General features: G+C 36.3%; 2 protein-coding genes and 1 pseudogene across 10 annotated transcripts; 2 read left to right on the top strand and 1 right to left on the bottom strand.

Annotated features, from left to right (window-relative positions):
- The first annotated feature begins 20,903 nt into the window (after positions 1-20,903).
- LOC140609360 (uncharacterized) lies at positions 20,904-36,039 on the top strand (annotated as a pseudogene).
- On the bottom strand, positions 32,798-213,465 carry SNX13 (sorting nexin 13). 9 transcript variants are annotated; one of them, XM_072783853.1, is made up of 28 exons: positions 213,232-213,465; positions 170,781-170,893; positions 166,806-166,908; positions 166,245-166,334; positions 165,084-165,205; positions 150,549-150,670; positions 150,360-150,461; positions 148,850-148,938; positions 145,264-145,347; positions 141,868-142,006; positions 141,382-141,470; positions 137,350-137,449; positions 135,970-136,163; positions 129,368-129,472; positions 128,601-128,733; positions 126,777-126,814; positions 122,561-122,630; positions 118,170-118,342; positions 114,692-114,799; positions 112,176-112,286; positions 108,120-108,281; positions 106,526-106,597; positions 104,070-104,215; positions 103,762-103,830; positions 101,974-102,086; positions 99,309-99,350; positions 95,624-95,710; positions 32,798-33,085 (listed from the first exon to the last, which is right to left on the bottom strand). In XM_072783853.1, the coding sequence occupies exons 1-27, from the start codon at positions 213,241-213,243 to the stop codon at positions 95,664-95,666; spliced, it is 2,748 nt and encodes a 915-aa protein (XP_072639954.1). In that variant the 5' UTR covers positions 213,244-213,465; the 3' UTR covers positions 32,798-33,085; positions 95,624-95,663. The 9 variants fall into 9 exon arrangements, with proteins under 9 accessions (XP_072639954.1, XP_072639955.1, XP_072639957.1 ...); XM_072783854.1 differs by lacking the exon at positions 32,798-33,085 and having other exon boundaries at positions 92,466-95,710; positions 118,170-118,309; XM_072783856.1 differs by lacking the exons at positions 32,798-33,085; positions 95,624-95,710 and adding an exon at positions 184,208-184,405 and having other exon boundaries at positions 95,817-99,350; positions 213,232-213,459.
- Positions 213,239-227,649, top strand: LOC140608914 (uncharacterized). Its single transcript, XM_072783890.1, has 5 exons — positions 213,239-215,006; positions 218,907-219,066; positions 222,392-222,735; positions 223,577-223,805; positions 226,081-227,649. The coding sequence occupies exon 1, from the start codon at positions 213,286-213,288 to the stop codon at positions 214,009-214,011; it is 726 nt and encodes a 241-aa protein (XP_072639991.1). The 5' UTR covers positions 213,239-213,285; the 3' UTR covers positions 214,012-215,006; positions 218,907-219,066; positions 222,392-222,735; positions 223,577-223,805; positions 226,081-227,649.
- Positions 227,650-236,951: the final 9,302 nt, after the last annotated feature.

The raw sequence follows: 236,951 nt of genomic DNA, 5'->3' as shown, positions 1-236,951 counted from the left end.
TCTAGAAATTAGTACTCAGAAAGGATTCAGAGAGATCTAAGACTGGGAAGTGTCCCTAAGGGGCCCTGAGAAAGGCAAGACATAGGTACTCTTAGCTTATCTTTCAAGGGAAACTTTATTTGCAGCTGCAAATAAACCCATGAGTCTCTCCCAGAAGGAGGACCAGCAATTGGCAGAAGGAGTCCAAATGCCGTGTACTGGAGAGCCATAGAGGGGCCACAGTGCAGTTAATGGGAACATAGCCACGGAAAAGCTAGGAATTCAGGAACCTAAGATGAAGGCTCATACTACACCACGGTCTCCTTTCTACATGGGAATTTTTCTAGGGACAGAGAATATCTGATATCAAGTTCTGAAAGGATCTCATGATCCCCCCAAAAGAACTTTGCCTATGAAATATACCAATATTTTATCTTTTTTTTTTACTTCCATAACCAGTCTTAGTAGTTTTCTTTTTAAGACAATTTTTGAAAAGAAGCAGAACACCCCTGCCAACCTCTAACTGCAATAGACAAAGTTCCAGCTGCTGTGCCATGAAATCCATTGTCACTTGTGTACCAAGGTCATGCTTCCCACTGGATGCTTTGAGTGGGACAGGGTACCTAGGCAGCCCCACTCCTGGGAGGCAGGGGACTTCTGTGACAGCAACTTTGGAGGTAAGACTTCCCTCATGGCCTTCCAAAACCTTCCTTAGAACACTCAGTCTCTAGGCTCTTCCACTCGACCTTCCCTCCTTCTCCCCTTTTCCTGCATTACAATTGCATCCCAGTCTCATGACCTCACCCAGCTCCCTCCCCATTTCTCTCCCAAGGGTGGCTCCCTAATATAAATCCTAGCCTGTTTAATCCCATCTTGGCATCTGCTTCTCAAATAGGATTAACAAAAAAAGCAAATTTCAAATGTTTCGTGGAAGTTACTGAGTTATGGGCAAAACCCCGGGAGGCTGCACTGTGTGCTCTTCACTCTTCCAACTGGCACACTGCCCATACTACTCACTCTACTTCCAAGACAGAAGGCCGCCAAGGTTTTGACCCAAGTCTTGGACAAATTACAGGTTGCTGAACGTTTCAGATTATATGCTTAATTTAAAACCTTTAAAGATCACATGTAAATGAATGTTAAATCCACCAATGCCATGAATCCATTCTACTAAGAACCTATAAAATATTTGGGATGCCTCAAAACCACAAATGAGTTTAAAAAGTCTATGTAGCCCTCCTCCACCTGGAAGGGTGCTCCTTGTGTTTCTACCTGGTGAATTTCCACCTGTTCTTTCAAAGGCAATTCAAAGTTGACCTCATCTAGGAAACCTCCCTTCATTTCCTCCGGCCAAGTTACCTCTCTCAACTCTGCATTTCTTTAAGGATTTGTACCTGACTTTAATGAAATATCTATCATTAGGATTTTTTTCAAGTGCCAGTAATTAATGGCTGTCTAAAAGCTGCTGAAACAATTGGGAGATTGTTACCACGATTACCTTGGAGAACAACAGTCCTGGAGACAGTGGTGCGGCTGGTTTTGCGGTTCCACAGTGTCACCATGGATCTACCCCCTTCCTGATCATGCCCAATATTGGCCTTCCAGCCTAACCACCTTCACCTCAAAAACCACACTCAGAGGCAAGAAGAGAGGGAGAGGCGCTCTACCCACTGTCTCTGGGTTTCGATGAGCGAGGGAACCCTTTCCAGATAAGTTTCCCAAGGTTCTGGAGTCTTTCTCATTGGCCAGAACACAGCCACATGGCCATTCCAACTAATCATGGCAGAGAGAAATGGGATTACACTATTGATTTAAACCAATAATGATTCATACTTTGAACAGAGCCCACCCTCTTTGAGGGTATCACTGCCTCCTACCCTAATCTTCTCTTTTTTAAATCGAAGCCCCGTTAGCCAGCAAGATGGAAAGAGCGGCTGAGCGAAGAGCCAGCAGGGTCTGGCACACACCCAACCCAGAGGTTCTGGTTCATTTCCTCTCATTCCCTTTACCACACTCTAAAGTTCATGGAGGGGAGAAATCCTGTCTTGTTCTTTGCATCATCGGTAACTGGCCCATAGCAGCATTCAGTAGTGCAAGGGGCATCTGGGTGGCTCAGTCCTTAAGCGTCTGCCTTTGGCTCAGGTCATGATCCTGTTCAACCCAGAGTCGTCTTCTCCTTCTCCCTCTGCCCCTCCTCATTTGTGTTCTCACTCTCTCTCAAATAAATAAAATATTTTTTAAAAATGAATTTGTGAAAAATTCATTTGGCAAAAAATAAATGCAGCCCATTAAAAAAAAAAAACTATAGGAATACCCCCCCCCAAAAAAAAGCCTCCAAAATAAAAGACTAGATAAACCTTCCAAAACCTCTCCTAAAGATTAATAGGAATGCCACTACAGTTGTAGAGAGTGATAGACTGAGGCTAAAGAGGATAAAGAACCAAGCTGAGGAGACAACGTGAACATTCTGACTCAGTAGTCCATAGTCCAAGTCCCAGACCCCTCAGCTCTCTGACTTCCCCTCCAAGTGTAGGTTTAGTGTCTAAACACTAAACACGAACAACTATTTAAATAGTGGCTACAGAATACATGACACACTGAGAGGTGCTCACTCTAGACAAAAAGAACACTAATAAAATTTTACAGGAGGCCACCATCACAACCAAAGAAGGGGGTATTGATTTTACATATGATCCATCACTCACCAGAAAGCTCTTGCTGACATTGAACCTTTCTGTTTCACATCCCCACAACAATTCTGATGACACCCACCTGGTAGTTATCTTTGCAATTCCATGTTTAGGTCTCAAAAACGGTAGGTCCAATGAATTTGGGGCATGTAGGGTGAGAAAGGGAATACATAAGGACAGCCAAGTTTCTAGCTTGAGCAACCAAGTGGATGGGAAACAAGCAAACTGGAGAAAATCCTCTGCCTAGAATGCTCTCCCTGCAAAGAACCCATGACCCTCTCACTTTGCACAAGTCTGGGCTCCAAGGCTCCTCTTCAGAGAAGACTTCCCTGAGGTCCCTAAAACGTGAACACCATCATTTCCCTATCCCCTCATCCTGCTTTATTTTTCTTCAAAAGGGAGTTGACCTCCACCACAAAAATGCAAATTCCATGAAAGGAGAAACAGTATTTATCCTGTTCACTCCTGAATTTATAGAGACTGGTGTGTCTGGCACATTCTCTCACAAACTGAATGACAGATATGTTGCATTTTAGGTTTCTGCAGGACTTACTGGGTAGCTCAGTAAGAAAAGAACATAGAAATCTGCTGCTCAGAAGGAAAACCTGGACTTCATACAGCAGTGTTGGAGTCCCCAGCACAGCAGTGACCACAGCTGGGATGGGTAGGTAGTGAGTAGGGCCCCCCCCAAGGGGAGACATGAGAGTAAAAAGAAAGCAAAGGATGGATTTCTGGGACTGTTGACATTTGAGGCAGAAGAGTAGGAGACAGAAAAGCATCTAGAGCAATTAAAAGAGAACCAGGAGGCAGTGAAGCCATAAAAGCCAGAGAGGAAACCGTTTCAAGGAGATCCAGTGAACAGGGTCAAAAAATGAGAAGATTTGGGACGCCTGGGTGGTTCAGCAGTTGAACATCTGCCTTTGGCTCAGGTCATGAAACTGGGGTCTTGGGATTGAGTTCCACATCAGGCTCCCCCATAGGGAGCCTACTTCTCCCTCTGCCTATGTCTCTGCCTCTATCTCTGTGTCATTCACGAATAAATAAATAAAGTCTTAAAAAAATACAGAAGAGCCAAGAGGGTTAGGATAGAAAATGTTCTGTTCCTATAATCTCTCTCTCTCTCTCTAAAGAATCTAATGAAAAAAAGATAAAATTGGAGAAGCAAGGCATTTTTCATTTGATCTTTAACTATAATTCCACAGGACCAACAATTTTTTACAATGAAATTTGTTTTACTTCTTCTCATTAAAGTTCCAGCATATTTCTTAACCATATTTCACAAATAGATATCCATCCATAAATACATATAACGGACACACTCCCACAAGTGGTCAAAACAGCCTAAAAAATTAATCCTAATTAATCTATATTCAAAATCAAGAGCCATTTTAGTTCTAGGTCAGTGTTCCCAGGAGGCCCTGCAAAAAATTCTGAAGGAAAAATCTGGATAACATTCTTGACTCCACAGGCCTCACAAGAACAGCATTCAGAGCATCTGATTCATAACTCCCAGAAGATAACACCAATCCAGCGCTTGTCCCTGTCAGAGCCAAAACCCTTTCCTCAGGATGCCGTGGCCTATCATCACATGACCTCAGCTGACCTAGAGCAGACAGACAAATGGGTGTGGTATTAAAATGTAATACAAAGTTCACGGAGTCCAGGGCGGGGGCGGGTGGGGGCACACAGGACACTGGGGAAGGAGGGGGACACTGGGGAAGAACCTGACTTGCTTTAAAGCACACTCACCCATTTGGGGTGCAGAGAGGGAGGGAGGCCTTCGAGCATGAGGGCGAGCCAGAGCAGCTGAAGGCTGACTCCCCTCTCCCTCAGAGGGCTACCCCAAGACTTTGTTTCAGACTGAGCCGGTGACCAGGAAAAAGGAAGGAGAGAGGGCACAGAACTGCCATCCTTTTGGCCTCTTACTTGCCTTAGGGTTTGCAGGGGTTCTCAGGCTTGCTGCACGTTAGCATCCCCTGGGGAGCTATTAAAACTTTTCCAGGAATAGGACCCAAAAATATAAGTCTGTGTTTAAGCTCCTCAGGGATTTCAGTGTGCAACTGAGTCTAGGACTGAACTCTAATACCATCGTCTGGCCTAGAAGCATGGCTAGGAGGACACCTGCCAGACGCCATTCTCCTGGAGCCCCCAGAGAAGGCCAGTGGTCACCGCAGAGTGCCAGAAAACTTCCCAACCTTGTCCTAAGTGGTGCAAGCCAAAGCTCCTCCACCTTGCTCACAACCTCCACCTCCCCTGCAGCCGAGAAGGGAATCAGCCACTTCAGCTGCGATGCTGCTTCAGGCACATGAGATTTCCCTTGTAAGTCTTCATGCACCCCAACAAAACACACAGTTGCTGATCCATTCTAAAGAGAGATTTTGCCTTAATGGGAATCTGGCCATTGCTCTACAAAGCCTTAAACGTGTGGTCCCCAGTCCCCCTCATAGCAGGATGGGCATCTTTGGGAAGCTTAATAGAAATTGAGAGTCACAGACCCCACCCAAGACCTGCACCAAAATCTAAACCTTGCTAGATGCCATAGGACGTATTGAAATCTGTACTGCATTAAAACAAATAACAGGGGAAGAAGAAGAAATATTCATAAACTGACAAGCCTCTGAGAGAGACTTGAGGCAAGAAGCAAAGAATTTTAAAAAGCACATCAGAAAGGGGAAAAGTAATATAGTGTGGGTTCATTTGAGATTGAATTTTGTTAGTTTGTTTTGGTTCTGTTTTATTTTTGCCTTATGATTACTACTAAGGAGTGGCTAAATTTGGTCAGGATTTCTTTCTCTTTTTTAAGTTTTTATTTATTTATTCATGAGAGACACACACACACACACAGAGAGAGAGAGAGAGAGAGGCAGAGACACAGGCAGAGGGAGAAGCAGGCTCCATGCAGGGAGCCCGATGTGGGACTCGATCCTGGGTCTCCAGGATCACGCCCTGGGCTGAAGGCAGCACTAAACCACTGAGCAACCCGGGCTGCCCAAGGTCAGGATTTCTTAAAAAGTAAGGGAGCAAAACTGAAGGAGTAACCAAAATCTTAAGAGTGAAAAATTAGGGATTTCTGTGAATCCGGAATCACAGGCTGTTTATTTGCCCAATAATTAGTTCGGTTGGGTCTAAAGGTCTCCATTTTCTCAGGCTCAAAATGATACATTTAAACTGAATCATAATCACCATGAAGATCTTGAAATAAAAGATCACAATAGTAATTTCAAGTCAAGCGCAAAATATTTCATATTTTGTCACTAGGTGGCAATGTTGACCCAAAAATGCTAGAACCGATGTTACCCTCTTGACTATTTCCTGGCTGATTTTTTTGTTGGTCTTGCAACAGTTAGAACATCCGAAAAAGTTAGAATTGCAGGACTATGCAGTGAAGACCAAGAACTGAAACATGTGGACTTAGTAAACCATCAGTACAGACAATGGGAAGAGAAAGAAAAGGGGCTTCGTGAGGTCACAGAGACTCAAAGAGCAAGCCAGGACCAGGAGTTCACTGGATGGACCTATGAGGGAACTCAGTATGTTTGGGACAACCAAAGGATTCTTGATCCTGGTAATGCCCCATGGAGACTGCTAGCCCTGTAGTCCGAATGCAAATATATCACCCTTACCTGGTACCTTGAGAAGGCCCAAGGGAACACATATCATGAGCTCCTACTGCAGGCAACCAAATCACACATCAAAATTTTTCTGACTTGTCCTATGCCTGATTCCTAGCTATTATCTTCAATGTCTGGCTTTTCCTTTGGACTCCTGATTTTACCATGCTCTAGGACTTAGAACGTTGGTTCTCCTCTAGGAATTCATGCTACTGACCTCACAGCCTCAGCTTGATGTTATCTCCTGGACCTTAGAGAAACTTGACCCTAGCTCGGATGACACTTGCACCCTCTCCATATCCCACTCCTGCCAAATCTTGCCTCACCTTATAACTGCAGACAAGATGTTCAGAGCAAAGAATCATTAAATGTTGGAGCTGGAAGTAATTTAGAGGTGTCATTACATCAATCTTTTTTTATTTTTCAAGAGAAAGTAAGAGGAGAAGGATAGCAATAATCTTAATATTTCATAAATTTCAGGCAGAGGTGGCTTTATCTTTTCATAACAAAAGTTCTGATGTGGGCAGCTCTATGCGTAGTTGATTTCATGACTCAGCAACACTACCAGAGGGGGAGTTGCCTTCACTTTCTCTATTCTATGCCCCCCCTGTGTTAGTTAATATATCTTTGTGGTACCTAGAAAGCTGCTTTGACCCAAACACTGCATCATCACACACCGAAGCCCAAAAGCATAGGTTTTCCCTGAGCATCTCCTCCTAAAGATGAAGACAACCTTCACAGAAACCCACCAGCAGATCTGCATTCACAATCTATTAGCCAGAATCGAGTCACCTGCCCAATCCTCTGAGTCACTGTTGAGGAAATACAACCACCACAGTTGGCTTTGACAAAAAAGGCTCTGACTCACATGGAGGGGCCACGGGCACTGGAGGAAAAAATGGCTGGAAAAAAAATGCCAGCATATAAGAAATGGAAAATGTATCTTGGGCAAGGCAACCAGCATTGATTCCCGTATCAGAGGAGTGTAACCAGGCACTAGAATATTCGTGTGTTTGAGAAACAGGAGAGATCAAGAAACAAGGACATCCAGGCAACACAGAGTCAAAGAATACTCCTTTAACATAGGGCCTAAAGCCCTACCATGATTTTCACCTGTCAGCTAATAGGAAGCTAATAGCCTCTGCTACTTTTTAAATCATCTTAGCATCAGCATACTTTGCTCAGGTATATGTATCACTGTTCCCTTGTCAAGCTACTATAAGCAGTAGTTCCTCACGATGAACCAAATAAGGGTGGGAGGTCAAAGGTAGGCTCTGAACTTATCATCTGTTGATTCATGCACAAAAATTGAGTAAGAATATTGCATGATCACTTATAAATTTACACTCTATCATTCTGTGACTATAAAACCTCCCTTTTTTTCCCAGCTGAGCTGAGAAGTGTCAAGACTGAATAGAAGCCCTGTGAGAACTTTCTCTAAGCCAGTGGTTCTCACACTTGGATGTGTATCAAAGTATATGAAGGGCTGGCTGAAACACAGATTGCTGAGCTTCAACTCCTAGAGTCTCTGATGTAGTAGGATGGGGATAGGGCCCAAGAACTGGCTCTAGTAACAAGCTCCAAGAGATGCTGATGCTGCTGATCCAGGGACCACAGGTCTAGGCAAGTCTGAGAGACTCAGAATATTCATGGACCCTAGAATTGCTACAGTCTTTGCTGTAACTATTTTTGCAGTAGAAACTTTCTAAGTCCCAAAGACTGCCATAAGAACTAGCTTGCTCACACAAAGTTGATTTAATGTCAATGTATGTCAAAGATACTCCATCTATATCTGGTGGATCCTAAACCTTAGGTACTCTTCTAACTCTCTCTCTATATTCTCTCTCTCTCTCTCTCTCTCTCTCACACACACACACACACTCAGGTATTCACTTGTTAATTACAGAAAATATTTACTGAATGTTACTACATACCATACACTGTGCTAGGCTTTTCTAGAGGAAATTAACATACATATAGGCCCTTCCCAAAAGGCTTTTTATGACATCAGAGAAGACAACCATGTTCACACTTGTAGTTACACAGGTAGCCGCAGGGCAAACTTGCAATGAAAGCCATAAAAGGGGTACAAAGTGAGGTGGAATTTGGATGATGAAACAATGTTTTTAGTTCAGGGGGATAAGAAAAGATTTCAAGAAAATGTAATAGTCAGGCTGGACCTTTAAAGGATGGGTTGAATTGGGACCCAGGGGAAGAGAAAAAGGCCATTGCGAAGTGTAAACATGAGTCAGAGAACAACAACAACAACAACAACAACAACAAATCATCAAGTGTGTAAAGAAAATAAGTAGCTCATTATTACGGAAGATTCCTGCAGATAAATTAGGTAGGAGTGTTAGAAAGACTTCCAATACCAGGATAAGGTAGTGACTGAAAGTTTTAAAGCAGGGAATTGAGAAACTAAGGAATACTACCTGAGTAGTGGTACCAGAAGGACCCATTGAGTGGAGGGAAGGACCTGGAGCCAGCTGGGAGCTAGCTACTTTTAATAAGTAATCCAGAGGGGCGCCTGGGTGGCCCAGGCAGGCGCTTAAGCATCTGCCTTCCCCTCAGGTCATGATCCTGGAGTCCTGAGATCCAGCTCCACATTGGGCTCTCTGCTCAGAGGGGAGCCTATTTCTCCCTCTCCGTTGGCTTCTCCATCCCACTTGTGCTCTCTCACTCACATGTGTGCTCTCTCTTCCTCAAATAAATAAAATCTCTAGAAAGAAGCAAAGAAAAAGAAAGAAAGGATCTAGATATAAGATTAAATCAAAAGTTCAACTGAGGGGCCACCTGGGCAGTGCGGAGGGTTAAGCCTCTGACTCTTGGTTTCAGCTCAGGTCATGATCTCAGGGTCATGAGATCAAGCCAGATGTTGGGTTCCTCAGTCAGTGCAGAGTTGGCTTAAGTTTCTCTCTCCCTTTGCCCCTCCCCACCATGCTCTTTTTCTCTAATATAACTAAATAAATTTTTTTAAAAATAAAAAGTTCAACTCAGAATTTTCCTTGGGATAGGTAAAAAAATCATTCAATGCACCATATCTATTTTGGATGAAAAATTTAATGTGAAAAATCTACAAGTGATTCATACAAGCAAACAAAACCCAGACTGCAATATCTCTCACCAAAAAAAGTCAGGGCCATGATAACATTAAAAAAACACCGTATCAGTAGTTAAAACCTACTTACATTTTGAAGGAAATTACATATTTAATGCATTTTTTTAAGCATCAAGTCAAATGAACTAGTTGTGACTTTCTTATGGTGACATCACCATCAACCAGAAATTTCATTCTGCAAATAGCAGCTATATATGTGTTTCCAATTACAATGCCCCAGAATTTTTATAGTATTTCCCAAGGTATCTCTGATAGAACGTAAAATAAGTTTAGGTGACAACGATTAAGTAAATTTTTGTTTCAGTAGCTAAATATTCATTTTAACCTTTAATGAAAAATATAACTAGCCCACCAGGCCCATTAATTCACAGATTTTTAAATATATGTATAATTTCAAAAGATGAGTCAACCTAAAGAAAATACTAAGTATATATTAATGTGATAATCCTATCAGATGCCAGCTGTTCAAGACTTCTGTTCATCAGCTCTTTGACACCTCTGTGAATATCAGATGTGCCCTAAAGTAAGAGTTGGAAGTGGTCATTTCATCTCATGCTGAAACACAGACTACTGAAAACAGGGATTCCAATTAAGGACTGCTGAGGGGAAATGGCCTTAAGGTTCTTTTAGAATATTCTTTTTGAGCTTGATTTGATGGAAAGAGGGAAGAAAAAAAAAAAAAAAAAAAACCTGCAGAGACACACAGGCCTGCAAACTTGTCCTGAGTCCCTTGAGGTTGCTTTTATTTCTGGCAACTTCCCTAACCAGGTTACTTTCAGGGTAGCAAACTGACCAATCAATATAAAAAATAATGAAAATTGTCATTTTTTGTTAGAAACAAATGCTGTTGCATAACACCAAGAATCCGTGGTGCCACCCCAAAATTCCTTCAAATGGAAACCTCATTTGTCTTCTTATGATAACACTCTATGTATTAGTCAGCTAATAAAATCCTGTAGACTGGGTGGCTTATACAACAGAATTTTTTTTCTCACAGTTCTGGAGGCTAGAAGTCTGAGATCAGGATGCCTGCACTGTGGGTTCTAGAGAGAGCTGTCTTCCTATCTTGCAGATAACCACCTTCTCATGGTATCTTCAAATGACCTTTCCTTGGTAAGTGCATATTGAGCAAGAGATCACTCTCATAAGGTCTCATAAGGTCACCAATCCTACTAGATTAGGATCCACCTTTATGACCTCATTGACCTCAGTTATCTCTTTAAAGGCTGTATCTCCAATATAATCACATGGAAGGGGTGGGTAGGGCTTCAATGTATCAATTCCCAGGGGGGCCACATTCAGTCCATAGCACCTGACATTATAGCCTTGCTTTACTTTCTCAAGGACTCTGCCTGCCTTTCAATACACATATGATTATTCACCACCTACTCAAATGAATCTGAGTACGTTTTCCAGCTTACTTTTTATCCACTTGGATAAAGCAAATTTAGGTGGGAGAACTACTGTGCTTGGAGACACGGGTCTCTAAATGCTCTCCAAAGAGCTGTAAATTAGCAGGAATTCTATGTGCCTTGCAGGTGTGAACTAACTGGCAGTGTTCCCCAATCCTTCTGTGTCAGGGGCGGCCACTGTATTCATAGAACACATTGAGATTTTCCATTTCTATCTTGGTTACAAAGAAATCATTCAAACTCAGTGAAATTTGGTTGAAAATGGCAGTCACTGCAGCCAATTCTCAGATGTCCTCACTATCCTGCCCCCATAAATTTAATAAATTGAAATTATTTTCCTGTTGAAGCAAAAAAAAAAAAAAAAAAAAAGCCACATCTTCCAACCTTCCTATTGCATTCATACTGTGCTCAGGTTTGGTTCTGTCCTGGGGACTTCACCTCTCTTTAATAATACCTCAATACCTACTTAATTTATTCTCCAGCCTTTTTGAAAATAGGCATATTCTCTGCCTACTTATAGGTAGTTCAGCACTGGCTAAAGGTTTAGATGCTACCTTGTGCTGTTTGTGTGGTTTGCTGGATTTTAAAGTCAGCTAGCTCTGCCCTATGACCTCAGGAAGAATATTAGAAAAATAGTGGACTGCTTTTAGCTCTAAGTCACACAATACCCAACAAACAAGGGCATAAGCAAAAGATAATAAATTATCTCATATACCTAAGATTCTTTTGCCTCTTCCTTGAGGTACCCAAAATCAAATCTGCCCTTAGATTCTTTTTTAATCACTCAAAAAAATATTGCTTAAAGGCTACTATATTCCAGGCACTATGCTAGTACTTTCTGGAACAAAGATACACATAGGCCCTGCCTAGAAGGCCTTAGATGACAGGGAAGAGCAAACTGAGAGATGTAGAACTTTGGAGAATGATTGTAACAAGAACCATAAAGGAGGTACAGATAACATATTGGGGAAATATAGGAGACGGAATCATCACTCTATTCAGGAGGACCAGAAAAGGATTCAAGGAAAGAAGTAATAGTTGAGTTGATCCCAAGATCTGAAGAGGATTTGGACATGGTGGCAGGCAGGAGTGGGAGGGATAAAGGCCACTCCAGACAGAATAAGTGACATGAGCCAATGAACAACACTAGATGTTGGTTGGGACTTTGGGAGAAAAATCTCTTCAGCATCTCTTCAGATGTTGGTTGGGACTTTGGGAGAAAAATCTCTTCAGCGAGTTGCCTGAAGACAAGCAGGCATCTTAAAACAGGAAGAAAAAAGAAAAAGGTGACAAAAATCTCCCTCAGGAGTTCCCATCACTCCTTGTCTCATAGCCAAATACTGTCTCCCCGGGGACACCCCTGCCATAAGGGAGGCTGAGAAAGTGACTAAAGCTCTTCCAGTCTCTTCCATGGAGACAGAGCAGAGAAAGCTGTGGTGTGTGAGGGATTAGCAACCACATCTGTCACAGTAAATTACCTAATCTTTCTGGGCCTCTGCTTCCTTCTCTGACAATGGGAATAATGGCACCTTCATGGGCCTATTAGGTTGGTTCAGTGAAACACCAAGCACCCGGATGGGCCACCATCTGATGTATATCTGGGAACTCGGTATGTTCCTCCTCCCTCCTAGTTTCTGCTCCTCAGATGCCTCTAGTTTCTGGGTTCTGTAAGTATGTAGCAAACGTGACATGTACAATTATGACAGGTTAACTGACAGGAAAATCATTTTGTTCTCATTACATAGGAAGTCTTTTTCTTATTTTAAGAGGATGTTCAAGGCTTTCCATTCCTTTCCTTCCCTCAGAGATTTTGTGCTACAGGGTTCAGTGCAGCATTGCCTGGTATGCCCAAACCAATATCCCACCCACCACCCTACCTCACCCCTACTAGTCTTGGATATTTCTTTATGGAAAACCCAACTCATTTAGGAGAATTATGCCAGATAGTCTAGGAAGTAGAGGGGATAGAAGGGTGGGCTTGGAGTTGAAGATGGAGGCATTTCAGGACAAAGCTAAAGATTTTGATGGTTTCATCTCAAGATTAGGAAAAGGGTAGGCTTTCCTGATTTCTGCAGTATAGCCTAGTAAGTCTCCTTGTCCTGCCAAAGCCCATGCCCAGGTTTGGCCAAAAGGCAGCCAAGTTACTTGCCATCAATGAACCAAATGGGACAAGATAATTAAAATATCACTAGTGAGTATTTTTTTAATTTTTATTTATTTATGATAGTTACAGAGAGAGAGAGAGAGGCAGAGACACAGGCAGAGGGAGAAGCAGGCTCCATGCACCGGGAGCCCGATGTGGGATTCGATCCTGGGTCTCCAGAATCGCGCCCTGGGCCAAAGGCAGGCGCCAAACCGCTGCGCCACCCAGGGATCCCACTAGTGAGTATTTTAAACTCAAGAAACCATAGGGCCTTCTTTAAATGCTCTAGACAATCAAGTTAATTAGAATCTTCATAGGACTCTGGGGTAAAGTAAAGTGATTCCAAATGACAGGGATTGAAGTCCCCATCTACTTTATAGGATAGGCACATAGATTAAATTTGATTTAAACAAATAAAAGAAGCATGACATTTCTTACACCTTGTATTATGGAGCGAAATTAACACCTTCCATCTTATCCATAAGAGAATGGTACAAATGATCCTTCAGGCCCTAATAAATACATAAAGGTGAACTAATACTTGGGTCAGCCAAATACTGTCATCCATCCTTAAAAAGGGAAACTTCCACAAAACTGAGTCTGGACAGAAAAGAGTTATTGTTGACATTGGTTCATTCAAGGCGTGGTCAAGGGCATTGACACTTAAGCTATAATACAGTTAGCCCACATTCCTTACTCATTGTATAGTAGCATTTACATGAATTATGAAGCTCCTGTCCATCATCAAAATTCAAGAAGATAAGTCTTTTTTTAAAACTAAAGTATAACTGACATACATTATATTAATTTCAGGTGTATAACATTCCCCTTTTATATTTGTATATTTTGAAAAATGATCACTACAATTAGTCTAATTAACATCTGTCCTTATAGGTAGCAACAGAATTATTATTTCCTGTCATAAGCACTTTTAAAATCTATTCTCCTAGTAAGTTTCAAATATGCAGTACAGTATTACTAACTATGGTCACCATGCTCTACATTACATCCCCATGACTTATTCATTTTATAACTGGAAGTTAGTATCTTTTGACTTCCTTTACTCATTTCTCACCTCCCTTCCACCTCTGGCAACCACTAGTCTGTTCTCAGTATCTGTGAGCCTGTAATTTTGTTTTTGTTTTTATCTTATTATATTTTATATATAAGTAAGATCATATGGCATTTGTCTTTCTCTGATTTATTTCACTTAGCAAAATGACCTCAAGTTCCATTCATCTTGTTGCAATTCGCAAGATTATATTATTTTTCATGGCTGTGTAACATCCCATTATATATAAACATATAGGTAGATATAAATGTAGATATTTAGGTATCACATCTTTTTTATCCGTTCCTCTTTTGTTGGACACTTAGGTTGTTTCCATATCATCGTGGCTATTGTAAATAATGCTGAATAAACATAAGGGTGTGTATATCTTATTGAATCACTGTTCTCATTTTCTTTGGATTAACACACAAAGGCAGAATTGTTAAGTCATATAATAGTTGTATTTTTATCTTTTTTAGAAATCTCCATACTGTTTTCCACAGTGGCTCTACCAATTTACATTCCCAGGAAGAATGCACAAAGTTTCTTTTTTTTCCCCACATCCTTGACAACACTTGCTATGTCTTGTCTTTTTGATAATAGCCATTCTGACTGGTATGAGGTGATATCTTGTGCTTTTTATCTGTATTGCTCTGATGATTTAGTGATGTTGAACATCTTTTAATGTACCTGTTGGCCATGTGTATGTCTTTCTTGAAAGATGTCTGTTTAGATCCTCTACCCTTTTTTTTTCAATCTTTCTGGAATTCATCTCTGCAGTGTCCCTTCTTTCTTTCTTTTTTTTTTTTTTACATTTTTTAAATTTAAATTCAATTTGCTAACATATGTATAGCACCCAGTGCTCATCCCATTAGTGCCCTCCTCACTGCCCATCTCCCAATTACCCCATCCCCCTGCCCACCTCCCCTTCTGCAACCCTTTGTTTGTTTCCCTGAGTTAGGAGTCTCTCATGGTTTGTCTCCCTGTCTATTTTTTCCCATTCAGTTCCCCTCCTTTCCCTTATAATCCCCTTCACTATTACTTATACTCCATGTGTGAGTGAAACCATATGATGATTTTCCTTCTCCGATTGACTTATTTCACTTAGCATAATATCCTCCAGCTCTATCCACATTGGAACAAATGATGGGTATTCATCTCTTCTGATAGCTGAATAATATTCCAATATATATATATGCCACATCTTCTTTATCCATTCATCTGTCGAAGGACATCTTGGCTCCTTCCACAGTTTGGCTATTGTGGACATTGCTGCTATAAACATTGGGGTGCAGGTGTGTCGGGTGCAGATGTTTACTCCAAAGATACATTTGTGTGTTTGGGGTAAACCCCCAGCAGTGCAATTGCCAGGTCTTAGTTCTATTTTTAACTCTTTGAGGAACCTCCACACAGTTTTCCAGAGTGGCTGTACCAGTTTGCATTCCCACCAACAGTGCAAGAGGGTTCCCCCTTCTCCACATCCTCTCCAACATTTGTTGTTTCCTGTCCTGTTAATTTTCCCCATTCTCACTGGTGTGAGGTGGTATCTCATTGTGGTTTTGATTTGTATTTCCCTGAAGGCAAGTGATGCGGAGCATTTTCTCATGTGCTTGTTGGCCATGTCTATGTCTTCTTTGGTAAAATTTCTGTTCATGTCTTCTACCCATTTCATGATTGGATTTTTTGTTTCTTGGATGTTGAGTTTGGTAAGTTCTTTATAGTCTTGGATACTAGCCTTTTATCTGATATGTCATTTGCAAATATCTTCTCCCATTCTGCAGGTTGTCTTTTAGCTTCGTTGACTTTCTTTTGCTGTGCAGAAGTTTTTTATCTTAAGTCCCAATAGTTCAGTTTTGCTTGTTTCCCTTGCCTTCATAGATGGATCTTGCAAGAAGTTACTGTGGTCAAGTTCAAAAAAGTTGTTGCCTGTGTTCTCCTCTAGGATTTTGATGGATTCTTGTCTCACATTTAGACCTTTCAACCATTTTGAGTTTATCTTTGTGTATGGTGTAAGAGAATGGTCGACTTTCATTTGTCTGCACGTGGCTGTCCAACTTTCCTAACACCATTTATTGAAGAGACTGTCCTTTTTCCAGTGGATATTCTCTTCTGCTTTGTCAAGTACTAGTTGGCCATAGAGTTGATGGCCCATTTCTGGGTTCTCTATTCTGTTCCATTGATCTATATGTCCAATACCGTTTTGATGATCACAGCTTTGTAATACAGCCTAAAAACCAGCATTGTGATGCCCCTGGCATTGGTTTTTTTTTTTTTCCTCAATATTCCTCTGGCTCTTAGGGGACATTTCTGATTCCATACAAATCTTAAGATTGTTTGTTCCAACTCTGTGAGGAAAGCCCATGGTATTTTGATAGGGATTGTATTGAATGTGTAAATCGCCCTGGGTAACATAGACATTTTCACAATAGATATTCTTCCAATCCATGAGTGTGGAATGTTTTTCCATCTCTTTTCATCTTCCTCAATTTATTTCAGAAGTGTTCTGCAGTTTTTAGGTTATAAATACTTTACCTGTTTGGTTAGGCTTATTCCTAGGTAACTTATGGGTTTGGGTGCAATTGTAAATGGGATTGACTCCTTAATTTCTCTTTCTTCAGTCTCATTGTTAGTGTATAGAAATTCCACTGATTTCTATGTATTGATTTTGCATCCTGGCACATTGCTGAATTGCTGTATGAGTTCTAGCAATCTTGGGGTGGAATCTTTTGGGTTTTCTATAGACAGTATCATATGATCTGTGAAGAAGGAGAATTTGACTTCTTTGCCCATTTGAATGCCTTTTATTTCTTTTTGTTGTCTGATTGCTGAGGCTAGGACTTCTAGTACTATGTTGAATAACAGTGGTGAGAGAGGACATCCCTGTTGTGTTCCTGATCTTAGGGGAAAGGATCTCAGTTTTTCCCCATTGAGAATGATATTTTCTATGGGCTTTTCATAAATGGCTTTTAAGATATTGAGGAACGTTCCCTCTATCCCTACACTTTGATGACTTTTAATCAGGAATGGATGCTGTATTTCATCAAATGCTTTCTCTGCATCTATTGAGAGGATCATATGGTTCTTGTTTTTTCTCTTACTGATGTGATCTATCACATTGATTGTTTTATGAGTGTTGAACCACTCTTGCATCCCAGAGATAAATCCCACTTGGTCATGGTGAATAGTCTTCTTAATGTACTGTTGGATCTTATTGGCTAGTATCTTGGTAAGCATTTTTGCATCCATGTTCATCAGGGATAGTGATCTATAATTCTCCTTTTGGGTGGGGTCTTTGTCTGGTTTTGGAATCAAGGTGATACTGGCCTCATCAAATGTATTTGGAAGTATTCCCTCCCTTTCTATCCTTTGAAACAGCTTTAGTAGAATAGGTATTATTCCTTCTTTAAATGTTTGGTAGAATTCCCCTGGGAAGCCATCTGGCTCTGGACTTTTGTGTCTTAGGAGGTTTTTGATAACTGCTTCAATTTCCTCACTGGTTATTGGCCTGTTCAGGTTTTCTGTTTCTTCCTGTTCCAGTTTTGGCAGTTTGTGGTTTTCCAGAAATGTGTCCATTTCTTCTAGATTGCCTAATTTATTGGCATATAGCTGCTTATAATACATTTTAAAAATTGTTTGCATTTCCGTGATATTGGTTGTGATCTCTCCTCTTTCATGTGTAATTTTATTAAATTGAGTCTTTTTTCTTTTTAATAAGGCTGGCTAATAGTTTATATATCTTATTAATTCTTTCAAAGAACGAACTCCTGGTTTTGTTGATCTGTTCTACAGTTCTTCTGGTCCCCATTTCATTGAGTTCTGCTCTAATCTTTATTATCTCTCTTCTGCTGCTTGGTTTAGGCTTCTTTGCTGTTCTTTCTCCAGTTCTTTTAGGTGCAAGTTTAGCTTGTGTATTTGAGTTTTTTCCAATTTTTTGAGGGAGGCTTGTATTGTGATGTATTTCCCTCTTAGGACTGCTTTTCCTGTATCCCAAAGATTTTGAATGGTTGTATTTTCATTTTCATTAGTTTCCATGAATCTTTTTTAATTCTTCTCTAATTTCCTGGTTGACCCTTTCATCTTTTAGTGGGATGCTCTTTAACCTCCATGTGTTTGAGTTTCTTCCAAATTTCTTCTTGTGATTGAGTTCCAGTTTCAAAGCATTGTGGTCTGAAAATATGCAGGAAACAATCCCAATCTTTTGGTATCACTTAAGACCTGATTTGTGACCCAGTATGTGGCCTATTCTGGAGAAAGTTCCATGTGCACTTGAGAAGAATGTGTATTGTTGCATTCGGATGGAATGTTCTGTATATATCTGTGAAATCTAACTTGGTCCAGTGTATCATTCAAGGCCCTTGCTTCTTTGGTGATTTTCTGCTTAGAATATCTGTCATTTGCTGAGTGCCGTGTTGAAATCTCCTACTAATGGTGCATTATTATCTAAGTATCTCTTTACTTTGGTTATTGACTGATATACTTGGCAGCTCCCACATTAGGGGCATAAATATACATGATTGTTAGGTCTTCTTGTTGGATAGACTCTTTAAGTATGATATAGTGTCCCTCTTCATCTCTTACTACAATCTTTGGGATAAACTTTAATTGATCTGATATGAGGATTGCTACCCCAGCTTTCTCTTGAGGACCATTTGAATGTTAAATGGTTCTCCATCCCTTCATTTTCAGGCTGGATATGTCTTTAGGTCTAAAATGATTCTGTTGTAGACAGCATATAGATGGGTCTTGCTTTTTTATCCAGTCTAATACCCTGTGTCTTTTAATGGGATCATTTAGCCCATTCACACTTAGAGTAACTATTAAAAGATATGAATTTAGTGTCATTGTATTACCTCTACAGTCCATTTTTGTGGATTGTTTCTTCAGGCTCCTGCTTTCTTTTACAGGGCCCCCCTTAATATTTCTTGCAGAGTCAGTTTGGTGGTCACATATTTTTTCAGTTTCTGCCTATCCCGGAAGCTCTTTATCTCTCCTATTCTGAATAACAGCCTTGCTGGATAAAGTATTCTTGGCTGCATGTTTTTCTCATTTAATACCCTATATATATCCTGCCAGCCTTTTCTGGCCTGCCAGGTCTCTGTGGAGAGGTCTGCTGTTAATCTGATATTTCTCTCCATATAAATTAAGAATCTCTTGTCTCGAGCTGCTTTAAGACTTTTCCCTTTATCTTTGAAATGTGCAAGTTTCACTATTAAATATCAAGGGTTGAATGGCTTTTATTGATTTGGGGGTGTCCTCTCTATCTCTTGGATCTTAAAGCCTCTTTCCTTCTCCAGGTTAAGGAAGTTTTCAGCTATGATTCATCCAAATATACTTTGTGATCCTCTCTCTCTCAGCCCCTTCTGGATTCCCAGTTAGATGTATATTCTTCCTTCTCAAACAATTTATTACCCTAAGCCTTTCCTCCTGGGCTCTTGTTTTTCTCTTTTATCCTCAGCTTCCTTCCTTTCCATCAACTTGCCTTCTATGTCATTCACTCTCTCTTCCACCTCATTAACCTTAGCAGTTAGAGCATCCAGTTTGAATTGCATCTCAGTTAAACTATTTTTAATTTCAGCCTGATTAGATCTCAATTCTGCAGTAAGGAAGTCTCTAGAGTTCTTTACACTTTTTTCCCAGAGCCACCAGGAACTTTATAATTTTACCTCTGAATTGAATTTCTGACATCGTATTTAAATCCATATTCTGTAACTCTGGCAGAGAGCATTGCTTCTCGTTCTTTCTTTTCTGGTGAATTCTTCCTTCTAGTCATTTGCCTAGTGCAGAGTGGCTGCATGAGTGAGCTGAGTCAAAAATATCAACCACGGCCTAAGTATACGCTAGATGATTCTGAAGAGGTCAGAGACCATAAATTAAAAGAAGAAGAACAGAATAAAATAAAAGGACCACTAAAGTGAAAAATAAATTTTAAAACAAAGTAGTGAAAATTAAAAAAAAAAAATAAGAAAAAAGTGGGGGGAGTATGGTGGTGGTGAAGAAGTGGTAGTGGAGAGAGAATGTAGTCTCCCTGAGGGGACCTAGAGGGTAATCCTCTTGGGTCTGATTGTATTGTGTTCTGTATGTTAGAAGATGCTCAGTCCCAAATTTATATAAACCTGCAATACTTATATAAAGACCCAACAATGACCACAAAAACATGAACAAGATAAAAGAAGGGGGCATAATGGGAAGGAAGAGAGAATACAATCTCACAGAAAGAACCAACACAGTGTGCCACTTGGTTCTGGGTGTATTTTGGTTGTGTGTTAGAAGGTCTAACTGACTTCCACCATTGTAAAACAAAATGAGACAGAAAAAAACAAAAAACAAAGCCCATATCATGTATATCTACTAAATTAAATTGAATACATTGAAGGGAATCCAGAAGTGAAAATATATCTAAGACATGTAATTGTAGAAATACGAAAACCAAAAGGGAAAAAACATGTAATTGTGGAAATATGAAAGCCAAAAGGGAAAAAACTTAAAAATGAAGAGTTGGTAAAATATTGTAGTTAAGGTGGGAAAAAAAGAAAAAAATATTTGAAACTTTTTAGGCTGATATAAAAGCGAGTCCTGATGAAAAATTAAAAAAAAAAAAAAAAGGACTCTCTAGTTCTATATACTATTCTCCCTCAGTCCTAGGGCTTTCCAGTGCTGCTTATTCAGTAAACTTACTTTTCCCTTGTTCTTCCAGCAGTTCTTCTAGGCGAGGGGTCTGCTGTGCTGATTCTCAGGAGTCTCTGTGCCTTGGTGGAGGTGCTCCACCCCTTGCCGGGTGCCAGGCTCAGTGTGAGCTGTTTATCCTTCGAGGCTTTGTTCCCTAGAGGCCCTGCCTGGTGAAACAAAGAGGAAAAAAAAAAGGCAGCAGCCAGATTTCCCACCCCACAGTGGCCTAGATGCTCCTGGGGGCAGGCACAGATGCACTGATCTGCACGGCTTACTGGGCGCCCGGCGGCAGGAGAGTTCTTGTTGTCCTGCGCCCTCCTTGCCTCCGCCTGTCCCAGGGGGAACGCAAGCTCGCTGGTTTTGTGCCCTCGGATCCGGAGCCCTGCACCACTGGACCCGCGCTCCCAGGTACCACCGCTGCCAAAGGGAACGGAGGACAACTGCCTCCAGCCCTTCCGGGCTCTAGGGCGAGGGAGCTCCGGAGCCGGCCGCGATGCCCCGAGGGCTCGGCCCTCCAGCCCTTTACCGAGATTGGACCTTGGTTTGCGGTGAGCTTTGCGGTGAGCTTTGCAGGTGAGCTTCCCCCGGGGGTGTCCCTCCTCTTTCAGTGGCTCCGGGAATCTGGAATCTTCACTGCCCTTCCTGCAATTCTGCCCCAGTTCCCTGCTAAGCACTTTTCCATCAGGGAAAACTCCAGGGCGGATTTTAAAGTTCTCGCTTCTCCAGGGCTTGGCTTTCCTGGCCGGAGGCTTTTGCTGTTCTGCTTTAGCAGGGCTCCTCGAGTGCCCCTCCCCCGCTTACTTTTTTTTTTTTTTTTTTTTTTTTTTTTGCCTTTCTACCTTGTTAGAAGTGAAAACTTTTCTCTCTGTATGGCTCCGGCTGTTCCCTCTTTACATGTCAGGTCGAATCTGTAGGTGTTCAGGATGTCTTGAAAGTTATCTAGGTCAGTTTGTAGGACCAGGTGAGTTGAGGACCCCTACTCTTCCACTATCTTGCCAATCTCTCCCTCCACCCATTTTTTATTTGGATTATTTGGGGGATGTTTTGCTATTGAGTTATATGAATTCCATATAAATTTTGGATATTAGCCCTGTATCAGATAAGATTTCCAAATATTTTCTCCCGTTCAGTAGGTTGCCTTTTCATTTTGTGAGTGGTTTCCTTTGCTTGTGCAGGAGCTTCTTGGTTTCATATAGTCCCACTTGCATATTTTTTGTTCTATTTGCCTTTGGTATCAAATTTTAAAAATTATTGCCAAGGTAGATGTCAAGGAGCTTACTGCCTATGCTTTCTTCTAGGAGTTTTGTGATTTCAGGCCTCACATTTGAGCCTTTAATCCATTTCAAATTTATTTTTGTATATAGTGTGAGATAGTGGTCCAGTTTCATTCTTTTGCATATGGCTGTCCAGTTTTCCGACCATTTACTGAAGAGACTGTTCTTAACTCCTTTGTCAAAGATTAATTGACCATATATGTGGGTTAATTTCTGGTCTCTCTATTCTGTCGATTGATCTATGCGTCTGTTTTTATGCTAACACATATTATTTGGGTTAGTGTAGTTTTGTAATGTAGCTAAAAATCAGGGAACAAGATACCTCCAGTTTTATTCTTCTTTCTCAAGAGCACTCTGGCTATTCAGGTCTTCGGTGATTTTATATGAATTTTAGGATCATTTGTCATATTTCTGTGACACACGCCATTGGAATTTTGATAGAGATTGTAATCTATAGATTGCTTTGGATGATACAGACATTTTAATATTACCTCTTTCAATCCATGAGTACAGAATATCTTTCCATTTGTGTCTTCTTCAGTTTCTTTTATCTGTCTTACAATTTTCAGCATACATATTTTTAACCTCCTTTATTCAATTTATTCCTAGGTATTTTATTATTTTCTATGCAATTGTACATAGGACTGTTTTCTTAATTTCTCTTTCTGATAGTTTGTTATAAGTATATAGAAATGCAACAAATTTATGTATATTGATTTTGTATTCTGCAACTTTACTGAATTTTTTGGTTCTAAAAGTTTTTTGGTGGAGTCTTTATGGTTTTCTATATGTAATGGAAATATTGTGTCATCTGCCTGCAAATAAGAACAACTTTACTTCTTTCCTGGTTGGGATGGGTTTTATTTCTTTTTCTTACCTAATTAGCCTGTCTAGCACTTCCATATATGTTGAATAAAAATAGTGAGTGGACATCTTTATCTTGCTCCTGATTTTAGAGAAAAAGCTTTCAGTTGTTCATTATTGTGTATGATGTTAGCTTTGGGTTCATCATAAATGACCATTATTATGTTGAAGTGTGCTCTTTCTACACCTTCTTTGTTAAGAGTTTTTATCATAAATGAATATTGAATTTTGTCAAATGCATGTTCTGCATCTATTGAAATGATTAACATTTTTATTCTTCATTTTATTAATGTGGTGTATCATGTTGATTCGTTTGCAGATGTTAAGCCATCCTTGCATCCCTGGAAGAAATCCCATTTGATCATGTGTGGTCCTTTTATTGCATTGCTGAATTTGGTTTGCTAATATTTTATTGAAGATTTTTTGCATCTGTGTCTATCAAGGTTCTTGGCCTGTAACTTTTCTTTTGATGTCTTCTTCTGGTTGTCACATCAGGGTAATGCTCATAGAAGGATTGCTCTTTATTCTTGAGTGTTTGGTGGAATTCATCAGTGAAGCCATCTGGTCCTGGACTTTTTGATTTTTGATTACTGATTCAATCCCCTTACTAGTAACTGGTCTGTTTAGATGATCTATTTCCTCACGACTCAGTCTTGGAAGGGTGTGTGTTTCTAGGAATTTATTCATTTCTTCTAAGTTGTCCAATTTGTTGGATTATAATTGTTCTTCTTTCATTTCTGATTTTATTTATATGAATTCTCCCCCTTTTTTTCTTGGTAAGTCTAGCTAAAGGCTTGTCAATTTCATTTATCTGTTCAAAGAACCAGTTCTTAGCTTTACTGATCTTTTCTATTGCTTCTGTAGTCTCTATTTTGTTTAATTCTTCTCTGATCTTTGTTATTTCTTTCCTCCTATTAAACTCAAGATTTGCCTCTTCTTTTTTTCTGTTCTCTGAGATGTAAAATTGGGTTATTTATATGAGATTTTTCTTGTTTCTTGGGATAAGCACTTATTGTTATGAACTTCTCTCTTAGAACTGCTTTTACTGTATCCGATATGTTTTGGTATATTGCATTTTCATTTTTATTTGTCTCAAGATATTATTTTATTTCTCTTTTGATTTCTTCATTGACCCATCAGTTGTTCAATAACATGTTATTTAATCTCTTATATTTGTGAATTTTCCAGTTTTTTTCTTTTAATTGATTTCTAGTTTCAAACCATTGCGGTCAGAAAAGATACTTGATATGATTTCAATCTTTAAGAAGATAAGTGTTGATTCAGTTGCTTGCTAGGACTATCATTATCTGTTTTTTTCATAGAGAAATGCTGATTACAGATTCAACTTCTGGCTAATTTGGAACAATGGCTACACCTAAAAAGAATTCCTTCCTTTGGAGAAATAAGTGTAAATAATAGAATAAATCCTATTTGTTTATGATGTATAGGTATGTTTTAAGGTAATCTCTGTTGGTATATAACTCCAAGACCTCAACCTGGAATGCTTATATTTTGGAAAGCTCTCATTTAGCTCCATTAAAAGACATTCCCCCCTCAGGCTTTCACTCCGGGTCCCCTGAGACTACTTTAACTTTCTAGAGTTGCTGAAAGCATTTGTAGAGTAGAAAAATAACATAGAGAATATGGTTTAGAAAGTCATTTCAGGCAGCCCAGGTGGCTCAGTGGTTTAGCGCCGCCTTTGTCCCAGGGCGTGATCCTAGAGACCCGGCATGGAGTCCCACATCGGGCTCCCTGCATGGAGCCTGCTTCTCCCTCTGCCTCTGCCTCTGCCTCTGCGTGTGCGTGTGTGTGTGTGTGTGTGTGTGTGTGTGTGTGTCTCAGGAATAAATAAATAAAATCTTTAAAAAAAAGTTATTTCTAGAATTACTTTTGGCTCTAAGCACCATGGGTATCATGGATGTTCATGGTAGACTCTATCTGGTTTTTCTCATCCTATGCACTCAGACAAGTGTGGAATGGGTGACCTAACATGTCAGACATTACACTGTGATGATATTACTTCTCATTAAAGAAGCTATCCTTTCTGAGTAGTCCTCAAAAAAGGGAAGTATTTTTAGGTAGAAAAACAAAATCTTTCTTGTGATCTAAAAGCATCTCTCTCCTCTGGATTGATGAGGAAAGGTTATGATGCTGCCTCCCCCACAAATTCTAGCCCATTACATTTTCATTCCAAACTTCTAGTCACATGTCTAAATATTCTCATTCCATACCAGTCCAGTATCTTAAGAGAAGAAAGATTAGCAGTTATCTTCCATCCAAAACAACAACAAGAAAACATATATACATAGGGCTTGATTATACAAACTGCTCCCACACATATAACCACATTGATCTTCATAATAACCCTATAATTGTTTGCTGTGATAGGTCGGCCACAAAATTTGTATATGTCTATGTTCTTGTACACCAAGGCTCCCTAGCTATTTGGCATGTGACAATCCTCCCTTTGTGAGAAAAAAGCACCCACTTGATGTCATCAGGATGTCTAATAACCAAAGGTGTGGGACATTCCATTCACAAGTAGTAATTTATATAAAATAAAAGAAGGGAGGGGTGGAAAGTATGCAATTTGTGCAGTCTTTGTTTTGCCATGTGTCATGAGAGTGTTCCCAAACCCACATCTCAGAGACTCGAATGAAAAGGGAAAGAATTTATAACAGGATACCATCACTGTGGTTGACTTGAGTACAAAGGAAGGAGGCAGTCACCTCGCCCTGGGAAGAAGCAGCAAATAGACCGTGTTCCTGGAACTGCACCGTGGATGACTCTCTCCATGCCTACCTCCCAAGATTAGAGGGTGGAGGGAAGATTTTCATTCTTCCATATGTGACAGCTAGGACTTCCCTTCCACATACTTCAATCTTTTCTGGGTTTCTACAGTCCCACACACTTTGGTTAATTTCATTTGTTTGTGTTCAAAGGGAGACACCTTCAAGTATTCCAATCTTTGAAAGGCAGTGAAGTGTTGTTGGATGGACTGAGCAAAGTCTTGAAGCATAAACAGAAACTTTCCTGTTGGAAGATACAAGTGAGATTTGCAAGTAGATGTCATTGAGGGGCCTCATGTACTCCCTCACAAGGACAAACCCTTCACTGGAGACAGTCTGCATTCCACCATGCTCCTTCGTGCACAGCTAAGCAATCTCTCAAAGCTGGTCCCTTTCTCTAAGGTGGAACCCGAGGCTCCTGCCATGGCCAGGAGGCCATCAAGGCCCCTCACTTAACTATTTTCAAGTTTATTGTGGTGGTTTATGCTGTTTGATGTTGTTATTGCTGTTGTCATTGTTATTATTCAAATATAATTCATATGTCATTAAAGTTCACCATTTTAAAGTATACAATTTAGTTGGGATTTTTGGTATATTCACAAGGTTGTGCAACCATCTTCACTGTCCAGGCCTAGGATTTTTCATTACCCTGAAAGAAATATCTACTCCCATTAGCAGTTACTTCCCCTGCAGCCTGGCCAAAAATAAAAAATAAATAAAAATAAAAATAAAAATTTACTTCCTAACTTTATGGATTTACCAATTCTGAACATTTCATATAAATAAAATCATGCAGTATGTGGCCTTTTATGTCCGACTTCTTTCATTTATGAGCATAGTGTTTCCAAGTTTATCCATATTGTAATATCAGTATCAGTACTTTCTTTATTCCCTTTTATGGTTACGTAACATTCCACTGTATGGATATACCACATTTTGTTTATCCATTCAACTATTGTTGAACATTTAGGTTGGTTCTACATTTTGGCTAAGATAAATAAAGCTGCTATGAATACTCACATGTAAGTTTTTATGTAAAGAAATATTTTCTGATTTGGCTTTTATTTGTCTAGAAAATCTCTTTTAAATACCCTCAAAAAGTTATTTCAGATAGAAAGCTTTATTTTCTTTTTAAGATTTCATTTATTTTAGAGAGAGACTGTGCAAGTGGGGAGAGGAACAGAGGGAGAGGGAGAGAATCTCAAGCAGACTTCATGCAGAGCCCCATGCTGGGCTCCATCTCACAGGCTCATGACCCTGAGATCATGACCTGAGCCAAAACCAAGAGTCAGAGGGCTGCTTAATTCACTGAACTGCTTTGGTGCCCCTTAAAGTAGAAGGCTTTAGCTTTTACCTTACATTGTCTCTAGGATTATTTTGGTTCTACTACCTGTCAAGGCTAGGTATTGATTTTTTTTTTTTCTTATTCTTAAACATCTTGGGAACTAACCTTCCCAAGGCCATGAGGTACTTGGTACCATGTAGGCATGACAAGAGAAGTGTATTGATGTATTTTGAAAGAGTGTTAGATGGTACTCAATAATGGTTACTCAAAGTGACACTTATTTCCATTAAGTTAACTTTCAATTCTCTTTTTGGAGGAAATTAACTAACCAGAAACCAACTCCTAAGCTTTAAATACACTTCTTAAGGAAAAGTCAAAGGAAAATTATTTTTGATCTGCTCTACAATAGTCATTACACAGCCCAGTACTGAGTCAAAAGTAAGTTCAAAATAAATAATTGTAAAATAAAAACACTAATGAATAAGTGAATAAATGTACACTTGATAGCTAGGACACAAATCATAGGGGGAAATTAAAAACTATTTAGGCAACATTTCTTTAGAAAAATGCCAATCAGGGATGCCTGGGTGGCTCATTGGTTGAGTGTCTGCCTTTGGCTCATGGCATGATCCCGAGGTCCTGGGATCGAGTTCCACATTGGGCTCCATGCATGGAGCCTGCTTCTCCCTCTGCCTATGTCTCTTCTATGCCTCTCTCTCTGTGTCTCTCATGAATAAATAAATAAAATCTTTTTTTCAAAAATGCCAAGGACTGGAGATTTAAAAATTGTAAAATTTTATACCCTAGAGTAGTATTTCTTGAGAGACAAAGTACTTAAGATGAAAGAATGTTCTTGTTTTCCAGATCAGTTTTGCAAGTTATATTTAATTGTTCATAGGAATAATAACAAGCTAGACAAATTTGTTAATACAACCCATAGGTCCTTTGCCTCCTGGACCAACCCCGGCTTTCTGATGGAAGTGCCAGCACTCATACTGGGCCCAATTCATTGTCAATGAAACATAAAGTGGAAGACAAAGAAGAAAGAGAAAAGGAAAAGACAAGGGAGAAGGCAGCTAGTTCTGATGTTAGGAAATGTTCAAGTGTCACATAAGCATTCAGTCTCCACTTGTTCTATTCTTGACTTCACCTCTAAGTTATTTGGTGGCATCAGACAAATCACTTCGATTTCTATTGCCTCAGTTTCTCTCATATATAAATTTGGGCTAACATTGCTTGCCCTTAACAAGTTCAAATAGCATTTGAGGTAGAAAGTTGGAAAGGCTCAACCTGTGCCTGTAAAGTGTATTTACAGCCCCCTGGAGCAAAGCAGGTTGGAGCTAAAAGTATCATTATTTTTGTAGTTAGAAAGTCAGAATCTATCCTCCATCATGTTTTAAGCCTTTGAAAGAGCTCTTTGTTTTTCTGCCTAAGCTTTGGCCCACAGGGGAAAATATTCTGTCTTTCAAAAGGTTTCTTTCATAAACAGGTCATTCTTTTTAAGTGGGTTTCACTGACTATGTTTATTAACATGTAGTAACACTTAAGGGAGGTTTCATTCGGTACTGAGAATAAAGCAGTGTGGGCAGCCGGCCACCCCTTAGCCTAAAAAGAAATATTGTCTAGAACAAGGCCCGAGGCACTGAGAGAGGCCAACGCCACTGCAGGTTGCTGCTTGAGTCTTGCGTCAGTCACTCAAACCAAGCAGTGCAAACAATGATGATGGTGTCCCAGAGAGCCCTCATCCCAGACAAGGCCAGTGGGTGAAGCCTTTCTTACTCACTGAAATGATTTCACCAGAGAGAAATCTGTGTCAATAAAGGGGAAGATGAAGATATTCAAGTTGATAAACAGCACAAAATTTAATTTTATAAGCTGTCTTTCCATGTTTTCTTTCTGTCCATGTGGTTGAATTTTCCCTGTTATGTAAGCTAAACATTTTCATTTTTGATGTATGTCATGACTGAGTCTGTTAACTCTTCCTGTGATTTTCCTCCCATCTCACATCCCACTACTTGTCCTAATTTGGTCTTTTTTCCCCCTTGCAAGGAACAGAAATCCTTTTGATGAAGGCCATCTTTAGAGACTTCTGGACCTTAGTAAATCTTACTGTAGGATCATCCATTACATTCCTTACAAAGGTAAAATCGGGTTAGAATATTCCTCCAGAGGGGCACCCGGGAGGCTTAGTGGTTGAGCATCTCCCTTCGGCTGTGGTGATCCCGGGGTCCTGCTTCTCCCTCTGCCTGTGTCTCTGCCTCTCTCTCTGTATCTTTCATGAGTAAATAAAGTCTTTAAAAAAAGATGCCTCCAGAGCAATCTTGAATGAACACAGTAAGTCAGGAAGGGCAACCTGCTGCCCAAGGGGTGTATGGGAAAAGGAAAGCCAATCACATCAGCCTCCAGAGTGGCCAAAGGAACTGAGTGGAGGTCACCAGCTGGGAGGCCTTTCTCCTCCTCTCCACCGGGACTTTGTCCCTGAATGCTCACCAGTGATCAGCAAAGCCTAGTACTTGAAGCAAACGTTCTGCTTTAATGGTAAGATATGTACTGCCTGTCCTCTAAAGCTCCAACCCCTTCAGGTTTCATTCCAGAAAAATGAAATTTTGCCCTGTCATATGCACTCAGAAACTAACAGAAGATTTGTTATAAATCCAGGAAATTAAACTCTGACCAACAGTCGGTGCATCGAGGCCTGTCAGGGCTTGATGAAGATCTTCAGAAGTCCTGAGCATTAGAGATAATGCTTCCCATGCCACCACCACCTACCATATGCAATATCACTTCTGGTAAAAATCTAAACCTTGCAGTAGAAGGAATTTCAGCAAAGCTCAGACTCTTACCATGAAAATAATGCAATGCATTTCCTGAAATATCATTATTTTTTTCTTTTTGTTTGTGTCCTATTAACTGGTGATCTAAGCATGTGCTCAGTGTGTCTTTTGGGGGATTTTATCCCTGCCTCCACGCACCTGTATACCCACCAAATATTTCCCACTTGATTGGTTTGCTTATTTGTATCACAAGTTTTTCCACTGAAACAATCATGCTTAATGTGATCTTACTTCTTTTGAGGGAACTGTGAAGAAGCAGGAGTATGTTTTTCTAACATTTTAAATATAAAATCAATGTATTCATTTAAGACACACTTCTTGAGCTCTAATGATGTTCCAAGGAGAACATAGGAAGTCAACCTTATTACAAGGATAATTAATGCTTGAGGCAAAGTCACATGTGGACAAAACCATGAAAGACAAGCCATGAGCTGAGTGACCAAGCCATGTGACTATTTAAGATGGAGAGAAAAGCACCTAAAAGGGACAGTATTAGTCTGTTCAAGCTGCTGTAACAAAATACCGAAGTCTGCATGGCTTCAAGAATGGAATTTTTTTCTCACAGTTCTGATGACTGGCAAGTCCAAGATGAAGGTACAGGCCAACTCAGTTCCTGGTGACAGCCCTCTTTCTGACTCATAGATGGTGGTCAGCCTACTGTATCTTCACATGATGGGGATAGGGAGACCTTTCTCATGTCTGTAATTCTAAAGGTACTAATCCCATTAGAAGGATTCAACCATTATGACCTCATCTAAACTTAAAATCCAGGACCCTGGGTGGTGCAGCGGTTTGGCGCCTACCTTTGGCCCAGGGTGCGATCCTTGGGACCCGGGATCGAGTCCCACGTCGGGCTCCCGGTGCGTGGAGCCTGCTTCTCCCTCTGCCTGTGTCTCTGCCTCTCTCTCTCTCTGTGTGACTATCATAAATAAATAAAAATAAAAAAAAATAAAAAAATAAAAATAAACTTAAAATCCCTCTCCAAGACCTCACCTCCCACTGCCATCACACTGGGGATTAGGATTTCAACATATAAAAATTCAGGGGTGATGCAAACATAAGTCCTTAACAGGGATGGAGACAAAGACAACATGGAACCTTGAGGGACTGAAAGGAGACCACCAAGACTCAACGGCAAGGTAGAAAATGGCACTCTGGCAGCAACGGAACTGGCAGCGTATTAGGAATTTTCCTAAATGGCAATTTTTATTTTTTCTGAGAGAAATAGGCCACAAAAGAAGGATTTTAGGCAAGGCACAACATGGTCACTTTTGAGTTTTATAAATATTATCCTGACCAGGTGCCTGAGAGGGTGGACTAGAAGAGAGAAGTAAGCAAGGAGAACAGTTAGGATGTCACTGAAGTATCTCAGTAGACAGTTGGCCACTACTCTTTAAGACATTTTTGTACCAATTTTTAAAAATCCATGAGTCATCATTGGTAGGCAGAGGAATTAGAAGAAAGACACTACCTTGCAGACACATGGCTTGAAAAAGAGCCCTTTGTGACAAGAAAGATTGGCCTTCCTCCGACATGAGGCAGACCTGTGCCAGGGGCAGGGCTGAGTTGTGGTTTCAGCCCCACTGGCCCTCTTGCGCAGGCACCCTGCATAGCACATGAAGCACACAGGTAAGTGTATGCACAGTGACAGTGGTGAGAGAGAGTGATGGGTTGGAGTACCTGAAGGACTGTGGGAGACTGAGATGCTTAGGACAACATCTGAGTCCCAAGCTTGGATTTCTGAGTAAAAGCTACTGAATCTAGACTTGAATACAGTGACCCTAAGGTGATTGAGCCATCCAAATAGAATATAATACGATCAGCATGCGTCCATCAGATAGGATCTCCTTGTACTAGCCTGTAAACTCTATGAAAACAAAGACTGTGCTTTATTTGGGGCTGCCAAGTGTGGCTGTACAATATTCAACTCATGTAGGCATAAGCATCAGCCCTAGAAATGATTCTCAATACATACCACTGAGTGAATAAGCAAAATGAAGCTCAGGAGAGGGCTCAGCATGAAAGCCTTCACCCCTCATGACAGATGATTGAAGCAAACTCTGATTTCTGATCTCGTCATACATGAATTTCAACCAGGGCTTGTGAAGAGTGACTTTTTTACCAGACTTGACACTGGGAAGTGGACTGGGAAAATGGGTTAAAGGAAACAAATACAGTCAGGTGAGGGGAAAGATGGTGTAACCAGGTTACTTGGTAATTTTAAGAACACGTTTTGTCAGCTACTTAAAAAGAGAGGGGATTGCAGGAGACCAGGAAAAAGAGTAGAGAAATGAGAAAGCAAAAGAGAGAAAAGCAATCCTCTCTGCTCCATAGTTTTAATTCCCCTTTTCTACTTGGAGTAAGGAACAAACCACTGTGAATGCCTGACTGGTTTCTGATTCCACTCTTCCCACCTTCCTATATCTTCTTTCTCCCAAACATCACCATTTTCAAGGGAAGGAAGGCTAAGGTTCAGGGAACAGATATTTAAAATGAGAGTCTAATTGGATGGGTGAGGAAATCTCCATGTTCAACGTCCTTCACAGTGCCAATCTACCAAGTCGACAGAACTGTCACATAAGCAGTTGCTGCCTTTAAAGAATGACATCCTGTCACATCCTGCAGTAATAACAGGGCTGGACCAAGGCACAAGAGACAAGGATGTGGCATCCCATGCTTTGGTAATATCCGTGTTTCTCTAGGCCTCCAGTTTCTCACCACAAAAAGGAGGGGCAGCATATCTGCAAGAAGCAGACCGTCTACATCGACTTTCCTGCTTTCCGCCATCTGGTCAATTTCCTGTTGTCATGAAGCACCCATTACTGAGGGAGAACCATACTTGGCGCTGTTGAACTACGCTCATTTGGTGAAACATGGTGAGGTTTTAATCATCTAAGACACCTTCAATTACTTAGGGGGTGGGGCAAGGAGGATCATGATTTTTAGAACCCTGGAAATGTTCTTTGAGGATAAAAATTGAGTGTCAGGGGCTCTGTGAGCCCGTGATGGGAAGCTGCTGCAGAAATTGGCGGTGCACAAAGTTTAGATTCCAATGAGGCTACAGTTTTACTATAAACAGGCACAGATGCACGGAGGGGACTTTGGGAAGCTGGTCGGTTTTCTAGTCTCCTCACAAGAGGGCAGTGCTGCTTCACAGTTGTGGCCTTTGCTCCGTAGGCCAGGGGCAGCCTGGCTGCAGGTCCCCAACGTTTGTCTCACTCATCTCAGGCATCACCAAAGAAGTTTGTTTTGTTCAGGACCTTGTTAGAAGGAAAATCTTAGCAAAAGTTGTTCTCTTTTGTCTTCTCAGAAATTTACAGGGTGATTCTGGAATCATAAATAGCCACAGATTCTCTTACTTCTACCCTGGAAATGAAGGGAATTAAGAGCATCAGTTGGTTAGTGATAGGATAAATGCAATTAATGAAATCCCTTTTGATGACCTACTGCACATTACAGGCACTTCTGGAGATTGTAAAAGTTTATGAGAGACACGTGAGTGCTTAGTACACTTGGTATCCTTGAGACATGAACCTACCCTCAGGGGATAGCTCAGGTATATTTAACAGAAACATATTTTAAAGAACTATTTTAAGTCTTATAAATATGACTATGTGGGCAAAGAGAAATTGCTAATCAAGTTTCAGAATTATAGTGACTGAAGTCTAAAGAATAACATGTTTTCCAAAATGCTCCTTTTGGAAATGAATGCTTTTGTGTGCCTGTCTTAATATGCACCAGCCAAGAATTTTTCACTGGTGACTTACTACAGATGCATGTGTGTGTATGCATATACACACATACATGCTCTGCGTCCTCTAATGAGATTAAACTCAATTTCAGAACTGAGTTCAAATTTTGAACAGTTCCAAAAATTTGCCTATGTGGCCTTAACATTCTCTCTAAATTCTTCAGGTCAGAACCATCATCTTTTCTGCTAAACCAAATTTGAGAGTACATTTTCAAGAGCTATTTTAATCAAACTGAAAGTTCATTCTTGGACAAAAGGGAATGTGTTCCCTAGAAATTCACAATTCAAAATTTAAGAAAACAACTCCAGAGGCACCTGGCTGACTCAGTCAGAGGAGGAGCATGCAACTCTTGATCTCAGGGTCAGGAGTTTGAGCCCCATATAGGGTGTAGAGATTACTTAAATAAATATTTTTTTTTTAGAAAAAGAAAGAAAAAAGAAAACAACCCCATTTATAACAGAATTGAAAACAATAAAATACTTAGGAATAAATTTAACAAAAGAATTTTTAAAAAGAGAATTGCTAGGCTTATACACTGAAAACTGCAAAATATTACTGGAAATTGAAAAAGATCCTACTAAATAAAAAATGTCCCAAGGTCATGGATCAGAAGATATTAAGATCTTCTGAATTTGTTAAGATGGCAAAACTCCAAAGATTCATCTTCAGATTCAACATAATAAAGTCTCAGCTGGCTTTTTTGCAGAAATTGATAGGCTCATCCACGTGTGGGATCCAGAATAGCCAAAGCAACCTTGGAAAAAAACAACAAAGTTGGAGGTGTCACACTTCCTTATTTTAAATACTACAAAGCTACAGGAATCAAGACTGCAGTATTGGCATAAATATAGACATAGAGATTAATAGAAATGAGAACCCAGAAGTAAATTCATATACTTATGATCAATCGATTTTTGACAATGGTCTCAAGATAATTCAATGAGGGAAGAAGACTGCTTTCAACAAATGGTGCTAGACAGCTGTTAATCACATACAAAAGAATGAATTTGGACCCTATTTCACACCATGTACAAAATTAATTCAAAATGGATTAAAATGTAAGAGGTACAACTAAGGCCATACCTGTTAGAAGGAAACAGAAGTCTTTGTGACCTTGAATTGGGCAACAGTTTCTACGATATAACATCAAAGCACAAAGCATGAAAGGAAAAATAATGCATAAACTGACAAAATTTTTTAAATTTTGTGATTCAAAGGGCACTATCAAGAAAGTGAGATGATAACCCACAGAATGGGAGAAAAAAACCACAAATGACATATCACATAAGGATATAATGTCCATAATATGTAAAGCACTCTTAGAGCTCAGCAATTAAAAGATAAACAATCCAAGTTTTGAATGGTCAAAGGTTTGAACAGAAATTCCTCTAAAAAAAATACAAATGACCAATAATCACATGAAAAATACCCAACACAATTATTAGTCATTAGGGAAATGAAAATCAAAACCACAAAGAGATACACTTCAGATCCAATAGGATGGCTGTAATAATATTCTAAAAGACAATAACAGGAATGGGGTGCTACATGACCCCATCCCAGGGCATGATGGAAAGAAGGGTCTCCTGTCCTGCTTGATCCTTTGCCCATACCCCATCAGCAGGTGCCAGCCTGAGCCCAGTCTTCTCATCCCTAGTAGATAAAAGAGGACCCACCCACAGACCCGAGCCCATGAAGGGGGACCCTATCCTCTGTCTCTGGGAGGAACCAGGTACTATGGTAGCCTTTGGAGATTCAATATGCAAGATAAAGTCCCCATCCTTATGAAGTATATATTCTAATGGTGGAGATAGGCCTCAGGAATGCAAGCTGCAAATGAAGTATATCACATTTTTTTATGACATGATCATTTGGAAATGCCCTCACCAAAAGAAATCAAGAAAAGAAAGAAGGCTGCTGTTCTTGGTCTCCGGACCAACAAATAGTGCATCGTTGTAGAAGAAGGGAAATAAATCTTGGTTAGAGATGTTGGTGTAACCATAACTGATACTTTCAAGCAGTTTGTGCAAATACTTCCTGAAAAGATGTCACTGTGTTTTGTATGATGCAAGCTTTGAAGCCAAGGAATCCAGAAAAGAGCAGTTGATGGCTTGTGTGTGTGTGTGTGTGTGTGTGTGCGTGTTTAAACAATTTCCAGACCTGAGGTGATGGTTATGCCTCTGTCCTTGGACCTTCAAGTTAAGAGGAATAAGAATCTGAGAGACTTAGAGATTGTTCTCTTCCTGGTTTCCAAGGATAGAAACTGCCTTCTGTGAGAGGATTGGACTAGGGCACCAGAACTAGCGTCTCTGAAAACTAAAGTGATCTATGCAAGCTCCCAGGATACAATCAAAAAGAAATTTCAAAGCATAAAACACAAAAGTCAAGCAAATGGACCAGAAGACCTCAATGGGGCTTGTATTGCTGAAAAGCTAGGTGGATCTTTAATTGTAGCTTTTGAAGGATGCCCTGTAGACCATCATGCAGTGCCACAAAGTGAAAGGTTCCATGTTTAGTGTTGTTATATAAGTAAAACAATATGTTTAGGTCAGGGTCTCACTGAAGGGTCTCACTATCTAGTCATCTGTTAGAGTAAATGAAATATTCTACGAATATGTACAAATGGTCCTAAATAAGTCTAAAATCCGAAGATGTATTGATGTTAAATTAAATCCTTATTGGCCAAATGCCTGTTTCAATGAGTTGGCTTGTAAGGTTTTTGTTAAACTCGTGGTTTTTAATAATGCAGTTCACTAAGCAGCACAAAGCCTTATGAAGAGAATTACTGCATCTTTGTAACCTCAGCAGTTACTTTGTTTCTTTTGCTTAGAGAATTGGTCATAATCTGGTTATAATTTCGGCCCCAAATTCTCTATTCTCTGTTGAGCTAAAGTGAACCGTGGAAACTAAATCTCTTCACTACATGTCACAGCACTAATATACTAACTACAGTGAGATTAAGTAAGACAGTCTTTTAAATCTAGCAAATGTGTGATAGAGACTGCTCAGAACTATGCACACTTCTCATTAAGGGGGGCACGTGGGGATCCCTGGGTGGCGCAGCGGTTTAGCGCCTGCCTCTGGCCCAGGGCGCGATCCTGGAAACCCGGGATCGAATCCCACGTCAGGCTCCCGGTGCATGGAGCCTGCTTCTCCCTCTGCCTATGTCTCTGCCTCTCTCTCTCTCTCTCTGTGTGACTATCATGAATAATAAAAAAAAAAAAATTAAAAAAAAAGGGGGGCACGTGTTGTGATGAGCACTGGATGTGCTATGTAACTGATGAATTGCTAAATTCTACTCCTGAAACCAATATTACACTATATGTCAACTATCTATAATTCAGATAAAAACTTGAAAGATGAAAAAAAAGGAATTGTGCACACTTCTAACCAGTTGAACTTAGAAGTAGCTGTATTGGCTTTATTATTAAAGGTAGCTTAAAAAAAAAGACAGTAACAAATGTCAGCGAAGTTGTGGAGAACTCTCAGACATTGCTGATGGGAATGTGAAATGGTACAGTCATTTTAGAAAAGAGTTTGGAGGCTCCTCAAAAAGTTGAACCCAGCAATTCCATTCCTTTGGTATATACCCAAGATAATGAAAAACATGCCTTTACACAAAAACCTATGCACGTATGTTCAGAACATCATTATTTATAATAGCCAAAAGGTGAAAACAATCTAAACGTCCATCAACTGACAAATAACTAAATGAGGCATGGAGTATCCGTACAATGGAATAGTATTCATGCATAAAAAGGAATGAAGTACTGAATGAAAATTTTAACTAAATGAAGACCGCACTCACAAAAGACCACATATTTTGTTCCATTTATAGGAAATTTCCAGAAAAGGCAAATCTGCTGGCGCAGAAAGTAAACTGGTGGTTTTCAAGGGCTAGGGTAGGGAGGAATGGGAGTGACTACTAATGGGAATGGGATTTTCTTCTGGGATGATGAAATGTTATGGAATTAAATTATAACGATGATTGCAGAGCTTTGTAAACACACTAAAAATCATTGAGTTTTATGCTCTAAAGAGTGAATTTTATGGTATGTAAATTATATTTCAATTAAGAGAGAGACAGAGAAAAAGAGAATGGGCTTTGACAGAATGTTCCCAACCATGAAGGAGATGGAAGTAGAAATGAGGTCATTAAAATGCTAGAATAAAGAGTAGCATCATAAATTTGCTCTCAATCCAGGTCCCAATAACACTGTTTACTGAAGACCAAGGACTGCCTTTTTCTAAATACACTGATTAGGAAACAAAAGCTTATTGACCTAACTCCCCCCACAAAAAAAAAATAAATAAACAACTAAATAGAAATAAAAAAACCCCAAGTGGTTACATAGTTTCTGTTTTTTTTGCAGCAAATATTTATCTTACTATTTAATATAAACTAATACCCACTAACAGGAAAATTGACTAATAGTAATGTATAAATGCAATGGAGTGTTACAGAGCAGAAAAAATGAGTGGATCTGTGCTACATTAGCAAAAACTTGACGAAAAAGCAAATAACAAGACTATATACAGTATGAGATCATTTATATAAAATTTTTAAATGCAAAGCAATACTGTACACACACACACACCACATACCACTTACATATAAAATATGTATATATATCCTTAATTACATATATATATCTCTAAGTATATAATATATACTGTATAATATATGCACAATATATTAAGAAATTAAGTATTAAGGATATATACATATATTACATAGTATAATATATACTAAAAGGATTAAGTATTGAGTATGAGATATATGTATATAGATGTGTATATATGCATATATATATATATAGAATTAAAAAGTTCACACAGTGATAAACATCTGACTAAAGAATAAGAAGAATAGGAACCCTATAGGAGAGAGGAGGAACAAGCAACAGACTATTTCAACTACCTTTATAATATTGGTTTCCTTCATCTGGGTAGTAAGTTAGTAACTTTTTATTCTGTTCTTTGTGCTTTGGATCTGTTAGAAACTTTCTACTACAAACTTTAAAAAATAAAAACAATTTTAAGAAGTAATCCTCATAAGGGCTTTATTGTTTGCCTTAAAATCACAATACACAGGGATGAAGCATTGGGAGCTGCTCTAAAATACTTTGCAACGGTCCAGGGGCAAGTATCAAAGCTTTAGAATATTTTCAAAAATGAGAGCAAGAAACCGAGAGGTGGCCTCTAGGATTCTGTTTCCGTGTCAGTGGCTGAACATCTTGCTTGTGTTTGAAAACTAATCAAGAGCCCGGCCGTGAACAGATTCCCCGCAGGACTCTCTCTGGCACCCCGTCGTCCCCCAGCCCACTTTCCCAGACTCGCACCTATTTGCCACCTGTTACAGGACTGAGCCAGAAAGCGGTCAAACCTTTGATCAAGCGATGCAAAGACTGCTGTTAATTTAAGTGTTTGCCAGTATGTGAAAGACCCTGAAGTACACTGTGCCCATTGAAACCAGTGTACTCAGTTGAAAAGTAAAAAAAAAATCAGTGATCTACTATTGTAGCTCCTATGACAACTTATCTAGCTGCTTGTACTGATTTTTTCCTCCAAATTGAGCATATTTAACATAATTTGGGGACTTTTTAAAAGCGCTAATGCGTGTCTGCACGTCTGTGTCTGTGTTTGTGTGTCTGTGTCTGTCTCTGTGTGTGTCTTATGAATATTTAAGGGGGTTAGTTAATGTATAATTTTTAAATTCAACCCATTAAAGTCATTGCTATGCAGGTAACACCCAGAAGCGAGAAGCCCTGAAAAAGCTGAGCGGTCAAAATCCCCGTGCAGCTGCAAGCAGACAGCCTGGCATCTGGGCACTCTGGTCAGGGGCATGTCTGCTAACGGCCTGCTAGGAACAGCGCAGCGGAATGGACTTCTGGGGCATGTCCAGCCCCAGATATCTTTTTTCCTGTCGAAAGCCAGAGAGATTCATCACATTTCTATCTGCCCAGCATTTGGAAGGAGCAGTGCTGCTAAGGATTTTAGCTGATTGCATTGGCACTGGCAGAGAGCCCCTGATTGACAGCCCTGCAGGGCCGCACGGCTCCATGCACACATGCAGTCCAGCCAATGACATCTTCCTAATGAAAACCAAAAGGTATTTCTGCATTTCAACCACTCCAGCCATGGCAAACCAGACCTCAAGTCCCCCCTGATTAAAAAAAGTTGCTGACCTGGTTAAAGGGAAGTGCAGAAGCAAATTTGAAGACAATGCAGGGTCAAGTAAGAGTAGGAAAGGAACGAGACTCAAGCCAGACGGAATCCCTCTCTTAGTCTCTATCCTAACTGAATTTTAATGGTTTTTTTTTTTATTAAAGCAGAACATGCCTTTGGAAAAGTACATAAGCTATACAAGTACAGCTTGATGAATTTTCTCAAATCAGGTACACCTGATGACCACATACTGATCCAGCATCCCAGAAGCCTCTTCCATGCCTCATTGTCCCTAGTTCTCCACCAAAGCAACCACAGGTCTGGTTTCCTGTGGTTGCTGGTTTCCACTTGCCTTTGAATGCTCAGCAGAATCACACACAATGTACTCTTGTGTGTCTGCTCTACATTGTTAGTGCGATTCACCCCGTTCTGTGTGGCAAGCTGGTTGGTAGTGGGATGAACAAACTACAACGAATGCTGTCCTAGTCTGAGCATTTGCTCATCTCGGAAGAACCCACGGTGCTTGAGCTGACCTAGATTTTTCTAAAATCAGAGGGCTCCTTCTGGTCATTCCAGTCATTTGCAGTGCTAGCAGCACTGTGCTAGCAGGCTGGGGCCTCCGAGGTTCGAACACTGAAGAAACATTTACTTCTCATTTTTAATTTCAAGGGATTTCGATGCACTGGGTCAAGTCGTTCCAAATGTCTTCTTTTCTCTCTTTAATGCTGATAGAATATACAGTAATATCCTTTCTCCAGCCAAGATACTGGTGAATTTTGCCAAGTTTTCTCTTTTATTCATGATCAGTCTAAGTTTATCCATTTTGCTAGTTTAAAAAAAAAAAAAAACTTTTGGCTTTGTTGAATCTCTTAATTATGCATTGCTTTTCAATTTCATTAATTACTGCTTCTCAATGCTATTTTCTTCTCCTTGCTTTAGTTTGATGTCTTTTCCTAACTCTTGATCATTGATGCCTCCTTTTTGAATACATTGTTTCCTAAATTAAGTTTTTCTTTTCATCTTTGAAACCATCCTTCAGTACCCTATACTCTGGGATGCTGGGACTTTTATTACTATGCACACTACATTTCTCCTCCATTCATCGTGGAGACTCTGTAAATATGGGGTGCTGAGAAGATGTAGCATGGTGGAGGAAGAAGGGCGTGGCTGTCTCTGCGCCCTCCCACCCTGAAGCACCGTCTGTCAACAGCCAGTCCTCTCAGCAGCACTCGTGGGTTCAGGTCCAGCCTGCTCATCTCTCCTCCGCTCATCCTGACTCCATAGGGGACCTTCCCAAACTTCCTGGTCTAACAATCTCAATTTCTTCCCCTGTCCCCTCAGCCCTAAGATGGAAGCTGCTTCCTGCAATTATCAGCTCTGTGTTTCCTAAGGGCTTCCTCTTGCTTAACTCTGACTTCTATTCATTTCATTCTGCTAAAATAGCTGATTTGGTTTGTCTTCTGACTGCACTCTGCATGTAGTTGTCCCAAAGCACACATAACAGAGAAGTGAAGCATATTCGAAAGTGGTGCAAAATCTCATTTTCCCCTCTCTCCCAAATTGCTTTTCCTCCTCCATCCTATATCTTGGTGGAGAAGCAACTAAGCCAGAAGCCAGAAATCTGGGAGTGCTCTGACATTTGGTCTCCCTCTCTCTCTCTCTCTCTCCTTTAGATTCTATAGCCAGTCTGCCATTAAATTCCATTCCTTCAGGGGCTCCTGGGGGTTTCAGTCAGTTAAGCAGCCAACTCTTGATTTTGGTTCAGATCATGATCTCAGAGTCATAGGATCAAGTCCCAAGTGAGGCTCCGCGCTCAGCACAGAGTCTGCTTGAGATTCTCTCTCTCCCTCTACCCCTCCCCCTACACACTCATGCTCTCTCTCCCTCTCTCTAAAATAAAGAAATATTTTTTAAAAAATTCCAATGCAGCTGACCCTTATGTATTTCCCTGAAATCTCTTCCCTCCTTTCCATTTTCCAAGCCACCATTTTAATTCAGGCTGGAGTCATTTCTCATCAGGCCTATTTAACTAGTCTCCCAGCCTGCGGCCTCCTTACATACCAATCCCTATCCTGTTACCAAAGTCATCCTCCAGAGAAGCAAAGCTGCTGTCTTTAAAGACATTTCAGGGGTGACTGGGTGGCTCAGTCAGTTAAGAGGTTGGCTCTCGGTTTTGGCTTGAGTCATGATCTTAGAGTCGTGAGATCAAGCCCTGTGTTGGGCTCTGAGCTGAGTAGGGAGTCTGTTTGAGATTCTCGCTTGCCCTCTCCCTCTGCCCGTTCCTCACCTTTCACCCACACCCATGCTCCCCTATCTTTAAAAAATAATAATAATAAATTTAAAAAGAAGACACTTCAAAGGCTCCCCATTCTATAGGGTAAAGCCCAATGCCTCAGTACCACATTCATCTTTTAGCCCTTTGTGGGCTGATCTTTGCCCATTCCCTTAGCTTCATCTGTCACTAATCCCCATCTTCCACAAGCAAATCCTGCGCACTCCACACACTATCTCCCAGGATGTCTGTCTCATTGGTCTGTGAACAACTCAAGATGAAAAGATATGGCTTATCTATCATTACTCACACAACTTGGCAGTGAGGGCATTCAATAAGCTCCCATGAAATGAGAAAATGACATTCCATGTTTCTGTATAGTTTTCATATTCGTAATTTTGGATATTTAACCATACTAGTTGTTATGGTAATTCTATGTGCCAACTTGACTAGGCCACAGTACCCAGATATTTGGTCAAATATAATTCTCAATATTTATATGAGATGAGATTAACGTTTAAATAAGTAGACTTTGAGAGAAGCATATTGCTCTCCATATGTGGAGTGGGCCTCATCCAATCAATGGAAGGCCTTAGCAGGAAAAACAAAAACAAAAACAAAAAACAGGGCAGCCCTGGTGGCGCAGCAGTTTAGCCCTGCCTGCAGCCCAGGGCGTGATCCTGGAGACCCTGGATGGAGTCCCACGTCGGGCTCCCTGCATGGAGCCTACTTCTCCCTCTGCCTGTGTCTCTGCCTCTCTCTCTCTCTGTCTCTATGAATAAATAAATAAAATCTTTAAAAATAAAATAAAATATACATTTAAAAAACAAAAACAAAAACACAACCTTCCCAGAAAAGGAGGAAATTCTACTAGCAGACTATCTCTGAACTCAAATTGCAACTTTTCCCTGGGTCTCTAGCCGGCTGGCCTACTCCACGGATTTTGGACTTGAAATCCAATCACATGAACAAAGTGAGCCAATCTCTTAAAATTAATCTCTTTACACACACACACACACACACACACACACACACACACATCTTGGTTCTATTTCTCTGGAGAATTCTAATACATTGGTTTTGTATTCGAGGTTTGTTTGCCATCACAAATACAACTCGATACTGATAATTTTTATCTCAGATAATTATATAAGATTAATATGTAGGAGTATATTTCCATTCAAAGGGATAAAAGTTACAATGGCTCTTAATAAATATTTTCTAATCTCCATCCAAAAAAGATCAGACCAATATATAATGCTTCAGTGCTGTATAAATATTATGTTGGTCCCTACAGCAAAATCCACACGTTTCACATTTTAATTTATGATTTTTTAACTATTCTCTGGGTAGAATATGGCTCTGTACATTTACTTATTGGATATATTTCCTATTAAAACATTTTTTAAGGATTTTATTTATTTATTTATTTGAGAGAGAGAGAACATGAGCAGAGTGAGTAGCAGAGGGAGAGGGAGAAGCAGACTCCTCACCTAGCAGAGAGCCCAACATGGGGCTCGATTCCAGGACACCGAGATCATGACCTGAACTGAAGGCAGATGCCCAATCGACTGAACCACCCAGGCCGCCCCCCCGCCGGCCCCCAGGTATGTTTCCTATTAAATAAACAACTTGTTTATATATCATTTGCCCATTTGTCCCTGGAGTTTCAGAAGTGTAATATGATTTCTTCACTTCAACATGAGTTATGACAGGATAATCATTGTAATCAATAGATCCAAGTGTGCCCTGGTTCAAGGATATGAGGAATCATGCTTTCTTATGCAGGTCAGCTCCTGCACAATTACCAGGATCCCAGGCTGTAGAGGCTCTGCTATCTTTAGTCTGTAAGCTCCAAAGTTGCCCTGGGACACATTTCCCTCACAGTCAAGCAAAAAGAGAGAAGAGAAAGAAAGGAGTGTTCTTAGAAGTTTTTAGGCCAGGCCTAGAAATGGAACTCTTATCTCCACTGTCAAACCATTTGGTAAACTCATCATATGGCAAATTCAATGCAGAGGTTCTGGAAATGCAGTCCAGCTGCATACTCAGGACAACAAGGGTAACACAGATTGTGAGTAGCCAGCACCAGTCTCTGCAACAGTATGCAACCTGCTGTGCCCAATGTTGACAACGTGGACTCTGAAGGCAGACACACATGTGACTATCCTATCAAACAAGGTATTTAAACTTTCTGATCCTGAGGTTTTTAATTTTTCCAATCTGGCCATAAAAATAAGGACTTTGTAGGGCAGTTGTAAGAATTAAATTAGACAAGTATGTGCAAGATCCTGGCATACAGTAGGTTTATAATACATATCAGATTCCTTCTATAATTTTCTGTCATATTTTGGGTAGAAGTGCATTTATGTTTTGATCTTTTTGTCATTTGCATTCATGTTCTTCTGTTTGGGGATGTAAAAAATGTGGTTTTTATGAAATTTTAAGGCTTCTTTTAATTTGTGATTTCCCATAGTGTTTGCAGGAGTGTCAAGCTATACTTCTGCCCATTGTTGAAGAGAATGCCTGCTCTGTATCTTCTAGGTTGCCTACGGTCTGAGTTTGTATTTTCTTCTTTTATTTTTCTGTACTGCAAGTTCTGGAACAGTCTCTAAACCCTTCCCAATGTCAAATTCCAAAAATCAAACTGTGATATAGAACAAATATGTCTCCTACTAGCCCATTTCCTGTCGGTCTTTATGTCCAATTTTTTTCTTCCCCTAAGAGTTGCCTGTCCTCCACATCCCCATCCAGAATGCTCTCTAGATCTCCTCCCTGCCAACATTTGCCCTCAGCAAAACAGCTCAATTATGTCAAAATGACTGCAAGAGATTTAAGCAGTGATATAGACTTTGGTGGAAAACAATCACCTGGGGGCTGATTGAAATGTAAATCCCCAAAATTTTTGATCCAGATGGTCTTGGTACAAATCTGCGTTTTAACTGAATACCCTAGGTGATTTTAAAACAGATACTCCCACACTTAGAAAAAGTGGCTGAACTCCTTGCAGAGACATTTACACATAAGATCTTAAACTGTGCAGGAGAAAAAAGTCATAATAACATTATTTCAGGCACCTAACAATGGATAAGAAAGCTCTTCTGCAGAGAGTGTAGGTTTCCTCCTGCCCTAAAAATTGCATATATTCTTTATAGTTACTGTTACTATAATCACTTTTTTTTTCCTGCAGGTAAGAATAAATACTCAGTCTGTGGCCTTATCAGAATCAAACCAAGTGTTTTCCAATCTATTACTGCATGGGCTGTGTGATTTAGAGTTTAAGAAGACTAACATGATTAAACCTCTCAATTGCATTGTGAGGTGTTATTCTTATAGCAAAGGGGGGGGGAATCAAGTAGAAATAGCAAGTTCTATTTCTAACTGTGCCTCTCTCCGAATGCTCCAACCACTTCAGTCTTACTGTTGAGTCCTCTAATAATTTTTCTCATTCTTAAGATGTTGCTTTCATTATCTTCTAAAAGAAAATACAGACATTAAAATAACAAACAATAATTTTATTTCTCACAAGAATTACATTTCCCAAACTTCCTTACTGCGTTAAGTATGTAAAACAGAAAACATTTTATGACACACAGTGAGTGTGACAATGGAATTGCAAGGCCTCACAGGGTCAAGTTACAGGGGTGGCTTAGTGTAGGACCTGACACACTTCACCCAGAGTGATTGCCATTTCAAGCATCACCCTACAGAGGCATGATCTTCAAAGAACCAAGAGGAAAGAACAATCATGTAAATAATATTCCAACATGGAAGCGAGTGCATAGGGCACTATCTGTGCCTCTGATAGAGGAAAGCAGGCCAAAAGACTATGGGAATAAATATTATGTTAAGGACCTTCTAAGACATCTAGAACAGAATTATTAGTGGCTCTGTTTGATCATCAAATGAAAGGCTGTCATAAATCAAGAAGATGAAGGACAGTTTTCATCCAGAGGACTGAAAAGTCTTCCAACATCTGGTCTGGAAAAGATTCAGTGGCATGAGTGTAATTCGGATATCCTACTGGAAAGTAGGATTGAAAGATTGCAGTTGGTGCTTGTCTTTTCTCAAGGTACAGGGATTAATGACCAGATAGGAGAGCTAATGACTCAACCAGAGAGGATTATTACTCAGCCTGACTGGCAGAAATCCCTTTGAGGCTATCCTTTGTCCCACATTGTTCTAGTTATTAAATTAAATTTTAAAATAGTACCTGCTTTTCCTTAAAGGGAAAATTCACCTGTATTTTCCTCCACCCCACCCTACTTGTCCTTTTTTTTTTCCTTAAATTGTGGCAAAATACACATAACATAAAATTTCCCACCTTAACCATTATTAAATGTGTAGTTCACAGGCATTAAGTAGGTCACGTTATTGTGCCTCCCTGCCTTTATTTATTTTTAAATTATTAAGCAAATACTGCACTAATCTGAGACAAAGTAGAAGGTCTCAGTAATTGTGAAAAATGGTGCCTCTGGCTTTATCTCTACATGTAATCTTAGGACGAATAGAATCCTTGAGGTGCCTCCCCATAGACATTTCCCCCAACACACATGCACACACACACACTACATAATGAATTCTGGAGTCCCAGAGGAGTCTCAGATGGTGTGGATGCCACTCATTCTATGTTCTATCCCTGCCAGAATTGCTGGTAGCGGAGTTTCCAATCCACCAAAGCAAAGCCACAGATTCCTTCCTTCTATTACACATTTCCCAAAACACAGTCATTCCAAGTCACTAGCAGCTCAGTGAGACTTTTTTGTGAACCCCTCCCTTTCTCCTCTGCTCAAAGCCCCTTCCCATCAAATCAGTTTTGTGAGCTGGGTCGGAGAAGACTCCAAATGACAATTGTCATGTTATCCTCCGCTCCAAAGCCAGAGCCTTGTTATAAGACCAGGCCTGTGTCTTCTGATTGTCTCATTAGTTAGGACAAGTATCATTTTTCTACCACAAATATGCACTGCAGAAGCCTCTGCCACAATATCAAGCATCTCCAGACATGTTCAAAGCCAAGGCGAATGAGGTAAGGTTCCAACTTGGAACTCCATTCTACTTCCCTACCATAGGCTAGTGGTCTCTGATCTGTAAGCATGTGCTTCTAGAGTTGCTTTATCCAGAATTAGAAGTACATTGTCCGCATGGCTTGATATTCATAATGACTTATTTGCTAGCCATGGAGAAAAGAAAGTGAACCCTTATATACTTTCCAGCTCCTAAATAAACAACAACTTGAAGGAGTCACCATATTACACCATATCAAACTGAGGCTTGTACTCACTTCTCAAGCACTATTGCCTGGAAATCTCCAACAGCCACCAAAGTCAAAATAGTATGATGGAGAAGGTATAGGAAATGCACATGGTGTCAAACTGTGTCATATTGCTCTCTCACTACAGCCTATTCTGTTACTACAAATAATAAAAATGCCTCACATTTATTTATACAGTCTGTAGATAGGCAAGGTTTAATTTAGATGTTCATAGCAACCCTTGTCAAGTCAGTAGGGTAAATACCATCACCTCCATTTTACAGATGAAAAGCTGTTAAGCAACAGGGCCTGAGAGAAAATGGATGATAAGTGGCACAGCGATGGTGACTGAAGCCTATAAAATTATGATAATGCCTCAATGGGAAATATGAAAAAAGGCAAATTGATCCCCAGATTATTTCACTCCTCACTAGGTTCCAATTCACACCCACCTTGGCCAGCTCACTTCCAACATTTATAGTTTGCACCAGCTCTCCCTTACAGACAAGAGACCTGAGGTATATTTATGAGTGTCACAGAGAAAGAAGTCAGTGGAAGAATTGCAACAAAGGTATGAGTTTGGGTTCCTCCTCAAGAAGATGTTGAGATCTGACCAGTAAGACCTCATTGCCTAAGAGCAGCAATTTTCAGAGTTAAAGCAACTACAGTAACAGGCCATGTTGTAATTAGCACAGACACAAGCAAATGACATAGTGGGTGAAATTTGCCTTTGAAATTTTTTTAAGCTTGAGCAATAAAGCTACCAAGTCACCAAATCCTAACAGTTTTCTTTGATAATTTACTAGAAAACTGCAACTTGTAGTGATAACAGAGGCTCTTGTCATCTGGTACAACATTAGAAGCCAAACTGGATGAATTGTACAAGCTATAGATCAGAATAATCTGCTTAATGCATCAGCATAGACTCTCCATATAGCTGTCCTGAGAATAAGCTAGACAATCTGACCCCACCATTTAACTCTGCCATTTTAAACCAGGGATCTTTTAATTTTACTTTTAAACCTTGCCACTTACTCTTTGCATGACTACCATCACCAAAATGATATAAAGAATGTGAAATTCATTTGCTAATCCTGAACAATACAGTAATCTTGAAGGATACTGTTTAAAATCTTCCCACAGATTATAAGAGAAGTAGATACAAAACATAGGTTAATTATCAAATTATTAGTAAATATTTATAAAAGAAATAATTGCACTATTTTTAAAATGCTGGATTTACTATTGAGATAGAAAAAAGCAATGTGAAAACAGAAAAATCCACTTTTGATAAAAAAAAAACCTGACAGATTAATAATATCTTTGTGACAATGAAATATTTTTTTAAAAACCTGATCTGAGAAAAACATAAAAACATAATTAACATTGGCTGCACGTAATAAATTCATTGACTTAAAAGTGAGAGAAAAATGAATTTAGGACAGGAGACTTGAACTTTAACAGAGATAATGGTCATAATGAAGAAAGTTCTAAGAGCCAATTAGGAGTCATTTCCAGGTTATACTGTTAAGTCAAAAAAAGTAAAATCCAAAAGAGTATATGTAGAATCCTACCTATTGTGTAAGAAAATAAATAAGAAAATATCGGGGATCCCTGGGTGGCGCAGCAGTTCGGCGCTTGCCTTTGGCCCAGGGCGCAATCCTGGAGACTCGGGATCGAATCCCATGTCGGGCTCCCGGTGCATGGAGCCTGCTTCTCCCTCTGCCTATGTCTCTGCCTCTCTCTCTCTCTCTCTCTCTCTCTCTGTGACTGTCATAGATAAATAAAAATTTTAAAAAAATTTAAAAAAAAAAAGAAAATATCTAGTCTTTGCTTATATGAAACACAAGATAAATTAGCTGACAAAAATAGTTACCAATAGCAATCCCATTCCCCTCTACCCCAGAGAAAATAGAAGAGCAAAATTATTCTGAGTATAAACTATTTTTTAATTTTGGGGATCCCTGGGTGGCGCAGCGGTTTGGCGCCTGCCTTTGGCCCAGGGCGCGATCCTGGAGACCCAGGATCGAATCCCACATCGGGCTCCCTGCATGGAGCCTGCTTCTCCCTCTGCCTGTGTCTCTGCCTCTCTCTCTCTCTCTCTCTCTGACTATCATAAAAAAAAAAAAAAAAAAAAAAATTTAAACAAAAAATAAATAAATAAACTATTTTTTATTTTTGACTTTTACACTGTATAAATGTTTTACATATCCAATAAATACAACTAAATCAGAAATGATAGAAAAAGTAAACTCTAAAATTAAATATAAGGAGAAACTAACTATACTAACTATATATGTAATTAATAACAATCATACAGAGAAAATAAGTAGTTCATGTATTAGAACACAGTAGTTTTGTTGCCATTGGTGTTGTAATTCTACAATACTGCAGTTTGGAATAAAGTAAATATAGTGCTGTTATTATGAACCAGTAGTTTCACTGTGGAAAAGAGGAGATATAAAACGGAATGGGAGGAAAACTCATGTGTTGTTGAATTGAGTTGGAAATATCAATACAGATAAATTAAGCTTTTTTTTTTATTATCCTAGCTCTATTCATTGAAAAAGCCTAGATCGTGATTTCCAAATACATTCTCCAGTTTAAAAGGGAAACCAGGACTGTTTGGAGACATAACACTGATTCCAGGGCTGAGAATGAGCCTGAAACAACTCACAGTACCAGAAAACAAGGAAGTATTCAAGCATGAATAGGATACTGGCTGGCGAAGTGGCATACGCTGGCTAAATTCATAACAAATATTGGCATCAAAAAGAGTAATGAAGGTCATGGATTTTATCACATTGAACAGAACTGTTCTCAATGTGGTAAGTTCTGCAGGATGACAATCCTGGACTCTTGAAAGGAGTCAGTGTCAGGAAGAACAGAAGGAGGCAGTGGGATTGTTATAGATTGAGAGAGACTCAAAAGGACACAGAGAAGATTTGGAGAGGCAAGTATTTAAAGGACAGGCTTACAAGCACAGAGGAAAAAAAATCACAAATGCGTATAAGGAAAAAAAATCACAAATTTTTTTGTGCATATAAAGGAAAAAACATAAAATTTCTCAAGTTACCAAATTTATACTAGCTAGTCTGCTAATGGTAGAAATACAGCAATTTTCTCTTATATTAAACGTACTAACAAAAGTGAAATATATTTCAATATTCACATTGTAAAAGTTAAGGAAACATTTACTTGTGCTAGGCATTTTAGGTTTATGGCAAGTGTTCAAATTTACTTTTTTTTAGGGTCAGAAACATACAAGACTTTTGTGTATCTCAGAGGGCTAAGTGCTTTTCCTCCTGACTATGATGGCATATGTCAGGTGTAAGAGTGGAAGAGCATCCATTTTGCTTTCTTTCACATGAGAAACAATAGCCATAGGTGAAACATGAAGCTGATTCAAACTCAGATCAAAAAAATGAGAAAAAAAAAACTACAAAAAAACCAATTGGGGATGATTTGAAAAAATTCAGTATGAACTTTATGTTAATTGACACTACTGAATTCATGTTGATCAAATCATTTCCCCCCTCTTAACTATGAGCCCAATTCAACCAAGGAGTTGGTTTTTGTAGAATAATATTCTCTGGGTATACAAGTATTTAGGGATGACGTACCATGATTCTGCATCCTATTCTCAATGATTTGGGGAAAGGGAAATGTGTGAAAGAGCTAGAACTGTGGTAAAATTTAATGAATTCATGAAAGGAGCATAAAAGCATTTGTTTTACTCTTCCTCCAACTTTTCTGTGGGTAAAAATGTTTTCATAAATTAAAAAAATTAAGGAAATAATGCTCCCCCCCAAAAAAAAATCCTATAATGGCAATGAGTAAAAAGAAAAAAATCAACATAGGTTAAAACAAAATGGTGAATAAATCAAATTTTTGTTATAAACTTTCCACAGGAGATAATTGATTCTGGTGAGTATAATTCAATAAAAGAAAAATAGTAAGAAAAACCAGAAAGGGTTTTCAGCTTGCTAAATAAAAAAAAAAAAAAATTAATCAAGTAATTTAATTGAAAGAAGTTTGTGAAAAGTCTTCAGTGTTGGTCTAATTCCATTAAAATGAAGTCATCAATCATTTGTTAAGATATCTTCATTGTCAAACTGGGGGTGGGGAGGCCTCCAAAGATGAATATGTTTAGTTTGGTCAAAATGGCGGATGGGGAAGAAATATTATAAAGTTGTCCTGGGGATGTAGCAAATGCTGTCTTTTAAAAATCTGTGTCTTGGGGAATTTGAAATGCTAGGTCAAGTGGCTATGGCTTGGCAATGAGTAAGAAATCAATTTAGGAGAAAGCAGAGGGGAGCCTAGAAGATGGGGCTCACCTGAAGGTACTGGGGAAAAGACCTCACTCATAGACTTTCACTTCATCCCCAGGAAGAGGAAGTCAGCACAGGTTAGCTGCCCACCAGTCTACCATACAAACAGTTTCAGGATTCCTGCTTATAGAGCAGGTTCTGATACTTTCAAGTACTAGTCTCATTCAACCCTATGATCAGGGAGGGTGAGGGTAACCATTATCCTCACTTTACAGATGAGGAAATTAAGGCCCTTAGAAATTTAGAAACCTGTACTAAGCTAACAAAATGAAACAAGTCTCCCTCCTGTTATCCCTTTAATTGGTAAAATGTTAAGTAATGTTGGAAGCCTCAAGATAAAAAGGTCTTCAACATTATTCTAGACTCTGCATTCTGTATGCTGTTACTATTTCAATTCAGGAGATGGGTCTTTCTATAAAAAATTGACTTGTGCTTTTATTTTCCAGTTGCCACCAAGAAGTAAAGAAACTGAGATTTTGTTTTGCTGCTAAACCATTGCTAATAAATAATGCATAAATCAAGTAATCAATCATTGCTTATCGTTGTTCTAAAAAGACACACTCAGAACAACAGGTATACTGCTGGTCATTTGATAAATGATTAAATGATCTGATAAATGAAAATTATGGGTGAGTCCGTATGAACTCCACAACAGCTTTCTTATAACTTAAGCTTAAATGAATAGTGGTGAGAGCTATTCTGAGCTGGATCATGAAGTACAGTTGTTTGTACTTAGGTCACCACACCGGAACCAGGAGAAATTTAACAATGGCACTGAGTAATATTTGCTTACTGGTATCATTCCTATCAATTACAAAATCATTAAAAACCATGGTATACTTTTCCCTGGGAAGTCAAAATGTAGAGAGATCACATCAGCTTCTACAGTTTGAACTAGGAGCTTAGTGCAGGGGATGTACGCGTGTGCGTGTGTGTGTGTGTTTAATGGGACAGGGAGGGCTTGGAGGAATAGGAGGATGAGGGATGGGGGCACCATATGAAATGAAGTCCATCACTTCAAAGGGGCAACTGGTGGTGAGCAGGTGGGCAGCTCTCTAGGGAAGGTACAGGGACAGTTACTGCGCTGGAATGCACATGTGGCAGGGCAGCAAATGAGAGGGGCTGGAAGATCAAAAGAAAATCTGAAAATCACAGGTCGCTCCCAATCTGTACCTCTCAACTAGGATTACAATGTCAGGCATTTGAAAGAGAGTGCCCCGTCTCTACAAGGTCAAGAGCCACAGACTCGGTGAGTCTGTAATGGATCTGATTCAGCTAGTTTCACTACTGCCAAGTACAGAACACATTCCAGCACAAGAAACTCAGGTAGTTCCCAAAGCCCTTAAAATTTTGGAGGCAACCTGCTTTTCACAAGCTTCCATGGACTCTTTTGAAGTAACTCCAGGAGCTCCACAGCCTTTCCAGAAGGGCTCATTTAGCAATGTTCATAAAAAGTGAGGAAGGCTCTCCAAATTGGCCCCATTTTATTCCTTCAGTGTTGTCATCCTGGTAGAAAGAGGTTGTCCTCAGATTGTCCTGCCATTATGCCCTAAGACAAAGTCACACAATCATGCAGTGATACCATTTTTAATTATTTTCCATATAAATAACATCCAGTTTTAGTACATCATTCTTTAAACCCTGGTCTTTTTCCTTGGTTAAAAAAAAAGAGAGACCATGTTTCTAGGTTTATTTAGATTGAATTACCTATATGCAATTTTAGCAGAATCAAGTCTGTGAACAGCCTATCCTATGCAACTCTGTGGTTGCAGAGGGCCTGGTGGGGAGTGTTTCTTTACACATTATGAAAAGCAAAATAATCTGGTTATTGATTCTGTTAATTCACTTTGTTAATACAAGCAATTCTTTATGGCCCTCTGTGTTCTGATTTCTTCCTTTTGAAAACCCCTAACCAGTCTCATGGAGATACATACCATTTACGAAAAATGTTGACTAGTTTAAGTTATCTTAAAGGCTGGCTTAAGGACTAAAAAAGTCAAATGTTTTGTTCACGTATGTCTTATAGATCCCACTTCTAAAATTACATTTTTTATTGACTTCTACTGTTTTTCTTTAACTAAATACATTGAAAACATCTGCAAAATGTAGTCACAGTTTTGAGGTTCCTCGGAAGAAAGACCCTCTGGCTAAAAAGAATCCATTTTTTTTCTAGCTGTAATCACACTTGTATGCGTAATATAAGCCACCATCACTCAGGCCTTTTCCTCCTCAGCTGGTGCTAAAAAATCTGGACAGCTTAGATAAAAATAGACTTTGCTCTGTGGATAATATGTGGGTTTTATTACATTTCATATCTCATCTTGCATGGTTCAGTGTGTCCGTCAGCACAATTGCACAAAATAACAAATCCAGTTCGATAAAAGTTTAAGTCATGTTCGCTCTGGTTGGGTACCTAGAAATGTTAGCTTATTTGATTTAATTACAAAAGAGCAAATCAATAAAACACTATCACCAGAAAATTTCAAGCTACACATGCCCAATAAATTTGTTCATTTGGTTGTCAGAAAATATGCCAAATACTGTGGCAGAAAATTCAAATTACCTGATTATATTTGATTAAAACTGAAGGAAAACCAATACAAAGAAAACATCAATCATTTGTAGTGAAACTCCAACAGGGAAACAGCTCACATGATAATGAAGTTTGCTATTGGATAATGTTTAAGATTCATTATCTGAAAAACCAGATCTTTAGAGACAACAGGGACCAGAAAAAAAAAAAATCAATTCAATTACAAAGGTCTCTACTTCTGAAATGCAAGTATTATTAACTTTGTATGATTTTTAGCAAAGAAAATCATAATAATGAGAAGTCATTACCCAATAGATGGATTAGGTAGCTCAACATGGGGAGGGGCTTGACAGGGACAACAGGTCCAGCTGCATGGGGCAGGTATAGGTGGCATTGCTCCCAGCAAAGACAATCTAAGCAGACCATCCGGTGGCAGAATTTTGTCTGTGCTTTACCTGACATGGTTTCTGCCTAAGTTGTTTTTCCAGCTTTCCCATAGATGCTGTCAGCCTAGATATACTTTTAATAGATTCAATTTCTGCTTAAGTTAGCCACGTTTTTATCGTTGTTTGCAACCAAGAATCCTAAAAGTACAAAATATGATACCGGAAGAGTAGGTATGGCAAGTAAGGGAATGTAAAATGTGGATTCGTGTGAGTGGAAAATATAGGGAAGAAATAAATGAGAGCCCAACTCATTTTCCTAGCTGGGAAATTGGCAACTTTTCTAGTGAAGTTGTGAAACAGCTGACAAAACAGTCGAATTTTATATCTTGTGGTGCCAAGGCTGTTGTATAAAGAGAAATAGGGAAAATGTATGATATTGGAACATATTACATAGGACTATTTCTCAAAAAGAAAAAAAAGGAAAGGAAAGGAAAGAAAGAAAGAAATCTGGGCAGATGGCAGCCTATTTGAAAGCGGAGAGCTTGAACATGATTCAACTGCTGAATTCACCAAATTCTGGACTTCCTCTTATCTGAGTTAATACACTTCCTTAGTGTTATACCAGCCTGAGTTGTCAGCTACTTTCCATCAAATCCATCTCAACGGTGCCCCAAGACAATTGGGGCCTCATCTGCTCCGGAGAAGAACGAACACCTGCTATGGGACCAGAGAGCCTCTCCTACAGGGTCTCTCTATATACAGAGTGTTAACTAAATTTTATCTTAACTTGGGGCACCTGAGTGGCTCAGTTGGTTAAGCATCTGCCTTTGGCTCAGGTCATGATCCCTGGGTCCTGAGATTGATCCCATGTTGGGCTCCCTGCTCATCAGGGAGTCTGCTTCTCCCTTTCCTCTGCTTCTCCCCATAGCTCATGCTTGCTCTCTCTCTCTCTCTCTCTCTCTCTCTCTTGCAAATAAGTATATAAGATCTCTTAATTAATTTATTAACTTTATCTTGATTCATGCTGACAGGCCAGGTATTCAAGGGCTGTATTGCCCTGGCACATATCACCCACTGTATCAGGACTCCGATTCTCCTGATGCCACCTTTCTCAAGGACCCTTACCCACTTGTTTTGCATTGCTTCCATGACACAAGCCCACAGTGACTTGCCTCATGCCTATGGCACATGACACTTCATTTAAAGTAAAATCGCTTATGTTTAAAAGGGATTTTCCAAGGGTACGTGGGTGGCTCAGTCAGTTAAGCATGCGACACTTGATTTTGGCTTAGATCATGATCTCAGGGTCATTAGATTGAGTCCCAATTCAGGCTCCTGCTCAATGCAGAATCTACGTGAGATTCTCTCTCTTTCCCTCTGCCTCTGCTCCTCTACCCACTTCCACTCTAAACAAATAAACAAATAAATAAAATCTAAGAAAAAGAGAGATTTTCTGGGGCACCTGGCTGGCTCAGTACGAAGAGTATACGACTCTTGATCTCAGCGTTGTGAGTTCCAGCCCAATGTTGGGTGCAGAGATTACTTAAATGATATTTTAAATTAAAAATAATATTTTTTAAAAGAGAGAGAGATTTTCTATACCCGAAGCACATAAGTTGGTGTGAGAAAGACTCTCCTGGCCCACGTTTGTGTCTGTGAGGCCCCAGCGGTGCCTCCACAGTCCTGTGGGCCTTCCTCAGTGCCAGGGCACAGGCAGGGTGCATCTGACTAAAGTCCGGATAGCACGCACTTTTTGCCTTACCCTACACATTTCAGAGCCCAAATATCACCATCAGCGACATGTCAGCAGATCTGAATTTAGAGGAAGAATCAACATTGCATTTCCAAAGGCCAGGGATTAACAAAGACATTGTTTTCTCCAACAAATATTTGGACTGAATGGCTTCTTTCTAGCCAATATGTTGATGCTCCAAGTTTCTGCTAGAAATCAATTATCTCTAAATAACAATTTCTGTCTTTTTACAGAAAATTGGATCCAGGAAGAGTTTAATTATTCCTATAAGAAAACAAAACTCTGGTAATCAGTCCAATAATTCAAGGAGTAGTATGACAAAATGCTTTTAAAAAACGATGGGCTCAAAAAAAATGATGGGCTCAAAAAAATAAAAATAAAAAATGATGGGCTCAGGCACCTGGGTGGCTCTGGTTGAGCGTCTGCCTTCTGCTCAAGTCGTGATCCTGGGGTCCTGGGATCAAGTCCTACATCAGGCTCCCTGTGAGGAGCCTACTTCTTACTCTGCCTATGTCTCTGCCTCTCTCTGTCTCTCATGAATAAATAAAATCTGAAAGAAAGAAGAAAGAAGAAAGAAAGAAAGAAAGAAAGAAAGAAAGAAAGAAAGAAAGAAAGAAAAGAAAGAAGAAAGACTCAATAGTTCAATTTTGAAAACTGAGAGGAAGAGACTTTCATAAATAGACTTTCATTTTACACATACAAATATTGACAAAAATCAAGATCTTAGGATACAAAGGGGCAGAAAAACGGCATAGATAATGTTGGCTGTGCTCTCAACAATTCACTCTGTATTTCCTGGGTCTGAGCAAAGTGGTGATCCTTAGACCCCAGCCCTAAACCCCATCCTCAGAGCCTGCTTGCTTAGAAACTAGGCATCGGGCTCATAGCACAGAGCTGGCAGGTTTCTGGAGAATATACCTTTCCCTTAACGTGCATAACAATGCCTATTTCAGATCAGGCTGTTGAGAGGATTAAATAACATTCAAAAATGTAAAACAATAATCAAAGAACCTGGCACAAAGTGATTCTTCAATAAATTATAATTATTTTATCATTATTGTTATGGAAAATCACAATGTTTTATTTCAGATAATGTCCTTACTGCTATTCCCTCCTCACCCTCATCGTATAGTTTTAGTGTCATTTGCCTTGTGTTCTCTATATGGAACTAAGACAGATTGTTCTATTCTTGTTCTTCAAAGAGAGCAAAAAATCTCTATGTTTTGACTCAAGTCTTATTCATGGACCAAAGCAGAGGATATACTAGTACTTAATAATTTAAGCTAATCTAGTGTTTCTCCAGAGGGACATGGAAAATTTTGAAAACCTGTGGACGCATTTTTGGTTGTCCCAATGACTGAAGAACTGTTATTTAGTGTGAGACCAGGGAGACTAGAAGTCCAACACTACACAAAATTGTCCCACATTCCTCCAAATGTTCAAATATTTCTCCAGGCATCAAAGTGGATGAGAAAAACATACATTATATCTGCTCACAAACATCTGAGCCTAGACCCTATGGCTGTTTCAGATATAAACACAAAATACATATGAACATACTGCTTTGAAAACTCAGAGACTCAGAACAGAGGTTATTTACCAACTGGAATGGTAATATTTCAATATTTTAACAACTAATAGGTCTTATTGAGACAATCATCCATCAGCCCTGCAAATGTGCCTGTGTACTTTTTTTAATTGAGAAAACAATGAGTCATCAAGATTAACTGAACATCTTACAAGAAATATAATAATAGAGTTGGCAAACTAAAGATGCCATCTTAAGCAAGAGTTGAGAGAAAAGTTTGAAGCTATAAATATTGCCATTTTTAAAAAATCTTCTAATCAGAAAGATCATCATATAGCACAAATGATCACAGATGGAATAAGCCACCCAGTGCTGGATAAAGGTGATCTTACCAGATGTACGACAAAGGGAAAAAAAATCTAAACAAAATAATGTATTGCCTTCCATTTAAGAATGATACTGGTGTAGGGGCGCCTGGGTGGTTCAGTCAGTTAAGCGTAAGACTCTTGATTTGGCTCAGGTCATGATCTCAAGGTCATGAAATGGAGCCCCACGTCAGGCTCAGCACTGGGTGTGCAACCTGCTTAAGATTCTCTCTCTCATCACCTCCTTTGACCCCTCTCCCCCCCACACACACTCAGGTGATGTGCATGCTCTCTCACTCTCTTTCCCCTCTCTTAAGAAAAAAAAAATGACACTGGTTTAAGAATAAGCAATAAGACAGTGAAAGATGGCAAAATTCAGTGGTGTAACAACACTCAAATGAACATGTATTGTGTATGACAATGAGGCCTTATACTTAGGTAACAGTATTAAGGAGAAAAACTAATTGAGAAAAAGTAATTGACTTTTTAAAAATTACTGACAATGGATATAAAAGAGTTGTCAATGTTTGAAGTCTTTACAGCTATTTAATAGAGAAAGTATTACCTTTCCCAACATAGTCACTTATGTAAAAGGTAAAGCTGCAACTATAACTGCTTAGCAACACAATATTAAAAGATAAACTGAGGCATATTAAAAATTTTAAGAGTTTGAGAAAAAAAATCCATTTGAATCAGGCAGCATCCAGTCTAGCTGAAGAAAGGACTCTGAGAAGCTGTACAAAATAAAAAATGTTTATAGGCAGAAGGAAACAGGAATAAGGAAATTATATGGGGAAAAAAAAAAAAAACATGGTTGATTATTGCAAAGTTACTTTCTTTTAGAGGAGAATACCTTTCTATTGGGCAGGTTACCTAACTAGTGCTGACCAGGTGATTCTTGATTGGGTGGTTTAAAATTCTAGTTCTGGGAATGCTAAAACTGTAGTTAAGTCTCAGGTGACTTTGGGCTTAACATAACTCCATTTTGGGTCTGTGTCTTGTTTTTTAGCAAAAATAGATTTATAGCAGCTTTAAAAGAAGTAGCAAAAATTTTTTAGCAATTCATTACGTTACTTCTTGACAATTAATTGCTAAGTACTGTAGTAGAATTGCTAGATCAAAAGATGCTGTTTGTTCTACTTATAAAATTAAGAGTTATCCCTTATATGACAGATTATTTTGTAAAATGTTCAATGACACGAAGAAGAGTTTGTATAAAGGAAGTAAGTTGATGCTCCAAAGGAAATTTTTGGGAGTTTTCTTTATTTTGGCTTAATATTTGATACCATTGTTGAATACTATTTTTAATTTTTATTTTATTGAATGAAAAATTAAGCAATAAAAATGAAAATATAAAATTACACAAACCCGTCCAAAATATACTTAAAAGCTTAAGTAATGTACTCCTTAAACTGGAAGGAAATGAGATCATTTAACAGAAAACTTAACTGAGAGTTAATAGAAAATTTAAGTAACTTTAAAGTAAGCCTGCCCACGGAATTTCCAGAGCTTCTGTTTTTGCAGCAACTAGAAAATGATTGGTTTAAAGCATTGATTTGAAAATAGACTCCCAATTGGAAGCTGTTAAAAAGATTTGATCATGGAATTTAAAGATCTTATGATCTTTCCGATGCCATTTTCTGTGACCTATCCATTTAAAAAAAGAAATGGAACATGTTTGCCAATATTTTCAAGAAAAATTAACTGAGCTAAAAATTGACTTTGAGAGTAAGGCATGTTTTAACCAGAGTAGCTACAAAAGAATTCGATCCATTAAGACTTTTTTTTTTTTTTAAGATTTTATTTATTTATTCATGAGAGACACAAAGAGAGAGACAGAGAGAGAGAGAGGGAGAGACACAGGCAGAGGGAGAAGCAGGCTCCATGCAGGGAGCCCGACGTGGGACTCGATCCCAGGCCCCCAGGATCACGCCCCGGGCTGAAGGCGGCGCTAAATAAACCGCTGGGCCACCTGGGCTGCCCCATTTAAGACTTTTATACTTATTTCTCTGGAAAGACCTAAATTACTTATTTATAGCATTTCCAAGTACATATTTAGTTGAAATAGGATTCTCTGATAAAGGGAAGCTGTTGCAAAGTACCAAAGCAATGATGCATTGTAACAGAAAAGAAAGGATACTCCATTTTTTAATAGATTTACAGCAAAATATTAGGTTAACAGACATACATAAAATGCTCGGATATCACTGAGCTTTACTGCTGTTTTAAAAATGTTTTATGGGCAGCCAGGGTGGCTCAGCAGTTTAGCGTCTGCCTTCAGCCCAAGGCCTGATTCTGGAGTCCCAGGATCGAGTCCCACTGCAGGAGCCTGCTTTTCCCTCTGCCTGTGTCTCTGCTTCTCTCTCTGTGTCTCTCATGAATAAATAAATAAAAATAAATGTTTTATGCTATTGTCATACTCTTTACAATTTTTAAAGCAATAATGATAAGCAACCTAAGTTGTCTTTGTCCTTGTGTCGTCTGCAGTTTTTCCGTCCTACTCTGATACTGGAGCCAGAAGTCCAGGTCCCACTACTTCTCTAGTGCTCCTTGTACCTCCATCTCCTTTCCAGTGCACCCTCTCACCCCGGTGACTTGTCTGAGGTCATCATTTTCAGGGCCTTTTATCCCCCGCTTATTAAATACTACAATATGGTTCTCTCATATGTAAATACATTTAAAAAATATAACCAATACTCCATTATCACATGTAAAGTAGACTATGATATTTGATCAAATTTGATGATTTTGTTATTCAAATATTCTATAGCACCTTGGGTTTATTTTTTACCCTTCTTCTATTGTTACTGAGAGAGGTATATTCCCATCTCTAATCAGAATTGTGCATTTGTCTAATTTGTCATTTATCTTGTCAATTTGGCTTCATATATTTGGAGCTGGGGCTATTAGATACATACGAATTGAACATTGTAGAATGTACTGATACTTCTGTCCTTATGAAGTGTTGTCTGTATTTCAAAAAACACTTTTGCTGAAGGCTAATTGATCTGATCTGAATGTAGCTCCACCAGCCACATTTTTCTCTTAGCTCAAGTTTGCATGGTATACCTTTTCCATCTGTTTACTTTCATTCTTTCTTTTTCTTTGTATTCTTGAATATAGCATAATGTTGTATTTTTTCAATCTAGTCGATCCTTAGCGTTTAATTAGATTCCGTTTATATTTAACATAATATGTGTATTTAAATTTCTTTTTTTCTATTTGGTTCATTTATCTTACATGTTACCTTTCTTCCTTTTTGCCTTCCTTTGTATTCATCAAATATTTTTATCATTTAATTTTCCTTCTTTCTTATTTTTTTTAAAATATTTTATTTATTTGTTCATGAGAGACACAGAGAGAGAGAGAGAGGCAGAGACGCAGGCAGAGGGAGAAGCAGGCTCCATGCAGGCAGCCCGACGTGGGACTCGATCCTGGGTCTCCAGGATTACATCTCGGGCTGAAGGCGGCGCTAAACTGCTGAGCCACCACGGCTGCCCCCTCTTATTTTATTGTAAATTATTTTAGTCTGCTCTTACCAGTCATCAGAGATTATAACATGTATCACTGGCATTACTTTTATCAGTTCCCAGACAGTTCAGGAATCTTACAACACTGTGATTCCATTATTCACTTCCCTGCCTTCTGTGCTATAATTCTCATGTATTTTCAATATTCCTATTTTAAGCCCTTAAAACATTATTCTAATAATCTAATTATTTAGATTTACCCATGTGTTTAGCCTTCGCATCACTTGCCAATCCTTTTTGCACTTCTATGCATTCACCTGGGATGATTTTTCTTCTTTCTCAAAATTCACTTTCAATTTTTCTTTTAGTATGAGTCTAGTGGTAGTGTCAAGTATTCTTTGTTTTATTGCAAATATATTTATTTTGTTTCTTTTGTCTTTAGAGCAGAGTTTAGGGTTTTTTCCCTTTTTTATTGACATATAATTAACATACAGTGTTATTTTAATTTCAGGTGTACAATATGATTCAACATTTCTATATATCATTCGGTGTTCATCAAGATAAGTGTATTCCTAAATCCCCTTTCACCCACCTGCCCACCCACCTCCCCTCTGACAACCACCAGATTGTTCTCTGTGTTCTAGAACCTGTTTTTTTGTTCATCTTTTTATTTTGTTTTGATTCTTAAACTGGACATAAGAGTGAAATCATATGGCATTTGTCTTTCCTTGACTGACTTATTTCACTCAGCATGATACTCTCTAGGTCCCTCCATGTAGTTCCAAACAGCAAGACCTCATTGCTATTTATGCATTTTCTTTTTTTTTTAAATATTTATTCATTTGAGAGAGAGAGGGAGCACAAGCAGAGAGAGGGGCAAAAGGAAAGCGAGAGGGACAGCGGACTCCCGTGCTGAGCAGGGAACCCACCTGACACAGGGCTGGATCTCAGGACCGTGAGATCAGATATCTTAACCGACTGAGCCTCCCAGGCTTCTCTTTTATGCATTTTCTTTATGCATTCATCTATGAATGGACATTTGGGTTGCTTCCATACCTTGGCTATTATAACTAATGCTGCAATAAACACAGGGTACATGTACCTTTTCAAACAAGTGTTTTCATTTTCTTTGGGTAAATACCTGATAGTAGAATACTGAATCATATGATAATTCTATTTTTAATTTTTTAGAGAAAATCTCCACTGTTTTCCACTGTACCAGTTTGCATTCCCTCCAACAGTGCATGAGGGTTCCTTTTTCTCCATATCCTCACCAACACTTATTTCTTTTGTTTTTTATTTCAACCATTCTGACAGGTGTCAGATGGTATCTCATTGTGGTTTTGATTTGCATTTCCTCAATGATCAGTGATGTTGAGCATTTTTTTCATGTGTCTGTTGGCCAACTGTATGTCATCCTTGGAAAAATGCCTCTTCAGATTCTCTGCCCGTTTCTACCTGAATTATTTGTTTTCTGGGTAAAGAAAGATGTATAAGTTATTTATATTATTTTGGATATTAACCCCTTATTGATATATCATTTGCAAATATCTTCTCCCATTCAGTAGATAGTCTTTCTGTTTTGATGATGGTTTCCTTCAGTGTGGAAAAGCTTTTTATTTTGACATAATCCTTATAGCTTATTTTTTTGCTTTTGTTTCCTTTGCCTGATGAGACGTATCTAGAAAAATGTTACTATGACTGGTGTTAAAGAAATTATTGCCTGTTTTCTTCTAGGAATTTTATAGTTGCATGTCTCAGATTTAGGTCTTTAATACATTTTGAGTTTATTTTTGTGTATGATGTAAGAAAGTGGCCCAGTTTCATTCTTTTGCATATGGCTGACCAGTTTTCCCAGCATTATTTGTTGATGAGACTGTCTTTTCCCCATTGGATATTCTCGCCTCCTTTGTTGTAGATTAATTAACCATATATGCATGGGTTGATAAACAAATTCTGTTTTACTTGCAAATATCTTTATTTTTCATTCATTTTTGAGAGACCTATCCACTGGATATATAGTTCTAGTTTGGTATTTCTTTCTTTTAAGATTTAAAGTTGTTATCACTTGTCTTCTGACTTCTACCATTTCTATGAGAATTTGTCTTATTGTTACTCCTATGCAGGTAATGTATTTTTTCTGTTGGCTTCTTTTACTATTTTCTCTTCATCTGTGATTTTTAACAGTTCCTAGTAAAATGTGATGATGTGTGATTTCTTTATATTTATCCTACATAAGGTTTATTATAGAGCTTTTCAAATAATGTCGTGGTGTCTTTTATCTGTTTCAGAGAAGTCTCAGCATATTCCAAATATTTTCAAATATTTGCTCCTGGCTCATTCTATTCTTTATCTTGGAGACTATTGCTACATGTATGTTAGACATTTTCACTGGATCATGTATCTTCCATTTTCTCTCTCTTCACCTTTACAGTCTAATTTTTCTTTCTGTACATGAATCCCATGAGATATCTAATCTGTTAAACTCAGCCATAGAGTTATTTTTCAGTACTTGAATTTTTATTTTATTTTATGTAAATTTTAGAATTTTAGTTTGATGAAATTCCTCATTTTATCTATTTTACTGAAACAATACTTATAGTCATTTTTAAAGTCTGTGTTGGGAAACTCCAATAACTAAATGGCCTATTGATTTCTTTTTTTCTTTCTTTGTTTTTTCTTTTCTTTTCTTTTTTTTTTTTTTTTTTGGCCTATTGATTTCTAATACATGTTTTCTTTTTATTTTTAGTTATCTGCTTATATTTTCCTGTATAATAAAATGAATGCAATTACAGGATCAATAATTTGAATCTCTGGTTGATGTTATATTCCTGCGAAGAGGATTTATTTTACTTTTGGTGGGGGTGGGGAGGTAGGGTGATGGGTAGCAATACTATTGGCAGATCACCTTCATCTAATCTGGGTTTTAACTGTTTCAAAACTGGGTTTCAGTCTTTATAAAGGCTAGTGTTTTTTGTTTTTGTTTTTTTTTAATTTGCCTTTACTCCCAGAGAATAGACCCTTCTGATCCTCCTGGAAGTGTGGGTGTTTCATGTTCCCACTCTTTGGTGGGCCCTGAAATCTCTTTTTTTTCCTCTATCCACCCTTATGAGATAGCTCAAAGTTCTATTCACTTTTTTTTTATCAGCAGCTGCTTGACTTCAAAGCCTGTTGGTTTGGTGTCACCTACCACTGGTGTCACTATTGTTTTGAGAAGGAAAGCACACCTCAGTGCACTTCCCTTTTATCTGGGATTTTTGTGCCTCAATCTCTGACTGCCTCAGTAGTAATCTAATGTCTTAAAACCGATGTTTGTTTCTTTCATATAGCATGTCTAGATGCACGCAAGGGGAAGGTTTATCTCCAATTAACTACTCTATTATTGTCAGAAACCAAGGATCAGTCCTGTTGCTTTAGCCTCTAGAGTTTAGCTCAGAAAGCTTCAGGATAGTCATACTTTCTCTACTCTGTCTCACAATAATGTGCACCAGGATGCCACAGATACACTTCTTCACAGGGGGCTTCCTCAGCTCTGCCTGCTTATTTCAGGGTATCAAGTATCCTTTTGACTCTCACCCTTTAAACTGAGGTTCAGGATATCAGGATGATCTAATAAAGGTTTTTCCATTCAGGGTCTAATCCAAGATCCCACCTTGCCATATGTCATTAAGATGTAATCATCAATACTCAGGAAGCCTGAAGGATATCAAAGATCCTATTGTCTCAGGTTGATAGGGCTCTCACAAGGTTATGATAGTGTATTTGTAATTTGAAATAGTATTCTTATCTACTTTTACGTTAATTTCTTAGAGGGTAAATGGAACACAAAGATTAAATTTCCTTGTCACAAGTCTACTTAGTGAGACCTAGAGCTGCAACCTATTTATTTTAATATATATGCTATGGTTTTCACAATACATAACTATACTCCATTTTTTTTTTTTTGGCATGGAAATGTATATATTGGTTGGCCTCTGAAAGACTTTCCATTTCAGTAAATCTAAATGAGAGATCTAAGTAATGTTTATTATCTACTGGTGGTTCCTTAGGGAGGCACGTCTGCATAGTGGCCTATGGTTCTCAAACTTTGAAGAAACCTCTGTTCCCTTTGTAATTCCTACCACGGCTTCTACTGAGGCTTCTGCCCCTCTGCTGTTACTGCTGCTCCCGCACAGACAAGTGGCAAGCAGTGGACCCCATCCACGTGGCCTCAGCCTCCAGGGATACACTTCCTTAGGTGAGTTAACTGCCTTTGGCCATAATCTCAAACGGAAGTAAATCCACAGCGGGGCAATATAAACCAGACTTGGTGCTCGCTACTCCCTTTGAGGGCAATTCGGTGGCCTATGCAGATGGATCCCATGCACTTAGCCTCACATTTTCCTGAAAGAAGAAGAATCTCTCTCTCAAGAAGCAGGCATCCAAAAAAACTGAATACCCCCACGTGGGCTTCCAATTCCTTTATCTCAACATTCACATCCATGTGACAGGCAGTCAAGCTGCAAGTTCTCCCACCGAGGCTGTCTAGTGGCACAAAAGTGCAACATTCAAAGGGAAACCCCAAGAACCCTTTCACCAGAAGCAGGAGCTTCTACCCAACTGGGGTGTCCACATGTGTGTGCCAGTATGAAAAGACCCTCTGAAATTCATCCTGACACTGTTCTTCAGAAGGAAAGTAGGGCATGCCCAGCACTGTTAATGCCACTTGACACTTTCATTTTTCACTGTTTTCTCTCTTTGGTTTCCTCGCTCTGTCACTACCTACAAGTGATAATTGGTTAGTCAGTGACTGAAATTGCTAAAAGCAAGTGACCAAATATATAGTTGAACTCCTAACATCAACCCTTCAATACCTAGGAAGTACTGATTCCCACTTCTTGCCCCCGACCCAGGCATTGCCATCAGGTTTAGGGGGGAGAAAGGATTCTGTGTGCTCAAGATTAGCAGACTTTGAAAGCCAATATAGTCCCTTAGGGCATTAAAAAGGAAAAGGTTTCAGTAAGTGATTGGTATTTGTATGCTTTTTTGAAAAAGTTTAATTTTCACTTTTATCAAGCTGTCCATTTACAAAGATAGAGGTGGTAACAAGCCGAAAAGTTGTGTTATGTGCAAAAAAATCCCTTGAAATTAAAAAAAAAATTTTACTTATTTATGGATATCCCAAGAGACTTTTAATATTTTTTGAGAAGGAAAAATACACCTCTAAAAAAAGAATATGGATTCATACCACAAGGGGTGAAAGCAGATATATGTGGAGAAAAAAAGTGACAAATATACATCTTTATATTTAAATGTGCGATCATTTAGCATGAGACTTCTGTCAGTTTGTTCCAGATGTTTCCTTAATCCTTAGTAATAGTCCATTTAACTGTGAATAAAAAAGATTTGCTCTTTCCCACCATATGATTTCACTCGTGTGGAACTTAAGAAACAAAGGAAAAAAAGAGACAAAAAACAGACTCTTAAATATAGAGAAGAAACTGGGAGTTACCAGAAGGGAGTTGGGGGTGATGGGTAAAATAGGTGAAGGGGATGGAGACCACACTTCGGATGAGCACTGAACAATGTACATAATTGTCAAATCACTACATTGTACACCTAAAAGAAATATAACACTGTATGTTAATTATACTGGAATTTAAAATTTTTTTAAGTAAACATTTAAAAAAATCTACTCTTTCTTATTAATTATGTAGATTAAGTTGAGCATTTCTCTTGAGAAACAGCTCATGTTTTCAGGACCAGCTCTCATGCCATAGGAAACAAAAACCAAAATGTTTCAAGACAAAATTTCTTCCACCTAATTTATTTTCTAGATTAATTTACCTCTTGCTCTGGGTTGGAATCAAGAATTCCAGTCTCATGTAAATATCCCCCAGCATAAAATAAAAAAATACTCTGTTGAATTCCCTGAAGATAGGTAGGGTGATTATTGGAACATAAAGTTGGGTTTTGAAAACTGTTAGAATTTCTGACAATGAACATTGATTAGGACATTTTCAGAGTATGTTTGTTACGAAATACAATGAGGTTTATGGAACAGTTTGTAAATTGAGTCTTGCCCCACCAGAATTTCTTTGCAGAGAAACAGAGTGACCAAAAACTAATAGTTTGTCATTCTACATGTGAAAGAATTAACCTATAAACTCTCATAAACACAACTTTTGTTTCCAAGGACCTGTACACATTCAAGCATCTAGAAAGCACTCATAAAATTTTTTGACAAACATTATATTTCCTGCGCTGCTAAAAATTTATGAAAGAAACGAACTGTTTTCATCTATTCCTTTATTAGCTTGCAATTCACAAAGGAGAAAAGGTCATGACACAAACAGCAATAAAAAATTTGTGATCTGTTGATTTGGGATATGTACTTTAGGATTAGGATTGTTTTTATTCTTCATATAAAATGGTGACTGTTCTAAAACTGTAGAAATCAAACCCAAGTTGTTTTTCTTTCATTAAAGATGAAGTCCCTGGAGTGAAGGGGTAACTGGGTGCTGGGTATTAAGGAAACCACATGATGTGATGACCACTGGGTGTTATACTCTATGTTGGCAAATTGAAATTAAATAATTTTTTAAAAAGATGAAGTCTTTTCTCCCTAAAACATGGAGGTCCCCAAAATACTGATACCAAGTTTACAAGATATCATGTATTGACTGTGTTATCCCATTTATGTAAAATTGTAAAAGACTGTCCACATGTACATGGACTCAGAATCATTATCATCTCTGGAATTGTGTTCATCAAAGTATAAAACAATGGTTTTCTGTGGTAGAAAGTGTTCAACAAATTCTACTCAGAACTTCACAGTTTTCTTGATTGAGTAGCTTTCAGAAAAAGCCAAATTATTTTTATCGATAAAGTCAAAACATGTATTGGATCTCTCGAGATGAAAGTTTCGCTCCTCAGGCCCCTGTTGTGTTTTGCAACTTGAAGCAACGCCTGCCGACCACAGCTGGGGTCAGCTTCCTGCACACAGCGGCTCTCTGCTCCCTAACAGCACCTCTGGGACCAGAATTGGAATAACCACCTCTGGAGCTTTTTAGGGAGCGATGCCTGATTACAAGAAGCTATCTGTTATCACCAGTTTCTCTGTCCTTATCACACGTAGCTGACAATACTCACTAGGCAGTTATGTTCACTTTTTAATTCAGCATGTCTGGGGTAGAGTCTAGATATTTGCATTTTCAGCAAGATTCTCTGGTGATGCTGAAACGCACCCAAGTTCAAAGCATCTGGACTCAACATATCCCAGTGAATGTTCCGTGTGATGGGAACAAAGCCTTCTATGCCCTACACATCAGTTGGTCTTGCCAAATCTTAGCAACCAATGAGTAACTTCAGCATTCTGAGATCACTCATCTACCATCTTGACAAGAACCCGGTCAGTACAGTCGGCGTTAGAAACCAGGCCTGACCAGTAAGCAACGGCTCCCCCTCTGGCAGGTCTAAGGTCAAAGGTCCCTTTATCTATTAAATAGAAATAACACCAACTTCATAAGATCTTTTGAATTTACATTTATTAACAGCTTTATTGAGATTTAATTCACATATGGCACATATGTACATATGATACAATTCACACATTTAAAGAATGCAATGTAGTGCTTATTCAGCGTTGTGCAACCATTGCCACTGATTTCAGAACATTTTCATCACCCCAAAAAGGAACTCCATCCCTATTAACAGTCACTCCTCATCTCTCTTCCCCTCATTCCTGATAACACTAATCTATTTTCTGTTTCTATAGATTTCCCTACTGGGAACATTTCACATAAACAGAATCATACATTATGGGTCCCTTTGTGACTACTCCCACTTAACGTATTTTTAAGGTTTATCCATGTTGTAGCATGTACCAATATTTATTCCTTGTTATTGCCAAATAATATTCCATTAGATAAATCTGCTATATTTTGTTTATCTGTTCATCAGGTAACAGACATTTGTTTTGTTCCCAACTCTGGGCTAACAATATAGCGCTGCCATATAAACATTTATGAGCAAATGCTTGTGTGGACATATGTTTTCATTTCTCTTGAGTGTAAACCTAGGAGTGGAATTGCTGGGTCAGATGGTAACTCTATGTTTAACATTTTGAGGAACTGCTGAGCTATTTTCCAAAGTGGCTGCACCATTTTACATTCCAAAAGCAGCAGATGAGGGCTCTAATTTCTCTGCATCCTTGTTTGTATTTTTTGTTAAAGTTATGACTAGACAGTGGTGTCCCATTGTGGTTTCGATCTGTATTTACCTAATGACTAATAATAATGTAGAGTATCTTTTCATGTGCTGTTGGATACTTCCATATCTTCCTGGGTGAACTATCTATTAAGATCCTCTGCCTGTGTTTTAATTTAGTGATTTGTCTTTTTTATTAGTGAGTTGTAAGGATTCTTCATATATGCTGGATACAAGTCTCTTGTCAGGTACGTGATTTCCAAATATTTTCTCCTTGTGGATTCTCTTTTCACTTTCTTGACTATGCTCTTTGAAACAAAATACTTCCAATTTTTTCCAGTTTTATTGAAAAATAATTACCTACATCATTTGTATCGGTTTAAGGTAGATAGCATGATAGTGGATTTACATGGATTGTGAAATGATTACCACAATAGGTTCAGCTAACATCCATCTTCTCAGATTCAATAAAAAGAAAGGAAAGAAGAAAAAAGGAAAAAGAAAGTCTCCTTGTGATGAGATATTTGTGATTTATTCTCTTAACAATTTCTCTCTATACGTGTAGCTGTGTTAGCTAGAGTCCTTTGTTGTACATTACATCACCAGTACTCATTCATCTTAAAACTGGAAGTTTGTTATCTTTTGACCACCTTCCTCCATTCCCCCCGCCCTGCATACTCTGCCTCTAGTAACTAGTTCTGACCTCTTTTTCTGAGGATTTGTATTTTTTATTGATGTTTTTTAGATTCCATAACTAAAAATACAATTTTAATTTTGATGAAGCCAAATTTATCTTTTTCCTTTAGTTCCTTGTGTTTGGGGTACAGTTGCCTAATCTGAAGTCATGAGGATTTATTTACTCCTATGTAGTGAGGAATTTCAATGAGGATTAACTGAGATAATGTATACAAATTCTGAACATGTAAATATTAACACAAAGTAATTATCATTATTATTGTTCAGAAAATTCTGGGTTCTGCCTTCTACCCTATCGTGCTTCTCTGGTTTCCACTCGGTGCCTCTCTCCTCCTTCTTCTTGGTTGTACTGGTTATCTGGCTTTGATTCCAGACTCTTCCTGATAACACTGCTTCTGGAATCCTCCTATAACCTTCCATTTGAATCAAATAAATGGATTCTTGCTTAATCCAATTTCCAGATTGTCCAGGAGGGGGCATCAGACAACCAGAAGAGAATTCCTTGGAAAAATCCATTCTAATCATATCTAGTATCTACCATTGACTGAGCAGGGTGGCATCTTTATTATATTCTTTTTTTTTTTTTTTTATTGGTGTTCAATTTACCAACATACAGAATAACCCCCAGTGCCCGTCACCCATTCACTCCCACCCCCCGCCCTCCTCCCCTTCCAACACCCCTAGTTCGTTTCCCAGAGTTAGCAGTCTTTACGTTCTGTCTCCCTTTCTGATATTTCCCACACATTTCTTCCCCCTTCCCTTATATTCCCTTTCACTATTATTTATATTCCCCAAATGAATGAGAACATATAATGTTTGTCCTTCTCCGACTGGCTTACTTCACTCAGCATAATACCCTCCAGTTCCATCCACGTTGAAGCAAATGGTGGGTATTTGTCATTTCTAATAGCTGAGTAATATTCCATTGTATACATAAACCACATCTTCTTTATCCATTCATCTTTCGTTGGACACCGAGGCTCCTTCCACAGTTTGGCTATCGTGGCCATTGCTGCTATAAACATCGGGGTGCAGGTGTCCCTGCGTTTCACTGCATCTGTATCTTTGGGGTAAATCCCCAGCAGTGCAATTGCTGGGTGGTAGGGCAGGTATATTTTTAACTGTTTGAGGAACCTCCACACAGTTTTCCAGAATGGCTGCACCAGTTCACATTCCCACCAACAGTGTATGAGGGTTCCCTTTTCTCCACATCCTCTCCAACATTTGTTGTTTCCTGCCTTGTTAATTTTCCCCATTCTCACTGGTGTGAGGTGGTATCTCATTGTGGTTTTGATTTGTATTTCCCTGATGGCAAGTGATGCAGAGCATTTTCTCATGTGCATGTTGGCCATGTCTATGTCTTCCTCTGTGAGATTTCTCTTCATGTCTTTTGCCCATTTCATGATTGGATTGTTTGTTTCTTTGGTGTTGAGTTTAATAAGTTCTTTATAGATCTTGGAAAGTAGCCCTTTATCTGATATGTCATTTGCAAATATCTTCTCCCATTCTGTAGGTTGTCTTTGAGTTTTGTTGACTGTATCCTTTGCTGTGCAAAAGCTTCTTATCTTGATGAAGTCCCAATAGTTCATTTTTGCTTTTGTTTCTTTTGCCTTCGTGGATGTATCTTGCAAAAAGTTACTATGGCCGAGTTCAAAAAGGGTGTTGCCTGTGTTCTTCTCTAGGATTTTGATGGAATCTTGTCTCACATTTAGATCTTTCATCCATTTTGAGTTTATCTTTGTGTATGGTGCAAGAGAGTGGTCTAGTTTCATTCTTCTGCATGTGGATGTCCAATTTTCCCAGCACCATTTATTGAAGAGACTGTCTTTCTTCCAATGGATAGTCTTTCCTCCTTTATCGAATATAAGTTGCCCATAAAGTTCAGGGTCCACTTCTGGATTCTCTATTCTGTTCCACTGATCTATGTGTCTGTTTTTGTGCCAGTACCACACTGTCTTGATGACCACAGCTTTGTAGTACAACCTGAAATCTGGCATTGTGATGCCCCCAGCTATGGTTTTCTTTTTTAAAATTCCCCTGGCTATTCGGGGTCTTTTCTGATTCCACACAAATCTTAAAATAATTTGTTCTAACTCTCTGAAGAAAGTCCATGGTATTTTGATAGGGATTGCATTAAACGTGTATATTGCCCTGGGTAACATTGACATTTTCACAATATTAATTCTGCCAATCCATGAGCATGGAATATTTTTCCATCTCTTTGTGTCTTCCTCAATTTCTTTCAGAAGTGTTCTGTAGTTTTGAGGGTATAGATCCTTTACATCTTTGGTTAGGTTTATTCCTAGGTATCTTATGCTTTTGGGTGCAATTGTAAATGGGATTGACTCCTTAATTTCTCTTTCTTCAGACTCATTGTTAGTGTATAGAAATGCCACTGACTTCTGGGCATTGATTTTGTATCCTGCCACGCTGCCAAATTGCTGTATGAGTTCTAGCAATCTTGGGGTGGAGACTTTTGGGTTTTCTATGTAGAGTATCATGTCATCGGCGAAGAGGGAGAGTTTGACTTCTTCTTTGCCAATTTGAATGCCTTTAATGTCTTTTTGTTGTCTGATTGCTGAGGCTAGGACTTCCAGTACTATGTTGAACAGCAGTGGTGAGAGTGGACATCCCTGTCTTGTTCCTGATCTTAGGGGAAAGGCTCCCAGTGCTTCCCCATTGAGAATGATATTTGCTGTGGGCTTTTCATAGATGGCTTTTAAGATGTCGAGGAATGTTCCCTCTATCCCTACACTCTGAAGAGTTTTGATCAGGAATGGATGCTGTATTTTGTCAAATGCTTTCTCTGCATCTAATGAGAGGATCATATGGTTCTTGGTTTTTCTCTTGCTGATATGATGAATCACATTGATTGTTTTACGGGTGTTGAACCAGCCTTGTGTCCCAGGGATAAATCCTACTTGGTCATGGTGAATAATTTTTTTAATGTACTGTTGGATCCAATTGGCCAGTATCTTGTTGAGAATTTTTGCATCCATGTTCATCAGGGATATTGGTCTGTAATTCTCCTTTTTGGTGGGGTCTTTGTCTGGTTTTGGAATTAAGGTGATGCTGGCCTCATAGAACGAATTTGGAAGTACTCCATCTCTTTCTATCTTTCCAAACAGCTTTAGGAGAATAGGTATGGCTTCTTCTTTAAACATTTGATAAAATTCCCCTGGGAAGCCATCTGGCCCTGGACTCTTGTGTCTTGGGAGGTTTTTGATGACTGCTTCAATTTCCTCCCTGGTTATTGGCCTGTTCAGGTTTTCTATTTCTTCCTGTTCCAGTTTTGGTAGTTTGTGGCTTTCCAGGAATGCGTCCATTTCTTCTAGATTGCCTAATTTATTGGCGTATAGCTGTTCATAATATGTTTTTAAAATCGTTTGTATTTCCTTGGTGTTGGTAGTGATCTCTCCTTTCTCATTCATGATTTTATTAATTTGAGTCTTCTCTCTCTTCTTTTTAATAAGGCTGGCTAATGGTTTATCTATCTTGTTAATTCTTTCAAAGAACCAACTCCTGGTTTTGTTGATCTGTTCCACAGTTCTTCTGGTCTCGATTTCGTTGAGTTCTGCTCGAATCTTTATTAACTCCCTTCTTCTCTTGGGTGTAGGATCTATTTGCTGTTTTTTCTCTAGCTCCTTTATGTGTAAGGTTAGCTTTTGTATTTGAGTTCTTTCCAGTTTTTGAATGGATGCTTGTATTGCGATGTATTTCCCCCTTAGGACTGCTTTTGCTGCATCCCAAAGATTTTGAACGGTTGTATCTTCATTCTCATTAGTTTCCATGAATCTTTTTAATTCTTCCTTAATTTCCTGGTTGACCCTTTTATCTTTTAGCAGGATGGTCCTTAACCTCCACGTGTTTGAGGTCCTTCCAAACTTCTTGTTGTGATTTAGTTCTAATTTCAAGGCATTATGGTCTGAGAATATGCAGGGGACAATCCCAATCTTTTGGTATCAGTTCAGACCCGATTTGTGACCCAATATGTGGTCTATTCTGGAGAAAGTTCCATGTGCGCTTGAGAAGAATGTGTATTCAGTTGAGTTTGGATGTAAAGTTCTGTAGATATCTGTGAAATCCATCTGGTCCAGTGTATCATTTAAAGCTCTCGTTTCTTTGGAGATGTTGTGCTTAGAAGACCTATCGAGTATAGAAAGAGCTAGATTGAAGTCACCAAGTATAAGTGTATTATTATCTAAGTATTTCTTCACTTTGGTTAATAATTGATTGATATATTTGGCAGCTCCCACATTCGGGGCATATATATTGAGGATTGTTAAGTCCTCTTGTTGAATAGATCCTTTAAGTATGATATAGTGTCCCTCTTCATCTCTCACTACAGTCTTTGGGGTAAATTTTAGTTTATCTGATATAAGGATGGCTACCCCTGCTTTCTTTTGAGGACCATTCGAATGGTAAATGGTTCTCCAACCTTTTATTTTCAGGCTGTAGGTGTCCTTCTGTCTAAAATGAGTCTCTTGTAGACAGCAAATAGATGGGTCCTGCTTTTTTATCCAGTCTGAAACCCTGCGCCTTTTGATGGGGTCATTAAGCCCGTTCACATTCAGAGTTACTATTGAGAGATATGAGTTTAGTGTCATCATGATATCTATTCAGTCCTTGTTTTTGCGGACTGTTCCACTGAACTTCTTCTTAAAGGGGAATTTTAAGAGTCCCCCTTAAAATTTCTTGCAGAGCTGGTTTGGAGGTCACATATTCTTTTAGTTGCTGCCTGTCTTGGAAGCTCTTTATCTCTCCTTCCATTTTGAATGAGAGCCTTGCTGGATAAAGTATTCTTGGTTGCATGTTCTTTTCATTTAGGACCCTGAATATATCCTGCCAGCCCTTTCTGGCCTGCCAGGTCTCTGTGGAGAGGTCTGCTGTTACCCTAATACTCCTCCCCATAAAAGTCAGGGATTTCTTGTCTCTTGCTGCTTTAAGGATCATCTCTTTATCTTTGGAATTTGCAAGCTTCACTATTAAATGTCGAGGTGTTGAACGGTTTTTATTGATTTTAGGGGGGGATCTCTCTATTTCCTGGATCTGAATGCCTGTTTCCCTTCCCAGATTAGGAAAGTTTTCAGCTAGAATTTGTTCAAATACATATTCTGGCCCTCTGTCCCTTTCGGCGCCCTCGGGAACCCCAATTAAACGTAGGTTTTTCTTTCTCAGGCTGTCGTTTATTTCCCTTAATCTATCCTCATGGTCTTTTAATTGTTTGTCTCTTTTTTCCTCAGTTTCCCTCTTTGCTATCAACTTGTCTTCTATGTCACTCACTCGTTCTTCCACCTCGTTAACCCTCGTCGTTAGGACTTCTAGTTTGGATTGCATCTCATTCAATTGATTTTTAATTTCTGCCTGATTAGCTCTAAATTCTGCAGTCATGAAGTCTCTTGAGTCCTTTATACTTTTTTCTCGAGCCACCAGTAGCTGTATAATAGTGCTTCTGAATTGGCTTTCTGACATTGAATTGTAATCCAGATTTTGTAACTCTGTGGGAGAGAGGACTGTTTCTGATTCTTTCTTTTGAGGTGAGGTTTTCCTTCTAGTCATTTTGCTCAGTGCAGAGTGGCCAAAAGCAAGTTGTATTGGGAAAAAGAGAAAAAGAGAGGAGAGAAAGAAGGAAAGAAAAGAGAAAGAGAAAAAAAAGGGAAGAGAAAAAAAAAACGAAAGAAAAAAAAAGAAGAAAAAGAGAAAGAAAAAGAAAGGAGAAAAAAAAGGGGGGGTGGGGGAGGAAACAAATCAAAAAGCAAAACAAAACAAAACAAAAAAAAAAGCAAAAACACAACAACAACAACAAAAAAAAAAAAAAAAAAAAAAAAAAAAAAAAAAAAAAAAGAACCACCGGGGAGTGTCTTCTGATTCTGTGTTCTTTAAGTCCCTTGGCTTCTCCTGGAAGTTGTCAGTCTAGCTGGTGTTCTGGGGGAGGGGCCTGTTGTGCTGATTTTCAGGTGTTAGCAGTTGGCGGAGCTGCTGTGCCCCTGCCTGGTGCAGGGCTCGGTGGGGGTTGTTTACCCCCTGAGGCCGCAGGAGGAACAGCCCCAGTGGCGGGGCAGCTCTGGAAACCTGGATTCAGCTCCGGCAGGAACTCCGTCTGCAGGGCCTGGAGGCTCCGGGGCGGGGCCGCTGATCTGCTCAGCTGGGGCAGGAGCGTCCTCGCTGTCCTGGGCCCTCCCGGCCTCTGCCTGTCCCGGGGGAGGCGGGATCCTGAGCTGTGTCCCGGCGCCCTGTGCTCCGGAGCCTGCGCTGGTGGATTCGCGCTCCCGGGCCGCAGCCCCCTCCGCGGAGCCGCCGCCCGAGCCCCTCCGAGCTGCTCCTGGAACCGCGCAGGCCCCTCTGCACGGAGCCTCTTCCTCTGCCCGAGCCCCTCCGAGCTGCTCCCGGGGCCGCGCAGCCCCCTCCGCGGAGCCGCCGCCCGAGCCCCTCCGAGCTGCTCCGGGTCCCGCCGTGCGCTGCAGCCCTTAGGGAGCTCGGCGCACTCTCCTGGGCGCGGAGTTGCTGTTACTGTCCCGGGGAGCCCGAGGGCATCCCCGCCCTCCGGGGTCCTGCTCCAACTCCCCGCGAGCCCCTTTCCCCCGGGAAGGTCGGTGCAGCTCCTGCGTCTCCGGGACGGGGCTCTCCTGTCCTGGGGACACTCGCCCCGGCCTCAGCCCGGCTCCTCGCGGGGCCCCTCCCCCTTGGAGGCCTTTGTTCCTTTATTTCTTTTTCCCCGTCTTCCTACCTTGATAGAAGCGCGAACTCTTCTCACTGTTGCATTCCAGCTGGTCTCTCTTTAATTCTCAGGCCGAATTCATAGATTTTCAGGATGATTGGAAGGTTTTCTAGGTAATTTGGTGGAGACAGGTGATTTGGGGACCCTACTCTCCCGCCATCTTGCTCCTCCCCCCCATCTTTATTATATTCTATTCATTGGAATAATTGTGGGCGTGAAGTATTAGTATCTCGATTTGATAAAGGAGCTAGCTTATTTTCAGGTCAGTTTAGTAACTTTCCCAACATGTCTCAGTTTAGTAACTGATGAGCTGAGATGTGACCGACTATGCAGCCTGTAGTCTTCTTTTCACGCCATCAAGTCTCAATCTTCCAGGGTAACAAGGAATCTTGAGGCAGAATTAGAACTTATTAGTTTTAACCAACATTAAAATAGTAACAAGAATGTGCTAAGAGAGTATGTCCAAGACTTGGAAGACATTGAAAAAAACCTGAAAATCGAGTTCACTGGTTTCAAGAGTTGCAATATAAATTAGAAACACAGGCAAGCAATGTACCCTGAAGGCAGCTGGGAGGAACACCTCAATGAAGTCAATGTTCTCTCTTCTGAACTGATGTGTGATGTTTGTCATGGTTGAGTACTCACCTAACTTTTAAGAACCTTGAGCCTGATCAACTTTTCTAAGTCACTACGTCTACAGTTTAAACATCCACCCAGGAGACAGCAGTACTTTCTCAAAATGTTTTCTGGCGTACAGTAACTCAAGTACCCTGTTTATGTACATATTTGACAAGGTTCACTCTCTGTGCTGTACATCTTGTGTGTCTTGACAAATGTATAATGACATGTGTCCACCATAACAGTATGGTGCAGAATAGTTCCACTGCCCTAAGGATCACCTGTAAACCATGCGCTTTAGTGAACGTGTCAATATTGGTTCACTAATTGTAACAAATGTACCACATTAATGCAAGATGTTAAAGATAACAGAACAAGCAGGGGAAACAGTGTGGAAACTTCCTGTATTCTGTGGTCAATTTTTCTGTAAGTCTAAAAACGTTCTAAAAAATAAAATCTCTTAATTACAAAGAAAGAAGGAAAGAAGAAAGGAAGGAAGGAGGGAGGTAGGAAAGAAAGAAAAGGAAAAGAAAAGAAAGAAAGAAAAAAAGATACTGAAAAGAAAAGAAAGGAAGAGGTAGGGGCACTTGGATGGTTCAGTCGGTTAAGCCTCCGCCTTTGGCTCAGGTCCTGATCCCAGGTCTGGGATCGAGCCCCATGAGCCCTGCATCATTCTCCCCACTCAGTGGGGAATCAGTTTCTCCCACTTCCTCTGCCCCTCATCCCACTTGTGCTCTCTCCCCGCACCCTCAGATAAATGAATAAAATTTTAAAGAAAAGAAAGAAGCAGTTTGATGAAGTTAATTAAGATTCAGTGTGGCAAACCACGAAGACCTGAGTTCAAATCTTGTCAGTAACACTTCCTAATTGGTGGGCTGTGAACTTGCTATCTCTGGATTTCAATCTCTTTACATTTAAAGTGGAGAAAATAAAATCTACTTTAAAAAGTGTTTTGTTTTTCTAAAGTTGCCTGGGACCACTGCAGCAGACTCCCTTGAATGTGTTTTCCAGTGCAGATTCCAGAGCTTCTCTGCACATTTACAGACATGCAGGCCTGGTGCCTGTCATGCTGCATGTCTAAGCAGCTCTTCACTAGAAAGCAACAAACAGCGAGTAAGACATATTTCCTCACTGTAGATCCCACAGTTTTCCTTTAGGAAACAGCACCTCTCCCTTAAGCTCTCTCTCTTACTATGAGTTTGAAACATTATAAAACCAGAGGGTTATAAAGCCAGTAAAATTTATATTGTTTGACACAGTAAGAATAATGATGATGAACACTTCCAGTGCAGTTATCATGAGCCAACTACTCTAAAGCTTGTATAGTAACACCCTGAATCCTCACAACAACCTCATTTTGCTGATACTATTAACTTCAAGTCCATTACACAGATGAGGAAATAAATGCCCAACGTCAGTCATGTAACTTGAAATTGTTAATAGCTAAAACAAACCTTCAGGCAACCTGACTTCATAGTCTGTTCTCTTGAATGCTGCAATTCTTTTTCATGACAAATAATTTAAAGCAAAAGATTTGGGTAGGGTGAGGGGAGCCCCATACATATGTACATCAATAGGGGACTGACTGGGTAAAGAAATTCACCAAAGGATGAAACACCGTGGTGAAGAAGTATAAAGACATTGTCACTAAGCTTAAAGACCACCTGTACAATGTGTATAAGGTGCTGCCTTTACATTTAATACAAATCTCTTTTTCCAAATTGATTTTTGGGAGAGCTTTGTGTTTTGGGAGTTTAGCCTTTGGTTGTTAGAAATTTTTTCCCAGTATGTCATTTGATTTTTGATATACTTATGGTAGTTTGTTGTTGTTGTTGTTGTTGTTGTGTTGTCTTCTGTACTTGAATTCGTTTTTTATTTTATAGCTTTTGGATTTTAATAATCATTAGAAAGACCTTTCCCATTTCAAGGATGCAAAGAAATTATCCGAATATTTTCTCCTCGTGCCTTCACAGTTTTCCTCAGATAGGATTTTTCATGAATTTTCAATTTATTGTGATAGACAGTTTGAGGTATGAATGAGCTCACTTATTTTTACAATGCTCATTATTAAATTGCCTTCTTTGCTCTTCTAATACAAGATGTCCTCTTTATCACAAATTGAATTTTCTTTCTTTCTTTTTTTTTTTTTTTTTTTTTTTACAAATTGAATTTTCTTATGTATTTTGGACTTTTTTGGGATTTACTTTGTCCCTTCGGGACTATGTTTTTTGATTTACAAAGCAGCCAGAGGCTTTGCCTTTGTACTCAAATATTATTTCAATCCTGCAGATAAATTTATAGCCTTTTAATGCACCGTGTTATTGCCAACATCCCTCATTGTCCTGGGGAAGTTATAGAAGTAACAAACGGTGGTTTTACAGTTATGCCTCAGAAGTATCCACATCTAGAGAAACATTGTTCCTGTTGATAAAGATATGGTAACAATCCCCAATGAGCTTTCTAAATTCCTATCATTCTATCAGCTTAACTCTACAGGTATTCTTTGGAAAATTGCAGCCATGAGGATTGCATTAAATTCACACCGTCTGCAGCCCAAAAGAGAAAATATACTAACTCTGTCCATTCACATCTCCTTGGCATTGTGTAAACATGAGGGACCAAAATCAAATGTTCTAATTTTCTTGACTCCTAACTTGGTGTCTTCATCTGCTCTTGGCTTCCAGGGTCTGCACGTATTCCCCAGAAACCACAGCATGAACGGCAGCTTGACTCAGGCATATATTGACAATGCCACAGGGGTTATTCCAGCCAACGTCGCTTTCAAATCACAAAGCTCCTGCATGGGCCACTCGGTGACCCAAGGTCCCTTTAATCCTCTAGAAAGCCCTGTTTGGATGGGATAGACTTTCTGACAGTTTTTGAACTTTGCGGACTCCGTATCAGACTTCTGGTCTCCAGTTACATGCACACAGTCGGATAAGGCAGCAGGAGTGCTGGGTCTCAAGACCTGCGTATGACTTGGCCAGTGCTCTTGGCTGAGTCTCGGCACTGCTAAGCTCCAGTAACCCGTCTGAATGTGTATGTGTGCTTTCTAGGCCTGAACAGCTGGGAGGAAGGGGGCCGGTCACAAATTAAATTAGGAGGTGTAAAATGCTGTGGGAAGAAAAACAAACCAAGATGGCAAAAACAGGTGCCAAAAGGCGTTTGTTCACAACCCCATCAAATTTTCATTTCTTTGTGTATGATTAGCCACTAAGCTGCATTAGGGAAAATTTCATGCTTCTCTGACCTTTTGATGTCCTGAAGAGAAAAAGAAGTAACACCTGTTGCTGAAAGATTTTCCAAGAGAAGAGGCTCTGTTTTCCAGCAATCTCAAGGGCTCCTCTCTTCCACACTGTGTATGGATTTAAAGACTGTGTCCTTTAGAAACCAGCCTCTTCAAAGACTCGTTGAACAGTACAACTATCCCTTTATTGTAATTTTGCAGTTTATTTTCTGAGGATTATCTATTCGTAAGCCTGAACTTTTTTGTTAGAGAAGTTTTAGGAAGATGCAAGCTCACATCACAATAGTACTGATTAGTTCCATCATGTCCAAAGCATCTCTCAGGTCTCCTGACAATTCCTGAATTCTAAGTAGGAGACCCAAAGGGCGAACATCCACACAACCCCATTGCACAGTGAGCCCAGCCTACAGGTAAACACTGGGTTGAAATATAGCCACTAGTGACAGTTCTGGGGCTCTACTCACCTTTGTTGAGGAAACTACAAATGCCTTAGATTCCCCCTAAATTGTTCTAGGAGGCATCTCATGTGTTCCTTGACTACCTCACAAGCCCTGGCTCATTGTATTGTGCTTACTAATGCCTTTCTAAGGTACCACGTGGCTGGTAAGGCCCTCATTGTCACTTCTCTGTGCCAAGATTGTAAAGCTATGAGCTCCATGCTGAGGGGCTGTCTTGGGTGCTGATGCCCAGGTTCTTGGCACCTCGTGCTCTCAGGATCCTGGCTTGATTCATTTTTGGCCTGATTCATTTCAGGCCAAAACTTCAAACTTGAAGTGGAAATAGGACTTGAGGACCTGAGTGAGAGAGACACCCTACTCTTCCCTTAAGGCCTACCATTCTTGAACTCTCGGCCCTTAGAAGAGATTCTAAGAATCTTCCCTCTCAAAAGATGTCTCAGTTCACCATGTGAGGGGAGCCTAGACAGCCTACGAGTCCCTAGGCACGTCTGTGACCCAGGACAAACTTAGGTAGGCTTTATGATAGGAGATCAAAAGCGACACTAACCTAAAACGACTTTGGAAATATTTCTTCATGAAATTGGCATTCTGAATTTATGATCCTGTGGTTGTAGAACAATCTAGATTTCCTTTCAAATTATTGGAGGGGGACAAGAATTAATAAGAATTAGAATTCAGGGGCATCTGGGTGGCTCAGTCGGTTAAACGTCTGACTCTTTCTTAATCACAGCTCAGGTCTCGATCTCAGGGTCGTGAGTTCAAGCCCTGCATTGGACTCCACACTTGGCACAGACTCTACTTTAAAAAAAAAAAAGAGTCCAAAGGAAATGGTATCGGTGACTGTCACTTCACAGAGATAGGCCTACTAACAGACATGCAACATTAATAATATCTTACATTTCCTATGTGCAGCCCAGTTTTCAAGGAGTCATCTGCTTCACAGTGTCCACATGTGTGAATCAGGTAACCTCATATGCTTATACCTCATGGGCCATGAGTTTTCTTGTCCTGGTCATTCATCCCCACTGTGATTCAGGATCCAGTTTCTGCTTTCAAGCTTTCCGTCCAAATGGCATTTTCTTCAGTATTTGAAGGCAAGATGGATGAGAGATGGAGAGCAACCTGGAATTCTGGCTCAACCAAATGTTAACTGTGTGACCATGTTCAGATTATGTATCTTCTCCTGCAACTGAGGCTCTGCTGCTATAGAATGAGGATAAAAATAGTAATACCTAATAGGGACTTTTCAAGGATTGCATAAGGCAAACTATGTCAAGCACAAGCTAAACACTAGCTTGGAGTGTTTCAGGAAAAGGTACACTTTCAATCAATATAGAACAGTCTCATGAATCAAACTCAAGAGCCACTCTGAATTGCAGGATTAGAAGATGTAAAAACTACCAAGTTATTTATTTATTTTTTTTATAATTTGTAAACTGGTTCCTGGTAAATTTATCTCCATGACTATAGTTCATAGAAATAAATTAAACTCCATGAACTGAGGTTCTTCTATCCCTTCATAGCACCAACATGAGAGGGTGGCTCTAAGTACCAGCTGCAGATGGACTGGAGGAACAGAATCATTCATTTCTTTACCACTTACTATTCGATCCTGCTCTATTCACATAAGAAAATCCCCCAAAGTAATTGAATTCAGCAATAATTCAAAAAATAGAAATGGTTCTGCAAAGGAATGTGTAGACATCTTCTAGAAAGCCTAACTCCTGACAGGTGAAAAGTCTCAAAAGAAAAACAAATGACTAACAAATGTCTAGGCTAACAGGAAAATAATTCCCAAAAGAATGCACACAGGAAGAGCCAGGGCCCAGAGCACTGCCAGGCCTCATGTCCGTGAGAGCTATGCTCACCAGGGGTTCACAGGTGACCAAGATGTGCTCTGTTCTTCAGAGCCCACAGTACACCAAAACTTCTCTGGGGAAGTGAAGAGAATTTATTTCGGCTCCATCTCTGAGCTACCTGCTTTTGATTACATGGGTCCTAAATAATCGCCCTGTGACACCAAGGTTTTACAGAAATTTTGGAAAGGCCTCTCTTTGAGATGCTGCCCTCAGTGTTGCTATTCCTTTCAGATCACTGGGGCAATGTTATCTGAGTTTCTAACCCAGACCCCCTCTTCCCTTAGGAAACATTCTCTCCCAGAGGGTTCTTGGGCCTCTCCATACACCAATTATGTGTGCCTGAAAGCATATGAATTCAGGAATGAGCACAGCTGAAGTTCCAACTGGTCTGTGCTTCAGAATGATTTTGTCAGTCACAGAATCACAGAGCTGGTGGGTTATGGAACTACTACTTCAGCCATGAAAGTCTTATTCTGTAGCCCTTTTTCATTTTCTTTTCCCTCACTGAATATTGCCTCACTCCATGAAATGGTACAAGTCAATTACAAGCAGGAGCGGTAATCAGGAAGGGACAAGTCTCACTATAGTTAATAAAGGATCGTCTTTCCCCACAATTACTCTTCAGCAAGGGGATTAATTAGTATATTCTTTAAAAACTGTTTTCTATGTGCCACCTTCAGACAAGTGCAGCTTTGGTGTGATATGTGATGCTGTTGTAATAGGAACCTAGACCTGGTAACTAATCTTCATTATTAAATACTTGATTTTAAGTGTCATATAGATTTTCCTCTGCCTCCTCAGAGGTAACTCTTAACCTTCATATAAATTCTAGGTAAAATGGAAGTAACTATCTCCTACGAACTCATGGACATCCAGAGGATGAGCTTCTGTACAATATTTTAGTGGTTTAGGACAGGAGTATGAAAAGTATGTTGATTTCCTTTGACCAAAGCATGACTTTACTTTTTCTGCTTTGCTCTTCCTTATAAACTGTGTTGGACAGGAGTCTAATAACATAGTTGGGATGCTGGCCATACCTATGACCTCTATCAGAAATCTTGCCTCTGATGCCTCTGATGGAGTGGTGTATTTAAAGTATTGGCAGGGGGAAAAAGCCCAGTCAACCCAGAACACCATGCATAGTGAAAATATTTTTAAAAAATTAAGGTGAAGGGGTGCCTGGGTGGCTAAGTGGTTAAGCCTCTGCTTTTGGCTCAGGTTGTGATCCTGGAGTCCTGGGATTGAGTCCCACATCGGGCTCCCTGCAGGGAGCCTGCTTCTCCCTCTGCCTATGTCTCTGCCTCTCTCTGTGTGTCTCTCATGAATCAATAAATAAAATCTTAAAAAAAAAACCTAAGGTGAGACTTTTGCATATGATAAAAACTGAGAGGACTCAATGGCAAAAGATATGTACCACCACAAATGTTCAATCAAAAATTTTCAGGTAGGAGTATTATTACCAGATGAAAACTTAGTTGCACAAATGAAAAACACTGTAAATGGTAAAAATGAACCTAAATATAAAGGGTATTTTTCCTTATTTTTAATAAATTTAAGAGATATTTGATTAAAGTAAGTAATAAAAGCTTAACTGTAGGGCTTATAATATATGTACACATAAAATGTACAGCAAAGTAACAATAAAGGAGGGAGGAATTGGAAATATATTGTACAATTCCTAAAGAATATATAAAGCAATATAGTATTTTAACACAGCTATGACAAGTTAAAGTTGTTTATTTTAAATTTTCAAAGAACCATTAATTATTTAGAGAGGTAAGGCTAAAAGTTACTAGGAAAGACAAAATGGATTCATGAAAAATACTCAATCCAAAAGAAGAAGGAAAAAGGGAAATAGAGAATAAATGGAAAAAAAATTTAAAAAAATAGCAAGATGAAATTCAATCATATTAATAAAGTAAATTTAAATGGTTTAAATATCCAAATTAAGTGGCAGAGATAAAAATACAAACAAACCAACCAGCAACAGAGTCAACAATGCCTTGTGAACAAGAAACCTCTTAAAACAGAAGTCAATACACTATGGCTCATGGGCTAAATCTAACCTGGAGTATGTTTTTTTATTTTTTAAGGCTTTGTTAATATCAGACAAAGTTGACATCAGAACAAAGAATATCAAGAAGGATAAAGAGAAGCACTAGGCAATGATAAATGGGTCAATTCATCATCTAGACATAAATACTTAAATACATATGAACAAAGCTTTAATAACATGAAGTAAAACCTAATAGAATTAAAAGGAAACATAGTCATAACAATAACTGGGGACTTCAACACTCCTTTCTCAGTAATTGAAAGACAAAGCAAAAAAAAATAAAAAATGGTATAGATGTAGGTGCCTGAACACTACAAAGAAGTTAACCGAAAAAGCAATGATTGACTATTCTACCCAATAACAACAGAATATACATTCTTCTCAAGTGCACATGAAATATCCACCAAGGCAGGTCACATGCTGGTCATAAAACAAATCCCAACAAAGTTAAAAAGAACAGAAAGTATATAAAGTATGTTCTCTAACCTAAATGGAAATAGACTAGAAATCAATAGCCCATTATGGAAAATCCCAAAACATTTAGAAATTAAATATATATATATATTTATTTAAGATTTTATTTATTTATTCGTGAGAGACACACAAAGAGAGGCAGAGACACAGGCAGAGGGAGAAGCAGATTCCTTGTGGGGAACCCAATGCAGGACTTGATCCCAGGACCCCGGGACCATGACCTGAGCCAAAGGCAGAGGCTCAACCACTGAGCCACTCAGGTGCCCCCAGAAATTAAATATATTTCTAAATAACCTATGGATCAAAGGAGGAGACAAAGAGAACTATGTTTTGAACTGAATGAGAATAAACAGAAAACAAGTATGAGTTGAAACTAAAGCACACTTAGAGGGAAATGTATAGTATTAAATGAATATATTAGGAAATCATCTAAGCTTCCTAATTTAAGGAACTACAAACAGAGGATGAAATAAACTAAAATCAAGTAAAAGGACAGACATAAAGATAAAAGTATGAATAAATAAAATTGAAAGCAGAAAAGAAACAGAAAATCAATGACACCAAAAGTCATCCTAATAAAATTAAAACTCTGGCCAAACTGATGAAAGAAAGAGATAAGTAGAGTAGGGAGACGAGAGAGAGAAGGAAAGGGAAACACAAGACACCAATGATCAATATCAGAGATAAAAGAGAGAAAATTCCTATGGATTATATATATGTTAAAAGATAGAGAACATTACAAAAAAGAAGCATTATGACAATGAATTTGATAATTTAAATTACTGGTTCCCAGCCAACAGGGGTCAATTAGACAGTTTGAGTTGTCACAACTAGGGGGCTTGCTCCTGGCATCTAGTGAGTAGAGGCCCAGGATGCTGTTAAACATCCTATCATGCAAAGGACACCCTCTCATGATAAAGAATTATCTTACCACAACATCACTTTGGTTGAGAAACCCTAACTTAGATGAAATGGTCATATTTCTTAAAAGGTGTTAACTACCAGTCGTCTCAAGAAGAAACAAATGTAATGGAATAAATCTGTATCTATAAAATTGAATTCACAGTTCAAAATTTTGTACAAAAGAAAAGTCCAGGATTCCATGAACTCACAGGTTCTAACATTTTGGAAGAAATAATACCAATTTTACACACATTATTCTAGAACATAGAAAATAGAGGTAACATCTCCCAACTCATTTTGTGAAACCATTATCCTGTGACCAAAACCAGACAATGCAAGAAAATCAGTGACTAATATTCTTCATGATTACAGCTGTAATAAGTTTTAATAACAGTGGTTGAAAGCCAACAATTCATAAAAAGGATAATAAATCATGACCAATTGGGGTTAACTGCAGGAATGCAAGATTTATTCAATATTAGAGAATCATCTATTTAATTCACAATATCAACAGACTAAAAAACAATATCACTAAAGCATTATGCAAAGCACCTGAAAACCTTCAACATCCATTTATGATCAAAGCTGTCAGGAAAAAAAAAAAAAAAAAAGCTCTCAGCAAACAGGGATAAAAGGGACTCCCCTTGGTCTGATAAAAGGCATCTACCAGAAGCCTACAGCATACCTCTAAACTTAATGGTGAAAAAGCAAGCAGGGAATCCTCTCTCATTATTCCTACTTAGCAATATACTGAGTTCTGAGCCACCGAAATAAAGCAAAAGACAGAGAGAGTGAGAGAATAAGAGTAGTTTACACATTAGAAAGAGATTTAAAACTGCCTATATCAACAGATCATATAATTATCATATAGAAAATCCCAAAGAATCTTTGAGTTTAGCAAGATCACAGACTATAAGGTCAATATAAAACATCACATTTTATATGCTAGCAATGAACGGCTGGAAGTTAAAACATAATACTATTTGCAATAACATCCCAAAAAAAAGGAATATTGATTAAAGTTAACAAAAATGTAAAAGCTTTGTTCCCTGAAACTATGGAACACTGAGGAGAGAAATCATGCCATATTATGGACTGAAAGATTCAATGTTAACTTATTAATCCTCACCTTAGTGAGCTAAGATGAGCTAAGGATTAATTAAATGTAATCCCAAACAAAATTCTAGTAGGGTTTTTTGTTTTTGTTTTGCAGATAAGCTCATTATAAAATTTGTAAAGAGAAGGAAAGGAACCCAAACAGTTTATTTTGAAAAACCAAGGCCAAGTTAGAGGGCTCATATGACTTAATTTTGAGGTTTACCATAAAGCTATGAAGTATGGTGTTGGCAAAAGAATATATAGATCCATGGAACGGAAATCTAGAAATAGAACCACACATTTATGGTCAGTTGACATCCAACAACTATACCAAGGTAATCCAGTGGGGTACAGGATAGTCTTTGCAATAGTGGTGCAGAAGTAATTGGTATTAATATTAATATTGATATTAATATTAATATCCAAAAAAAGGAACCTCAACCCATACCTCATACCATATACAAAACTTAACTTGAGATGGGCAGCAGACCTAAATGTAAAACCTAAAACTTCTGAAAGAGAATATCATTGTAGAATTAAGATAAGGAAAGTTTTCTTAGTTAAGACAGAAGAATCAAAAAAGAAACACTGACAAATTATACTTTATCAAAATTAAAAATTATTCTTTGAAAGACACTTTCATTTTTAAGGAAATTAAAAGATAAGCCACAAACTGGGAGAAACTTTTGAAAAACACACATCTGTTAAAGAACTTCTTTCCAGAATATATATAGAAAATTCTCAAAACTAATAAGAAAACAACCCAATTAAAAAGAAAGGAGCTGGCAGCTCCAGTGGCACAGCGGTTTAGCGCCGCCTGCAGCCCAGGGCGTGATCCTGGAGACCCTGGATTGAGTCCCACATCAGGCTCTCTGCATGGAGCCTGCTTCTCCCTCTGCCTGTCTCTGCCTCTCTCTCTCTCTCTCTCTCTGTGTCTCTCTGAATAAATAAATAAAATCTTTAAAAAGGGAGGGAGGGAGGGAGGGAGGGAGGGAGGGAGGAAGGAAGGAAGGAAGGAAGGAAGGAAGGAAGGAAGGAAGGAAGGAAGGAAGGAAGGAAGGAAGGAAGGAAGGAAGGTAGGAAGGAAGGAAGGAAGGAGCGAGCTGGGGCTCCTGGGTGGCTCAGTTGGTTAAGCATCTGCCTTCGTTCAGGTCATGATCTCAGGTCCTGGGATCAAGCCCCACATCAGGCTCCTTGCTCAGCAGGGAGTCTGCTTCCCCCTCCCCCTACTCATGCTCTCTCTCTCTCTAATAAATAAAATCTTTTAAAAAAAGGAGCAAAAGATTTGAATACACACTTCACAAAGGAAAAGATAGATGACAAATAAGGAAGAGATTGGATGGCAAATAAGCATATGAAAAGATGCATAAAATATCAGTCAGTAGGGAAATGCATATTAAAACCACACTACTAACAGACAACCAGACACCCATTAGAATGGCTAAACTTAAAAAAAAAAAAAAAGAAAGAAAAAAAAAGAAAAAAAGCGTGAGGCACCTGGCAGTCTGAGTCAGTGGAGCGCGTGATTCTTGAGGTTGAGTTTGGGCCCCACACTGAGTAAAGGAATTACTTAAAAATAAAATCTAGAAAGAAAAAAAAGCCTTATAATACCCAATGCTGACAAGGATGCAGAGGAACTGAAACATTCACAAAATGCTAGTGGGACACAAAATGCTACATATAACTACTTTAAGAAATAGTTTGGCAATTTTAGAAAAAAAATTAAGAATATACTTACCAAATTACCAATCAATCCCTCTCCTAGGTATTTACACAAGAAAATGAAAGCATATACATAGACATGTATGTGAATGCTTATTCTTTTTATTTAAATTCAATTAATTAACATATATTCTTAGTTTCAGAGGTAGAGGTCAGTGATTCATCAGTCTTACATAACATCTAGTGCTCATTATATCATAGACTGTACTTAATGTCCATCACCCAGTTACCCCCTCTTCCCACCCTCCTCCCTGCCCCAGCAACCCTGTTTGTTTCTATGATTAAGAGTATCTTATGGTTTATTTCCCTCTCTGATTTTGTCCTAAGTTTTATTTTTCCCTTGAACGCTTATTCTGACAACTGGTATACAACAATGTAATTCAATGTTAACCATACAGAGTTAACATCACATTCTAGAAGTTTAAAGGCAGTATCCAACAAGATTGCCCTTACTTCAGATGCCAAGCACACTTGGAAGTGCCCAGGCCACTTGTATTTTTGATTAACTGGCTACAAAACCAGGGGTTCCCACAACCTCTTATTTCAATAATTCCCTAAATTACTCACAGAATTCAGAAAAGCACTATAATTTCATTACAGTTTTACTATAAATTATACAAATCAGGACAGTCAAATGAAGAGACACGTTGCTAAGTTCTGGGAGATTCCACAGTGCAGAGCTGCAGAGCTTCCTTGCCTCCTTCCCATGGAATCAGGGTGGGTCAAGCTTTTAGCACAATAATGTGTTTGTTTTCCAACCAGAGAACTCTACTGAACTTTGATGTCCAAAGTTCTTACTGGACTTCCATGACAGAGTGACCATTGATTGGATCACTGGCCACATACTTGAACTCAATTTCCAGTCCCCCTCTTCTCACCAAAGGTCCCAGACCTCTTAATCTCATGATTGATCCTTCTGGTGACCAGCTCCCATCCTGTCAACTCATCTCTTTAGCATTAATGCAGGTGATCTAAGGGGCTCATGAATAGTAAAGACACCCCCATTACATGGGAAATTCCATGAATTTAGAGTTGACCAGGGTTAGGAGTCAAGGGGAGAGGCCAAATTCTTTATTACACAACCATGTTTACAGTAGCATTATTTATAATTATCGAGGCCTTGAAATAAGCCAGTGTCCTTCAACTGATGAGTAGATAAAACAACTGTGGTTATCCATACTATGGAATATTAACAATAAAAAGGATGAATTATTGAAACGTGTCACAACACAGATGAATTTCAAAAACAATATAAAAATGTTTTTACATAGTCATTGTAAATGTAGTATCTATACAACACTGTTTTGTGATCTGAAGCATCAGAAGCATAAATTCTTTTTATAAAACCATAATAATTTCATTCAGCTCCAGGTTTTGCAATCCTCAGTACTATTTATGTTTTGGACCAGAAAGTTCTTTGCTGTGGGGTGCTATAGGATGTTGAGCTACATTCCTGGCCCCTACTCATTAAAGATGCTAGTAGCAACTTCTCTGGTTCCAATAATAAAAAATGTCCAGATATTCCCATACATTCCATGAAGAGTATATCCACCTTCATTTGGAAACTACTAAATTAGTCAAACATAACTTTTACATTTTCATAATCTTAAATGTTCTGTGGAGACAAAGATAACTTACTCAATTCATTAAATCAGTGTAGGAAATTCATGATATTCAAATTAGGCTTTCCATAGGAAAATATATCCAAGTTTTATAAAAATTAGAAACTGTAGAGTAATATTACTTTTCACACTAAGGCAAAGACATAGTTGTTTTGAACCTAAATTATTAAAACTGTCCAATTTGTCCTAGTATTTACTTCATTTAGTAATATTTTTTTCTACATTAATATATCTAATTATTAAAACAAGGTCTTAGCACTGTTATTTGGTAATTTATGCACGTTTTTGTTTATCTTGCATCTCAGTAATCTAGGCCACTAATTTAAAGAAAGACTTTTTCCACCTCACTTCCTTCAGCAAGTATTCGAGTTTCCTTAAAGAATTAGCACACTTATCCACTAGACCTTTTTTTTACTTTGTCTCTGAAACTTCTTTGATTCTTTTAAATTTATGTTAAGTCCTTAGTCTATTGATGCAATCAGAATAAGAGCTTCATTAAATTTAAGACTTTATAATTTAATTTATCAATTATGGAGACAATGGTATACAAGTCAACTCTTGAGCAACTCTTTTCCAACTCTTGAGCAATAAAAGAAACTCTGGAGGAGTTTAGTTCTAAATTTCTTCCTACTTCAGTATTTATGTGTATTTTGTTTTTAATACAAAGATCTTTTCCGTATCTTCACCTGGTTCATTGGGGGGTTTTTTGTTTGTTCTTAAAGAAATAAGACAGAAAAAAAATCAGGCTAAGCAGCATCCTTCCGGTTGCAATAAAAAGTCATGAAGCTCTTGACAAGCCAAAAGTAATCTTTCTTTCAATCTCAGTCCCATTCTTTCATACATACATAATGATATAACTGTTATACAAACCAAGGAAAATCCTTAAGTTTCAACTCTTACCCTAACACCAAATTAAACTAATTTCAATTTTTAGAAAATCTTTTTGTGCATTCTCTATTTGGTGGTTAATCTGTATTTTAAAATAATACCCAATAGTGCTTATAATCAATTTTTATGCCCAATTAATTTTCCAGGAGTTAAGGCAATGAAGTGGGTGAATGCCAGCCATAAATGCAGTATTACAAACAATTTGTAGAAAAGCTTTTTTCTTTTCCATTTACAAACAACTTGCAGGCTCACTTTTATAACCACAACCTGAATGAAAAATAAAGAACAAAACTCACCAATTCATGGTAGCAGCTTTGTAAGGAGGGAGTTCAAAGACGAGGACTGCAGGAAGCCGCTTTCCAGCAGGCATAAAAACTCTTTTCCTGAAATTTTTTTTTTTTTTTTTAGGTTACAGTACTGTATGAATAAGACAACATGGAGGATTCTACTGCTAGAAGGAAAACCTGTGGGCTGGAATGTGAATGTCTCAATCTCACAGGTAGGACCAGCTATTGGCCTGATTAAATCTATGTCTGAAATGCCAGTAAGATATTGAGAATCCCTGAGACAAAAGACAAATGACTCCTTGATAATCAGAGAGCAACACCCAGCTTCCCAACATTGCTTCTATCAATGCAGAAATAAAGCAGCTGTGCACTTAATTAAAACCAGAACCTGATTTGACCAAGACCCAGGAAAAGAATTAGAGGGAAAGCAAAAGAAAACAGTCAGCAGGGGTAGAAGTTCTAATTGTGGAATGAGGTTCATCCCTGAAGGCAAAGTGAGTGCATTAGGTGAGTCACTGGGCATCCCAGTGAGATTTGCACCTGTCCAAGGAAAACTCAAGGAATAGGAGCATTTGGGGAAGAAGGCATTTACTTGCAGAGTGCAAGGGAGTTTTCAGGCTCTAGGACTGGCTCACAAAATAAAAAGGACAATAGTTATCTTAAAGAGATTCCCACAATAGTGTCATAGAGTTAATAGCCTGATTGTGACAATTTTCTCAATCATTCATCTCACATCTTCAAGGAAAAAACTCATTTTCTCAGGTTGCAAAATCCCTTTCTTCCTCCTCCCTCCCCTCAACTATGGGATGCTTCCTTAAATAAAGACAAGGTAAAATATTTGGTTTTGCTGCCCCCCACTTTGCCCCCACCTTTCCCCTCCTCTTAAGGCTGAGTTAGGCATCCCTTTTTCATTCTCCCTACAAGGCAAGCCACAGATTTGTCAGGTGTTTGCTTATGGAGAAAAGACATACTCTTGTGAATGAGCACAAATTGGTTCTCAACTGGTGGTAATTTTGCCCCAGACATAATTTAGCAGTGTCTGGAGACATTCTTGGTTATCACAACTGGGAGTGCTACAGGAATGATCTAGTGGGTAGAGCTCAGAGATGCTGTTAAACATCCTGTCATGCACAGGACAACTCCCACAACGTATTATGTGGCCCAAAATGTCAATAGCACTGCTGAGAAACTATGGTACGACTATAATGAGACAACCACAGTTGAGATTTCATCCTGAGCACTTACCAGTTTGAACCTTTGGATAAATGACTCAATCACTATATGCCTGAGTTCTCCCATCTATCAACTGGAGAATAGTATCTACACCTCAAAAGGTTGTTTTTTGAGTATTAAGTACTAAATAACTGTTATGGGAATCTTTATTGGAAATATACAAATCTGTTCTTCCAGCTTCTTGGAGTATATATCCATTCATATCAACATCACTTGATCTTTTTTTTTTCCCCTTTTATCTACATCTAAATTCTCTTTGCTGTTTCCACCTCTAGGTACAGAGACTTCTACATGAGGGTAAATCTTATTCACTTTTAGTGCAAATCTTTATTAATAGTTATTTCTTGGGATCAAGGTACGTAGTTGAGCAAGAGTTAACACAGTAGGTAGAACTATGGTCCTTTGAAAGGCCTACTTAAAAGTTTGGCCCGTTTTCAGGTATCTGAGAACTTAGATTTCAGAAGCATTCGTACCATTCCCCAAACTGATAAAAAGTGGCTCACTATGCCTAAATTATTTGTACAAAATGTATGGCTTATGCAGAACACGTGCTTTCCTTTGGGGAGTCCAAAATTTTGGTACAAATGAGGCAAAGGGTGCCTACAGAACCCCCTCTCCCCAGCCCCCAGTAAAAATCAGTCTTGAATGATTTGTTTCCCTGGTTGCCAACAGTTCACATGTGGTCACAACTTATTGCTGGGGGCAGAACTGTCTCCTGCAAGACTCTATTGGGAGGAGAACTTGGGAGCTTATGACATTTCTCTGTTTGCCCCACGAATCCTTCTCCTTTGATCTTGTTCTGTATCTTTTTGCTGTAATAAATCCTAGCTGTGAGTAGGACTATAGGCTCTCCTGTCAACTCTCCTAGTGAATCACCAGGGGGTAGTCCTGGAGACTTCCAATACAAAATCCTATTTTTTATTCCACCTGATATGTAAAAGGTCCTATTTACCCTCTTAAAATGCTGCATTTCATGCATTTCTCATACACTGTACATACACGAGTTGATTAATTTTCATTCTATTAACTTTTTTTTTCTTGTGAAGTTCTAGGTTCTCAGTGGTTGTAATTTTTCCCAGGCCAAATGGTATCTGCCAGTATATATGGGTCAATGTCTGGCACACATTTTAAAAACTGAACTGTATCACATTTCTCTCTCCCCGCTGCACTTCCTAGTTGGATGTCCTATTGACCACACTAGCAAGATCCTTGGCAAATATCTTTCTCACACCTCATGGGACATACTATATTATCCCTCACTGAGTTCATTATTCTGGTACCCAGGGCCAAATCCAACTCTAATATCTGCAATAACCATCTTTTAATTTTTCACATTCTCCTTTTTCTTTCAACAACTCGACTTTCCATTAGAATGATAGGCTGAAAATAAAACTTCATATCCCAGATCCACTGGTTTTTCTATCTAGAGTCTATATTCCCTAATTAAGGATGCTTCACTTTTTCTCACCATCTAAAATTTTTCAAATCCTGTTCTTTGGGAACATTATCATCAAGCTATTAACTGGTGTTGATCACAAAAGTTTCTGTGGCTAAGTTTGGGAAGTTAGGCAAACAAAATTAAACAGACTTATTTATTACAGAACTTTTCAGAAAATTTGATAGTATCATTTGGATTATAAAGGAACATGTTAGGGTTTGGAATAGTATGTAGATCTGCATAAGTTACATGAAGTATAAAATTACTGCCCAGAAACATCTTAAATGGATCAACATTTTAGAGTATGCACTTTTGATAAATACTATGCCTGTCCACAGTAGGGTAAAAGTACAGCTGATGTCTGAGAAGTCTATGGATACAGATGCAAGACTGAAAATATTATGACCAATCAGACATAGCCACATTGTGAGTACTGAATCTATTGCCTTTAGAATTGAAATATTAATTAAAAATGAGATCAAAAACTGTTAATAGATTACTTATTACAGCTTGTTCTATGGGAAAATTACTTTATAATTTCACATGATAGGTAAGTGTAAAGTCTCTACAACACTGTGATCATAAATTACTTGCCCCATAAATGGAAAAATTAAATCCAGTAAGCTGTCAGTAATCACTCAACAGCTCTTCTATCAATCTGGAACTTGAATTGCTTGATTTCTAAAATGAAAAGAAAGGAAAATACAGATACTAAAACTAAGACCATTGAACAAGCACTTTTTAAAATAGTAAAAATATATCACTACTAAATAAATTCAACAAAAAGGTTTGTTAATACTTTATTAGTATTTTCTACTGGACAGAACAGAACGCAAACCAAATAAAAATTTTAATCTTCTTTTAGTTCAATAAAAATAACTGACATTCTGATTGTTGTTTCTTCTTTGTTAAAGAAGGAAAGTATTGATAGAATAGTTAGGCACACAGTTGACATTTACTGTACAATGATATGCACAAGTTATCTTTTAACAACTATAATCCTAAGATGTGCTCTTTATATTTTTCCCTTGTAATACAGGAGCCATACTCCTATAAGCAAAATTTACTAATAACAAAATAATTTTACAAGGAGTGACAAAAAAGACTTTTAAAACAAGTCCTTAAATAAAAGGATGCAGAAACAACGGAATGTAAGTCGTTGGGTTAAGAAGACAGTTTAAACTAGATCTCAAAACATTAAAAATTCATTTATTTTACAATTACTCAAATACACATGCATTAAATGAAAATATTGCACAAAATTAAAATTTTAGAATGTGAAATTTATATTGTTCTTAATTTTTTAAAAATTGATACACTTTCTGGTAGCACTTAACTGTTTGATTTTTTCCAAACACCAGCAGCACAAACTTAAAATGAGCGAACAGAAATATTCAAGAAAGTTTTTAATTTTTTTTTTTAAATTAAGGCTAACCAAGTGCATCCATTGGTCAATGGCACAATTTTTTCAGCAACTATTCAGAACACCCTAATCATAGGAAATGCCCAGCTAAGTGCTATATTTAAATCATACAATCAATTTTTAGGTGAATGAACTATACGTTAGTAGTGATAGTTTCTAAATAGTTTATAGGTTACCCCCCCAAAAATCAGAAAACCCAAACAGAGAATGATCAATTTTGAAGGTTCTTGCCTAAAGGCACCACTGACATAGAAACACATTCAAAAATCAAATATCAGAAGACTTAAAGCCTCTTCAGGTATATATTTATATATGCAATAAATGCATTAAATGTAATAACTTTATTAAACATAGTACACTGTACTTGACTTATGGATTAAATATTTTACACACAGCTTGACCAAGTCATTCAAAAAGTATTCTAATTTTAGCATGACCACAGCTCTCTCTGATGTAAAACATAGATGTGCATAGAGAAAATGCACAACCGTTTACATAGACAACCATTTGACATTTCTGCTTTTGAAATATAAACTCTTTAAAACAAAAATTATTTAAAAAACTCATTTACTCATAGTTTTTGGTATGATTGCAGTTACCTTGCAGGGCTCTGTTACGAAAAGTTGCAATCCTGCAGGACCTTTCTTTCCCTGGTTGATGGCCAGCACTCCTCACATTATCTGGAAACGCTTTTCATATGTACACACTAGGCTCTCAAATGATTTCTTGTTTACTCTTAGACTTATTTATGTCAAAAATATACTTAAAATGGGCAAGGGTATATTTGAAAATCATTGCACTTATGGCCATGCTGTTGCTTTCTACAGACATGTTTCACAAATCCTCACTTTTAAAGCCTGGGGCATGGGGAGGGACCACGGCAGCAAGAGACACATTGGGAAGAAAAAATATTACTTCTTCCACCAGAGTCAATAAGGATCTTTTCTCATTTGCAAATTGCAATGAAAAGGATTTCATTTATGTAATTCGTTAGACATGCAACACATGCTGAATATATGCATACGTAAGTATGCACAACAGCATTATTAATAAATATGATTATTATTATAAAGCTTTAAAGGAAGGCTTTATTCTGTTATTAGGCTTCACTTTGTAAGTAGGATCTCAGTGAAAACAAGAGAATAACATCTTGTTCCAATCTTAAAGCTCCCAAATAATTGGGATACCGATACTCTGTCCCTTTATCTTAAGCACCCAGACGTTCTTTTGATACCAGGATCTTGGCTCAGTGGTCTGATAAGTAGCTTCACTATTTTAAGGTTGTAGTGTTAAATATTTTTAAAACAAAAAACTCTGACATACCCAAACCCTTAGTCAGTGTAAGTATTTAAAAGTATGCAGAAATCCTGCATACAAGGGATATGAAGACTTCCAAGATGGACAAATGAAGAATGAGAAAACTATAAGAAACGCAGAGGTTCCAAAACTGGAAAAGGTAATTTGTTGTTGTTGGTATAAAATTATTTCAGGGACTTAAATGTATACACCCAGGGGTTTCGCCAACTTGCTTTATTTAGTAGAATTTTACATTATGCAAAATATAAATAAAAGCATATTTTAAAAAATATTATAGTTCTGTTTTCATTATTTATTTTCACATATATACAATAATAGAATTAGGAATTTTTCTGTTTACATAGGACTAATAAGCTCATTTAATCCTTTGATTTGCTACTTTTGCAATCACCTAAGGTATGTCTAGATCACACAATTTAAAATTATCACACTGTAACTTTCAATAGTGCTGTTTTTTTAAATTTCCATATTTTTAAAATAACTGGATGTATTTGGCAGTTCTTTCAAGAGATTATACTCCTTATTATATAATCAGTAATCTCTTAAAGATTAAAAAAACTGTAATAATTTTGAAACTTAAGTGAGAGTGCCACTATACGTTTTTTTGCACACAGAATACCAAAAGAAAACTTATGATTGAGTACCATAAGAGCAAAATAGAGCCCCAAAGCACATAAGAATCAATTAAAATCTTTTATACCAATGAATAACAAATCCAATCAAAATCTATTTTTGATTGGTTTTACTTTGTCACAAAACTGTAATTAGGGTATAAGGTTATTTCATACTTTTAAGGGCATCCTGTCACTTTCCCCAGACCTGAAGCAGATGTTCCAAAGATCATTCACCTGGCTAATCCACATTATATCAAAATTCTGATAAAGACCTATAAAATTATGCAAAAAAAAATCCCTCCAAATCATACATTGCTCAGTCTCCCACTGTTAAACAAATTAGCCAGTTTAACTGTGAACCATTGTTTTGTGCTTTCCTTAGCTCTCATGTATACATTCTGGCACTTTGTCATTGTTGGAGAATGCTGATTAGTTTGAAATGGAAGAGACCAACGTCATTCTTGCTTGAGAAGGGGGCAGTATCCTCTCAATGTTGCAAAAAATATGCACCAAATCATTTAAGACACAGAAATCTCTCTTGGTAGTGGCTGGATTATGGATGAGGATGAGAAGAACCACAGTCTTATGGATGTATTATTAATCTATTTTGAGACACTAAAAGACTGGTGCGACATGACAGTATATGAGTTAAGCCCCAGAAGGTCTGTCCATATTATTAGTCCTGGACAAAATGAACACCAGCTTCATAGATTGGAGTGTCACCTTTTCTGTAAAGAAGGCGCTTGAGTAGTTTGAAGTTTCTGTTTATATTTCTGTATCTGCTTTGACCGTGAATGCAGTTTGTTGAAAAGTTCACGAAATTTATACTGTGGAAACAAGGTTTCCAAAAAGCCTTCCAAGAAGACATAAACCATTCTCCTATTTAACTGGTTGTGCTGAAACATTTCAAAGACACGAAGAATACCTTTCCGTGTTGTCTCAGCCCCAATAATGTGCTTCAATTCATCTAAATGAAGAGGGGGAAAAATAAACAGAAGTCATTATTCATATAGAGGAAACACAAGGCCAAACTATGCTCTAAGTTAACTAAAGAATGTAAAGTACACAGCAAGGTAATAAATAGGAGGTATTTAGTTCATGTATTTCAGCTATGTATTATAATTGACACTTAGAATTTACACGTCTGCATGCATCCATCTCCTTATGTAATAATAGATACTGGGGATGATAAAGCACAGGGAAACAGCAACAGGATCTAGACTGTGAAACCCCAAATAAGAATTACAATCCTGTCCTTTAATATCTATATGATATTCACCCATCCTGAATTTCTTTATCTGTAAAATGGAGATTTATAATAACCAAATCCTTGTAACTGTTAGAATTTAGAGAGCTTAATGAAATGTTGAAAAGTGATCTGCAAAGACTAAAACACTATGCAGATAGTCTTACTGTGTCTAATGCACAGTAAGAAATAGTGTAAGTAAATGATGTATGGAAGTTGATTAATGATCTCAAAAAGTTTGCAACAGTAACAGTATCACTCAAGTACCCCAAGTATAAAGACATTTACAGAGAGGACAATTCCACATGGCAGATCATCAAGAAAGGTTCTCTTCAAGTAAGTGATAAATGAAGGAGACTTTGCTCCCTAGGCAGGAGTTTGACAGGCACAAACAGATGATGGATTAACTCTGAGGCAGAGAACAACAACGAGCAAATGAACATTAAGTGGAAAAAACAAGGCAGGTTCAAAACACAGGGGCACTATACAGTTCGGCTAATGTTTTAGATTCTTTTTAAAAGAAAGTGGAGAGAAGAACGGAAAAAAGTGCAATGGCTATCAGAGTGAGCGAAGTGTGGAGCACCATGACATTATTACAGATACTTGAATCCGGGTTATTGTTAATTATTTATAATCAGGGTCCCAAATAGCAGTAAATACTATCTAACTGCTTTCAAAAGAAACATGAAACTTCCAAGAGGCATGTTTCTATCTAGGAGTACTATATAATTTAAAGCAAATGGCTTATGAATTTACCAAAAACAAGTAAGGGATTATGTATATATAAACATATACACCTTTATATTTAGCTTCACTTCCCTGAAGTCTTCACACAAGTGTTCTCTTCTCACACAATTGCACCTTACCCAGCATTTCCATCTTCCTGTACTATTGGTCTTGTCAGCACTTACTACTAGCTAACATACTGGCCTTATTTGTCTGCCTTGTGCTTGTGTTTCCCTAATAGAATGGAAGCTCCAAGAAGCCAAAGATAAGTGCAAAGAAAGGCCTGGCATATGATATACTCTCGATATTTACTAAACAAAGGAATTAGTCTCTTTCAGCTACATAAATCAGTTTACAGCATGACCTGATTTATGCTAACAGCATATTAAATAATATTTAATCCTAAATTCTCATTTATTTTTCAAAAATGTTATTTCTATTATTTGCTTTATTTTCTCCAAAAGCAACAGTATAGTTTGTAGGACAGAATTAATAGTCATGTGGTAAGTTTCCAACTTAACAGACAAAACAGAGATTTTAAAATCTATGATGAAAATAGAGTTCGGGACACCACTCAGTGGTTGAGCGTCTGCCTTCAGTTCAGGGTGTGATCCCAGGGTCCTGGGATTGAGTCCTACATTGGGCTCCCTGCGAGGAGCCTGCTTCTCCCTTCCTCTGCCTATGTCTCTGCCTCTCTCTAACATGAATAAATAATTTTTTTTTAAAAGTTCTAAATTAAAGAAAAACAAAGTTATAGAAAAAGAAACATATTAAATGAAGCTAATGAACTTCATAAATATTCCTTTTCCACTCAATATTCATAATTAAAATGTGGAGAAGAGATAACTATTTTCAAAGATATTCATAACTAAAGAAGGGGCCAAACAATGACCCAGTCACACAAAATTCCTTTTCATATTATACAGGCCCTCTTATTGAGAGAAGTCAAAAGGGGGACAAAGTGAGTGTAGTAAGACAGCAGTGTTCTAAAGAAGTAATTCAAATTAGACCAAAAGAATGCCAAGTATACGTTCTTTGAAATCATATTCATGTTTTAACAGAGATGAATAATGGACCAATCAGTTGTAAAGGGATTCCTTGAAAGAATTTATTCTCCGAAGTAGAACAAACATTTCCTGAAAACCTCACACTTTATGTTCTTTTATTATTTATTTGTCATTTATTTTATCATCAACTTATTCTCAAAATGGTTCCAGGGAGCAAATGAAGTAGCTAAAAGCATCACTTTTTTTTCATGGTTGAAAGCACTGGCTTTCAAGTTGCTCACCATGGAACAGAAGCCCAACAGTCACTTCCTAGCTTGGAACCTGGGCTGGAGTACTTAACCTCTTTGAACTTCCTTTTTTTTTTTTTTTTTTTTCCTCTTTGAACTTCTATTTGCTCACATATAAAGCTGTGGTGTTAACAGTGCCTAGTTTCTTAATACTGTTATATTAGTGAAAAATGTAAGAGAAATGCACAGCAACAGTGCCCAATATGTGGTAAGCCATTAAACGGTAGTTACTAAAATCAAAAGGAGGCTAAACCAGCATGCTTAATGCCCAAAATTCAGAAGAACTATAAATTAGTAAAATTTTTACCAAATCTGTTCACTCACCTGGCATAATTGAAAGTAATTTAGTTTTTCCTGCAATTCTTGTTCTCATTCGAATAGCTTTATCTCTGCATGGAACAGTCTCTGCTAAAATGCCATTTGGCCAAAAGGCATCTCTATTTAAGAAAATTAAATATATTTTGTAATTTTCATTTTATAATGATAGTAGTAAATTATTCCAATTTTCTACAGAAAACAAAAATGTAAATAGAAAGCAGAAACACTTTTGAAATTTTATAGAGGTATGACATTTAACAAATACTAAGAACAGGGTCAAATTTTAGGTGTAAAAGGATATACATAAGAAAACAGATGAATTCTCCCCTGGAATAACTTATAAACACTAACAAATGATAAAGATAACAAAATGGAATACACAGATGACCACATCACAGCCATTTAAACTCAAAGTAAGCCTCTGATCTCAATGAGATTGAAGATCTCATCCAAATACAACCCCACAATATCTTGAATTTGGATACTTTCAAGTTCATCTCCCTCAGTACCCTTATAATTAAGCCAACATTAAACAAATCCTAAACCTTCAACTTACAGTTAGACTGATTACAACACTCCACTTAGATATATGCCCTATTCGCCTTTACTCGCACTTGATTCCTATTTTCCAATTCACAGGTCAAAAAGCAAGAACAAAACACACTAACTAAGGTTCCTTCTGGGAGTTTCGTCTGAGGGAGAGAGACTCCCCAGAGCAATTCTTAACTTTGAGCATTAGAAACACCTGCGAGCTTTAAGAAATCTTAATGTTCAGGCCTTCTACTGATCATGTCAGACACAAGATGGGAACCAAATGTCAATATTTTTTTTAAAGCTCTCCAAGTGATTCCAACATGCAGCCAAGGCTGAGAATCACTGTTCCACAGTGAACCAAACATCATTCACCTGCCCTGAAAGAGAAGGTACATGCCAGGGCAGGTGGTCTGACCTTTGGCAACAGTCTGGTAGAAAGAGGAGAAACTCAGCTTCAGATTAATCTGTTGGTCCCCGCTTTCCAGAAGGTGAGTCTTTGGACAAGCTGCTAAACTTCTCTGATCCTCAGTATCTACGTAACAAAATGGAGACCAAAATCCCTATCTCATATAAAATAGGGTAAAATGAGAAAGTGCATCAAGTGCACTTTATGCATAAAGTGGTTGGCACAGCACCAAGCAAATAGTTAATGTTCAATATTGACAGCTCCTTTCTTGCTCCTGTTACTTCAAAGCATATGATGCCATGAATATTTATGCCTTGCTTATCTTTCACTTTAGAAATGAGGTTTATTTCTTGACTATGCTGCGCTTTCTTTGAAGGGACTGCATTTTATCTCAGTCCCTGGTGATTGGCAAAATACTAGGCACAGAGGAAGGGCGCAGAATATTTTTGTAGGATGAACATATGAATTGGAGTACCACTGCTCTTAATTTCCTTTTTTTTTCAGAGGTTTGAATAAGTTAATAATTAGTCCATAGCCAGAGACATACATTTTTAAAATTTTTATTTAAAATCAAGGATTTCAATTACTTTAAAGCCACATTACTGTGATAAAACATAACCAACATTTTAAAGATTATTCTCTTATACTTTTTTCTATTCTGGTTTTAAAGAAACAAATATCAAAAGATCCACAGGACAAATGTTTATTATAATTCTTACAAGTCTTTTTGTTCATCAGTGATGACTAAAACCAACTTTATGGTCAGGAAGAAAACAAAGCAGTAAAAGTTAATTAGTGATAACAATGCTAAACTCTGTACTACCTGAAAGAAGTGACTGTGTCTTAAGATATACCTGAAACGTTTCACTAAGTCGGCTACTTGCTCAGGTGAGGTCATCCAATCAACATGGTCAACTATTTTTCTGAAAGTAAAGAAGTTTAAATTAGTAGGGTCAAAATTTTAGAAGATGTATAAAATAAAGAAACACTCCTTTCATGGAGTAAATTAATTTGTATGTAAATTAGCTGTGAGAATAGACTGTTTTAATGATCTTTAAAAGGCTCAAGAGAAGAAAATTCTCCTTTAAATGAGCAGTCTACTTCCAGAAATAAAAGTTTAAAAGTTAAGAACAACTCTAAGGGATGAAAAAAAAATTAGTACCTATTAATAGTATCACCATATGTGGCTCTAATAAGCTGCTGAAGTAGGTTTTTTATATTCCTTCGCAACCACTGATTTCTCTCTTTTAAGTCGAATACTTCATCCATAAGAAGCAGCATTACCCTAAGTGGAATATTGTCATCCACCTGACAAAATATGGGAAGAAATAAAAATACATTTATTTGAGTTACCTATCTACTATGAATGGCTAATTCTGCTGCTTTTACGAAATGACTGGTACTCTATTTCAGAAATCAGAGAACAAGTTGTACTATAGTCTTCACAACCTAATATTCCATTCTAATAATAAAAACATATATTTTTAACAGTCATTTTGAAAGAATACAGAATTTTACAACCCTACAATTCCAAAGTGGTAGTGAAAAAAATTTCTCAAAGTGGATCTATGGTGTCTTAGGAAAAAAATAATCTGGCTCTTTTACTTTTAGTAGAGTCTGTACTACTTTGCTAAGGCAAATGCTAGCCCCCTTTGCTGATTATCTGGAGCTTCTTTTTGAAAAGAACAAAATATTCTCAACATTTCTCCTTATTTAATAGAACAAAACATAATCTACATAGAATAACCTATTTTGCTTGGTTAGTTAGTCATATATACTTAAGTATTTTCAGGAAAAAGAAGCTAAGATAAAATTCAATATATAACTAATTTAACATTATTACAAAGGGCATATTTCACTATAGTTCTAAATTTTCTTTTAACAAGTAAAAATTTGTAGACTTTTATTATGGGAATATTCAATTAATAATACAAAAATTAAAGATAAAAGACAACTAGGAGAGGAGCAAAAATCAAAGTTGAAAAAGTAAAGACAACTGGAAAGTTCTGATGTGAAAAAATATACACAAAGCAAAAACGAGATTTAGAACTACAATAAAACTGTATATAACTGACAGTAATTTTATAATTCTTTCATCACTAAGATACTCTTTCCAATCATTTTCTGATTGAGTATATTCATTAGTTTGATGTGACATGTAGTTCTAATAAAAACCTAAACTGTAAAAATCCTTAACAGAAGGTATGATGTTATGGATATTATACCAGCATAACTCATAATAAGACATTCTAAAATATTCCTGAAAAAGCAAATAAAATTTTATCTTTGCTTAATACAGTTTATCATAAGAAATTCAATGAAAAACTGAAGGGATAGAATTATAATTTTAAAATAAATCTGTCTAATACAACAGAATACAAAGTCCAGACCCAAACATATACAAGAATCTAATTTGTGACAAGGGAAAAAGACAGTACACTTGGGAAAAGAGGGCCTTCTCAGTAAATGATGCTTGGGTCAGCTGGCCTCTGCCCTCACTCCATACACAAAAATGAATCCTAGATAACCAATCCTAAATTTTGGCATGATAAGACAAAAAAGATTTTTAAAGAAAAATCATAGGTGATCTTTGTGACTTTGCAGTAGGCACAGATTTTATATATATATATACACACTACACAAAAACACACCAACTAGAAGATATTCACAATATACAAATACTTTCATCTGACAAAGAACCACTATTCAGATTATATAAAGCACTCTTGTTAATCAAAAAAGACAAAGACAGCCAAGCCAACAGAAAAATAGAGGAAAGAGCTAGAGGCACAAGACAAGACACCCAAATGGCCAATAAACATATGCAAAAAGGTTCAACATTTCCACAGTCATCAGAGAAATGGAAATCCATATGAGATACAACCAGAATGGCTAAAATTTAAAAGATATAACATACTGAATGTTGGCAGGCTATGGAGCATTGAAATTCTCATGCATTGCTGGCGGCAGTGTAAGCAGCACAAACACTTTGGAAAACTACTTGAAAGTGTCTATTAAGACTTATAAATACCTTCTAACCAAGGAATTCCATTTCTGGGTATAGACCCAAATGAAATGTACACTTAATTTTTTAATCAAAAGACATGTACCAGAATGTTCACAGGAGTATTATTCATATTACAACAAATATATTGTACTATATTTACAAAATGGAGTACTATAAGTCCACAAGAATGAAGAAACTACAATCACACAAAACATGAAAGAATATCACAATGTTGAGCAAAAAAATTTAAAAAAAATTTTTTTAAAAAGCCAGACTTAAAGGAGTACATACCTTACAGTTTCATTTATATAAAGTATAAAAGCAGGGTAGAAGTCAGGATAGTGATTATCCTTGGTAGGGGAGAGGATAGTGACAGGAAGAGAGCATTAGGGGCTTTCTGGGGTATAGGTAACATTCTGCTTCTTGCTTAGAGTGCTGATTACATGGACATGTTCAGTTTGTAAGAATTCATCAAACTTAACACATACAATAATATACACATAGGTATTTAGTTATAGATATACATATTATACTTCATTAAAAAGTTAAAAAGATCTGCCAAGTATGATTTCAATTACAGCTGAATACTACCAAAAGTAAAATTAACTCACAGTATCATCAAGTTGAGCTGAGACCCGACAATGTTCCGGATCTGAGTCAGTCTTCGGAATCAAAGGGGGCACCTAATAACATTTAAAAAAAATAAAATAAAAACAGAACAAAATAAACACACTAAAGCAGATAGTGAAAGAACACAATACAATAAGAAATCAAAATTAATATTAAACATAGTAATAGCATTTAATCTGGTTTTTGGAATGATAGATTAAGTTTACTTAGTATTAAAAAGTATTAACTATCTACAATTAGAAGCTCAATGTTAAAGTGTGATAACTTCATTATCATTACAGTTTTTTTCCTTTAAAAAAAAATGGACTTTTGAATCAAAGGGGAAATTACTTAGTCAAACCCCTATACTTTTTAGAACTTAAAGCTAAGAAAGTTTAAATTATTTAAAAGCCAAAAGTTAGTAGCACAGGCAGAGAAGAGAATTCCAATCTTCTTTATTTTACCATAAGGAAAGCTTAACAGTTAATAGACTTAATAAACTTAAAAAGCTAATTAACCTATTGATAGATAATATAAGTTATGGGGAAAATGGAGAGACTGGTATTAGCTGATAATCATTTGTCAGTATGGCAGGGACCACCAAGATCATCTACTATAAACCCTTCACATTGCTGGTAAGGAAAAAAGAACTGGGAAAAGCTCAGTGACTTCTGTACAAAGTCATATAAGTAGTTACTGGCAGAAGTGGTACTGTAAAATCCTCACTTCCAGTGTTAGTGTATGTCCCCATGATTAGAAACAATGATAAAGCATCAGAGAAAGTATGAGATAAATAGAAAAGTATGGATTTACACACACATTATTTCAGGAGTTGTCTCTTAAATAAATTCTACCTGTGTGTGTGTGTATATATACACACATATATGTATATATATATACATATATATATATTTCCTCTTCATTCATTCAAACACGATCTAATAAATAAAAAACACTAACAGTAATAGGGTTTTTTTATAGTTTTGATTATAACCTTAAACAAGTAGGTTAAGATTATTAAGAAGTAGAAATCAGAAAGCAAGAAACTACATGGTCTGCAATGTAATGAAAAAGCTTCCTTGAAAATTCTTCTATGCTACTCATGAGTATATACAAGTAAAGGATGGCCCCAGAGGCTAATGATTTTGAGAATTGTCCTCCCTTTGATCTCCTAGCCACTCGGTCATTGATCTCCTAGCCACTCGGTCAGGTGAAGCAGGAGAAATTAGCCTTTATGTTTCCTGATGAATACTAGTATAGCTAATTTGCATAAAAGCACCTATTTTTGTTTTAAAATTTAAGAGCACTATAAAATAAAAATGGCATATAGAATGTAGTAGTACAAAGGATGTTTGTTAACTTCACTGACTTTCAAAATTCTATCACAGCAAAACCTGAGGACTGGATTTTATAGTATCCATTTCTAGTAAGAATTTATTCTCTTTAGTTTTTTTATTCTTTATAAGACTATGTGTGTATACAGCTTTATACTTCTGAAAAGAAATAAGGTAAATCTAAGCAAGAGCTGAGTAAATCTTAATTGACTTAAAAATAGTTTGCTGTAGATATTACTGATTACTGAAAACATCTTCTTACCTTGAAAAATGATTGCTTTATGTCTTGACCTAATCTTTCTGACATTTTGCCCATGTTGTCAGACATTTTAGTCATTCCCTCTGCCAAGCTATCAGGAAGGGATTTAACTGCATTTGAAACATTCCTCATAGAATTTCGAAGTGGGTTTACAAAAGTGTCCATCTAAGGGGAAAAAATATTATACCATGACTTCACTGAATCAGACTTATTATTTAACTGAGAAGCTTGGGACAATACAGAGCGCAACACACATGAAAATAATGCAATCATTTTCTAGTCTATAATATCTTATTGCATTTTAAAAATACAGGACTACTGTCTTCAAAATGTACTGTCACACACAAATATATGATTTAAAAACTGGGGTGATAAGGCTATTGCTAGAAAGTACAAGCTTTAGGTTATATAAAAAATAATATATATTGGAGTGATTACTAGCTTTGCCTGCCTTATTAAAGAAATTCTGGAAAAAAGAAAACATTTTCCAAAACAGAAATCGAGGCAAATGGAATTAGCCAAAACATACTCCTGCTACAATTCAAGGCAACAATAACATAGGTATTTTGAGGAGACACTGAAATATAAACAAGCAGAAAAAATAAGCAGAAAGCTCACATAATTAACAAGTAATGAGATTTATTTTTTAAAATAATTTTTTGGGTAAATTACATGCTCAGAATCTACAGAGGGACTACAGAATCCTTTAGTAAGACAGAACAGAAAAACTATGATCAGAAAAAACTATGATCAGAAACATAAAAACGACTAATTTCCAGGGGAATAGGAAGCATTAAAACTGACATTCTGACTGCACAAATGTCAGATAATTTCAATAAGAAAGGTAGAAGCATCTAGAAACCAAAATAGTCTGCATATGGAACCCGAGATTTTTGACAGAAAAAAAAAAAAAAACACAAAATGAAAATCACAAAAACTACAAGAAAACTAAGAGTGTCATAAGAACTAATGCAGAAACAAATTATGTTCCCTGTCAAAAAAAAAAAGAAAAAAAGAGAAAAGGAAAGGAAAAAGAAACACTTCACTACTTTAGGAACACAGCACAATATTAAGAGATGATATCAAGAAGACAAAACTCCTTCACTCTACTATGCCTTCATGGTTTCCATTAAGAAAAACTAGAAAAGATTAAATAAGTACTATAATAAACAAAAAAGGTGAATTTCAACATAGCTGTAAAATAATTGGGAGTTTTAGTTACTCTTTGGATTAAGCTGAGCCAATAGTGTTCTAGATGTGCTTGATGGAATATGCAACATTTAGGAGGGACAATGTCACAACAGAATAATTCAGAGGAGAATCAACGGACAAAAACAAAGACAAAGAAGGGTTTGAAAAAACACTACCACTGGTACACAGATATAGAGATAAAAAGGATAAAAGATGAAGCTGTGTGTGCATATGAACCTGTGTGTAAAATTACGTGTGAGTGTGTATACGTGGCCTCACATTATCTAGACATGGGCTAAACTACCACTGATGCTCTTTTAAAATTAACCTAAATCTGTATAGTGAATTAGTTAATAAATAAATAGCTGCCTGTGCACTATCTTAGACCTACAGAATCCATTTCTTTTTCCTTTCCTTTCTGTTTATTTTTCAATTTCTGAGGGTAAAAAGCCCAAGCATCTGTACTGGGGACAGGAAATGGGTGAACCAGGAGGAATGGAAAAATCTCCACAGTTGATTCTGATGCCTAATCCTGAAAAAAGCAAAATTTTAGAAGCATAAAAAGAGTCCATCACTATATGACAAGATTTCCAAAAACAGGATTTGCCTTAAAACACACGCTTGAAACAACACACACACACACAAAAAATCTTGCAAATCACCAAGCAGAGGAGTGAATTACGATCACCAGCATAAGCATACACTTAGCCTGACTTAACCAAAGACATTGTCTCTTCATTATCACCTCAATTATGTGTATCAGAAACAACACAAAGTAATTTTAACTTAAATTTAGGTCTCTAACTATAGCTTAAAATGCCTTCACACCATGTATAAAACTGGATAGAAAGAAACTGTGTGCATAAAGGAAGACTGTTATTACTCTTCCTAGGAATTGCCTACATATTTTGTAAGGCTGGACAAATTGTGACCAGATTGGTATGTTATCAAGGATAAAATGTTTGCAGATTTTTTTCTAATACCTATTTAATTTCCAGTAAAATATAATTAAGGAAAAAATATTAAATTATAATTTAGCCAAAAAGGAAATGTAGCTGAAAGCTCCTAATTCTTGATATGCATAAAAATTATTTTCCCAACCTAAAAGAGGTTATGATGACCTTGGTAATAACCAATATGACTTATGAAAAATGTATGTTGCTATGCATTTCCAGAAGATTCAGAAGGATCTTTAGATTTCAGTGGTAATATTTAAAAAAACAATATATAGCTATTTGGATCTATAAAGCATCTATGTGCTTTATACACACACACACACACACACACAAACACACAACTATTGTCAATAAAAAGAAATTGTGTACGATTAAAGTAACATTTCTTTTATCTCAAAGAAGTTGTTATCAGTTTATTAGTTTATCTTAAAATGATACAATCCTGAGAGACAATAGGTAAACATCAAAAAGATGGAACACTAGAAGATACGTCTATTGACAATAAAATCATTTAGAGTTGAAATTTAAACTCAATCACTTCAATCATGAAATACAAAGACAATACTACCACATCCCCCACACACACACCACTAAGAGGTACATAATATGGAACTTATTAAAACAAACCATTCCACTTAAAAATGTTAACATTCACTGGGATGTTAAAACTCAAAACCCTAGGGTAATCATACAAAATTCTTAGGTTTAATTCTTACTTCTGTACCAGCAAGTTAATTCTTAACTTATTTTGTACCAATTCCTTAACCTTTTTAAAAAAGTCTATGGGGAGGAGGGGAGGGAAGAGTAGTAAGGAAATCACTTTTTGTTTGCTTGCTTTTAATTTTCATTTTGAAATAATTTTAGACTTTTGAAAAGTTGCAAAAATTATAGAGTTCCTACCTGCTATCCACTCAACTTTCCCAATTGCTGTTACTGCTCCTACTACTGCCTCTACTACTACTTTACTAAGAGGTAACATTTATTCCAAAGTTAATGAAGTGGCAGGTGCTGTCAAACAGGGAATGTCACATTTATTTTGTACAATGCTGTAAAATGAGGATTAACGTCTTTATTTCTTGAGAAAATTAAAGGACCAAAAGGTGAAGAAACATGTTGCAGGTCACAACTAGTAAATGGCAGAGCAGGGATTTAAACCAAAGGCTAATTCCAAAGTCTGCATTCTCATCCACTAAACTATCTAGACCAATTTGAACACTTAGTCATTTTATTGTCTTAACCTACCATCTAATTCCAAGTATAGGACTTGGATCTCTAAAGGAATTTTAAATAATAAAGATTTCACTTAAGAGTCATAAATAATTTCAGGAACATAACCTATTCAACATTTTTCTTATCTTTACTACAAGTAAAGGACATTTCCACCTGGTAAGAAATAGTTCCTTCTCAGGTTATTGAAAAGCTTGTGACTTATGTTAGGCAAATCTTCCTCACTACATTATTTCAGAAATTTTTCTTTCTTTTAAGCTCCTACTAGATTTTAATCTACATGTAAAAATAGGAGTTTATACTTATTAGATATGCCTATCAATAGTAGGCTTAAGAAGCACAGAAGATAAATAGGCCAAGATGCATTAAATAGAATTTTCCAATTTTAAAACATACAAATATATTTTCTTTTATTTAAAAAAAAAAGTATGAAGGGGTACTTGGGTGGCTCAGTTTGTTAAGTGTCTGCCTTCAGCTCAGGTCATGATCTCAGGGTCCTAGGATCAAGCACCACATCAGGCTCCCTTCTCAGCAGGGAGTCTACTTCTCCCTCTCCCTCTGTGCATGTGCTTGAGCTCGTGCGCGCTCTCTCTCTCTCTCAAATAAGTAAATAAATAAATAAAATATTTTTAAAAAATGTATGAAAACAGACCTATAAAGAAAACCTATGCAATGGTCTGCTTACCTTGCGAGCAAAGTCCCCTTTCCCTTTACTATAGGCTTTGTTCTCAAGGAAATCATACACATAGTGAGCCAAAGCTGGAGATGCTTTCATCATTTCAGGAGTTAAGAGTAACTAACAGGGAAAAAAAAAAAAAAAAAAAAGATATCTTACATGGATACAGTACTGGAAATTAACTCTTATCTATAATATTTTTCCTGCTAGAAAATTAAGAATGTACAGAATTTTAATTTTGCATTTAAAAAATTTACTCAATTTATAAATAAAGCATCAATAATTCTATGACCATTAATAGTTTGGTGTATATTCTTCCCATCTGCTATTTTGACTTTCAGTGTATCTCATGTGAAAGCTGCTCAAATGTATTCACTACAGTAGTCCCTTTCTCCATGGGGGATACATTCCAACCCCCCCTAATGGAGGTCTTAAAGCCACAGATAGTACCAAACCCTACATATACTAGTTTTTTCTATCCATACATACTTGTGATAAAGTTTAATTTATAAATTAGGCAAAGAGATTAACAATAGTAACTAATAATAGAACAATTATAAAAACATGTGAATGTCATCTCTCTCAAAATATCTTACTGTTCTGTACTCACCCTTCTTGGGATGAAAAGGGATGATAAAATACCTACGTGGTTAGATGAGGTAAGGTGAGTGACATATGCATTGTGATGTAGCATTAGGCTACTACTGACCTTCTGACAATTCATTAGGACAATCACCTGCTTCTAGACCATGGCTCACCGTGGGTAAGTAAAACCACATAAAGCAAAGCCACAGATAAAGGGGAGACTACTGTAGTCTGTTTTCAGGTTTTACAGCTTATACTGTATACCAAGACCCACATCATCCTAATTATAAAGTTAACATTAATAGAACGTACATAAATAATGTGAACTTACTACTCTCACAACTGTTAATGATATAACCTAAGGTTCTACCTTAGTTCCTTCAATGGAATATATTTTGACACATAATGAGTTCATTAGCTATAACGTATATAGTACAGCCACATTTAAAAGATACATTTATGGCACCAGATTTGGGAAAAGGTGATTATCTTTTAAATCTTATAAATAATTGATACAGATTTTTATACAATTAAAGCTAGCACATTAAAAAAATCAAAGTGTCTGGGGTGCCTGGGTAGCTCAGTTGGTTAAGTGTCCATCCAACTTGATTTCAGCTCAGGTCATGATTCAGTGTTGTGAGACCAAGTCCTGCATTAGGCTCTGCACTCAGTGTGGAGTCTGCTTAAGATTCTCTCTCTGTCTTTGCCCTTCCCCCCACTTGTACTTGCTCACTCTCTCTTAAATAAAATCTTTCTAAAAATTTAAAAATCAAAGTGTTTGACAAGAGTCCTACAAAGCATATCAGACATTCAACTTTAAGTCAGAAGGCAAAGGTAAATAGTAAGAGATTTATATGTTTTGCTATCTTTTCAGGAAATAATAATGCCATGGAATTACAGGTATGATTATAAGCAAACCAAATCAAATTTACAAATGTCTTCATAAACGTTTAAGAGAGAAATATAACCTTCCAAATAAAATATCCAGTATAGCATTAGCTAAGTTTCACTACATACTAAGGCAGAGTCAGCAAACTTTTCTATAAAGATCCAGATAGTAATTACCTTAGGTTTTATGGTCCATTGTGTCTTTGCTGAAACTACTCAACTCTGTTGTAGCAATGTAATAAATAACAATAATAAACTAAATGACTGGCTGTGTTCCAATAAAATTCAATAAAACATATGGTGAACTAGATTTGGTCTGAGTCTGCAATTTGCTGATTTCTGTTCTAGAGGGTGGAGTAGGGATCTAAATAATGGAACATTATATACCTGGGCTAAAGCCAGGTTTACCAGATGAAAATCCTTTACAAGTCATTCATTAGTATAAAAAACTATAAAGTGATATTATTATTATTATATCTGGCATTTGGATACATGGTTCTAAAACAAAATTTTTTCTAGGATAAGTAACTTGTGAGACAAATTTTGTTATTTCCCAACAGAAATCTACATACTTATGATAGTACATGTTAAGAAATAGTCCCTTGGATCTCTTCCTTTTTTGAATTATCCTGTAATTTTAGAAGCCTTAGACTCACTGTGGACTACAGATGGCATTTATCAGGAATGAAAATCTGTTAACTTTGGATCTACCTCATAGAGCTACTATGTACTGAATAGGAAACATTTATCTGTTTAGCGTACCATAAAACATCTAGACTTTATAGTGATGTAGAAGATAAATGTGGGCCTGTGTGTATTCATTTAAACCTGAAGTAACAAAATCCCAAGCACTCAGTGTCCAGAAACTTCTAAATCAGTCAATAAACAGAGAATATTGATAAATTACTGAACAGTATGCATGTGTCATCTGACATGCTACTGGAAAGTGGTTACTAACCCACTATCATATTAAAATGTTAACAAGGCAATCTACTGTATCTGTATGCTATATTAAAATGAAAACCTATGGATAATAATAAACATGGACTTACCTGCAAATATGCATTTAAATCCTTTTTTCTTTTTTCTAAAAAATCTCTATCCATATTATTAAAAGTCTTTTTACCAGGAAGCTTCAATATGCTTGACAGATTTTCAAACTAGAAGATAAAATATATTCAATAATTTTAGCTTTTTACAAAAACAGAAAAGTATTTTCTAAGTAGCAATTCCTCTATATATCAAAATCATCTTTAACTGGTTATTTTATAATGTATTTTATTATATTAAGCAAACATCAGAAAATATGTCCAAGCACAGTTCTAATGCTATTTATTTATAAAGGAGTACTTTCAATGAAGAATGACAAACATGGCTAACTGCTAAAGATGGATGATATCCCCATGGGATTTCATTTGAACACTCTAATTTTGTTCAAAATTATCAATAATAAACAGTTTTAAAAATATTCTCCAGGATGCCTGAGTGGCTCAGGGGTTGGTGTCTGCCTTCGGCTCAGGGCGTGATCCCAGGATCCAGGATCAAGTTCCACATTGGGTTCCCTGTGGGGAGCCTGCTTCTCCCCCTGCCTATGTCTCTGCCTCTCTCAGTGTCTCTCATGAATAAATAAATAAATCTTTAAAAAAATTTTTTTCCTTAACACTTTGACTTGTGAATAAAGTATTAGCAAATTAATTTTTAATGATCAAAGATCCCTGAATTCCTGGCTTGTTAAGAAATCTAATTAAAAAAGTATTTTTTAATACTGATGACTTCCTATCAGTTAATCATTATAATAGCTAATTTAAAAATAAGAAAGGCAAATTTCAAAGTATGTATTACAGTTTTACCACAACTTTGCATATAAACAACTATAGTATAACACTGACACTTCTTCCCCACCAAACACATGAATAATAAACTCAGAGACTACTAAGAAAAAAACTTAAAAGCCATTAGCATCTATCTTATCTTTGTAAGGCCACAAACACTAAGTATACATGCTCTAGGTTTGCATTTACAGACTCAACATCTGGGTGCACCTTCAAAGGTCCATATATATGTGTCATGCCTTGCTAAAGCACAGATTTTAGCTACATCAGCTACTAACACGGCATTGGAGGAAAATCATTTAGCTAGTGACTGTGCCTAGCCAACAGCCTCATAACTGAAACTTCAAGCAGCCTTGGAGTTTTTCCCATATGATACATGTCCTGAAATGAAACAAACTTTCTAGAACTATCCTTTGTTTAAAAACATCAACAATAATGACTCTGTAAAGAAAATTCACTCCTGGTGCAGAGATTAAAGAGGAAACAAAAAGGTATAGGATAATTTTCATCCCCAAACTGGAAGATTCTGAAAATACTAAATGGAATGGCAAATAAGATGGTTGCCTGGAACTGTAATATGAATAAATTTATTGTATGTTATCCATAAAAGGTAAGTAGCAGCAGTTCTTTTCTTTCAGCAAAGACAAGAAAAACAAAAAAGGAAAGTTGAAATTTACAGGGACTATGTTTACAGATAAAGCACAGCTAAAAGGCAAACAGGCTGATTCTTATTTAGCATTTTGCTTAAAGCTACATTTTCACTTAACAAGCTTTGTTTTTAAATTCTTAAGCTCTAAGCAATCTAAATACTTAAGTAATCACACACTACTATGATCTAAGAGGAAACAAAGTCAAAACCACTTTGACTATACTGAGCCCTTACAAAAATACATTCACTTTATTAATTTCATTTAATTTCTGATGCTGTACTGAAAATGGAAATTTCTGTATAACTGTTCTATTAGTAAAGTTTTTCAAAGTATGTTTTCACTTATATTTGTAAATGCGTAAACATAATTACATTCCTAGACTAGAAAATTTCACATTAGATCAAATTCCTATTGATTTGTAAGTAAATAAAATTACTTCTTAGCAATTCAAATTATCTTAAAATTTGTCATGTTTGGATAAAGTGTGAGGATGGAAAGAAAAGATACATAAGCAGTGGAATTTTAGGATATGAAACAGGTAATATTTAAAAATTAAAGCAATTATTTCTTCAATATGGAATAGAATATTCATTCACCTCTGCAAACAAATCATGCTAAATATGAACAAACAAATCAATAGATATTGATCTATTCAACAACAAAACTAGAACGGGTATGTCCAAAGTTTTTTAATTTCCTTATGAATATAATTCAAAATAGTCTTTTTCAAATGTGCTTCTAGAGTCAACACTAATCCATTTTTTAAATTTATTTATTCAGACAGAGAGAGAGAGAGAGAGAAAGAGAGAGAGGCAGAGACACAGGCAGAGGGAGAAGCAGGCTCCATGCAGGGAGCCCAACGTGGGACTCGATCCCGGGTCTCCAGGATCAGGCCCTGGGCTCAAGACAGTGCTAAACCGCTGAGTCACCCAGGTTGCCCAACACTAATCCATTTTTTATCACTTTTAAGGCATAATAGTTTATTTCACTCTATTCACAGAATATGTTAGTGAGATTATCATGGTACCAACCATATTTTTTGCACTATCTTAACTGAAAAAGGTATTTTCTGATTACTCAAATAATACAATATCATTTCAAAGCTTCTGTCCATTTAAATGTCATTATCATTATTTTAAGGACAGCTACATACTTAAAAACCTTGAATGAAATCAAAGATTTTCAAAAGTTAAAATAAATTCCATAAATGATATATTCCAACTCATCTGGTAAGAATAGATTTTTTCAAAGTTAAAGAAAAAAGTAATTAATAAAAAGTAAAACAGAGAAATACTTTGTTTTCATTTGTTATCTTAAAAGGTCCATATACTTCTATAAAACAAGAGGGTTGTATTTCTTAAGAATTAAAAACATCTGGTTAATGTTAAACTTAATTTAGGTTGTAAATAAAACAACTTAATGGTCAAGGATTTAACTGTTACACTGATGGATAAAGATGCCATTTAAAATAACTATAACTAGGGACGCCTGGGTGGCTCAGGGATTTGGCGCCTCCCTTCGGCCCAGGGTGAGGTCCCAGAGTCCCAGATCCAGTTCTGCATCGGGCTCCCTGCGTGGAGCCTGCTTCTGCCTCTTGCCTGTGTCTCTGCCTCTCTCTCTCTCTCATGAATAAATAAAAATCTTAAAAATTAAAATAAAATAGCTATAATTCAATTATGTTGCCAAAAACAAAAACACAAAATATTCTGTAGTGATTGTCCCTATTTTAAACCAAACACCTCTGCAAAGCACCATACACACACATACATGTGTACACACACACTTAAAATCATAAATATACATTCATTTTAATTTTCCAAGGTAGACCACTGATATTTTGTCACTAGTCTACAATGGTTAGCACTGGTTAAAGATCAATTTATTGGTTAAATGTCTGAAATCATTCTAACATTATGTTGATTATATAAAAATTCTTACCTTATTTTCTTTTGCTTTGGTCAGAATCTTAGCATCCTCAGAACTATTTAGAATCAAATTATCAAATCAGGACACAATGTAAAGCACACCAACTTTAAAGGCCTCATTACCTGTTCAGTGATCCTCATATGGAAGTCGTGAAAGTCACTATACCGACGATAGGTTTTCCACATCTCCTCACTGTTAAGATTGCGCCGGTGTACAGTAATGGCATATAATGCATATGTCTTGCCATGATCATTACAAACGCCTGCCACAGCATATGGGTCATAGTCAGCATATACTAGTCATTTAAAACAAAATGAAGAGGAACAAAACACACAAAAAGGAGGAAGATGAAGAACAAAAACAAACAAAAAGAACATGAAATGAAGAAGAATTTGAAATGATAGACTAAGACCAAAGGATGTCACCAAAGGATAAAATAGATTCCCATCCTCTGTACTCACATTTACAAGATTTTATACATGATAACTACTTCATAAGTTTATGATGACACTATAAACCACATAGTGATATCTACTTTGGACTCTCTTCCTCAAGAGCTTGTACCTATTCTTAGTTATGATACCACACCACTACCTCATAATATAGTAGTATTCTTTAAATTTAATAGAGGAAAAAATAACAGAAACAAAATCTTTCATACTAGCCTTCACTATCCAGTTGTATTTCAATTAAAATCTCTTCAACTAAACAGAAAGCAAAGCCAATGAATAAGATTTTATACACATTTATGGCAAGTCTCTTTATTGTTTATAATATTCAAAAATTTACTAGTCATTTACTAGTCATACAGTGTACTTCTGGAGATTTTTTTAAAAAGCATTTTCCTACTGACTTGTCACAAACTACTCAAGTGAGGTAATCTCTAAAATCAAAACCTGTTCCCATTTTGTACTAATCTTAAGAGACACACTTTGAATCATTTTAATTTTCATTCCTATTTTTCCCTCTTCCTACCTCCTTCTACTGTCTTAGTTTACTAAGTCTCCACTTATATCTACTCTATTTCTTAATTCATCCACTGACATCAATATCAATCACAATATATTTTTCTATGATTTTTTTTCATAGTATTGCATTCTTGCCTTAGGTTTTATCTCTATTTTTAACATCACACAATCACTAGAAAATGGTGGACTCTAGACAAACCCGTGCTGGGAATCAAGACAAGCTTTCAATTTCTTGTGGATGACAAATACCTTTTCCAGACATGATCTGAGCATTCTTTGTTTTCTCCTCAGACACTAGGTGAAGTTACTTTAGCTCCTCTTTCATATCAAACTATGCGGGATCCCTGGGTGGCGCAGTGGTTTAGCACCTGTCTTTGGCCCAGGGCACGATCCTGGAGACCCGGGATCGAATCCCACGTTGGGCTCCTGGTACATGGAGCCTGTTTCTCCCTCTGCCTATGTCTCTGCCTCTCTCTCTCTCTCTCTCTCTGTGACTATCATAAATAAATAATAAAAAAAAATTTTTTTTAAAAAACCTATGCTTTGTTACTGAGGGCTTCACGCGAAGGGTTGGGTTCCAGCTTACCATGGCCTTACTCCATACTACCTCTTCAAAATGTGAGGGACATGAAAATGCTATCAAAATCAAAATAGCAGTATTTATGCTCCTGTGAGCTACTTGGCTTCAACTCCACTTCACCTTCCTAAATTTATTTTTCTTCATGGTCTGTGGCACCTGTAGCTTTCTCCCTTTAGCTATTTTTATTTTCCTGTTTTCAGTGTGTGGAAGGCAGGATTTCCCTTAGCACTTTAAACTACCATTCTGACCACAAGTATTTATTGCTCTTCTAATAATAAAAGATCCATAATTGTGTGTATGTGTGGGTAAAGTGGCCAAGTTTTGGAGCTCAATATTTTGTGTTTTATATATAATCAGGCAAAAAAAAGGCTTGCATATAGCATATTAGTAAATTATCTTAATAACATAAAAACTAAAAATCTATACTGGCAAATGCAATTTGGGCAGAAGTCTCTTTTAAGATTTCATCAAAAAATTTTTTGAGATTTGTACTTTCTACTCAAAATTGTCCTTTTCTTTCTAATATCAGTGTTCCTGATTTGAACAAACATAGGACTAGGGCAGGGACTGACTTTGATCACCTCACTCTCTGAGGCTATAACTATAGGTAACATTATTTATTACTCACTGTTCATTTCTTCCAGTCATCTTTCTCTCAGAAACCTATGCTATGCAGAACAAACTGCATAAAACCTTTTCATCCTGTTAGAGAACTAGGACCACTCAATTGGATTAGCATGACTACAAGAGAATAGTTTTATCTGTTGTGTTCAAGATAGGTTTGGGGAAGGAAATCAGAAAGCAGAAGCCAATTAGGCAGCAATTCATAACCAATTAGAAGCTAACAAGAACAAGGAGAAGAGAAAGAATAGAAAAGAAATGAAGGGAAGAATGTAAGAAAGCAGTTCGAAAAATAATAATCAGATTTATCACAAATTGATGGGCAGAAGAGCTCATGACTAGGGTGCATGCACAATAGGAAGAATAGTAAGATTGTGCAGAAGACAAAAAGGTAATTTGATTTTTAAAAAAGATAATGAGGTTGTATATACTGATAGAGATGATGTTAAGATATTATTGTAGAAATACTATGTTTTCATTAGGACACTGTTACAGCAGGTGATGTAAACTATTTGTCTCTAATCCATAATCAGATAAGAACTAAGACCAAAATTTAAATCAAACTCATCACTAAGGACATTGCTTAATTTAGCTAATATTTTTTAAAGCAAGATTCACAAAGAAGAGAATATGCGCTAGTCCATGGACCACTCCTTGATTAGCCCTTCACTAGACTCTAAGCTCTACTTCCTGTAATAAAGAAGTTAAAAACAAAATCCAGACTCAAAGAGACTTTGGAGTCCAACTGGTCAAATATTTATTTGAGCAAACACTAATATATAATGTCCACTCATATATAATTACTAATGTAATTAATTAGTCCCATAATAACCCTATGAGGTAAATATCATTATTATCATTCCATTTTATGGATGAACATTACAGAGAAGTTAAGGAACTTGCCCAAGGTCACCTATTAAGTGGCAGAGCTGAGGTTTGAACCCATGCAAATGAGCAAAAAGTTATGCTCTTAACAACTATATTATGTGCCTCTTTAGTATTTATACATAATTTATTTGACAGAAATAACAATTTATCAAAAATGCTAAGTACAGTGTTTCCATACATTTTAAGAAGCTTTAAACACTTGTTGAATAAATGGACAAAGCAGCTGGAAAATCACAACTTTCAGAGAAAAGAAAAGTTCTACATAAAAAATATAGACATGAGTATCTTCCTTGAGACATAAAGTTTAAGGTCTTCAAGAAAGAAGTAAAGGACAAACACTAAACATCTGCAGTTTAAAAAGACTTTCATATTTGGAAAACTAATGAAGAAAGATTTTTTAAAAGAACTTTAAAATTTCAGGAAGGAAAAGTGAAACAACTATAACAAAATCTAGAAAGAAAAGCAATAAAACCTCTGGTTTCATGACAAAGTTGTTATCTAGTAACCTTTGCAAGTAATGTATGCACTGACTGTAAAGGATAAAAGAACAACTTAGACAGCAATTATAAATAACTTATGTCAGAAATATGGCAGGGAACACAATGCAAAATGAGACTCCAGCTCCAGGGGAAGCAAAAGAAAACAGAGATATTTAAAAAATGCAAATTATCTTTTAAACTATACTTGCACTATAAAATCTCTTTTTAGTTACCTAAACTGTAAGCATGAAATTGAACTGAGATACCTCAGTATGGTAACATTTCAAATGTAATCTGACAGACACACTCCTATAGTCTAGAAATAGTGAGAAGTTGGATAAGTAAGCCACCATTATCTACTACTCACTGGCATTATATAATAACCCATTGGCAAGGATGAAAATAGATTCTTTTTTCAATTCACTAACCATTTTGGGCGTATGCTGAGTCACAAAATTTTAGAGGTTTCTCACCTCATCTAAGCATTTCTTAAGCTTCTTTAAACTCCTATACAAAAGTTTCATTGACCCACTTATCTAGTGTGAGTCTGCATATATAAAAAAAATTGACCTAAAATCTGCCCCAAGCTATTTAAAAAGAATTATACAGACAATTATCAGCAAGACACAAACAAGAAGAGGAAAAGATTGGGTTTCAAGAGTTTATTAGCAGTAACAAAATGCTTAGAATTTAAAATTTTCCAAATGTTAACAGTACAAACCTTAAGAGAAAGAAGGTACACAAGTACATCATAACATATACACAAAGTACTATAAACATGATACAAAGTATATATCAAACCATATATAACAAGTAAATAAATGCAGAATTTAATGAAAAACATGCTGCAGAAAAAAATGTAACTTAAAAAATATAACTACAAAACAGAAAAATGGTTTGTAAAAATAAATGTGGAAAATAATTCAGGAATAATAATAATAATTTTTGAGTAATAATTATACCACAAAGTCTCTTACCAGTGTCTGAAATGTAAGCGTGAAGTTGTACTGAGTCATCAGAAGCTACATTTGAAAGGTCATCTAAAGACTTGGAAAAAAAAAATTTTTTAATATTTTAATTTTATAGGAAAAAAGTGTTAAAGCATTCTATATCATATGTACCTTACTCATCTTTGGTCCCATGTAGAGTTTATATTATTTGTATCCCTCTCCCAATAATAATCCTATTTATACTAACAGTAGAGAGAAAATCCACAATTAAAAAATTATAAAACAAAGTAATTCAGAAATCAACTCAGTACATTGATCATTTATTCTTCGTTGCTTATCCATATACCAACATTTGCTGCTTCTCAATTATAGTCAATGAAGAACAAGGAAAAAAATATGGATAAAAATAAGTAGACATGTTCTTATCATTTTTTTAATGTTGAAGTATACTAGAGCCAATTCGTTTACTTAACATTCTTGTTAATTTAGAAATAATTTTAGATTCCTTATCTATAAAATGAGCATAATAGTACCTACACATCATAGGGTTATGAAAGAATTAAACAAGAAGACATGTAAAACATTTATTAAGACTGCCTAACACAAAAAAATGTTACCTATTATTATGATTTCTTATAACATGAAGTGAATCCAGAGTCTAAGACAGATTTTAAATAATTTTCAAAATTAATTCCACAAACAAAATTATTACTGAGTTACCCAAAATGAATCTTTTTTTTCAACTATGGCCCTTCAGTTTAAATTTAAGACTTTTTTTGCCTCATATACACCATACCCACAAATACTCAGAAGGGCACATAATGACAGACTGCACAGAAAGAGTTAACTTGAGTCACCTATATTTATAATAATAATAATAATATCATTAAATATTTGAAGTTACTAAGAGGGTAAATCTTAAATGTTCTTAATACAAAAAGAAATGGCAATTATGTTGTGTGATGGAGAGGTTAGCTAACCCTACTGTGGCAACCATTTTGTAATATCAAATCAATATGTTGTACATCTTCAACCTACAAATGTTTTATGTCAGTTATATCTCAATAAAGCTGGAAAAAAGTAAACAGCAAAAAAGAGTTTACTTGAAATTGCTCTCCTAGAAAGGACTGCTTCCAAGCCTGGCCCTTGGATGACATCTAGGAATTTAGAATTAGGGAAGGTTCCCACCATTCTTTAACTGCTGAGAGTGGTTCACCATACCTAAACTATTTGTGTAACTGTTTATGCTGAACACCTGCTTTCCTTCTGGGAGTTTGGAATTTTAGTATGTACTAACCAGAGATTTGCCTTTGTGACCTACATCCAGTGAAAACCCTGGTCACTTAGTCTTAGATAAGCTTTCTGGGTAGGCAACATGTCACATGTGTTGTTACATTCATTGCTGGAGGAATTAAGTTAGTCCAACCTGACTTTCATGGGAGAGGATTCCTGGAAACTTGTACCTGGTTTTCTCTAGACTTTGTTACACGTACCTTTTCTCTTTGCTGATTTTGCTTTAAATCTTTTCTCTCTGATAAATCCTACCCATGAGAGTCTGACTATACTGAGGCCTATAAGTCCTCCTCTTAGTAATCAATGAATATAGAAATGGGCTTGGGGACCTCTGACACACAGACATTATAAGATTCAGACATATCTTACACTTCAAAAACCACAGGATCTTACTAGAAGAGTCATTTAAATAGCTTAAATGCAGCCATACATATGACATAAAGCCATTTAAATTAAGGCAACTGAATTCTAAGAAGAAAGCCAAAAGAGTTTTTCTAGTGAAGATTGTTTATTAAGAGAAAAAAAAATGGCAATAACATACAGATAATCGACAGTATTTTCCTGGTCAAGTCAAGGGGACGAATCATTAAATTAAAATAGGTCTAGTTCAGGCTTCACCAGTGATACCCTAAGAGACTTCAGCTAAATCAACCAGTTCTTCTTGTACCTCAGTCTTCCCAATGGTATAACAGTGTGATGCTTGCTCTACAACTCTGTCAGTTTATAAAATGAATTATAATGCTTTGAAAAGAAGTAGAGTGTGCTTATTTTTAAGTCGTCATATGATCTATAATAATACATCTTGATAGAAATACAACCTGTGCTTTAACATTACAGAGAAAATAGAATATTCCACAAAATTTAGATTGTTGTTTACTATGATCTTCTTCCAATTAGAAGCTATCACAGAGAATATAAAACAATTGTTTTTCAAGATATACTTTTGTTATTACTATTATTGTTATTGTTAACCCTCCTTGGCAGGTAATATTTCAACAGCTAGCTACATGCTACTCTTTACTTTAAACATGTTAGCATCTTATACTATGCAATCCAGGAGTTATTAGAAAACTTTATATCTAAATGTCTTTTTAGCACTTAAAAAACTAATAAATATTATTTTCATTAAATATAGTGAAACAATCCAATGAAACATCTCTTAAACATTAGTCACGGGTATAATGCAAATGTAAACATAAAGTAGATTATATAAAATAACAATTGGTAAAATAATATTAACCACACTCTGATTTAGAACTATATTATTTGATAAAAGAAAACTGTGATTTCAGAACAAGTACACTAATGATGTCCTGAAATAAAATAGTGTGTAAAGTAATCCTTGGGTTAAAATTCTTGAACTGCTTGCAAAAACATAAACTTTTTTTAACATTATGCTAAGGCAAAAAATGAAAATTCAGATTTACTGTGATAATCCACACAACTACAATGGCACTGCTAGAAATGTTTATAATTTACTTGCCAATCTCAATGAAAAATGAGTAAGTTACCACACATTACTTTCTTTGCTTACTATACTGGAAAAAACTACTATGACCTATTTTTCAATCTTAAAACTACTTTTAAAGTGCAGCTACCCACTAAAATTTGTCTATATTTAAAAAGAAAGATTCCAAAGGAGTCCAGCTACTTAAAAGCTTAAATTTAATAGATTTATATGAATAACAAAATACTGCACGTCACTGACCTCAAGTGTGACCTTTGTCAAATGAGACTGCCTGGTTTATATCACTACGTAACAAAGGAACTGCTCTTAGGTGAAAAGGCATTTATTCCAAATATGGAACAAAGTAAAAAAAAAAACTTTGTTACTAGTGTTCAAACACTCCTACAAGTACTACAAATGTGAATACTTGAAATTTCAAATGAATAAAAAATTTCATATTTGGAAATTTTCTCACATAACGATTATTGCTAATACTTCCTTCATGCTCTACAAGTTATTCCTTTTTGTGATAGGGCTATAGATTATAACAAACATACAGTAATGATACCAAATTATTTAAAAAAATATTTTAAATGTTACATCATATCTGATATTAACACTATGGCTGAGTGCTTCAGTGTTTTGTTAAATGTACTTCATAGACTAATAAAACAAAAGGTTATTTTTTGAAAAAAATATAGCAATACAGAAGACAACATAAGATAATGGACCTCTAGACCATTCAGCTATTTAAAAAGTCTGAAAGAAAAAGTAATGTGGGTAGAATGAAAAACAAAGCAAACAATCTCTTCCTAACTGCCCCCCAAAAACTCTGGACTAAAACTTCTATTGAACAAGTATTTCTTCTTAGCAACATTTTATGAAAGAAGTTATTCATGACAGGGATGGATATATAAAAGAACTGAAATATTCATTACTTCACACTTCACTTTGAATGTATAAAATGCCAATGACAGCTTACATGCTAAAAATATATCATTCTTAAACCCATAATCATAAGATAAAGTTGCTTAATTTAATATAAGGGTTTAAGATTAAAATTTTTTTTACAACTTGAACTGGTTACAGTGTGCACTTTAAGAAATACCTGGAAGTTTTCAGATATCCTACTAATTTTATATTTCTTTTCTACATACAAAAAGAAAAAACTAATTTCACTATAAACATTTACATGTCACATATACTATCCAACATATCACTAATCAAAAAGTAATTTCAAAATACTAAATATTGGGATTGAAAATAATGAAGTCACCTTTTTATCAAATACAACTGAATTACAGGTGACTTAAGCACATTTTTAAAAATGAAAATAAATTTCAGAAGCTGTTATATATGAATTTAACATTTCTTTTAAAGGAAGTAACTTCTTATAATTAATGATGAGAGCTTCTAATATATCATTTATTTATGTATGTTAAAGTTTACCTTTTATAATATTTTCAAGTCACTTTAATAACTAAGTTATTTAATAATACTTACCAAATTTATGCTTCCAGTAGGAGACCCATTAAAAGATTCTGTGGGAAGGGATAGTCAACTTAGTATACAGTAAAAAAAAAAAAAAACTTTTGAAAGAGTTGTTTTATCTGAGGTTCAAATACCAAGAATGAAAGTCACCCAAGCAAAGACATAACAAAAAAGCAAAGAAAATTGTGTTATACTACTCCCAAATACCTGCTAACCTTTAAGCCTCATTTTTCTGAAAGCCACAGATTCCAGAGAAAATATATATGTGCCTGATTTGCACATGCCCCCACCAAATACCAAAAATAGGTGTTCACGTACAGGAGAGCAATTATTAAGTATTTTATCCTTAAGTATATCATATGAAGTTGTCTGATACAATGTAAACATGAGGAAAACACTGAAGAGTGAAGTTCATTAGGAAATGTTACCAGAATGTTGATAGTTCTGTCTCATTGGATTAAGAAATACTACAATTAAAATTTTTCTTTTGTGCAAAGAATAAAAAGATTGATTTTTTTTTTAAAGATTGGTTTATATACATAATGTATCTATTGTGTCCACTTATTCTTGGTAGTTTGGCTCAAAAACATTGTAATGCTAGATACTTAAATCAACATTTAACTAACAGAGCAAGATATATAAAACTTCATATGTAATGCCATTTAATTAAAAAGCAAGTAGAGATCATTTTTAAAAGTAATGTTAGAGAGCTAAGTCTTAATTATACATTATTAAAATTAACATCTTTTCCCTCAGTGTTTTATTCTGTATGTGAGCACACGAAGTTACCAATTATGATGCCCCTCTGTTAAAAACAGTAATAATAGGGTACCCCTGGGTGGCTCAGTGGTTTAGCACTTGCCTTCGGCCCAGGGCGTGATCCTGGAGTCCCGGGATCAAGTCCCGCATCAGGCTCCCTGCATGGAGCCTGCTTCTCCCTCTGCCTGTGTCTCTGTCTCTCTCTCTCATGAATAAATAAATAAAATCTTTTTTTTTTTAAGTAATGATATATGGTGAAGCAATATTCATATACAATTTAAAGTTAACATATGGCTTCAGCACTACTTAGGAGATTATTTATGAATCTGGATCTCTAAATGTGTCTTTTACAAAGAGGCAGTTGGTGTTGCTTTTGAGTTTCAATAACTCTAAATGCCCAAGATCATTTCTTGGTTTCTCAGACCTAGGGTCACAAAAAGTAAACAGGAAATTCTACCAAGGATTACCCCTTAGTTAATAGTAAGGTGATAATTAAAATGAGCAAATAGTTCTCTATCCTCCTTATTCAATTATATACCTCCTATTTCCTTCTGTGGTCTGCCTACCTCTTAAATCTTTCCACCAAAGACAAATCAAGGTAAAAGAGGAATCAGAAGCAAAACAAGGTGTAATTTACTTTTGTTATCAACAATATGAAGATCCAGAAATAGAATCTAAAATCAATCTAGGCCCACATTTTGTCAAGAATTTGGTGACTGTCTATAAACACGAAAAAACAAGAGAAAGTACGATTTGATACGGTGAGAAAAATAATGTGATTAAAATTAAAACAGGAAGCATTATTTAAATATTTTTAAAAGAATCTGTGACCACGTTTTAGCAAAGGAGAAATACTAATCTGTTATTAAATTTTCAACATCTTAATTTAGTGTAGTAACTAAACTCTGTCATTCATTTCTAGAGATTTAAATATTTTACAATTTATATTGGGCTTCAAGGCATTTTTTATCTCGCTTAAAACATCATTTTTTGGTAAACAAAATATATATATAGGAATACATGTACACACACACACACACACACACACACACACAATATGCGCGTAAGCCACCTTACCTCCATCACCATCATCTGATCCTCTGAAACTAGGATCTTTTAACATATCCAGCTCAGCTAACATGCGCACATAAAGTGCATTCTGTCTGAAGGAAGGATAAAATCTTTCATCTCGTAGCATCAATTCATAAACCTTATTGAAATAAATCAAGATATCCCATCATTAATAGAGATAATGTACTACTTTCCAATAATAAGATTTCACCAAAAGCTAGGAAGAGGTCTTGCTATGATGAATCATTATGGTTCCATATCTATGAGGCCAGCAATAAGCCTACATCACAACATCACAACTAATGATTTCTCAACTAATTTCACCTAATGTACCTAACTGCATTGAAAACGGTCCCACTGAAACACAGGTCACATGACAGCTTATATGTATAATGTTCCAGGAAGTAGTGTTCTCTATGAAACAAGTTCACATAAAGGCTCCAGGAACAGAGTAAAATAAATTTAAGTCAGGTAATTTACACATCATCAACTCATGAAATTCTAAGACTATTTGTCTGATCCTTTAGTCAGATTTTTTCAGATTTAAATAACCCAACATAAGAATTTTCCTCATTTGTCAATTAAATAAACAAAAAACTAGCCTACCTTTTTTGTGAGAAGTGTTAAATTATCTTTTTTGTGAGAAGTGTTAAATTATCTTTTTAGTTACCACTATATTTTTATGTTTCAATAACCTTTTAAAAAATGAATTACATGAATATACATTTTTTTTTCATTAAGAAAGATTTAATGATAGATGCTATATACAATACCTTCCTTTGAATGTCATCAAAGATTTCAGGGGTTGGATCTTCATGATTCAAAGTATCTGCTAATTTTGCCACCAAATAATCATCAACGGTAACTCTTGGAGATGCCTAACAAACAGAGAAAAATAATAGTAGTAATGACTTTTTAAGTTTCTAAATACAAGTTAATTCTTTAGAGTAGAAGAACTACATAATGGAACTATATTATTGAAAGTAATTGGTAAAAAATCCTTGGCTTGTAAACACCATGTAGCTGTTTAAGGAGGCTGAAATAAGAACCAAATCTTCTTGTCATCATGTAGTATAAAGTAGATGGGGAGACAAACATGAATTTAAATCTTGACATTTGCTTAGTTACCTCTCAAGAGGCTTCATTTCCTCAATCTGCAAAATGGAGATAATCCACCTATGGTTACTGTGTAACCATATTAATATGTAACCACAAGGCACACTAGCACAGTGTCTGGCACACAGGAAACAATGTCATGAGGAATTAGCTTAATATCCAGTAGTCCTGGATATGTATTTAACAGGATTGGCAAAAGAGTAAGGCACTTGTTACTTACTTAACACTAGAAATAATCTTTTTAAATAGCCTCTGAAGAGACTACCCTTCTCCTAAATTTGGCTTTATAATGCTGCAGCAAAGTTCTAGTATGATATGGGAGGGCAAAAAACATAAAAAGTTAATTTCTTCTAACAACTTCCATTTTTAATTGCATAATATGACAGATATGCCCCAGAAATATAAAATTTAATGTTCAATGTGAAAAATTTCTTTATTGAAAGAAAAAAATGCTGAAAAGCTAGAAATATCATCATCTTTGGCATACCAACTTCTGAATTTTTAGCTCTGAAGGCTCTGGAGAATAAATTAGTGATAAGGATGTTAACTTCTAAAGAAACCTTCACAAGAATGCATTGTTTAAATAATTAAAATATGCTACCCAATAGAATATCCAAGGAAAAGAGTGGATAAATACAGAAAAGGGAAAAGATTTAAAGAATAAGTAAACAGCAGAGCATAAATATGTAGGAAAAGGCCTATCCAATGTCTAATGCTCCCTGGTTCATCCAACATTCTAGTTGGTAAACCCAAGAAGGTTGTGTGGTGGGTGGGGTTTTTTGAAGGAGGAAGGGAAGGGTTCTTATTTGTTGTTTGTGTATGGGAGGATGTGATGTGGTGGTGCGTATGTGTTTTTCCCTGAAACAAAAAAAGAACTGAACAACTTCCAAGTATGTGACAAAAATTAAGGAGGAACTAGTGTTAGCTAGTTTTGTCCTTCCGGTTGCCCTCCAAGCTCATGAAACTCAGTTTCTAGGAAATAAGAAGATGCAAATTTGAAAAACCATAACATTTTACATTTATTTAAGTTTACTTTCTCCTATACTTTCAAATATATGGAACGGGATTAGGACTCACCCTTGTATAACGTGACCAACACTTTTAAAGAGTTATCATGGGACACAACCAACCAGATCACCCTCCCTCAAAAAAAGTAATAGAGAAAAAATTTTTATGTACTTTCTTACTACTCTAACATAAAAATGCAAAAATACGCATTTTCCAAAATTATTAATCTGTATTCTGTACTTTTCTAGACAAATGTGGTTAGGCAAAACAGCAAGAGCACTAGTTAACAACAGCAATTAGTAATTAATAGGACTAATTAAACAGATAATATTTGAGAAAAGCATAACTATTTAGGTTTTGTCCATCAATATACAATTTAAGCTCTTTAATAGGTATTTAAACATTGTAGGCTATATTATTGTATATTGTTAAAGTGCATAAATGTAAGACTTTTTAAAAGGGTATATATCTGTAATAAGACTAAATAGGTATTATCTACATTTAATTTAAAAAAATATTTTCTTTTTATTCCATGATCCCAAAGAATATTTTTACTTTTCATGTTTCCTTTTTTAACAATACCTCTCTGATCTGCCTGGAGACTTCAGGACATCAGTTTTTTTCTTTTTTTTAAACCAAGTGGTATAACTGATATAATCAAATACAAAATTCACTTTGACCTCTATCTCTGTTCTTAAGTCTATATCACATTTACTTCCCTTATCAGTTCAATGTGATGACATCAAATTAAGTAAATATCCTTTCAGTAAAATCATTTAGGCATAGAATAATGAGACTTTACTTACTAAAAACAGCAAGTTTTTAGACCAGTAAATCCAATGCATCTATGAATTTACCATATAGACTATCTATGTCTAAAAAGCCTATTTTCTATGTCTAAAATGCCTATTTTAAACATTTCAAAGTCAAATGGATGTCACTAAAAGTTATACCTCTCTCAAGGAAAATGGTTTTAAAACACACAGATCATTTAAAGTTGTGACAGGGAAGGTAGACTCCATATAAATTATAGTTTCAGTAAAGAAACTGAGAAAATCTATTAAAAGCCAGCTATCCCTTTCTTGTGATATTTTTTTGAGTTCTCAGCAGTCTCATTTCAAAAAAAATTAGTTATTTTTTTTCACTGTATGATTTTTTTAAATAGTCTACACATATACAATTCAGATCAATCTATCCTTTTCAAGGTTCCTTTTAGCCTCTTCAAAGATCATTTAACAGTTCTGGAAAAAAAAAAACATAAACTTCTGTTTACCGTAATTCTTTTCACCATATTTATTTTTAATCTATTTTCAAATTAGGGGACACTATTCTTAACCCATTCTTTGAAAATATGATATTTACTGCATGTCAAAAGTTTAGCATCTTTTCTATGGCTGGCAACAATGATAGCCATGTTGAAGCAAATGTCTAAAGAAGTTATTTTCTGACATTTTTATAATGTCAAAAATATCATTGTTTCTGAATGTTTTCAAGAAACTAAAAACTGACCAAAAAACTCCACTATGAAAACCTCAATATCACACGTAGGTAAATGATACCCTGTTTTAGCAGTGTTGTATAAAAGAATATAGAATATAAGATATGTAGCAGGTAAGAGGTTTTCATTTTCTTTGGTAGGAAGTTTATGGACTAAAAGGAAGTTTGTTAAAATTTACATTTGCACTGTCTGCTAAATATGCAAATATGTAAGTAAAGTTTGTTTTATGTTTTCTGCAATTTATTAAAATCTTAGAAATCAAGAAGATATTTAAAACTCCCATTTTTCTCAAATCAAAGTACCTAGTAGCAACAGGAAATATACTCTTGTTGCCACAATCTGATATAACACAAGATACTACAGAAAGCATGATTGCTGGTAAGATCTGCAAGAGTAAGTTCTAAATTTCCAACAGCCAAAACATGTTATCAAAACTTCTCTTGTTTATACCTATAGGATGTTTCAGTTGAAAGCTGAATCATGAAATGTAACTCTTTATAGTTCATTTGCAAAATTCAGTTTCCACATTTGCTTTTATATCCCCTTCTCCACTAAGGCCAATCCCAAAATATGTTTTGCACATCATGCAGTATGGTTTTTTTTTTAAGATTTTTTATTTATTTAATTCAGAGAGAGAGAGGCAGAGACACAGGCAGAGGGAGAAGCAGGCTCCATGCAGGGAGCCTGATGTGGGTGGGACTCGATCCCAGGTCTCCAGGATCACACCCGGGGCTGCAGGCAGCACTAAACCGCTGCGCCACCAGGGCTGCGGTCAGTATGTTTTATTTTGGTTATTTACTCTCCCTAACCCAAGATATATGGCTCCTTCTATTTGTCATTAAAATGACCCAGTCGTTTAGTCTTCTTTTTTGGCAATATCTAGGTCATGCTGATATTGGTACTGTCATCATTCTCATTTTCATTATTCACACTTTTAGAAAACATGGTTACCAAATTCATAATGTTAAATTCATAATGTATCACAATACACAGCACAGGACAGGAAAAGTAGAAGACAGACTGTCAACATTCATGGTAACAATGCACTTAAGCCATACACGGAGTGCTACACAATGGAGAATCCATTATTGTGAACACCAAATAATGGCTGTCAATATTAGAAGCAAGGGAAAAAGACAGCAATTACTACCAAAGGTGGAAAATCCATGCCATAGTCATTTGACACTAAAATATTGCCTTCAGCCCTGAATTCTGGAACCATGAATTGGTTTTGTATTTTTTTCTCATTCTTCGCCATTCACTGCAAAAAAAAAAGGACTTACTGTGTCCTGGAAAAGGGTTTCCCAAGACTCAGGATGACTTTCAATGCTTTAAAAAGATACTAACTTTAAAAGAATAACAAACTTATAGCTGATTTCTCACTGGAAATAATGAGAGCCAGAAAACAATGAAACACTATCTTTAAAATGCTGACAGAAGGGCACCTGGGTGGCTCAGTGGTTGAGCGTCTGCCTTTGGCTCAGTTGTGATCCCAGGTGGGATCGAGTCCCAGATCAGGCTCCCTGCAGGGAGCCTGCTTCTCCATTTGCCTGTCTTTCTCTCTCTCTCTCTGCATCTCTCATGCATAAATAAATAAAATCGTAAAATAAAATGCTGTAAGAAACTGACTTAAAAACTATTAATTTTTTATTTTTCCAATATTAACTGTAACCCATACTACTGGACTACATACAATAGAACTGACTCTATAACCTACTTTTAAAATTAACATAGAAAGACTTACATATATACACTAAAACTGAGTTTTTAAATAGCAGAAACTCTTGAATGTGTGCATGAAGAAACATGAACAGCAATATTCAGAACAGAAGTATAACAGAAAGCAAAGGGAAACAAACCAAACTGCTTATAAATATTTTCAAAAGTAAATAAACTCTTGTATATCTGTATGATGAAATACTTAAATGAAAATGAACTACATTTATATAAACCAATATGCATAAATTTCAATATAATAAGAATAAAAGCAATGCATATAATATTCCATTTCTATAAAGGTTAAAAAACAAACCTAAGCAATATATTGCTTTAGAACATACATGTATGGTAAAATGATATGGCAAAGCAAGTGAATAATTACAGGAAATTGGTTTCATCACCAAGTAAGGAAACAGGAGAAAATGAAAGGTGAAGAATGTACTAAGGATCTTCAAAAGCACAGTAAATGTTCTATTTCTTCAGCTAGATAGGGAATATAAATGTGTCTGTTATATTATTACTCTTCAAAATGTACAGTCTTTTAAAAGTATGTTTCATACAAAAAAAATATAAGCAAATGGACTAAGCAGTTTTCAAATACAATTCACACTTAAAATTCAAATACAGTTTTTGTGCTAGTATGTATAAATTAAAAGGTATTATAGCATAACCATTACAAACACTGGAGTGTGAGGAATTTTGAGGACTGTTGTATCCATATCGATGAAAGATACTAGTCTGTAGTCTCCTTTTCTAGTTTATTTATTTTTTAGAAAGATTTTTTTTTAATGATTTTATTTATTTATTCATGAGAGACAGAGGCAAAGAGAGAGGCAGAGGAAGGAGAAGCAAGCTCCATGCAAGGAACCCGATGTGGAACTCAATCCCGAAACTCCGGGATCACGTCCTGAGCCAAAGGCAGACACTCAACCATTGAGCCACCCAGGTGTCCCTCCTTTTTTAGTTTAAGGTAAAAATGTAAACTGCCATTTTGCGATCTTTCTTCTAACTAGGCATTTAAAGCAACATATTTCCCTCTAAGTACTGCCATAATTATTTCATCCCACAATTCCTATACATTGTGTTCTTATTTTCAATCAATTCAAAATACCTTCTATATTCCTTCTAATTTCTTTTTGATCCAGAGACTATTCAGAAATGTGATTTAATTTTTAAATATTTATAGTTTCTCAAATTCCTTCTGTTAATTACTAATTAATTCTACTATGATAAAAGGACATACTTTTTTATGATTTCAATTCTTTTAAATCCAGAGTTGCTTTATAGCCTAGCAAAGGCCATTGTCTATCCTAGACAATGTTCCACGTGAGCTTGAAAATAATATGTATTCTGCTATTGTTAGGGGAAGTATTCTATAGAAGTGCTAGGTCAAGTTGGTTTATAGTGTTCTTCAATTCTTGTATATCTTTGGTCATTTTTCCCTTTGGTCACTTTCTACTAATTATTCTATCAGTTATTGAGTGGGTATTGAAATCTTCAACTATTATTGTTGAATTGTCTATTTCTCCTTTCACTTGTGTCAGGTTTTGTCCTATGTATGTGGAGGTTTTGCTGTTGTGTTTAAAACTGTTTTAACATTCTGATCAACTGACCCTTTTATTATTATAAAATGTTCCTCTATAGTAACAATTTTTCTTTGAAAATCTATTGTTTACTATTAATATAGCCACTCCAGCTCTGTTTTGGTTACTGTTTGCATTATCTTTTCCCATTCTTTTATTTTCAATCTTTAATGTCCTTGAATCTAGCGTGTGTGTGACTTTGAATCTTGACTTTGACATTAGTATTTATGACCTTGGTAAAATTAATTCAATTTTCCAAACATGAGTTTCTTTACCTATAAAATAAGGATAGTAATATACAAAAAGACTTTTACCAGGATTAAATGAGACAATATTTGCAAGTAGCTGTGCCTAGTATGAGTAATGAATATTCATAAGCATTAAAAAATTATTACTATTACTAATGACTACCAAAGAAGATAAGAATATGGTAACAAAAATAGAGCCTCACCTTTTCTGATAAATACTGTTCATATATTCCAACAGCAGCTGCTCTTAAAAGTCCTTTAGTTTGGTTGGTTTGATGTTTTCCATCTTTCTGACGACTTAATAAAACTTCTAGTTGCTGCTGGGCTGTAACTCGGTATCCTTCCACTGTCATCCAAAAGAAGAGATGTGCTTGACCTCCAGTTTGCTGCATGTAATCTACCGAACAAAACCCATAACAACACAGATATTAATGTCAAACATTTTGGGTGCATGTAGCCACATGATAAGTTAACAAGAATTAAAGTTTCAAATACTCAAAATTCTACATTTTCAAACTGCTTAAGTAAATACTTGAGGTAAAGAATACTCACATCACAAATTGGTTAGGTTAATAAGACCGTAATTATGCAAAACACACAAATGGATGCACATTTTTAAAATCTCATTTTCCATGATAAAATTTCTAGAAGATAAAACTGCTATGGAAGGTTTCATCAGAAAAAACTACATCAGTAACATTCAGCTTCTGTTCTCAGTAAAGATTAATTATAATACTAATATTTCTACAAATATTAAAAGTAAAGATTGGGATCTTCAACAAGCCATAAATTTATGTTTTTGGTCATGAAAATGAAGATTCGAATCAGGGAGGTTTACTGAAAATGTCCTCCAGATAAAAGCAATTTTGATGCATGGCTTATCACTGAACAATGCAGAGGTTAGGTAAGGGGCACTGACTCACCATACAGTCAAAATTCCCTTATAACTCCTGACTCCCCAAAACCATAACTACTAATAATCTACTACTGACTGGAAATCTTACTAATTACATAAATAGTTAATTAACACATATAACATTTTGTATGTACTGTATTCTTAAAGTAAGCTAAAGAAAGCGTTACTAAGAGAATAAGGACAATATATTTATTTTCCTATATTGTATTTATTGAATAAAATCCATGTATAAATAAATGAATCTGTGCAACTCAATTCCATGTTGTTCAAGGGTTAGCTATAATATTAATAAAATTAGTAAATTTTATATATATTAAAATGATATAAAAACAAATTCCTTCCCCTATTCGTGCACAAAATGAGACGTTATAAACAGTGTGTGTTGCTGATAAAGTGCACTTTCTCAAATATTTAAATTCATAGAATCTCCTAGAATTTAAATAAGCAATTTAACAAATGCACATTAAGTTATAATAAGCATTTCTTTCCTTCTAAACAAAATATATCTCAACCTCTATGATTTCCGAAAAAGGGACACTTCAGAGAATGAAGAATGGAAAAAAGACATATTTAGCATGCTTAATATGAGGTATTTAAAGTGTAATAATATTTACAATTATTAAAAATTTTAAGGGGTATATTATTTTCATAAAATGGATTTACCTACCCATAAAAAATTGTAGTGCAACATTGTCCACAAGAATGCTGTCCAAGGGGACTGTGCAAAGTTTCCCAAAGTTTGCTGCCAGTTTCACAGTATTTATTTCCTACAAATAAAAGTAAATGGAGGTTAATATTTCATCTATTCACTCAGTAGGTAAAAAATCTTTACATAAATATAAAAATATTAAACTAAAATGGAATAAAGTTTTTTTCCTTCTCAGTCATGTGGGTTCCCAAGAGTCTCAGCCTACAGAACTCCCTAGTTATTTGAAGAGCTACTTAGTGAATATGCATTCAAAGTATGAAAAGCATTCATTTCTTTCAATACAAAATAATTTTCTCTATCTACATATTCCAAATGAAAATGAACATTTTAGGAGCTAAAGGAGATGTCTGGAATGCTTACAATGTCCAAGAATAAGTAAATTCCAGCATTTTCAAGTAGAGACTGAAGTCTATACACTGAGAAAACAAAATATTCCAAAAAAGTAATTTTGCTTCTAACAGAGTAAAAACTCTGCAATCTTCTATAGAAAATATGTTTCTTCTCAGACTACCTAAATAGTAAATTATATTTAGTTTTCAAATATAACAAGGTAACTACATACAGATGAAAAAAAAAAAGTTCAAAATTAAGAGCATCTACATCTTAAGCACTGTGCTATGTACATTATACATATTACTTATTTATTCTACACAATAATCCCATTGGATAAATAACACCTACCCCACTTAACAGATAAAAGAAAGCTGAAATCAGATAGGCTGCCTATGATCACAGAGCTGGCAAGAATGACTTCATGTTTTCAAAACCTGCAGCCTCTCCCATAAAACCCATGATGTTTCTGTGAACTGTACTCACCAGTTTCTCTTTATTCTTAAATCCTTATCTCACAACCCTCTATTTAAAAAAGAAGATCAGAAGATTTTTCTGCAAGTTAGACAGGCCACCTTAATTAGGGGCAGATCCTAAATTAGATGTAGATAGTACATAAAGGAGAATGAAGAGAACTTGAGTAAAGGAAAAAACTTCCTCTCTAATTAGTATTTCCCTTCATATAAATACTGTATAATAATAGATAACTGAATTACAATGTCTGGCATAAAGCAACCTAGCATAAGTACATGTTTTCTCCTATCTAAATCCTCTATCTTTGGGGGATCCCTGGGTGGCTCAGTGGTTCAGCACCTGCCTTTGGCCCGGGGCGTGATCCTGGAGTCCCAGGATCAAGTCCCATATTGGGCTCCCGGCATGGAGCCTGCTTCTCCCTCTGTCTGTGTCTCTGCCTCTCTCTCTCTCTCTATGTCTATCATGAATAAATAAATAAAATCTTAAAAAAAAAATAAAAACAAAAATAAAAATAAAAATAAATCCTCTATCTTCAAACTTACAACTTCTTTCTCTTTCCCAAAAGCAGCTCTACAGATATGGAATGCACAAGACTATTCACTATAACTTTATTTGTAATAAAAAAGATAAAGGGCCTTCTAAGATTTCAAGATGAGTAGTATGGTTAAAAAACTTCATCTCTGTGGAGATTCTGATTGTTCTTCCCAAGAAAAAATACTATTTGACCCGAGCTACTAAAAAGGTAAAGTTTGATATTCAAAATAGAATTGATGGGCTTCAAAAAAGATATCTAAATTTTCAAGGGATTTGCTATCAAAATGTGTCTGGACACTGGGGTGCCTACCTAGGTGGCTCAGTCAGTTGAGCATCCAGCTCTTGATTTCAGCTCAGGTCATATTCTCAGGGTCCTGGGATCAAGGCTTACTTTGGGCTTCATACCCAGCAGGGAGTCATCTTAAGGATTTGCTCTCTCTCTCTCTGTCCCTCCCCCCGTTCATGCAAACACTCTCACAAAATAAATACAAAATCTTAAAAAAAAAAAAAAAAAAAAAAAGGGGTGTCTAAACAAACAGATTTTAAAAATAATGACGCTGAAAAATCACTCTAAGGCCTAAATAAGGTAAACTAATGAAAGAAACAATAAGCATAAGTAAAACTGTATCATTCAGCTATATTGAATGTACGTGGGTATATAATTTTAAAATACAGTTAACTGAAACAAAGACATACATAAATGTACGCTCAGGTATATGTACACTCAGGTATACGTACACTCAGGTATACAACAAATGTGGGCCTCAAGAAATGGGAGTTAATTAATCCAGCAACTAAACTCGAGATTTATAAAACTAAGTCTTCTATTCCTTAAGAAATTTAAATACATTGCAAAATTACAGCCCCAGAGAATCATAATAAATTTCCAAACTAGAAAACCAGCCAAAAAAAAAAAAAACACTAGACTACACTAAAAACCAAGGTAGTAAAAAGTGCTCTTTTCTACTTTCAAGATCCAAATCTCTGATCTTCTTTAGGGTAAAACCTCTCCAAAGAGCTACCTATAACCACTGTTTCTAATTCATCTCTTCTCATTTTCTCCTGGAGGAGCTCCAATCAAGGGTATCTCTCCATTACTCCAAAATGTTATCAGATCACCAATATCCCCTAGTGGCAAATCTAATGTTCAATTCTAAGTCTTTATCTTACTTAACTTATTAGTAACCTTTGACATGACATGACCTCTCACTTCTTTAAAAACTTTCTATACTTGGCTTCTAGAATACCACAGTCCCAGGTTTTCCTTCAATTTTACCAGCCACCTCCTCTGTTTTCTTTAGCTAAATCTTCCACTTTTCTTGAACTCAAGTAACTATACTGCCTCTAGACTAAGTCCTTGGTTATCTCCCTACTTATACTCACTTTCTTAGGTAACTTCATTCAGTCTCTTTACTTTAAATAAACATCTAATAATCCTGAGACCTTCAAAGTTTAGGTCTATCACCAATCTTCCCTTTGACTACAGTTTTACCAACTAGTAGGTCTCTATGATTGTCAAACAGGGATTGCAAACTAAAACATCTAAAATTCGATTCTATCTTCCAAACCTCTTTCCTGTATTATCCATTTTAGTAAACAGCAACACTATTCATGTAGCTGCTTAGGTCAAAAACTCTAGGAATCCTCCTTGAGTCCTTTTTATTTTTCTTTCTCACTCAATATTTAATCTATTAGCAAATCTGTTAGTACTATATCCAGTCTCCAATTACGTCTCACAACCTCTGCAGATATCTCTTACTGGCCTAAAGCAATAGTCTCCTGAATGATCTCTCGGTCTCCATTCTTGTCCCCCACCAACTCCACCCCAATCTAAACATCACAAAGAGCTCAGTAATCATTTTAACTCATAAATCAGATAATGCCATTTGCTAGCACAAATCTCCAAGAGATTCCCATCACAATTAGAATTTTTTAAAAATCTTACTACGGTACAAAAACCATATATGATCTAACCCTCACGATTCTTCTCCAATTTCATTCCTCCTATCATTCCTTCTCATTCATTCCAGACCAGCCATGCTGACTTACTCTAACTCACCAAGCACTTTATCTCAGTGCCTTTGCATATGCTTTTTACCTCTACCTAAAAAATTAATCTATAAAAAACAATTCTCAAGTCTCTCTCATTATTCTATCAGATTTCTCTTAGTTCAAATGTTACCAAATCACTTAGCATCTATCTAAAACATTCCTAGACATTCTGTATCTTTCTTCTTTGCTTTGGCATTTTTTTTATATTTTACTTGTTTTTAACATTTTTAACATATTATTTATTGGTTTATTTTTTTATTCTGCAACTAAAATATAAGTTCTATGAAGAGAGTTAGGTCCATCTAATATGTTGCCCAATGTATAAAACTATGTAAGTGGTTAATTTTGAATAAAAAATTAAGAGATGAATAAATAAATCAATAAAAAAATCTTTAATTATTGCAGCATTTTTCAGGAAGTGTTTTAATCCCTTTACCTTTTTTTAACAAATACTTAAAATATAGTGTATGAGAGAAATTTTTTCCACAAGTCCTTTGGTGGAGGGTTACACTGGTTAATATCCCACTTCTTATCATTTGCTAGATATTTAAGTTATAGAGTATTTTTAACTAAACATTAATTTGAAAGTACTTTACTTACTTTGCCTGACTGCAACCGCTGTATTCTTGAGTCACATACTTTCTTTACAAATAATAAGCTATTTATTTGATTCTTGATAGTGTTGATATCTAAATACAAACAAATTAATTATGAGCTAGTGGTAATGTTATTTATGAAATACTTCAAACATGTACATACCATAATTTAACATAATAACTAATGAACAGAGTAATTATTTAATAAAATAAATAATCTGGAATTTTATAGTGAATATATTTAATTAAAATTAAACCATTCCTATTATTTTTACTTTGGAGATAATTACACTATTAATAGCCTCACATTCAGAAAATTATATTTTCTTAGCTTTCTTTCTTAGCACATGTCAACATAATAAGAAAGATTTAGATTTAGGTAAGGCGAAAATAACTAATAGCATAAAATGACATTTAGGTAAATTAAAGTTTTGGTTAAAGATACACTAATGATTAAATAAGTAAACATTTCTGTACTTAAATTACTCACCATCACCGACTGTATCTAGAGATCGAAGATACTGTAATTCTTCTGCTGCCTTATCTCTGACTGCTTCTAGCTCTCCAATATTATCACTCAATTTAATAATGTTCATAAAGGCCTCATAGTTGCAATTAGAATCACGGATCTGAAAACCAAGTTTAAAAAAAAACAAGTGAGAGAGGGACTTGTTTAGTAAGGAAAAAAAGAAACTTTAGTGCCTACCATGTGCTGGGTAGACACAACCATATAGCAAGTGTTTGTGTCAGTGCTTTTAAGAAAATAAAATGAAAATCTCTGTACTTATGGTCCCAAAGAAAGAGGAGTAGAAGATGAGATTAGTGGCAATGGAAGGCAAATCTGGTAGGGTACAGTACATGTTATAGCTTTCATTCTGAGTGGAATGAAAAGTTACTGGAGGGTTTTAAACAGAAGAGTGGCATTCTCCGACCTAAATCGAACAGAATCAATGTGATGACATAAATAATTCTGTTGGTTTTTTTTTTTTTTTTTCTCTATCCATGTGCTATTTAAGAACTGGAATGGAAGCTGACAGCTGAGCTGAATTTAACCAGAGTGTGGTTTCACCAAGTAAATAACAAAGACAAAAAGTACTTGAGGATATTATGAAGTGACTAACCACTATCACTGCCAAAAAAAACATAAATAAAGCAGTAAGGGAAGGTATGAAAGGTAGTAGACTTGGGATATTGTCCATTCTCTACAAGGAGTCACAGAACTGAGGACTGTTTCAGTCTAGAACTAGAGAAAAACTAGCTAATAAGCACAGGAAAAGATGCTCAATATCATTAATCATCAGGCATATTCAAGTTAACCACAACAAAATGGCAATGCCAAATGTTCATTAGAATGTGGAAAGATAAGAACTCTCAAATGGTGCTAGGGAAGTGCAAAATTAGAACAAAACTTTAGAAGACTACTCGGTAATTTCTGACACTTAATGTAAATTTTACTTCAATGGTAGGTTATTAAAGACCTGCTTTTTCTACGAATACATTAAGAAACAAACAGCTGTCCACTTATCTGCTCTAGTTGAAGATAACAATATGAGGTAATCTATTCCCACAGTAAGAGACAAGGCTTATCCTTAATTAGTTTGTATTTAAAAAATAAACCATAAAAATATATAGGAAAAAAATAATTCGTAATCCCAAGAATGAGAGATAAACATAACATTCAAGTGAATAAGCATTCTTTTCTGTACCAAACGTAAGACTATACAGAATTAAATTGTGATTAAATTTCCTATAAAACATCCATTTTTGTGTTATAAAAAATTTCTTAAATCATAATACTCATTTCATTACTGAAATGTTTTTAAATTTTATGTTTTCTTATTTCTTAAAAAATTACTTTTTTATTATATAACCAATACTTCCAGAAGTGAAATACATAAACAAAAGAAAAATTAATTAGATATTTTTAAAGATTATTTAGTTATTAGAGAGAGAGAGAGAGAGACAGCACAAGCCAGGGAGAAGGGTAGGGGGAGAGGGAAAAGCAGACTCCCCACTGAACAGGAAAGCCAGATGCAGGGCTCAACCCCAGGACCCTGGGATCACACCTAAGCCTAAGGCACATGCTTAACAGACTAAGCCACTAAAGCACCCCCAAAAGAGAAAAATTAAAACATTCATAATCTTATCTTTCTATTAAGATTTCAAATAGTATATATACTATCTGAATTATATCATTAATAAAAATATAATTACTTAAATAATTAGTTTTAAAAAGCAGTAACTACACACATCACTTTGTTATCCTTTTCACATAAAAAATATATACATCTTTTTATATTCAAGATACACTACCATCATTCTTTTTAATGGTTGCATGTATTGTATTAATATGCCATAATCTATTATATTAATCCTCTATGCAGAATACTTAAATTGCTTTCAATTTTTTAGTTTTGCCTTTTTCTTTTTCTTTTTTTTTAAGATTTTATTTACTCATGAGAGATGCAGAGAGGCAGAGACATAGGCAGAGGGAGAAGCAGGCTCCCTGCATGGAGCCTGATGTAGGACTCGATCCTGGGACTCCAGGATCATGCCTGAGCCAAAGGCAGAACCTCAACCGCTGAGCCACTGAGGCGTCCCAGTTTTGCCCTTAAATGTAGATTATTTAACTCTTTATCACTTTAGAATAAACTTCATGAGTAGAACTCCTAACCAAATGATATGCATTTTAAAATTTTTAATTAGGCAGATCTGCATTTTTTTTTTAATTTTTATTTATTTATGATAGTTACAGAGAGAGAGAGAGGCAGAGACACAGGCAGAGGGAGAAGCAGGCTCCATGCACCGGGAGCCCGATGTGGGACTCGGTCCCGGGTCTCCAGGATCGCGCCCTGGGCCAAAGGCAGGCGCCAAACCGCTGCGCCACCCAGGGATCCCGTGATCTGCATATTTTAAAAATACGATTTGGTAGAGCCTAACAGGATGCTAAAAAAAAATGACAAATGAAAAGAAGAATCAAGTTATGTGACCTTCAATCAAGTTATGTGACCTCCATAAAATGATTTAGGAATACAAAGCTAACAAAACAATTTCTGCCTGCAGGTAACCCACAAACTGGTAGGAAAGACAAATATTGCTGCAGCAACAATGAAACAATGTCAAGTTTGATAATGGCTACTAGAAACAAAAAATAAAGTATTTCTTTCCTAAGAAAGCTAGACTGAGTTAATGGAAGACAACTGTGGAGAAGAAATTCCATTTTAAGAAAATGAATCAAGGATCTAGAAGTATATATCAAAGAATCCCCAGCAATCGCCCATTTACAACTCTTCCTTGACTGTAAATTTATTGAGGGAAAGCATATATACCACACACAAAAATAATTAGACCTAGTAAATTTAGTAATCACTATAACCCTTTGATATATTTAATGGATGAGAAAACTCTGACTTAAAGAAAAAACTAGCGACTTATACACACATTAAGCAACTTAAACAAATCTAGAACACCCATCCTCTCATTCTCTGTACAGTGTTCCTTACACTATACTTTCCTACACTATATGGTATAAAAATGTAAATCCACATGCTATTTAAGCAGTTCAGACCACAACCTGTGTTTAAAACCTAATAGCAGCTTTTAAAATTACTCAGGCAGTAAAATAATTGTTTTTAATTTAAATAAATACTAACAACATCTAAATTGTAACAGAATTATCTTAACAACAAACTTCTTTAAAAGAATTTGGCTAGCTCATTCAACATATGAGCAAACAGAAATACTAGAAATACAAAGATTATCTTTAAACACATTTTTTCCTAATTCTTTAATAAATTATTGCTTGATCATCCTGATCTCCAAATACTATTTCTGAATTTTAAAAGACTGTTTTAAAAACAGAGTTGTAATTTTAGAAAGTACATACCATCCATATGATATATTGATTAATATAATCAGGATCACTGAGTTGATTTATTAATGGAAGAAGAATTCCTCGTGCAAGAATTTCCTGGACAAAAATTATTAAAAACAAAAATAAATTTAACCTAATATATTTCTTAAATCGTTAGCATAATGTAAATAATAACACAATGCTTTTACTTAAGAAAGGTATGATACATGTAAATTTGATAACCAACACAATCTCATAGAAAGATGAACTAATGCACGTCAGTTAAAATAAATGAAATGAAGCTACCTATATCAAACTGGATACATACAATGGCATGAAGTTGAGTGGAAAAAAGCAAAAGGGTATCTCTAGTATGTTAGCATTTATGTCAATTTTTAAAGGGAAAACGTGGCACCATATGCAAGTATGAATTCCTACGTCTATATTAAAAGTATAAAACTTTTCTTTTGTTTCATAATTATTTTCTTTTCTTCACATCTTTTTCTTTTTCCAGTAATCTCTATGCCCAATATGGGGATCAAACTCATGACCCCACGATCAAGAGCAGCATGCTCTACCAAGTGAGCTAACCAGGCACCTCTTATTATTTTTTTATTTTTATTAATTAATTTATTTTTTAAGTAATCTCTACATCTCAATGTGGGGTAGTTCTAATAACTTTCTGAAGTGTCTTTTGAGACATCTTATAGCCTCAAATTAGAAGGAATTGTTTTTTCTTTCAAGATTAGCTTTAGTCTCCAACTTTGAAAAAATTATTTAATTTATATAATTCCTTCCTTCAAACTGTCTCGGGCCACATATGCTCATAATGTACTCTGTAAGGAGAAAATCCATAAACAAAACTATGTTTTTTGAAAGTTTTTTACAAAATAAGAAAAAAACATGTGGGAAGAATTTTGAATGTGGTGCTTATTAGTCTGTGAAAATTACTTTGATCTTCTAATTTGCCTCATGAAAGGGTTTGGTTAGTCAAGATGTAATCATATGACTCAACAATTCCTATACAGGTTCTAAGTAGCCATTTCCATATAATTTCTACTTTAAGACAAGCACCAGTTGTCAAATATGAAGGCTAAAAAGTTACAAAGTCATTGAGGCCATGAATCTTTAAATAAAACATGGTAACAGAAAGAAAGCAGAGATGATTAAATAGCAATTATTGCAGACAAATGCTATGATTTGTACAATCCATATAAAGGAAAGAAGTAAGAACTCTTTAATCTGTTATTTAGTCTGAACAAAAACATCTTTTGGGTAAACTTGAATTACCAACAAACGAACACTGATAAAGAATTATCAAGTTAAAAAAAAAAGAATTATCAAGTTTAAAGAGAAAAGCCTGATTTGTTGAATGCAGGACTCTATAATTATAGACAAATTCAACCAATAAAGAAATGAAATATTGGTCTAAAAGAGCAATCTACAGCAAAACATATTTGCTCTTTAAACAATCCTACTTGTTTTAAACTATAACCACATGTAACAAGGCAGATCTTCATTCATGTCTCCCAGGAGTCAGCTTACTCTTCAAGGAGCTGCAGTAGTTTATGTACACAAAGAGCAAGAAGGGCAAATAAGCCTCCTCTTATTAAAACTAATTCTCTGATTGGATATGTGCTATGTGCCAGGTACCATCATAACCACGAGGTAGATAATGATGATACAGACATGGCCTGTGTCTTAATGGGCCTTACAGTACTAATGGAGGAAAGAAGCATCAAGTAAGTAAACACAAAAACCAAATTATAATTTTTAAATATGGTAAATGCTATGAGGGAAAATAACTGTGTACTTACCTATAGCAATAGGAAATTATGAGGGGAATCTTAGAATGAGTGGTCAGGGGAGGCATCTCTTAGGAAGTGAGGTATGAGGGGTGAATACAATTTAGCCAAAAGAATAAGTGGAATCATTCTAAGCAGGAAAAAAGTTTGCAATGGCCCTATGGTGGGGAGAAAATGGCATTTGTGGAGAAACCAGTACAGGGGGAATACAGTGACTGCACGGTACAAAGGCTGGAGAGGTAAACAAAGCCACATCATGCATGGCCTTGCAAACCTCTGGAAGAACTCGAGATGTGAAATATTTGCTGGATGGTCATAGCATTTAATAGCATGAAGAAGGGACTAAAAGGCAACACAGGACATGGAAACAAGAATAAGATTTCCATTTGGACATTTAAAGTTTAAAAGGGCGGTGAGCCAATCGAATGGCAATTTCAGTGGGCAGCTGGTCAGAGGAGCCTGGAGCTCAGAAGGAAAGTCTGAACTAAAGATATAAATTTGAAGTCACTGGCACTTGCATGGTATTTAAAGCCACAGGAATAGGTGAGCAAGAAGAGGGCCCAGAACTAATTTAAAGTTGAATACAAGACCAGTTAAAGCATATAAAAATGACTAAAAAGGAGACCAAAGGAGGAAAAAAATCAGGACAGTGAGGACATGTAACCCAAGAAAAGACAAAATTTCAAGAAGGAAAAGATTGTCAGCCATGTGAAAGTTGCTGAGACACTGCCCAGCAGTGGCTGGCTAGCCTACCGGGTAGACAAAGATTCTGCTGCCAAATACAAAACCTTCCTTCAGTGGTAGATGTGAATTCAGTGATAGACATGTATTTACCAGCCTTGATAATGACTAGCCCAAATAATGGGTCTTAACAATACATATCTTAACGCAAATATCAGACATATCCTATCAAAATCAAGCATTTTCTACTCAATTCACAGTACCACTACCCTACTTATATAAGTGTGCTGAACTTGACTTAGGTAGGTACCAAGAAATTGTGTACTATTGCTTAAATAATAACATACCAGCATCAAAGCACACCTTAGGAATTCGTATCTATTTTGCTGGACGGAAGACTAAGAAGATCCTAAGCATTCATTTTCATATAAATTAGAAACTTTGATTTTACCCATTCAACCAGCATAAGGGTTGTAGCTAAGTAGCATTTCTCCATCATAACCAGCAGTCAAAACAAAAATGTTATTCCTCTACATCTATATATAGAACTCTATTCCAATGTCTATATAGAAGGAATAATAAGTCCAAGAATACGGTTCTCATCCCAACTCATTTTCTAATTGTAAGAAGCAGAATCTTAGCTGCCTAACTGCCTTTTTTTTAAAGTTTCTATCCAGAAGTGTTATTTTAATTAGCCTTATTTCGGTATAGTTATAGGTAAAACTATATTCCAGTATGGGAAGAGGTAAAACTATATTAAGTAAAATTTAAAACATATCTTTATTATAACCAAAATCCCAATACCTAACTCTAAATCAGGTAGTTCTCAAATATTGTCTAGGGACCTTTGGGGGATATAAGAAGTGCACAGTGATATTTTCAAAAAGGAACATGATGGTGTGATGGTATCAATCAACTAATGGAATGTGTGCTTGTATACTCTTGCCTTTCAAAATTTCTTAATTTTAATTTATAACACAGTAAATATTGATAAATAAAGCCCATGTAAACAAAAGCTCTTTGAGGTCCTAAGTAACTTTTAAGAATTTAACAGGGTCCAGAAACCAAATATTTTGAGGATTACTACTCTAAGTTTCTTTATACCCATTTATTTGATATGAGTTTAAACTTACCCTGACAAAGTATCGCATGATCTTGTTCTGGAAATCTCCAGGAGGTAGCAATAAATATAGTAAGACCTCACACAAATCCCTTAGAAATCCTAGAAATGAAAAAGGTAGCTATAATAACATTAGAAAATATCAAATCTCCACCTATTTGTGATTAAAAACACATGAAGGCAGAAATAAGTAGTTTCCTGTTTATATATAGCAGCTTATTATTTTAATAATTAGTACAAATCAGTATTCATTAAATTTTTTCATTCATTAAACTAATATATTTCATTCTGCTCATCTTTATCTTTTGAATCGAGAAACTTCAATTATAAAAGTGTTCTCCCCAAAACAATTTTAGTTGTACCAATTTTAGTTTATTCTACACTTCTACTACACAGTATCTTTGCATACTTAGAAGTTATTTGCATATTCTAAAGTATACCTGACAAGAAAGAATCTCCATTATCTTGATAGGTAATAACAAAAGAAAAAGTGTATGCTCTTCTATTTTACTAATACATGAGGGCTCGATTTATATAGAAGTACTGCACATCACTATATCTATTTCTTATACTTAGTTATTATTTCATGTCAGTGCTAATGAAATGGCAATTAAAAACTGAACTGCACAGTAAATATGAAAAGAAGAGGGCAGCCCTGGTGGCTCAGCAGTTTAGCATCGCCTTCAGCCCAGGGCGTGATCCTGGAGACCCGGGATCGAGTCCCATGTCAGGCTCCCGGTGCATGGAGCCTGCTTCTCCCTCTGCCTGTGTCTCTGCCTCTCTCTCTCTCTCTGTGTCTCTCATGAATAAATAAATAAAATTTAAAAAAAGAAGAAGAAGAAAAAAAGGAGGGGAGAGGAAAAGAAAGGAAAACAAATAGTAGAGCACATTTTAAAAATCAAGGAAGACAATTTCCACAACTAGAAATACTTCTCTGTAGTTTTTCATATGCTAACACTTCCTGGGAATGTAATTATATAGCTGATCCTTTTCATCAAAAACGTGCCAAGTAGCAAAGACTCTTTCTGAGAGACTGCAAAACTAGGAAAACATAACCTCCTCAACTAAAGCTTATCCAGTCTAACCTCTCACAAAGAAAAGCCACGCCCATTCGACTCCATAAACTATATTTAAAATATTTATACTCATTCTCTTAGAAAATATTTTAGGATATACAGGTATACTCTTGAAGAATTGACAAATTCAAAGAGAAAATAAATTACCATAGGTCATAAAAAGTAAATTTACAATGATAAAATATTTGTGCTTGCTATATTTTAAAAGAGAAATAATTTTTAATCACCACCTTTTAATTTTAAAGATGACCTTTCAAGAAGAGAAAATCTGGAAAATACTTTTAAGAATTAAAAAATAAGGTGAATAGTGACACTGTCTATACCATGCTACCTATCCTGTAAGTATAATTTCACCCTTTACCCTTATTTTGTTCCCAGCTTTGCTAACTTGTCTCTAACCAATCTGAATAGTCACTGTTATCCAAAGAGTTAAATTGAAAAGAAAACCTTCTTCATCTTTGGGAGAAGTGCACACTAAATCACGGCAAACATCCTTCTCCATTTCAACTTCAACTTCAAAGAAGGTATCCACAAGATCTTCCGCTGTACCTGTACAAAGAAAAGAACAAAACATACAGAATGATAAAGAAAGACAGATTTTAAAGTCCTAATTTTCAAAGGGAATAAAGATATTACCTTTTGCTTGTTCATCTTTCTCTGTTATCTTCTGTTGAGCCTTTCTGAATACTCGTAGGTGTGTGCCAAAATCATCTACAATGCGTGTAGTAAAATAAGGTTGCCAGTCTATTTCTTTTGACCTTATAAAAAACACATTACATAAAAGCATTATACAAATGCTTTTTAATCAAAGAGTATAAATTCATTTTAATGACTCCTAAATAACAGGATTATCAGAGACTGAATTTATTCATACTGAGATTTTGTTTACTTAATTACTCTTACATCTTAGCCCTTCCTTTTCACATAACCCAAGGTATATCAAATCTAGTTGACAAAGTAGCTGAACAATATTATTTGAAGTATTTCATGTGCCTAAGGCTTATTATCTAAGTGCTTAAAATATAAAGAAAAAAATTTTTCTGGTTAAACCTAAAATAAGTCTGACAACAGGTATATTGGGTAATTTCTCACCTCAGACAGAGTATACATTAGGGATTCAGAATGTTTTTGCTTGCTTTTATTTTATTTTTTAAGATTTTTATTATTTATTTATTCATGAGAGACAAAGAGAGAGAGGCAAAGACACAGGCAGAGGGAGAAGCAGGCTCCATGCAGGGAGCCCTGAGACTTCAGGATCACACCCTGGGCCAAAGGCAGGGGCCAAACCGTTGAGCCATCCAGGGATCCCGTTTTTGCTTGTTTTTAAAAGAGCATTTAAAAGAGCATTTTTAAAAGAGCATTTCTTGGTTCCTTCTGAATGCTTTCTGAATTCTCTATATTCTTCTCTTTAGTTATGTAGCCCAAGTTCTGAACAAAATTTCTTTGGTATGAGTCTAAGTGGTTTCTGTTTGCAGATACTACAACTTAAAAACTTAACCACTCAAAATAATTATAGTCACACAGAAATGGCTTAAAGTATGATACATACTACCCATGAAAAAAGTGATTACTAATTTTATTAAGTTACCTATTATTCTATCTTAAAAGGAACAAATCTCAAGAAACACTGCTAATTTAGTACATCAGTGAAACAGATAACAAAGAAAACAGATAAGCCAAAAAGAGTTTACACTTCTCCTTGGACTAAGTGATATTTTTAAATAAATGTTTTTTTCAGTCCAATTTTCCTTAAATTAGCACCCAAATTAATTTGCCTTTTTAGGAACATACCAAATAGGTAAAAGAATCTATTCATGAAGATGCTGGCCAATAGAGAAGCAAAGAAAAAACATACTATAATTTGCTATGTTATTTACATACATACATACATACATAATAAAAAAGCTAGTGAATGAATTAACTTGATTATTGTCACATTTTGAGAGAAAACTTGAAGTTGATGATGGCATCGAGGAACATAACAGATGCCTGTTTTCAAATAAAAACACGTTATTTACACTCAATATTTTTATATGCACTTTTTGTTACATATGTGGGAATAAACAGTAAATTATTAAGTACATGAACACAAAAACAAATTAACATTAAAAAGGGAACCTGCAGTCAGGGATCTGAGGAGTTAACATTACTTAGATTACTTTAAGTGCCATAGTATATAAGCATATACTAACTTTGGTAATAATACTCAGCCTCAACAAAAAGCCGAAAATAAAAACTTAAATCTAGCAGTCTCTAGAGTATTCTCTTATTAAAAAAAAAAAAATCATAATTTGTATACATATCTTTCAAAACTCTTTACATGAATTATTTGTACAAAATCATCCACATCTAAAAATTTTACAACAGAATTCAGTTGGTATAATTCATTACTATATACCAACTGAATAATACTAATTTATTACTCATTTTATCCATAAAAGGGTCATTCTAACAAATTTAGAAGAAAGCTGAATAAATAATTTTTCAAACTACATCTGTTTTGCTTTGTAGTATAATGCTGATTACATAATTTACTGAACATAATTTACTGAAATTTTCAAACAAAATAAAATTTACTAATTTTAGAAGGCATTTTAAACCCATCTCAACTCATTAGAGAAGATATAACATTGAAAATAAGTGAAGGGCAGAAACCGTGGCGCAGCGGCTTAGCGCCACCAGCAGTCTGGGTTGTGATCCTGGAGACCCGGGATCGAGTCCCACGTCAGGCTCCCTGCATGGAGCCTGCTTCTCCCTCTGCCTGTGTCTCCGACTCTCTCTCTCTCTCTCTCTCTCTCTCATTCTCTCTGAATAAAATCTTAAAAAAAAAATAAGTGAAAATAAACAAGCAATGCAAATACATAAAATTCATTTTAAATTTAAAATAGGGATTTCTACTTTCAATATACAAGTATGTTGAGGGTGGAGAAAACCAGTAACAACAGTATTCTGTATCTCCACCCAAGATCATTATTTTCCCTTTGCTTGACTCACTTCCACTGAATATGTGCTAATTTAAGTCTTAAAGGAACTTTTCTAGGTTAGGAAGATAAAAATAGTAGTACATCGCTTCCCTTTGTAAACTAGGAAAACATCTACTAACAATTTCTAGTGTTTGTCTTAACATAATTTGAAAATATTCTGATGACAGTGAAGTACTTCCTAAAATTAGAGGATTATGATAAATATCTAGTAAGTGAACCATGAATATAAAAATCAATTAAAGAGTCATTCAATTTACAGCCACACTTTCTTCTATTTATCCACATGTAGCTTTCTATTAGAGCTCTTAGTATCAATTATTCTTGAATTATGCCTATAGTCATCCACACTCTTTTTCTTTTAAGGTTTATTTATTTTAGAAAGAGAAAGAGCACATATCCTAGCACAAGAGTGGAGGGAGGCAAAGGGAGAGGGAGAAAGAGAATCCCAACCAGCCTCCACACCAAGCACAGAGCAAATCAAGAGTTGGATGTTAACTGACTAAGCCATCCAGGCACCTTTATTGTCAAGGCTCTTTTTCACTTTGTTTAAAGTATTATTCCCCCGCATGATTCCTACTCTAATAAAAAAAAAAAAAAACAATAAATCCTATTACCTATACCTTCATTTTATTACTACTGTAAACTTTCCTTTCCTCAACTTAAATACAGGAGAGCGTTATTTCCTATATGACCAAGAGAATAATATATTCTAACCCTACCTTGAAAATCTAATATTTATAGCAGACCCCTGAAGCTTACGTATCTTGACAGAATTGCAAGAATTATGAAAGTTAACTAGGAATGCAAACAAGTAATGAAGTTTCATTAAAGTACAAGAGCAAAAACCAAACTATAAAGTATATCTCTCTGAATATGTATTTTCATGCCTTTATCTCCATCCCTAATGCCAGCATTCTATTTCTAGCCTTTTATTTTACTTTATTAATTTTTTTACTGGAGTTCAATTTGCCAACATATAGCATAACACCCAGTGCTCATCCCGCCAAGTGCCCCCCTCAGTGCCTGTCACCCAGTCACCCCAACGCCCCACCCACCTCCCTTTCCACTACCCCTTGTTCGTTTCTGAGTTAGGTGTCTCTCGTGTTTTGTCGCCCTCACTGATATTTTCACTCATTTTCTCTCCTTTCCCTTTATTCCCTTTCATTAATTTTTATATTCCCCAAATGAATGAGACCATATAATGTTTGTCCTTCTCTGATTTTCTTATTTCACTCAGCATAATACCCTCCAGTTCCATCCACGTCGAAGCAAATAGTGGGTATTTGTCATTTCTAATGGCTGAGTAATATTCCATTGTATACATATACCACATCTTCTTTATCCATTCATCTTTTGATTCTAGCCTTTTATTTTAGATGGTCTCCCACATCTACCTTTCTCTCCCCTCCATTCTGTTTTCCATAGAGCAGCCAGAGTGATCGTTTCAAAAATACAAACATGATAGTACAAAATAAGAGATTCAAAAACCCTTCAAGAAGTCCCTTTAGATCTAAGGGCTAAGCATGAATACTTTCTCTAAGACCTTGCATACCCAGGACAACCATGCTTACTTCCTCATCACCATCTGTTCTACCCTCTTCTTTCCTTTCTGTTCTGCTAACTCACAGGCTTTCTTTCCATTTCTCACATATGCCCCTTATCTCAGAGCCTCTGGACAAGCTAATCCCTCTGCCAAGTTTGCTCACCCTTGCCCACTTTTCACACATTTCCCTTCTCTCCCCCACATTCACTTAACAATTCCCACTTACTTTAGAGTTTACCTAAAATGTCTATTCCACATGGCAGCCTTCATTGCCCCTTATCCCTCTCTCTCTCTGCCATATGCTTTCAGACTAGGTATGGATCTCCAGTTATACACTCTCACAGTACCAATTTTTTTCACTTTTTAGAGCACTTAAAACCTAGAGTTAAATAATCCAACTGCTAGAGATAAATTCAACTGCTGAGATAAAAATCCTAGGAAGCCAGAGACTTTGTCTGTTTTATTCTGTGTTCATTTTATCCACAGTGCTATCTCACATGGCTAAATAATGTATTGAACATTGGAGACACTCAATAGATATTGATTTACTGATTCCTCTTTCAGGGTCAAAACACTGTAAGTAGGTGCCTAGAGAAATGCAACATGAGATGCACATAACGGTTTCCTCTTTACTTCTTAAAGTTCTGCAAAAGAATATAAAGTAAGGAGCCCTTTTTACCTTTCTAAATCCCCAAGCTACTTAATGCTAATACCAAAAATATGCAATAAATATCCCAAATATATAGGCGGACAATGAGATTATATAAATTACTTCACTGGTCCCATCTATGCTAAGCAGTGTACAGCTCATCATCAGTAATGCAAAAAACACACCAAAATCACTAAGTATTTCTCTAAAAGAGCACTGGATTGGCTACTATGTCTTTAATTCAAGTAAAAGATTCACCATTTCATTTGTTGTGAAATTCAGCAAGTCACATCACTTCCCTGAGTTTGTTTTCTCTAAGGACATTTAGAGCTTTAAGAATCCATGATTGTATTACCTGAATACCCATTGTAGCATGTGCAACACACACACATACACACACGGACATATTACATGGAAAACTGATAACTGGTTAGTAAATCAAAATATCTGACCAAAAGAGGGAATCATGAATATATCTCATTTTAACTTAAATCATATAAATCTTTCAATATAAGACTAAGACCTTTTATTTGACTAAGGTTTTGCCAAGTGATATTAATGCAGCTTTTGTCACATTACAACACTGCAACAGTTATGGTGGCCAGTTTCTTTTCAATGGCATGACAACTAAAGACATTTGTGAACAAATCTGAATGCAGAGTCCTTCAGGACTTTACACCAATATTTCATCTGCACACCTGATTGTTTCTGCACATCTGACTCAACTGCAATCTATTTAGCAACTAGCTTGAGTAAAATTTCAAAACCAATGACTTAGTTTTTATAGAAACTACCTTGCCATTCACGTACTTCTTCCAACTATGTAGGAATAAATTAAATGATGATTATAATAAAAAGTATAACTGGTATACATGGGTTCAGAAACAAATACAACTTTTTTTATCATGCTTGGTCAACTTTCTCCTCTAAATCACACATGTTCAACTCACCCTATGGACCAAGTGCATCAGATTTTCTGGGGGCAGGACCCAGAAACCTAAAGCTTAAAAGATGGGAACAGAAGTGGACAGAAGTACTACAAAGTAGTTTCTTCACCTAGCTTTAATGCCAGGTGCATGAGTCTGTATGAGTGTGTCTTCCACAGGGAATGGAGAATACTGGCTAACTGAAGTAATTAAGAGAACTGCTACTACAGTAGTGAATCGGAACCATGGCAAAAGTAGCTTAAAATTTTGTTGACGATAACCACACACAAAAGTAGAGGTAAATTAAGCAATATGTTGTAATTTTAAAGGATTAAGAGACCACACTTAAAACAAGTCTTAATGAATATAAATCAAACAAGAGAAAAAAAGGATATAGGAATGAATAAAAGAAGAGTGAGCATGGGGATCCCTGGGTGGCGCAGCGGTTTGGCGCCTGCCTTTGGCCCAGGGCGCGATCCTGGAGACCCGGGGTCGAATCCCACGTCAGGCTTGCTGCATGGAGCCTGCTTCTCCCTCTGCCTATGTCTCTGCCTCTCTCTCTCTCTCTCTCTCTCTGGGTGACTATCATAAATAAATAAAAATTAAAAAAAAAAAGAAGAGTGAGCATGGTATATGCAAGGATCACCATGTAGTAGACTTACCTGACTAAAGACATGGGTAGCTGTTTAGCAGTAAACGTAATCTTCCCATTCTTGGCAGAATACTTTTCCTACAAAAGGTCTTTTATATCAAAATGATAACAGTAAAAACTGACTTCTCATAGAAACAATCCTATAATAAATGTTATGTTCCTGACATCACGCTATTTTTTCTCAGAAATGACTAAGACCGTATTTGAAAACAGTAAGAATGGCACTGTACACTGTATAGTGCAGATATGTAGACATATACGCACACGTACATATTTAAAGACGTTTTAAAGATATATTAATCAATAAAGGAAATAACCAATCACATAAATTTATAATAATATGTATTAATTTCCTAGGAGTTCATTTTCTATATAAAAATTAGGTATTTTTAAAAATCTCTACTGTAGTAAAATTCCTAGTTTTTCTGGATATATTTTAATAAGCAAGCAATTTTGAGAATTTTTTATTTTTTTTGTCTGCTAAAGAATCCCTTCTTCCTTTAGCCATTGTATCAGGCACTAACCTTCCCCCTAACAATTCATTATTAGAAAGGATATACTCTAAAATACATAAACCTTGTTTCCATTCTTCAGGAGACTTTGAGGGAACACTTAGTTACAGTATCATGTTTCAGCCTGAAATTTAATTCAAGCATATTTTTAGGCACAGGAATGTTGTGAGGGAAAAAAATAAGACTGTAAAGTAAGTAATAGATTTAACTTTTTTTCCACAACATTCCTGAAGTTACATGAAATTTTCTATTGCTCTCTATCATAATCCTCAAATACATATGGAAAATTCCTCTTTTATAAGAGCTAAATTAGCAACCACATAAGGAAATAAGCCTCACTCCCTGGTGATTAAAAACCTGTCTGCTCCCTTCACTGGCTGCACCTCTTCCCAGTTGGGGGAGAAAATAAAAGTGGAAGAGCCAATTACGCACCTCTCTTTTCTAGTTCCACATTCAGTGACTTCCTGGTGACAGCTTAAAATCAACCATGGTGGAAATATTTACACTTCAGAAAACTTACAGTAGACTTCTAAAACTACAAATTTATTGTTTTCTGCATTCTGTAAGGATAGCATCATCTGGATAATCAAATAAAAATTTTTAAATTTTCACTAATATATGATTTAACCATCAAGAAAAGATTAGTCTACTAAATGTCTCCTATGTCTGAAGTCAAGCACAGAAATATAACAAATGTTATATTTATTTCTGACCATATAGAAATATAATACAAGGTATAAAAGCTTTATTATCATCCTATTCTAAAACCTACTAGTAAAACAATAGACTAGAGAAGTACTTTAATTCCTAAGTAAATTAAATCTAATTAGCAACATCAGACACTATAAAAAACAACTCCCCAAATGGTATTCAAAATGTAAGGTGTGACAGAATATGTGAGTGCGTGTTTTGAGGACAAGCTATGACTAGAAAAATAAAATAAAATAAAATTTAAAAAAAACAAGGTTAGTACCAACCTCACCAGGGAGTCCTAGTATTTTAGAATTTCAAGGGATCTGAAATAATTACAAGTCCCTATCACCGCAGAGTCAGACTTTACTCATTCTAGATTACATAGCTAGTGACATCAAGGTTTTGCTTAAAAAAATAAATCAAGGTTCTTAATTTTCAATCCAGTGTTTTCTTTACTGTACCTTAACGAGAACACAAAATCTCCTGACTCTTAAAGTTATAAACAAATTGGAAAAATGGAGAAAAATTTTAGGTTGCAGTTTTATATAACAATATTAAAGGAAATGGTATTTAGTGAACTATAACACTACATAAGAAGTCCAGTTCTACATCCTGTGCTCCAATACCTCAGAAGTTAAAGATCCAGATGTTCTAAAGGATGTGGATCTCAGAATACATGAACAACTAAGAGAAATACACATAAAGCACACTCACCTAGTTTAGAGGTTGAGTGTAAAGAACAGATTGCTGGAAGCCTTAATCAATCTACAGGAAAGGAAAAAAAATAAACAACCTAGGGCTAAGTGTGCATCCTCTTACGTATAGTGTTAAGAATTAAAAAATTCAAGTAATGGGATCCCTGGGTGGCGCAGCGGTTTGGCGCCTGCCTTTGGCCCAGGGCGCGATCCTGGAGACCCGGGATCGAATCCCACGTCGGGCTCCCGGTGCATGGAGCCTGCTTCTCCCTCTGCCTGTGTCTCTGCCTCTCTCTCTCTCTGTGACTATCATAAATAAATAAAAATTTTTAAAAAATTTATAAAAAAAAAAAAAATTCAAGTAATGCTTAACTATTTTAATAAACAAAACTGCTAGTAAAATGTACCTGACAAATGAAAACATTCCTAGACCCAACATTAAAATGTATTAAAATTCTGTGGGGAAAAAATATGCAAAAGTCATAAATGGGAATTCAATCAACAAGAATTTATTGACTATTCACTATTTCATCACATACAAAAAAACCTATATATTAAGCATTAGTTTCCAGATCACTGTCCAAAGAAATAAAGGGATAGTGGCTGCCTATACAAAACACATCATCTACAGTTGAAAAAGATGATTCTTACGCGTTCATAAGCAAAAAAAAATAAAAAATAAAAAAAATAAAAATAAAACAGAGCAACAAGAGAATTAATTTAGTTTAAAAAACGCCATCCTCGGTATCTTTATTGCTCACTACCAAATGTTTCTGTCTCTGGCTATAAAAGTAATACATTCTCATTTTGTAAAGTGTAACTTCCTTCTTTTGTTTTCAGCATCAGTTATAATCAGCCATGAATCCACAATCCAAAGATCAGTTAATATTTTAGCATATTTCCCATTAGTCTCTTTGCTTTGCATACATATTTACAGGTTTTTACTACATAGCTAAAATCATACACTATTTTGCATGATTTTTATTCTAATATATTTCCTATCTGTTTAACAATACTTCCTAAACTTAATGACTACAATACTATTTCAGGGATCAGAAAACTTGTTCTCTAATGAGCCAAAGAGCAACTATTTTAGGCTTTGCAACCACACTATCTGGGTCACAATTAGTCTACTCTGCCATTGTGGTACAAAAGCAGCCATGGACAAAAATACAAACAAATCAGTGTGACTGTCCAATAAAATTCTATTTACAAAACCTGACTATAGTACCCTCCATTTAATAATAAAATTACAAATAACCTAATTTAAAAATGGGGAAAAGATCTGAATAGACATTGTCTAAAGAAGCTATATAAATGACTCAAGCATATGAAAAGATGCTCAATATCATTACCTATCGGGGAAATGCAAATCAAAACCATAAGGAAATGCCAATTTACACCCACTAGGATGGCAGTAACTCAAAAGACAGATTCAAAAAATCATGGGGCACCTGGCTGGCTAAGTCAGAAGAACATGTGACTCTTGATCTCAAGGTCGTGAGTTCAAGCCCCATGTGGGGTACAGAGATTACTTAAATAAATAAAACTTGAAGAAAAAAAGATAAAAGCAAGTATAAGTAAGGATGTGGAGAAAATGGAAGCATCGTAATATAGTGTTGGTGAGAATATCCAGCTACTTTGAAAATCAATTTGCAGAGGATCCCTGGGTGGCTCAGCGGTTTAGCGCCTGCCTTTGGCCCAGGGTGTGATCCTGGAGTCCCGGGATCGAGTCCCATGTCGGGCTCCTGGCATGGAGCCTGCTTCTCCCTCCTCCTGAGTCTCTGCCTCTCTCTCTCTCGCTCTCTCTCTCTATGTCTATCATAAATAAATAAATAAATCTTTAAAAAAAAAAAAGAAAGAAAATCAATTTGCAGTTCTTCAAAAATTAAAGAGTGATAAGACATAGAAATTCTATTCCTATATTTCCAAAAGAAATGAAAACATTTTGCCATTTACAAGGAAAACTTGTAAAGTGACAAGAGTGTACAACTTTACTGTTGCAAATGTCCATTATTTGAATTGTGTCTGCCTTTTGGACAAGTCTAGAAACAGATGATCTATTACTTCTATAGCAAAAAGTTGTAAGAAAAATGGTTAAACTTTCAGAACATATCCCCCATCGTTGCAAAAAGAGTGCTATCATTAGTATTACAACCACTGCATGTACTAGGAACCTACACAACCATACTTCCTCCTCCTACGGGAAAACCCTTTAGGAAGAACACAGTGCATCTACTAGGAACCTACATAACCATACTTCCTCCTCCTACAGGAAAACCCATTATATCTCCTTCCTGCTAACCTTGGGGCTAAGGAGAACAGAGATGTAGGAACACAGTTGCCACATTTCACACCTATGATCAAGGTTCCTTGATCACTTGTATTTCCTTGTGGCTTCTACCACACTAATCTTATCCCCGTTCTCAGAACTTTGCTCTTTTCTACTATATCCTTCATCCCTTTCTCTATCCCACATATCCATTCTTGAAGATCAGCTTTAACCTCAATCCACATGAGGTCTTCCTCGGTTATTCTGGTCCATTTTACCTCTATATAAAAACTGCTCTCAGTACCACACAAATGACTACTTTATTTCTCTCCATTTTAAGTGTTTTAATTTTGTCTCCACCTGCTCCTTCCCTCGAAACAAAACAAATTAAGACAAAGAATCTGTGTATATATCCTAGGAAGGTAATAAATAACCAAAATAGTAACAACCAAGTTAACATTCACTGAACATTTCCTGTGATGTTCTATATGCACTACTCCTTTATATAAACAGTACAACAACCCCATGGGATACTTAACCCATTTTACTGATGCAGAGATTGAGACATAGAAAGTCAAGTAACTTGCTCAAGTATAATCACTGGTATAATCATTGGCTGACAAATACTTCAGGAAATGCTTCTTGGACATCATCTCATTTGCCCCTCACAATTGTTAAGTTTGTTACAAGTATTAATATTATTATTTTACACATATATTAAGAAATTTTAAGTATGTTATAACTCAATGGTACAGATAGAATTATAATATATATTTCCCAGGACTCAGTCCTATATCATAATATTGTATTTGAAGGAGAAATAAAAATACAAAGGTGATCTCAGATTCAACGCCTAACGTTGCAGCCTAGTTCACACCCAGGTTCTATGACAGAGAAATCAAGAGTGTTCTATGAAGGTTTCCATCCCTAAACTGCTACTAGAGTAGCAGGTTCTGGGATCCTGGGTAGCTCAGGGATCAAGTCCCACACCGGGCTCCCTGAGGGGAGCCTGCTTCTCCCTCTGCCTATGTCTCTTGTCTCTCTCTTGTGTCTCTCATGAATAAATAAATAAAATCTTTGAAAAAAAATAGAGTAACAGGTACTAAAAATGTTAACACAAAGTGTTATCATTACAAAGTACTCTCTCACTCGTGATGTCATTTAACCCTAATAACCTGACAAGAAGATATGGGTTATCACCAGACTCTAAGAATTTATGTGTCTTGCACATTCAAAACTATACAGCCTAATAATAGCCCTAAAACTCAAAACTCAGGACTTCAGACTCTAAGTCTATCTTTTCTTCCTGTTATAACTCAAAATTAACATTTCATTTCATGCTGATACTCTGCTCAGCGTAATGAATAAATATGAACACTAGAGCTGAGTGGTTCTAAATCTTTTCTGGATTGATAGGCCCTTTTTAAAATGAAATCTGTAACAATTCTATATATACTTTTAGGACTTAATGGGCCCCTATACAAGACTGTGACTTGAAGGACAAAGGCAATAATAACTTAGCGCACTTGTTGTATGTTCGAGCATACGCAACAGTCAGCACTGAACAACTGAAGTAGTACTCAAATTGTAAAAAGACCTAATTTTCTCGATACTAGCAAAGAAAACAGTCATGGAGACTCTGTAAGATGTACCTTTTAGTCGCAATAGAAAAAACCAACACAGAACAAAAATAAAGTCATTCAGAGAGATAGCACAATCGTTGAGCCTTACTGAATGCGAGGGGCTTCACTTCATGTCATTTTTAGCCTGAAAACAGCCTCAAAAGTAACTTTGTTATTGTGAGCCTTTTATGAATGAGTAAACTAAGGCTCAAAAGAGGCTGATTAATTTGTCCAAAAACTTAAGGCCCATGAGAAAGCAAAGATATAAATTCAGAACAGTCTAGGATGGAAGAAACCTGACTCTCTTCCTGCAATCACTTAAATATTCAGCTTTATAGTGTACAATGTTACAAAGGGGGGCGGAGAACAGAACAATTACATGAAGTGTAAAGAGAAGGTGGTTTGGGGGATCAAAAACAGGGAGAGCATTGCAATGAAAGGTAAAAAAAAAAAAAAGGTAGGAAAATTAAGATGAAAAATCTAGACCATAATATATCTGGTAGGGAATGGAAGAAAGAATACTAGACTGTTAAGAACAGTCTGATTCTAATTCTGACTCTGTCCCAATTCACTGGATAGCCTTGGACTAACCATTTAATACCTCTGGACTTTTTCTGTTGTGAAATTATAAATGCTGGAGAGCATTAAAAACTTATTTCTAAATTCCTTCACAATTTCAAAACATTTTCATAATTATTCTCATACATCAGGGATCTTGTTTTACACACTGTAGTATCTGCAGCACCTGGTTGGTAAAAAGGAGGCATAAAATATTAGCTGAATGGATAGATGAATTTGATGCCAACAATAACCCTGTGAGGAACAGGGCAAGTATTATTATGCTCAATTGACATGTGAGAAAAACCAAGATTCAAAATGTTTAAAATATATGCCCATGGTTTCATAGCTAACTAGTAGAGCAGGATGCAAACTGAAGTCTCCTAATTACTAGTTCAAAGTTCTTTCCAGGACTAAGATTTGTTGTATTTCAATATATATATTTAGGCAGCCAGACACATCAATAATGAACACCTATTCCCATCTTTCTTTTTTTTTTTTTATTCCCATCTTTCAAAAGGAAAAAAAGTCATTAGGATGATGTTATTATAGAAAGTAGTCAATGACTGAATGGAAGAGTTATCTGAAAGAATGAATACCTAATACTCAATAATGTTATATATATGAAATAAAGGAGATAAAATACTAGTTCTGAACTTTGATTACACTTTATTTTCTGTGTTCCATAGAAAATTACAAGTGACACTCGTAATTAAGGCTGGCTACTCTGCAAACATCTCTGTTAATACTAAGGGAGAAGGAGCTCAAATCTATCTCTATAAGTTAGGTTATAGGTTATTATTCAAATCATAAACATTAGTGCAGGTCTCCCCAATGACCTGAGGTTGAGGAACTAACCTCCTAAAGTTTAGGATTAACTGAGTTACGGATGAAAAGTCCTGACAGGTAGCATGAGCTAGAAATATCTATGTGCACAGAGATGAAAATACATTAAAAGCCTCAGGGCAAAGCTCTATTGTCCAAGACTCTCAGAAGTACAAGACTGTATTTCAAGAACCTAAGTGGGGGGATCCCTGGGTGGCGCAGTGGTTTGGCGCCTGCCTTTGGCCCAGGGCGCGATCCTGGAGACCCGGGATCGAATCCCACATCAGGCTCCTGGTGCATGGAGCCTGCTTCTCCCTCTGCCTATGTCTCTGCCTCTCTCTCTTTCTCTCTCTGTAACTATCATAAATAAATAAAAATTAAAAAAAAAAAAAAAAAAAAAAGAACCTAAGTGGGAAAAAATGCGGTTGGTTGAAAAACAACACCTTCAGATTTGAAAGCATACTCATGGCCAGGGCACACAGCTTCCTGTCTCGAGGCTGTAGACGAGCAAGGAAATCTTTTAATCAAAAAAAAAAAAAAAAAAGGAAGAAGAAGAAGAAATTTCAAATTTCTTTCTAAATATAAAATCCTTTCTCTCAAAAATAAGTCATTTCTGTATATGAAATGGCCACCCAAGAAAATCAAGTAGTTTAAATATAATGAATGCTATGGACCAAAATATTTTCTTATAGAGGAGGTAGTATATAAGTGGGTTTTTTAAAGTAGGAATTTTAGTATATTTCACAAAAATTTCTTAGAGCAAATTCATCAAAATACACTTCCTTCTAAAAATAAATAAACTGAAAAGTCTCCAATGATTTATGTTCCTTTGGTTTCCTCTCCCCCTGAGAGGACTTCTATAAGAAGATATGTGTCAAAAGTAAAAGAATAGTTTTACTAAAACTATTTTCATGGCATTCTAATAAAACAGTATCTGAGTAAGAGGTGAAAAAAGTATTCTCAGTAAGTGGGCTGAAAGTCACATGATTGGACCCTGAGGAAGAAACTGACATTCAGACTGAGAGAACAGAGTTTAACCAAGATAAACATTTTGTAAATGTAAAGGTTAAATTTAAAGAAGTACAGGTTTTTAGAGCTCTAGTTCTTTAATCTGAGTTATCTCACAATAATCCACTGTTCTACTTACCTTTAAATAACTAATTTTCCTCTTCCATTTAAAAGTCATTTTCCTTACTGGTATAAACAACGTATTTAAATTTTTCTGCATCAGTGACCTTACCTAGTAGCAAACTGAATGAGTGCATTTTGAAGAGTCTGCCTAATTTCAAGAAGAAAAGATTCATCATCACTTAGTGTGTAATACCAATACTGGACATAGTCCCTCAAGGAAAACTGGATAACCTAAAACAAAATATTGGGGAAAAAATACAACTTCTTAGGATCTATAAAGTATCAGCGGCAAATGAAAACCTGAAAGGATTATTTACCAATTTATATTTACTCTCCACATACTAAATTATGATTTAAAAAACTGCCTTTATTACGAAAATATCAATATGCTAAAAAACCATTTCAAAAAATTTTTAAATTATTTTGGTGTCCCAATTCATCCACTTCCCAAATTTTTTAAAAATTAAAGAGTTATCTTTGGTCAACTCCCACCCCAATTCAGGTTAAAGACAGAGGTTGCAAAAAAATAAATTTTCAGTGCTATATTATAATGAAGAGTTTTAATTAGCTTGATGGAATGAGGTTCAAAATAATGCCAATTGACCTTAATTCTCAAAAAGAAACCATTTTTCCAAGATCATACCATCAGATTTCTTGTAGTCAAATTACAAAAAAAAAGAACAGTTCACTTAATTCTAATACCTTTGATACTGCCAACAATAGTAAATCAGTCAATAAACAGTAAGTGATACAACTTAATGGATATTATTTTTGAAAATCTGATAAACTAAATATGGGTTTATCTATAAAAGAAGTGTTAGAATTTTAAAGAACACATTATAATAATCACATAATCAAATAAACATCAATAAAAATATCAAGGAAAAAGAATTACTTTAATTCTAATTTTTAATATTTTTAATCAAATCAGGTATATTCTTTTTTTAAAAAAATGTCTTATTCGCCAAAACACTAAGCTTGTTCATCAGCTAAAGAGCATTTAACTTTAAAATAATTAGAAACATTGCAAATATGTCAGCAAAAACATTTTTACTAAATGCGAATTCAAACAAAAGGCTTTAATATTACCTCTTCATTATAAATGATTTCATAAATAAGGCAGCATCTTTAAGTACAGAATCCAAGAACAGCATTATAATGAATTTCAAGCATACCACATAAATAGTAAAAATTATTTCCTGGTATTTTCAAAAGAAATACACCTTACAACACAATAAAAGGAATTCAAATACCACATACGAAAACTCACTTGCTGGAGAGGTTCATCAATTATATTGGCACCTGTCAATCTTCTATCAATCTTTATAGTCCTGGCTTCTCGTTTCATTTCTTCTAAGCACTTTAAGGAAATCACAATATTTTATTGCACTGTTTCCTAATTTAAAAATATCTATAGTTTACTTCTAACTTGCTACTCTTCTGTCATCTTTAAGTCCATCAATAACCTTATTTCTCAAGGCTCTGGTACAAACACTATATCTCAAATTAATCCAACTAGACGTCCAGAAAAAAAATCTACTGTTATCCTCAAAAATATTAAAAATCGGCAAATATTATTTAGATTGTGAGAAATTTTGAAGTAGGAAAGGCTTCAAATTTCTACTTTTCCTAAAATTTGCATTCCTCTTAAGATCTAATGCTACAAAAGTTTTAAAACGCATTTTCTAAGCATGATCAGAAAGTCTCTCATAAGTTTATAGTGAGCACTAGTAAGTTATAGGAAAATCTACCAAGCCATATATAGATGACCATACTATCATCACTTCACAGAACAAAACTCTGAGGTTTTACATTCCTTTACTCTATTTACCTTAGGAATCCCAGTTGATGTTGGAGGAAGAAATGAGTGTTCACACTGCTCTAGGTACTTCTCTGAGTTTGTTTTTCCAAACAGGAGAGTCACCACAAAACCCCTGTGGAAGAAAAACTTTAATTATAGATACAAAAACAAAATTTTATTATAACTTAACACACCTATTCATCAAATATATTTTTCAGATTTAATAGTTGATTAATCACTCACCAAAAAATCCGCTTTTCACTTTGGCAAGCAAGGCAAGTAACTGGCAGTTTTGTTATGTTCTAAAGTTTAAAACAACCATAAGCATTTTGTGAATTTATACATGAAAGCCTTTCAAAGTTTTCATATAATACATTTCATAAAGAATTCCAGGCGGGCAGCCCAGGTGGCTCAGCAGTTTAGCGCCGCCTTTAGCCCAGGGCGTGACCTCGGGATCCCAGGATGGAGTCCCGCATCGGGCTCCCTGCATGGAGCCTGCTTCTCCCTCTGCCTGTGTCTCTGCCTCTCTCTGTATCTCTCATGAATAAATAAATAAAATCTTAAAAAAAAAAAAAAAAAGAATCCCAGGCAACAAGTTTAAACTTTAGGAAAATCAGCCCTCACTAAATAAGTAGGCTAGTTAACCAAGGATAAAGACAAATAGGATCTAAATCTAAAGCTAAAGTCACACATTTCTATAGTTCTATTAACTAAGTAACATGAGATAATAATATAACTTGCCACTATAAAAACAGAATAAATAAATAAAAGCTATGGAAGAAAAAAAAGAGAACAGTTTATAATCAGACTGGAATTTTAAAATACATATAAATACATCCTAACGGCTATTTTTAAAACAATTATAGACTTGAGGTAAGATAAAAACTGGTTTAGAACTGCTTTATTTTAACTACTCACTAAATGCTACCAGTATTTCCTATATTTAAAATTTACCGGTTAAATCTAAGCACCACTAAGAAGCTAAGAAATCCATAATAGAAAAACGTAAAATTCTAACTTTATAATAATCTCACAGTAATCTCACAATGATTCAAACGCTGTTGTGACAAGAAGGGAACTATGAAAAATAAAATATGGGTCAGCTTCAACTACTACAAGGAAGATTCTCAAAGTCCTCTGCTTTTTGTGGTGATCTGCTTTTTTAGTTCTCAAGCACCACAAAAGCTGAAAGATAAGCTGAGAAAACAGAGTCAAAATCAGCCCATGTCATCAATCCTGTTTTAGTTTTTTTAAAAAACCTGGCCTTGGAATTGTCAATAAAGTTCACCTGTCTTGCATCTGATATTCTTACTAATAATCAAGTTGGTCCTATATTTAAGTTCTATCTCATGATAAGAACATTTACAGACACAATTAAATGCTTATATTAACAATGTATTTCTAAAATTATTATCATGAGACAGACTGATAAAACAGTAACATCTGTCTAAGGTATAATGGTAGGAAGTAAGCTAAGGAATGGTCTAATCTTACAAAGAACTTAATAGTTTCAGCTTTAAGGTTTAAATAAAAACAGGTGCTACAAATGACTGCAACACCCAAAATAACATTAAATAACCCATAATACAGTATGAATAGTATCCCAAATAACAAAAAAAAAAAACTCTAAGTGATTTTCCTTCCATATTATCTCTTCCATATTATCTCTATATTAGAAAACATGGAATTAGCTTTGACTATCAGCACAATATATACATTATCAACCCTGTAGATGGTTAACTGCAGAACTTAAAAAAAAAAAAAGGTGGTTTCCATAGGAAAATGTATTAATTCATCTCAAACTTGCATTTTATGAAAAAAGGTATCTTTAAAGACCTACACAATAAAAAACAACCACTAAAATCAAGAAACGGTTATTCTATGAAATATAATGATCTTACCTGAGTTTAATATTTAAAAGCTTACATTTGCTCTTGAAATCCATAAGTCATTAAACTATACTAAACTACATAAAAGAAAAACAATCATTCTTTGTAATTAGAGGCCAAAAAGGAAAGATTTGACTCAGGTACTGTGGTACTCATTGACCATAACTGAGTAATCTAGAAATGCTTCACTAATCCCCTGAGATAATTTTGGGAGGCTTTGTAGTATTTAAATTGAAGTCTCCTTACTATGGCAGTGAATTTCACCAAGATTAATAATCTGGAACAGAACATCAGATCAGAACATTTATATACACTATGAATTTAGAATTTCAGACCCTACCATGTGACTCTTAATATTATCTAAAGAAGTTTTAGTGCCCCTGGCATACTTGCCAATATCTTATCTAAAAATTTTTACAGAACTTTAGAAGTATCTAAAAACAATTTTGATTACTCCCTGATAAATCTACACTCAAAAAGGGAACAAGAAAGGTTATCATGACTTTGAAATGCATGGACTCATCACCTTTCCCCTCTTCCAAAACTTTATATGGAGCACTTTAGTGTTTGAGAAATGATTCTCCATCCCTCTAACGTCCAAGAGTTCCTAGGGTTTCTGCTGACAAATAAAGCTCAATTTTCTCCCGTTCTGAAATATTGGGAAATCGTCTGAAATCCTGCTTCACTTTTGCCAAGGGTTTATTCAATTTATGAAAGAGAAGAAACCTCTCCTTTTCAGAGAAACATCTCCTTTCCAATCAGTAAAAGCAGTCATGACCCCCTCAGAGAGAGGAGCAACCATACAGCTATGCAACCATTCTGCTCCAATCTTAATTTGTGACAAAAGAGTGTAATTGAGGAAGCCCAGGGGGCTGCAGATTTATAGTCTTCAATCATCTTTTTAGTCAATAATAATATTCAAAATTCCATTTATCTGATTCCTGTGGCTTATTTCTTTATTGTTTCAGTGTTCAGTACTATTTCTAAGAAATTATAATGAAAATATTAAATCTAAAATAAATGTAGTTGCTTGATTTGATTCTCACTTGTTCCACAGTGGGTGCACTTCCTCTAAAATGACCACACATAACTTTCAAACTCTGTCATGAAAGAGGTGGGAGGTGGTAAGAATATTCAGAAGCCATTCCCTGAGAGTCTTATGCAGTCTTTCAGGCCACAGTTTATATTTGCTATTCAATTCAGCAAAGTTCTTTAAACCTGTAAGTTCAAATGATTCCTTCAAATATTGGGGGGGGGGGGGGGGGAGGGGGTCTCAAAAGAGGTTTTAAAAAGAACTCAAAGGTATTCATTTCACAATTACATAAATGTATCTTACACATACATATACATACACACACAGAAGCATATATAAAAATATATCTAGTAACAATAAAATACTTAGTTCAATGAAGCTACCTTGGTTTGAGCATCTAAGTAACAAGCATCTACCTCTCTTTTCTATACTTTTCTTAGGTGTAATTCACATTTGATACCAAGTGCTCTGCATAGGAAACTATACTAAATCACAACTGAAACTTCTCTTGTAAAAGTTTATCAACTCAAAGTAAAGCATAATCAAATAAACAAATGAAGAGAAAATGGCAAAATTAGGTGCTTGAATTTTCTGTAACAAAATGAGAGCACTCACTAAGGAAGTAAGTGACATTATTGTATAAAGTCTAATTAATGAAACAGTATTTTCTATACTATGTGAAACGTGATGAATCATCTCAATTTAACTTATTTTATTAATATTATAATAGGTAAAAAATCTTCAACTTCAAAACGTAGTAACACCAAAAGGAATAAAAAAATCTTTAAAACTTTAAAAATCATACAAAAAAAGTCTGTCTCATCAAAAATGGAAAATTTTTTGAAGATGACTACCCATATTTCTGGTACACCTAACAATCGCCATCACTTTTATTTTATTGGGTATCAATTTTACTTTATTTAACTTTGGTAAAAAATAATTTGCAAAAACAGCATTCACAAATAAATCATACTACCATTTCTCATGCTCATTTTTCTTTTATTGAGGTCTCATGGTCATTTGTTTCAATTTCTAACAAAAATATGACATCTGAACTATAAGATTATCACTGAGAATACTTACCCACCCACAAAGCAGAGGATATAAAAGGCCAAATAAAATATTACAAAGGGTCCAAAGGTTATTAGAGAAAGGACAATGCCAAGGCTTCCCCATCCCCATATGGATAAACTGGTCTGAAATAAAGCAAAGAAAAAAAATTATTTTTAATAAATAAATGAATTAAAAAAGAATCAAAACTTTTACATAGTTTTACATTTCTCCTTTTAAACACATACAGTGGCTGTTTCAGGAATTGTTATATATTTACTTTTGAAAATGTTAACTACATTCTTGGAGATTTATCTCCAAGAAACAATATACAAAATCTATATGGAGAAAGGGATTTAAGTACATCAGAAATGATTCTTTTTAAATCTAATGGCAATGTAAATGCATATCAGGCAATTATTACACAAGTTGTTGAATGATATGCTGAAATGAGAAATACCAAAGAAAAAGTACTTAGAAAATCATTTATATAAAAAGTAGACTATAAAGTTGTACCTGTTTAGAATATTCCATTTTAAAACTAAGTTCAAATATAACTATAGCATAAGAAGACATTTATTAAAAATTAAAATTTCAAGGTAAGAAATCCACATCTCATTGGAAATTGTTTCTTTTACTCAAATGGTGCACAGAAATTTGTAAAACTGTAGCTTCCAATTTCAATTACCAAAATATACCATGAGCTCAAAAACATCTCCAAAAATTTTCAGCCCTTAAAAACAAAACAAAATAAAAAAAAACCATTTTGTTTAGAATTATACTGTATTGTATATTTAAAATACTTCTTTTGTTGAAGGCAAACTGGATTTTAGCAATTTAAGTAATTATGAATAAATGAACGTATTCAATTCAACAAATTCCTACATCCATTTGCCTTGTGCTGTGAGGTATACAAAGGAAGTATTTGTCCCATTCCTGCCATCAAGGAGCACAGAGAAGAATGTCTTACAGGAATGAAACAATTAGACACTGAACCAAAAGAAAATAATAGAAAGCATTATAAGATGCTAAAGTGAACAAAATTAATGACCAAACAGCTATGGAATAGACAATAAGTTCTATGGATTATAAGAGAAAGGACAGTTTTATTTATTCACTCATTCACCAGTCATTGACTGCTTTCTATGTGCCATAAGCTCAAGGTGCTAAGGGAAACCACAAGGAATACAACATCCTCATAAGGCTGCATTCTAGTAAGGAGAGAAAGACAAGCATACTCTAGTAAATTTATACACTTACGTTAAGTTTACAATCCAGAAGGGGAAAAAAAACACATGATAAATAAATTTATAGTTGTATTAGATGAGGATAAGTGCATGGAGAAAAATAAAGTAACTACATATGGTTGCTATGTAAGTTATATATATGTGACTATATAAGAAGATCTCAACAAGATAACCTATAAACAGAAATCTTACAAAGGATTTATTTAAGGAGAATTTATAATAATGAATCCTCCTATTCAGAGTAATATTTCTCTACTTATTCATATTCTCTTTTATGTCACTCTGTGGATGTTTTTAAAAATTTCTTCTTTTACATAAGGCTGGTGCAATTCCTATTCATTTGTAATTTTATTTTCCTTTTTCCTCACCCTGGCCATTTTTTTTTTTAAGATTTTATTTATTTATTCATGAAAGACACAAAGAGAGAAAGGCAGAGACATAGGCAGAGGGAGAAGCAGGCTCCAGGCAGGGAGCCCGATGCAGGACTAGATCTGGAGACTGCGGATCATGCCCTGAGCCAGGGGCAGGTGCTCAATCGCTGAGCCACCTAGGCGTCCCTACCCTGACCACTTTTTAACCAGAGAGCAGAATGCCCTGCTAATGAAGTTTCTGCTCTGCCCTCATGATCTCCTCCCTGAATGAGCTGGGGATACTACTTCATCTACAGAAGTGATCTCTGACTTTACACCAGAGCTAAAAAAGTAAGCCAAGGGGATTTAGAATAAAGGACAGAGCAGTCCAGTCCCTCTGATAATACTTCGGCTGAACACCCAGTACCTGGATCCACACTACAGTACCGCCAAATGCCCAACTATGGAAGGAAACCAGATGCTATTTCTCAAGATTCACCCAAAACTTTATCCAGTGACTTCCCTGCAGAGTCCTCTCTCATAATCTCTCAGGAAAGCAGAAACCAGATTATGACCCAGATATTTTATTCAAACTGCTTACTTGAATAAGATCTGACCTAATGGAGATGCTGATCCATTATGTCTGCATTCTTTCATTTCCAACAAGCTAGCACAATTGTTTAGAACTAAAGACAACTATATATTTACAATATTATTCTTTTTTTACAAAGTTAGATCTATTGCTTGCTAGCCAGTATTTCAAAACTAAACAACTTACGTTTGGATATATTAAGAGGTTTTAAAAATGAAACCAAGCAGCTACCTCTGTAGATAAAGGAAAAGAGCATAATAAATGTAATATTTCTTCTTCTGTTTGAATCATACCCTCTCACAATTAAAAAAAATTTTCAAAGAATCAAAATTAGTTAATATGGGGGAAATTATTAAATGCAGCAGTTAATTAACATGGGGAATTGCTCAAATATCTCAAACGCAAGTTTTCAGAATCTACCTCCTCTCATTTGAAAATGGCAGCAAAATGATCAAAACACAAATTCTTATTCAGTCAATAAATATTGTCAATACCCACTACAATATGCCAGATACTAATGATTTAAGAGTGAAAACAGATGTTATTGTATTTAAAAAAACAATCTACAAAAGTAGATCCTTTCTTTGAAATGTTTATATTCCATAGACTAATAAATTGCACATTTTTAATCAATCAAGTCAGGTGATCATTTGCTTTGTAGTTAATCACTTAAAATAGTTAACTTTAAATTTAAAACTGTTCATTGAAACACCAGAATAGTGAATTGTACAACACTAGAAAGTTTTGTATTATTCTCAGCATTCCTATATATATATATATATATATATGTATATATATATATATATATATATATTTGTAATTGGCTAATATTTTATATTTGATTAAGAAAAACAACTCATCTTATATCATACAGAAATTGAGTTCTAATTATTTCCTAAGATGATACAAGATGATAAAATTTAGGATCACTGTGGACCATATCAGAAACTCTCTACAAATTCAAGCAGGTATTAATTACCTCAAGAGTGGACCTAACATTGAAGCCAAAAAATAGAAATATATCCCTATTACAGTTATTTACATCAAAATAATACTTTATTATCATTTTTCTTCTCTAAATACAATAATCGACACTAAAATACCCTTGCTATATGATTCTCTAGAATCCCTAACTCAACAACTGGGCATTGAAAGAAATCTTCAGGATCATCTATTCTAGTACTTCTTAAACTCCAAGGATCTTAAATGCAGGCTCTTAAAATGCAGATGCTGGGATCCCTGGGTGGCGCAGCGGTTTGGCGCCTGCCTTTGGCCCAGGGCGCGATCCTGGAGACCCGGGATCAAATCCCACATCGGGCTCCCGGTGCATGGAGCCTGCTTCTCCCTCTGCCTGTGTCTCTGCGCCTCTCTCTCTCTCTGTGACTATCATAAATAAATAAAAATTAAAAAAAAATATTAAAAAAAAAAAAAACTTTTAAAATGCAGATGCTGATCTATTATGTCTGTGATTCTTTCACTTCCAACAAGCTATCAGAACTGTTTAGAACTAAAGACAACTATATATTCACAATTCCACTTAAATTAATCTCTAAGTCCACAAAACCTTATTCACAACTCCAAAACCTAAAAAGCTTTGAGAACCACAACTGTACCAAACATTCTACATACTCTATCTCAGTTATTTCTCAGAACAACTTACAAAGTAATCAGGAAGTCAGTACAGCACAGGGACCAAACAGTATGGACCCTGGAGTTAGACTGAGTGCAAATCCCAACTTCACTATTTATTAGTTGGGTAATCACTCATGCCTTAATTTCCTCACCTATGTCATGTATCTGTTGTAGGGAGTAAATGAGTCCAGTATCTAGTGTTCACTTTTACCTTAATCACTATCCTAGTCTAGCAACAGAGAAACAAAGCGAGAAGCTTTTAAAAAACTGCCAAAGGTCATGCAAACTAATAAGTAAGAGTGAGATTTGATCTTAGGCAAATCCCAACTCCTTATTAAACCTTATAATTTGTCACTAACAACTGCCTGAAGTTAAATCACAGTAAGAAAAAAATACTAAAATCATAAATGAGTGCTTTCTTTATCCAAATGTTATTTATCTAAATGTTATTCAGTTTAATGTCCAAATGTTATCCAAATGTTATTCAGTTTAATATCTCCAAAGAAATCAGTCAGAAAATGACTTGTAATGAATGTAATAAATCCCTAGTCTGAATATGAAGTATATAATTTTTATTACTAGACAGTCAAGTTAACTATGTATACCCTATATAAATAATGGAAAGAATTTTAGTTTTAAAGGGTGTCAATTTATTAGTGTCCTAACACCTATATGTATAATTTGGCCTTTACCAGAGGGACACACAGACATAAAAAATGATCCCTGCTGTCAGGATGCTTAAGAACCAAGAAAAGACAATGCAGAGGATCATATCTGCCTCCTGACGATAGAAAGCAAGTGGAAATAATTTATCCTGTAATATTTTATGCCTATCAAGTCCTACTGACATTTATCTTACATGATCCTCACCACATACTTTTAGGATAGGGAAGATAGCATAATACAGTACTAAAAAAGTTAGAAATTATAGGTTCTAGTCTGCCACTAACATTCTGTGTAACTTCTGCAAAATCACTCTCTTTGATCCAGAATTCCCATTAGCACAATGAGCAGGCTCTCAAGTCAAGTCTAGCTGTAGCAGAATGGTTAAGTAACTTTCCTCATAATGACACAGCTATTTCGATGCAAAGCTAGACTTAGAGTCTCCCGGCTGAAGGTGGAGAATGGAGCTGAGTAGAAACAGCTATTTCAGATCACATAAAAAAAAAAAAAGAATGTCAGAGCTCCCAGAAAATGAATGTTGGACTCTGGAGTCTCATTAGAATGGGTCAACCATACTCAGAATTATAATAACCTGCCGTATGTGAACATGTGGCACAGCATAGCCAGACAGGGCTGAGAATCTTTTTTTTTAATATATATATTTTTTAATTTTTATTTATTTATGATAGTCACAGAGAGAGAGAGAGAGAGAGGCAGAGACACAGGCAGAGGGAGAAACAGGCTCCATGCACCGGGAGCCTGATGTGGGATTCGATCCCGGGTCTCCAGGATCGCGCCCTGGGCCAAAGGCAGGCGCCAAACCGCTGCGCCACCCAGGGATCCCAGGGCTGAGAATCTTAAAACTGGTAATATATCAGTGCCAACTTGGGTCATTGAAATCATGAGTTTAACAACAAAAGTACCCAGCAATTATAGCCTTATTGCAACTATAAATTGTTTTCCTTCCACCCCTTATTCCATTTACAATAAGTTGGAAGTTCTTCTCCAAGTAATTTCAAGAGCATGTACTCCTGACATAGAACCTGTCTCATTCAACATTATGTAATTATTTAATAATTTTAACCAAAGCCTGGTACAAAGAAGCTGCTCACTAAAAATGGAACTATTTAATCTACTAACTAGAGAAATGAAATGGAGGGAACAGAAAAAGAAGGGAGAGGAGAAAAAGGGAAGACAGGGGAAAGGGGAAATGGCAGGAAAAAGAAAAAGTCTAGGAAAAGTAAAAAAGAAAAGGAAAAGGAAACCTAAATTGAAGTGCTCCTCCATCCCCCACCTTCTGGCTTTAGGCAGAGCTATACATTCCTTCCAGTACAACCCACACCCAATTCCCATCTCCAAAAAGAAAAAAACTGGACTTTCTTTGTTCTTCCATGAGACTGATATACAAAAATGCATCCTTTTGGCTGCCTCAACATATGCTGACAGCAACTGACATCATTACTTCCTTTACAGGGAGAAAGCCACAGAACAGCAACCACACAATTATTATCAGTACATTTACTGAGGCAACTGGTTCCAAACCCCTCTTTTCAAAACCCCAAGGATAAGGAAATAAAAATCCTCTTCTACTCACTATTTAAGATACCTCGCATATTCCTGAAAAGATAATCAAACACTATTGTGATAGGGTGTTTTCAATTTAGCTGTTGAGCCAGAAAAGATAGAGGGTCTGCAGAAAGGGCAGACACCCCAATCAATGATCCTGGTCTCCAAGATGGCTAACTGCCCAGCTGGCAAAAGTTAACAGCCACTAGATACCTGGATAATTTCTCCTACCTCTCCCAACTAGGGGGTGTATTTTTACTTCTTTGATATTAGAATCCTCTCCCTTACAACAGAAGTGTATTGTTCAACTGTTATACATTTTCAAGAATGAATTATGTGCAAATATATAGATGACCACCTGAACAAACCTTTCACTTGCTTTTAGAGCAGCAGTTACAAAAGGTCGTAGGGACGCCTGGGTGGCTCAGCGGTTGACCATCTATCTGCCTTGGGCTCAGGGCGTGACCCCAGAATCCCAATCAAATCCCACCTCAGGCTCCCTGCATGGAGCCTGCTTCTCCACTCTGCCTATGTCTCTGCCTCTCTGTCTCTTTGAATAAATAAATAAAATCTTTAAAAAAATAAAGTAAGTAAAAATAAATAAAAGATCGTAGACTATCATACAATTAAACACAATTAGGACTCCTGGCATCCAATTACAAATATAAGCTACAATAAATTAGTGTTGTTTTTTTAAAAAGATTTTATTTATTCATTCATGATAGACGGGGCGGGGGGCGGGGGGGCAGAGACATAAGCAGAGGGAGAAGCAGGCTCCATGCCGGGAGCCCGACACTGGACTCAATCCCAGGACTCCAGGATCACACCCTGGGCCAAAGGCAGGCGCTTAACCGTTGAGCCACCCAGGGATCCCCAAATTAATGCTTTTTAAACTAAATTCTATCAATTACAAAATACCTATACACAGTTTGAAAACAATAGTGAACATTCATAATATGTATTTATTTATTCAGGATAAAAACTAAGCTAGGCTGCAGACAGACCTCCTTCTCATTTCCATAGCCCATACACTGGGAATCACTAAACTGGGGTCTTGAAGTAACTACAGTATTGAAAAAAAAGCAAAAGATTCTATTTACTGAACACTTTCTCTTATACAGGAAAAATCATAAAAGTATCTAAAATGTAGATGAGGCAGTATTGCAAAGAACAGTCTTGATAGACAATAAATACTCAAAGCCTCAAATTGAAAAAGTGCTTTACTACGGTTTCCTGAATTTCTAATAAAAAGTCTAGTAGATACACAAGGCTAAAGTAAATTAACCAAAAGAGCTTTTCAGAGACAGCATATTTCTAGCTATACATATTGTTTTGGAGATAACTCAATAAATAAAAGTAAAGATATCTTTAAATAATAAACCTTCAATCTCCATCAAAACAAAAAGAAAATTATTTTCCTCATGTTTCCAATTGGCAGATGAAAGTCTATCTTTAATTTATGAATGAGACTGATATGTGTATATACATGACACACGTGTATATGTATGTATATATATAATACACAAGAAATATTCCCTTAAAAATAACTGATTAAAGCAAAAACTTTAAAGCTACCAAACAAAAAGACAGTTAAATCTCTAATTATATGCTACTAAAATCCATCAAGATATCAGAACAGAAAAAAACGATCCTCTGTATTTTGCACAATTTGTAATTTTTTTGCATCAGTATATTTACCCTGATTATTTTTTAAAATTCAATTACACACTAGTAAAGTATATATAGCTATCATTCAGCTAAGAAAGGGATAGAGTTATAAATATACACACAATAGCTCATTTTTTTTAATGTAAGGATATACAGAAACTTTAACTGATATATGAGGAATAAAGAAAATGGGGGCAGAGGAGACAGAGATAAGAACTAGGTATCTTGTGTAGATCTGATTTTGTGATGGTATAAATATTTTTACATATAAAAAGAATTTAAAAAGCCATCTCTAAAAATCAAAAGCAAAGTAAAACAAATCTAATCATATACTAACAATGTGGAATAACCACACAGAGAAACTATTTTAGGTGATTTTACAATATAGTAATTTAACTGTGGCTCATTAGTGGTATGTACTCTAAGAACAACCACAACAAAAATCTAATATTGCTTCAGTAAAAAATAGTTTTGACAGTTCCACTAAAGCAAACCAGGGCTACTAGAGCAATGGCTGATTCCAAGCCTGGGGAAGAAAATGAGTTTAAAATGGGCCTGCAGCACCTTGACATACCAGAAAGCTACTAAAGACTTCTAAGGACATGTCAAAAGGACTCAGGAGACAACATGAAAAGGGTTCAACTGGCTAAAGATGGAATCACTAAAAATAATAGCTACATTGTACTGGAGCACTTCAAACATGAAATTCATGAAATCAGGAAGACTTTCTTTTTATCACCTTTAAAGGAAGCAACTGTGTTTGAAAAATGGCAGAGAATTAAGCATTTATCAAGGTAATCAGAAAGTTTGTGAAAATCTAGCTTCTCTTTAAGGAAATAGTCCATATAATAACGAAATAAATGATAGAATCAAAATAGTATCATATTGCAATCCTTAATATATTAAAGATCTAGCAGAGGAGGGAGGGAGGGTAGGAGAAAGGGAGAGAGGGAAGGAAGACAAACCAGGTATCATACACCTCTTGGGAGAAAAATGCACACTGCCATCTATGAAAGAGTCCCGTTGGGGGGAAAGGGGTATCAAACCTGAATATGATTTTAGGAAATGCAGAAGACCAAGAAACTGTTACAATAAGCCACACAGATGAACTAAGCAAAATTCGTACTATGAGAAACACTAAAGGGCAAAAAATACCCAGTTCCTTCAACAAATAAAGGGCCCAGGTGAAAAAAAAGAGTAAGAGAAGGAGGGCAAGGGAAGGAGAGGAAGGGTTTGGAATAATCTGTGGGTTACAACTATAATATGTAGAGCTTATTCTACTTGATTTTAACAGAAATACAGTGGTTAAGGAAAAGAAAAAGGAGGATGAGGAGAGAAAAGAGAAATTGGTCATTCTTAATATTTTCTGTATATTTAATGATATAAAGTTACTGCTTGTTTTTTAGCTAATGAAATGATATTATGGTTATGTTTTAACAAAGAGAATCTTTGTTTTACAGAAATATTTTGAATTATTTACAGATTAAATCATATATCTAGAATAACTTCAAAAATAATTCTGTAAGTAGAGACTGAGGGAAAAGTAAAAAAAAAAAAAAAAATGGTGTAGATGAAATACAACTGGCCATGAGTTGATAAATGTCTAAGCTGGGCATGAGGACAGGGAATTCATTATAATAGTCTTTCTACTTTTTATGTTTGAAATGCTTTATCTAAAAAATTGTTTAAACACATACAATCACAAAATTTACTTACTTAGCAAAAACTTGCATTTCTTACAGAACAACTGTAAGAAACATGCTCCGTGTTTACACCCCAGGAATTAACCTGGGATTAAAAATTTTCTATTATTAGTTCATAATAAAGCAATATACACTTGGTTATTCAAGTAAGAAAAAGATTCTTTTAATTATGAAATGAAGGTGTGCCTAGGTGGTTCAGTTAAGCATCTGACTCTTGATTTCAGCTAAGGTCATGATCTCAAGGATGTGAGATCAAGCCCTGCACTGGGCTCCACACTGGGCATGAAGCTTGCTTGGTATTCTCTTTCTCTCTCTCTCTCTCTCTCAATAAATAAACTAAGTCATGATCTTAATATGCTACTTTATGTGTGGCTATGTGTACATTTTATATAAGAATTACTGTTCTTCAAAATAATTATTTAGGGGGGGTTTCATATGATCCTGTAACAATTAAGTAGCAATGTATTTGTTATAAATTATACAAAGATGAATCAGTTTCTGGCCTCAATATGCTCAGCAATTAAATAAGTAAAATACACATGTAATGATAACATAAAAATGTGGTGTCACAGTAAAAAGATTAACAAAATGTTTAGGAATAGAAAAAAGATAAAGCCTCCAGAGCTTAAAAAGTATTCAAACTCCTTTGAGTCTTCTACAGGCAATTTTGCACTCAAGATAATCTCTTCTCTTTACAGTTACCCACTTTTTTCCATCAAAATGGTACCATCCAGGGATGCCTGGGTGGCTCAGCGGTTGGGCGCCTGCCTTCAGCTCAGGTCATGATCCTGGGATCCAGGATCGAGCCCCACATCGGGCTCCCTGTGAGGAGCCTGCATCTCCCTCTGCCTGTGTCTCTGCCTCTCTCTCTCAGTCTGTGTCTCTCATGAATAAATAAATAAATCTTTAAAAAAAAATGGTACCATCCAAAACTGATTACAAACCTTCTTAAAGTTCTGGTAATTTCCAAAAATAAAAACTCCAAGTGAACAAAGATTCACAATGCTAAGGCTATTCAAGAGTGTGCCACAGAGAAAGTACTCTGACAAAAAGCAGAACAGAGAATATCATTTGTTTACTGAACTTAAGCCCAATGTTCAAGGCTATGTATATTTTTATGTCTAAATTTATTTAAAGATTCCATTTATAAACGGTAACAAAGTAAGCTGTTCGGGATAAATGCACCATTTAAGAATTTCCAAAAAACTACATGTAATCAAAGACATTCTTTTCAACAAATAATACTGGAAAAAACAAACATCTACACGCAAAAAAAAAAAAGTGAATCTAAGACAGCTCTTAGAACTGTCATAAAAATTAACTCAAAATAGATCACAGACCTGATATGAAAGTAAAAGACAAAACTGTAATACTTCATAAGATAACATAGGAGAAAACTTAAATGATCTTGACTATGGTGATGCCTTTTTACCTATAACACCAAAGACCATCCATTTAAGAAGTAATTGATAAGCTACATTTCATTAAAATTAAAAACTTCCACTTGATGAAAGACATTATCATAAGTAAAAGATCAGCCACGATTAGGAGAAAATATGTGCACAAGACACATGTGAAAAGGAGTTAAACTCTTTTGAACTCTTAAAACGCAAAAGAACAACCCTAATTTAAAAATCAGCCAAAGACTATATATAATAGACACCTCCCCGAAGAGGATACATTGATCGCAAGTAAGCATATAAGAAGATATTACACATATATCACCAGGAAGATGTAAGTTAAAGCCAAAATGAGATACTACTACACATCTATCAAAATGGCAAAATCCAGAACACTGACAAGGACTCAGAACAACAGGACTTCTCCTACATTGCTGGTGGAAATGTAAAGTGGCATTCTGAAAGACAATTTTGCAACTTCTTACAAAACTAACTATACTTTTATGGTATGATCCACCAATCACATTCCTTAGTATTTACCCAAAGGGACTGAAAACATGTCCACACAAAAACCTGAAAATAAATGGTTACAGCAGCTTTATTCATAAATTCCAAAACTTAGAAACAACCAAGATGGTCCTAAAGTAGGTGAGTGGATAAATAAACTGTGGTATATCCAGACAATGGAGTATGATTCAGCACTAAAAAGAAATGAGCTACGTAGCCATGAAAAGACACGGAGAACCTTAAATGCACATTACAAAGTAAAAGAAGCTAATGTAAAAAGGTTACACACGATATGAGTCCAACTATATAATAACATTCTGGAAAAGGCAAAACTATGGAGACAATAAAAAGATCAGTGGTTGGTGGAGGGTGGGAGGGGACAAGATGGGGAGATGAATAGGTTAGAGTACAGAGAATTTTTATGGGACTGAAAATACCCTGTGTGGTATTATGATGGATATAGGATATTATACTTCTGCTCAAACTCACCAAATATATAACACCAACAAGGGTGGACTCCAAGGTAAACTATGGACTTTGGTTGATTATCATATGTCAATATAAGTTCAGCCTCAACAAGAAAAATACCACTATTCTATGAGTGATATATAAGGGAGGCTATGCATATATGGGGGGGGGGGGGGGGGTAAATGGGAAATCTTAGTACTTTCCTCTAAATTTTGTTGTAAATTGAAATCTGCTACCCAAAAAGTCTTTTAAAAACTACATACAAGTAATGACAAGCACAAAAAGATTTTTTTTTTTTTTAGGATTTTATTTATTTATTCATGAGAGACACAGAAAGAGAGAGGCAGAGACATAGACAGAGGGAGAAGCAGATTCCACGCAGGGAGCCCACTGTGGGACTTGATCCTGGTACCCCAGGATCACGCCCTGAGCTGAAGGCAGACGCACTCAACCTCTGAGCCACCCAAGTGTCCCACAAAAAGATTTTACAAAGGGAGAAAATGATAACAAGTTGGCACCAGTCATGTATTATAATAGTTTATTATGATAAACTATATAAACAGTCAACCATATCAATGCCCAAAAGAAGAAATGTTGAAAGTCAAACAGCCCAAAATTCATTCTCCTCTTAATAAAATGTAAAAAAAAAAAAAAAAAAACCCACAAAACTATTTTTACATATTAAAATTAAATGTTAAGGCTCATTTCATAGGGTGCCTGGGTGGCTCAGTGGTTTAGCATCTGCCTTTGGCTCAGGTCATGATTCATTTCATAGATTTCACAATCTCTCATCTTACTCCAGGGAACTAGAGAGAAATGAGTCTGATACAGAAAACCTAAGAGAAACTACAAACGTAAGATATACTTATCACATAATTATGGAAAATTATTAGATGATCAAGATTTTAGGTGATATAATACATTAACACATACTTCAACTAATTCCACTTCAACTCCTCTCTCCACCTAAAGAAAATCACACTTCCTTTAATCAGGGGCACCTAGTGTATAAAAATCTCTCATAATCTAATCTGATATGCTCAAAAGCCAATGAAATCAAGAATTAATCAACACATTCTAACCTCTTGTGGCATCTTTTTTAAATATAACTTTTAACTGTAAGATCTAATTTTTATAGAAATGCAATTTATTTACAAGGTAAAGCTGTTACTAAAACACACAATCAGAACTATGAAACTTGCACTTCTAAGAATCATTACTCCTCACTCCCACAAAGAACAAAGAGAAAAGCCAAAGGTCAGTTCAAATAAGTCTCCCTGATTTTCCCATGGAATGAGTAGGACACTTCCTATAAAAGTTCACTCAACAAAAATAAATAAATCAGGATAATACAGTAAGCCCTAACAAATCACATCCTGAGATAATTTAGTAAATCAGGTGTTCTGAACTTGAAACTGACGAAACATTATTTCTATGGGTTGCATTCTTGGGACAAAACAACAAAGTAGAGTGACAGAGGGTAAGAGAGAAAGACAGAAACAAAGGGACAGACAGAGAGAGGAGAGGATGTTTTAATGCTGTGCTTAAATACACAGGATAAAATAACAGAAAAATATCTTCCCTAACTGATCATGGTATCCAGGATCAAGACCTCAGCAACTAAGGAGCTGAGGATAACAAGAATACACTATCAGGATACTTACTGCAGATGAGATAAGTCTCAGCCTATTTGACTTCATGACCCAATCAATTTTTATTCAATCTTCCAAACCAAGGGATGGAGCCTGTCTCCTTTGCCACCGTAGTCTTCTGTGGCTTTCAGTCAAGTTTCCTCTCTTACCCTTGTATGCGATAGAACAAAACACGTCTCAAATATCTCAGTTTGTGATGCTGGTTGATCTCTGTTATGAAGAATTTAAGTTTTAAGAAAGGGATCAAAAACTAGTGGATTTTATTTCGCCAACATAGTATTTTATTTTAATTCTGAATAATCATTTAACATACCACAGACAAATCAGGATTTCTGGCTTTTCTTAAAAAATGAAAAGTTTGGAATCAGTGGAATTATATCCCTGCAAGGCAACAACTCCCACGAAAATGAGCCAGGAACTCCTCAGTATTGCCACAGTACCAACATTTGGTTTAAGGTTTATCCGATTTTAAGTCTAAGATATAGCATATCATCATAACGTCACAGCTGTTTTAAAGATGCAAAATACTGATCGACAACTATGTCATTAAAAGTGGGAAAACAAAAAAGAGAGCCATCACCATAGCTTTTTAAGCCTGAGTAATAACTGACAAACAGCTAGTCACCCCAAACAACATATGGGAGAACAGAGTTGGGGGACACTGTGTTTATGGTTTCGCTTTGTGGATGGAGTCAAGTTCACTAAGGGGCGTGTTGCAGGTAATATACAAGATTTCAAGGGTGAGAGTAGCCAGCAAGCAACTGGATATGGTAATACAACTTATTTTCAAGAGAATACTCTGGCTAGAGATAGAGAATTTGAAGTTATTGCCAATGAAGCAGAGCAGGAAGAGATCAGCAGGTCAAGAATAAAATACTGGTAACAGCAATATTTTAAGGGGCAGAGAAAGAAAAACAAAGCCCATGAAGATGATTGAGAAGGTATAAAAAGAACCAGGAATGGATGGAGTCCCAGAACCTAAAAGAGCAGTATGTCCCTAAGAATGAAGTAATCAGTAGTATCCAAAAGTTGGAGAATAAATCAATAATATAAAAACTACTAAATGTCCAGCGGACTTGACAACTAGAAGGTAACTGATGATTTTACTGAGAGCAGCATCACCAGAGTGGCAACATAGAATCACACTGCAGTAAGTTTAGGAAAGAGTAGTAAGAGATTTGTAGTATATCAGGCTTCAGGGAAAGATCTAGTGAAAAGAGTACAAGTGAGGTAGATATGACTCAATGAGCAGTAGATGAAGGGCTCATAGGTACAAAAGATAGCTAGACCTCTAATTAACTGCAAGAGGGACAGCTGTTCCCAAAATGTAAAGTTTCTTTTAGGGCAAGGAACATACCATGTTCAACTTCATCTCCCCATAGGTAGCAAAATTCCTGGAATATAATACAACTCAAAGAGTCTGTGATGTGCATGAATACATGAACGAATTCAGAAGGAGACTCCTTCTGTAATATAATAAACAATCTGACCAAAAAAGGGGGGGGAGGGCTAAAAAAATATTCCCTAGAAGCATGTATCTAGAAGTGATAACTTGAGAGTTATCACTTCAGAGATTTGTTTACAATTAATGAACTTAGCAATGTACTAATGTATAGAATATGATATTCCATGTTAAGATCTGTTCAGTCTTTGCCATCCAAATACAAGATCTACTTAGGAGTTTATAAAACAAACCAGTCTTTGTTTGAAATATAAAAACAGTAATTGTTATATACGTAAAAGGCAGATTTCATCTGCCTATCCCATCCTCTCATCCACAGCCCCAAGAATCATACTATCCTATCTACTTTTCCCTCCCCTAACCTCACCCTGGTCTAGACCAGGTATGTGTACACCTAACCCAAAGGAAGTCAACTTTTTAGCAAACAATGTATACGTTGTGAGACCTGGTTCCATCAGTGATCAAAGCTAGGCTCTCAGTAACCTGAAAAGGTACAAATTGTAGCCAGCCAATGGTGGGCAATGAACCTAAAAAAAGAGTATGTATATGCTGGGTGGCCACTTTAAGGGGCATATAGGCCAACACATAAGGAAGCCTTTTGAGAGAAAAACTGAAAATGAAGCAAATACATTCTGAAAAGCTGAGATGAGAGACTTTGTGGTTACCTGTAAGAGAAAGAAAAAATGGGAGGAAGGGAGAGAGAAACAGAAGTGGGGAGGAGGGGGGGAAACAAGTTATAAGAGAGAGAGAGAGGAAGAAGGGGAGAGAAACAGAGAAAGTTGAGACTAGCTTTTTACTTCCCACAGGACCAGCTGCATTCCATTTTACTCCCCTGAATTCTCCTTTTTATGTGAGGTAATGGAGATATACTGTTGTTCCTTACAATCAAGATTCCCAACTGGAAAGTCCTAAACAAGATTAGATAAATGCCAGAAAAACGGAAGCTGTTTTTGTTTTTCTAAATCACTAAATAGGCACTACACACTTTAACACAGAAGTAGGAATTCTGGTTTCTAATCATAGCTCTCCTCTAACATCATGCAAATCTTGGCAATCAAAATGTCTCTCAACTTTTGTTTACTTACTTTGAAAGACAGAATTGGATTATAGACCTCCTATACTTAAATCCTTTAAAAACTAACTTGCAATGACAGCATGAGGGGTGTGTACATGTGTACATATACAACAAATTCAAAGATATATATACTCTTAAAGCAACACTTTGGAAGGCCCTTGTGAATTTTTCTAACAATGTGAAAGATACAAGCTCAGGAGTAATAAAATGGCTTTCTCCTAAGATCCCAGAAACCCATAAAGCAGCAACCTAAAGCAAATGTAACTATCAAAGTGTAAAACTTCCTTTCAAGACAAGCAAGGTACTCACCTGATACACTGCCTCCCTTCTTGGACTTTTCTCAAAAATGCCTGCCTGCCTACCATACTTTAGACGATCTTCTGAGGGTTTCCTTAGGAAAGAACACAATGCTCTGAGTCACATAAATCACCCCCACCATGGACCACAGACAGCTCTAAAGGTGGATTTTGATAGCTGTTCTGTGACATGGCCTGACAGAAAACCTCTATCAAATAACTTAAGTGGCCTAGAGAAAATAGTGACTCTCATCTAACCAATAAGATCTTCTCTTGAGACTGTCAGTTGGTGCTAAGGGGGATAAAAGCAGTGGTAAAACAGTAAGCAAAGCACTAGTACAGGGATTAACAAAAGTCTGATGCTAAAGAAGGTCACAAGGTCACCAGGTATCTAACCAGGAAAGGCTAGCCATTTCTGTTCTATTGTCAAGCATGGCTATCTAACAAAGCTCTTGTTTTACTGAGTTCACCAAGTACCCTTATAATAAAATTCTTGTCATCTAAGGTAATTCCAGAATCCCTCTGTGCTTTGCACATTTTTTTTAAAAAGTCTAATATACCTAATACTTTTCATAAAGCTAAATATATGCATTCTATATACCTGTTAAATCTCTAGCTTCTAAAACTAACGTAAAAAAAATAATGACCTTCAAATTCTTTCCTCAAAGACTATAAGTATAGGTTTATACTCTTAATTGGAGTAAGTTGTTTTCTCTGTTAACAGGAAAACTCAATTAGGTATTCTAGAGTTGACATTAGCTTAACTTTTCTTTCTTTCTTGGCAAATAGATAATTTAGTAAGGGCCTTTTTATGATTAAAACCAAACAAAAAAATAAGATATTGGGGAAAAAAAAAAAAGGCAGACTTCAATAATGACAGAGGGTCATTATTTAGTGCAACTAAATCAAAATCAGCCTTACCTCAAAAACTTGAGATTTGATGACTAACCTGTCTTAAGCATGTACTTAAAATGCTCTAAAAAATTCATCTATTGAGTAGAATTCAAGGCATTGCTCTAATAATGACATTAATGTGATAGGACGGCCTCAAAAATTTTTTTTAAGATTTTATTCATTTATTCATAGAGACACAGCTAGAGAGAGAGAGAGAGGCAGAGACACAGGCAGAGGGAGAAGCAGGCTCCATGCAGGGAGCCCTACATGGGACTCGATCCCAGGTCTCCAGGATCACGCCCTGGGCTGCAGGTGGTGCTAAACCGCTGTGCCATCGGGGCTGCCCCGGCCTCAAAATTTTTGAGATACAAAAACAAATTGCCAAGCCCTGACAATTAATCCCCAAAACACAAGTGGAAGACAAAAATCTGATCTGCACTTCAATCCATTAAAATCTATAAATACTCCTTGAAAGTACCCAACTATGTGTGTTATTTCTTCTTTTTGACTACTTTTACATTATTTTGACAAATAAATGATAATAAGTTGACATTTACTTAGGCTTCTAAGATCATTCTCATAGGTTCTAAGAACATAAATGTTGTAAGGGAAAAGAAATAAAGGAGAACAATTTCAACACAGTTTGAAGGAAAAGAACAAACCAAAATTAAATTCAAGAAATCAAGAAATCACTGGAGAAAAAGAGACAGATAAATATGGTTGAAAATCTATTGCAAAAGACAAATCAAGTTAAGAGCTCATACCTTTAAAAAAAAAAAAATGAAACTGATCTTTGTTTCATTTTCTTTTTCAAGCCACTATGATCTTACCAAACAAGCAAATAAACAACAGTAATGTAAAATGGATATGTAAAATGGTAGGGACCAATATGAAACAGTTACCATACAACCCAGAAATTTCACTTCTAGGTATATACCCCAGAAGACTGAAAATTCAAATACATGCGCATATATGTTCATATCACCACTATTCATAATAGCCAAAAGGTGGAAGTACCCTAAATTTCCATCAACAAATGAATGGATAAACAAATTGTGTATGAACATACAATAGAGTATTATTCAGCCATAAAAAAGGAATGAGGTACTGACATATGCCACAACATGGATACAATATGCTAAATGAAAGACGCCAGACACACACTGTCAAATATCATATGATTCCATTTATATGAAATATCCAGAATAGATAAATCCATAGAGACAGAATGCAGAATGGCAGATGCCAACCGCTGGGATCTGTAATGGGGAGCAACTATAATGAATATAGTCTTCTTTTTGGGGGTGATGAAAACATTTTGGAACTAGATAGAGGTGGTTGTTGCAACAACACTGTGATTGTACTAAATGCCAATTAACTGTTCACTTTAAAATGGTTAACTTTGTTATGTCAATTTCATCTCAATTTAAAAAAAAAAAAAAAAAAAAAAAACTGTGTCAGTTGTTAGAAGACACAATTTCTAGACCCGGGTTCTAGGCCAGCTACTTATAGCTGACCTCTCTGAGCCTCATTTCTTCATCTGTAAACAGGTTGGAAACAGATGATATCCAAGGTTTCTCTCATTTAACTGGTGCTCTATATCTGCAGCTCTGAATTTTTAAAGAATTGTATCATATAGGAATTTATCTGAAAAACAAAGCAGGAAGTATTGGTTAATGTTCTCAACAACAGTTGTGCAGGAAAGTCATTAGAAAGTTTAACAAAATTGCTTCTTGTAACAACTAAACAGAAATTTATATAAACATTAAAAGTCAATTCAATGAAGGCAATTCTGCAAAGAGTAAAACTAATGTGTTCTAAGATTACAGTTTCCTAGCAGTCTATAAACTATACCTAAACTATATCTAAGGGCAGAAATTAGAAAATCTAACCACAATTATAAACAAAAAATAGATGAAAGAGAATCTAGAAGAAAGGTTGGATTAAATGAACTCTTGGGGATTTTGCCCCAATATCAATTCTTTTGGGCTTTGGGAGGTACTGTGCATCATATAGCCTGAGATCACTCTATGTTGGTTACCTGTATTTCTGATTTAGACTTAATACACACACACTAAAAGTCAGATGAGCCATAAAAATTAAAGAGAGTAACACATATTTTCAACCCTACTTTCATAAGGTGGCAGAAAATACCAAAGACAAATAAGCAAAGCCAAAGGTTTCCTCAGGAAGCAGCTTTGGATATATTCCAACATAACAAATGTTGACCTGAGTTATCAGAATTTCCCACCATACAGCAGAGTAGAAATAATTTTAGTCTAGAAATTTTTTGTTTAAAGATTTTATTTATTTATTCATGAGAGACATACAAAGAGGGAGAGGCAGAGACACAAGCAGAGGGAGAAGCAGGCTCCATGCAGGGAGCTCGACGTGGGACTCGATCCTGGGTCTCCAGGATCACACCCTGGGCTGAAGGTGGCGCTAAACCGCTGAGCCACCCGGGCTGCCCTTAGTCTAGAAATTTTAAGCCAAAAGATGTCAGCTGTCACAGCCAAAGAAAAATCTTAACATTCCCATGAATCATCTAAATCTGTATTGTTAATACTAAACTATGAGATGTGGCCACAGGTGACTGCTACAACTGACTTGCTGAGTAGTTTTTAAATAAATATCAACTGAGTTTTAGAACAAAGGATACCATTCATATCCACCTAAACATCAGGTAAATTGATAAATGCAATCCAAAAAGAGAAAAGGAAATCAGGCACTGTTTAGCATAATTGTGCCTCAATTTTCACCTTGCTAGGTACATCTAAAAACTATAAATACAAAAAATATAAAAATGCATGTCATAACCCAGCTGTTGTTCCCATGACCTATCATATCATAGGCTTCATCTACTTGGTGTCATAGCCTCAAAAAAGGAGTTTCATAATTCAAATGCATATGAAATAAGGTCACTGTATACAAAATCATCTAATTAAACAAAGCATAAAAGCTGTAATTATGACATATATTTTGCTTAGTAAAAGCACATGGGTTTTAATTACTAGTTAACATGATACGCTATAATTATGCAAAAAGTCTTGTTTTCCACTTAGTATACAATTTTCTTATCACTACATCAAGCTATTACGTTTACTACATTACTACTTACCTTACTTTGACCAAAAATGTACTGAAAAATTTTTAGAATGTTTTGAATGAACGCTTCATCAAAAGTAATTTCATAGTACATTGGCAAACTAGGGTAGCTCTTTCAGACTGCAAGTAGTATACTTTGAAAAGCTTAAATTTTAAAAGAAAAATAAACTTGCTGCACTGTTGACAGGGAGGTCTATCGCATTTTCCAAGTTTAACAGTGCAAGAAAATCAAGTTACATGTCAAATTAATAAAAATGAGCTGCAAAAAAATAAAATTAAATTAAATTAAATAATAAAATAAAAATGAGCTGCAATTAACCCATTTATTCTTGCAACAAATTTGAATCAGTTTAACAATTATAAATTTCTAGGTCCATATACAGTTTATACTTTAGTTAAGCTGAGTGGTTACTTTGTGAAACTCACTTCAACTCTCCATAATTAGAATTCTAATGCATAAATAAGGGAAGTTTGCATGTGTTATAATATAGCCCTTTTTCACTACTTCTAAGTCTACTCCAATTCTTTCACATTGGGGAAAAAAATTAAACCCATAAATAGTGGCACACAAATCTGAAACTGGACAATTACAATAGTTCCTAAAAATTATCAAGTGTAAAAGTAAAGAAATAGTAAAGGCTTTGCCAGTGTTAGGTACAGCAGAGTGCTAAACTAGCACATAAGCAACAGAGCGTGTGCACAGAACCATACTATGCAGAACTGACCAAGCCTTGACATTCCAAGGCTGCCACCTGCCAGGGTCAGAACAACACACCAGGCCTCTAACCACTTAGGGAACCTGTGGAACAACAGCCCAGAACTCCGGATCTCTCCTCCATGAATCTTAATCAATCCAAACCCCATAACAAAGAGGGGTACAGGCTAGCATGTCCTATGATGTTCAACCCATCAAGGTCAAAATGGATTCCTGAAAAAACTATTCACCCAATTTCTAACTGTCATCCACTGTGGAATTGATGAATGTATTTTTCACATCAATTCTGAACCCACTATGCCCTGTTATTTTTGGTCACTACCAAAAGATAAATTTATTCAATTACCAGTACTCTCCTGTACACTAACCACTGTACTGTTCATGCTTTTTCCTCCATTATCCAACTTCCCACTACTTCCCTCCCACCCAAAGCTCTCCTCTAGGTTTACTCTGTTCCACAGTAAAACAAAACTACATCCTCAAAAACTTCACTCTTTAAGTAAAAGCTGCTTCTCCAGTGATCCTATCAAAGGCTGCTTATTTTTTCATTTATCACTTACTCCAACTTTCTGATGCAGAGTCATGGTCCCAATTATAACTCGGTCAGTTTCCTATAAGAATCCCCGTCCCTGTGCAACTCCTGCATTTTGAAATTAACTGGGGGAATTTTAAAGTCCCACTGCCCAGGTTACACCACATAGAAATTAAATCAGAATTTAGCTGGGGATGACAGCAGGCTGTTAGGCCTTCCAAGGTGCAGCAAAATTAAGGTAAGAACATTAGTAGTTTGTTAAATTCCCCAGGTGACTTCAACATGGTCACAAGTAGGAACTACTAATCTCCAAGATGCTCCTAATTGTTAATTCAAAACTCCTGATACAAAAAAAGCAAAACAAAACAAAAAACCTCCTGATACATGGCACACAACATTTTTCTCTATCCCAAGTACTACAGAACCTTGAATCATTTAGCATACATATGGATAATCCATCCATCACTCTACTTTTACTATCATTAACATTTCACATTTGCCAACTTTCAGTGCAACTCCACTTTAGCCATTGTAAGACCACACTCATCATCACCTTGTCTTCTCTGAATGGAAAATGTGAAAATTAATCATCTTATTCTCTGACTACAATCTTCTAGCTCTAAATTAGTTATACCAACTGTATCTATTTTTGTCATTCAGAGTCGCAGACACTTGATTCTTGTACATTCTCCTTATTTAGCCCACTTCTGTATTCGCTTCACTATCTAGATTGGACTCCATGGTTCACCATTTCAACCAGTCTCTTGCCAATATCTTCATTTATCACATTATGTTGAAAGTGCTTGTTTATTTTCTGATATATGCCATATGCTATAAGTCTCATGAGGACATAAATTGTGTATGTTTTGTTCAGGGATGTATTCCTGGTGCCAAGTGTAACATTTGGCACATACGGTAAGCTCTCAGTAGAATACATTGAACGCACACTATCCTGATCAATCATCAAATCAAGGTTATATAAATCAAGATTTTTTTTTTCCCAGTAATAATCTTCAACACTGTCTTCCTTTCTGATCATCAACTGGCATCTTAACACTTAGGTCTACTTATCCTTGGTTTCTGTGTCAATTCATTGAGCAACTGCTATCTCCAGGGTGTAGGGAAGAAACAGTCTAAGGTGTACCACCAAACAAAAACCATTGGAAAAATTAAACACCTCAGAAATTTATCAAAGCAGGAAAAGGCAATTCACATTACTCCCTTAATAGTAATTTTTTCAAGTTTAATGAAAATTCTTTCATGTGTTTAAATATTAAGAAAGGCATGGAAGTAAATACAGTTTTTAAAATGGAAAAAGTAAACAATACTTTTACTTTTTACTAAATATGCTTCTGCACTGGTTTACTTTTCAAGAACCATGTGATCTTTTTAACAAAATAATTAGTTTTTTGCAAATAATTCTTTATTATTTTCAGATTGCACATACCACTTTTTCACACACCATATTCCTAATTGACTTTATTAGCATTCAATTAACAATTCACTTAAAATATTTAAATGAATACGCTATTACTAACATTTATTTCTAGCAAGCAACGATCATAAAGCCCCTCATAACATTTGTACCTCTAAGTAGAATATAGGAAACATCCTCTTTGGGAAAGCAAGACAAAATAGTTGGTCAAATTATGGTAATAATGAGGAAATAGCTTAACACACATGTCCTTTAAAACAGATTTGCATATGGAAAATATTAAAGAAAAAATAGACAGTATTGTATATTGCCAAGGTCTAATTACTTAATTAATAAGGATTTTAGGGCAGCCCCGGTGGCCCAGCAGTTTAGCACCGCCTTCACCCCAGGCGTGATCCTGGAGACCCAGGATCAAGTCCCACGTCAGGCTCCCTGCATGGAGCCTGCTTCTCCCTCTGCCTGTGTCTCTGCCTATCTCTTTGTGTGTGTGTCTGTCATGAATAGATAAATAAAATCTTAAAAAAAAAATAAGGATTTTAAAATGTTTAGTAGGAAGTATGACATTGGGAAGGTGGAGATGACGAAGGCAGAAGCTGCTGCAAATGACTGTGAAGAGGCAGGTGGACCATAAACAGAGATAGATGATCCTCAAGAGTATCACAAAGTTAAGAATCTTGGATGTAGAGTGACACTGAAACAACCAGCCAACCTAAAAAAGGATCTCCAAAGTTAAGAGCCAGAGACTCCAAATGCGCTAGGAGAAAAAAATAAATAATAGATAAGCACTGCAATTATCATGAGATAATGCAGCCAGGAATTTAGTGAGCAGGTGGGGAGTAAGCAGATGACAGGGGCAGAGAGGGCAAGATTGGAAATAGAGGGTCTCTCTGCTTTTGGAGGATTACTCCTCCTCCAGGGGCATGACTAACCATGAAGAACACTCACAGAGAGGCAAGTGAAGACAGGAACACTGCAGAATTGCAGGTCACTGTAGTTAGCTTCCCCCCACTAAAGAGCACAGCAGTTGTTAATTACCCAACACTGAACAATGTCAATCCGACTCCTCAGCACCCTCAAATCTCAGTAAAGTCTTCTATAAACACATACACAGCATCTAGATAGAACACTAAATTCACACACAAAAAAAATATTTTTAAAATTTCAAGTTAGGGGATCCCTGGGTGGTGCAGCGGTCTGGCGCCTGCCTTTGGCCCAGGGCGCGATCCTGGAGACCCGGGATCGAATCCCACGTCGGGCTCCCAGTGCATGGAGCCTGCTTCTCCCTCTGCCTGTGTCTCTGCCTCTCTCTCTCTCTCACTGTGTGCCTATTATAAATAAATTTTTAAAAAAGTTTAAAAAAAATAAATAAATAAAATAAAATAAAATTTCAAGTTGGAGAAAACTGCAATGACAATTTCAGCTCTACTATTATCTATTTGATCTTGCCTATGCAATGCTTGATACTATCTCCTGAAGCTAACTACAAAAAATGCATTGCAAAATTTAAACACCTTTTGACACCAAAAGCACAATCAACCAAAGAAAAGTAGATAAATAGAACTATTTCAAAATTAGAAAATTTTGCACTCAAATGATACCATCAAGAAAATGAAAAGCCAAGGCACCTGGGTGGCTCAAAGGTTGAGCATCTGCTTTGGCTCAGGGCGTGATCCTGGGGTCCTGGGATTGAGTCCTGCATCGCCCGGGCTCTCCACAGGGAGCCTGCTTCTCCCTCTGCCTGTGTCTCTGCCTGTGTCTCTCTCATGAATAAATAAAAATCTTTTTTTTTTTAATAAATAAAAATCTTAAAAAAAAAAAAAAGAAAATGAAAAGCCAACACACAAAATGGGAGAAAATATTTGTAAATTAAATCTCTGGTAATGAGCCTCTATGTATAATATAGAAAAAACTGTTAAAAAAATAAAATAAAATAAAATAAAATAAAATAAAATAAAATAAAATAAAATAAAATAAAATAAAATAAAAAAAAAAGAAAAAAAAGAAAAAACTGTTAAAACTGAATAAGAAATAGCCCAATTGTAAAATGAGGATGATTCAAACACATATTTATTCAATGAAGATAAATGGTCATGAAAAGATGTTCAACATCATTAAGCGTAAGGGAAATGCAAAACAAAACCACTATGAGATACCATTTTTCACCCACCAGATAGCCATCACCAAAAAAAGAGAGATAACAACAAATAATATCAAGGATGTGGAAATTAGAACCTTCCTATATTTCTAGTGGGAATGTCAAAGTGGCACTTTGGAAAACAATTCACAGTTCCTCAAAAGGTTAAATATAGTTACCATATAATCCAACAATTTCATTCCTACTGTACATCCCAAAAGAAATAAAATGTCCACGCAAAAACTTGTACACAAGTGTTCACAACAGCATTATTCATTCAGAATAGCTCAAAAATGGAAATATCTCCATGTCCACCAACAGATGCAAGGATACACCAAATGTGGTGTACTGATACAATGGAATATTATTAAGCAAGACAAAAAATTTGAAGTACTGATACATGCTACAATATGTATGACCCCTGAAAACATGCTAAGTGAAAGAAGCCAGTCACAAAGGCTGCATGTGCTGATTCCATTCATAGAAAATGTCCAGAACTGACATATCCAGAGAGTTATTTGTGATTGCCTGGGGCTCAAAGAAGAGAAAATTTGGGAATGGTGGCTAAAAGGTTAGGGTTTTTCTATTTGGGAGTAAGGAGTTCTACAGCTTATTGCAGCAACAGAGCATAATTCTCTATATTAAAAGTTACTGAATTATACCCTTTGAGTGAACTGTATAGTATGCCAATAATATCCCAATAAAACTATTTTTAAAATTACCATTTGCTAGCTAAATGTCAAAAAAAAGAGGAAATAAGCAAAGCAGGCTACACAGATTGTTTCATTGAACAGAATCAATTCAAGATAAAAACAATTCAAAGGACCAAGTATCTAAAAAAACTTAAAGTGAAGAAAAGGTACTATCTTTTGTAGTGGCTCTCAGCCAAGGACAACTTTGCTCACCAAGAAACATTTAACAACATATGGAGCCATTTTTGATTATCAAAAGGTTGTCCTGTGCATCCTACACAGCATCCTAATGCACAGGACAACCACTTAAAACAATGAGAAGAGAAAGGGGGAGGAGGAAAAAGAAGAAAAGGAGAAAGAAAAATGAAGACATTACCTATTCTGGATTAAAGATATTAACAATGATATTGCTGCAATAGATCCCGGTTCAACCTAGGGAAATTTTAATATAGTGAATATTCAATGACAATAGGAAATTACTGGTCATTTTATTAGGTGCGACAATAATGCTGTGGTTATATTTTTTAAAGTCCTCATTTAATGCGATCCCTATCAAAATACATTTTTCACAGAACTAGAACAAATTCTAAAATTTGTACGGAACCACAGAAAACCCCAAATAGCCAAAGCAGTCTTCAAAAAGAAAAGCAAAACTGGAGGCATCATGATTCCAGACTTTAAGTTATATCACAAAGCTGCAGTAATCAAAACAGTATAGTACTGGCACAAAAACAGAGATCAACAGAACACAGCAGAAAACCCAGATATAAACTCACAAATATATGGTCAATTAATCTTCAACAAGGCAAGAAAGAACATTCAATGGGGGAAAAAATGGTCTCTTCAACAAACGGTGCTGGGAAAACTGTACACAGCAACATGCAAAAGAAAAAGTGGACCACTTTCTGACACGATACAGAAAAATAAACTCAAAAGGATTAAAGACTTAAATGTGAGATAGGAAATCATCAAATTCCTAGAAGACAACACAGGCAGTAAGTAACCTCTTTGACATCAGCCATGGCAATTTTTTTCTAGTTATGTCTCCTGAGGCAAGGGAAACAAAAGCAAAAATAAACTACTGGGACTACATCAAAATAAAAAGCCTCTGCACAGAGAAGTTAACAATCAACAAAACTAAAATGCAACCTAGAGGATGGGAGAAGATATCTGCAAATGGCATATCTGATAATAGGTTAGTATGCAAAATATATAAAGAATTTACACAACTCAACACCCAAAAAACAAATAATCCAATTTAAAAATGGGCAGAAGACATCCCACCAAAGACATCCAGATGGCCAAGAGACACCTGAAAAGATGTTCACCACTTACCATCAGGGAAATGCAAATCAAAACTACAATGAGATACCAGCTCACACCTGTCAGAATGGCTAAAATCAACAGCACAAGAAACAACACAGGTTGTCGAGGATGTGCAGAAAAAGGAATCTTTGTGCACTGTTGGTAGGAATGCAAACTGGTGCAGCCACTTTGGAAAACAGTATGGAGGTTCCTCAAAAACTTCAAAATAGAACTACCCTATAAACTAGCAATCATATTACTATTTACTCAAAGAATACAAAAACACTAATTCAAAGGGATACATGGACTTCTATGTTTGTTTATAGCAGCATTATTTACAACAGCCAAGATACAAAAACACCCCAAGTGTCCATCGACTGATTAATGGATAAAGAAGATGTGGTACCCACACACACACATACACACACACACACACACACACAATGGAATATTATCCAGCCACGAAATCTTGCCATTTGCAATGATATGGATGGAGCTACAGAGTATTATGCTAAGCAAAATAAGTCAGAGAGAGACAAATACCATTTCACTCATATGTTACTTAAGAAACATAACAAATCCAAGCAAAGGGGAAAAGGTGGGAGGGGAGGATCAATAAAGAGACTCTTAATTAAAGAGAACTGATGGTTACCAAAGGGGAGGTGGGTGGGGAGATGGGTTAAATAGGTGATGGGGCTTAAGGAGTACACTTGTGATGAGCACCATGCAGTGTAGAGAATTGCTGAATCACCATATTGTACATGTGAAACTGATGTAATACTGTATGCTAACTATACTGGAATTAAAATAAAAACTCAAAAAGCAAAAACAAAAATCCTTATTCTTGGGAGATTATTTAAGTATTCTAAGAAGTGACATAATACCGTCAATTTACTTTAAAATGATTTGGCTAAAATAACAAAAATAACAGAATCAGAAATAAAGCAAATATGACAAAATGTTAACAATACAGGTACTTGGTACATGGTTGCTAAAGCCAATATTTTCAAGGTTTCTGTGTGTTTGAAAAAATTGCATTTTAAAAAACTGATTAGAATTTTATTTTTATATATATTTTATATATTTCTATAAATCATTTATTTTTAAAATGCTCTTTCTGAATGACGGAGAGCGTTTTACTTCATTACATTTCTTGAAACAACCATGGAAATGTCTTAATAGGGAAGAGAGAATTATTCTACAATATTCTTCAACAACAGAAAGAAAACATAAAAAAAAAAATTAAGATCTTGAATGTTCAGGTTTCTCAGTAATTTTCTTCCTATTCCATAAATAACTTGCTCTCTTTAGATCCTGTCACTATGATATTAAACTAAAATAAAATGTATTGTTCTAATATAACACAGTATTGCACTTGGCATTTCTAACCCAACAACTAGTCTACTGTCTACCTACCCTATTAGGGCTACATTATACTGCATAAAATCCTCAAACTTCAAGACTATTCTCTGGGGCACCTAGGTGGTTCAGTCCGTTGAGCCTAACTCTTGGTTTCAGCTCAGGTCATGATCTCAGTGTTGTGAGATGGAGCCCTACGCTGGGCTCCCCCATCAGTGCAGAATCTGCCAGAGATTCTCTCTCTCCCTCTGCCCCTCCCCCGGCTCTTGCACATTCACACAGAGGCTCTCTAAATCAATTAATTATTTAATTAATTAATTAAATAGTTAATTCTTTAAAAGTTCTTTTAAAAAATAAATCTCTACCTCATACTGAAAAATAAGCTTAGTTACATGGCAATTCATATTAAGTGCCTTTAACAAAAGTGAATTATAAAGAGTGAATTTATTTAATACACCCAAAGATGTCCATTTACAAAAGTATTCCTCTACTAAAGTTCAAAAAACTTTTACCACAGCAGTTCATGGGTGCAAAAGCAAGACAAGACAGGCCATATTCATATACGGCCCCCTGTTCGCCCTCATTCACACATGACTATAACAGTATAAGAATAAAAGTTTCAATACTCACAAATCAACTTATTTTCCCCATCATGTATCATCCAAGTGTAAATCAAAACACAAGCCTATCACAGTAGAGAGAGCTAGATCTTCAATGCAAAGCCTAGCAATGAACTATCATCAATCTTCTACCTTTCCTTTCTATCTTATGAAAAGGAGCATCCTCTAAGGCAACAGTAGAAACCATCTTTTACTAAGTGCTTAGTATTGTCTAGGACCTTTACAAACCACTTTATATATATTTAATTCTCACAACTTTGACATAAGTTGTATTACAAACTCTATTCCACAGATGAGGAAACAGCTAAATCATAGAACTGGACCATGAAGTGAGCTTGGTTTAAAATTCAAGCATGTTCTGAACCATTATTTTATACTTATTCTCAAGTAGATTTTTTAAACAGGGAGTTGGGAGGGGATGGGCAAAAGTCCACACACAATATAGGAGTAATCAAATAAAAGTGATTTACTGAGATTCAAATATTCAATTTACCAAAAAAAATAAAAAATAAAAAACACTAGAGTAACTAAAGTGACACTAATATCTTAAAACCCTTGGTACTCTTTAAAAACCTGATGTAGATTTTGTAGGTAACAATATTCAGATAACTTTCAGGGTATGTTCTAGACTGGGCAGATACACATAAATTTCTTTCACATTCCTGATGGCTGTACAGTAACAACTCAGTATCGGAACAATGACCTTTGAAGTACCACAAGATCATCTTAATTCACAATAAAAAAACAAAGTTCAACAGTGTTCATTAACTCAGAGATTATGAGTCTTTTTAATCATAATAAATTCAGATAAAAGGCATACCATCATAAAAAAATTATACTGCACTGTATTCCTTTAAATAAATGTATAGTTTAAAAAAAAAATAAAAATAAAAATAAAAAATAAATAAATAAATAAATGTATAGTTTTATTTGTTCACCTCTTAAATTAACAATAGAAAATATCCTTATACCCATTGGTGGCATGTAAGTTAAAAATGGAAATTAAATACTCTATCGTGGCCTGTTTAATGTATTTACAAGAGGGCAGCCCCAGTGGCTCAGCGGATTAGTGCCGCCTTCAGCCCAGGGTGTGATCCTGGAGACCTGGGATCAAGTACCACGTCGGGCTCCCTGCATGGAGCCGGCTTCTCCCATGCCTGTGTTTCTGCCTCTCCCTCACTCTTCATGAATAAATTAATAAAATCTTTTTTTAAAAAATGTATTTGCAAGAGAGAGAAAAGGGTAAAGGTTGGGGGAAGAGCCCCGAGAGGGCAAGCTCCAAGCTTATAGAGAGGAGAATAATAAAAGCGGCAAGGGGAAAATAATCAACATATCCATAAAGCATCACCGAAAAGGAAAAAATAAGTATAGAAAAGAAAATACAGATGTAAATTCACCCACAAAGGACTTTGATGGCATAATCTCCAGCTAAGTAAAATGGTTTTTTTTTGTTTTTTTTTAATTTTTATTTATTTATGATAGTCACACAGAGAGAGATAAAGGCAGAGACACAGGCAGAGGGAGAAGCAGGCTCCATGCAGGGAGCCTGACATGAGATTCGATCCCGGGTCTCCAGGATCGTGCCCTGGGCCAAAGGCAGGCGCTAAACCGCTGCGCCACCCAGGGATCCCAGTAAAATGTTTTTATAACAAGAACACTCCTCCTTGTGTAGAACAGTTTATCATATTCTCAGATGAATGCTGACAGCTAGCTGTTGTATGAAGGGACTGAAACAATTTATATGCTTAATATACGTATTTAAACTTTTAAGTACAAATTTTATTTATAATAATATAGTTCTATCCTTTTCTTAACTCTTTGCACAATACTACTAATACTAATCACACCACTATATATATATTTCTTAAAGGATTTTTACATCCCTTATCTATTCCATATAAAAGGAACAATCCAACAGAAATGCTTATATAATTTCAAAGCTACTTTAGGTAAAACTTTATCAAACTGACAAGAAGCATAGTATTTCCCATAAGAGAAAACTGTACAACACTGACATTTTTAAAGCACAATATGAAATTATACTATAACATTTTTCTTTCACTCACCTACACTAAAAGCTTTACTATAGAAGAAATATATTGGTTAGTCAAAAGTTCTAGTTATACCAATTCATATTGTACAGGTATCACTTCTTGATTTCCTCATGAAATTCAGTCTAAATCTAGCTCTTAATGTAATACATAAATTAGAAAGTCAAAACTGAGACAGAAAAGAATTATATCATCTCGGTCAAAGAGGACTTCTTTGTTTAATTTGACATTTTAAAACCTCCACTATGAAACAAAGAACACAGATATAACAACTTCAAACACTAAATTCTAAGTTATGAAAATAAACTACTTGCTATTTTCATCTGAAGAAATAATAAAAAAAAAACCTAGTATTTACTGAGTATTACTGTGGGAAACATCATTCAGTGTTTAATGTGTCATTTCACTTAATACTTACTATAACACTAGACATAAGTACCATTAATTTACAGTTATGCAGATGAGAAAACTAAGGCTCAAAAAGGTTAATAACTTTTCAAAGTCAAAATGCTCAAAAGTGACAAAACTCTGATTCAAATCCAAATAATCTGACACCAGCCATCACTCTTAACCATCAGCATACACTCTTCAGAAATTCGGAATGTTCAATTTGTGATCAGAAAATACAGAGCAGCCCCAGTGGCTCAGCAGTTTAGTGCCGCCTTCGGCTCAGGGCGTGATCCTGGAGACCCGGGATTGAGTCCCACGTCGGGCTCCTGGCATGGAGCCTGCTTCTCCCTCTGTCTGTGTCTCTGTCTCTGCCTCTCTCCCTCTCTCTCTCTTTCTCTCTGTCTCTAATGAATAAATAAATAAAATCTTTGGGGAAAAAAAGAGAAAATAACGTATATACGTGTATATAAAGATATACAGTATGTAGAAAACAAGATTAACATGTGCCCCAGTACAAAAATAAACACATTAATTTTGCATTAGTGCCCACTACCTATTGAATATCCTGAGTTATCGGACATTAACTTACAGAGCCTTTTTAGTTCATAAAACACATTTTTAATAAATTATAAAATACTGGGGTGCCTGGGTGGCTCAGCAGTTTGGTGCCTGCCTTTGGCCCAGAGCATGATCCTGAAGTCCCAGGATCGAGTCCCACATCGAGCTCCCTGCGTGGAGCTTGCTTCTCCCTCTGCCTATGTCTCTGCCTCTCTCTGGGTCTCTCATGAATAAATAAAGAAAATCTTCAAAAAAAAAAAATTATAAAATACTCTCAGGGCAGCTGAGTGGCTCATTGGTTGAGCATCTGCCTTCTGCTCAGGTGGTGATCCTGAGGTCCTGGGATCGAGTCCCACATCGGATTCCTGCAGGGAGCCTGCTTCTCCCTCTGCCAATGTCTCTGCCTTTCTGGGTGTGTCTCTCATGAAGAAATAAATAAAACCTTTAAAAAAAATTATAAAGTACTCTCAAGACTGATTTTTCTAAAATTTCTATGTAATCAACATACCCAACTCTTTGTATAATACATTATTTTGTTTCTTTTTCTATGTTAGACCTTACAAGCTGCCTCCAACCTCCCCCTACCCCATTTCCTCTTTCTCTTCTTTTACCAGGATTAGACTATTCCAAAGGTTTAAGTGTTGAGCACTTAGGCACCACTCAAGAAAATACATCAGATGTTAGTAATTAACATCAGGTATAAAAATAGCTGATTATATTAATAACTGCAGTCTGATTAAACACCCTGAGAAAAATATGCCATCTCAAATACACTCGAGAAAAGAAATCAAGAACAAATCTAAAGTACAATATTATGACTTAAAGAAACACTGGATAAAACATCTTAAAATCAGACCAATTACTTCCCAAAATTTATGTAATAACTAAAATAAGATGAAATTTTATTTTATACTTAACTCTTCCATTAGCACTGCACAACTTCAATCAGTTTTATAATTTCCAAGCCTCAAATAATGATAAATCCAAAAGCCATTCTCCCGAGACACAAGTTGTCACACAACCCTGGCCTTAAAAGTCATAATACAAAGAATCACACATCCTCTCTGATGCCAAACCATAGCCAGGCTAAAAATAGTTCCAGGGTTCTGGGAGCAAAACCAATTCAGGTTTAAGCATAGTAACATCCAAGGACTCTCCAATCATGTAGAGCTACGGTCAAAAGCAAAACAGGATTCGCAGTAAGGGTTTCACCGATGCATCAGAATAAAAAAAGTTCCTCAGGAAGTTGAAAGAAAACAGTGCAATAAACTAACAACAATAAATTTTTCCAGTTGATATATATGAAGTGTTTAGTGCTAACTTAAAGATCATTAAGCCAGTTTAATTTTCACAGCTGAACACAGAATTGTTTCATTGAACTTTTCTGGTACATATTTCTGAATTAATAATGGAATTTTAGATGGCTGAAATGATCTAACAATGTTCTGTCTCTAAAAATGACACTGAGAGGCTTTGTAGTCAAGAGATTACGGTAGCAGCTGCCCTCCTTTAAAACATATCCCCCAGATTTCCAACTTTCTGAAATCCATGACCAAATTTTTACTCATATTTATAAACTTTGAAGACAGTATGAAAGCTTATACAAACTGTGAAACAGTCAACAGAACACCACAAAAATCAGCATTATTGTACTATTAGAAACCAAGCTATATCTAGTTCAGGAATACAAATTTTAAGTACTCTTAATACTTAATAAAAATCAAGTATTGGGATCTCTGGGTGGCTCAGTGGTTTAGCGCCTGCCTTTGGCCCAGGGTGTGATCCTGGAGTCCCGGGATCGAGTCCCACATCGGTCTCCCTGCACGGAGCCTGCTTCTCCTTCTGCCTGTGTCTCTGCCTATTTCTCTCTGTCTCTCTCATGAATAAATAAATAAAATCTTTAAAAATAAATAAATTAAATAAATAAATAAATAAATAAATAAATAAATAAATAAATAACAAGTATTAAGAGATACAAGACAAAAATCTAAGTTGTTCTTGCATTTATAATTGGTCATATAAAAATAAAATCAATCTAACCAGACTTTTACCTGAAGGAAAAATCGAGACAGAAATACATTCTAACAAAAAGCCTAGTATTCAAAATTTTTTGTCAAACTTTTTTGTTTTGAGATCCCAAACACAATATTCAACCACAGTGTCCTATCAAAAAATATCTAATGGACATTGATAATAACCAATCCTTGAAAGGTAACTGATGTGATAGCATAAATTTATGGTAGACAATTTTTGTCTTATTTTTCATTTTTACCTTAATCCTGCTGATGAGAATATTCAACATTCATTCCCTCAACAGGTAGTGAGGACACTAGATGTTAAGCTCTATTTCAGGTACTGGGAACACAACTGTGAGCCTTACCTTTAGGATTTTACATTCAGTAGGGAAGAAACACAAAATAAACATATGAATGAATCTATAATAGATGAGAATGGAAATCAAGCATTACTTCCATCAGGGTAATTCAGCCTGGCCCTTCAGTAGACTAACATGGACCTCTTTAGGAGACTCAAGAGTCTTCAGGAAAAAAAAAAAAAGAAAGAAAGAAACATGACAAATTCACAGATTTTTTTGCTTCTCTGTTCTCATTTTTTTTTTTTTTGGTTGTTTTTTCATTTATTATGAATTAGCTTGGAGCATATACAGACAAGAGAGATGGGCTGACTCTTCAATAGCAAAAACAAAAACAAAAAACAAAAAACTCATTTTTAAGCTGCCATGTCATCCAAACTGGTAGTTTTACCTAGAGTTATAAAGCTAATGCAAGTAATTATCTTTTAATTACATACTTCAACCTTTACTTCCCCTTAATTTTTCATCCTTTAATTATGTCATCTGTTTTATTTTGACATAAGACCTCAAGGCTTCAACTGAATGATTGCCAAACTGGCACAATTTAGCTCTGCTAGTGAATTTTCTGAGGACAGGTTTCAGATCTGACTCACTACTTCAGCACCAGACATTCTCATGTGCCTACCACACAGTAGGTGTATTTGTGGTCAGTGAACAAATTAAATCACAAAGATTAATCTCCAGTACAAATTATAACCAAAGCTTTATGAAAATTGCCCTAACAGCTTTTCCTTTCAAGAATTTACCAGGGTTAAGAGATTTCTTTTCCCATAAATATTTAAGATTATATACAAATGACTTCTAACTCTCAAAAAAATTACTTTTCCTTTTTTTAAGATTTTATTTATTAATTTGAGAGAAAGAGCACAAGCAGGGATTTTGGGGTGGGGGGGGGTTGAAGACAATACAGGCTCCCTATTCAGCACAGGGCTCAAACCCAGGACCCTAGGATCATGACCTGAGCTGAAGGCATATGCTTAACTGACTGAGCCACCTAGGTGCCTCTAAGTAAACTTTTTTCGAAATATGTGTTGGAACTTCTCTTTCGAAAATTCGTTGGAATCAGTTTACCAACAGGAAACTAACCTCATTCCTAGTGTGCAGGACATGCTCTCAGTCCACTTTTTTTTTTCACTTAATCTATTCTCTGCTTCCCCTGTAACTGCACCAGTGGCCAAGAGGCACCCTCTTTCTCCAGGGATCCATCTATCTATCCACTAAGAAGCCAGTAAGCCATAAAGCTAGATAAAGCTTAGGACCTAAATTCACACCTGTGCAAGACATAGGAGAAAAAAAATGATGGATTAGCTACTAATATCTGCATAATGACCGACAATTCACAAGCGGTTATACTCTCATATTATCTGATTTTCACAACAATGTGAGAGCAGCTAGGAAGGTACTATTATTACCCAATTTTATAAAGAAGGAAACTAAGACTCAAATTTCAAACAACTTTCCTAATGGTCACATCATAAATAAGTGAGGTTGGGACTCATTCTTATATTACTTAATACATAGGTTATTCATGTGTTGTCTCACTACTGTGATAGGTGTAATTTGTTGATAGACATGAAGATGCATCACTGTGATTCCGGACTATTTATTCACTCAATTTTAACTGCTTTTGTTAGGCGTAAATTAGTTTTAAAGCTGTCCATTTGCTTTAATTCAAACTTCCCTCTCCTCCCAAATATTTAAAGTGTTGTAATATCAAAATTAAACCTGAAAAATAGAAAGTCAATTTTAGATTACCATCAACAGAGAGGGCACTTAATGGTCTGTAAAACCACAAAATTTCAAAACACATTTAAAAAGCCATACCCTGAGAACCTCAGTCAGGGAATGCCATAAAGTCACTTAGCTTTGCCACCAAATGGCTAGCTACTCAGTGACCAGCAATGAAAACGTCCCCCAGATAGAACCTGTTTTCTCCCTCTTCCAAAAGTTCATGCTCCCTCCTTTTCCATTATTACTCAGCTAACACAGGTTGGCTGATTCCACCTAAAGCAAACATCCTCTCAACCCTTTTCCTTCTTCAAGAGATTTCTCTTTATTCCACAGTTATACTAGAAATGAGACCAAACATAAGCAAGCACATCTTAACAAGAGTAGATTAATACATAAAATACCCTTATATAACCTGCAAAAAGCTGTATGTATGTTGGGAGTTACTACACAAAAAGATGAAAAGCCAGTACATTTTTCTGTGGCCTTACGACATACAACCAATACCTTTAATCTTTAAAACTATACACATTTCTACTTATTTCTTAGTTCTTCTCCCAATTTAATTCCATATCCTCCCAAATACTCTTACAAATTTGTAGCAATTAATATGATACTTTTAACCATAAACATACAGTAGACTGGTTAAAATATTTTTTATCAATGTCTATGGAAAACTTGTCAACAAACTTTGGAACAATCCATCCAAACACCAGAGTCATATACACTGGTATGTCCCTAACTAGGACTCCCAAGGATGGTTATGAAAATCAAAAACCTCTATTTTAATATTTCAAAGTACTGAATGGAAGACCTGTTTAATTAGTATAAAGTTGTAGGGCTTAATTAAACTATCACATATATTTGCTTTTGCTTGCAATTCTATCAACTAGCTAGCAAGCTGCTGATCAGGAGTGATGAGCAAGTGGTGTATGTGTGCTAGATTAATAAAACATAATGAAAATATTTATGAATATAACTTATTTATAAACTCTGTGAAAATCTCCAATAAAAAGGGGGAAAATAAAACAAAGGCCTTTTAAAATTCTTTTTTTTTAAGATCTTATTATTAAGTAATCTCTACACCCAACACGGGGCTCCAACTGAGATCCAAAGTCGCACATTCTACCAACTGAGTCAGCCAGGTGCTCCACCCCTTTAAAATTCTTGAGAAATGGGAGGCAACACTCAACTTAGCTTATCAAAAGATGCTAGACAATGCTGTATGTACAGTGACAAGCCAGCCTCATTCTAGACAGTGATGTCCTTCCGCTCCCCTTATAAAATCTCTTTCCTACTCTTTAACATCCTTTGAATGCCAATGGAGTTATGATTCCTGTTCTGGTGAGTAGCCTTTATAATATCATTAATCATTTAAAAAATAGCTCATGCAGTTTAAAGACTAACCCATCCCAAGAATATTTCTCTTAACAAATATATTAACAAAATCAAGTTATAATTTTTTACGAAACATTTACTATAGGCAAGAGTGTGTTAAAAAGAGCCCTCAAAATCTGGAGACCTTTCCTTGTGGCAGAACTCATCATATCTCAGGATCTCCCAAAGAGAGACACAAGAAACTCTTTAAGTCTCTGTATTAGAGTTCTCCAGAGAAACGGAATCAATAGAAAATACTTATGAAGTTTTTTAAAGGAGGTCTATTACAAAGGACTGGTTCAAATGATTATGGTGGCCCACAATCTGCCATCTGGAAGCTGGAGAGCCAGGAAAACTAGTGGTAATTCAGTCCAGAGGCCTGAGACCCAGGGGACCAAGAATTTAAATCCCAGTCAAGGGAAGGAGATAAAATGAGATCTGATGTCCCAGGTCTAGGCAAAAAGGTGGCGGGTGGGGGGGGGGGGGGGAGGCAAATTCCTCCTTCCTCCACCTGTGGCCTCTATGGATTAATTACATGTACCTACCCATAATGGGAGGAGCAATCTACTTTAAAGAGTCCACTGATTCAGATGTTAATCCCACCATCATCCAGATACACCCTAACAGACACACCCAGATATACTGTTTCATCTGGGCACCCCCTGACCAGTTGAACTGACAAATGGAATTACCCATCACATGGTTAAAGGACTTCGCCATAAAATGCAAACTCCATCACCTTTGAAAGCAAATCACCTACCAAAAGCTATGAGAAATCCTGAAAGAACAAATCTATTAACTTCCTTTGTGCAAATATTTTCAAAATGAATTTGAAACACAGAAGTTTATTTCCTTAACAGCTATTAGCCTAGGACTTCTCTAAAAGTGCTACATAGTATGCCTTTTCCCATCTGCATCTTATTTGTTAACCACAAAATCAACAATTAGTGTTACTATATAAAAACCAACAAATCTGGATGGCAGTGACTTAACACAAACATAAACCATTTTTATTTAACATTTACTAACACCTCACATTTGAGCACAACCTAAACACTATTAAGTTTAAAGTTACACCATTTTCATTTTTTTATCAACAGGCTGGTAACTGATTTTTATGCAAAAAAACAACCTCCAGAGTATACCACGGCTCTGGTTTAAATTCAACATATTTTCCTACATCTTCTATACCTTTTGTTCTCTGTAATAATAAATGCTCAGAACCATAACCCTAATGGCTTTTGAAAAAAAGTTTAAAAATGTGTTTAATGAAAATTCACTAATAAAGGGACACCTGGGTGGCTCAGTGGTTGAGAATCTATCTACCTGCCTCCGGCTCAGGGTATGATCCTGGGGTCCTAAGATCGAGTCCCGCATCAGACTCCCACAAGAAGCCTGCCTCTCTCTCTGTGTCTGTCATGAATCCATAAATAAAAACTTAAAAAAAAAAAAAAAAAAGATAATTCACTGATAAATATTTCATTACATTCTAATGTATTTCATTATATTCTCATGCTGTGAAAATTCAGATTAATTGAAACAAATTCTCAAGTAAATATTCCATACTCTAATTCTGATATACGTAAATTTACACTTATTTTTTTTAAATAGATGGGTGGAGGGTTAGTAGGTGCTAAATAATTTTCAAGTATACTATGACAAATAGAAGTAACTTTAAGAAGTCAAAAAAGAGGAAAAGAAAGTAGAAGGAGAAAAGATTAACTAGACATTTAAAACAAACCTGTCATCCCTAAATGAAAAATGCAAAAGACCCACAGATATGGCTAGCAAGTCTTCTAAATATTTCAATTGTATTAAGAATGAAAATAATACAAATTAAGGCCAAAAGTTTAAATGTAAAACTATGTTAACTCCTCTTTAGGGAAAAAAAAAAAAAAAGGCAAGAGGACTTATGGGGGCGGTACTTCCAGTTCATACTAATCTACCAAATCACAGGTTTCAAAGTTCAATATACATATTAATTTGCTCAACTGAGTAACTTAATGTGGCCCTTAATTGATCCCTTGAATGAGTTTTCATTTCTGAGAAGGTTTCAAAGACCTATTTTGACAAAATGCAAAACTGAAAAGTTTCCCATGAACATTTATCACTACTATTATGTATCTATATACCTGGCACCCATACCTTGACTAAAAAAAAAAAAAAAGTCTAAAAATAGTCTACTGATGATTATCGGCGACAAAAGAAAATTAATGATGCATTCCACCCTGAGCCACAAAAACAGTACACAACTGGAATAAAAGGAGATAGGTGTGACTCATGGCTCCATCACCTGTTACACAGTATTAAGCAAACTATTTTAACTCTCAGTCTTCTCATCTGGCTATTGAGGATAATATCTCAACCTCAATGCTGAGATGTCAAAACACCAAGCAAACAGTACCACTCACCACTTTCTGAGCACAACTTACGCTCGTTGAACAAGAGATTCTTTTGTAACATAGCCCACCATTATATATTTTAAGATCTTACATGAATTAAATCACTTCCCCTATTATCTCCTGATCTATGTTAGAACTAAGAAAGGCAGTAAAACAGAGTCTCATACTACTAATTTTTTAGTAACCCATATTGAGTACAATTTTATACATAGTAGATATCAAAACAGGACTATTTCTGACTCTTAAAAAAAAAAAGCTACAATAAAGCAAAAAGTCTTTAAGTAATGATAATTCTCAGTTTACCGACTGACAATATTCAGACAGGAAAGCAGTGTATTATAAAAAATATCAAGAGAGCTAAAAATTACTTCCTGAAAGCTATGGAGTCAGAATTCTACTGAGTAAGGAGATGGGATTCAAGTTTCACATTTGCCACTACAAACTGTTTGACCTTGGACAAGTCTCTGGGCTTCAATTTTCTAATCTGTAAAATGACTATTAAAAACCAAAGATAAAAATCCAAGTACCATTCAATCTGGGCCTTCCTTCAGGAAGGCAATCCAATGTAGTAGTTAACAGGATGGACTCGGCAGGGGCTGCCCAGGTAGGAAACCTGGCTCTGTCACTTACAAGCTGTGCACTAACACACACACACACACACACACACGCAAACACTACAGTATGTCTTACTAGTACCAATGACTTACTGATTAAAATATTTCACTGAAACACAAAATCATTTTATAATACGGAAGATCAGAAGGTACAGTCCTTCCAATTCAAGACACTAGCATTTTACTAGCTGACACGGGCTCACATGACAGCATTAATAACTCTTTTAAACCATGCTGACCTAAGCCAAGTTTCATCAGATCATGTCATAAAATATCATACATTAAAGACATTTATTTTTTTACATGGCTGAAGCTTATTATAAGGCTAATTATTCTCACCAAAATATCACACTGAAGGTAAAAATAGAACTTCTGCTACTTAGGTCTTTTTTTTTAACCTAATATTGCTGATGACAACAGAAACTTAGGATGTATCATCCTAATCTCCGAGAATTAAGTTCCAGGAATTAAAAAATATATATATATGTGGAATTTAGAAACATCAAGTGAACCTCAAACTACTAGAGATAAAGGAGTTCATAAATTAAAATCAACAAGTATTTGCCGGATATATCATATTCCAGGCTCTGTGCATACATCAAGTGCAACTACCAAAGAGTGAACTTCCTCAGAGCTAGTCAAGTTGGAAAGGCAAGTACATCCTTTCTCATCACATGTTAATACAACAAAAGCCGCTCATCTACAAACATTTCTATTTCCTTTTGGCCCAGGTAGGAATGCTTCCTGTTGCCCATTAAAGTTGTTTTCTTTTCTATCCCTTAGCCCACAAATATGCCCAAACTAGTCCTCTGACAGCTGACATTGGAACCTTCACAGGGTTTCAAGCGAGTAGCTTCTAAGATATTCCCTCAAATCCACAAGCTGCAGGATTTATCTTCAATGACGCCTACAACACCAGCAACATACCACTACACATAACTCGGGTGTTAACTTGGGTCAGGTATCTAATCAGACCAATTTAGTTCTTCCTCTTAAAAAGTACTGCTAGGAAAGGCAAACTCTACTTCTTCAAAAAGTCTGCCCTTTTTTTTTTTTTTTTTTTTTTTTTTTTTGCAAGGGACATGAGACACTAGAAAAGGGAAACTGATTGGCTAGTCATAGTTGCCCTACTTCCATTTCAGGTCCAAGTGGGAAAAAGAAGAAAAACAAAAAAAAAACCCAAGAAAGAAAGAAAGAAAACTGTTCCACAAAGAGTACCAAGGGAGCCTTAAGCAAATCAAGTGTAGATGATAAACTGTACTTTTTGATTCCTACGATTTAAAGAGGTGATGGGGAGCGGGGGGGGGGGGGGCAGGGGGGCGGGGGAGGAGGAGGGGGAGGGGGCGGTGATATAACTGGGCTATCCAAGTGTCTCTTGAGAAAGATGGTCCACTTCACAAAGTAGGCAAAGTAGGGGGTGGGGATGGAGGGATGGGGGGTGGAAACAATCCGGCCGAGGGACAACCCCAGGATGCTGACCGAGCTTGGAGGTAGAGGGCCCTGGAGGCCAGGGACCGGAGAAGGGAGAGCTCGGGCAAGCCGTAGGGCCACGGGAATGAGCAGCAACGCAGACAGACCAACGCTGCCACGGAGCAGCGTGTAAGGGGACACCGCGGAGGAAGCGAGGAGCCGGGGGGCAGCGACAGCAGCAGGGTGACCAGTGCCACGGGCGACGGGCAAGTGGCGACTGCGAAAGCAGCACAGCAGCCGGAGGTGGTGGCACTCTGTTGAGTCAGCACAGCTCCCACTCGGGGGGGGGGGGGGGCAGGGGGGCACTTGTAGGATCCCCGCTGCTCTTCGGGCCCCGGGGGCCCGCTACGGAGGGTCAGGCCCGCGGGCGGGAGAAATGATGTTCTCGGAAAAGCTGGCGCCGGCCCCTTCCCCATTTCACAGGTAAACACTGGCCGCCGTCGCCGCTTACCTCTGTTAACATTATTACACCCCGGGGAAGTGAGCTCCTCCCTAGCCTCGCCGCATGGCAACAGCCGTAGCAGCAGCGAAAACTGCCCGAGCCGCCGCCAACTGCCGAAACAGCTCCTTCAGTCCTCTCCCGGGCGGCGGCTTTACTCGGCTTCGCTGGCTTCCCCCCGGCCCGGCTGCTCGCGACGGACGCGCCGCCATCTTGGAAGAGCGACGTCCGCGTATCTCTGCGACGTGCGCTCCCATTGGCGGGCGCAGGAGCGGCCGGCGGCACGTGACCGTCTCCATGGCGCCGGCGCGTGGGGAGGCGGGGGCGGGCGCTCGGCGGCCCGCTCGGCCCGGGTGGGGAGGCCTCCCAAGCCGGGTTTCCGGGCCGGTTCGGGACTCGCGGGAGTGGAGACTGGGTCCCGCGCGGCGGCGGAGCGGCTCGCGCGTCCCCCGCCGCACGCCGGGGAAGGCCGACTCCGACTCCCGGGCGGAGCGAGACCTGCGGGGACCGAGCCTTGGGCGGATGGCGCTGCGGACCTCGCGCGTCTCGGGGACCCGGCGGCCGATGTCCTGTAGGAAAACTTGCCTCTCTCATTTCCTTGGCCCCGCGGCCGCCGAAGAGCGATCTTGGGTTAAATACGGTCTGAAACTTGCTCCCCGCGCAGTCCCTTCGCCTTCTGAACTTGGACAGAAACTTTCCTTCGCCCTTGCGGGTCGTCAGCGAACCCCCTTCGAGAGTGTGCGACAGGTCGCAGGACTGATACAGGCAGATCAGCTTTACCCACGATCCTAGCGGTCAGGACGGTCGCTCCGTAGGTGATTGGCCAGCACCTGCATGACCGTGAGGGCTGAGTCTTGCTCCTTGTACGAGAGCTCAGAGAAAGCCACTTGCATGCCTTTTCAGTGCCCTTCCTACAGCTCTGCTGGCTCCCTGATCTGTCTGTGTATCAAGGCGAGCAGATTTCGGCAGGTGTCATTGTAAACAGTGCCTACTTAAAACAGGCTTGAACTCCGGCACTCTGTGCTCAGAAGCCCCCGAGACTGACACCATCCTGAGTCCACCCCTGGATGCATTACGGTGTGTGCAATTAGAGGCAGTCACGTCTACCTGGATTTTAAGGAAAGTAGTTTACCTGACCCTGGTGTCAAAGTGTGTTCCTCGGTTTTTGTATTAGAAAACTGGTGTACAAGGAAATTGAAGAGTCTCAGTTTTGACTTGCAGAACCCCTTCCGTCTCCTTTTTTTCTTTTTTCTTTTTTTTTTTTTTTTAACAGAGGATGCATAGGCATTTGGGAAAACTGATGCCAATAGTTTATTCAACCCTCTCCTGAATCTCCTTCCTCCCAGCTCCACTCCTTTCCTTAACAATTGGCACTATTCTATAAAATGAAATTTACTTAGCACATGACTCGTATTCTCAAAAACTAAGTGAGGGCGTTACAAACTCGTTTTACCTCTATTGGGCTGTGTCCTCGCTCGTGAAACAAAATTGTCCATTTAGGTAGTCTGGCAGAAATTCAAGAAAAAACCCCTCATTTTACTGAATTCAGCTAATTGAGGCAAAGTAGTTTTTGTTGTTCTGATCTGCATCTGATACGTAATTTCCATACTGCTAGCCCAGCAGGATTCTGGCCTCTGCAACACAATATGATGTGTTACTGGTATTGACAGATCAAGCCACGAATAGGAAATAGGATTGGAAAATTCTATCTGGACTAAGACGTGATAAGGGAAACTAAGAGATAATAGAGACAACAAGGAAGCTGGAAAAAGATACTGTTCCAACCTGTAAGTAAGAAAACAGAGGAGACTTATTAATATTTAACATACTAGCTGGTGAATTAAAACTGTAATTTAGGCATCTAGCCCTGAGTATTTAACTTTTTGCACATATTATTCCAGGAGCAGTACGTGGTCACCTATTCTAAAGGTGGTAAAGTAAGTGTAGACATAACTTGAGGTTTGTACCAACCTGTAATATGACCTCAACATGCTTTTAACTTTTAAGAGTTTATCTGTAGACCAGGAGCAAGCCACAATCATTAGCTCCCTGTTTTCTCAGCCGGAGTCCTTTCTGTGACCTAAAAAACCTTATGCTAGCTAGCCTCCCAAGTCCCTCCTCACATCCACCTCTCTGACCTCATTTCTACTACACACTTTGTTCTAGCTTTCCTGCTCCTATAACAGCAAGGCATGTTCTTGCCTTCGGGCCTTTGCACTGACTGTACTCTTATCTAGAAGTATCTTTCCACCAAATACTTGCATGGCTAGATCCCTCACTTTTGTCCCATCTTTAGTTAAATGTCACCTTTTTTCAAAGAAGCCTACTCTGACCATCCCATTTAAAATGTTACCTGTCCCCATCTCCCCTCCCTTGCTTCAGTTTTCTTCATAACTCTTATACCTTCTAACGTAATTACAATTTTTCTTTTGTATTGTCTGTCTTCCTTCCATTAGAACATGAGTAAGCTCCACAAAGACAGGAATTTTTTTGTTCTGTTCAGTGATGTTTCCTCAGCACCTAGAATACTAAGAATATTGACATGGCACTTAGTAGATAATATTTCTTAAGTGAATGAGTAAATCACTTCCTAAAAGACTTCAAAAGGAAAAAGCCTAGTTCAAATTGATTTAAAACAAAAACTTTGGTGTTGAAAGGTTAATTTTTTTAAAAATCGGCCATTGTATGTTACCTTGCGGTTATGAGGGAATTACGTTTACGGTCAGGAGAATGCCAGAGGGAAGTTTATGACAGAATTGTGAGCTACACCTTTATTTTTAGTGGTGGTAGTGGGATGGGGGAATAATAAAAATAAATTATGGTAAAAACAAACTTTACATTTATCTTGGGCATGAATTAAAATTAACGTGCTAGCAAGGGGAGGAACAAACTGAATATGGTATGCCAATTCGTGGAGTTATGGAAATTGAGGAGTTATATAAGTGGAAAGAGAATGTTTACAGAATCAGCTAGTTTAAAATGAGCACCGAATTTGGTATAGATTACAGTTGCATTCCATGTGGCCTTAAAAACATCATATCAGTTGTTACAAAGGAAACCTGGAACCAGCTGATCTGAAATGCTGGCTGCTTTGGCTATCAATCAGAAATTAAAAACAAAACAATCCATCCATCTTAAGAAACACATGATAAGGATATTTACATGGCTGTTCTTGCAAAAGGTTTGATTCCCCAACAGCAATGTCTAATCTGTCCAGTTAACACAGGAAGGAATGACAAAAAGAGGTCAGAGGCAAAAATCAAGGGTGTGATGCTTTTTGAACAGGTCACTGCCAGTGATTTCTAAACCTCCAAGCAGCAATTCAGAATATCTAGTTTGCCTACTTTCATTTTAAAACAGATTTAAAAAAAAAAAAATTCTACATATTCAAGTTGTTACAAATTGGCTATAATTCCTTTTGAAAAACTGGAAAAATATGACATCAACCTTCCAAGCAAATATCCTCCATCACACAGTTGTTATACTTTATTATTTTGGTTTTTTAAGCCATTTCATTAACTCCAGTTTCTTCATAATACCATATCATCAGTGTCAACTACCACCTCTACTGAACATTTAATAGTACTCTGCATTCATTAACAAGGCCCAATCTTAAAGCCAGGGAATCAGTATTGAAGTAACACATTACCAGCAGAGGAGACATATTCTAAGACAACAGCAGGATATCCTGATTCTTTGTTAGTAGGGCAACAGGAAGCCGAAATCTCTGGACATTTAAGAGTGATCTGAAGACAAGCTTCAAATAGCCCAGCTTGTGCTTTTATCTTGCATAGTATTTTTTGAGGAAATACTGAGGCAACACAAGCCTAAGAAACAGAAACAGATAATATGAAGCCTTGCTAACAATACATTCAGGCATAGCAAAATAATAATGTTCACATTTCAAAAGTATGAAGGGATCACTGGTAACCCCAGGCGAGAGTTTTTAAGACAAATATTTTCACATCACAAAAATTAGACCTAGAGCACTTTTTCAAACCTTTAATTCTCAGTTATGAAAACTATTTTTCAGTACTTATGACCCAGGTTCTGTGGGAGGCATTTTGCGTATATTATACTTAACAATTGAAGAAGACTGTCACAGTAGATCTCATTACTCTTTGAGGCCATGACAAATTTAGTGAGTTGCTCCAAGTCACATGTCAAAGGTATATACTACCAATATCATTTATCACTGTTGGTGTTGACTTCAATCAGTTTGGCTGAGGTTAGTGTTTGTCAGATTTCTCCACTACAAAATTACTGTTTTTTCCCTCTTTCCATATTTCTATACTCCGTAGAAGGAAGTTGCTATCAGCAGCCCACACACAAGGAGCCCGGAATTATTCTCCTACTCCTTGAGGGTGGAACATCTACTTAAATTATTTGGAGTTATTTCGTATGGGAAATTTGTCTCTTCTCCATTTTTTATCAGTCCAATCATTTATTTAATAGAGTATGGACTCGTAGACATTTATTTTATACTTTGGGTTAAATCCAATACAATTTTATTTTGTTGCTCAAATTGTCCCAGCTTTGGCTATTAGGAATTCTTAGTTGCCCTATGTCCTCTTAATATACTCGCATTAATGTGGAGTAGTTTTTTTATTGTTCTCTTCCTTACTTTCTGCAAGATAGTCTAGCTACTGCAAAATGCTCCAGGATCATTATACCCCCGTCCCAGAATCAGCCATTTTTCTAAGGAATTTCTATTCCTTTACTGGAGACTGATAATAGAAACCAAGATCTAGGCCCTAGGTGTGTTCTTTGCTACTCAGAGTGTCCCTTCTTTTTACCTATATACACATATTTCTGTATGTAACCATCTGTATTTATATTAAGCTGAACATGAGTTCATACTGAGGTCTCCCGACTCTAGCCCATTAACAGTGAATCATTCTAGTGAGAAACCTGGTTCCTACCATTTTTGCCATCCATTTACTTGTTTAATCTCAGTACACATCCACAACAATATCAGAATTGTTAACCGTTGGGCAACAACCTGATCAACTAGAGTACAGTGTCTAGACACAATTCCTTTTCTCTTTAATCTTACTAATTTCAGTTATTTCCAAAGTTGCTTAGTTTAGCTACCTTTCCGCCTACTTCCTTCAGTGAGGTTGCTTCATACATCTAATAGATTAAGATACTCTTGTAGCACTCTACTTTCTTAAGATTCCCTCCAAACTCCTAAATGATTTTTTTCATTTACATATAGTAAGTTTCACTCTTTGTGCTGACTTTTGACAACTACTTAATGTCCTATCACACAGAATAGCTTCACAGCCCTAAAACATAAAGGAAAAGGAAAATACATAATGAAATTACTTTTACATTTTTATCTATAGACCCAAACAACTGCTCTTTGTACAGAAGAAACTTCACTTGCATATAGAGATTTCAAAAAAGATACATATATATTATATTTGATGCATTAAATACATAATTCTCTATAATAACTAATATTAAGTTCTTGCCATATGCCAGCCTCTGTTCTAAGTGCTTCACAACAATGGTATAAAATTAGAACTGTTATTATTCGTATTTTATAAATGATGGAATTGAAGCCCAGAGAATTACGTTTTTAGCTCAAGTTTACACAGCTAGTAGTAAAGTTGATATTTAATGAAAAATATATACACACGTATATATATATATTTTTTTAAATTTTTATTTATTTATGATAGTAACAGAGGGAGAGAGAGAGAGAGGCAGAGACACAGGCAGAGGGAGAAGCAGGCTCCATGCACCGAGAGCCCGACATGGGATTCGATCCGGGGTCTCCAGGATCGCGCCCTGGGCCAAAGGCAGGCGCCAAACCACGGCGCCACCCAGGGATCCCCACACGTATGTATATATATAACTACACATGTGTCCCATATGGTTATATAATTTAGAATTGTATGTGTATGTATATTAGATTAACTTTAAAAATTAAAAATTTTTAATAATCATGTCCTCAACTTCTTATGTGAATCATAAGAATTGTGATTGGCCTTTGACCTGTTTTTGGCTTCAGCCAAAGGAGGAAATGAGAAAAGGAATCTACTCATGGACAGAACCTAGTATGTCCCCACATTTAAGGCTTACCTCAGCTAGTTTCATTTTTACAGAGTAAGGGTAAAATCAAAGACTGCTATTATATTGCATCCTACTTTACTAGCTTAACAAGGAAGGTAAAAGATAAGATTATTCTAAAACCTAAGTTGATCAACACTTGCTTCCCCGCTGGAGATGAGCAGAGCTTCCTAATGTGGAGGGACACATTGGAAGTGATGACATTGGTAAGGGCTGCTATTGGCTGGGAGGCAACATACCCCAGGACCCTTGCCACCCTAGCTCTGCCTAATACGTTAATTGACACAAAGTTAGTTTAACCTGCTTTCACCCCTTGCATATATATATGGCAACTGATGTTTTTAAAAAAATTTTCAAATGTGGGGGACACCTGGGTGGCTCAGTGGCTAAGCCTTTGCCTTTGGCTCAGGTCGTGATCCCAGAATCCTGGGATTGAGTCCCACATTGGGCTCCCCACAGGGAGCCTGCTTCTCCCTCTGTCTGTGTCTCTGTGTCTCTCATGAATAAATAAATTAAATATTTAAATTTTTTTAAAAAAATTTCAAATGTAAGCCTATTAGTAATAGATGTAACACTATTAAATTGAAAAATATTAGATATATGCCCCTTAATATTGGCTGTGGAATAAAATGAATAGGAGCCTGAGAAGATTTACACTGTGGTCCTGTCTTTACTAGTAAATAGGGTTAATCCTTGGAAATGCAAATCCATCATTTGTTGAGCTTAATGTCTTTTTCTGTAAAGTTAGGAGGTTAAACATATAATTAAATTAACACTAATATTCTAATATACTGTGTACACAGTGTTATTTGAAGCTTTGGGCAATGTCCTATGGCTCAAGATCAAATGCTCTCTAAGGTTTTTTCAAGTTTAAAACTGGTACTTATAGCAAATAAGTTGCAGTTCATTTTTCTATCACTTTCCTTCAACAAACATATTCATCATCACCTTTTTCAAAAACCTTGCTACAGAGCAGACACATACTCTGCTGTGAACTGTTATGTGAATGGTAATGAACTCCTTGAATTACCACCTTTCCACTTAAAATGAGACACCTCCTACCTTATCACAGCCATGTGTGTAAATATCCACGAACAGAGAAATCAGCAAACACGTCGAGAAAAGTTCTGGTCTATAAAAAACAAAGCAAGTAGGCAAAGAAAGAGAATGTGAAATCAGGCTATTTATTCTTGAAATCTATAGGATATTCAACTAATTTGGATGGATAAGATTTATCTTGTTCACTAAATCAGCAAAATGCAAAGGGCTTCACATTTGATTTTTAAAAATAGATGTCCTTTTTAGGTTTTCCTGTTGCTGGGGAAGTGTTCTTTCTGTTGCTAACAGAGCTAAATGTTCTGCTTTGAATGGGAAATGTTTGTTTTTATTGGGAGGAGTAGCAGAAGGATGAATGAAGGAATCCATTTTTTTTTTTAAACTGTGTTTCTGTAAGTGAGATGTCTGCCTTCTGGGTAAAGGCATATGATTGGTTATTTACCAGAGAATCCTTTAATAGGATCATGAAATTTGTCTATTTGTTTACATGTTATTTTATTCACTAAAGCTTAAATGGGTTAACTATTCAAATTGTAAAGATCACAGGGCTGTAGAATTAATATTGAAACATTTATTACCTCTGAACCCTCAGTGGTTAGAAGGTACAAAGAAGAAATTTATCATTTTTACATTTTTTGCCTGGTATAATTTAGCTTCCAAAAAAGGGGTAAGGGAAGAAATAGATGAGATCTGGCTTTCTCTTCAAATCTTAGGATCATATAATTAAAATACCAACCATCTTGCTCTTCACCTTTATATATTATTGTTTGCACTCTTTGGGGCAGGAAACTAGTGGAGGAAATATCACAGGCAAGCAAATATGTATAAAATATTACCTTAGTATATACAGTGCTTAAAGCTGCATGGAAAAAAAATGGCCATTCTGGCTATCCTCAGCTTAAGAATTATAGAATTATTTTTAATGTAATTTTGTTAACCCAAAATTAAGTTCTATATTATCAGTATCTTAATTGTGTTGTAATACTCTGTGAAAGACTGTTGATTTCCTAAACAAGAGCTTTTACTTTGTTTCAGCTGTGTCTGATTAATTCATCAAATGTATTCTTCATGCCAGAAATTTTGGTTTCTTTTTTTTTTTTTTTTTTTTTTTTTTTTTCATTTATTCATGATAGGCACACAGTGAGAGAGAGAGAGAGGCAGAGACGCAAGCAGAGGGAGAAGCAGGCTCCATGCACCGGGAGCCCGACGTGGGATTCGATCCCGGAGCTCCAGGATCGTGCCCTGGGCCAAAGGCAGGCGCCAAACCGCTGCGCCACCCAGGGATCCCAGAAATTTTGGTTTCACTGAAACTCTATGATGTGAAAATGTAATTGAGTTTCTGTCTTCCAAATTTTATTTTTGTCTTTAGAAGCAAGTTGTTAATCTATGAACCATTAGCTTTTGAGAAAGGGAATATTTCATAATATCTCTCTAAATCATTCTATGGCTGTATTGACCTACTCATTTCATTTTCCTCTGGGCATTGAGAAAGATTACAAATCCTGCCTATGTAGGTGGGGTCATGTAACTAGCTCAGGTCAATGGAATGTGGCAATCCTCCTCTTTCTCCACTTTCGGAGGTGCCCTTGGGTGCTGTTTGAGATAACAAACACTTGAGATGGAAGGAACCATACAAGAGAACCCATCTACTAGATCAAAAAAGAAAAAGATGTTTGGACTTTGCATGACTGACAAGTTCTTTTACAGTTGTGGGTTGTTGTTGCCACACCTAGCAATACATATCCCAAATAAAACACTTTGTAACTACTTACTGATAGTAGAAAGTATGTAACCGAAGAAATTCTCTCTCTCTTCTGCCCCTCTGCTTCCAGAATGCAGGGACTGTTTTAAGTGTTGGTACTTAAGTCAATCCTTAATAGTTACACCAGATTTTAGGGAGGACTACTTCATCAAATCATGACCTGGGAATTACAGATTGAATGGCCACACACATACATACACACGCACACAGATTTCTGGGAGAGAGGTGCAAAGGCTGAAGACTGAAGACTCTGCCCCATCTTTCTGGTCTACTCAGAAAAGAAAACCATGAAAGTTCATGGAAGAGGAAAAAGAGTGAATAAGAGACAGGCATGAACCAGAATGAAGGACAAGCTGCTCTTAAAGAACGGAGTCTTTCCAGGGAGTTCTAGTAGCCATTATCCAAGGATGTGGAGAATTGGGAACTAGGAGGTAATAAAGCCAGCTGTTTGACTCAGGAATTGCATCAAAGAATGACTGGTTGATTGGACTATGGGGCAAGTTTTGCCTGGAGATGTCTTCAGGCACTCACTCCTCACCCTGATGGAAAGAGTCTCCCACACTGTAAATTCACTCGGGAACAGAGGGACTAATTGTTACTACACAGCGCCTCTGTGCCAGGTGCATTATGTACCTTGTTACCTTTATACTTCATGATAGGTATTGTTAGCCCCAATTTTAAAATGAGGAGATTGAGTCTCAGAAGTTTGTTGAATTTGCCTCAGGGTTCTCTGCTAATAAATAGCATGTCAGTTTGAGTCTAGACTTTTCTGACTTGAAATTTACTTTTCTACTACCCACAAACTCAGCCTCAGAACCAGGAGTTAATATATGCTTTGAATGTCCAGTGAAAACCTGCCTCTTTTTCTCAAGCATCTTCCATTTTTTTGTAGTCTAAATCTCATGAGAATCTCTTGAAATAAACTATAATTAATCTAACAATAACTTGTTTTTCCAGTTTACCCACTCCCCCCAACATAAGAGATAAAGGTGTGAACCCTAAGAGTTTTATCTGATTTATTCTGTTAAATTGTCAAAATCTAACCATGGTCTAGTCGAATGTAAACACAGTATACCTCTCCTGATAGTAAAAGCCAGTTTCACAGATTTATTGAATTTTTCTCATTGATTGACATGCATTATACATTCAGCTAATCTCTCCAAGCCCACTTGAGGCCTCTTCATCACTGACAACATTTAACTTTTATGTCTGCCTCCTTCCTATTGACCTCTGCCTCATACCATGCTTATCCTATAACCTAAGAGTATCCAACCTATTTCTTTCACTCTGCCTCCGTTTCCATGTACAATGCCAGATTTGAGCTGTGTCAAGTCTGTTCTCCATTTTTCACCCTCAGAGTCCTATGCTTTTCTGTTTTTTAGACAAGTTACATCCCCTCTCTTCATGTGTGTCTGACATTGGCAAATCTATCATTAATCAACTCTTCCTCTGTCTCCTTAGGCTAATCTCTAGTTGCTAACGAATCCTCATGATCACAGGCTCTCTCTGAGCTTTCTGGAACTGAAAGGGATGACCTGTGATCTGTAAGCACCAGTTAGAACAAACCACAAGGCACAAATAGTGTACTAACTTCAACAGCAGGCCCATTTTGCTGAAGTACGCGGACATTTAGAAGATAAGACCAGAGTTGATTTGCAAAGTCCCATTTTTGATGGTGCAGATGGCAAATGTAAGTTTATCTTCAGTCACTTCTGATTTTTTTCCTAGGCTATCTTTCCCTTATCTTTTTATCTTTCCCTTATTTACTAGTCTCATTTATTATCCCTTTTCTTTTGAACCGATTCCTTAGAAATGTGTTTGGAATACTGTATCTCATATAATCATATGCCTTGCTTTGCTTATTTTAAGAAATACACTAAAATTTAAAATGTACGCTAAAACTAGTAGATTTTTACAATAACACAATGTTTAAAAGTAACAAGTCTGTACTCAACATCAAAGACAAAATAATTACCAAATGACACAATTGCTCTCTAGCTTTCAACTTAACTTATTTAACAATTACTCTCATTTATCTATTTCATTTATTATTTTTTTTCATTTATTATTTTAAAGCACATGACAGTTCTCAGTTGCCAGAAATCTAATAAGCAGACACCTTTGTATTCAATGCTAAATACATAAAAACTAAAGTAAAATACCGAAAGTGTTTCTCACTGTTATTTTCCTTCATTCCTATATTTTGGCCAAATTATATTCTCTGGAAGATAGCAGTAAAACTGAGATAAACAGTATATTCCTAGTGTTCATTGTCCCATATTGGGTAGTATCGTTTTTAGATTATTAGAGTAAGAAAGAAATCCTCATACAGTTTATAATGTGATTAAATGGAAGTGAGATTTTAATCACACATATCAATGAAGGAGCAGAAAAGGTTTGCGGAGATTCTGCTTTGGCTCCTTTTCTAACTAAAATATAAAGCTTATGGAAATTACACTTTTTGTAAGTGTGATAAAATAAGCTCTCAATCACTGGCCGTAATAAAAGAGAAAATGAATTTTAAAAATCTGAAATGGCGAATAATCTAAAACTTGTCAAACTATAAAGTAAAGCCATTCAACTTTGAGCATGTCTCATACTGGATATCCACCCAGCTATATTTACTGTGTATATTCTTTTAGAGAAATCATAGTGATGCCAAAGCAGAACCTTAATTTTATATATTAGTTTTCCATTTTACAGTCACATCAAGTTATTATTTCTTACCTATCTCTTTCTCCATGAAAATCTTGCAAACCATCAGTAGTGGTGTGCTAGAGCTGATTCAAACTGACTTATGAGCTAGGGCAGTTGTCAAAATTCTTGGAATTTTAGGCAATTTTTGAACATAATCAGTAAAAATTAAAGTATATACATAAATTATATATAAAACAAAAGTCATGAATACTCAAAAATGTTTGCTTCCTAATTGTTTTACTATTTTTTACTATTATCTTGTTTTCAAGGTCATTTATACTTATTCTGTGGCAAAAATACTATAGAATAGTGTGCTATTTCACATCTTTCAATTCTTTGTTCAGTGATATCCCAGAAATAGCTTAAAACCAGCTGTGAAGGTAGTATTTATACCAGGGAAATTGGTAAATATTACAAAATCAAGACCTGGGTTATTGTTTTGCTGATTTTCTAGAGTTAAGGAAGTGATCAAGAACATGTTAATAATGCATATTATTAGGTGTGATGACCAACTGTTATTGTAAATAACACACACACACACACACACAAATTAAGGAACTATTCTTGTATTATTCATAAACAGTTCAGCAAAGAAGTTGCTCATACTATAGACAAATGAAATTCTGACATCTTCACCAGCATTTATTCATCAAACACTTGTCTGTCAATTGCAATCACAGTTTAGCTAGGGTACAAGAATTCAACAAAAATCAACAAAAGCATTAAAAGAGAATTTACTGGCTATATACAAATCATAACAATATTAATATTGTATCATTTTTAACAAATCGTGTGCCACTCGTCTTTTTATATCAGCAAAATATGTGATAAATGTATACGCATCTATAAATACATGCATACCTTTTTTTCCCCAAAAAGCCAGTTTATCAGCTTGCCACTGTCCAGCACTGACACTCTCTGACCTCCTTCATACAGTCTCAGTTTACCCATTGATTGCCAGCTTATTTCTCTTCTCCAGATTCTTTTTTTGTTGTTTTTTTTTTTTTAAGATTTTATTTATTTATTCATGAGACACACACACACACACACACACACACACACACACACACACAGAGGGGCAGAGACTTAGGCAGGGGGAGAAGCAGGCTTCATGCAGGGAGCCTGACGTGGGATCATGCCCTGGGCTGAAGACGGCACTAAACCGCTGAGCTACCCAGGCTGCCCTCTTCTCCAGATTCTTGATGCAAGGACCCAAGAATGTTGGTTATATTGTTTAAGGTGATCCGTCCTCTTTCTTTTACTTACAGACTCTGCCTCCCTTGCCACAGAAGTGGCCATGGAACTTGCACTTAATTGATTTGAGTAGCAGTGATTAGTGAATTTACAAGCAACAAAAGCAGAGATAGAGTCCCTTTCTGGCTTTGATACTATGAATCCTCAGGATTGGTGTTTTTCCTGGGGTTACTAAGCAGAATCTGCTGGTAGGTATGTTCTCTACCACATAAAGAAGGTGTTTCTGCAGAGCAAGAGAAAATGAGATTACTTTGTCAAGAGAAGCAGAGGCAAGCAGAGATGAGCAGCAGAAATAATATGTTCTGGTGATGTCAAATTTCCAGATCCAGTTCTTCCTATAGGCATTACTTTCTACAGCCATTTCATTTATGTGAATTATCAATATCTTCCTAGATACATGTACCGATACGTTTATCTTTACTTTAAGATAATATAAACTGATTTTCTCTTTACTTGTAATATTAGAGTCCTGACTAATACAAATCCCTGTGTGTTAATGGACAGGCTTTGTCAAGTCTGCAAACTGCCTGAAATTGTATGTAAAATTTTGTATTTGTGTTTAAGTGCATCCCCCTCCACCCCAGAATAAAGTTTATAGCTTGCCTCAAATTCAAAAAAAGACCTATAAGCCCAAAAAAACTGACTTAAGTTAATGTGAATCAAAATAAGCTAAATAAATAGCTTGCTGTGTCAGAATTTGCTCAGAATATACCACACCAAGGTGATTACATTCATCTGAGTATGGATTGGAGTCTATCTTTGCCTGATATTTTTAACCTAGATTTTAAGGCTTTCTAGGGGCTTTAACCAAAGACACTTATTTTTCATCTAATTCCTCACTTGTTACTTTCTTCACAAACTAGCCTATTTGTATATGTGTGATATTGTTAGCATATTTCTCAAGAGAGTAAAATGAGAGGCACTTGTTATTCACTTGAGTTGTGAAACATCAAGGAAGATGAACATCTGATAAGAAACCAGTATCTATATTCTGTACAAACCTTTAAGCATGATTTTTACCTACCTTTAGAAATAACTTTCAGGGAAATAATATTGTACATTAAATTCAAATTTGATAAATATATCTCAGATGTTTTAAGATTCTTTTCAAAAAGAATTCTGGGTTTAAGAAGCCAGTGAAATTAAGTTATAGAGCAGAAAGAATCTTTATTGAGGTAAATTAAAACTGGACTCAATATAAATGAGAAAACAGTAAAATATAAGAAATCCATCTTGTTCTCTTGTGATGCTAGCTATCATAGGTAAAATAATTGTATTTGATTAAGAAGCAAAATAAAGTGTTCCCAATACTATGCATTCAATACCTTTACTTCAGAAAAAGCTAAAGCAATTTCATAGGATGATTTTTGTCTAAAAAAGTAATTTATTGCTTGGATAAGCATGACACAGAGACTGTTCAGGACCTACTTACCTAAGTGAAGCAATATTAGCCTTTGTAAGAGTTTTGGTTTGTACCTATTGCACTCAGAGAAATTATTTAAATATCATTTAAAATATAGTGGACACAATAAAGTAATATAGTCAAGATTTCTTTAAAAATAAATTTGGTTTGAAAATTAAAATGTGGTACACTGAAGTTTCTAAAAACTGAAAACATTTCGTCATCAGAGCCAGTAGACAACATTATAAATATCCTGTCAAGGCTGAAGTGGAATAATGTTTAAGGCTGATACTGAAAACAACTAGACTAAGATATCAGGTTATTTGGTAAGTCTAGTAATGAGAGCTTAGGAGCTAAAGCTATCAAATTAACTGGCCTACTTTAAGAAAAAAATTACTATATTTAAATCTTATTTTTAGATGAAATTTAGTGTTGCTTCTCTAAGTCATATTAATCATTAAGTTACCAACTGAGAATGATTACTCAATGCAGAGAAAGAAATTCTATCCTTAGTTCTAATGCTAAATTGGGTTATATCTATTTATTTTTTTATAAATTTATTTTTTATTGGTGTTCAATTTGCCAACATATAGAATAATACCCAGTGCTCATCCCATCAAGTGCCCCCCCTCAGTGCCCGTCACCCATTCACCCCCACCCCCCACTCACCTCCCCTTTCACAACCTCTAGTTCGTTTCCCAGAGTTAGGAGTCTCTCATGTTCTGTCTCCCTTTCTGATATTTTCCACTCATTTTTCTCCTTTCCCATTTATTCCCTTTCACTACTTTCACTATTTTTTATATTCCCCAAATGAATGAGACCATATAATTGTCCTTCTCCGACTGACTTACTTCACTCAGCATAATACCCTCCAGTTCTATCCACGTCAAAGCAAATGGTGGGTATTTATCATTTCTAATGGCTGAGTAATATTCCATTGTATACATAAACCACATCTTCTTTATCCATTCATCTTTCGATGGACACCGAGGCTCCTTCCACAGTTTGGCTATTGTGGACATTGCTGCTATAAACATCGGGGTGCAGGTGTCCCGGCGTTTCACTGCATCTGTATCTTTGGGGTAAATCCCCAGCAGTGTAATTGCTGGGTCGTAGGGCAGATCTATTTTTAACTATTTGAGGAATCTCCATCTATTTAATGGGTAGTTGAGCTGGTCTTTAAGGCTATTTCACATTCTTGAAGTCTATAATTGTTTTCACAAATACTTCTTAGGCTCTTGGCTATACTATTAAATAGCCCAACATGTGTACAAATAGATTGATAGATAAGCAGGACACAGAAAGCTTTGAAGGCCCTGATCACCAAACAGAAACAATATTTTGCTACTCTGTAATATACTGCTAAAAGAAAGGTTTGGGTACAATAAGATTAATGGATTGGTCCCTGCGTGTTGCTGAGCACGGAACTCAGATTTTCCTCACAGTTCATTATAGAAGTGCAGATTCACATGGATGTAGGTGTTCAGCTCCAAGAATAAAAAGTTAGACAAAAAAAAATCTGTTTTGGGATAAGAAATATGTGACTCATACTCTTTATCATCTATTTATTGATATTATTTATGTGTTCCATAAGATGCCTCACCATGGCATTAAAAGTAGTAACTTTTCTCAAACTAAACAATAATCATGAGCAATTCCCCCAAAAAGTATGGGTCTCAGAGTTGGTTTGGTGTAGGTAGAGAATATTTAAAATCTTAGTGTAAACCTCTTAGCAAAAGTAAGAGTATTTATTTGCTCTTAAAAACATTTGTATTTGCATAATTTTGTCTAACATACAGCTGATTGGTCTCTGATGACAAAATAATTATGAAAACACCAGGAATTGACAAGTGAATTAGATTGCTTGCCGTAATCAATATTACTACACTTTGAAAATAGAATGTGGGGTGAGGGAGCAGAGCAGGAAATTTAGAATCTCTGTAAACATATTTTTTTCAGTCAATCACTATTGATAAAAGTCAATTTTGGGAACGCCTGGGTGGCTCAGTGGTTGAGCATCTGCCTTTGGCTCAGAACGTGATCCCAGTCCCAGGATCGAGTCCCACATCGGGCTCCCCGTGAGGAGCCTGCTTCTCCCTGTCTGTGTCTCTGCCTCTCTCTTTATGTCTTAAATAAATAAATAAATAAATAAATAAATAAATAAATAAATAAATTCTTTTTAAAAAGTCAATTTTGGATTACCTTAAAAATAAAAAATTAGTAGGATGCAATTTTGTAAAACTTGACATTAAATATTTTATTAACTCTCTAGATAAAGATAACTTTAAGGAAAGATACCAGTGATGGAACACTTTCTATAATGTAATAATTATATTGTATGCAATCATTGGTTTGTAGGTCTTTCTTCTCTACTAAATAGAGCTCCTTGAAGGAAAGAAGCTTGTCTTTGTATCCACAGGTCCTACACAGAATGCAACTCAAATGTTTATGCAGTTGACTAATTTACTTACTTAGACCTTATATTATTAAGGAGCATATATTCAAATGAGGGTTTATATTAGAATCACTTTTGAAGCTTTTTATAAAACAGATGATTAGGAACCATACACAGATCTACATATGTTTTTAGAACTCTGCCAACTGATATGCCTTTCCATAATATGATGAGTGTATAGAGCACCACCAAAGTCAGAAACAAGGCAAGGATGTCTATTAACTCCACTCCTATTAATCTTGGAGCAGAGGTATTAATAAATTCAATCATATAATAGAGAATAAGCAGAAGTATAAGAATTGAAAGAGTAAACCTATATCCAATGATAATGATACATTGGTTTACCTAGAACACAGAAGAGAATCATTTCTAACACAAACAAGAAAAAAAATTCAATAAGATAGCAGATATTAAATTAATATATAAAAACCAATAGCTTTCACAAATAGAAAAATAACCATTTAAAATCTATAATTGAGGGCACCTGGGTGGTTCAGTCAGTTAAACTGACTCTGAGTTTCAGCTTATGTCATGATCTCAGGATGTGGGATGGAGGCCCCATCTTCAGCACGGAGTCTGCCTGAGGTTCTCTGCCTTTTCCTTTCCCTCCCCGTCTGCCAGGTACACTTTTTCTCTTTTTAAAAAAATTTTTAAAGATTTTATTTATTCATGAGACACACAGAGAGAGAGAGAGAGAGAGAGAGGCAGAGACACAGGCAGAGAGAAAAGCAGGCTCCATGCAGGCCTGATGCAGGATTCAATCCTGGAACTCCAGGATCCCGCGCCGGGCCAGAGACGGATGCTCAACTGCTGAGCCACGCAGGCATCCCCACACACTCTTCCTCTCTCTCTCAAATTTAAAATAAATAAATTAATTAATTAAATACATAAATACATAAATAAATAAAATCTTTTAAAAAATCAATAATTAAAGAAAAATATAATAAGAACAGGAAGATACTTAAGAACAATCTTTTTTTAAAAAAAAGATTTTATTTGTTTATTCATGAGAGAGACACACACACACACAGAGGCAGAGACACAGGCAGAGAGAGAAGCAGGCTTCATGCAGGGAGCCCGACGTGGGACTCAATCCCGGGTCTCCAGGATCACACCCTGGGCCAAAGGCAGGGGCTAAACCGCTGAGTCACCAAGAGATCCCCAACTTAAGAACAATCTTAAAAGAAGATATACTAAACCTATATAAGGAAATTCAGAAAGTAGACCTGAAGAAATGGAAAGATATCCCTCATTTTTGGATAAAACCACTCAATATCATAAAGATGTAAATTCTCTCCAAATTAATATATAAATTTAATGTGATCCCTATTAAAATTATTAATAAAAATACCCCAAAGTTGTTTCATTTATTTTGGTTTTGATGAAAATAGGTTAGTTTTAAAGTTCACCTCATAAGATAAGCATGCAAGAATAGCTAGGAAAACTCTATAAAAAAAAAATCTAATGAGTGAGGACTTATACCTCCCTCTATATATTGTTTATGCTTTGATGTCATGTGGGTTCCTTGTGCTGCCTGTCATCTTTATTATTACTGTATGATTGACTCTCCTGAAATAATGACTCTGTTAGAACCCAGCCCAGTGCTTCTTTCAACACTTTGTATTTTGGACTACCAGCCTGGCTTCCTCAGCTTCTTGCCTGGCAAAGAAGTTACTCTTCTTAGGGAACCTATTCCGATGCAATCCTGTCTTCCATCTTCTTGGTCCTTGTTTTGTTTTGTTTTGTTTTGTTTTCTAAGGATTTTATTTATTTATTCATGAGAGACACAGAGGTATAGACAGAGGGAGAAGCAGTCTCCCTGTGGGAAGCCCAGCACGGGACTCCATCCCAGGACTCCGAGATCAGGACTTGAGCCAAAGGCAGATGCTCAACCACTGAACCACCCAGACATCCCAGTCCTTGTTGATATATAGCTAAACTCATGGTATTTACCCCTGAATCACCAAATTGCTTTTCACTGTGCTGCAGTTTAAATAACAGTGCTTACCTGTATCAGTTCTCTTTCTGGAAATGGCATGCAAGCATGCATTATACTTCTTTGACCACCTTTTGGTTAGGTGGCACTATTTTAGGTCGAGTTCCTCGGATGTAGTCTCTAAGACAAAAACTTGTATGCAAGTGATATATTAAGAAAATATTCTCCGGGGAGACTGGTATTGAAACAGAGTAAATGAAACAAAGAATGCAATAAAGCTAAGTAAGAGTGTAAGTTCAGGCCAAAGTCTCACAGCAGATAGGCTTGAGCATGATCCCACAGGAGAATTCTGGAGGGTAGGTGATGACTCTGAGTTGTCCTAAGCTGAGGAAAGGGAAACTGAGTTTTTATTTTTGCACAGGTGGGCCATTAATCAACAGCCACTTCAGACTTCATCCATGTGAATGCTAAGCATTTCTAACTCTGCAAAGGAGTTTCAGTAGCCCAAAGGCAAGTGGCCGAAGACAAGACACAGGTACTAGCCATGGAATGCCCATAGACTGGACATTCAAGGAGTTAAGCTAGGGATAGGCATTGTCTCTCTCAGGTGCTGAGTGATTTTTGGAAGGAAATTACTATCACAGGTGAATTTAATTTCCAGTGTGCGATCCACCAGCATTTTCTTCTCCTGTCTTGACAACCTAGAACTCGCTTGGAAACCTCAGCAACCTGCTTTGGAAAATCCACCATCCAGGATGGTGGAGCTTTGTTAGCCTGTATTCTTCAGTTATTGGGGGAGGGTCTCCTTTAGATTCGTGTTGGACATTTATATTAAAATAGGAAACTTAGGCTGCATTTGTTATTATGGTAGATCCTCTCCCGTCCTAATACATGTATCATTTCTGCATTCTTTCTTCACAATTATTTGTTGAGCAAATGCCACGCGTGAGGCATGTGCTACAGAGTAGAAAGACAGCGAAGCATTTTTTTCCCAGAGGGCCTACTTTCCAATAGAGTATAGTCTATGCCATAATAGAGAGGCTGTGGGATCCAGAGTGTTATCTTAACAATGAACAGGAAACTCCAAATCAGCGAGACAGGGAAGACTTCTTAGAGGAGATTACATATAAATTACCAAAATGAGGAGAAGATAGCTAGAAAATAAAGGGGCTAGGGAAGAAAGGTCATCTCATGCAGTGAGAGCATAAGATGTAAAGCTCAGATTCATGAGGAATAGGATACAGCAATGACTCCCTAAGTATAACAATATACAAATTAGTATTTTAACAATCTGTTTGTTGTAGCTTGGCCTATCAGATTGAAGCATAGACTAATTACTTGATACAAAGTCGATTCAAACAATAAGTTGGTTGATAACCTAAGGCAAATTATTATTTTACCTCACTGTGTCCTGTTTATCCTACCATGAAAGGTGAGTGTACTGACCTGCTTCATGGGGATATTGTTTAATCAATATTTAAAGTTTCCTTGAGAATATCAAGCCCTTCTCAAACTTGAAGAACTAGTGCAACTTCTTTGGGATCTGTGTTGATGAAAGGCAACATGATTTTTTTTTTTTTTTGAGAGAGAGAGAGAGAAAGGGAGAAAGAGAGAGAACACACACAAGCAGGGGGAGGGGCAGAGGGAGAAGCAAACTACCACTGAGCAGGGAGCTTGACATGTAGCTGGATCCCAGGACCCTGAGATCATGACCTGAGCTGAAATCAAGAATTGGAAGCTCAACAGAAGCTCAACCTACTGTGCTGCTCAGGCACCCTGACAACACGATTTTTCAAACTTCAGACAGAATAAATGTAAAGAAAGTCATTGTTGGCTCCCTTTTACAAATACTAAAGGACTTTCTATCACTGTGTCTTTAATGATCTCAGACTAAAGAAAATGGTATGATCACTCTATGACAAAGCTGAAACAATTCCTAACAGATGAGAAATTTTTCCAAGCGACCATGACTGGAGAAGGGGCTTCTAGGGAATAAGTACTCAGATGGCCCATTTTTTAAATTTAAATGCAAATGGTGATGTGGACGACAGCTAACATCTAATAAGCAAATGCTCTGATCCGGAACTGTTTGAAGTGCTTTTCCATGTATTACCTTTTAAAATTCTCTAGACAACTCTATTCCATAGGTTTATTAACTTGTCTTACAGATAAGAAGATATAGGCACAGAATTTACTATCGTGGCCAAAGCCACTCAGTAACTTTGGTGGCTCGTGGGTCGAGCAGTATTCTTGAGTACTCACGTGCCTCTGACCTCTGTTTCTGTATATCTTATGATGGCCACAATTTCCCTTTAAGTCTCATGGGTAGCATAATGCCTTTAAGGTACCATTATATTTGGGTCAAAACTTTTGTATGTGTGACTGAATTAATAAAAATTAGTTATTTTAGAAGACAAACTATATGGAAAAATTAATCTTAATTCACCTTTTTTCTGACCCCTTTTATTGACAGTACTTGGTTGCCCCATCTATTTTCCAATTCAGCTTCTACCAGTTTCATGGGAGATTTCTGATTTATTTCTAAGGAACAACTGTGGATATGCAATTTTTGGTGCACTGCTCCTGAAACTTTTGTCCATATTTGATGCCACTTTTCAGAATTCAGGTAGAATTGAAAACTGCTGTAGGCCCATTTTATTGACCAGACCAGGTTTCTTTTTTTGCCCATGGTGGGATATGACATTAAGCAATGCACACCAAAATAATCCCCTAGAAAAATGTGTTATGTTTTCTCTCTTTTTCTTTTAAATATTTATTTATTTATTTATTTATTTATTTATTTATTTATTTATTTTAGGGGGAGGGAGGGACAGAGGGAGAAGGAGAGAAAGAATCCTAAGCAGAATCTCCTGGAGTCTGGATGTAGGGCTTGATGTAGGGCTTGATCCCACAACCCCATGAGATCATGACCTGAGCCAAAATCTCAAGTTAGACACTTAACCAACTGGGCCACCCAGGAGCCCCACTATGTTTTCTTTTCTAAACACCTGAAACATGCACATTCATGTAGCATATTTTCAGTATTCTCAAACATATTAGTAAATAGAAATGATCTGATCCACATATTGATTAAGCAATGTTGACAATGATTAAAGTTCCCCCTTATATTCTGAGAGCACCATTCAGACTACAGTATTACATTAAAAAGCAGAGTGCCTGGGTGGCTCAGTCGATTAAGTGTCTGACTTTGGCTCAGATCGTGATCTCCGGGTCCTGTGGTCACACCCCATGTCAGGCTCCCCACTCAGTGGGGAGTCTGCTTGTCCCTATCCCTCTGCCTCTACCCCTCTTCCTGCTTTGACCTCTCTTTCTCTCAAATAAATAAATAAAATCTTTTAAAAAATTAACAAGCTAATCTAGACCAAAATTCAAGTACATTATAGTTGGTGGTGTGTGAGAAGTGTAATTATTAGATCAAAGTGAAAAGATACAAATGTGAAAGCAGAGTCGTGTGTCCATTTCTCAAGTGGGCATGTCCTATTATTTTTATTTGCATAGAATAGTAGTCTGGCTTTTATTTTTTTAGGATTTTTTTTTAAGACTTAAAAAATTTTATTTATTAGAGAGAGAGTGCTAGAGGGAGAAGCAGATTTCCCACTGAGCAGAGAGCCTGACACAGGGCTTGATCCCTGGACCTTGAGATCACAACCGGAGCCAAAGGTAGCCACTTAACCAACCAGGCACCCCACTGGTCAGGATTTTAGTAGTCAAGTGATAGACTCACTTATCAGACGGTAATAAAAACAATAGTTAATGTTTACTGAGCACTTATCATGTGCCCAGCACCATGTTAATCATTTGACTTACATTATCTCTTCTGATATTCCCTCAAATATGTGTGTCTCACATATATACTGTATATGCTAATTCATACAGTAGCTGATAGATGGTAGAATGTATATGTATATATTAAAATTCTTCTACTCACCCTACAGTGACAACCAGTTTTCCCATTTCTCACTTACTTCCTATAGAAAATACCCATTGTTTTCTACTATACTTACTACTTCTAGTGAGTTCTGTAGAAAAAAATTACAGCCTGCCATTGAGCAGATGCTGACAAGAATCAAAAATTACAAGAGTGAATAATTAAGAGGGTGTAGAGTGGGAAGGATGGGGTCCGGGACTCCACATCTTTATCAGCTCAGATATCAGTTATCTTTCTCAGTTCAGAGCAGCCAGCCAGAAGACAGTATTAAATTGGAAGAGACATGACTGGCAGTAGAAAGAGGGGAGAAAAAGAAAGAGACTTAACTTTGGATTAGAATACTAAAATGAGCTAAAGACGGATACCTATTTCCATTTCACACAAAGGGGAACTTGAAAGGTCAAAAAACCCACACGAGATCTACCATACAGGCAATAGAGCCTGAAATCAAATCTGAGTCTGATTCCAAATCCTTTCTACTACTTTGCTATTTACAGCAGTGCTACCCCACCCACAGTACTTTTCTATTGCAATAATCTGAAGTGAGCTGATTTTCCTAGCCCCTTCTCAAAGCAACCTAATTCTAGGTTTTCTTATATCTTTTGAGATTCATAGTGTGCACTGGAAGCAAAAAAAGAGTTAAGGGAAAGGTCGAAGCATAGGAGCAGTAAACCCTAGTGAATTTGTCCATGGATTCTGGAGCCTAATCTTTTGGGATTCAAATTCCAGGTTTACTACTTATTGCCTGCATTCCCTTGGGCACATTACTTAGGTGTTTTGTTTCATGCATCTGCAAAATGGGGACAATGATAGCACCTAATTCATAGAGTTGGGTTTTTTTTTTTTAAAACATGAAGTAATAACTACTACAAAGCATATAGAACAATGCCTTTCACACAGCAATTCATGTTGTAAGACATTTTGATATAACAGGCAAGACACTAATATTATGGTTGGACATAGAGTAGAAACCAAGAGGACAATGAAGATCAAAATCTAGTGTAGACAAAAAATGACTTAGTAAAAATGGGAAAGAAGAAAAAGAAGAGAGAAGGTACACAGGGACTTGTAGGGAAGTTAGACACAAGGAATAAGGTGCAAATGTCAAATCATGAGAAGCTAAAGAATAGTTTAACCATACAG

The sequence above is a fragment of the Canis lupus genome, chromosome 18, assembly GCF_048164855.1.
Source record: "Canis lupus baileyi chromosome 18, mCanLup2.hap1, whole genome shotgun sequence".
Classification (NCBI taxonomy): Eukaryota; Metazoa; Chordata; class Mammalia; order Carnivora; family Canidae; genus Canis; species Canis lupus.
Note: the sequence above shows the minus strand (reverse complement) of the source record. Positions and strands in the feature narration are given on the sequence as shown.

Excerpts from the sequence above, each read along its gene's own strand:
- SNX13 (XM_072783855.1), bottom strand. The coding sequence starts at position 170,879 with ATGGGGATGGGGAAGCCTTGGCATTGTCCTTTCTCTAATAACCTTTGG. Across the intron at positions 148,939-150,359 it reads TTCTCCCAAAGATGAAGAAG|GATTTCTAAGGGATTTGTGT; the intron begins GTTTTCTTTTCA and ends TTTCATTTCTAG. Across the intron at positions 99,351-101,973 it reads ATTACTTTCAATTATGCCAG|ATGAATTGAAGCACATTATT; the intron begins GTGAGTGAACAG and ends CTCTTCATTTAG.
- LOC140608914 (XM_072783890.1), top strand. The coding sequence starts at position 213,286 with ATGGCAACAGCCGTAGCAGCAGCGAAAACTGCCCGAGCCGCCGCCAAC.